The sequence below is a fragment of the Heptranchias perlo genome, chromosome 3 (genome assembly GCF_035084215.1).
Source record: "Heptranchias perlo isolate sHepPer1 chromosome 3, sHepPer1.hap1, whole genome shotgun sequence".
NCBI lineage: Eukaryota > Metazoa > Chordata > Chondrichthyes > Hexanchiformes > Hexanchidae > Heptranchias > Heptranchias perlo.
In genome coordinates this window covers 80980735-81269092 of record NC_090327.1, presented here as the reverse complement: position 1 = coordinate 81269092, position 288358 = coordinate 80980735, and the positions used below count along the sequence as shown (strand labels likewise).

The 288358-nt window shown below is 43.6% G+C and overlaps 1 protein-coding gene across 9 annotated transcripts; it reads right to left on the bottom strand.

The window, feature by feature from the left end:
* Positions 1 to 78437: 78437 nt before the first annotated feature.
* On the bottom strand, positions 78438 to 267259 carry LOC137316678 (hepatocyte nuclear factor 4-gamma-like). 9 transcript variants are annotated; one of them, XM_067980559.1, is made up of 12 exons: positions 211386 to 211639; positions 199072 to 199187; positions 113073 to 113244; positions 104260 to 104354; positions 103250 to 103324; positions 98135 to 98241; positions 96091 to 96249; positions 88848 to 88935; positions 88545 to 88697; positions 85299 to 85535; positions 82137 to 82259; positions 78438 to 79893 (listed from the first exon to the last, which is right to left on the bottom strand). In XM_067980559.1, the coding sequence occupies exons 3-12, from the start codon at positions 113216 to 113218 to the stop codon at positions 79769 to 79771; spliced, it is 1308 nt and encodes a 435-aa protein (XP_067836660.1). In that variant the 5' UTR covers positions 113219 to 113244; positions 199072 to 199187; positions 211386 to 211639; the 3' UTR covers positions 78438 to 79768. The 9 variants fall into 9 exon arrangements, with proteins under 9 accessions (XP_067836660.1, XP_067836668.1, XP_067836651.1 ...); XM_067980567.1 differs by lacking the exons at positions 199072 to 199187; positions 211386 to 211639 and adding an exon at positions 267145 to 267259; XM_067980550.1 differs by lacking the exon at positions 199072 to 199187 and having other exon boundaries at positions 211386 to 211638.
* Between the last annotated feature and the right edge of the window lie 21099 nt (positions 267260 to 288358).

Sequence of the window (288358 nt, the reverse complement as noted above, 5' to 3'; positions counted from 1 at the left end):
TTTTAATTTAATGTGCTGGGGGATGGGGAACCAAAGTAGGTCAGCTCGGATGGGAGTAGTGGGTGATTGGAGTTAGTGCATGACAGGATGCATACACAAGATATTTGCACAAGTTGAAGTTTATAAAGATGGAGGAAAGGAGAACAGCAAAGAAAGCACTGGAATCTAGAGCTGATGAAGGCACTTATGAGACTTTCAACATTGGAAGGGTTTAGGTATGGATGGAGTTGGGAAAAGTTGTGGGAGTGGAGGAGAGGGGCCTCTTTGGTGAAGAGAATGTGGAATCTGAAACTGAAAGGGTCAAACAATTTGTCACGGTTGGTTGAGCCTGAGATATTGACTGGGGAAGAGGATGCAATTGGTGGCGAGGTTACGGAATTTGTGGTGGGAAATGGTTTTGGTCTTCCTGATGTGAAGCTGAAGGAAGCTGTGATGATCCAAGACTGGATGTCGGACAAACAGTGTGACAGCACAGAGACAGTGGAGGAGTCGAGGGAGGTAGTAAAGCAGCAGAGCTGGGTTCCATCAGCATACAATTGAAAGCTGACCCCATGATGTTAGATGATGTTGCCAAGGAGCAGAAAGAGGTTGAGGAAGAGGGGGAAGTCAAGGATGGATCCTTGGGCATCTCTGGAGACTGCAGTGCAGAAGAGGGAAGAGAAGCCATTGCTCGAGATGCAATCGACACATTCAGATAGGTAAGAGTAGAAGTGAGGAAAGTCACACATAGCTGGATGATAGAGGAGAGTATTTGGAAAAGGATGTTGAAGAGTGGACAAGGAAAGATAAAGCACTACGGTTATTGTTTGTGACTTTAGTGAGGGCCATTTTTGTGCCTTGAGAGGAGCAGTAGCCAGACTGGAAGGATATAAACAGGTTAATAAGAGAAATAGCCATGGAATGGGAAGGAGTTGATGCATTCAAGAACCTTGGAGAAAAAAGGGAAGTTGGAGATGGGGCAGTAATTGGTGAGGACACAAGGATTAAGGGTAGGTTGTTTAAGAAGGAGATGATAATGGCAGCTTTGATGGCAAGGGCGACGGTACCAGAGGAGAGGAAGTCATTGACAATATCAACTAGCATAGGGGCCAGAAAGGGGGTTAGCTGGTCAGGAATTGAGTGGGAAGGGGGCCAAAGTATCAGGCAATGGGCTTCATAGACAATATGAACTCAGAGAAAGAGGAGAAGGAGATTGGGAGAAGCTGAAGAGAGAAGGGTTTCAGAGTTAGAGTGGATGGGAGGCTGGGGGTCTTTGGCAAAAGTGAAAGGAGGAGGCATGATACAGAGTCTAGGGTAGGTGCAGTACCTGACACACTGTTTCATGGCTAACAAAGTATGTGATGGATGCACAAAGAGTTGCCTTCTTTTGCGTTCCAGAGTATTCTCTCCATCTGTAAGTTGAACTCCCTCACACTATTCAGACCACGTTTCATGGAGGATACAAGGAGACAAGTGACCCCTCAATGGGGTCTTCATGCTATAGCAGTCTTCATTGGAAAACTGGCACAATTAAGTCTATCCTCATACAATCCAGGATGGACTCTTCACCTGCCGGGCCGTCATCATCCAACATCACGGTTACCCTTTGCTCATCAGTGCTTGGTGAATCATCCTGTAATTCCTGCTGAACATCACAGAGTAGAAATTCCACACACCCCTTCTCCCCGTGAGCTGCAATTCCAGTGTAGTTGTAATGAGGGGGAGGAGGGCGGGGATCGTAATTTACGGCAGAACCTGAATCCATTGGGTTTCTACCCTATTTAAGTTATTACGAGAATCCCGAACTGAGGGCATGCATTTCTTCTGACTGCACCATCACATCCCAGCAGCAGTTTTGGAAGTGTGTCTGGGCAGTATTCCTGGGCTTCCCGAAGAATTTCACCCAAATTGACAAGGTAAGGCTCAGCAGTTCCCATGCCTTATGTCTAGGCCTCCTGAAGATCCCAAATAAGGGTAGGTCCAGAGTTAATCAATTCCAAAGGGACTAATTACCTATAACGGGTACTCGCTCCTTTCCCTCAGGGTCTCCACTTTGCCCAATAAGAGCATAGAACTTCCTCCCTTGAACCTGTAGGGTGAAATTCCAAATTTCTGGCAGCAAAGTGGGACAGGAGCACTGTTGCTACTCTCCAGGATTTGGACAGGGAATGCGAGTTGGCCAAAATGGTGGATGAAAGTCCTGCCTTGTCCATGGAAGTTCCAGGCCCGTATCTACTTCTGTATTAAGGGTTTTTGGTGCAGGTCCCTGAAAAGTGATTGGTTCTCTTCAGGATCAACTGGGTTCACCTTGCTTTGTAAAGAAAGCAGATAATAGATTGTGAGTAAATAAGCACACAACGCATTGGATACTGCATTATCGTTACATGTGTCATGGAGGGAGAAGGCACTTCCAGTCTCCTCTACAAAACCAGGCATTTCCACATGCTATTCCATATTGTGTTTCCACAGCTGTTTTATTACCTTTCTTTCTTAGTGCACTGGCATGTTCCCCTTTTATTCACACACATAGGAACAGGAGTAGGCCATTCAGCCCATCGAGCCTGTTCCGTCATTCAATTAGATCATAGCTGATCTGTATCTTAACTCAATTTAGGCTATTTTTTATGTTCTCTTTCAGATGCACATTAATAAAAGAAATGCAGCAATGCTATTCTTTTAGAATAATTACAAAAAAGTTAAACAATAGCATAATTTCAAGATACAAAGCTTCACTTACCACACATATGCTATATGCACCATATGCTAGTGCAAAAATCACTGCATATCGATGCATTGATATATCATGCAAATCACGTAATATCTGAATAACATGGCACATACCACAAGTTGTCACGTTTTCTTTAATTGCCATAAGCCTCATATCATCTAATGTCTCCCTCCTGAACAAATTAACGTTAACTTGCTCATAATAATTGAACTGTTTTCATACATGGTGTTCTATCAACCTCTTCCATACTGCCGTACCCAATTATATGTAAGTTTTTCCATTAAACCTAAGAACAGTGGGATTTTGTCCCATGACTATTCTTTCCAAACAGTGCATTCTCTTTCCCATCGTGACGTGTACAATATCATTTGCAAAATCCTGCTATTTTCACTTCTATGGCCTTACATACTAAATCTTTGCTCACATTTCTTTGTGTCAGTATTGTGTTTTTTGCATAGACCTTTAATAACTATTATGTTCCATATATGTCCTTTGTTGCTACTTCATAATAACATTCATGCCTTCCCTTTCTGCTCTTCCTTAAATCATGCACCTTATACCAGACCGCCCACCAAGTCCTCCGAGTCACTGATACCATGCTAACCTTTTCCATGACCTTTGCCGTGCTTGTTGCTTCCTTTGTACTGTTTGTGCCTGCTGTCTCCCAGCAAAAAATTGCTCCTGTTTCTCATTTTCAACACTTATCAGTCAGCCCAATGCCTGTCACTGAAACATGCTTTTCGAACTTGGGTAAACTGTGCCCTCCATAGCTGCATTACTGAACTCTACATCTGTACTGGTTATGTGAATTGTTAGCTAGCTGAGAAGTGTTAAGAAATGATTGTTAGATGTATATTGTGATTGGCTACTTTTTTATGCTCCAGCTAATAAAATTACATTAGCAGAAATCATGTGATTGTGCTTTCTGGTCGTATATTATAATTAAACAGCAATTTCTCCCATTTTTTAAATAGAGGGAAATGTAATGCCATTTTACAGTTAGGGTAACTTATGATTAAGAACTTAATTTTACAGTTATGCCTTAATTAACCTTTTTGATGTTAGAATTTTTAACATTCAATTTTACCCAAAATACTGTTAGTGGAACATCTGAACAAATTGTTTTAACAAGCTGAGTGGCCCTCCAGTTACATGATCGGAGCGACTAGTGCTCATGAGGTAAGGGGATGTCACTGCTAGGGAATAAATGCTGGCCTTACCAACGACGCCCACAGCCCATGAATGAATAAAAACAAAAGCTCCCCTAATCTGCCCCAACAACTTGTTGTACCCAACCTCAATGGAACAGCAGTGTGACATTTTCATTTCCCACACCAGCCAGGCTTATGATGGACTCTGAATAAGAGAACCAATTTAGTGCCATTGAACTATGAGCAGTTTTGTGCAGTGCATTCATGCTCACTAGGAAGTGGGCTGAAATTGTCTAAACTCTTTATATGTAAAGTCTTTGGGCTCAATTTTACCATCCGCTATCGGGTGTGTTTCCCGCGGGGGGGCTCCGAAAATCGGAGAATCCCGGCGTGGTACCGGAGCCCGCCCCAAACCTGCGCACTTCCGGGTTCCCCGCTGACGCGCCGGCGTGCGCACGCAGCCCCCGCTGGTGGGAATCCAGCAGGCAATTAAAGCCAGCGGGATGCCACTTGACAATATTTATTTAGGTATTTCAGGTCATTAACTGACCTGATTAAGGGACTGTTTCCCACACTGGGGGAAACACTCCCAGCTAGAATGGACGTGTTGCAGCCGTCAGCCTGTGGCAGCTGCAAAGGTCCATTTGACAGGTGAGGGGGGGAGACCCTCACTCATTGCAGGAGGCCACTCCGTCACTTGGGACAAAGTTTGGCCTCCACCACCCTCCTCCTGACAATCAAAGTCACCAACCTGCACACGTACCCCGGGGTCCGGAAACATGTACCTACCTTGCGGACCCCCTCAGATGTACATCTTCCGGATGGGGGCCGCCGTAGCTGCAGTCATGATCTCCTCGGAGGGCGAACAGATCACCAGCCTCACCAGCCTCGCCATCCACGCCGTCCACCTCTGACACGTGGAGCTCCACAACACAGTGCTGTGACACATCCACCTGTACAGCAGGAGGGAGGGCTACCGCAGAGAGAGATGCGTCGCAGAGGGCACTACCCTCGCCACAGGGTCCACAGACCGAGGCTCAGCTTCCTGGACCTCTCTGAGCAGCAGTGCACACGGAGGCTCAGAGTCACTCGACATGTAGCCGTGGACATCTGCAGCCTCTTTCATGCCGAGCTGCTCCTGGCTGGCCCGAGCACCATCGTCTTACCTGTCGCTGTCAAAGTCACCACTGCCCTCCACAACTTCTCCTCCGTATCCTTCCAGGGTGCAACCGGGGACATCGCCGATGTCTCCCAGTCGTCTGCGCAGAAGAGCCCTGCAAATACACCTACACCCACTCTGCAGTGACACAATGGGTGGCATCAGTGGTGGGTCCCAGGAGCGGGCATTATTGCACAAACCTTACAGGATTCGCGAAGACATGGCAGTAGTGGTGCCAATATAATATGTAATGTGAGTTGTTCTGAAATGCAATATAAGTAACACCCATGACAAGCCCTCAAACACTCTTGTGCATCCCCTTCATGCTCACGACACGTTTGCCTTACGCTGCCTACTGCTCATATGTGATGCATGCCCTGTGGCTGCAGCACAGGTTGTGGCAGGTTGAGTGTGGCTGGCCGTGAGAGAGATGCACGAGAGGGTGAGTATGAGATAGAGCCATGAGATTGTATGAGGATTGGGTTGAGTGGTAGTGGCGGGGTGAGTATTGGCGAGGTGAGTAGGTGCAGGTAAGATGGGGATGAGGCTTGAGTGGGTATGAGGGGTGATGTGACAGAGTAGTGTTGGCAGTGCCGAAGGAGATGTGGGGTGGGGGCAGTGCTGTGGCAGACGGAGTGTAGGGGAAAGACCACGTGTACTCACTGTGGCTGACCTACTGAGGTCATTGGAGCGCCTCCTGCACTGTGTGCAGGTGGGCGATAGGTTGGTGGCGCAGGTGACCCCCTCTGCCACCTCGAGCCAGGTCTTCCTGGTGGCAGAGGCGGGCCGCTTCCTCCCGCCCGCCGGGTGGAAGATCTCTGTCCTCCCCCTCCTCCTCACCCCATGTATTGATACCTAGGGTGAGGCATCATTAAACTGGGAGCAGCCTTCCCCCTGGGCTGCTCCATGCAGTCATCTTTGCTATTGGTTGCAGCATCTGTCAGTGGAGGACTGCCCCTTTAAATAGAGCGCCTCCAGCTGACAGATCTTATTGCGCATGCGCAGCCCACCCGACGCGCAGATCAGCAGCGGGGAACCCGGAGAAGCAGGTAAGTGAATCCAATTAGTGGTTTGCCTGCTACGATCGCGCGGGAAACCCATTGATTTCACCGGGCGCGTTACCCACGCGCCCGATAGCCCACCCGCCGAGAACCCGCAGCCCTGCTAACATCGGGCCCTTTCAGTCAGCAAAGAGAGAAAACTTTCATCCATTGCATTCATTGGCTGGAAAACCCAAATCCCAAAGGTGTAAGGACAAATTTTGCCACTCAGCCCTTGATTCATGTTTTTCCTTAAAAATGTCAAAAATGTAACTTAATAGGCACAGTTGCGATTCTTCACATTGTAATGGAAACTACCTCTCAATTTGTAATTATCAAATGCCCACAATTGATGAAGAAGTATATGAAACAACTTAAGGATTTCCATGCCTGTAGACCACAATAAAATAAAATGCTGTATTTGCTGAGTAATGATCATTTTACAACATTGGCATCTCAATAAACAGAATGGTAACACCTCAACAGTAGTGCAAGTACTGTAGCTTTAAATATCATAACATAACTCCAGTTATGTGGAGAGACTAGAGAAGCTGGGATTGTTCTCCATAGAGCAGAAAAGGTTAAAGGGAGATTTAATAGAGGTATTCAAAATTATATGGCTGCAATGTGTACCATCTACAGGATGCACTGCAGCAATTCACCAAGGCTTCTTCGACAGCACCTCTCAAACCTGCGATCTCTACCACCTAGAAGGACAAGGGCAGCAGGCACATGGGAACAACACCACCTGCACGTTCCCCTCCAAGTCACACACCATTCCGACTTGGAAATATATCGCCGTTCCTTCATCGTCGCTGGGTCAAAATCCTGGCACTCCCTTCCTAACAGCACTGTGGGAGAACCTTCACCACACGGACTGCAGTGGTTCAAGAAGGCAGCTCACCACCACCTTCTTAAGGGCAATTAGGGATGGGCAATAAATGCTGGCCTCACCAGCGACGCCCACTTCCCATGAATGAATAAAAGAAATATGGGGTTTTGATAGAGTAAATAGGGAGGAACTGTTTCCACTGGCAGCAGGGTCAGTAACCAGAGGACACAGATTTAAGGTAATTGGCAAAAGTGGAGACAAGGAGATTTTTTTTTTTACCCAGCGAGTTGTTATTATCTGGAATGCACTGCCTAAAAGGGTGGTGGAGGCAGATTCAATGGTAACTTTCAAAAGGGAAGTGGATATATACTTGGAAAGGAAATATTTGCAGAGCTATGGGAAAAGAGCAAGGGAGTGGGACTAATTGGACTGCCCTTTCAAAGAGCCAGCACAGGCTCGATGGGCTGAATGGCCTCCTTTTGTGCAGTATTATTCTATGATTCTATCAGTCGCCATGGTCCCATGTTAACCAAAAGTCTGAGGGAAACACGTGCAACTTAGGAAAATTAAGCAAAAATATAACAGGAAGCTGAATAAATTTATAACCAGATGAAAATCTAGAGAAAATTAAATGAAAAACTGCTTAATGACAATTATCAATTTTTTAAAAATGTTGTAATCTGCAATTTATGACACAAGAATACACAAAGTGAACATTGGATAGTAAATTGTCATCCATTCTAATAAATTGCAGGCTATTGGTGTGGTGTATTTTTTGCTGGCAGGGAGTGTAATTCACCTGATTTAAGTAATGGTGTATGATAATATATATCACTGTAATGTTTGGTAAATAAAATGAGAGATTGATTTCAGGAATCTCTAATTGGCAGATGATATTCCATTGAAAACAATGGGGCCAATTTTAACCATTGGCAGAGAATGGCAGATTTCACCTGCCGCCCGCCCATTCTGCTGACATGAGGCCTGAACTATTTTGAGGCCCAGGCCTCAATTACATTCCACCAACTTGGACCACACTTGGAGTACTGTGAACAGTTCTGATCTCCATCTTATACAAGGATAAAGGAGCACTGTAAAAGGTGCAAAAAAGATTTACCAGGATGATACCAGAACTGAGAGGTTACACCTATCAGGAAAGATTGAGTAGGCTGGGGCTCTTTTCTCTGGATAAGAGAAAGCTGAGGGGTGACCTGAAGGAGAACTTTAAAATTATGGAAGGGTTTGATAGGGTAGGTGTGGAGAAGATGTTTCCACTTGCTGAGGAGACCAGAACTAGTGGCCATAAATATAAGATAGTCACTTATGTCTTGAATCAAGAATTCAGGAGAAACCTCTTTACTCAGAGAGTGGTTAGAATGTGGAACTCACTACCACAAGGGGTAGTTGAAGCGACTAGCATAGATGCATTTATGGGGAAGCTGGATAAACACAAGGGAGCAAGGAATAGAAGGATATGCTGATAGGGTTAGATGAAGTAGGGAGGGAGGAGGCTCGTGTGGAGCATAAACACCAGCGTGGACCAGTTGGGCCAAATGGCCTGTTTCTGTGCTGTACATTCTATGTAATTCTACGTAACAAGCTGCCGGAGCCAAATGAGTGCCCCACTGCAGCTCGCCGGTTCTGGAAGGGTGGGAAATTGGCCAGCTCCCGCCAGCCGATAGCTGGAGCCTGGGGACAGGGAGGCATCCAAGGAGGTGGAGCCTCGGGTGGGTCGACAGTGGCCCAGAGTTTTTTTGTTCGCCCAGAAGGGGCACTGATGCTCCTTCTGACTCCTTGTGAGTGGCCTCCAGTGGTCCTTTAAGGACTGAAGTGAAATTGCAAATCTTATGTACATTAAAGGACCCCAATTTTCAAGCCTCCCGTCTGAAAAAGATGGGAGCTCTGGCTGCCCGATTAGAACTCTACCCAAGGTGGTGATGGCTGCAGTGGCAGCGTAAATGGAGCATTAAGTGATCCGACACCATTTTCAGGCCTTGTATACGTTGGGTGTAGGGAATTATGATCATGTCTAGCGTGTTCTGGAAAATGACAAGAAGATTAAACTCTAGATGCGAGGCTTTGAAATAATTGATTTCTGTTTAGTTTAAAAGTTAAATATCAAAATAAAGAATATGAAGTGCACATCACTTAGATTATCACAAAAGAAGAGTTTAAAAGCAAAAATCAAGCAGGAGTCCAGGAGTATTTCTGAGAACAACTGCAGTGCAAGATTTGCAAAAGTGGACACTTTCACAGATGCCGTTACAGTGCTTCAAGGAAAATGATAATGGAATACAGCAGTTACATATAAATGAGAAAACTGTTAAAACCTCAACCAGTGTTTAATGAAATAATGCATTAACCTTTCTGGACAGCATGTAGAATACGCTGCAGTCGAACAGCTCATGGCCATGCTTGTCTATCATATTCATCAATGGTAAAATGAACTGTAAGGGCATACATGATAAAAAAGCCATTTCATTACTTACCACTAAGGCTAAAAATAGTGGCATTCATACTACTAGTTCATGGCCTGCTGCAGTGCTGTATTTACAAAGCCCACTAACAACATCTAAAGGTAGAAAATCAGTACTACAACTGCTGGTGTTTAACAATCAAGAGGCTGTTGTTGAAAAAAAAAGTCCACGGTCTTTGCCCAGATCTTTTTATAGCCTGTCAGTTGCCAAGTATGTCATCCTCAAAAAAGAACACATGCTTTTTAAAATTTTAGGGGTAGAAATCGGTCTTGGGCGGTGTGCAAAACGAGCAGTATCGTATTGGCCGCCTGTTATACGCTCCGTCAGATATTCAGCTCTATGGAATTCAATGGGACTTACGATACGTTACCACTTGTTTTGCGTACCGCCCAAGACCAATTTCTACCCTATAGTTTCAGTGCTGGGTTCCCACACAAAAAAAAAGCACCTACGGAGTTTCAGACAGCCTCTTGTTCTGAATTGAAGCTGAGGGGTTGGGTCAGAGCAAATAACCTGTCACTTTGGTATGTTCACATGGACAGACCTCTAATGGACTCACATACACGTTCACTCCACTAACTTTTATTCTGCCATAGAAAGCCTTGGATTACATAAAATTCTAAGATTGTAGCACAATATTATTAAAAGGACTTACTGGCTTTCTGTAAAGATCCAGAGAGCAGGGTTTTCAGTCCCGAATGTTAATAAAGGTAAACAAGCATTGCTGTTAATAAAAGTAGCCTCTGCAACTTGTACAAGTCCCTGCGGATTGTTCTGAGTTCTATTCTCATGAGGCAATCATGCCATTGTACATCACCATTTGCATGTTAATCAATCAAATACTTGTGCATCCTCATAGCACAAGGATGACGATATAAACACAATATGAGTATTTTTGACTGTGCGATAGTGTAAAAAGGGTGATAGTGAATCGGCAGCCCGTTTTACATTTCGAAGAATAAAAATCATAGATTCATACAGCACAAAAGGAGGCCGTTCGGCCCATCATGCCTGTTCCTACTCTTTGAAAGAGCTATTCAATTAGTCCCACTCCCCTGCTCTTTCCCCATAGCCCTACAAATTTTTCCTTTTATTTCCACTGTGAAAATAAAAATTGGGAGAGATGTAAATTGGGCTGCCTATTCACTATCATCCGTCTTACACTATCGCACAAAGTCAAAATTACCCCCAGTGTGTTGAAATAGCATAAGGAAGTCACACTGCAAGAGACAAATGTGCTGTGCATTGCCATGTTTTTCAGAAATCAAGCCCATACATTTGATCCTTGATGATTAATTCAGGTTCTACCCTAGCGGTCACGCAGAAAAGATTCTCAATATTAAACTGAAACAGTGCTATGAACACAAGAGCAGAATGTGTCATTTCTTTAAGATGGATTCACATATTTCAAACAGATTGTCTGATTTTTCTTTCTATCGAATTGTGGAAAATGTTGTGTCTATTGTAAAATGTGGCAGTTGTAACGAATATAAATGGATATCTCAAAGGCTGTTACTGAGGAATTTGTCATGTAATGTACAATAATGTGTCGCATTTATGTTATAACAATTTTTTCCTCTTTCAGTGTTTACTATTGATATAAATGTACAACAGTGGAAACAGGAATTTTGAATCAGATTCTTATTAAATCTTACTAAATCTACAAGAGCAGGTCAGAGGCTGGGTATTCTGTGGCGAGTGACTCACCTCCTGACTCCCCAAAGCCTTTCCACCATCTACAAGGCACAAGTCAGGAGTGTGATGGAATACTCTCCACTTGCCTGGATAAGTGCAGCTCCAACAACACTCAAGAATAAAAAACATTTCAGCGCCTGCAACTTTCCAGGAAATGACTTCTCCCTTTCAAATTTCAGTTTACAACTCTTTGCTTTAATCCATAGATACTATTTGTTCTGTTGATATTTTTCATGATTTTAATGTAAAATTTGGGCAAAGATATTAATTGAATAAAATATTTCTTATCATATTATAAACACCTCTTATATGTTTCTTTAAGCAGCTCACAAAAACTAAGGCGAAAGCTGAGACAATTAGGAAATTGTTATTGTTATAAAGTGTTGCTGAAACACAACATAGAAAGGTTGTGTCTTCTGTCAGACTGGTGTTAATATATACACAAAATTCCAAAATTTTTGAAGTTTCAGATAAAATGGTTACAGAACCTTTACCCACTATAGCGTAAGAACTGCTGGCAGATTCTAGTTTATACTACAGAGATTTTCATAAGTACAATAGATCTGATTGAATTAGATCAGTGCATTAAAGGGACAGTGTTGTCAAGCAAAAGTGCTCTTGTACAATACATGATCAGTGGAACGATGGCACTATCAGCTCTCTGAGCAAATCTAAAATTCTAATTAAGACTGGAAAGAGATTACCAGTGGAGTATCACAGAATTACAGAATCATAGAATCATGCAGCAATGAAGGAGGCCATTCGGCCCATCATGACTGTGTCAGCTCTTTGAAAGAGCTATCTAATTAATCCTACTCTCCTGCTCTTTCCCCATAGCCCTGCAATATTTCCTTTTGAAGTATGTATCAAATTCCGATTTGAAAGTTACTATTGAATCTGCTTCCACCACCGTTTCAGACAGTGCATTCCTGATCATAACAACTCCCCTCTGGTTCTTTTGCAAATTATCTTAAATCTGTGTCCTCTGGTTACCGATCCTCCTGCCAGTCCCAGTGGAGTACCCCAGGAGTTGGGCTTTTTAGTATAAATTAGTGACTTTGATGAGGTCTAGTAAGTAAAATTTCCAAGTTTGCAGACAATACAAACATAAGAAAAAAAAGGCAAGAGAAGATCATCAAGCCCATCGTGGTGGCACCATCCAGTCGATAATGTGACCTTCAAAACCATCCTCCCACACTGTAGTAATGCTGTCTCCTGGGAGAGATGAAAAAAACTGTGGCCAATTCAGGAAAAACCCTAGCAAATTCCTCTCCCACTCCCTAAGATAATCTAGCATGCTTCAAGAGATCACGGTTGGCCATGACACATCACAATCACAACTAATGAGCTAACCACTTACCCCCCCACCCCCCACCCCCCACCACCCCCCAAAATTGGCAATTTTCTCTTCTTGTAGGAACTTGTCAAATTCCCTCTTAAATGGCTGCAGCAAATCCATTCTCACAACATGTTGTGATACGAGCATCTCTGCTACCTGTATCCTAAATTGCACCAAGTCCCATTCACCCATCACCCCTGAACTTGCTGACCTACATTGGCTCCCAGTCCGGCAATGCCTCAATTTTAAAATTCTCATCCTTGTGTTTAAATCCCTCCATGGCCTCGCCCCTCCCTATCTCTGAAACCTCCTCCAGCCCTACAACCCTCCGAGATCTCTGCCCCTCTCCAATTCTGGCCTCTTGCGCATCCCCGATTTTAATCGTTGACCATTGGCAGCCATGCCTTCAGCTGCCTAGGCCCTAAGGTCTAGAATTCCTTCCCTAAACCTCTCCGCCTCTCTATCTTTCTCTCCTCCTTTACGACACTTCTTAAAATCTACCTCTTTGACCAATATTTTGGTCACTTGTTCTAATATCTCTTTATGTGGCTCAGTGTCACATTTTGTCTGATAACGCTCCTGTGAAGCACCGTGGGACTTTTTACTATATTAAAGGTGCTCTATAAATGCAAGTAGTAGTAGTAGTTGTTGTTGTTGTTGCTGTTGCTGTTTGATACCAAAATAAGAGGCAGAACAAATAATGACGGCCAACCAGATGGATAAACATTTAGATATTTTAGACCTGAACCAAGAGTTGGCAGATGCAATTCAATGTAGATAAGTGTAAAATAATTAGTGATGGAGCAAGGAGCATGTGTTGTGCTGCAGTTATAATACCATTTTGTGTCAATGTGAAATGATTTCTGGAACACAGTGATAGTGATGGTATAACTCAGGAGTTAGGTCAGCAATCAATGAATGCACTAAAACAAGAGTTAAGAGATCACTTTTAGTAGGTAGTCTCATACTGCTTAGGCTTTGTACTGAGTGACTTTCAACTCAAGCCCAATTCAGTGTTACATTTTAAAAGTTCACTGGCAGTCCATTGGATCACTTGTTAATTTTCTAAATTTATTTTTGACTCTTTCTATGTTATGAGAAAGATATTAGTTCTCCAATCAAGACAGTAAAAATTAGCTACTGCAGGGTGTAGGGTTGTGCACATGTACCCATCCCCTGTAGCTCTCCATTCCCTTCTCCCTCATGTATGCATCAAGCTTCCCCTTGAATGCATCAATTCTATCTGCCTTAACCACTCCATGCGAGTTCCACATTCTCACCACTCTCTGTGTCAAGAAATTCCTGCTAAATTCTTTATTTGATCTGTTAATGGCTATCTTATAATTATGCCCCCTTGTTCTGGACACTGTTTAAAAATGTAGGGCCTTAAACTTAGGATGTGTAATGATTAGCAGACAAATGCTTAATGCTTTCATATTAAATTCCTTTGCTATTTTAAGTGAGGCATTAACACTTTAAAATAGTGGACTCAGGAATTTAATACAAATATATTAACTATTCAAAAGCTAATTTTCGCATAGTGTAAGTACAATGTCATAAATGGACAGGGCAGAGACAGCAGAAATCACAAAGATATTCATTCATGTGAACTATTTGTGTTTCAAATGGATCTCTGTGTTGAGCATCCTTCTCTAAATTTATTATTTTGTTTTAAACCAAAATTATTCCCCTACTTGTTGCACAAAAGAGTAGAAATTAGTGAATTTCTTCAACAGCACCTTGCAAACTTCTTCAAAAGCACCTCCCAAACCCACGACCTCTACCACCTAGAAGGACAAGGGCAGCAGGTGCATGGGAACAATACCACCTGCACGTTCCCCTCCAAGTCACACACCATCCCGACTTGGAAATATATCACCGTTCCTTCATTGTCGCTGGGTCAAAATCCTGGAATTCCCTACCTAGCAGCACTGTGAGAGGGCCTTCCCCACACGGACTGCAGCGGTTCAAGAAGGCGGCTCACCACCACCTTCTCAAGGGCAACTAGGGATAGGAAGTAAATGCTGGCTTTGCCAGCGAAGCCCGCACCCCGAGAATGAACTAAAAGGAAAATTATGCATCACTCAACATATTTCATACACAGGGCCTTCATACCTGACTCCATGAGTTATGAAGCCTTTCTCAGAAATGGAATAGACTTTGTGTTCTATTGTTTCACAATGTGTGTTCTTCATTTGCAATGCACGTGATTTTTCAAAAGATCCGCTAATATTTTTACAGTATACACAAACCATGAATTTTTACAACCATAATGAATCAGTCTTCAACTAATTAAGTCAATTTTAAACTGTTTTTTGAATTGTCTGTAAATGCTGTGATATTACAACAATGGAATTGAAGCTGCATTGTGTGATTAGCAGTTAGTGAAATCATTCAATTAATGTGATAGTTTCTAAAGGAAACATTTTGTTTCTCATACAATTGTCTTAGTTAGTTCTTGTTAACCACTAGCCCTGAGGGTGTATATTTAATTAAGGAGTCAGCAGATATTGTGAGCTTGTGCATTAGCAGCAGAGCAGTCCAGTCAGTTAGTGAAAATGCTAGTTAGAAGGCTCATAGAAACCCTGAATGTGTCGATAAAAGGTTCAAGGTGCAGTTCTACTGCCACTTTCGCATATGATGCAGTTTTGGGTGCATGTCAGTAGTGGTGTAACTTAGGAGGCTAATGAGAGCACTAATGGCATGAGGCTGTCTCGCACTGATTTGTGTTTGCACTGCGTGCGTATAACCTCTGTGTAAGTTCACAGGCCACAGTCTATAACCTGATCAAGAAACACTGAAAGTTTTAAAGAATGTGAAGAGAACGCCCAACTGCAATGGAAGCTTTATATTACTAATGCGCGGTCAGTGAGATGTAGGGACATCGGGGGTTATAGTGGATAAACCTCGAAAACGGGCGCTGGTAATATTCGTGCTGCCTAATGATTTCAGTGATAGCTGCGTGCAGCTAGCGCTACCTGCACTGTTGATTGGCTGCACGCATCAGCCGGGGGGCCTGATATCGGGAGTGGCTAGCACTACTTAAAGGCAACCTGCACCTCTTAAAGGGGAGGTGCACTGTGGCTGGCAGGAAGTGGTGTGAGAAGTGATTCCTGGGCTGTGACAGTTGGAGGAATGGCTGCGCCTAGCGAGACAGCTTGAACCAAGGTTCTCTGATGATGCACTAGAGGTCTTGTTGCAAGAGGAGGGGCATCCTATATCCACGGGGGGGCAAGAGGCCCTCGAGACATATGCTCAAGGGGCAGTGAGAGGAAGTAGCGGACGAGGTCATTGCCAGGAGCATTGCGCCAAGAACATGGATTCAGTGCAGGATAAAGTTTAATGACTTGACACGAGTTGTCAAAGTGAATGAGTTAAACTTTCAAGTGGCATATCCTACCAACTGCACCACTAGCCTCATCCACTGCTCCACACACTACACCCCCCTCACCCGCCTACCAATAAACTCATTCAATCAGTAATCAACCTTTCAAATCAGATGCTGCTTCTCACCCTCACACATTACCACTGTTGCAAGCCACACACCTACACAGGTCACACACACTGGCAGCTATTCAACCATGACAGCCACATCAACCAAACATCTTGCGTGACACTCACTGACACATCTCCCTCTTTCTTGCAGGAGAAAGTGGCGCATAACAGTAGGCAGCAAGAAAGAACTGGAGGAGGACAGGCACGCCTACACATCCTAACTCCCATGGAGGAGACAGTGCTGGCCATCATTGGAAGGGCCAACGCTGAGGCCGTGGCCACTGGCGGCATTGGAGGGATCGATGTTGAGGGTCTCTGCATATCTAATCCTCCCCCTCGCTTCCCACCTCTCCCTCATCCCACAATCTTTTCTGACTCACGTGCTGCAGATGGTGTGAGCACACATGTCTTACTTTCTCCTCTCCCCGCATCACAACCTAACCCATGTCCTTTTGTCATTTCAGATACCCAAGAACTGGAACCTGCCCAGTCAGAGGAAGACGACAGTGATGATGAAGATACACCGTCACTCGATCTTAACTCGCAGCCACCAGCTCAGAGACTGACACTACGCATAGTTTAGAGGTTAGGATAGAGGAGGAATCTGTACGTGGGACAAGTGCGCAGGAGCCAGGGCGTGGGGAAAGGATACCGCAGGTGCCAGCTCACCGGTGGGCAAGGTCTCACACTAGATCTGCTGCTGAGGAGTCAGATGATGACTTCGATGGACCAGCTACAGTAGAAGGCTGATGGGCGCACACAACTAAATGCTTGGTGCACTGGAAAGCCTGCCAGTAAGCCTGCGCACAATATCAAGGGACATGGTGGAGTCCAGCTCCCACTTGGCACAGGGCTTTGCGCAGAGCTTAGAGCCCATTCTTTCCCAACTGGTATGGGTTGTCACCTCCATTGGCACATTGGTGGAACCCACCATTACGCAGCGTCTGATGATCGATGTCACAGCTTCCATTGCAGCACAAACATCTGCCATTAGAAGTCTGACTGTTGCATTTGGAGCTCAGACTGCTGCCTTGGAAGCTCAGACTGCTGCTATCTTGCTCTGGGTACCACTATTGAAGGGGGCTTCCAGGGCATCACAGCAGTCCAGTAAACTGTTCTCCAGCAAATCACCAGGATTGCTGAGGCGCTGCCACGGGAGAGTGGCAGTGGTGCCATGGAAGACAAACCTGATGTCCTTTCAGGATGACAGCATTCCTGCTCCCACCTCTCCACCCTGCCAGTGCCCTTGCTGATGCCTGTCAGCTAGCCAGGCCAGAATGCTACAGCCCAGGCCGAGATGGTGCAATCTGAAGCCGGGCCCTCTCGGCCCAGAACTGCTCGAGGTCATCCTCCAAGGCCATCTGCAGTCTCCTCAATTGAAGGTCAGCAGCCTTCCACTACCCATGCCCCAGTCACTGGGGATGCACCTCGTAGGAGCACTAGGAAAGGTAAAGGCACACGAACAACAGGCACTGAGGGAATGCACAAGGGTGAATAGTCTCATTTTGTTTGTATCATTTCATGTGTTAATTTATAAATGTGGATTTGAATTTGTATTTGGTGGTGGTTTTTATTTCTGCGATGAGCTGAGGGAGGAAATGTGTAATCATAAGGAGACGATTTGATGGTCATGTGAGAGAGGAAAGGTAAGGAGTGTGGGACTGTTGGTGAATGGGGAGGTGTCATTGAGGTTACTGGTATCGCTCATTAATCATCTGATCACACAGAGCCCTGGCAGACAGGGCCAGTCTACCTTGTTGCCTCCTTGCCTCTTCCTCCACTGCCTCCTCCATCTCTTCCTCCTCCTCATCCACTTCTTCCTCCCCCTCTTCCTCTTCTTCCTCTGTCTCTGCTTCTTGCTCAGGTTCTTGCCATGGTAAGGGTTTTTCCCTCATAAGGATGCAGCGTACAATGATAAATCTTGATACCCGCTCAGTTTGGTACAGCAGGGCTCCTCCAGAGCGGTCCATGCAGCGGAAGCATTGCTTGAGGACACCTATGGTGTGCCCTATGATGTTCCATGTGGTAGCATGGCTCTCACTGTAGGCCTGCTGTGCACGTGTGCATGTGCTCCTGACTGGAGTCATGAGCCATTTCATGAGGGGATAACCCTTGTCGTCCAATAGCCAGCCTTTGACTTGCTGTGCTGGTTGAAATATAGGTGGTACCTTGGACTGCCACAGAATGAAGGAATCGTGACTGCTGCCAGGATAGCGGGCATTGACCTGTATGATGCGCTGCCTGTGGTCGCACACCAGCTGCACATTGAGGGAATGGAATCCCTTTCTGTTCATGAATATGACCGAGTTCAGATATGGAGCACACATGGTAATATGCACGCAGTCAATGGCACCATGGGGAAGCCTGCAATGTGAGCGAACCCTCGTGTTCACTCCTGCTGCTTGTCTCTGGCAAGAGGGAATGAAATGAATCTGTTTTGGAGTGTGTACAGAGCCTCAGTGACCTCCCAGTGCACTGCAAACTGTGAGATGTTGCTTATATCGCCAGCGGCAGCCTGGAAGGGGCCAGAGCTGTAAAAATTAAGCACCACGTTTACCTTGACAGCCACAGGCAATGCTGTCCTTGCCCTGCTCTGAGGCTGCAGTTGTGGCTGCAGCAGTTGACACATTTCAGTCATCACGACCTCTTTAGTGAACCACAGCCGTCGGATGCACTGGTCATCACTGAAGTTGAGGTAGGAGAATTGATCCCTGAAGGCCCTCCGAGGATATGGCCTCCTGCTGAGTGCCCTGCTCCTCTTCTTCCTCCTCCCTCTTCTAGCAGCTTTTCCTGCTCTGCCTGGTCTCTCTTCATGCTCCCAGTCATGTTGAATTACCAGAGGAAGCCCTAGTAGGTCACCCATATCTGGAAGCAACTTTTCTCAGTGTAATATTTGAAATGCCACTAACAGACCACCCAGACCACTCTCTGTATAATATTGAAACTTCAGCCAAGTACAGGAAATGTCAAAAAATGCATACAATTGCACCAGCAGCCAGAAGAAATAATCCAGCAACTAACCTGTAAGTACTTCAGATCTCTTTTAATAATGCTGGTGGAGGGGTCCTTCATGCCCTTTATGTCCTGTTCAGCTGTGCGAGGTTATGACAGGGCGTTGGCTGGAGCGTGGAGTTCCAAAATGCCGCCGGCTGCTTCAAATCAGCGTTGCACACTGATTCGCGTCATAATTTCCCTACTCGTTAGGTGTGCACGTGGAAACCCCTTTACCAAGATGGTGTCCTACGCACTTCACGTCTGACGTATGCATCTCGGTGCTTAGGTGCCCGCTTAGCGCCTAAAAAACGGGCGCTACTTGGCCCAATTTCCACCCCACCGGCTTTAAAAGTGAGAACGTTGACATCAACTTAGCATGAGTTGCACAATGCAAAACAGAATATTTGCTTTGCATGCATCTAAAGATATTTTTAATGATGAAATTGCAACTTATTATGCAGCATTGCCCGAGGCAATGCAACTTTAAGAGGTGGAGATTGGGCCAGATCCAAAATTGTTAAATTCATCACTAAATCACTTGGTTGTTGCAACATGAATGGCACTGAAAACCAACCTATGGTTATCAGGAAAAGCAGAAAGCTTCAGTGTCTTAAGAACATAAGAAATAGGAGCAGGAGTAGGCCATACGGCCCCACGAGCCTGCTCTGCCATTCAATAAGATCATGGCTGATCTTCGACCTCAACTCCACTTTCGTGCCCGATCCCCATATCCCTTGATTACCTTAGTATCCGAAAATCTATTGATCTCAGTCTTGAATATACTCAATGTCTGAGCATCCACAACCCTCTGGGGTAGAGAATTCCAAAGATTCACAACTCTCTGAGTGAAGAAATTTTCCCTCAGCTTAATCTTGAGACTATAACACCCAGTTCCAGACTCTTCAGCCAGGGGAAACAGTCTCCCAGCATCTACCCTGTCAAGCCCTCTAAGAATTTTATACATTTCAATGAGATCACCTCTCATTCTGCTAAACTCCAGAGAATATAGGTCCATTCTACTCAATCTCTCCTCATAGAACAATCCTCTCATCCCAGGATTCAATCTAGTGAACCTTCATTGCATCCCCTCTAAAGCAATTATATCCTTCCTTAGGTAAGGAGACCAAAGCTGTACACAGTACTCCAGGTGTGGTCTCACCAGAGTGCTATATAATTTCAGCCTCCTTACTCTTACACTAACCCTAACCCTTGCAATAAAGGCTAGCATACCATTTGCCTTCCTAATTGCTTTCCATACCTGCATGTTAACTTTCTGTGATTCATGTACAAGGACACCCAAATCCCTCTGACTACCATCATTTCTTAGTCTCTCACCTTTTAAGAAATATTCTGCTTTTCTATTCTTCCTACCAAAGTGGATAATTTCACATTTCCCCACATTATACTCCATCTGCCACCTTCTCACCCATTCACTTAACCTGTCTATATTTCTTTGCAGTCTTTTTGCATCCTCCTCACAGCTTGCTTTCCAACCTAGCTTTGTATCATCAGCAAACTTGGATACATTACACAATCCTCAATCATGCTAATATATTACTCCTAATCCCATAAGCCCTAATCTTGAGAAAATAGAATATGAGAGTAAACTAGCAAGAAATATAAAAACAGATTGTAAGAGCTTCTACGAGAATGAAAAAAGGAAGAAATTAGCAAAAGTAAATGTGGGTCCTTTAGAGGCTGAGACAGGAGAAATTATAATGGGGAATAAGGAAATGGCAGAGACGTTAAACAAATATTTTGTATCTGTCTTCACAGCAGAAGACACAAAAATTATACCAGAAATAATGGGGAACCAAGGGTCTAATGAGAGTGAGGAACTTAAAGTAATTAATATTAGTAAAGAAAAAGTTCTGGAGAAATTAATGGGACTAAAAGCCGACATATCCCCTGGACCTGATGGCCTACATCCTAGGGTTCTAAAAGAGGTGGCTGCAGAGATAGTGGATGCATTGGTTTGGATCTTCCAAAATTCCCTAGATTCTAAAATGGTCCAAAGGTAGCTATTCAAGAAAGGAGGGAGAGAGAAAACAGGGAACTACAGGCCAGTTAGCCTGACATCAGTCATCCAGAAAATGCTGGAATCCATTATTACAGATGTGGTAACAGGGCACTTAGAACATCATAATATGATTAGGCAGAGTCAACATGGTTTTAGGAAAGGGAAATCGTGTTGATAAATCTATTTGAGTTTTTTGAGGATGTAACCAGCAGGGTAGATAAAGCGGAACCAGTGGATGTAGTATATTTGGATTTTCAAAAGGCATTCAATAAGGTGCCATACAAAAGGTTGTTACACAAGATAAGTGTTGATGGGGTTGGAGTAATATATTCGCATGGATAGAGGATTGGTTAACGGGCAGAAAACAAGAGTAGGAATAAACGGGTCATTTTCAGGTTGGCAGGCTGTGACTAGTGGGTTGCTGCAAGGATCAGTGCTTGGGCCTCAGCTATTTACAATCTATATTAATGACTTAGATGAAGGGGCTGAGTGTAATGTATCCAATGTATACAAAACTAGGTGGGAAAGTAAGCTGTGAGGAGGACACAAAGAGTCTGCAAAGGGATATGGACAGGTTAAGTGAGTGGGCAAGAAGGTGGCAGATGGAGTATAATATGGGGAAATATGAGGTTATTCACTTTGGTAGGAAGAATAGAAAAACAGAATATTTTTTAAATGTTGAGAAACTATTAAATGTTGGTGTTCATGAAGGTTTGGGTGTCCTTGTACATGAAACACAGAATGTTAACATGCAGGTACAGCAAGCAATTAGGAAGGCAAATGGTAAGTTGGCCTTTATTGCAAGACGGTTGGAGTACAAGAGTAAGGAAGTCTTGCTGCAATTGTACAGGGTTTTGGTGAGACCACACCTGGAGTACTGTGTACAGTTTTGGTCACCTTACCTAAGAAAGAATATACTTGCCTTAGAGGTGGAGCAACAAAGGTTCACTAGATTGATTCCTGGGATGAGAGAATCATCTTATGAGGAGAGATTGAGTAGAATGGGCCTATACTCTCTGGAGTTTAGAAGAATGAGAGGTGATCTCATTGAAACATTTAAGATTCTGAGGGGGCTTGACAGGATAGATTCTGAGAGGATGTTTCCCCTGGCTGGAGAGTCTAGAACTAGGGGGCATAGTCTCAGAATAAAGGATCGGCCATTTAGGACTGAGAAGAGAAGAAATTTCTTCACTCAGAGGGTTGTGAATCTTTGGAATTCTCTACCCAGAGGGTTGTAGATGCTCAGTCATTGAGTGTATTCAAAGCTGAGATCGATAGATTTTTGGACTCTAAGGGAATCAAGGGATATGGGGATCGGGTGGGAAAGTGGAGTTGAGGTCGAAGATCAGCCATGTTCTTATTGAATGGCGGAGCCGGTTCGATGGGCCGTATGGTCTACTCCTGCTCCTATTTCTTATGCTCTTAAATCCAAGATGCTCTTAGGCAAGACCAAGAAAAACATTAAGGGGGTCAGGTAAAAATTGACCTGGAGTGATTCCACTCAGGTTCAAAAGGAGGGAGATGTAGGAATATGGTTTCTGGGTCATGAGGAAGTCTGCAGCTAGATAAGAGATGTGATTACTAAGAATAATTGAAATTACTTGGATCATTGAAAGACTGCTGAAACAGTCTAGCACCATTGAACTAATATCAGCAGAACATAACAGCATGTGGGACCCCAATTTTAGAGCTCTCAGGGTGGTCAGAGGTCCACAGCCCTACAGAGGCCAAGCTTGATCACCTTGAAGTCTGTGGAAAAAAACAGGTTGTACAAATACTTGCTGTTTGATATAACTGTATTAGAACATTGTTCTTGGGTCTGTAATAAAGCTTGCTGTTACAAACACACTCTTGTCCGAACAGTGTGGAATATTATTGAAAAGGATTAAGAACTCTTGGTAGCAGTAATAATATTCTCCAACACCTATGGTTTGTAAACATAGGTCTTTGGGTATTGCGAGGAGCAAATCTACTGCCTGAGGTGTTGCTGGACCTGAAGATTTTGTCCCCACATAAATTGATCCTCCTCAACCAATTCATGCACAACGATTCCCATCCTTTTTACTTTAGTTGCTGCAACCTTTGTATTGCAGCAAAAATTGCAAAGAATGCAGGAAAGTGTTAGCTAGCAAACATGTATGGCCTACTCCTGCTCCTATTTCGTATGTTTTTTATGTTTCTAAGACAGATACAAACGGCATGATTTTAAAAGGGCCGCGGGATGACAGCGGGGGGAGGGGGGGTGTCAATGGGCGCGCGGCAAACGGGAATGATAACTACTTACCGATCCCCATGAGATCGCGACTTAATTGGTAGCCATTAATCTTGTTTCCAGGTTTGCTGTCCAAAAGCTGTGCATTCAGATTTAAAGGGCCATTGCTCCAATGGATTTTTCTGGAGCAAAGAGCCAGAAGATCCAATGGGAGCAACACAGGGGCAAGGCTGCTCCAAGATTCAGCGATGCCTCACTTTAGATGCTACTGGGTGAGGAGGAGGAGGGGGGAACGATTTTACCCAGCCAACAGGAGGAAGCGCCCTGCCTCTGCCACCAAGAAGGCTTGGCTCAAGGTGGTAGAGGAGGTCATCAGCAGGAGCAACATATCCCGCACTTGGGTCCAGTGCAGGAAGCGTTTCAATGACCTAACTAGGTCAGCAAAAGTGAGTACACTTACTGATTCTCCTGCATTCTGTGTTTCACATCACCAACCCACCCCAACCCCCCCAAACTCATTTTGCACTGCCAAGATGACTCCATCACATCACTCCTCACACCCACTAATGGCTCATCCTCAACTTACCTGCACTTCCTGAGCACTTCCTCACCTCCCCATTTGTCACCCCACCACTCCCATTCACCCCAATCCTGATCCAATGTGATGTCTCTGTCTCATACTCACCCTCTGATGCACCTCTTTCACTATCAGCCTCACCCAAAGCAATGCATTCATCGGCTGACCACTTCACCATCACTCAGTCACATGTCTGTACTTTCTCCCCTTCTAGAAGAAAGTGCAAAATGCAAACGAGAGGGCGAGGACTGGAGGGGGGCCACAACATATAGTGGTCCTTACAGAGATGGTGGAGGAGGCGCTGGAGATCAGCCGCACCCTGGAGTGCCTGTCCTTCGGGAACGCCGAGACTGGCACCCCGCAAACATCTGGTGACACAACTTTAACATTCATCACACACAATATGATTTGATGTTAACAATGCTTGGCTTGTTGAACACTTCAGTATGCTCATCGCAACATGACACATCTGTGATCATGCTTAATATTGCCTTCTGTTCTCTTACAGGCCCTTCAACGACCGCAGTGACGGAAGAGGGTGATTCCTCAGAGGACCTGCCGCCATCCACCAGTGCAGATACTCACACCTCGGTGGGTCCTAGTAGTCAGGTAGTTGGGTTGGCACCTGGTGAGTCATTACACACAAGTTCAGACTAACGGTGAACAACATTCTGCCGTCTTGAACAGGCAGACAGAAAGTTTACAACAGGGCTTCAAAGGCATCATACATGTCCTCCAAACTGTTCTTCAGCAGGATGGTAGGAGTGATGTGGGCCTGGTCCAGGTGAGGGATGATGGTGAATGGAGACATGGAAGTGGATACGCCACTCAAAATGCTCCCACGTCCCACCCGTTGCCCCCCTCTCAACCAGTACCTGCAATGCTGCTTCCTCTCGAGGTGGCCAAGTCTGCCCCTGCACAGGTTGAGATGGAGCAGTCTTTGGAGGGGCCTTCACGGGCTCCAAATCCCAGAGGGCGTAGGCCCAAAGCATCTAAGCAGTCCGGCTATGGACATGAGCAACCTGCCACTACCTCTGCTGCAGTCACAGGGGATGCACCATGTAAAAGCGGTAGGAAGAAAAAAGCTAAGGATTTGTGATCACGAAGGGTGTACACAAGGGTGTCTGACAGACTGTCATGTTTTTCATTTATATTTGGTTTTTGAGAAAGTCACATTAAATGTTATCATTCTCACCACTAATGCCACTTCTTGCCCATTCTTGACTGGCTTTTGAGATAGCGCTCGTTCGTGTGCTTCACCATGAACGGCGACACTTGATGCCACCCATTGGGTCATTTACAGTGGGTGCATGTGTAGTTGCAGGACTGTTTTGTGCCGGGTGGGTGGGGGAGGGGGCTGATGTTGGCGCAGCTCTTTCCAGGTGATGAGAGGACTGGACTCTTCTCACTTTCTGATCTTATGAGAAACATTCACATATGAGTGACTCCCTGGCCTCACGAGCAGCCAGGTGAGCCGCTGCTCTGCCCATGGGTTCGTCCTCCTCCTCCTCCTCCTCCTGCACCTGGTGCTGCTCCTCCTCAATGTTCATTGCAGATGTGGATGCTGGATGAGGGCATGGGGCCTCATCAACTGGTACCCCTCTCTGTTGCGCCATGTTGTGCAGGACACAACACATTCCTATAATGCGACCCTCTCTCGCTGGTGCGTATTGAAGTGCTCCCTCACAATGTTCGAGGCACCAAAATCGCATCTTCAGCAGTCCAATTGCATGTTTAATTATAGACCTGGCGGCGATGTGGCTGTCGATGCATCTATGCTGTTGCTCGGTGATGGGGTTCCTCAGAGGTGTCATCAGCCACGTGTGGAGGGGGTATCCCTTGTCCCCGGGGAGCCAGCCCTTAAGGGTGTTCAGTGCGTGGATGTTGGATTCCCTCAGAATGAAGGAAACGTGGCAGCTGCCAGGGAATCTGGTGCACATGTGAAGAAATCTTTCGCAGTGGTCACAAACGAGCTGAGTATTGATGGAGTGATACCCCTTTCTGTTGATGAATAGTCCTGTCTCGTGTGGAGGTGTTGGATTGCTATATGGGTGCAATCGATTGCACCCTGTACACGTGGGAATCCAGCCAGAGAGTGGAATCCCACTGCCCTCTCCATCTGATTGAGGTCGTCCATGGGGAAGTTGAGGTATTTCGAGGCCCTGTGAAACAAGCCATCGGTGGCCTGCATTATGCACTTGTGTGCAGACGACTGAGAGACCCTGGCGATGTCACCGGTCGCACCCTGGAATGATCCGGAGGTGAAGAAATTGAGGGCAATGGTCACTTTAACAGCGACGGTTAATGAGATGCCACCAGGCCCAGTCGGGAGCAGCTCGGCATGAAGGAGGCTGCAGATTTCTGTGGCCACCTGGCGACTCACTCTCACCCTCTGTATGCACTGAAGCTGACTTCGGTCTGTAGACCCTCTGATGAGGGTAGTGCCTCCTGCGACGTCAGTCCCTCTGTGCTCTTGTGCAGGTGCCTGTGGCAATTGTGTTGTGGAGCTGCAGGTGGCGGAAGTGCACACCGTGCCTGGCGAGGATGGTGATGTTCCTCGTCCTCAGATGTACTGGTGAATGTAGCCATCGCAACCTCCGCCCCCTCTCCATTCTGATGGTGTCAGTTTGAGGGGTTCTGTAAAGTTAGTAAATATGTGTAAACAGAACAATTCCGAGTGGAAATCAAGAATTTTCAGTCTAAACACAAAGATCTCCCAGCCAAAAGTTTGTTGAGAGAACTGAGTGCCCTGCTGCAATAACTCACCTTTTATCCCCATCTGTCAAACAGGGATTTAAATGTCCAAATGGCTGCCGGTTACAACCTGCCGACTTTCCCATGCCAAGTTTCACACAGCACGGGAAACATGCTGAGGCAGCGTTGAAATCACTTGCCTTCATTGTAAATTACATTTATTAATTTTTTAACAATTTTAACTAGGTGATTGCTGGTTTGAATATCGTCGCGCCAGCTTTAATTGCAGGCAGGACTTCTGTGTTCAGGAATAGCGTGCACACCCAGATGGCTCTGGGTCGTATGCGTTCTTCGGTGTCTTGGAGCCGAGATTTCTGCCCATTCCTCAAAAAGCTGATTTTCTTTGCCCCCGCCCCCAACGCATCTGGACTTTTGTTTTAAAATCAAGCCCAAAATATTTGTTTAACGTCTCTGTCATTTCCTTATTCCCCATTAGAATTTCTCCTTAAAGGGACCCAAGTTTTCTTTCAATAATCTCTTCCTTTTTACATACTTGTAGAAGCTCTTGTAATCTGTTTTTATACTTCTTGCTAGTTTACTCTTATATTCAGTTTTCTCCCTCTTCATTAATTTCTTGGACATCCTTTGCTGATTTCTAAAACGTTCCCAATCCCCAGGCTTACTGCTCTTTTTGGCAAAATTGTAAGCCTCTTCTTTTAATCTAATACTGTCCTTAACTTCTCTAGTTAGACATAGTTGGATCACTTTCACCGTGGTGTTTTTATTTCTCAAGGGAATATATATTCGTTGGGATTTATGAATTATTTCTTTAAATGTTTGTCATTGCTTATGTACTGTCATAGCTTTTAATCTAATTTCCCAATCTACCTTAGCCAACTTGCCCCTCATATCTACATAATTGGCTTTGTTTAAATTTAAGACCGTGGTTTCGGACTTAACTACATCACTCTCAAACTCAATAAGAAATTCTATCATATTATGATCACTCTATCCCAGAGGATCCTTAACTATAAGATTACTAATTAACCCTGTCTCATTACACAATACTAGATCTAAAATAGCCTGTTCTCTAGTTGGTTCTTCGACATATTGTTCTAGAAAACTGTCTCAAATGCATTCCATGAACTCGTCCTCCAAACTACTTTTGCCAATTTGTTTTGCCCAGTCTATATGAAGATTAAAGTTCCCCACGATTATTGCACCACCCTTGGTACATGCAAAAGGGAAGGTCTGTGATAGGGTAGAGGGCACGAGTGATTAAATGACAAAAGGGATGATGGTGCAAGGCAAGGAAGGTGGTAATGGGACAAATAAAGAAACAAGAGATTGGTCAGGAGTAGCTGTAAATGGCAGCAGCAGAGCCATTATCAGCACCTGCTGTCTGAAAAAATGGGACAGTGGTTATGATCTGAAATTATTGAAATCACTGTTGAGTCCGGAGGTTGTAAAGTGCCTAAACGAAAGATGAGGTGCTGTTCCTCGAGCTTACGTTGAGCTTCATCGGAACAGTATCAGAGGCCGAGGACAGAGAGGTCAGAGTGGGAGTGGGACGGGGAATTAAAATGGCAAGCGACCGGAAGGGTCACGCTTGTGGACGGAGCGGAGGTGTTCAGCAAAGTGATCACCCAATCTGCATTTGGTAGAGGAGACTGCATTGAGAGCAGCGAATACAGTATACAAAACTGAAAGAAGTACAAGTAAATCGCTGTTTCACCTGGAAGGAGTGTTTGGGGCCCTGGACGGTGGGAAGGGAGGAGGTGAAGGGGCAGCTGTTGCATCTCCTGCGCTCGCACGGGAAGATGCAGTGGGAAAGCGAGCAGGTATTGAGGTTGATGGAAGAGTGGGTCAGGGTGTGGTGGAGGGACACCTTGATCACCCCCAACACACGGTCTCCTCCCCATGGCAAACAGTAGTGGAAATCTAGAACTCTCACCTTCAAAAAGCTGTTGAGGCTCAGTCAATTGAAAATTTCAAAACTGAGATTGATAAATTTTTGTTAGGCAAGGGTATTAGTGGATATGGAACCAAGGCGGGTAGATGGAGTTAAGATACAGATGAGCCATGATCTAATTGAATGGTGAAACAGGCTCAAGGGGCTGAATGGCCTACTCCTGTTCCTATGTTCCTATGTGTTAGATTGTGAGGAAATGTTGGCTTCCAGTAAGCATGGAAAATCGCATTGTTGGATGCAATTTTATAGAATCATAGAATAGTTACCGCACAGAAGGAGGCCATTCGGCCCATTGAACCCGTACCGGCTCTCTGCAAGAGAAATGCAGTTAGTCCCACTCCCCCGCCCATTCCCCGTAGCCCCTGCAAATTTTTTCCATTCAAGTACTTATCCAATTCCCTTTTGAAAGCCATGATTGAATCTGCTTCCACCACCCCCTCAGGCAGCGCATTCCAGACCATAACCAGTCGCTGCGTAAAAAAGTTTTTCCTCTTGAGGCCCTTGGTTCTTTTGCCAACCATCTTAAATCTGTGTCCTCAGGTTCTCGACCCGTCCACCAATGGCAACATTCTCTCTTTATTTACTCTGTCTAGACCCCTCATGATTTTGAACACCTCCATCAAATCAATTTGGGCATAATTACAAATTTCAGCTGGTATTACTGTAAACTAAGAGACAGTGAGATTTAAAATTACAACCTTAAGCAAATTGAAAAAAATTCAGCTCCTGTTCTTTAGATGAAAATTGATTGGGGCCGATTATTATGTGGAGTGTACATTGGGTGGGCAGTGGGCAAGAAGTCCACTCCGCCCAACTGAGGCCTAATGAACATGTGATCGGCGAGCTGATAGTTCTAATCTCATTCCATATAGACAGCTTGCTCAGTGAGAGGGTGGGAAATCTGGTGGGTGGCCGTGACTTAAAGGCAGCCTGCAGCTCCTTACTTTTCAATGGTTGTTAGCACAAAGTGATTGTCTGAAGCAGCGGGTAGCATGACTTCTTCCAAGTCCCTCAGGTTTTCTGATGCAGCGATGGAGGTATCCGCCCGAGACGCGTAACAAATGGCCCCCACAAATTTAGCAGTGGGACCAATATCTGCGCAGATTGGGTGCAGGTTGTCCCACTGCTAAATTGATATGCTTTAAGCCCGCTTGAGCTCAACATGTACCAATTTCTATCTCATTTTCTCTTTTTTTTCTGGTGCTAGAAATGGCCCATTGAAGTTATATCAGAAGTAGGATTTAATGCTTCTAAATTACATTGATACTTGCAGATAAAGTTTATTTCTGTTTGTAAATTTATGAGTGTATTGAGAGTCTTAAAGTCATACAGCTTCATTACTCTTCACTCTGATGCCATTTTCAGGGTTTTTTTTAATATAGAAGTTCAAAGAATGGGTGCACATTGTCCTAAAGCATTCAGGGTTACATTAAACTCCATTAAAGGGGCATTAACAATATATACCTACCACTGTAGCTGTTTACATTATACAATGCACTTTAATAAATCAATTGGCAAATGGAAAGGCATACTATGTATTAAAGAAATCAAGACCATAAGAAAAATATGTTACTTATGCCAGTACATTCTGTTCATGAAGCCCACGGTGATCTATGCAGTAGAGAATACAGCTCCCATCAACTTTTATTATCAATTAACTGTTAATCAGGATGTCACAATTTATGAGTGCTCTGACATGCTAAGACAGTCTGAATAGAAAACCAATGATAATTGTATCTACCATTTTTTCGCCTATGATGATAATCTTCAAATATGACAGTTGAGGTATTCATGCCAGATCAACATAAGAGGTACTCACAAGCCCAAAGCACTTTTACCTGGAAAGAAGGTTCCACTTACAGGGAACTGACAGCACTGATAGCATGGTGCACTGTTGTGATTAATAAAATTGTGATTATCTTTTCTTACAAAATCATACACTGTCAACCTTAATTGTTAATGTTGTCATTGGTGTCTTCATGCTACATCTGCTCCTGTCTTAGACAGTTTAACAGCACGTCAATATTTGTGAATTGCAATCTAACAATATGTACCATAGGTACAGTAAGACAAAAAAAAAGTTCTCAGTTCTACCGTATAATTCACACTTTCTGGACCTTAATCTCCATATCATTGAAAGTTTTGCATCTGGATCCATATGGCATTAATTTCCACAAAGCTTCTCCTGATCATCCGCTGTAACTTCAGTGGAATCCACGAACAAATGGTGTAAATGTGTCCACCATATATGCAAAGCTTAAATAAGTAAAAAAATACTGATTGGCTCAAGTATCTTATTTCGCACCTGGAGTACTGTGTGCAGTTTTGGTCTCCTTACCTAAGGAAGGATATACTTGCCTTAGGGATGGTGCAACGAAGATTCACTAGATTATTTCCTGGGATGAGAAGGTTGTCCTTTGAGGAAAGATTGAGTAGAATGGGCCTACATGCTCTGGAGTTTAGAAGAATGAGAGGTGATCTCGTTGAAACATATAAGATTCTGTGAGGATGTTTCCCCTGGCTGGAGAGTCTAGAACTAGGGGGCGTAGTCTCAGGATAAGGGGTCGGACATTTAGGACTGAGATGAGGAGGAATTTCTTCACTCAGAGGGTCATGAATCTTTGGAATTCTCTACCCCAGAGGGCTGCAGATGCTCAGTCGTTGAATATATTCAAGGCTGAGATCGATAGATTTTTGGACTCTAATGGAATCAAGGGATATGGAGATCAGGCGGGAAAGTGGAGTTGAGGTAGAAGATCAGCCATGATCTGATTGAATGGTGGAGCAGACTCGAGGGGCCTATGGCCTACTCCTGCTCCTATTTCTTATGTTCCTATGTTCTTATTCCCTAAAAACTAATCTCTGTTAACCGAATGATGCTGTGCCTTAAACATGGTAAAGGAACTGCCAAGGAACAACCAACAAGCAGCAAAAAGCTACCAAGGAATGATCTTAAACCATCACATAACCAGCCAATTCACTTGCAAAAAATATGTTTGCAATGTTTACAGAGAGCATGTTACTTTTGAGCACAAATAAAAGAATAATTTTCAAAGAAATCACCAAACATTTTCATTTATATCTTCAAAATGCCCACAGCAACTTTAAAAAAATATATATTTAAGATTTTTTAAAGTTTTTAAAAAATGTTCTTTTTTTTAAAGTCTCTTTACTACTTTTTAATGCATTTTAAAACAATATTCAAGAATCTTTTGAAATACCTGTAAGGTTTTTTCTTAGAAAATGATAATTTATTTTAGGTTAGTAGTCTGCCTGGATCTCAGGAACGACTGGGGTCGTCCTTAGGCCCATGGCCTTGAGAAGGATCTGGAGGACCAATGTAAAGGTACCAGGTTGCATAGGCACAGCAGGCAGACTCTGGCCTCTGCCTTCTGGTACCCACAACTCCCTGAGGTACTTCACTGTGACCCCCTCGACAATGCTTCAGAAGGCTGTGCCTCCCTTGTGAAGCAGTAACTGAGTCGTGAAAGCTACAGGCATTGCTCATAAGGGAGAACTTCAGTGGACTGAGGTTAGTCCTGCCCATCACAATGTCCCTTTGGCAACAAATCCAACTCAGCTGCTTCCTGACATGTGGTCCCTCTCTACAGCTTCCAAGGCTTTCACATGGAAATGATTCTGCTACTCCTTCACATGGGCATTTCTCCAAATCATTCAGCAGATATCCCATCACTGACAAAAAGATCTCGCTGACAACAAATCTGACAATCAGCTTACTGTTGAAAAGCACCATGCCTCCCTTTGGTGTTTGCAATTGTGTGTCCTTTCAGTCTTAGCCTCCTACTTCTCCTACAATGGCAAGAAGTTCTGAGGTGGCTGATTGATGATTTGAAACGGAACCTTAGGTGATTAAGGTGATATTTTCTCATCTTTTGTCGTACGCCATTTTCACTTTAAGAAGAAAGTAGATTATGAAGGCACTTGGTATCCATCTATACGAAATGTAACCCAGGGTTCAGAAGGTATTCCTTAATGGGGGTGGGGTGACATTCACTGCCAAAGCCACCTCTTTCTCCCAGGGCCTAAAAGCTGGGTCGTTATTTGTCAGATTAGAGACAGTAACATTTCAAAAGTTTTTTAAATTGTGGCCTTGGTGCCTTGAAGAAGCATCGGTCCCAGGCATTGCAGTGAGACAACATTTCACAGACACAAAATGGCTGCCTTGGGCATTTCAGCTGCGTCATCAGGACTAGGTTTTCCTCCCCCAATGCCTGGAGATGGGCTGCCCATAATAGTGATAATAGTGCCGGGAATCCACTATGAACATGGAGGACTGGAGGATTGCAAATGTCTCACCCCTGTTCAAAAAAGGGGAGAGGGATAAACCTAACGTCAGTGGTGGGGAAACTTTTAGAGACAGTAATCCACAATCAAATTAATTGGCACTTGGAAAAGTATGGGCTAATAAATGAAAATCAGCACGAATTTGTTGAAGGAAAATCGTGTTTGACTAACTTGATTGAGTTCTTTGATGAAGTAACAGAGAGGGTTGATGAGGGTAGTGCGGTTGATGTGGTGTACATGAACTTACAAAAGGCATTTGATAAAGTGCCACATAATAGACTTATTAGCAAAATTAAAGCCCACAGGATTAAAGAGACAGTGGCAGCGTGGATAGAAAATTGCCATGGGATAGAAAGCAGAGCGTGGTGGTGAACGGTTGTTTTTCAGACTGGAGGGAAGTATACAGTGGTGTTCCCCAGGGATCAATATTAGGACCACTGCTCTTTTTGATATATATTAATGACCTGGACTTGGGTATAGAGGGTATAATTTCAAAATTTGCAGATGACACAAAACTCGGAAATGTAGTAAACAATGTGAAAGATAGTAACATGCATCAGGGAGGCATAGACAGACCGGTGAAACGGGCGGACACATGGCAGATGAAATTTAATGCAGAGAAGTGTGAAGTGATGAATTTTGTTAGGAAGAATGAGGAGAGGCAATATAAACTAAATGGCACAATTTTAAAGGGGGTGCAGCAACATAGAGACCTGGGGGTGCACACACACAAATCTTTGGAGCTGGCAAGACAAGTTGAGAAGGCTGTTAAAAAAACATATGGGATCCCGGGCTTAATGGAGACATAGAGCACCAAAGCAAGGAAGTTATGCTGAACCTTTATAAAACATCGGTTAGGCCTCAGCTGGAGTATTGCGTTCAATTCTGGGCACCACACTTTAGGAAGGTTGTTAAGGCCTTAGAGAGGGTGCAGAAGAGATTTACTAGAATGGTGCCAGGGATGAGGGACTTCAGTTATGTGGAGAGACTGGAGAAGCTGGGGTTGTTCTCCTTAGAGCAGAAAAGGTTTGGGGGAGATTTGATAGAGGTGTTCAAGATCATTAAGAGTTTTGATAGAGTAAATAAGGAGAAACTGTTTCCAGTGGCAGAAGGGCCGATAACCAGAGGACACAGATTTAAGGTGATCGGCAAAAGAGCCAGAGGCGGCATGAGGAAACATTTTTTTATGCAGCGAATTGTAATGATCTGGAATGCACTGCCTGAAAGGGTGGTGGAAGCAGATTCAATAGTAACTTTCAAAAGGGAATTGGATAAACACGTAAAATGAAAAAAATTGCAGGGCTATGGAGAAAGAGCAGAGGAATGGGACTAGTTGGATAGCTCTTTCAAAGAGCCAGCACAGACATGATGGGCCGAATGGCCTCCTCTTGTGCTGTACCTACTATGATACTATGATACATTGAATAACTAATGAAATGCACTCAAAAAATTTGGGCTGGTTATGGGTGGATTTACAGGGTCGGCATCTCTTCTGCTATCTTATGTTCTTATTAGGGGTTACGGGGAGCGGGCAGGAAAGTGGACATGAATTTAGATTTGAGGTTAGGATCAGATCAGCCATGATCTTATTAAATGGCGGAGCAGGCTCGAAGGGCCGATTGGCCTACTCCTGCTCCTATTTCTTATGTTCTTATGTTCTATCCTGTCCAAAATCTGTCTGGATAGTGTGCATCCCCTTTGGGCTCACAAAATCTTTGCCTTACGCTTCCTACTACTCCTATGTGATGCATCTCCTGTGACTGCAGCACAGGTAGTGGCAGGTTGGGTGAGGCTGACCGTGAAAGAGATGCATGAGAGGGTGAGTATGAGACAGAGCCATGAGATTGTATGAGGATTGGGTTGAGTGGTAGTGGTGGGATGAGTACTGGTGAGATGAGTAAGTGCAGGTAAGATGAGGATGAGGTTTGAGTGGGTATGAGGAGTGATGTGACAGAGTAGTGTTGGCAGTGCAGAAGGAGATGTGGAGTGGGGGTGGTGATGTGGCAGACGGAGTGTAGGGGAATGAGTAAGAGAACTCACTTCGGCTGACCTGGTTAGGTCATTGAAGCGCCTCCTGCACTGTATGCAGGTGCGTGATATGTTGGTGGTACTGGTGACCTCCTCTGCCACCTCGAGCCAGGCCTTCATGGTGGCAGAGGCAGGCCACTTCCACCCGTCCACTGGGTGGAAGATCTCCCTCCTCCTCCTCCTTCACCTCACCCCATCCAGTAAGACCTGGAATGAGGCATCATTAAACCTGGGAGCAGCCTTCCCCCTGGGCTGCTCCATACTATAATTTTGGCTCTTTTCTGCAGCATCAGTCAGTGGAGGACTGCCCCTTTAATTAGGGCTCCTCCAGCTGACAGCCTACGATGCGGGTGCGCAGTCTGCCCGCTGCGCAGCTTTCCAGCATGAAACCCGGAAGCAAAGGTAAGTGGCTTCAGTTTACTTACGATCGCGTGGGGAACCCACCGATTTTAATGGGCGGGTTACCCACACGCCCAGTCGACCCCCCACTGCCAACCCGCCTCCCTCCTAATATTGGTCCCAATATGCAGGACAGGAAACTCCTTCTTAATTAATATAGTTTCACCCCTTTAAATTCAACCTGTGCCTACAAGCAATGCAGCGCAGCTTGGCTAGAAAACACTAGGCACAAAGTCCCCTCAGTGGACTGCCCCCTCACCCCCCCTCCCCCACCATGTCAGGTGCGCATGTATGTCACTTTACTTACCTTGGGATTTTAGTTACTGAAACCAGGGAAGGAATTTCTTCCCTGCATTATTTTTATCCTTTGGGTGAAACCGTGATAGGTGTATGATTTTGCCGATGTAGTACATGTAACACAGGAAGGAATTTTTATTCATTGAAGAGCATTTGGAAAAGTACTATATTAATAAATACAAAAATTATGTCTGATGACTTTAGGAAAAACTTATATTGTGCCTTATTTTAACAAGACCAATGCCAGAGTGCGCTACACTATAATTTTATATCTTACTCCCAGGTTCCACTCTTTCACTTTGTTGCTCCCCCTAGTTCACCTTCTTCATTTTGACTGCTGATATTTTCCATTTATAAATTGTATTCAATCCCCTTAGCCCTCAGCATTCCTACAGTCAAACATAACTCTTCAAAGACTTTTTTTATGTACCAGTCAAAAGTGGTAGCAAAAGGGAATCTTAATGTTAAGAAAATTATAACTGCTAATAAAATAAGTCAATAAACGCTCCTGTTGTTTGGAATAACTGTCACTGAAAACAGACAAAAAGTAAAAAAAAACAAAATGGAAGATCAACATGGAGGAAGAACACGGAGTAACAAGGAATAAACGTCCAGAATGAGTAAAGATAAAAACAAGGATAAAAGAAACAGAGAAATTAGGGGGAAAAATAAAAATTAAATAGAGAGGGAAATTAATAAAGAAAAACATTGATCGAAAAAAAACAACAAAAATTTAAAAGAACAAAAGATTAAGGATGAGAAACATTAAATAAAGCGACAAGAATGAAAAAGAAAACCATAGGAACAGGCAGAGATTTGTCTAAGTTTTTGTGAGACTAATAAAAAATGTTGTTGGACTCCTTGGGCCATGATTTTCAAAATGATATCTTTATGAATCCTTTCTCCCTTCAGTATCAGTTCAGTAGCATTACATTCAGGGGAAGGAGTTTTGTAGCACTCTACAACACCCAAAATCAAAAGTGCCAAAAATTAACATAGCTCTACTGCTACAGATGAAATCACCATTACTGATCTTGGAAAGGGTAGAAGAGGCAAAAACCCACTTCTGCACAGCTTGCTGCCTGCTCCTTTAAAAAGCATAGCCTTGAAAATGCAGCCTCTCTCCCCTCATTAGCTTGGCAGGGGATGGGAATCTGAGCGTAGATTCAGAAGGGAGAGAAGCAGAGCTGGAAATGGAAGGCAGAAAATTAGTAAGTGAGTTTGGAAGGCAGAGGAAACAAAGGTTAGAAAATAGACAACAAAAGAGTTTGGCAATGCTTAATGGTATATACTTCAATGCAGGGAGTCTAGTGAATAGGCCGATAAGCTGAGGGCACAGATAGACACGTGGAAGTACGATATCATAGCTATTACTGAAACATGGCTTAAAGAGGGGCAGGAATGGCAGCTGGTTCCTGGCTACAGGGTTTTCAGACGAGATAGAGAAAGGGATAAAAAAAAGGAGGGTGGGTGGCATTATTGGTTAAAGAAACAATTACAGCTGTGAGGAGAGATGATATGTTAGAAGGATCATCAAATGAGGCCATATGGGTTGAGCTAAAGAACAAAAATGGGGCAGCCGCATTGCTAGGAGTGTACTATAGACCCCCAAACAGTCAGAGGGAGATAGAAGAGCAAATATGTAGGTAAATTTCTGAGAAATGCAAAAATAATAGGGCAGTGATAGTAGGGGATTTCAACTACCCTAATAGTAACTGGGGTAGAATCAGTGTAAAAGGTATAGAGGGCGCGAATTCTTAAAATGCATTCAGGAGAACTTTTTTTAGCCAGTACATAGCAAGCTCTCAATTGGGGAAAGGCAAATTTTGCTAAGCTAAGAAGTGATTTAGCTAAAGTGGACTGGAAACGGCTACTTGAAGGTGAATCAGTGTCAGAGCAGTGGGAGGCATTCAAGGGGGAAATAGTGAGGGTTCAGAGCAAATGTGCACCCACAAAGAAAAAGGGTGGGTCTGCCAAATCTAGAGCCCCCTGAATGTCAAGGAGCCTACAGGGTAAGATAAGGCAAAAAAGGAAAGTTTACGTCAGATACTGATAGCTCAATACTGCAGAAAGCCTAGAGGAGTATAGAAAGTGCAGGGGTGAAATTAAAAAGGAAATTAGGAAAGCAAAAAGAGAGGGCATAAAAGAATACTGGCAAGTAAAATCAAGGAAAACCCAAAGATGTTTTATAAATACATAAAGAGCAAGAGGATAACTAAGGAAAGAGTACGGCCTATTACAGACCAAAAAGGTAACCTATGTGTGGAGGTGGAAGATGTGGGTATGGTTCTTAATGAATACTTTGCGACTGTCTTCACAAAAGACGGGGAGGATGCAGACATTGTGGTTAAGGAGCAGGAATGTGACATATTAGATGGGATAAACATAGTGAAGGAGGAAATACGAAGGGGCTTAGCATCTTTGAAAGTAGATAAATTGTCAGGCCCGGATGAAACGTATCCCAGGCTGTTAAGAGAAGCAAGAGAGGAAATAGCAGAGGCTCTGACCATCATTTTCCAATCCGTTCTGGCTACAGGCGTGGTGCTGGAGCATTGGAGGATTGCCAACATTGTTCTGTTGTTTAAAAAGGGAGAAAAGGATAGACCGAGTAATTACAGGCCAGTCAGCCTAATCTCAGTGGTGGGCAAATTATTGGAAACAATTCTGAGGGACAGCATAAAGCATCATTTAGAAAGGCACGCGTTAATCAAGGACAGTCAGCATGGATTTGTTAAGGGAAGGTCATGTCTGACTAACTTGATTGAATTTTTTGAGGCGGTGACAAGAAGGGTCGATGAGGGTAACGCGTTTGATGTAGTCTACATGGATTTTAGAAAGCCTTTTGACAAGGTCCCACATGGCAGACTGGTCAGAAAAGTAAAAGCCCAAGGGATCCAAGGGAAAGTGGCAAGTTCAAGTTGGATCCAAAATTGGCTCAGTGGCAGGAAGCAAAGGATAATGGTCGACAGGTGTTTTTGTGACTGGAAGGATGTTTCCAGTGGGGTACTACAGTGCTCAGTACTAGGTCCCTTGCTTTTTGTGGTACATTTTAATGATTTAGACTTAGATGTAAGGGGAATGATTAAAAAGTTTGCAGATGATACAAAAATTGGTCGTGTGGTTGATAGTGAGGAGGAAAGCTGTAGGCTGCAGGAAGATATCAATGGACTGGTCAGATGGGCAGAAAAGTGGCAAATCAAATTCAATCTGGAGAAGTCTGAGTTAATGCATTTTGGGAGGACAAACATGACAAGGGAGTACACAATAAATGGGAGGATACTGAGAGATGTAGAGGAAGTGAGGGACCTTGGAGTGCATGTCCACAGATCCCTAAAGGTAACAGGACAGGTAGATAAGTTGGTTATGAAAGCATACGGGATACTTTCCTTTATTAGCCGAGGCATAGAATATAAGAGCAGGGATGTTATGTTGGAACTGTATAGAACACTAGTTAGGCCACAGCTTGAGTACTGCGTACAGTTCTGGTCACCACATCACAGGAAAAATGTGATTGCATTAGAGAGGGTACAAAGGAGATTTATGAGGATGTTGCCAGGACTGGAAAATTTTAGCTGTGAAGAAAGATGGGATAGGCTGGGGTTGCTCTCTTTGGAACAGAGGAGGCTGAGGGGTGATTTGATTGAAGTGTACAAAATTATGAGGGGCCTAGATAGAGTGGATAGGGAGGACCTATTTCCCTTAGCAGAGGGGTCAGTGACCAGGGGGCAGAGATTTAAAGTGATTGGTAAAAGGATTAGAGGGGAGCTGAGGAGAATTTTTTTCACCCAGAGGGTGGTAGGGGTCTGGAACTCACTGCCTGAAAGGGTGGTAGAGGCAGAAACCCTCATCGCATTTAAAAAGTACTTGAAGTGCCGTAACCAACAGGGCTACAGACCAAGTGGGATTAGGCTGCAAAGCTCTTTTTCAGCCGTCACAGTCACGATGGGCTGAATGGCCTCCTTTTATGCCCTGGATTTCTATGATTCTATGTTTCTCACTGCCTATTTTAAGAGGGGCAGCCTGCACCTGACCTTGCACCTGACCTGCACTTGACCTGCGACCAACGGAAGTGGAGTAAAGCTGGTCACAGGCTCCCATATCATCATATTTCTGCAATTTATACGGGATGTAAATATAGGAACTCCTTTTTCAAGCGCGCTCAGAGGCAGATCAGTGCAATGGTTGCAGGAAACAGTGCACTGCAGGCACTACTGAGAGGAATTTTAGGCCCAGCATTTTTCTCCTGATTAAAATTACACCTGGAATTCATAGAAATATGAGAGAAAAGATAGATCACAACATAAGTCCAATTAATATATTAATATTGTAAACTATACATTAGTAACTAAAAGGTGTGAATCCTTAGGAGATGCAGTCAGGGTGGATGGATGGACTACTTGTCAGTCCTAAGCCTATTTCAGTCATCTAAACCAGGGTTGTCTGAACTCCAGCCTGTGGGCCATTTTAAGCCCATGAGCACTGGCAATCCACCTGATGAAGCTTGGGAAACTCAGTTCCATTTCTACTTTTATTTCATGTGCATTGGTTTGGGGGAGGCTTCCGGCTTCACCCTCATTCATTCCCTTTATGTTCTCATAGTCGAGGGTGGCCTCTTCAAAAGTCAGTCAAGACTCCTTCAGTTTAGGCTGTTCCCATTTGTTATGTACCAGCTTGCCCTTCGAGCAGAGAAGTAGTCTTGAGCTTCTGCCAGTTGAAAGAGCACATAGTGTTAAACAAGGGACCATCAGGCAGCAAGATATCACACCATCAAACCCATTACATGGTTTCAACAAACCCATTCCTCTTTGATATCCAGTTTATTCTCAGTTTGATGAATAAAATAATTCAACACTAATACAGGTATTGCTTTCAGCTTTCCTATATTTCATAATAACTATACCTTTTGAAGTCTGGGATAAATGTAAGTTTGCACACTAAGCCTGAAATACAAGGATAAATGGAGTGAAAGACATCAAAGATAGACCAAAAAAAATTGGTTACACATTATTTCACTTAACAATCATGCTAAAGTTATAATGGGGTACATCTGTCACTATAATCATCTCTTCCTGTCTCTGAATGCTGAATGGATGTCTCACAGGGCATTTCTTTACTTTGCCATTTGTGTTTTGGGCTGAGTAAAGCATAATGAAGGTGGAAGTACTCTATTTCTGAAAAGACCGCATACACTGTGAAATCTACAAATATGTTACGAGTTAGTGCTCACAGGGCAGAGGGGCAGATTGAGCATTGGTGTCAGCGTACAGTTCTCCTGCAGTGAAAAACTCCAACACGCGTAAGTAGTGGCAAACGTCCCTGCTGAACCTCCTATTCCGTGCACTCCACCATATTTACTGTAAACAGCAGTAGGAACTAAGCCAAATTCAAGGAGAGAATGGGGCCCCAAATGTTATGTTAATTTTTTACAATAGAATTACACAATAAGGCCTGCCACACTGCTTAGTTCTCAGAAAGGTGCTCCTTTTTTGGCCTCTATTTTACAAACATAACCTTCCCCAACAAATATTTAGAATGAAACAACAAAGAAATCAAACGTGTTTAGAGTCATGGAGAGCGAGTGTCACAATGTAACCCATGGAAATCTTTCAGTTGGCACTAAGCAAAGTTCATGTGCGAAACTATTTCATCAACTGATCTGTGTACTTAAAAAATGAAATCATCTGAGTCTTGTCAAAAAATTATGATTCAAGAAATGATTTATAACAGACTAAGTTTGTGAAAATGGAGATAAATTCCTGACAATATTAATTTTACAGTAGAAGTAGTGCAGCACAGGACTCCGCCGATGGCCCATTGGGTAAATATACTGTTTGGTGTGGTACAGATCAAGACGGTCCCAGATTCAATCCTTTACCTGTGCTGAGTTAGCTGATTTCAGTCAGGTCCGCAGTGGGGACACTATGGTTGGCCTCAGCTTCCAAAGAATGGGGAGGAGAAAAATCAGTCAGGGTTCCTCCTCCTGATCACGACCCATTGACCTCTGGTGGAACACATACGTGTGTGGACATGGGCTGTGTGCAGGAGTAGATTCGCATGTGATGATTGGTCAGATTAGTCTCTCAACGCTCATGGTCTAGACTTAGACAGGAAGAATGGCCACTCGGTTAAGGGAACAGAGACTTCCCGACAATGGAAATGAAGACCGAACGGGTTCTACAATGGGCGGGCGATCTGCTCTGTCAGTTTACTGCCCAAGTAGTGAAGGCGACGTTATCTCCATTGATATACATTAGTAACTCATGGCAAAATTTTAAGCCCATGGTTTAAAATTAAGAAAAAGTGAAAACAACAATGTTATAACATTAAATGGAACTTATTGGAAGGGAAACATCCCATATATGAACAGTTTTTGTCCCATGTGAGGATAGATTCTCTCAACTTATTTCTCTGGGCTTCTTGGGCCATGAAACTACTGCAGCTAAGAATGCAGCTGTGTAGCCTTCCCAGGCCTTTCCTATGGCAATCTCGACTGCACAAAGGTGCACACAACAGCTCAGGATGGCTGTCTTCCAATTTTGCCTCCCTATGAGGAAATGTCTGCTCTACACTTGGCGACTTCCCAGTAAGCTACAGCCAAAATCAGGAGTGACAATGGAAAATCAAATTGTAGAAAGCAGTAAGTGGGATTGAAAGATCTTCCTTTAAAAAAAACCTGTAAATGCTGAGAATCTGAAATAAAAACAGAAAATGCTGAAGATACTTGTCAGATCTGTCAGCATCAGTAAACAAAAAGGACAAATTAATATTTTGGGTGTGATCATTCATCAGAACTGAAAGTTTAACCTGCCGTTTTTTAGATGTTAATGAAACTGCTGTGCATGTCCAACATTTTCTGGGGTTTTTAAGCCATGTAAGTAGTAGATGGTGTATAAGACCTGATAGCAACTTTAAGGGATGAGTTGAGAAGGGACATTATTATACATGCCAACATGCCCAACAGCTTCAAAAAATAAATGCTGGCAAAGCCCCAAAAAGTTGGCAACTCAAGAATAGCCCTGACCTGAAAAAAAAGGGGCAGGTTTTCCTCTTTTGTACTTGTGTGTAAATAATCACCTGATTGCATTGTGTAGAGGATTACTGTGCAGGGATAATTGCACGCCCATATTGAAGGTCACCTAATTTTTTTTGTCCATTTAAATTAATGGACAGAAAGGCAGTCAGGTTCTGTTTTGGGTATACAATCCTTTCTGCCTGGGTGGGTGGAAGTGTGATTTGGGGAACATCTTTGGTGCCCACCTACCCTATGCACCTGGAATGTAGGGTGGATGCCCACCTGTGGTGGGTGGGATTGACCAGAGACATACCCCATGCCCAACACTGGTCACAGCTCCAGTTGACTCCTAAGCGACGGGGTTTGGATCCCACCAGTAAGATTCACATTCACCCTTGGAGTGGCGGGTATGCCTCATCTCTCTCAGCGTACCAGCCGCCACTGAAACGCGACAGAGGATGTGTAGCAGGAACTCTTGGCCCAGGGAGGCCTCCTCTTGGAATTTTCCTCTGCAATCCTATCGAAACTCGAGTGAAACTGCAGGAAAGTGGCATGGGAGGCCTACCATCGACTCACTGTCCCAACTGGTATTTCCCTCTCACCAGGGCTGCTGTTTCCCAGTCGTTCCCCGCCCACCACATGCAAATGCTAGCAGGGGCACTGGTCCTGGGTCCCAGCGGATTGACTGTCTTTTTGCCCGCGTCACTGCTGCTTCCCAGGGCCGTAATGGGGAAGGTGGCAGTGACTCCCCTAAGTTGCCCACATGGAGAAAGCGGGCCTTTTTGTGGACTTCTCTCCTACTCCAATCTACCCCAATGTCTTAACTTGTTGTAGGCCCCAGTCTCCGCAGAGGACTTCAGGGGATCTTAATTTCAGATCTTTGGGACATTTCTTTCCCTTTAAGGTCCCTCGCTGGGTCTTCTAGTGCTGCAACAGCACAGGTGGGTTCCCTCTTGACAGTGGGAATTTCATCGGGACCTTGCTGTGCATACTCAATGAGCCCAACCCAGGAAAATGAAATCTCCGTCCACCAAAACTCAACCCGAAGAGTAGAATCACCCTAATAACTCAAATTCTCTTTTTTATTACATGGGATTCTTGGATTTTAGTGGGGTTTTGAGGATCACATTTTATGATTTTATCTATTCTAATTAGGGTTATTTATTAATAGTGATTGGATAAATCAAATTCTGTTTTTATTATATGGGATTCTGGGTCTTTACCAGTATTTAAGTAACCAAAATTCTACAATTCCTTTCGTTTTTCAATAAAAACCATAAATCAGATATTATTTCTTACAGTGTTTCTGTGATTATAGTAAGGTTAGGGATAAAGTGTGAACTGTGCGTGATCATCCTTATTAGCTTCTCAGTTCAGTAGCACTTTGAGGTGAAGGTAGCTTTTGGACAGCTTCCACTTTGTTTGAGTCTGTTGAAACACCAGGGCAGATTTTACTCTCTGGCATAAAGCATCACATGGATGGAGCTTGTACAGGAAAATCAGTCAGAGAGATTGCACACCCTCGAAGCAACCTGCCCAAATTTCCATCCATTAATAGACCAGTTAGGTTGGATGATGTCGAGATAGTGTCTGACTTGTCTAAGATACGCAGGATGCCCATTATTGCTTGTCTGATAATATTCTGTAATATAGTAGGAACATAGGAACAGGGGTAGGCCATGCAGCTCCTTGAGCCTGTTCCGCCATTCAATTAGATCATTGCTGATCTGTATCTTAACTCCAACTACCTGCCTTGGTTCCGTAGCCCTTAATACCCTTGCTTAACAAAAATCTATCAATAGTGTAAGGTTCTTATAATAAACGAGTTTGTGGATGGTGTTTTGCCCGTTATAATTCCGATTTATGCCTCACAATGACATTCACTATGAAGTGATGGCTCAGCAGCTCAGCAGATGAAAACTAGGAGAAACGGCACTACAAACTTAATCTTGAGCCCCAGGGTCAGGTGGGATATCAATCGTGGATCTGCCCTCCTGCAACACTCCAGCTATAGCCCACCCCACTGCTTTGATTTAAGTTTGGAATCCCACTGGCAAGTTTAGAGTTGTAATGCTGTTCCTCTAAATTGTGTGCCAGGAGGATTAGCTGTAGCTTACGTGTATTTTGACAGATAGCCGTGCTACAGCTAAATCTGATCTTTTTGGCGCAGAAGTTGAAAGTCTTGCACAAAATATATTAATCCTAAACCAAATCAGCTGCTTCCAATGGTCACTGAAGGGTTAATTTTGAGAGACTCCACATCCTGCATGGAGCCTTGCTAGATCAGAGTGTGAAGCAGCGATAGAGCTATAACAGTATCCATGAATCGTGCTTCCATCTTGTGAGGCTTCATGCCAGGAGCAGAACCTTGCAAAATTGCTTATTATTCATCTAATTAAATTAGCATTAGCATTGATGTAACCAGAAGATTAACTATTGAACTCTATAGCTTAGAAATGATTGCAATATTACCCTGTGCACATTAACAAGTTTGCATCACAGTCCTCTGCTATTTTAACAATGGTGAAAAATAATGGGGGTCACGGTAGCATCTCTGTTAAAATGGTGGACAGAGAGCTATCATACGAGCACGTCAAACATGGATATACTAAAATTATCAACACTATTTTCTAGGCTTATGGATTTGGTTTGAAGTTTGATATTTTGTTCATTGACAGTGGCAGTCCACTATATCCATGTCCATTATAAATGGAGCTGAATGTACTTCGACTGCAGATGAGAATGCAAAGTTCACTCTTCCGTGTTATTTGAGACCAATGGGAGTGGGGAACCTCATAATGTGATGGCTTTTTGGACTGATCACAGATCTAGCTTGAAGAATACATGCATTTAGTTCTAAGATGATTTCATCTATTGTTGGTTTGTTACGCTGCTCTCATTTGATTGTTTTGTTTGCAACGCATATATCCACTCATAATCAGACATCATTTCAAGCTTTTGGTGAGACTCAATGAGTAGGAACATCTGCATCTTCAATTATATCTCTTTTCTGTTCATTCATTTAACTTCTCAGATTTCTTTTAGTGGGAGCGGAGATCTTTTTATGTCCCTGCGTATTTGGTGACATGAATTCAGCTATGTGTAGTTTCACTTGAACACTATTTAGCTTGCTGATGCCTTTGGAGACATTTGGAAATCTATTGCATACTACATCAGCAGCGCTGCTTTCCTTCAATTTATTTACTTCATCACTCATCTTCAGAAACTGCAACTCTTGTGCTGCCTATGGGCTTAAAAGAGACCCAGCATTGCCTGCAAAATATATATGTACTTCACTAGTTGTGACTCTTTTGTTTCCTACCTTTATTGTTCCCATAAACTTAGTGAGCTCTGACAGATGTGTGTCGGAACCACGTGGAAACAGCTTCAATGAGCTTTCCTGCAGTTGAAGCTTTGAGCTAACATTGCACTCAATTTCCTTGAAGCTGCATTCATTAATAATGCTTATTGGGCATCCAGAATCAATCATTATATTTACTGGCACACCTTCAATCGGCAGCACAATTGTGGATAGGCGCATAGAAAGGCATTAAATAATGTTATCATTTGGAGAAGTCACTGTGTCCCAACTACAAGGCGCATCATGTTTAGTAGGGTCAGCAGGTAAAAAGAAGGTGGCAGAGTTGCCTGCCTCTTGATACATACACAAAGTAAGTCAGACCAATCACAGGTATGCTGACACAATTTTAAATGCTTATCATTCACACCAAATATTTCTGTTAACGTGATTCCTGCAAGCTAATTTATTGTTTCTAGTCAGGATGCAAGCATATTCATCTTTATTCACACACAAGCCAATTGTAGCAGTCATAACTGTCAGATAAGAGGAAGGAAGGCTCAAAATGTGTCTAGTAATGCTCTAACCTCATAGAGAGAGGTTAGTAACATTTTTGACAGTTCTCAGTAATGCAAAAACAAATAATACAGAAAAAATATATTATTTTTTTATGAAGACTTCAAAGTTGCAAAGGCAAAACTTGGTAAAGTTTAAACTTTGGAATCTACGCTGTGTTGAGCAACAGAAGGCCTGCAGGCAGAATTCAGACCTCAGTGCACTTTTTAAAAAATTATAGACAAGAGTCAGCCAAGTACTGATCCCTCGAGCATAAGCAGAATGTTTCATCTGTTCTGAGATGTATCATTATTCACCAGAGCAAGCTTGCAATATCTCCCCATAGGCCAGAGAGGAAATGAAAAGTTCAACCCATGTGTCACACAGTAAGTTTTGGTTGTTCATGCACTATGTGTTCACCATAACCTATGTGCTGTTCAGGGAAAAGAGGCATCCTATGCAATTTAAGGACTTTACTGACACTGAGCAGATCGATTTGACCTTCAGTACACTGAGAATGATAGGTCTGTATCCCCAACATTGAAGAAGTTGTGCATCACTACTGTACATTTTAATATTTCCTAAGGTTTCCTTTCTTGGGTCTCCCTGCATCCACATACCATCCATTTCTAAGAGAGTGCCCAGGAGGCCAGCTGTAAGGTCCCTGTCAATGCTCCCCTGAAGCTGACCACCATGAGATGTGCAAAAGTAGTTCACAGTAACACCCCCTCTAAGTTTTCTCCCTCAGTGAAGGCATGGTTAAGAGCGGAGCTCATTTTGGGCAGATCTGCAAGCAAAAGGTGTTTTGTGCATTGCTCTTTGTTCGTTATGAAATGTATCTTTACACTTATTCCTTGATTGTAATTATATTCTGTACCTATTTCAAATAATTATTTATAGTGAGATTGATGCTAATCTGAAGTAGAGGGGTACTTTTCATTCAAAAAACTTCTAATAATGACTGGAGCCCCAATTTTAACTTCCCGCACCCGACAAGAAATAGGGGCAGAGTACTCATGTTCCCGCGCACTTGCCAGCCTTAATTTTAACTCCTGGGTTTTGGGTGGTGTGTGAGCCCCTCGCTGCAGGCAGGTGAAGGCCTCATAAATATTCAAAAGATGGAGTCCAATGACATCAATCGGACCTTGGTGAAACTTTAACCCCAGGCCGTGTGAGGTGCACACAGCGCCAACCATGCCCAGGAAATCTGCCGTGAATCAGATCCAGGGCCAGAAGATGCCCAACTAAGTAATGATTCAAATTTTTTAAAGGTTTCCTTGTGGGCCAGGAAGAGTGCTCCTCCGGGCCCCACAAAGAATCCTTGGGCCTCCCCTGCTCCGGGCTTGTCTTCTCCTTCCCGCGCTCATGATCACCTCGCCCCTTGCCCCCGCCTATCCACTCACCTTGCTGGGGACCGTTTCTCTGGGTCCCCGGCAGTGGCCTGCTGCCGTGCGATTTCCTGCTCCTGCCCGCAGGCCATTGCATCGTTCCCACCGGCCCCAGGCAGGAGTCCGATTTCAAATATGGTGATGAGGCCTGGGGATTAAAATAGCCAGGTCTCTTCTCAAGCTTGTTGCACACCCTGCACTCCCTTCCCCCCGCACGCCATACCACACCCCGAGTTAAAATCGGGGTTCTAGATTTCATACATATAGTTACATTTACAAAATGAAAGGGTATTTGAGTTCCTTTATATTTGTGAGAAAGTTGAACCGGAACACTATAGGGTACATTTTACCAAGCTCCATCAGCAACACAGAGCCTTGGTGATGGTGGGCGCAGGCTAGAAAATTGGGTCTGAGGCCTCTGCGCTCAAATCAATGTGCATGGCATCTTGAGGCCAAAAGAAGGCTGTGTGTAGGCATGCTTGAACCTCCTTTGAAAGGAATATTAATGCAAATCAGAACCAATGCTGAATTTCTCGACTTTGGTTGAGACTGCACCTTCCAGAGTGCACCTCGCCTATACAAAATGGGTGCATGGTTGCTAAATAGGCCTGGCCTATTTTGAAATTGTTGTTAAAGCTGTTTCAGTGAACGTTCAAGTCCAATTTCCTTGTGGCTGTGAGCATTTACCTACTTTTGCATTGAACATCTTGTATATTGTGTTTAGCCTGTGTTTTTCTCCCTTTTAAAGCCTTCAGTTTGCTAGCTAACACTTTCCTGCATTCTTTGCAATTTTTGCTGCAATACAAAGGTTGCAGCAACTAAAGTAAAAAGGATGGGAATCGTTGTGCATGAATTGGTTGAGGAGGATCAATTTATGTGGGGACAAAATCTTCAGGTCCAGCAACACCTCAGGCAGTAGATTTGCTCCTAGCAATACCCAAAGACCTATCTTTACAAACCATAGGTGTTGGAGAATATTATTACTGCTACCAAGAGTTCTTAATCCTTTTCAATAATATTCCACACTGTTCGGACAAGAGTGTGTTTGTAACAGCAAGCTTTATTACAGACCCAAGAACAATGTTCTAATACAGTTATATCAAACAGCAAGTATTTGTACAACCTGGTTTTTTCCACAGACTTCAAGGTGATCAAGCTTGGCCTCTGTAGGGCTGTGGACCTCTGACCACTCTGAGAGCTCTAAAATTGGGGTCCCACATGCTGTTATGTTCTGCTGATATTAGTTCAATGGTGCTAGACTGTTTCAGCAGTCTTTCAATGATCCAAGTAATTTCAATTATTCTTAGTAATCACATCTCTTATCTAGCTGCAGACTTCCTCATGACCCAGAAACCATATTCCTACATCTCCCTCCTTTTGAACCTGAGTGGAATCACTCCAGGTCAATTTTTACCTGACCCCCTTAATGTTTTTCTTGGTCTTGCCTAAGAGCATCTTGGATTTAAGAGCATAAGAAATAGGAGCAGGAGTAGACCATACGGCCCATCGAATCGGCTCCACCATTCAATAAGAACATGGCTGATCTTCGACCTCAACTCCACTTTCCCACCCGATCCCCAGATCCCTTGATTCCCTTAGAGTCCAAAAATCTATCGATCTCAGCTTTGAATATACTCAATGACTGAGCATCCACAGCTCTCTGGGGTAGAGAATTCCAAAGATTCACAACCCTCTGAGTGAAGAAATTTCTCCTCATCTCAGTCCTAAATGGCCGACTCTTTATTCTGTGACTATGCCCCCTAGTTCTAGACTCTCCAGCCGGCAGAAACAGCCTCTCAGAATCTATCCTGTCAAGCCCCCTCAGAATCTTAAATGTTTCAATGAGATCACCTCTCATTCTTCTAAACTCCAGAGCGTATAGGCCCATTCTACTCAATTGCTCCTCATAGGATAACCCTCTCATCCCAGGAATCAATCTAATGAACCTTCGTTGCACCATCTCCAAGGCAAGTATATCCTTCCTAGGTAAGGAGAGCAAAACTGTACACAGTACTCCAGGTGAGATCTCACCAAAGCCCTGTACAATTGCAGCAAGACTTCCTTACTCTTGTACACCAACCCCCTTACAATAAAGGCCAACATACCATTTGCCTTCCTAATTGCTTGTTGTACCTGCATGCTAACTTTCTGTATTTTGAGTACAGCGACATCCAAATCCCTCTGGACAACAACATTTAATAGTTTCTCACCATTTTAAAAATATTCTGTTTTTCTATTCTTCCTACCAAAGTGAATAACCTCATATTTCCCCACATTATACTCCATCTGCCACCTTCTTGCCCACTCACTTAACCTGACTATATCCCTTTGCAGACTCTTTGTGTCCTCCTCACAGCTTACTTTCCCACCTAGCTTTGTATCGTCAGCAAACTTGGATACATTACACACGGTCCCTTCATCTAAGTTATTAATATAGATTGTAAATAGCTGAGGCCCAAGCACTGATCCCCACTAGTTCTCACCTGCCAACCTGAAAATGACCTGTTTATTCCTACTCTCTGTTTTCTGTCCATGCTAATATATTACCCTCAACCCCATGAGCCCTTATCTTGTGTAACAATCTTTTGAATGGCACCTTATTGAATGCTTTTTGAAAATCCAAATATACTACATCCACTGGTTCCCCTTTATGTACCCTACTGGTTACATCCTCAAAAAACTCTAATAGATTTGTCAAACACGATTTCCCTTCCATTAAACCATGTTGACTCTGCCTAATCATATTATGATTTTCTAAGTGCCCTGTTACCACATCCTTAATAATGGATTCCAGCATTTTCCAGATGACTGATGTTAGGCTAACTGGCTTGTAGTTCCCTGGTTTTTCACTCCCTCCTTTCTTGAATAGAGGTGTTACATTTGCTACCTTCCAATCCACTGGGACCATTCTAGAATCCAGGGAATTTTGGAAGATCAAAACCAATGCATCCACTATCTCTGCAGCCACCTCTTTTGGAACCCTAGGATGTAGGCCATCAAGTCCAGGGGATTTGTCGGCTTTTAGTCCCATTAATTTCTCTGGTACTTTATCTTTACTAATATTAATTGCTTTAAGTTCCTCTCTCTCATTCCTTGGTTCCCCACTATTTCTGGTATTTTTTTGTGTTTTTACCATGAAGACAGATACAAAATATTTGTTTAACGCATCTGTCATTTCCATATTCCCCATTATAATTTCTCCTGTCTCAGCCTTTAAGGGACCCATGTTTGCTTTCGTTACTCTCTTCCTTTTTACATACTTGTAGAAATTTATATTTTAAAACACACATAAACATATGCATATTGCTTCAACCAGCCCCGTTTGTCTCATTTCATCGTTTATAATCATCCTGTTCATCCTTCATACATCATATTTGATAGAGCTCTCCTCTAATCAGGCTCTTTGTTTCCTCCAACAACCTAATAAGAGTCCACCCAAGCAATACGTACAAGATAATCACCAGCAACAATACACAACATTGAAAAATAACTAACAGTTGCGCCACAGTTCTTCTCCACGGGTGGATAGAGATATTTGCACATTCACCTGTTAACACATTGAAAAAACTGCACAAAGTAAGAACAAACTGAGCCAGGATTAAAACTTGTGAGAGAATTCTAGCCCAAGGGTGCTGTCTGACATTATACACTGTTTCCCATCATTTATGTTCCCCTAGCTGTTCTATATCCCTTCCTATGGCCACATTTTGTTGTTGTAGATCAATTAGGTGGCACTCTGATGTGACCGTCTGGTCAAGTATAGTTTTAATACTCAATGACAGTGATGGAACTGGATGTCCAAACTGTATAACCGCCGTCTGGGCTTTCTCTTTTAAACCGATTTCCATAGCATTATGAACGTTCACTGGGATCAGAACTTGCAATTCTCGTAGGTAACTCATGGGTAAAGCAGAATGATGGAGTTAATACATAGCACTCCTGATTCCCAAGGCAGTAAGCCAAGTCAGATGTCGTCACACAGTAATGACCCCTTCCCATGTATCCATGCCCTGACTGTCCCGATTTCCATCTTTGAATAATAACAGTACAATTAGGAGATTGCTCATCTAGGGTGAAACCACAAGCCGGGACAATGTTCTGGGTGACATCACACTGACTATCAATAGCCAAGTTCCGCACCCATGAGGACGGCCTCAACCGGGATCTTGGGTTCATGTCACGCTACACGTTACCCCACCAGCGAACAAATGTTATCTGTTTTTAATATAACGGGTCAGTTGCTGTCTTTTCTATGTTTCTACCTCTCTATCTCTGTTTTTTTTTGTTTGTTGTTTTTTTTTTTTTTGGTGATTTGTATATTCTGTGAGACCTGGCAGGTAACACCTGTCTGTCTGCACACTGATTGCCTTGGCAACGGGCAGTTGAAAAAACTGTCTGTAATCACCAAGCATTGTTCTGTGAATTATAAATGCGATTTCATTTCGAGGATTTCATTTCACATCGTTCACCTGACGAAGGGGGAAGCCTCCGAAAGCTTGTGAATTTAAAATAAAATTGCTGGACTATAACTTGGTGTTGTAAAATTGTTTACAATGATTGTTCTCAATATCTTCCAATCCCTTTTGCACCTGAGAGAGCATAAATGCACCTTACACACTACATGTGATCCCTTTGAAGATCTGATCCTTAGATGTCTTTGTGTCATTTATTACTTCATTAATTTTCTCCTGCGTCTGCCGAAGGTTGTCAACCATCTCCTTCAAAGACACTAAAACCTGTTGCTGTTCATCCAATGACCCTGTCACTACCCTATTATCCCCTTTCATAATACCCTTTAATTGCTTTCACATAACATCATCATGTTCCCACATGCTTTCTATATCTATCCTGTTCCAAGCGGCTGTCCTTGCTGTAGCCCCTATACCCACCATTCAGCCACATCCCATCTTCCTCTCTGTTTACTGGGGGTTGTGGGGTTATTCCTTGGGACAGCATCTATATCTTGACCTGAGTTTCTCTCCATAAACTGTCTAAGTTTCTCAGTCAACATCTGTTAGTAAAGCCTCTCGTAATTTTCAGTACATAAACCTGGTAACAGAGCAATATTTGAAAAATTAATCAGACTAGGGAAGATTTCAAATCTCACATTGTTATATAGGGTCTGTTATATTTTTAAAACCAATAAACCATTGCTGGGACCTTTGTCCATAACTGGGCACCCGGTAAAGGCCAAATGGACAGTTGCATCTGACGACTTTGCATTCTTGATTACTTTAAAGCAGAAGGACCAGTATGACACCCTACTGGATCCTCTAATGCACCCATAGCAATCAGCATGTCACTTCCAGACCTGAGGGAAATTGAGAGAGTTGGTCATGGCCTGTGTTCCATTTGGGATCACAAAGGTGTTCTTAGTGTCACCCATATAGGATGTGCCAAAAGACCCAATGTCACGGTCTTTACTGGTGTTCGCACTCATCCAATACCACCTGATAACAGTTGGTTCTTTTCCCTCGCCGATACACGTACACGTCAATCGAAGCCCTTCCCCTGCTGGTATATGTGTCAAAAAGTCCCATGTTGACCATGGCCTGGTATCATTGGTGGTACAGCTTGTGACAGCACAGTCCCAGCTGTCCTGAAGGTCTTCAGCTTCATCGAGCCATAAGACGCCGCCCAACACGATATCTAGCAATAGGGTCATGGTTCAACCTTGACAATAACATTCCTGCAAGATGTAATATATGCTCTTGGTTAATATCTGACACAATTATTTATTCACTTATATGGTAAACGTAAAATATATGACTTGCAGTGACCAAATTAAGAAAACAGTGTTTTGTACAAATGTAAAGCACAAAAGTTTTCTTCAAATCTCACATATTTTGGGAGCACAATCTTAAATTGAAATGAACGTACTTGACAACCTTTCATGCATCATAAAAATATTGATTCCTGTAACGGGTCATGAACGCAGAGAGTGCCAAATTTTACTTGATAATCCCAGGTCTGGAGTCCAAGGACTATCCACATGGTTTAAATAATCAGCTGTCTGTAGTGGCCACCCACCGAAAACCAGTCATATAATTTGATAATTTAATCAAACACTCAATCTGTCAATTACTCCAAATCAGTTCAAAACCAAAAACAGAAAACAGCAACAGTTTCTGCTAAACAGGTTATCTGTTGATAACATCACTGTTAACTTTCAAGATCATGTAGCTAGCAGCAACTTTCACACATTCACACCCACTTTCAGAGAAAGGCCTGATATTAACTGTGCTGATATTAACTCCGCGTCCTCCTGCACAATCTCTTTTTTAAAATCCTCAGAGGCAGTAACAGCCATTGACTGTGTCTGACCCGCCTCGTTCCAACAGGATTTTACCTGGTTCCAGACTATCTAATTATGAGAATTTTCCCATTTGCGGTTCTATCCGCACAGATATGAGCAGCATAGCACAACGGCTTCAGCCCGTTCTCTACAGATAGCTCTATTCTCTACCACACCATCTACATGATCTCTCACTGTTTTAAACAGCTCCTCTCCCTCCAACAGAGGCAAGAGCTGCTCAATTCTCATAATCACAGGCAGATATTTCTGGATTCCCTCTTTTCCTGTTATCCCCGACAGCATCTTTTGTTCTGCTAGGTCTACGCTGGACTCTCCCACTTTCCGTGCCTTATTGCTACTATCTGAGTGCAGCCAGGATACTAACATCATGACAGTTGCACAGCACAATGTTTTGTAGGTTAATGCTTTCTGACTTTCTTCGGCTTCTATATCACGGTGTTTCATAATCTCCCCTTGTCTTTAATTTGGTTATCAGTAGAGTTTGCCACAGTAAAAGTACTGCTTTCAAGTCATCTTTATTAAGTTTTTTTTCCTTAGTGGGAGTCTTTAACAGGACCTCTAAGTCCTTTATATTATCAGTATCTTTTATCAATGTTCTATATAACCCTAATTTACCGTCAGCATATTTCTGAAGTGTCAACACCAAATCTTCTTGCATATATCTCTCTCTACCCTGAGAAATCAGCTACCACTTTCCGGTCCAACCGAACACTCCTCTCCAGACATCTAATTACTTTGGAGCCGCCCTAGAATAAGTCTCACATATTACAATCACTTAAAATAACTCGTGCCCACTGCAGGGACACCAATATGTTGGAAAATATTATTACTGCTACCAAGGGTTTTTAATCCTTTTCAATGATATTCCACACGCTTCAGAAAAGAGTATGTTTGTATAATAAGCTTTATTACAGACCCAAGAACAATGTTCTCATACAATTATATCAAACAACAAGCATTGTACAACCTGTTTTATCCAGCGGGCTTCAAGGTGATCAAGCTTGGCCTCCGTAGGGTTGTGGACCTCTGACCACCCTGAGAGCTCTAAAATTGAGGTCCCACATGCCCTGTTTTTATACTATTCGGCTACTATGTTCTGCTAATGCCAGTTCTATGGTACTAGACTGTTTCAGCAGTCTTTTAATGATCCAAGTAATTTCAATTGTTCTTGATAATCACATTCCTTATCTAGCTGCAGACTTCCTCATGACCCAGAAACCATATTCTTACACCACGCAACTTCTACCTGGGCAGGTCAGAGGGGACCCATCTTCTTTGCTTTTGTTTCACTACAAATGGAGTGACCAAGCTGTGCCAGCTGCTGCAGATTCCCGCTGTTCCTTTTAACTGATCACCCCATCTGTCAAGTCCAACAGCGACAGGCTCCTGTAAATGGCTCCCCAACGTCTCAATGGCAGCAGTTGCAAAGTTTGCGCTCGTGTTCTCTGTTCCTTGAGGTTCCCGTGCTGGTGATAGCGAAGCTGCCACTCACTCCATAGTACGCTTCATTTCAGTAAGCCCCTCACGCAACACTGCTTTGTGGTCAGAGATACATTGCTCCACAGTGTCTACCAGCTGCTGCAGGCTGCTCATGGCACATTCAAAGGCTGTGGAAAAGGCCTTCTGCTTCTGCATTGAATCCTGCCAATAGGCAGGGCTAGTAGGATACCAGTTCCTTGCCCATATAGTAGACATACATTCAGGAAAATCCAGCCCATATCCTTTACAACTATACTTTTTAAGAGTTTTTTTGAATTCCCTGTGACTATTTTTGAAATGTTCTTTTTTAAAAAGGCCCCTTAAGTTTTTAAAAGTACATAAAGAATTCTTGAAGTATTTTTAATATTTTTTTAATAATAATTCTTGTGGACTCGGTGTCAGGAGTTAATAAGGTCTCCCTTAGGCCTTTGCCTGCTACTCTGCTTTGAGAAGGAAGAAAGGGAGGATTAGGAGGACCACCGCAGAAATGCTAGGCCAAACAGGTATTGTGCGTGGCCTCCCACCCTGCCCGCTGGTACCCATACCTCCCTTTCTGCAGATTCACAGGGACTACTTCACTGTAATCCTCCCAATGCTTGATAGGGTTGTGATTCGCTCACAAAGCAGTAACTAAGTTGTACCAACTTCCAGACAGCTGTAGGCGCATAATGGAGGGCTTGTGCTGACTAAGATCTTCCCCATTGCCAAATGATTCCTGCCAGTATAATCCTCTATCAGCAACAAACCTCGCTCTATATTTACCTGCTCCACTCCTCGCTCTTTATTTATCTGCTCCGCTCCTCCCTCTTTATTTACCTGCTCGACACCTCGCTTGCTGACATGGAGTCTCCTTTAACACAACTTCCAAGACACTCATTTGGAGATCATTCTGTTACTTTTTTATGTAGGTATTTCCACATCTTGCATCAAATCATTCAGTACATATCCAGTCAGCGACAAAAACATCTCACTGACTGCAAATCTGACAACCTGTGTGCAATGCAACCAAAGTTTCAGAAGGCATTCCCTAATGGGAGTGAGGTGGCATTTACTGCCAAAGCTATTTCCAGCCACCAGTCTAGTTCAGGCCCTACATGAGCATTTTCCCTTCGGGGCCAAAAAGCTAGGTCCTCTTTTTCTGGATTACACACAGTAACACCTAACCTGAAGATTCTCAACATTTGTGATACTCGGCGCCCTAAAGAAGCACCAGCCTCAGACATCACACGAGCCATGTTGTTACAGGCACAAAATGGTTGTCATGATTATTTCAGCTGCCACAGCAGCAGGCTTTCCCTGTCCCATAGAGGTAAACTGCATGCATTAGGCACTAATAGGACCTAAAGCCCATCATGAAGATGCACTGAGGAAAATTGGGCTGGTTCTCGGCCGATAAATCCACTGATGAGGAAATTCCAGCCCTAAGAGTTGGTCAAAATACAGTTAAAAATAAGAAAAACAAGGGAAAATGAGAATATAAGAAAATGTGGAGAAGAGGGTATTTGTTTTACTATGCCTAATCTTTACAAAGACTGTGTATAATTTATCCTTTCACAGTCTGTGATTTCAATGATTAACAAACTAGAGAATAAATGTGATAATTCAACTTTAATGCAACAATGAACTGAGCACAAACAGGCTTCCATGAATGACAAGGCACAAAATAAGTGAACTTTCAACCTGACTGCAGAAATCCAAGATCCAGAGCATTCTCCATAGAACTGCATTAGTGACGCAGAACAGAATACGTGTGCACTCAAACTACATTCATTCATTGCAAGATACAAACATTCTCCATTGAATTGTATCAGTACACATTGAACCTTAATAAAGAAATGTCCAAAGACAGACAGGCCTGCATCAAAACACAGAACAGAATACGCACACTGTCAAACTGGATACATTAATAGCAAGGTCAAAAATATGTCCCATAAAACTGTAATAGTGGATATTGAACCTTATTACAGAAATGGCCAAAGACAAACGGTAATTGTTCAGTAACTCAAAACAGAAAAAGTGCACAGTCAACTATCATGCAGTTATGGCAATGTATAAAACAGCCTCCAAGAATAGGAACACGCAAAGTAAGTGCACTCTGTAATGGACATGATCAATGGCCAGCTGCAACCAGTCACACTACTCATTCGAGACACTGTGCACCCCCTGACAAATATTCTATTGCTGCAACTGATAGTACCCTCAGTACCAGCAAGGTGGGAAATGGTGGATTTGATACTAGACTGAAGGATCTTGGGGATGAGATGTCTCTCAGCCCATGGCAGCTCATTCCTGTTGTGTAGCTGCTGCTGGCTGTGCCTCTGGAGGGAGCTCCTGTGAAGCCAGGTCTTGCCTGGCATGTTCCACTGCTGTGATGGTCTGAGGGCGAAAGCCGGAGCCCTGCCAAGTGCTACTGAACTGAGAGTCGGCAGCACGAGCTCTTGGACTGCAACGGCCACCCTTCCACTTGGACCTGGACCTGTGGCCCCTGACACCGGCTAGATGGCTGGGGTGATGGCGGCCACCAAATCCTGGAAGTCCTGAGTCACTGCATTGGTCAGACACTGGAAGGTACGCTACAAGGTGCCCTCCAATCTGTTCCCCAATGCTGCTAGAGCTGCTGTCTGAGCTTCCATAGAGGTGGAGGCTTGACTGGTCCCTGTCTGTCTCCTACTGGAGGATCAGCTGCATGCCCCAATGCAGCTGCCACTTGCTGTATCAATTCACATAGAGCAGACACGTTCTCCATGATGTTGCTGCATATCAGAGCTTTGAGTTCCCGCAAATCATGGGAGATAACCCCCAGAACATTCACATATCTTTCCTCTTCCTGGAACATGAATCTCTTAAGTTGAGAACCCACAAGGTCTGGGTCCCATGACTCTTCAGTCCTTGGCTGCCTTCTACTGTGCCTCTGTGAAGAAGTGGCCACATACTCCCCCACTTCACACTCTTCCTGGTCCCCCAAACTATCAGACTCAGCTGGCAAGCTTACCTGGCTCCATCTAACTGGCTGCCCCTGGGGGCCTGTCTCTGCACAGGTGCCAGGAACAGGTGAGCCAGGTGACACTGCTGTTGAGATGGAAGGGCTTTAAGCTACTAAGTTGGTGTGTTCTTAGATGAGAACAGAAGAATAGGACCCTGATCTTATGCTTCCTCCTCATTATCCTCCTCATAGAGGCTTACGAGACGTAGAGTCCCTGGCTCTCTTCCTCCTGGAGCTCCTTCTCCTCAGTTAGCTGCTGTGGCTTTGCTGGCTTTGTAGGAAGAAAAGGTATGTTAGAATGTTTGAGCACGTGCTCCTTGGCATGCAGTCTCCATTTAGAGGGGATGGAGGCTAGGGTTCACATAATGTTGTGATCGGGTTTACAAGATTTTTGCGTACTCAGTGGGAATCTGAGCCCTTGACTGTACCATCACTACTTGCTTGATCTCAGCAAAGAACTTGGCTCATATTTGGGCCATAGTTACAGTTGGCTCAAGTATAAGGCAGTTCTCTCCCTACACTACCACCCCATATGACCTGGCCTCTTTTGTCCTTCTATCCCCCATCCCCCATTCCCTGTCTGAAGTAGTTAAATGGTGCTTACTTTGTCTATATTGTAAATGTGTAGGTTTTACTTGATATTTAATATGATGCACTATGTGTAACTGGGAGGATACTAAAATTCCATTTGTTTGTACAGACACGCTAGTCTATAAAATTATAATACTGCTACCATAGTATAATTTCAAATAATTGTCTTTTTTCTGCTTTGTCTTTTTTATTACAAAAAGGGAACAATATAATCTGTACAATCATACTAATCTACATTTTCTGCACCAGTTCTTTGTAATCACAGATCAAGAAAGCAAAGGTGTAAAAAATGTGGATCAGCATTATAAGAACGTAAACTGTAATAATCCCAACATTGATCCCTATAAGAAAATTCCACACTTCGCCACCCCTCCCCCACCCTCTTGAATGTGGTTTAACACAGGCGAATCTTCTTAAGAAAAAAATTTCAGTCTTGGAAAAATCAGTTCACTGCAGCTTCATGTGACATATAAATTGATAGATATGGAAAAGAATATACCTGCAAAGTCTGTTCCTGGTGAAAAAAGTATCAATAAGTTTAGATTCTAGGATTTAAATACTTTGAACACATCATCTAAATCAGCAGAACTGTTCAGAGATATGGATACTTACTGATCAGATATTTGAGGAATAAGCAAAAGTCGATGAACTAGAACAGTTACCATAAGATTGCATTACACTGTAAGAGAACAGAAGGCATGGCCAGTGCATAGTTATTCTTCTCAATCAATTAACTGCAAAAGCATTAAGGGAGTGGAATCCATTGAATGATCAAATTACCACAGTAAAATTCATCACCAGCCATTGGAAAACGTGCATTAGCAGAATGTTATGCTCCACCAAGTAATAGTTTTGAGCAAGAGAAACAAGATTTTTATGACAAGCTGACTGATGATTGATATATAGCAACATATCAAATCATGATAAACTTACGGTCACTGGAGATCGGAATTGAAAAACTGGGACAGAAAGCATGACATTTGAAGAAGGAACTGATGCATACAACATTGGTAAGATAAGTGAAAATAGTAAGAGGTTTTTTCTGCTGGAAATTAATAATTGGTGAAACTATTTTGCACGCAAAGATATCCAGATTATCATGCCTGGGTTTCCGGAAAGTATAACTAGAAATCAGATTGACTATTGGAGCTAAGTGGTGGAACTCTCTATAAGATGTCTGATCATATAAAGGATCAGACATTAGAAGTGACCACTATCTGGTAATAGCTAAGACCAATATAAAGAAAAGAAACTAATTCAAGTGCTCTCGACTGCCATATGATGTCAACAGATTGAAAGATCCACTTACATGTGAACAGTTCCAGCTAAATCGCTAGGAAAACTGAGATTGAGAAGTGGAACCAATTTAAAGCCTTGATGTATAAAACAGTTCTTAGCTACAGGGGGATTCTTAAAGGCTATTGATAAGCCAATAGGAATGGAACGTAATTGAAGAACAAACAAGGATGAAGAATTGAGGCTAGTAAAGTAACCCTTTATAGTTCTCTAAATGATGCCGAGGGGAGTAAGGGTAAAACTATATAAAAGTGTGAAAAAGATGAGGAGCAGAGAGAGCAGCTGCCACAAATTCTATCAAGACTATAAAAGTTAATGAAACAACTTATTACACAATCAGTGCCCAGAAATCAGTGTCTGTGAAAAGTAAACAAGATACAGTTCTCACTGCAGAAGACAAAACAATTCCAAGAAGTGCTTAACCACCCTAATCCAAGGTCACCGCCTCATTTAAGAGCAAAAGGCAAGACTAGAACTACTGGAAGGTGTGTTGCAAATCAGAGTAAAGGAGATGCTAGGGATTATTTAATACTTGTCGAAGTTAGGCAGAATGGCCCAAAAATTACTCACGTTGAGACGCCGTTCCATAATGGCGACCTCTCCGACCACTGGCGAATCGATGGAGTAAGTTCATGAATGCGCACGTGCACTATAACCCGAAATTCGCGAACTTGTTCCCATTGGTTTGCCAGCAGTTTGACAGTTCCGAATTAAAGGGACATGGCACGCTAAAATCATGGAAATCATTAAACGTTCGTAAACTTACCCATCTGCCCAGCTGGAACGAAGATACTTACGCCCAAAAGGTATGCTGGAAAATACCAGCTCTACACTACTTTTTAAAAGCGGGGTGACTGTTAATGACTACAAAACAACAAAAAATTAAATTTTAAAGATGTGGACTATCAAATTACTCATATTTTAATATTTTTTGAACATTAAAACATTTTTTTAAAATATTACAAATTTAAAACTTTTTTTTACTTTTAACTTCTGTAAGTTTCATTAAATTAAATTATTTGTTTGGCTTTTTATAATAAGATATGTTTTATTTACACTAACATAGAGAAGTTCACTTAAAATGAATGATTTCTACTTGCCTGCTTGTGGGCGGGGCTTCCATTCCCACAGACATTTCCCATGTGAATCAACCCACGCTGTTCAGAGGCTGGGCTGATGTCGCGATTTTTTTCAAATCTTCAAATTCACGCAAGTCTACGCCACAGATCCGCGGTAAGTAAATTGATACCTTTTATTCATAGGAGCTGATGCGGACGCTGCCACACTGATGTGAGCAATTTCTGGTCCATTGATCAATCATCAAGTGAAATGTTTAAAGCTGAACGTCCAACTATGCTGAAATGTATAACAGATATTATACATTCTATGCCAAAAAATACGATTTGGCAATCTTTTTACTTTATGAAAGCAAGTGTTAGACAGAAATAAAAGGAACTTTAGTGGGATTAGAACTGGGGTAAAGCAGGGATATATGGGATTCCTCGCTATTTAGAAATGATATAGATTAAATTGCAATTAGGAAAACTGAAATAAGATGCAATGTTATTCATAATTCTATAGCTCAACTGCGAAGTGAATGCAACAGAATACTGAGTGGAAACTAAAAAATAGTAGTGGCTTGATTACAGGAATATCAATATGAGCAAATAAGATAATAAGCTCAAAGCAAAATTAAAACTGTATAATAGTGGCAATGCAGGACGGCACAGAGACTTGGGATTATGACCAAAGCACATAGACGTGCTGACACCAGAGTACTGACATGCAGAAATCTCAATGCTACAGCAGTCCAAATGGCTCAGATGTTTCTTGCGGTGAGAAAAAGATTATGTACCAGTGAAGCTTTATAACACAGCCAAACATGTTGGGCGTAATTTTCACCTTCACCTCCTGGGTGGTAATTTGATGGAGCCCGCTCATTGTAGAATCCATCCGATTTGCATCCCATTGCAATCGATGCTCACTTTTGCATCAGTGCTTTTTTGAGGTATCCAATGGGATGAAATTTTTGCTCATCTCTGTAAAAAATAACAGTGCTGGGGAATAGAATACTTTTACACCCAATGCCAGGATCAAGCACTCTCCGGTTAGCTATAGAATAGGTTAGATGCAGAGTAAAGCACATTCTACACTGTTGCAATTAAACCTTAAACCAAACTTAGGGTGAGATGTCAGTTTTTCACACAGCCACTTTTGAGGCATATTTGATTGGGACTATATTTAGCGTCAACTTGTTGACAGTTTTGTGCTATAGGCTTATGACCACAAGGAACTACCAAAATTCTTCCCACTTTGGGCACTAAATCTGGTTGGTATCTTCAGTTATACAGGGTAGATTTTCTAAGTCTTGCACTCGACGAGATACCTTAACTTATGGAGGGTGGGAGATGGGAGGCCGGCCAGGAGAGCATTGGATACTTCTTCTATCCACAGGACCTTTGGATACAATGCTACTAGCTGGGTAATCAACACGCCCAGTCAATTTCATCGGTTCCACGATTCTATGGCTTCAGATCAGTTTTGAGGCTGGTCAGAAGTTGCAACTCTTAATGCTTTCAATAGAACTGCTGTAGGATGCATGGTAATGCTCTCTATTACTGATGACGTAGAGTTAAGAAAGCCCAACTTTGCATGCTTCCGAGCGGAAAAGAAAATCAACATTTTTTTTTAAAAGTCAAGCTGTATTTTGACAAGTCTGATTTCCAGTGTAAAATAAGCGATTGTTTAACTTCCCCGTTAAATTTGGCATAAATGTATTTTTAAATGGGCTTACCCCAGTAGCTCACTGGAAGAATGTACCTCAGTTGTGGTACCGATCTGTAGAGACCAGGAAGATTTTGAGTTTGATCCCTGGCATGTGCTGACTTAGCAGACCTCAGTGGGGCAGCAACGGATAGTTCCAGTTAGCCTCAGTGTCGACAGGCTAGGAATTGGGAAAAAAAATTCTAAACCCTGTCTGGGAACTTATGCTGGAAATGATGTGTGAGAGAATGTTGGATGAAGATGGGGCCTGCCTGTAGTGTGAAATAACTTGTTTGTACTCAAGCCTAGATTTTCTGCTTTTGGTGTCATTTCAACCTGAAAGGCTATTGGTGGATTTGCCATAACTTTGCCGGAAATGTGGCAGAAACCCCGTACAGTATATGCATGTAGACGAGTTTCCACTGCTCTTCCGATGAAGTTATGGCAGTGGAGTGGAAGCATCTCTGAGGAAATTCCTGGCCATAGCGATGTAATGGGTAACCTTATAATTATGGGCTCAAAATACTATTGATAAGCATTTCAATATATTGTGAACATAATGAATATTAAGATGAATATTAAGGTTTAATGGCAAAACATACTTACAGTAGTTTGACCTTTTTAATTTATTTTCAGGGTGTGGGTGCCACCATCCAGGTTGGCCATTCCAGATGTGCTGAGAAGGTATTGGTGGATCTCCTACTTGAACCGCTGCAGTCCGAGTGCTGAAGGTACTCCCACCATGCTGTTTATTCTTTGTAGCAATTTGATATGACTGAGTGGTTTGATATGCCTTTTCAGAGGGCAGTTAAGAGTCAACCATGTAAATATGGGACTGGAATCATATATAAGCCAGACTGGATAAGGACGGCAGGTTTCCTTTCCCTAAAGGACATTTGTTGAACCAGTCAGACAGCTTCATGGCCACTTTTTATTCCAGAATATTTTTAAAACTACATTCAAATTCTCAAACTGCCATGGTGGGATTTGAACTCAAGTTTTCTGGAATGTTAGTCTAGGCATCTGGCTTGACTACTCCAGTAATATAACCACTACATTACCATCCCTATTTTATTTGAGATTAGGTTGAGATTTTCAAGTCTAAAGAAAAGTTTATTTTCCCAATTGTAACTTGTAATTGTTTAGGTTTATTTAATATTAATTTTTGTTCCATCTAAACTTTCCACAATCCAGAATAATACTTTACATTACATATTTGACATTTCTACAGTAAAAGTAAATATTGTTTTTTGCATCGATACAATTGATTACATTAACTGTTGTGTTCTGTCACCACCTATGATAGAAAACAATACCTACTTTTAAATTAATTGGTGCCCTATAAGTAAAATGATATATTTAAATTTTGACAAATATTTCCGGTAGAGTCAGTTGAGGAAAGCAGCATTCTCAAAAACTCTGAGAAAACTAATCTCCGCGCCTTTGTGGCAGTAGGTTAATTTGTGTAATCTGATGATGTCTGTCTATAGCCAGTGATCACTGAATCTGTGCTGAGGTGACATTTTCTGCTCCATATAAATTGTGGCACAACTTGAGAGGCAGCGAATTCTTCAGCATGACAGATTCTGCCTCAAGAATTATGTGTGTGGCTCCCTACTGAGAGCATGGAATTAGTAAATTTACCCTTACAACTGCCCGCTATCATTTTACATAGAAATAAACTCAGAAAGTGTTGGAAGTACACAGCAGGTCAGTCAACATCTGGGTGGGGTGGAGTGATTGTACCACCTGCCCAATAGCAACAGTGAGAGGCCCAGACTGTTTTCCTGGTCGGGCCTCATTTGAATGTCATTGGTGGCCTGCTGGCGTCTAACAAGTGCTAACAGGCAGCTCGCCGATCAGGGGAGGTGGGGATGGGAAATCCAGCTGTTCCTCCATGGAGCTGAGCTGAAAGTATTCACTTAAAGAGGAGATGGCAATCCCAATAGGGGGAGGGGGCATGAAAGGACTGGCAGCGGGCCAGAAGATTTTTGTGGGGCCATTAATGCACCTTCCGAACCCACAAGAATCATTTTGAAAACTTATCAGCAATGTTTCCTGACAGTCCTCTAGCGGTCCTTTTGAGGAATCCTGTGGGCTGCTTTACATTCAGTACCAATGGGCAGAGCACCTGGCGCACGTCCTGCCTGTAGGTATCTGAAATTTGCAACAGGGTCCTACAAGTGGCGTAGGACTCTGATTTAAATACTTTAATAAGGCTCTGCCTGTTTCATTAGAAGTGAGGCCGTCTCGAAAATCAAGACAGGCAGTCAGTGGGCGATAGTTTTTTTGAAAACCTTTTGTCTGCCTGCCACCCTGTTTTTCAGCATGAACAGAGCAATCGGCAGACAAAAGTAGTCCCTTTCATCTCATCTTACGTATTACAGGCAGGAATCTTTGTCACAGTAGGCTTTATTGCATTTGAACCCAGGTCCCAGAGGTGAAAGGACAGTGTGTTAAACCACTGTACCACCCGCCCCTTTCACAGATTACTTATTTTTAATAATAAAGAAACATTGAATATTTTCCACAAAATAAAATACAAATATTGCTGCTTTGAACAGGGTTTTTTTTTTATTCGTTCATGGGATGTGGGCGTCGCTGGCGAGGCCAGCGTTTATTTCCCATCCCTAATTGCCCTTGAGAAGGTGGTGACGAGCCACCTTCTTGAACCGCTGCGGTCCATGTGGTGACGGTTCTCCCATTGTGCTGTTAGGAAGGGAGTTCCAGGATTTTGAGCCGCAATACAATATACGGAATAGAAATCGGTCATGTACCCATTTTCTGCCATATTGGTCTCAGACAATTTTCAGGCGTCCCGGGTGGCCGCCTTAAACAGGCGTTATGCCCCTTGCATATGCTAATTATATATATAAATCAGGATTGACATTCGTTTTAACTGTGGGGTTTGAGCCTTATTTAATCTTCTTGCTGCTGCTAAAAAATGTTGCCTGCTGCTGGAGACTGCTGCTCCATTACTCTCCCAATCCTTTCACCCCTTCCCTTTAAGTTGCTGTTGCCGGCCCTTCAAGATTGTCCATCCCAGCAGATTTCCCTCCTCGAGAATAGTGAGTTGCCTAAAAGGAGTGCATTTCTCACAAGGAGCTTGTGGAATCATTATTTCCAGTGAAAATGGATCGAGAGCCAGGGTTTCAGAGGCGGTCAAAGTCAGATAAGGGTGAAACCCATCAATGTTGCGGAAATGGATGTAAGCAGTCTTGTTAACAAATATCATATGGGGTTTGAAACCAGTTCTTTGTCAAACAAAACTGTGTACCATTTGGTTCAAGCTAAACACGCAGCTGAGGAGGGGGATGGAGTCGGTGGTAAGGGTACAGTTTCTTATGGGAGCCAAATATAATGGCTACAGTCTTCCAACGTTCAGTTGAAGGAAATTGTAGTTTCCTGTTGATTTAATGTCAGACAGGCAATCTGAAAACACAGAGGCTGCCGTGGAGTCAAGAAAGGTGGTGGAGAGGAATAGCTGAGTGTCATCAGCATTTGTATATAGAAACTGATCCTATGTCTGCAAATAATGACACTGAGGGGAAAATGTAAACCAGGAAAAGAAGTGAACCAAAGATGGAACATTATGATACTTCTATGATGATATTGCAGGGATAGGAGGAGAAGCCATTGCTAGAGATGTGCTGGCTACATTGGAACAAGTGTGTCATTTTTAAAATTTGTTCTCAGATGCTGACAAGGCCGCATTTATGACCCATCCTAGTTGCCCTGAGAAGCTGGTGGTGGGCCTAATTCTTCAACTGCTCTTGACCTTGTGGTGATGGTGCTTCCAAAATGGTGTTAGGTAGGGAATTCTTCATTGTGAAGAAAGGATAATCCTTACCCTCTAGCTTGACACTGATTATAAAAAGTGGACAAAAAGTTCCATTCCCAGCACAGTTGTCCTTCCCCTGCTAGATCTAAAACTAGCCCAAACGTATTTTCTAAAAGTAAGATATTCATTGTCACAGGCCTCCTTTGTAAATTGAGAGAATTTGAGAGAAAAAAATGCGTTCTGGTGAAAGTAAGGCAAACTCATTTACTGCCAAAGCTGCTGTTTTACATCATCCTGATCCCGGTAAGATGGTCGATGGGATGTCATTATTGTAGGAAATAGAGTGGAGTAAGGCTGTAAAAAAATTACATTTTCTTCCAATGTTGCACTAGAGCCGTTGAATAATAAAATTGGGTACAGAATCTCTTCTCCATATCTAGATATATGACTACGCATAGTAGGATTAATCTTTGTCGTCATATAGAAGTTATCATTTTTAAATAAAAGTATAGGGCTGAATTAGGCTAAATTAGCTAATAAAATGTAAAGAGTAATTCTTTACAAAGCTATAGGAATGATTTCCTCTCTTCAATTGTCATAAAATCATAAATGAAAGTACAAAGAACAAGTTTATGATTTTATGATAAATAGCAAAAGGTTATATCTATTATATTAATTGATACCACGTGTTGTTGAATATGGGGACATCAAGACATGTATGTGATGACAGTGAACAACAGAAGGTGCAGCTATAATAACATGAAAATTTAAAATAAATAGAATATATTGGATGACTTAAATCACAACAAAGTGTTATTGGTTTTGTTTACGGAAGAAGCCAATACAAGAGTTATGCTCACTTCATGTCTGAGTCTGTTGTGGACTAATTGGCAGAGATTGACTGTTATGATAAGTCAACAATTCCATTATTGTTGTATCATGTGACTACCAGTATGGTAGAAGGTAAACTAGATGACTTTGGTCTTTTTGTGTCTAGCAATTCCTATGTTCCTATGTTCCAAAGCACAGGGATGACATATCGCTCACAACAATGAAAAGTTCCTGATAAATACAGTAGCACAGCTAATCAGGCAACAGTGAATGAATGGCCACTATTGAATCAATAAATTCATAGAGCAACCGGAATCAGTGAATTAATAAATGAATAGAGAAGCAAGCACGAGTGAATTAATAAATTGATAGAACACTGCGCCCCAGCAAATTAATAAACAAATGGTGTGGCAGACACAGTAAATTAATAAATTGAGAGAACAGCGGGCCTGTCAATCAAAAAATTCACAAAGCAGCAGGAACCAATGAATCAAAAAATGTATAGAGGGGCAGACAGCAGCAATACAGCAATGGGCACAGGTACACCAGTAAATCTAGAGAAGCAGGAACGTACCTTTTATAAGTTGATCTGTGCTACAGTCATCTTGCTGGTGAGCCTGTGGTGAGAAGGGAATGGGAAGTGTAGGGGAAGAGGTGGGACTTGGCGCTGGGGGAGAAGATTTGCAAAGCGGTTTAGAGCTCCACCCCTCTACATTGCTGTCCAGTAACACCTTGGCCAGATCCCTCGCTCCCCCACCTTGATCTGAAACCTACTTGCAGCCCTGGCCAATCGCCCCAACCCCCCCACCCACCCACCACTTGCCCCAAACTTTCCTGTAACCCTGATCAGATCTCTTCCACCCAATAATCACCCAAAAGCTGGTAATCCTCATCTGAGTGAGTAAGTCAGCACCAAATGAGTGCATTTTTTCTGCAGAACTGTAATCCCATGAATAACAAAAGTGCAATTTCAGTGCAGTCTGCATTAATACACTAATTGCAAACAATCACCCTACTCTTGGACTTTATAAATAGATGATGTGGAGATGCCGGTGATGGACTGGGGTTGACAATTGTAAACAATGTTACAACACCAAGTTATAGTCCAACGATTTTTATTTGAAATCTACAAGCTTTCGGAGGCTTCCTCCTTCCTCAGGTAAATGTCAGGAGCTCCTTGAAGCCTACGCATTTATACATCATAGAACAATACATGGTGTTTACAGACTGCCCCTGCAACTGCCCGTTGCCAAGGCAATCACCGTGTTCAGACAGAGAGGTGTCACCTACAGAACCCCCGAATACACATTCAACAAAAAAACAAACAGGAAAAAAAAACAGAGAGAGAGAGAGGCAGAAACATCCGGAAGGCAGAGAAAGCCAGCAAATGACCCATTATATTAAAAACAGATAGCTTTTGTTCGCTGGTGGGGTAACGTGTAGCGTGACATGAACCCAAGATCCCGGTTGAGGACGTCCTCATGGGTGCGGAACTTGGCTAAATAGAGGCATAGAGTACAAAAGCAAGGAAGTCATTAGTAATTACAAATTAGTAATTAGTAATTATAAATAGAGGCATAGAGTACAAAAGCAAGGAAGTCAATAGTAATTACAAGAAATTAGTATTGATAAAGAAAATAGTATTAGAGAAATTAATGGAACTGAAAGTCTATAAATCCCAAGGACCTGATAATCTACATCCCAGGGTTTTGAAAGAGGTGGCTATAGAGATAGTGGATGCATTGGTTGTCATCTTCCAAAATTCTGTAGATTCTGGAATGGTTCCTGCAGATTGGAGGGTAGCAAATGTAACCCCACTATTTAAGGAAGGAGGGAGAGAGAAGACGGGGAACGACAGACCTGTTAGCCTGACATCAGTAGTAGGGAAAATGCTAGAATCTATTATAAAGGATGTGATATCAGGGCACTTAGAAAATAATAATAGGATTTAGCAGAGTCAGCATGGATTTATGAAAGGGAAATCATGTTTGACAAACCTATTGGAGTTCTTTGAGGGTAGAATAGATAAGGGGGAACGATTGGATGTGGTGTTTTCAGATTCTCAGAAAGCTTTCGATAAGGTCCCACACAGGAGGTTGGTGAACAAAGTTAGAGCACATGGAATTGGGGGTAATATACTTACATGGATTGAGAATTGGTTAACAGACAGAAAACAGAGAGTAGGAATAAATGGGTCTTTTTCAGGTTGGCAGAATGTGACTAGTGGGGTACCGCAGGGATCGGTGCTTGGGCCCCAGCTATTCACAATCTATATCAATGATTTGGATGAGGGGACCAAATGTAATATTTCCAAATTTGCTGATGACACAAAACCAGCTGGGAATGTCAGTTGTGAGGAGGATGCAAAGAGGCTTCAAGGGGATATAGACAGGCTAAGTGAATGGGCAAGAACATGGCAGATGGAATATAATATGGAAAAATGTGAAGTTATCCACTTTGGTAGCAAAAACAGAAATGCAGAATATTTTTCAAATGGTGAGAGATTTTTTTTTATTCATTCATGGGATGTGGGCGTCGCTGGCGAGGCCAGCATTTATTGCCCATCCCTAATTGCCCTTGAGAAGGTGGTGGTGAGCCGCCTTCTTGAACCGCTGTAGTCCATGTGGTGAAGGTTCTCCCACAGTGCTGTTAGGAAGGGAGTTCCAGGATTTTGACCCAGCGACGATGAAGGAACGGCGATATATTTCCAAGTCAGGATGGTGTGTGACTTGGAGGGGAACGTGCAGGTGGTGTTGTTCCCATGTGCCTGCTGCTCTTGTCCTTCTAGGTGGTAGAGGTCGCGGATCTGGGAAGTGCTGTCGAAGAAGCCTTGGCAAGTTGCTGCAGTGCATCCTGTGGATGGTACACACTGCAACCACTGTGAGCCGGTGGTGAAGGGAGTGAATGTTTAGGGAGGTGGATGGGGTGCCAATCAAGTGGACTACTTTGTCCTGGATGGTGTTGAGCTTCTTGAGTGTTGTTGGAGCTGCACTCATCCAGGCAAGTGGAGAATATTCCATCACACTCCTGTCTTGTGCCTTGTAGATGGTGGAACGGCTTTGGGTAGTCAGGAGGTGAGTCACTCACCGCAGAATACCCAGCCTCTGACCTGGTCTTGTAGTCATAGTATTTATATGGCTGGTCCAGTTAAGTTTCTGGTCAATGGTGACCCCCAGGATGTTGATGGTGGGGGATTCGGCAATGGTAATGCCGTTGAATGTCAAAGGGAGGTGGTTAGACTCTCTCTTGTTGGAGATGGTCATTGCCTGGCACTTGTCTGGCGTGTATGTTACTTGCCACTTATGAGTCCAAGCCTGGATGTTGTCCAGGTCTTGCTGCATGCAGGCTCGGACTGCTTCATTATCTGAGGGGTTGGAAATGAACACTGTGCAATCATCAGCGAACATCCCCATTTCTGACCTTATGATGGAGGGAAGATCATTGATGAAGCAGCTGAAGACGGTTGGGCCTCGGACACTGTCCTGAGGAACTCCTGCAGCAATGTCCTGGGGCTGAGATGATTGGCCTCCAACAACCACTACCATCTTCCTTTGTGCTGGGTATGACTCCAGCCACTGGAGAGTTTTCCCCCTGATTCCCATTGACTTCAATTTTACTACGGCTCCTTGGTGCCTCACTCGGTCAAATGCTGCCTTGATGTCCAGGGCAGTCACTCTCACCTCACCTCTGGAATTCAGCTCTTTTGTCCATGTTTGGACCAAGGCTGTAATGAGGTCTGGAGCCGAGTGGTCCCAAACTGAGCATCGGTGAGCAGGTTATTGGGAGTAAGTGCCACTTGTTAGCACTGTCGACGACACCTTCCATGGTGAGAGATTAGGAAATGTTGATGTTCAAAGGGACCTGGGTGCCCTTGTATATGAGTCATTGAAAGCTTACATGCAGGTGCAGCAAGCAATTAGGAAGGCAAATGGTATGTTGGCCTTTATTGCACGAGGATTTGAGTACAGGTGTAAAGATGTCTTACTGCAATTATATAGGGCCTTGGTGAGACCGCACCTGGGGTATTGTGTATAATTTTGGTCTCCTTACCTAAGAAAGGATATACTTGCCATAGAGTGAGTGCAACAAAGGTTCACCAGACTGATTCCTGGGATGGCGGGATTGTCGTATGAGGAGAGATTAAGTAGACTAATCCTGTATTCTCTGGAGTTTAGAAGAATGAGAGGTGATCTCATTGAAACTTACAAAATTCTTATAGGGCTCGACAGGGTAGATGCAGGGAGAATGTTTCCCCTGGCTGGGGAGTCTAGAACCAGGGGTCACAGTCTCAGAATAAGGGGTAGGCCATTTAGGACTGAGATGAGGAGAAATTTCTTCACTCAGAGAGTGGTGAATCTTTGGAATTCTCTACCCCAGAGGGCTGTGGAGGCTCAGTCATTGAGTACATTCAAAACAGAGATCGATAGATTTCTAGATATTAAAGGCAGCAAGGGATATGGGGATAGTGCAGCCATGATCTTGTTGAATGGCGGAGCAGACTCAAGGGGCCAGACGGCCTACTCCTGCTCCTATTTCTTATGTTCTTAGGAACCTTTATAAAACACTGGTTCGACCACAACTGGAGTATTGTGTCCAGTTCTGGGCACCGCACTTTAGGAAAGTTGTGACGGCCTTAGAGAGGATGCAGAAAAGAATTACTAGAATGATTCCAGGGATGAGGGACTTTAGTTACGTGGATAGACTGGAGAAGCTGGGGTTGTTCTCCTTGGAACAGAGAAGGTTGCGAGGAGATTTGAAAAAGGTATTTAAAATCATGAAGGGTCTCGGCAGAATAGATAGGCAGAAACTGTTCCCACTGGCAGAAGGGTCAAGAACCTGAGGACATAGATTTAAGGTGATTGGTAAAAGAACCAAAGGTGACATGAGGAAAAACTTTTTTACACAGCGAGTGGTTAGGATCTGGAATGCACTGCCCGATGGATGGGGGAGGCAGATTCAATCATGGCCTTCAAAAAGGAACTGGATAAGTATTTGAAAGGAAAAAATTTTCAGGGCTTCGGGGATAGGGCTAGGGAGTGGGACTAGCTGGATTGCTCTTGCATAGTGCTGCACGGACTCGATGGGCCGAATGGCCTTCTTCCGTGCTGTAATCTTTCTATGATTCTATGATTCTGATTCTTTCCCAACACTGTGCCTACATGTACCTTTCTATCACCTAATCTAGTGCTCCTTCAAAGTGCCACCTGGCGGCCTCAATTATGGGAGGTGGTTGGCTCCTCATCCTGTACAGAAGGGTCATGGGACTGAGATGGCCCTTATCTCATTATAGCTGGCTCCCAGTACGGAGCCGCTACTGACTGCATCTCTGGTGGATGGTCCTGGGCAGCCTGATCTCTCTTCCCATGTTTCACTGGCGTGGTTCTCTGAGGGGGAAGGCCAGAGGTCCAGCATGAGCTGCTGTCCTGAGAGAAGGCAGTATCAAGTAGGTAGACTCCAGCCATTGCCCTGGAGCTCTGGCCCCAATAATCAGCAGCATGGCCGTTTATTGGCAGCTGAAAGATCCTGAAAGCCTTGAGACGCAATGGTCACCATAGTCTGTAAGCTGGAATTCCTGCTGCACTCCAACCATTCCCCTATTTCCTCCAGAGCTGCAGTCTGTGCTTCCGGGAGTGGAGTCATCGACTGGTCCCTGGCTGCTGCCCAGTGGTGGATCTGCTGCAGATTCCACTGAAGCTGCCATTTGCTCCATTGATGCCTGTAAGGAACACTAGGCCCAGAAATTTCTCATAAAGTAACAGCGATGCTAACATGGCTCGCCGTTATTTCAGGGCAAGTGGAAAAGCAAGTTCCGGTGAGCACACATGTACATCTAACACAGAAATCCAGAAATTGCTCTACCAGATGCCCTGCTTGTTTGAAAGCTACGGGGGAGTGACAGTTCGCCAGCTGAATGAATGGACCAGCGTAAACTTGATCTCCTGCCCAGCTGGAAACAAATTAATCTCTCCAGAAAGCAAGGTACGCTGGGGTTTTTAGGGATAAACTAACTTTTAATGGCATGGTGGTGAACGGTTGTTTTTCAGACTGGAGGGAAATATACAGTCGTGTCCCCCAGGGATTGGCATTAGGATCACTGCTCTTTTCGATCTATATTAATGACCTGGACTTGGGTATACAGGGCACAATTTCACAGTTTGCAGTTGGCACGAAACTCAGAAATGTAGGAAACAATGTGGGGGATAGTAACAGACTTCAGGAGGACATAGTTAGACTGGTGAAAAGGGTAGACACATGGCAGATGAAATTTAATGTAAAGGAGTGTGAATGATGCATTTTGGTAGGAAGAATGAGGAGAGACAATATAAAATAAATGGTACAATTTTGAAGGGGTGCAGGAACAGAGAGACCTGGATGTGTATGTACACAAATCTGTGAAGGTGGCAGTTTGAGAAGGCTGTTAAAGAAGCATATGGGATCCTTGGCTATATAATGGGAGTTAAATTCGATAACCCCTGAATCCGGGCACGGGGTCACGATGTGCGATTAACCCATGCCCGGCCATTGCAATGCAGGCAGCACATGAAATTTATGCTGCCTGGTCGTTTACTTGATACCTGTGAGCAGCCAGGCCTAGCTGCCCTGTTGAGTAGCTGCTCACCAGCAGGAGGGCCCGGATAACGCGCAAATGGCTAGCAGCACTTAAAAGCAGCCCCATCTCAAAGGCAGCCTGCACCTTTTATTTGCAAAATATAAGATACAGATCCGCACGGAGTCTGAACGGAGATCGGACATCGCATATGTAAAACACAGATGCAGGTCCCGTCCCTATGTTTACAAACTGTTGAGTTATGTTAAATCATTGAATAAAGGTTGCGCACGACTAAATCCCACATCCTCCAATCTGCACACCATACCTCACCAATCTGCTGATCTGAGTCTGTACCAGGCCTGTGAGGGGGCGTGCACCAAGGTTCCCTTATGATGCACTAGAGGCCTTGGTGCAAGAGATGGACAGAAGGAGGGGCATCCTATATCTGCAGGGGGACAAGAGACCCTCCAGAAGTATGCTCCCGAGGCAGTGGGGGATGAAATCAATGCCAGGCGCAAAGCACCACGAACATGTATGCAGTGTATGAAGAAGTTCAATGCTTTGACACGAGTGGTCAAGGTGAGTAAGGTCAACTATCAAGTGGAATCTTCTACCAACTGCACCACTAGCTGCATCACTGCTCCATGCACTACACCCCCCATCACCCACAGACCAACAAACTCTTTCAATCAGTACGCAACTCTTCCAATCAGATCCTTCCTCTCACCCTCACACATTATCATTGTTGCAAGCCGCACACCCACAACTCACAGGTCACACATACCGGCAGCTATTCAACCATGACAGGCATATCACCCAAACAGCTTACAGGACACGCACCGATACACGTCCTGCTTTCTTGCAGGAGAAGGTCGCACATAACATGAGGCAGCAAGTGGCAGTGGCTCCATGGAACATGAACCTGCTGTCCTCTCTCAGGATGGCAGCATTCCTGTCCCACCCCTGCCACTCTGCATTGCCCTTACTGTTGCCTGTCAGCCAGCCAGCCCACTCCCTGTAGAGTGTTGAAACTTTATTATAGGAACATAGGAAGATAGGAACAGGAGTAGGACATTTAGGCCCTCGAGCCTGATCTGCCAAACTCGACAGCCTTAGCCCCATATCCCTTAACACCTTTGGTTAACAAAAATCTATCAATTTCAGATTTAAAATTAACAATTGAACTAGCATCAACTGCTGTTTGCGGAAGAGCGTTCCAAACTTCTACCACTCTGTTGCGTTTCCTCACTTCATTCCTGCAAGTCCTGGCTCTAATTTTTAGGCTATGTCCCCTAGTCCTAGTATTCAAGTATAGGAGGCCTCCAAAAACAGGTGTAAATGCATTAGCAGCCAGAAGCAATAACCCAGCAACTAACCTGTGACTCCTGGATGATCCCTTTAAATAACACTGGTTGGGGGTCGTCCATGCTGCTTACCACCTGTTCAGCTGTGCAAGGTTAAGACCGTGCGTTGGCTGAAGCGTTGAGTTCCAAAATCATATCTGTCCCTTTAAATCAGCGTTGCACCCACTGCAAATTGCGCATGCACAAACGCTTTTACCAAGATGGCATCTGGTGCATGTCACTCTAGAAGCGTGGGCGTACATTCTGGACGTCATTTTGGGTCCTACAAAATGGATGCTACGTGGCCCAATTTATAGCCCATAGAGTACAAAAGCAAGAAAGTTATTCCAAACCTTTATAAAACACTGGTTAGACCTCAGTTGGAGTATTGTGTTCAATCCTGGGCTCCACACTTTAGGATGTCAAGGCCTTAGAAAGGGGGCAAGAGATTTACTAGAATGATTCCAGGGATGAGGGACTTCAGTTACATGGATAGACTGGAGAAGCTGGGGTTGTTCTCCTTAGAGCAGAGAAGGTTAAGAGGAGATTTGATCGAGGTGTTCAAAATCATGAAGGGTTTTGATAGAATAAGGAGAAACTGTTTCCAGTGGCAGAAGGGTCAGTAGCCACAGGACACAGATTTAAGGTGATTGGCAAAAGAACCAAAGACGACATGGGGAAAATTCTTTTTATGCAGCGAGTTGTAATGATCTGGAATGCACTGCCTGAAAGGGTGGTGGAAGCAGATTCAATTGTAACTTTCAAAGGGAATTGGATAAATACTTAAAGGGAAAAAAATTGCAGGGCCATGGGGAAAGAGCAGGGGAGTGGGACTAATTCGATAGCGCTACCAAAGAGCCGACATAGGCACGATGGGTCGAATGGCCTCCTTCTGTGCTGTATCATTCTATGATTCTATGATCCTTCTTTTCAGGTGAGTACCCATGAGTTCTGGGTCCCACAACTCGAAAGCCATAAGCAACCTTTTCCTCAGCTTCTGCTGGGAAGGTGGCACATCCTTACCCACTTCCCACTCCTCTGGTTCCCTCAAGTTCTGTGAATCACCCGGTGCCACATCCTCACTACCACTATCTAATTCACCCCAGGTGAAAGAATCTGAGCTGGTGCCTGGAGTAAGAAAAGCAAGTGTCGCAGTTTTCCCACCAAGTGAAGGTCAACCTGAAGACTACCAGGAAGCTGAAGATGTCTTCCAGGTAAATCTTTAACTTTCCTTCTTACAGATTAAAACAAAAAGACATATTGTCTCTCCTGCTCATGGGGCAGATAGGAACATCGGCAGGCTTGGGATCAGGGTGGGGGGAGTGTGCGGGGATGGGGCTGGGCAATCTCCACCCCTCACGTGCAGGCAGGTGCCAGGGATGCGCTGAAATGGCATTTGCACCTGCCTGTCCCTTGCAAATGAGGTACCCTCCCACTGACCCAGTGCTTGGAGGGCTCTGTTGGGCACAAGCCTGGTGTTAAACCCAAGGAATTTCGAGGCTCATGAATAATTAGGAAACTGCAGAAATTTAAAAATATAAACAAATATGAAGACTAGCCACGGAACTGTCCTGCCCATTCGGGTGCTAGGGTGCAAACGTTATTGCACCCTAGCACCCGAAGTTTTTTTAACAGAGATCTAGGAGTGCAGCTACATTGCTCTTTAAAAGATTGTAAACAATTTTACAACACCAAGTTATAGTCCAGCAATTTTATTTTAAATTCACAAGCTTTCGGAGGCTACCTCCTTCGTCAGGTGAACGATGTGAAAGATGGGAGTGCAGGTAGAAAAGGCCATAAAAAGGCAAATGAGATTCTGTCTCTTTTACATTGGGATATTGAACATAAAAGCAAGGAAGTGATGTTAAATTTGTACAAGACATTGGTTAGGCCATAGTTTGAGTATTATATGCAGTTCTAGGCACCCCATTTCAGGATGAATGTTAGGGCCAAGGAAAGGATACAGCAAAGATTCATAGAATGATACCAGGAATGAGAGTTTACATTTATGAAGAGAGATTTGAAAAATAAAGGCCTTTTCATCGGAACAGAAAAGGTTAAGGTGTGATTTAAATCGAGGCTTTCAAAATGATTAAAGGTTTTGAGATGGTAAATAGTGAAAGATTGTTTTCACTAATTAGTATAGACTTCGGATTATCACCAGAAGAATGAAAGGGAAAGTTCGAAGAAATATTTTCACGCAGTATTATTAGAATGTGGAATGCTTTGCTACAATTGACTTTAAATTATGTATCAATAAGGACATTGATTAAGTATTTGAAAAGGAAGAATATAAAGGGATATAGTGGAGAGGGAAAGAAATGGGAAAAAAGTAGATTGCTCCAACAGGCACAGGCACGATGGGCTGAATGTTACAGGAACACATCACCTTCATGTTCCTCTCCAAGACACACACAACTCTGACTTTGACACATATCACTGATCTTTCATCATCACTGGGTCAAAATGCTGGAATTCCTGAGCATCATCAGCACATGGACAACAGTGGTTCAAGATGCAGCCCACCACTACCGTCTCAGGGCAACTAAGGACGGACAGTAAATGTGGCCTTACCAGCAACACTCACATCCCAAGAACAAATTAAAAAATGGCTTCCTTCTATGCTGTCATTTTTGTGATTCATTGGGAGGGACCATCTGAGGCATTCAAAGGTATAGTCAGGTGTCAAAAATCTTTGGTAAACCAACTTTCAAACTTATCTGAGGTAGCCTGTATAAATATATTAAATAAATAAAGTGTGATGACTGTGGCAAATAATGATTAATATGGTTGGTCTGTCTTAATGATGTATAAGAGCTAGTTGATGTCAATTATGCTTCACAATTGGAAAGGTATTAACATTTATTTGTATTTTTACACATGGAGAACTCCAATTTTCTGAAAATGTCATAAGTACATGCAATGTACTGAACACTCAACTCACATTTAATGCAATACAATATTTAAAAATTGTGTACACTTTACATTCCAGTATTGATTTTCTTGATTCATTCACAATAATTCATAGAAAAATAATTTCATGTTTACAAAATAGATCATTGCATCACAATAAATTACAATGATTATATAATTACTCACTTTGTATGTACAAATCAAGAAACAGTCATAAAATGGGTTCACATCATTTCCACAAGGTAGAATAAAAGATTCATTTAGACAATTTAAGGCAGTTTTTTCAGTCAAAAACTATTGGACAGATATCTATTTACCCAACAATATCTATAGATCAATTCTAAAGCATTAAATGTTAAACTTTGACATTACTCTGGAAGCAAATCTGATTTGATATTACCACACATTTCAAAAACAGACACAGAATAGTAAATATTCTGTAAAAATGAGGTGTATTATTTTTCAATAAAGCTCCCTCTTCTGGTCATGCAATGTAAAACCACATGGAAAGACTTGGCAGCCACATTGCTGCTAGTAAGAGATACACCAGATGTGGTACTGTAAAGTATGAATTTAAATGGCAAGACTCAGAACAAGAAAGGTTTTAAAAAGGACTATGTACAATTAAAAAAAAAGAGATATCTGGTAATGTGATATTGGCTATAATGATCTTGTAAATTTGAGTTTCACAGTTAGTGATATCATCAGTATCCCTTGGTTGGGTACAGCCTTGTAACACATTCAGTCATTTATTCCTTATACAGGCTTTCATTAGGCATCTTCAATTTTCACTTACCTTAAAACTGAAGTAAACCCATTCTCAGAAGGTAGAATTTGTGGTGTATAACATACACAAGTATGAAACAGATCTAAATTATGGCTATGTCAATACAGAAAATATTCTGTACCAACCAGATGTAAGTTGATAAATCTAATCTATAATTTATAAAAAATTACAACACGAACTTTTGATATGAACCAAGTTTGTTTTATCATTATACAAATAACTTTAACCAAATCCCTTTAAAATATTAACCTGAGATTGCAACTTGTGTTTAAGAGCAATACATTTTGCTCCTGAAATGGTATACCCCACAAAAACAATAGCGTTAGCAAAGTCAAGAAGTTAATACAGCCATTTATAGACAGTACAGAATGGCAGTGTTGCTTTCCACCCGTGGCTTGATCCTGGTTGCAGTCTGCTAACTTAATTTGGATTCCTGCTTTTCAAGTGTACAGAAAACACAATCTGTCATTCTTAAAATTAAGTTTGGCATCACAAGCCCTTCTGCTTTGGCAATGGCACTTGCTGAGAAATAACTGAGAGCTGGTTTGAAGCAAGTTTGTATTGTTCTTGTCCTGAACCTTGTGGAGGAGATGGTAGTGGGGTTTCTGGTGTAGCTGCAGAGAAGTGCGCACAAAATATAAAGTTATGATTACACCATGGACTTGTTAATGACAAATATATATCTAAAAGTAAGAAAGCATAGAACACATGTTGTTTCTAATATAGTCTGTAAAACTAAATTGATACTGAAGCCATTTGTTAGTTAAGTGTTGTCAGTAATACTGGTACAGTAAAAGATTGTCCTTCCAATTCTGGAATATCGAAACTCCAGGTGTACTGAAGGCCCCCACTGTCCTCTTTGTCTCCGTCATCTTTACTGTGCACAGCACCAACATGGTCCCTCACATCATGCTACAAAACTAATAAAGTGCTGATGGTGCTGCCTTAGTGAGCCATTTGCCTGTTTCTGCCCTTTTTTCACAGCATGGTGCGGAAATTCTAATTCAGGTGATCAAAATAAGTTGATTTGATGCTCACTGAGCAGCACAGTGTCCATGTCCACTTTATTTAGCTGTGCATTAGCCTAGGGACATCATCATTTTAAATTTTCAATAGAGTGGATAATATTTTATTATACATTAGTCACAAACAAGGGGACAAATAACAATGGGGCAGATTTTCAACCTACCACCCAGATGTAAAATGGAAATAAAAACCAGGCGGTTTCTATAACGAGTGGTCAATCCACAACTCTACCCCTCTTGAGTGTTTCCTAACTCTAAACAATGAGGTCTCTTTAGTATGAACATTGTTTCCAAGCTTTTAATAAAATATATATTTCAATAACTAAAATAATATTTTAATAACTTTATTTAAGGATGATTTGTCTGGAGACTTTTGGCTTTCTGTCCTATACTTCTTGCGCTCAGAACTGCTTAGACTTTCATTAAGATAATCTTGACAGTACAGAGTCATAATTATAAATTGATTTTGTAAAAATGGAAATTAAATGGTACATATTATAGGTACAAATCTGCCATTGCTGCACCACCACCAGGTAATACCATATACCTTTTGTGGCATTGTCACTTTTATTACTATTTCACTGTTATGCTGCCTCAACCATGCACAATGCTCGCTGTACAAAATGGTAAGAAAACCAAAACAATACTGTTGTTAATAAACTTTACAGTATCAGGAATAAAGCCTTGCAGTGTCTTGAATGCAGAAGTTTAATCAATCGATCATGATTCTGTCTGAATTTTGCTAGCTCTGTTTATGGCATCGTCTCATCTAATTAATTGAATTAGATTGCAATCCACTTATATCTGATGCACATATAGTGAACAACCACTTACAACAGACAAAACCTCTAATTCCAAATTCAAATAGGAAACCAAGTGCTATTAATTTCCTTTTTATACAGATAATTAATATTATTGTAAGCAATTAATTTGGTTTGGGATTACTGTTAGCTCTCTGCTGATGTTTCTAATCATGTGGCAGAGTGGGGCTGGGCTGGGATGTTCTTGTGCTGAATTGGTTTGAGGAGAAGCTGTAGCATGGCTGAGTGGGGCGAAACTGTAGTAACTGCGTCAGCTGAGCGGGAGCTAGATCAGGATTTCGGGATCAGCTGTAAAGGTACAGGTACAGCTAATTCTCCTGGTGTGCTAAAGGTGACCTTGCACTCAGGTTTATGTTCTGTTACTTGTGCCAATAGGAATGAAATGGAGCCCCACAATTTCTGCCCTATAACATATATGGTAGATAGAATTTCATTGTAATGTACCTCAAATTATAGGTGTCAGCCTTAGCTCAGTGGTAGCACTCACACCTCTGAGTCAGAAGTTGCAGGTTCACTGCAGGGACGTGTACACATAACCTAGGCTGGTATTTCAATGCCTACTGAGGAAACACTGTCTTTCAAATGAGACATTAAACCAAAATCCCGGCTGCCCTCTCAGGTGGATGTAAAAGGTTTCATAGCACCATTCAAAGATCGGGGAAAGTCTCCATGCCTTGGCCAACATTTATCACTCAACCTATACCACTAAAACAGATTATCTGACCATATCTCTCCTTGCTCTTTGTGGAATCTTTGAGCAAATTGGCTGCCGCATTTCTATACATTGCAACAGTAACTAAATTTTAAAAGTACCTTATTGGCTGTGAAGCACTTAAGGGCATCCTGAGGACATGAAAGGCACTATATAAATGTAAATTCTTTGTTTATTTCTTTCCTCATTATTATTGCTGTATTCCCATCACAAAGGATGTTAATACTTTCATAAAAGTCTCAGCCTATTCAAAATTCTATATTAAAAATGTGCACTCAGATATGTGGAAAAATACCTACACATCTGTTCACTGTGAACTGCTGCAGGCATTGAACTGATCAAAATAGTCTGGCCTGTTACTGGATCCTGGGCTACATGAGGGTGTACAGGATGATGGAGGTGGGATGGGTCACTAGTCGTACCTACAAAGGAGGAAAAGAAAATAACATTCTAAAACATGTACTGGACACAACAATGCTTTTTGAAATAAATGTACTTTGTACAAAATGTACAAAAGATAATGTAACATTAATAGATCCAAATTTTTGATGAACACATCAGTCCATTCTGACAAAATGCATTTGATTTTTTTAAATTTACAAATGAAGCATAGTAATTAAACAAATTTAGAGCAGTTAAATAATTTATATAATGCTAAATATTCAGCTATGGAAATATGCATGGTGTACTTTTTTTTAAACTGAACACTCATTAGAACTGGAGGGACTGGTAAATGTTACGGTCGAGGTACGTGCACCCATACAAAAATGTGAGCTGATGCTGGAGTAATTTGTCAATGCGATCAGAAGACAATACATCATTTTTGAACTATTCTTATTAACTAGTCAAGTGAAACTTCCACTTGAACATTCAAATATATCTTGCAAAAAGAATAAAACAATGGTGAGTTGATGCAATCACTACATGGAGTTAATAACTAGTTGGGTTTACTTTATTTGTGAGAGCATAGTTATACAAATACCCCCAGGATTACAGGATAGAATAATCCCACTTACATTTTTTAAAAAGGAATTATTCTGTGAGTACGACTATGTCAGGCTGTTGCTTGACTAGTCTGTGGGACAGTTCTCTCAACTTGGGCACCAATCCACAGGATGACCTCACAGGGTTGGGATTGTCCAAGTTATTTTAAACTTTGTATTAATTCTTCACAATTGAGGGGATTAAAAGTCAACTGCACAGTGTGGGGCTGGAGTCACATGTAGGCCAGACTGGGTAGGGATGACGGGCTTTCCTGAAGGACATTAGTGAACCAGTTGGGTTTTTAATAACAATTCAGAAGCTTTTGTGGCTAATTTAACAATTTACCATGGTGGGATTGTAAACTCAATTTCTGGGTCACAAGTCTAGTACCATACCCACTAGGCTGCTGTATCTGATACCACTTGGGCCTAAAAATTACACTGTGATTTAACATTTATTTTTAAAAGGTTAATGCCTCCACTAAAATATTGGACAAAAAATTTTTTATGCAAATATGTTACCATTCATATGCTATCAGTGCAATTTTCAGCTCAGGGTACTACTTAATCACTGGGACTTGAAGCCAAATCAACGGCACCTGGTAGTTTATAGCCAAAGATATATAGCCAAGATTTATAGCCTAAGATCCTGAGGTTGACTGTACAGCAGTGGCTCTGAATATAATTTTCCAAAATTCTGTGGAAAATAAAATTGTGCCAGAGGACTGGATGGTTGCAAATGTGATTCCCTCTTCAAAACGAAACTAGGATAAGCCAGGAAATTATAGGCTAGTTAGGCTTACTCCAGTTGTTCGTAAACTATTAGAGCCTATAATATGGGATGAAATGACTTAGCAACTGGAGAAACATGAGATAATCAGGCAGTTCATGCTTGACTATCCTTACAGAAATCAGATTGGGTAGATAAATGAAATGCAGTAGATGTTGTTTGTATGGATTTTCAAAAAGCATTTGATCAGGTACCATATCAGAGACATGGAAAAGATAATGGCACATAGAATTAAAGGGAATGTGGCCACAACGATCAAAAGATATTTGGTGGGCAGAAAGCAAGGGTAGATGTAAAAGGAAATTTCTCAGAATTGAAATGTGTGATGCTTCACAAGGGTCCGTGTTGGGGCCACTCTTATCTACCATATATGTATAAATGATCTGGACGTAGGAATTTAGGGAACGATATCAAACTTTGCTGATGGCACAAAATTGGAAGGGGTGGAAAATTGTGACGAGGGTTGTGAAAGACTTCAGGAGGACAGACAGGTTAGGAGAATTGGCAGGTAGGTGACAGATGTAGTGCAATGTAAGAAAAAAATGAAGTAATGCATTTTTTGAAGAATGATTAGAGGCAGGAAATACACCTTCAATCGTAAGATTTTAAATGGAGTAGCGGGATCTTGGTGTGCAGATACATAGATATGGCCATAAAAAAGGAAGCAAAATCCTCAGTTTTATATCTAAAGGAATAGAGTATAAAACTAAGGAAGTAATGCTAAACTTGTACAAGACCTTAATGAGTCCGCAGTCAGGGTATTATGCACAGTTTTGGGTATCCCATTATTGAAAGCATATAAAAGTAATGGATAAGGTGCAGCGTAAATTCACTAAGATGTTACCAGGGATGAGGGATTACAGTCAAGACAAACTTGAACATTTCAGGTTTTTCACTAGAGCTGGGAAGGTTTATGGGTGACTATCGAACAAATGGAAAAAACCTACCATGCCATTGATTTGCTCGAAAGTCAAAACCTCTGAATGCAGTTTGCTAGTGCCACAGAATGTGCCCCATTAACACACTGCATCACAGAATAGTAGAACACAGGGTTTTGCCTGTAATTTCTCACATGAAGAGTTTCCACTTTCAAGAGTCTCAAATTGGAGTTATCAAGTGAAGATAAGATGCTTCAAAGGAAAGGAAGATATCAACAGACTGAGCTGCAACTAGAGGCTGAATACAGAGTAGCATTGCAGGGGCATGGGAATGGGTCACCTTCCAAACTATTGTGCTCTGGGAAAAACTAGAAGGGGAAGTAATTTTTAATATGAAGGGTAGCCTAAGGCCAATGAAATACTTTTTGAGGTGTAGTCACTCATTTTTGTAAGCAAACATGACAGCCAATTTGTGCAGTTAATAATGTTCATATGGGTTAAAAAAAAACTTAAAAATTGATTGGAAAAGACAGTCTCAATGAGATATGCACCAGGATTTCCTTTGAGGGTTCTCCCGATTGGCCACCATGACTTTGGCGGAATCCCTGTTTACACGTCTATTTGGGTATCCGCCGATCTTCAACCAAAGTTATGGTGGCTGATCAGGAGAACCCATGAGGAAATTCCCAGCGATATTACTGAGGTAAAGATTAAAACAGGAAAATATCGGTGCCATTTTGAGTTTCACACTGGATTATTTAATAAATTATGTAGTACAATTATCTTGAACTAATATGAAATCACACATACCTCCTAGCAACATTTCTTGGAGCAAATTATCAATTTTAGCTAGTCCAAAAAGTTTGACAAATTGAATTTGTTCGATCATCTGCCAAGTTATACTTTGAAGAGTAGGTAACAGCAATAGCAGCTCTCCAAATCGTCCTCTGGAATCATACTGTCGATCATTAATGTAATCCTCCAAACTAACTTGAACTTGGTAACGCATATTCTTAATTTTTGATGGATCATTTAAAGCTTTAGCATCTGCGGGAAAATAAATGCAAGATGAAATAAAAATTGTATACATATGTGTCACTAGGGGATAAGGCGGCTAAAAGCAACAGCATAAGGCAAACTCAGATAGGGTGTTAAAGTACACGTTGCCCAATAGTGACTGACCTAGTGATTGAGGATTTGTTTAGTAAAATGGAGTAGGTGAGAAAACCTCTTTTTTTATTGTACAATTGATGTCTGTGGACAATGCAGGTGGTTTTCCATCCACTACAATTAATGGACAAAAAAATTATGGGCTGCATACCTGTCATTTCCCAAGATGTGCTACCTGCAAGTGCCGCTCCCCACAGTGCTGAATTACTGAATCACTGCTAATATTTCCAACCTAATGCTGATGAGAACATCTGGAGCATTGATTTTTCATGTTTGTGCGCACACAGAATTTTCCAAAGCAAAGTTTTCAACTGAATGCATCTCCATGATATGAAATCACTATGGGTTGCATGATGACACTTGATCATGTGCCTGACAATTTGCACTTTTTACCTCTGCTCTTCTGCAGGAGAAGGTTCCACATTACAGGAGGAAGCAAATCCTCATGGGAGGAAGCCCCACCTCCCACCAAAGTGAGGGTCTTGAGTGACTTTGGGTGAGAGGGTGTGGAGGGAGAATCTGATGATGAAGCTGGAGGCCTTCCCCCACTTCAGGCTTTTGCTTCTCACTTTGCTCACTCTCTCACTGGCACCAAAGCACACAGCAAAGGCCAGGACCGTGTGGCACATTGTGCTAGAAGGTATATTTCAAAATTCAACGAAGACAGCCTCCTCTTTTTTTCCAGCTGTTTCTCAGGAGGACCAGTGGCCCAGACCAGCCCAGTACCTACAGCATCTGCATCACTCACTTCTACCGTTGCAAATATCAGCTCAGGTATATCCATCCAGAGGGATTTAACTAAAAAGGTACAGGAGGGTTGATCCTGTGATCCACACAGCACAAGTGAGCAAGCATAATCTTAAAATTAGAGCTAGACCATTTAAGAGTGAAATCAGGTAGTACTTTTTCACACCATTTAAAGTACAGATTAGTCATGATCTGACAGAATCATGGAACAGGCATGAGAGGCTGAATGGCCTGCTCCTGTTCCTAACTGCCAACAGAGAAGGGGCAGAAACTTGCTGCCTGAAGGGCCAGCTCGCATCTATCCTCACCTGTTAAACCCAGAGATTTGGACCTCATGAGGCCTGCTTTTACAAGATGGATGCTTTTTGAACACAGAACCTTCCTACAGTCATTGGAGATTGTGCCAGTCAACCTGCAGGAGCTCACAGCTAATGCGGAGATGTCCACTGCAGCTATGCAGTGCTGACCAGATTCACAGAACTGTACTGCCACCATAGATATCTGCAGCGGAGCGCCCACTGGCAGAGGCCTTGAAGCCAGTTGTATCTCATGAATCTTCAGATGGCTCCTATAGAAGCCTTGGGCTGCAGTGTGGAACACGTGCGCTCTTGCAGTTTCCACATTGAGACAACTGTCAGTCAGAGTTTCACCGACATCACTGATGCCATCAGATCTGTTGTCATGGTAATAAGTAAGTATGGTGAAACAGCGTCCAGTAGAAGGGTGTGGCGGGAGTTGGTTCGGATGAAGGTACTGTCTCTCTGGATGACCACGCATTCACATGCTCACGTCATCCTTTGGATGTGGCAGAAAGCGGGCAGGTCCCGGCATTCCTGGCGTACATCATAGGAACTTGTACATGTGCTCATTTGATCACAATTAAATCTAATTATATTTAAAGGAAACTATTTCATGTTTTTGGTGAGAGTTTCCTGAAATGCCCCCCCCCACCCCTGCCCCCACTCTCCCTCTGATGAGGCTCTAAATTTGTTTTCCAGCTTGCTTAACTGTTGCAGTTATATACAATTCCCCATGTTTTTTTTTTAAATTTCCTTTAGCTGGCACACCTGATGGCATAATGGGCATAATTTTAACTGTGGGTGATAGTGTAAAACTGAGGCTATTGATTCAGCTGCCCATTATACACCTCTCCTGATTATTATTTGCATTAACTTCAATGGAAATTAAAATCGGGAGAGGTGTATAAGGGACGGCTGAATCGACAGTGCCTGTTTTACACTATCACCCAAAGTTAAAATCACCCCCAATAAGTTGAGTAATACTAAGTTTAGCAATAAAAGATATTTCCATGGTGATTATTCCTACAGCCAAATTCTCTGAAATTTGAACTTGATTTTTATTTATTTTTAAATCAGTTTTACCCATGCAGGTGAAATCTTACATTCATCCAGACAGAGAAATAATGGTGAGCTCCTTCAGACTTTCCTAGAAATAACTGTTACAAAGACTGATTTCATTTTTGCTAGATTGGAACAACTAACATTTTTATCCATGTTAATTTGTACCTATTCAGACATTTTCAAAATCATCCTATCGGAACTGCAGATTTCTCTGCAAAATGTACTGATAAAACTGTGGGATGTGGTGGCTTCATAATATATGCATGTAAAGGTCTTTCAATTTTGAATTTATTGATGATGGGGGAAAAAAAATCTCCAAACAGGTGGAGATCTCATTGTACCATTCGATTTAGGAGGAGTTGGGGACATGAATACCAATTTGTGTAAATGGCCAAATTTTAAACACATTATAGTAGGGATAATTTTACAAAATCACACTCCTGGTCCAGAGTCTTTCTAGGTGCGAGCGCATATTGGGAATTCAGGGATGGAGAGCACCTGTCTGAATTCCTATTATGCGCTTCCAGCAGGCAAGGCTCCCCACCAAGAACGGCAGTTTTGCAAAATTATTTATAGGACTAAAAACACTAACCGTGTTTCATTATCAAAAGGTAGTGAAGCAATTCAAACCTCAACTTCAAGCTTTTAAAACTTGTGGCTCTAATTTCGATTCATCAGATAGGTTCTGAACTACTTGTTGCTTCCAGTGAAAGGCAGAGTGTCGTGTCACAATGATGCAATGCTAAACAAATGTTCTGATGTGAAAATTTGTACAGACCTGGATCAAAGAAAACAATTGCTTTCAAGCAGGCATATTCATTGTCATCTATCTGAATTTCCTGGAAAGGCTGCACCAACTCATCCAAAATCCTATTTGCCACACGACTAATTTCCATTTCCGGACTATTGCGATGTATGGCATAATCATTCCCTGTTAAAAATGGCATAAATGGTCAGTATTGTATAGTTCTAAGAAAATGTCTCAAGATTTGTTCACTATAATTATAATGCATTAGTTCAATGGAAGAGATATTTTTTTAAATGCTACCTCAAAGAAAGGTGAATTTAAAGGAAATTTTACCGAGTAATAGAACATCTTTGTATAACATGGATCGTTTTGCCACTCCAAGCAGCAAGTGTTCCCCGGCATGCGCCCTCAACAAAGCAACCTAATTTCACAACAACATGTACAGAGAGGTTAAATCTATACATGTACAAATAATAAGTAACTTCCAAGACTATAAATAGACAATTGTAGATGAAAACAGTGTAATTACTCTTATTAAATCTAGGTTCTAAGCTTCAAAACAGTGGTATTCTGTGACCACAACCCCCCCCCCCCAACCTGGCCCTAAACTACAAGCCAAAATTGTAGAGGCTCTGTCAAATTTTGGGTAGCTTTTGATAGGAACCAAATTAATATTTATGATTTTAAGTAGTGTATGGCACAATAGAATTAGTTAAAACAATTACTTAAAAAAGTATAATGAATGGCTCTTTTTTAATCTGCCTATAAATTTCTACTTTCAGCCAAAGTCAGTAAGCTTGTTTGGCAATATTTGACTCCCACAAATAACACTTCCATTTTAAAATGGTGCCAAACTGAATAGTGTGTGACAGGATACTGCAAATCAAGGAACCAGCGGCAGTCAGATGCTGGCTTTCAAATTCCAGTTCAGATCAGGTCCAAAACAAATTCCAAAGTTGAAATGATTCCAAGTGGGTAATTTATGGCTCATCTAAAAACATTTCAATGTTGTCCAAATTGGATTATTTCAAATAAAAACAGAAAATGCTGGAGAAGCTCAGTAAGTCAGGCAGCATCTGTGGAGAAAGAAACAGAGTTAACGTTTCAGGTCGAAGACCTTTCGTCAGAACTGGAAGATGCTAAAAGAGTCAACGTGTTTAAGCAAGTACAAAGCCAGGGAAAGGGGGGGGGGGGGAAGGGAGGGGAGGGGAGGAAAGAACAAAAGGGAAGGTCTGTGATAGGGTAGAGGGCACGAGTGATTAAATGACAAAAAAGGGATGGTGCAAGGCAAGGAAGAGACAGGTTAAGAAACAAAAGATTGATCAGGAGTAACTGTAAATGACAGCAGATAGTCCAAAAATCTATCTATCTATCTCAGCCTTGAATATATTCAATGACTCAGCATCCACAGCCCTCTGGGGTAGAGAATTCCAAAGAGTCACAACCCTCTGACTGAAGAAATTCCTCCTCATCTCAGTCTTAAATGGCCAACCCCTTATCCTGCGACTATGTCCCCTAGTTCTAGACTCTCCAGTCAGGGGAAACAGACTCTCAGCATCTACCCTGTCAAGTCCCCTCATAATCTTCTAAGTTTCAATGAGATCACCTCATTCTTCTAAACTCCAGAGAATACAAGTTTATGCTTTCTGTTTAGAGAAATGAAGTAAAAGTATGCAGATATACAATGCCTAATTACATTGCTCAGAAGCACCTCAAAACACTTCAACAATGTATATTTATAGAGTGTCTTTAATATAAAGAAATATTCTGAGGGGCTTCATAAATAGCTGTGAGGAACATGGACACAGAGCCAGAAAATGAAAGACTAGGAATGGTGACTGAAAGCTTGGTCAAAAAGAAATCTAGGAGGTTTTGAGTGGTGGGAAACCTTTGGGGTTGAAGGATGAGAGATTCCAAACAGAGGTGGCTGAAAACTCTGCCAACAATGGCAGGGCAATGGAAGCGGGAATACACAGAAGGTTGGAGTCGGGAACAGAGCATTTTAGAAGAGATACTGGCTGCAGTGACAGGGCAGAGCATGGCCGTGGAAGGGTTTATAGACAAAGACAAGAATTTTAACTTTCATGTATTGGTCAATCAGCAATGATGGGGGTGATGGACAAGAAAATCCAGCAGTTTTTGATCATTTATCCTGATGTCAGCCCATAAATTACCAGATTTATTGAATTCATTTTCACAACTTGGTGCAATTTAAATACTTAACCTTTGGATTGCTAGTCCAGTACCATAACCATTACATTAATGTACCTCTTTACTACTTGGTACATAGGAAGATCCCACAGATTGTAATGAACTGAATGACCGATGAAGATGAAGAGCAATGGAATGATAATAAACGATGAGATGAAGGCAGTAATGACAAAGGATCTTAGCTCAGAAAATCAAGATATAGGGCCCGAATTTAGCAGGCCTGCGGGTTCCCAGCGGGTGGTCCTCCGGGAGCGTGGTCAACACGCTCGGCGAAATTAGTGGGTTGCCCGCGCGATCGTAGCAGGGCAACACACTAATAGGAATCAATTACCTGCTCCTCCGGGGTCCACGGTGCTGGCCTGCGCGTCGGTCGGGCTGCGCATGCGTGGTACGATCTGTCAGCTGGAGGCTCTCTAGTTAAAGGGGCAGTCCTCCACTGACAGATGCTGCAACCAATGGGACAAATTGCAGCATGGAGCAGCCCAGGGGGAAGGCTGCTCCCAGTTTAATGATGCCTCACCCCAGGTATCATCAGATGGGGTGAGGAGGAGGGGGAGGACACAGATCTTCCCCCCGGCGGGCGGGAGGAAGCGGCCTGCCTCTGCCACCAAGAAGGCCTGGCTCGAGGTGGCAGAGGGGGTCACCTGCGCCACCAACATATCGCCCACCTGCATACAGTGCAGGAGGCGCTGCAATGACCGCAGTAGGTCAGCCGCAGTGAGAACACAAAGTCTTTCCCCTACACTCTGTCTGCCACAACACTGCCCCCACCCCACATCTCCTTCGGCACCGCCAACACTATTCTGTCACATCACCCTTCATACCCACTCACACCCCATCCTCATCTTACCTCCACCTACTCACCTCGCCAGTACTCACCCTGCCACTAACACGCAACCCACTCCTCATACAATCTCATTGCTCCATCCCATACTCACCCTCTCGTGCATCTCCCTCACGGCCAGCCTCACTCAACCTGTCACCACCTGTGCTGCAGCCACAGGGCATGCATCACATATGCGCAGTCGGCAGCGTAAGGCAAACATCTCGTCAGCATGAAGGGGGTGCACAAGGGTGTGTGAGGGTTTGTCATGGGTGTTACCCATATTGAATTTCAGAGCAACAAACAGCACACATTATATTGACACCACCACTGCCATGTCTCCACGAATCCTGTCCGTTGTGTCCAATAATGCCCGCTCCTGGGTATCACTATGAGGACCCACCACTGATGCCACCCATCGTGTTACTGCAGAGTAGGTGCAGGTGTATTTGCAGGGCTCGTCCGCGCAGACGACTGAGAGACATTGGCGGTGTAGCCGGCTGCACCCTGGAAGGATGCGGAGGAGAAGGTGTGGAGGGCAGTGGTGACTTTGCCAGCGACAGGTAAGCAGTTGGTGCTCGGGACAGCCAGGAGCAGCTCGGCATGAAAGAGGCTGCAGATCTCCACGACTACATGTCGAGCGAATCTGCGCCTCCCTGTGCACTGCTGCTCGGAGAGGTCCGGGGAGCTGCGCCTCGGTCTGTGGACCCTGTGGCGAGGGTAGTGCCCTCTGCGACGCGTCTCTCTCTGCGGTAGCCCTCCCTCCTGCTGTGCAGGTGGGCGTGCAACAACACCGTGTTGGGGGGATCCACGTCTCTGCGGCGGACGGCGTGGACTGCGAGGCTGCTGGTGCTGGTCATGCTCTTCGTCCTCCGAGGGTCTCCACACACCACCCAACTGGCAGGTGTTGGTCTGAGGGGTTGTGCAGGGTAGGTGTGTGGTTCCTCGAACTGGGGCTGCGGTTTCGTGTCGGTCTGTCCTCTGGCTTGGCGGGGGGTGGTGGAGGGCAGGGGTTGCCCTATGTGACGCGGTGGCCTCCTGCGTGGGTAAGGGCTCTCCCCCGTGGAGCGCACCTTGGCACCTGCCACAGGCTGCTGGCTGCAACACGCCTGGTTGGAGGGAGACTGTTTCCCCCAGTGTGGGAAACTCACTGCCTTGAACCGAAAATCCCACACTTCCTCTTTTGACAGCTGCTTCAGCTCATTAACTGACCACAACGAGCAAGGTAAGTACTCTCAAATGCCCTGCGGGATTCCCACCAGCGGGGCTTGCGCGCGCAGCCCCGCACGTCAGCGCGGTACCCGGAAGTGGCCGGGATTTCGTCGCGATCCGGTCACGTGACCGGAGATCGGGATTTTCGGGGCCACCCCGCTGGGAACCCGCTGGAAACACTATCCTAAAATCGAGCCCATAGAATCAGTATGGGTGGAGCTAAGAAATATCAAGGGGCGGGAAACAGTAGTGGGAGTAGTTTACAGTAGTTAGACAGTGTAGAATTCAGGAAATTAGAGAAGCATGTACCAAGGGTAATGCAATAATTGTGGGGGACTTTAACCTTCACATAGACTGGGCAAACCAAATTGGCAAAGTTGTTTGGAGGATGAATTTATGGGATGCATTCGAGACAGTTTTCTAGAATAATATGTAAAGGAACCAACTAGGGAACAAGCTATTTTAGATCTAGTATTGTGTAATGAGACAGGCTTAATTAGTAATCTTATAGTTAAGGATCCTCTGGGGTAGTGTGACAATATGATAGAATTTCATATTGAGTTTGAGAGTGATGTAGTTAAGTCCAAAACTAGGGTCTTAAATTTAAACAAAGCCAATTATAGAAACATAGAAAATAGGAACAAGAGTAGGCCATTCGGCCCTGATACGCCATTCAAAATGATCATGGCTGATCGTCTAACTCAGTACCCCGTTCCCACTTTTTCCCCATATACCTTGATCCCTTTAGCATCAAGAAATATATCTATCTCCTTCTTGAATACATCTAATGACTTGGCCTTCACTGCCTTCTGTGGTAGAGAATTCCACAGGTTCACCACCCTCTGAGTGAAGAAATTTCTCCTCATCTCGGGTCTAAACCCCGTATCCTGAGACTGTGACCCCTGGTTCTGGACTCCCCAGCCATTGGGAACATCCTCCCTGCATCTAGTCTGTCTAGTCCTATTAGAATTTTATATGTTTCGATGAGATCACCTCTCATTCTTCTAAACTCTAGTGAACATAAGCCTAGTCGACCCAATCTCTCCTCATACGTCAATCCTGCCATCCCAGGAATCAGCCCGGTAAACCTTTGTTGCACTCCCTCCATGGTAAGGATATCCTTCCTCAGATAAGGAGACCAAAACTGCACATAATACTCCAGATGTGGTCTCACCAAGGCCCTGTACTCAAATCCTCTTGCAATGAAGGCCAACATACCATTCGCCTTCCTAACTGCTTGCTGCACCTGAATGCTCGCTTTCAGCGACTGGTGTACAAGGACACCCAGGTCTCATTGCACCTCCCCTTTTCCCAATCTATCACCATTTAGATAATAATCTGCCTTTCTGTTTTTACAACCAAAGCGGATAACCTCATATTTATCCACCTTATACTGCATCTGCCATGTTCTTGCCCACTCACCCAACTTGTCTAAATCACATTGGAGCCTCTTTGCATCCTTCTCACAGCTCACATTCCACCCCAGCTTTGTGTCGTCTGCAAACTTGGAAATGTTACATTTAGTTCCCTCATCCAAATCATTGATATATATTGTGAATAGCTGGGGCCCAAGCACTGATCCCTGCAGTACCCCACTAGTCACTGCCAGCTACCCTACTCTCTGTTTCCTGTCAACCAATTCTCAATCCATGCCATTATATTCCCCCCAATCCCATGTACTTTAATTTTGCACACTAACCTCTTGTGTGGGACCTTATCAAAAGCCTTCTGAAAATCCAAATGCACCACATCCACTGGTTCTCCCCTATTTATTCTACTGGTTACATCCTCAAAAATCTCCAGTAGATTTGTTAAGCATGATTTCCCTTTCATAAACCCATGCTGACTTTGTCCAATCCCGTTAATGCGTTCCAAGTGTTCTGTTATCACATCTTTTACAATAGACTCTAGCATTTCCACCACTACTGATGTTAGGCTAACTGGTCTGTAATTCCCTGTTTTTTCTCTCCCTCCTTTTTTAAAATAGTGGGGTTACATTTGCCACCCTCCAATCTGTAGGAACTGTTCCAGAGTCTATAGAATTTTGGAAGATGACCACCAATGCATCCACTATTTCCAGGGCCACTTCCTTTAGTACTCTGGGATGTAGATTATCAGGCCCTGGGGATTTGTCAGCCTTTAGCCCCATTAATTTCCCTAGCACTATTTTTTTTACTGATACTGATTTCCTTCAGTTCCTCCCTCTCACTAGACCCTTGGTTCCCTAACATTTCTGGCAGGTTATTTGTGTCCTCCTTTGTGAAGACAGAACCAAAGTATGTGTTTAATTGTTCTGCCATTTCTTTGCTCCCCATTATAATTTCCCCCATTTCTGACAGTAAGGGACCTACATTTGTGTTCACTAATCTTTTTCTCTTGACATATTTCTAGAAGCTTTCACAGTCAGTTTTTATGTTCCCTGCTAGTTTACTCTCATACTCTATTTTTCCCCTCTTAATCAATCTCTTTGCGTAGGTGTAAGAGGCGAGTGGTAAAATTGAAGAGATTAGCCAAGGTAAACATGAGTCCCTTAGAGGCAGAGACAGAAGAAATTATAATGGATAATGAAGAAATGGCAGAAACATTAAACAAATATTTTGTATCTGTCTTCACAATAGAAGACGCAAAAAACATGCTGAAAATAATGGGGAATCAAGGGTCTAATGAGAGTGAGGAACTTAAAGTAATTAATATTGGTAAAGAAAAAATACTGGAGAAATTAATGGGACTAATGTTTATTAAAACTTCGATTCTTAGTAGCAGAGCAGTGTAGCCAAAGGTTGAAGTTTCAGATGCCACAGCTATGTGACGCCATTATTTAAACAGCTTTAGCTATGCTAAATCTTGAGTTCACGTGCCAGAGCCTCTTGAAGGAATTTAGCTGAGTGGCCACTTTAAGTTGGCTGAACTTGGAACAGGACTAATTTCTTCAACTTAATTTTTCCTAAATTTTTCTGGAAATTTATACAATTTGTAACTAAAATTACAGTTGAGTCATTGAAAAGCAGCCAACAGTATTACCTACTCTCGATATATTTGTCACACCATAGGCACATCATATTGAATATCTGGGATACAAGTTTACTTACTGTTTTGATCAGTCAGAATTTGCTCAGATTTTAAACTACTATCGATCCAGGTCCTGCCTGAACGTCCTTCAATGTAGGCAAGATTACAACAATTCCACATACATGAATATATGCGTAGATGGATGAGTGAATGCATGTTACATACAAATACATACACGCATACACACACTCACTTTAGCAGGAGATATAAGATTCTCTAGTAAAAAGCTAAATGACCGTTTTGAAAGTGTTCATAGTTTACCTGATCATCTAGCGGCAGTTCACAGAAAGCTGGAATGTATTTTGCCCATTCCACCAAAACCAGCAACTGTTCCTTCATTGACTCGCAGACATCACTAATACTAGCAATTTTCTTTGTGGTAATGTCTGTGCTCACTGCAGAAGCGGAGAGGGTGATCTGCTGGGAAACAAAAAGCGGGACCAAATTAAATTACAGCTCAGGAAATGTTAATTGTTTTCACAAGCAGTTGCTGTTCCCAGAACACGATCCAAAGAAGCATTCATGCAGATAATTAAAAAACCAAATGAGATTATTTTTGCTCCACTAGTGACTAATGTGAATGGAAATGTGTAGCCTGTTGTTTGTCCACCGTCAATGAGATTTTAAAAGAACCTGCAAACAGGTTTCTGACTTTAAAAAAGATTCATGCTTTTGGTAGTATGATACCATTGAATAAAAACATGGAGCCAGAAAAATTAGTCAACCAAAAATAAGTGTTTTGTTTGTAAAGAATGTCATAAAAGCATACCACATGAAGTCGTTGAAAGTTAATTAACTTTTTGTGAAAAAGCATTGGAACAGGAATATTTAACACAGAGCACTAGTTCCCCATTTTTAAATGCAGTCGATTAAAAAGGATTCATTGTTTAGTTTGTCATATATGCATTTTTATTAGTATGTGTTGTTAAAAAAACAATTTTCATGTAGCATATTAATTGAAAACACCTATTTTTCCATGTCATGATAAAAGCCAAACATCTGATTTCATTCAAAATTATGCTGAGAAATGTAAAAAAATGTTGAAAAACGCTGAAAAACTCCAGAAAGTATAAAAAAACAGGATAAGGATCTTGGGGCTGATATATCATGGTCAAGCATTTTATGATAAATGAACAATGATCAGTTTACACAGTAGCTACTAAGTATGTTACACAAGTTTATTTCTCCAAAAGTTACTTATGCTGCCAGATTTAAGCTAGCAAATGACAATGATTTTAACTCCATGCTGGTATTCTGCCTTGGGAGTGCAATACAGTGTATAGGTCAAACTGTAATTTGATATATTCTTTGCTTTGTGAACAAGATGTTGTTTGCACATTAAGAAATGTGTATAAGATGGCTAACTGTGCTTTTCTTCCAGTGACAAAACAGCTTCATGCAGAGTTTCTTCTAGCACTTTCATTTTACTGCCCTCCGCTGACAACAACCCTGCTGTCAGGGACAGAGAGAAATGAGGTGGTGCTGTTGTCTATCGAAGTCATGTGCCCCACCAACAGAGAAAGAAGGTTTCTGTGGGCACTTTGGGAGGAAACTGTGGCTCCAATGATAATGTAAACAGAAATCGGTCTGTTTGTCAGATATATAGCTATACCTGTATAGGCCAGCAAAGCAGTAATATACTTCCGAGCCTTTACATTCTTTCTCCAGCCTTAAGGGAAGGCACAGTGGCCAGATACAAAGTCACAGCCACAAACTAAAAGAACTGTGCTTGTCCCTGTGTAGCTTGTTGCTGCTGCCGTGGAACTTGCCTCATAATATAAATGGCACCGTTTCCAACCAGCAGCAACACTGAACCACGAAATGGTCTACAATATAAATGCACCATCAGAAAACCCTTGATGATTTGGTCTGTTTTAATACAGTAAAATATTTCCAAGCAATTCAATTCTGCCAAAACAGTAGATCTTCACAGAACGCTGGATTACTCAAAGTTGAAATCACATTTCAAAGAAAATCAAAACATCTGAAAAAGTTTTGCTTCAAATCCTATTTAATAAGTGCCAGGAATTTCCTTGGGAGTTCTCCTGATCGGCCAGCGTAATTTCGATGGAAGGTTGATGGAAACTTTGATAACACATGTATCCAGGGTCTCTGTCGACCATCCGGCAAAGATACGACGGCCAATCGGAAGAACCCTCGGGGCAATTCCTGGCATTTGTACTGAGAACCGACATGATTTGTCTCTCCCTCCTGCCTGAAGGACGAAGCGTGGCAGCAGGAGACAACAATGGAAAATTAGAAATGAGAGAGAGAAATTCAAATTCTTGTACTGCATCTGCTCTACCTGACGAGAAAGAACTTCAGCCTGAGCCAACGTGTTGATAGAGGGTGAGCTGCTGCTCTCGTAGTTATTTCTTCTGTTACTTATTCGATCCCGCTCATTTTGTACAGCTAAGGAAGAAACATTTTTGTTATGTAGCAAATGAACCCTCTGAAATCAAGAGTATCTTTTATACATGGCTGAGTATCAAAAACCTGCTCCAGATGCAGATCTAATGAAACTTTGACTCCCAGGTGGTTTGACAGCCGTTAATGTGGAGCACTGTCTTCACACAGAGCTAATCACTAACATTATGTGCTCCACCAGCTCTGCGAGTGTTTTAATTATCCATTCCTTAAAACTGCTAATATTGTCCCTCTTTGCTGATCATAATATTCATTTTCTTACATAAAACCATTATTTAAACATAATTCTGCAATTCTTGGATTAGAGTTTAAAACATGGTTTAAGGTAAATTTTGTTGGCGCTCTTTGACTGTGTTCCACAAAGCTATGCTGTTCTTCACTACAACATTACTACAGTATTATCAGCAGCAACAGCAGCAATGGAAGAGATGAATTATCCCATTCAGAACTGGATGTTCTTAACTTGTGGGCATGGGCACAGGATGAATGTTAGATATAGCAAGCCTCATTCAATAAATAATCTTGTGCCAAGCCTACTTGTTGAGACTAGGGTTTGTTTAGTACAAGAAAAGGCATGTTGTTCTATACAACTCACCCTTCCCTTAACTATCTTATTTTAACTGAAACAAATTAGGCTAATTTCGTAGCCAAGATGAAGCACTTAAAGAACAATGTCCTTTTGTGGTATTTAAAAACAAAAGACGTTCTATATTAAACAAAGTTTTTTAGTAAAATGATGTGGATTATCAAACATGAAATAAAAACAGAAAACGGAAAAGCTCAGCAAGTCAGGCAGCATTTATGGAGAAAGAAAAAGTCAAAGACCTTTCATCAGAACTGGAAGATGTTAAAGAGTTAACAGTTTTTAAAGCATGTGCAGAGCCATAGAAAGAGGGGGAGGGGAGGGGAGGGAAGGAAAGAACAAAAGGGAAGGTGTGTGATAGGGTAGAGGGCAAGAGTGATTAAATGACAAAACGGATGATGGTGCAAGGCAAGGAGGGTGGTAATGGGACAAAGAACTTTTATAGTTATATTAGGAAAAAGAGGGTGGTCAGGAGCAGTGTTGGCCCCTTAAAAACTGAAAGTGGGGATATAGTCATTGACAATCGGGAAATGGCGGACATGTTGAACAATTACTTTGCATCAGTATTTACAGTCGAAAAAGAGGATAGCATGCCGGAAATCCCAAGAAAACTTATATTGACTTGGAGACAGGGACTCGATAAAATTAACATAAGTAAAGCAACAGTAATGAAGAAAATAATAGCACTAAAGAGTGACAAATCCCCAGGACCAGATGGTTTCCATCCCAGGGTTTTAAAGGAAGTAAGTGAGCACATTGCAGATGCCCTAACTATAATCTTTCAAAGTTCTCTAGATTCAGGAACTGTCCCTCTAGTTTGGAAAATTGCACATATCACTCTGCTTTTTAAGAAAGGACAGAGGGGGAAACCGGGGAATTATAGACCAGTTAGCCTAACATCTGTTGTGGGGCAAATGATGGAGTCTATAATTAAGGATAGGGTGACTGAACACCTCGAGAATTTTCAGTTAATCAGAGAGAGCCAGCATGGATTTGTGAAAGGTAGGTCGTGCCTGACAAACCGGATTGAATTTATTGAAGAGGTGACTAAAGTAGTGGACAGGCGAATGTCAATGGATGTTATTTATATGGACTTCCAGAAGGCATTTGATAAGGTCCCACATAAGAGACTGTTAGCTAAGATAGAAGCCCATGGAATCGAGGGAAAAGTACGGACTTGGTTAGGAAGCTGGCTGAGCGAAAGGCGACAGAGAGTAGGGATAAGGGGAAGGTACTCACATTGGCAGGATGTGACTAGTGGAGTCCCGCAGGGATCTGTCTTGGGGCCTCAATTATTCACAATATTTATTAACGACTTAGATGAAGGCATAGAAAGTCTCATATCTAAGTTTGCCGATGACACAAAGATTGGTGGCATTGTAAGCAGTGTAGATGAAAACATAAAATTACAAAGTGATATTGATAGATTAGGTGAATGGGCAAAACTGTGGCAGATGGAATTCAATGTAGACAAATGTGAGGTCATCCACTTTGGATCAAAAAAGGATAGAACAGGGTACTTTCTAAATGGTAAAAAGTTAAAAACAGTGGATGTCCAAAGGGACTTATGGGTTCAGGTACATAGATCAATGAAGTGTCATGAACAGGTGCAGAAAATAATCAAGGCGGCAAATGAAATGCTGGCCTTTATATCTAGAGGACTCGAGTACAAGGGGGCAGAAGTTATGCTGCAGCTGTACAAAACCCTGGTTAGACCGCACCTGGAGTACTGTGAGCAGTTCTGGGTGCCGCACCTTCGGAAGGACATATTGGCCTTGGAGGGAGTGCAGCGTAGGTTTACTAGAATGATACCTGGACTTCAAGGGTTAAGTTACGAGGAGAGATTACACAAATTGGGGTTGTATTCTCTGGAGTTTCGAAGGTTAGGGGTGATCTGATCGAAGTTTAAAAGATATTAAGGGGAACAGATAGGGTGGATAGAGAGAAACTATTTCCGCTGGTTGGGGATTCTAGGAGTAGGGGGCACAGTCTAAAAATTAGAGCCAGACCAGGAGCGAGATTAGAAAACATTTCTACACACAAAGGGTGGTAGAAGTTTGGAACTCTCTTCCGCAAACAGCAATTGATACTAGCTCAATTGCTAAATTTAAATCTGAGATGGGTAGCTTTTTGGCAACCAAAAGGTATTAAGGGATATGGGCCAAAGGCAGGTATATGGAGTTAGATCACAGATCAGCCATGATCTTATCAAATGGTGGAGCAGGCACGAGGGGCTGAATGGCCTACTCCTGTTCCTATGTTCCTGAGTTAAGAAACAAAAGATGGGTCTAGAGGAGCTGTAAATGGCAATAGCAGAACCATTACTAGCACCTGCTGTCCCACAGAAAAAATGGGACAGTGCTTATGGCCTGGAGTTACTGAAATCAATGTTGAGTCCGGAGGTTGTAAAGTGCCTAAACAAAAGATGAGGTGCTGTTCCTTGAGCTTCCGTTGAGCTTCATTGGAACAGTGTAAGAGGCCGAGGACAGAGAGGTCAGAGTGGGAGGTGGATGGAGAGTTAAAATGGCAAGCGGCCGGCAAGTCAGGGTCACGCTTGCTGACAGAGTGGAGGTATTCAGCAAAGTGATCACCCAATCTGTGTTTGATCTCCCCAATGTAGAGACCACATTGTGAGCAGTGAATACAGTATACTAAATTGAAAGAATTACGAGTAAACCGCTGTTTCACCTGGAAGGAATGTTTGGGGCCCTGGACGGTGGGAAGGGAGGAGGTAGCAGACCATAACCATTGCTCATAGAATCATAGAATAGAAAATTTATGGCACAGAAGGAGGCCATTCGCCCAGTCATGTCTGCGCCGAAAATATTCCCTTTTTTGTTTGGAAATTATTGGAATTCCAATCTATTTTCCAAATACCTACTGATCAACTGGTTTACTTCTCTGTAGTATTTAAAGTTGCATAAATAGTTTCGCAGGTTAAGGATTATGGCAACTGTTTATACCAGTTCAGGAGAATACTTAAACACTTGTATTTAACCAGTACAATACAACACGACATACATATACATCTGGCCTTCAAATACAATTTTATTACCAAGAGTGGAAGGCATTGACCTGTATTAAACAACTTCAAAAAATGTTACTGTATTATCTGTTTTGTATGATATGCCAGTACAATACAATATATTCTATAATAAAAGGGTATTTGGTAGACCGTAAATACGACAGGTAGTTTAAGAACATAAGAAATAGGAGCAGGAGTAGGCCAATCGGCCCCTCGAGCCTGCTCCGCCATTCAATAAGATCATGGCTGATCTGATCCTAATCTCAAATCTAAATTCATGTCCAATTTCCTGCCCGCTCCCCGTAACCCCTAATTCCCTTTACTTCTAGGAAACTGTCGATTTCTGTTTTAAATTTATTTAATGATGTTTAATGAGCTGTTCAGCCATTTTTGAAAACTCTCTGGTCACATTATTTTTTTTGAACACCATCAAAAAGGTCTTGGGAAACAGATGAAAGTTTGTACATAATTAGTGGGTCCAGGATTCTGAAACCTCAAAATTGCAAGATTCTATTCCAGGCAGGGAGTGTCGCTCGATGACAGTTCAGATCAGGAATCAGTGTGCCTGCTTCACTGCGCTCCTAGAATGAATGGCTAGAAGATCAGGAGTGTTAGGAAATGGCTACACCTGACCTCTAGGCCACAATCCGCCCATCAAGTCACCACTGAATATTTGAATATGTCAAACTGAGAGCCAGTGGTGAAGTACCATCAAGTTTTCTGCATTTGGACCGGTGCTACACTTGGGGTAACTTAGACACGGCTCAGTGAGATGTAGCAACTGTTAGGATCAGCTGTTTACGATGAAAGGGAGGAGTTCCTGAAACAGAAGAGGCTGGAAATGTTTCAATTCATTTTTTTTTGCCATTCTGCCTACAGCACTTGCTTCTCACAGGGTCAGATCACCGGCAGATTTACAGACCCCCCAACCCCACTCCCCACCTGTTAAGGCTTATCAGGGGCAAGTATAGCATTGCCCATGGGCAACTGTTCTCGTGCCTTTTCTAGGTGCCACCTAAGGACCACGACTATGCCCTACAAAGGGCTCATGGGACTGAGCTTGCTCCTTGGCAGCTTGGTCCACTGGTGCAGTGCTTTGAGGGGGACACTGGAGGCCTGGCACGTGCTGCTGTCCAAACAGACAGCAATATCATGCAGCTATGACCTGTGGGTGGCTTCGCGTCCTCATCATTCTTTTCTTTATAATAATCATCATCTTCCTCCTCCTGTGCCATCTATTGCTGTGATGCATCTGCAAAAAAGGAGGGAAGAAGCCAAAAATGACTGAGCACATCCCCTTGGGATTAAGGAAACAAAGAAGTGATTGGAAGGTTGTTTGTGCGGTGTTTCACAGGGATGCCGGGGTGACAATATCAGTCACTAACCTGGGGTGAGGAGTTTAAAGGTGGAGGTGCTCCTCTGGTAGCCTGCCTTGGGTGGGCATTGTGTACCAATTTGTCCTGCAAGAAGGCAGAGTAAATGAAGGTAAGGCTAGCAGTTGAGGAGTGTGTGCCAAGTGGCATATGAGAGGAGACGTAAGAGATGTGGGGTTATGATGCTATAAAAGTAGAGGAAGGGGTTTTAGGGTTGTGCATATAAGTAATTGCCGTGAGGGGAGCTGGGTAGCTATAGTGCAAGATGCTGAGTTGGAATCTCCCTTAACCAGAGACCACTGTGAAGGGTTAGTTATGCAGTTGTTGCATTGAGGGATTGACAAGTGTGATGATGAGCAAGGAAGGAAAGGGCGAGTGTTCAGTGTGTTACCTTGCCAGCCCTGTTGAGGATGTGGAACTTTTTGCAGCACTGTTCTGCAGTCCTGAGGGTGGCAGAATTAGCAGTCAGTGCTAGTGCCAACTCCCTCCAGGTGGCACAACTCATAATTCTGGGTTACTTGGTGGCACCCACCCAGGAGCTTGTTCATCCTGCCTTCTATGTCCTGCAGAAAGGTTTGAAGGTCTGAATGAGTGAAGTTGTGCATTCTTTTATTCTTTGGCTTGGTGCCATGCCCTGCTGCGCTCTGGGGACAGATGGTACAAGTGTAATAAAAATATTGATAAGTCATGCAGTAAACTAATTAGAGAGTGAAGTGAAAGAGCTAAGCACTGTTCCTCTCTTACCTGTTTGTCCCCCAGTCTGCTTCTGAAGAGTGCAGGCTGAACTGTGTTTTTAAAGGCTGCATAGAAGTTTCCAGGGAGGTCAGCTGCTTACACCAGTTTTATAGAAATACCTGCACCAATGGGAATGCAAGTAAGAGACCCAGGAAACTCATATGTATCTTCTTCGAGGCCACCGGTAGATACAACACTTTTTTTTCTTAAAAGGTGCAACAGTGGTGCAAGTCATTTCAAGGAAATTCTAGTCACTGATTCACCTGATCATCTTTTACCAGTCTTACCTTCTTTTTTCATGCCAGCTCGAAAACATTTCTTCAATCTGCAATATCTGCACTGGTTCCTCTTGTCTTTGTCAACAACACACTGCCGATTAAACCTGAGGGTTCACATAGCAAATCCGTAATTAGCTATGAACCAAAACATATAGTCAGGGTTGTCAATAGGACTTTAAAAGTTAAGTTCTGAAACTGAAAAAGATAAAATGTCAAGTTCCTGCTCCCTATTTCTAATCACACGTTTCTCCTAAACAAGAAAAATCCATATTGCTGTTTCATTCAATTCCCTCCCTATTATTTTCCTCTCTATATTACTCCTTTCTTGAAGGTGACGACTCATGTTGGGACACATTTATTTATGCAATGGCTGCCCTGTGGTACTCAGGAACATAAGAAAAAAATCAAGTGAGGAAAAGCCATTTGGCTTACTTGAAGCTCATCCTGCAGTAGGTTAACTCTCTAATCCTGGAGTAGGTTAACTCTCTAATCCTGGCATGTAGAGCTAGATTTTTCTTTGTTCAAGAAAAACACGAGAAATGCCCATTTTTGATGGAAATTTATGTCCCGCTAATGAAACTGTAGGAATGCTCAGATTAAAAATGTATGATTTCTGAGAATGTGGTTCAGTTTGTGGGAACTGAAAAAAAAAGCCAATTGTGACACAATTGTTATAATGATCTTGTAATACTTCTCAAACAGTTAATGAGTCATTTAACTGATACAAATGCCAAAAGGAATGTTAATGCTGCTGTGGAGTGTGCAACATTTGTGCGAAGTGCCTCAATGTCAAGTTTGAAAAGCTTGTTTTAAGCTTGGGTGTACTGGCAACAGCCGTAAAGGACAAACATGAGGATGGAGGTTGGCCGCCGACTATGCAAAAAAGGCAACAAGCATGTCACTAGGTGGGATCGTGAGTTGTGAGGAGGATGCAAAGAGGCTTCAAGGCGATTTAGGCAAGTTGAGTGAGTGGGCAAATACATGGCAGATGTAGTATAATGTGGATAAACATGAAGTTATCCACTTTGGAAGGAAAAACAGAAAGGCAGAGTATTATTTAAATAGTGATAGATTGGGAAATGTTAATGTACAAAGGGACCTGGGTGTCCCTGTACACCAGTCACTGAAAGCAAACTTGCAGGTGCAGCAAGCAGTTAGGAAGGCAAATGGTATGTTGGCCTTCATTGCAAGAGGATTTGAGTACAGGAGCAAGGATGTCTTACTGGAGTTATACACGGCCTTGGTGAGACCACATCTGGAGTATTATGTGCCGTTTTGGTCTCCTTACCCAAGAAAGGATATACTTGCCATAGAGGGAGTGCAGCAAAGGTTCACCAGACTGATTCCTGGGATGGCAGGACTGTTGTATGAGGAGAGATTGGGTCAACTCAGCCTGTATTCACTCGAGTTTAGAAGAATGAGAGGGGCTAGACAGACTGGATGCAGGGAGGATGTTTCCCCTGGCTGGGGGGTCCAGAACGAGGGGTCACAGTCTCAGGATATGGCGTAGGACATTTAGGACTGAGATGAGGAGAAATTTCTTCACTCAGAGGATGGTGAACCTGTGGAATTCTCTACCACAGAAGGCTGTGGAGGCCAAGTCACTGAATATATTTAAGAAGGAGCGAGATAGATTTCTGGACACAAAAGGCATCAAGGGGTATGAGGGAGATAGCGGGAATATGGTATTGAGATAGAGGATGAGCCATGATCACATTGAATGGCGGAGCAGGCTTGAAGGGCCGAATGGCCTGTTCCTGCTCCTATTTTCTATGTTTCTATGGAAGGAGTCTATTTGATTTGAATGACTTGGAGGAGCTAGTGGGAGCTCCAGATTGAAGTGCATAACTTAAAGAAGAACATAAAGATAAAGCATTAATATCACTGTAAACTAACAGTAGGGGATACACATAAAAATGTAGAAACTAGCAGAAAAAGATATACAGCCAAAAATTGTAGTACTGACAGAACGACGTGAGCAAGAATGCAGCAAGTTTAGTAAACTGGAAGTGAAAATAATGTAGGTATGCAAATTCTGTTATATATCCAACTACGGGAAAGAGAATATAACATAGGAAGGGGCTTCCATGGGCCAATCACCTGCCTAAATCTTCACTGCTGGCATGTTTAAAGGCAAAGAGACACTATGGAATAAATGGTGGGTACTGTAACCAGAAATAACATTCCATAGGAGACATTAATAGTTCATTTATCTGGGAGAGGGAGACAGAAGGGTGTTGAGACTCTGGATATTAGAGGGGTGCACACATCTATGGGTGTGTATGTTTGTTATCATGTTTTCTATTCTTTGGGCACTTTGGGGGTGAAATTCAACTTCAGCAGGGGTGCAATACGGGCAGAAGCAGATTGGCCGCCAATTATGCAGCCACCTGATTTTTGTTTACATTGAAGTGAATGGAAAGGAAAACTGAGCAGGTTATATAACGGGCCGCCGATCAGCTACCACCGGTTTTGCGTTCCCTCCGAAGTTGAATTTTACCCCCTTTGTTACATCAACATGTCCAAATGGTGATTATCCAAATAGTGAATGCATAATGATTAATGTAATGATAATGCAAATGAATAAAGTGTTCCATTTACTCCCTTCGCAGAGCAAGGAGAACCCAGTGGTCTACAAGGACACCACCATAGGGCAACTCCCCACTTGAATGGTCTGGTCACCACATTACAGGAAAGATGTGATTGCACTAGAGAGGGTACAGAGGAGATTATGAGGATGTTGCCAGGGGTAGAGAATTTTACGTTATGAGAAAAGATTGGATAGGCTGGGGTTGGTTTTCTTTGGAACAAAGAAGGCTGAGGGGAGATTTAATTGAGGTATATAAAATTATGACGGGACTAGATAGAGTGGAGCTATTTTCCTTAGCAGAGGAGTCAGTGACCAGGGGGCATAGATTTAAAGTAATTCGTGGAAGGATTAGAGGGGAGCAGAGGAGAAATATTGTCACCCAGAGGGTGATGGGGGTCTGGAACTCACTGCCTGAAAGGGTGGTAGAGGCAGAAACCCTCAGCTCATTTAAAAAGTAATTGGATGTGCACTTGACGTGCCGTAACCTACAGGGCTACGGACCAAGTGCTGGAAATTGGCATTAAGCTGGACAGCTCTTTTTCGTCTGGCACGGACACAATGGGCAGAATGACCTTCTTCTGTGCCATAACTTTCTATGATTCTATGAATGATGCAGCAACACAGATACACTGTGGAAGATCATAGTGAAGCAGAGATGGAAACATAGGATGCCTCATGGAATACTGGTGATGAAGGGGTAGCAGGGGTTTGGGACAAGGAAACCATTGGTACTAATGCAAATCCACCATGGCTAATCACAAATTCCATGCAGTTGACCATCTACCAGTGCTACTCAATCAGCTAAGCAAACACTCATTCATGGTGCATATTCACAAGCAGTGAAATACCAAATAAATTGTAATTAACTTTTACAATATCTTACAGTCAGTCATTCTTTCGTTGTCTATAAAGGAATGTCAGTGGCTCAAAAGGGAAACAAAGGCTCAGATATTTATGGGGAGAGTGCGGGTACGACTTGTAGCTGCCAGGAAACTGGAAATTATGGGGAACACTGAGGTCCTGCCGCATTTAAATGTTTTCTCTCTGTTTCCCAGCGAACAGCCAGCCAGATTGAGAGGCTCGCTGTCGGACGGGAAGGCCTGTGGTACAAGGCCACAGCCAAAGACCTGTGAGGAGGGTGGGAGGGGGGTGGAGGGTCAGAGAGATCTTCAGGGGATGGAGATCGTGCAGGGGTGGGGGGGGGGGGGGGGATGTGATCGCAGGGGGGAAGGGGAGATAGCGGAGGGTGGGGAGAGGGGAGACGGTGGGGGGATGGGAGTTCGCGGGGGAGATTTTTATTCGTTCATGCGATGTGGGCATCGCTGGCGAGGCCGGCATTTATTGCCCATCCCTAATTGCCCTTGAGAAGGTGGTGGTGAGCCGCCTTGAATCGCTGCAGTTCGTGTGGTGAAGGTTCTCCCACCGTGCTGTTAGGAAGGGAGTTCCAGGATTTTGACCCAGCGACGATGAAGGAACGGCAATATATTTCCAAGTCGGGATGGTGTGTGACTTGGAGGGGAACGTGCAGGTGGTGTTGTTCCTATGTGCCTGCTGCCCTTGTCCTTCTAGGTGGTAGAGGTCGGGGGTTTGGGAGGTGCTGTTGAAGAAACTTTGGTGAGTTGCTGCAGTGCATCCTGTGGATGGTACACACTGCAGCCACTTTGTGCCAGTGATGAAGGGAGTGAATGTTTAAGGTGGTGGAAGGGGTGCCAATCATGCGGACTGCTTTGTCCTGGATGGTGTTGAGCTTCTTGAGTGTTGTTGGAGCTGCACTCATCCAGACAAGTGGAGAGTATTCCATCACACTCCTGACTCATGCCTTGTAGATGGTGGAAAGGCTTTGGTGAGTCACTCGCCGCAGAATACCCAGCCTCTGACCCGCTCTTGTAGCTACAGTATTTATATGGCTGGTCCAGTTAAGTTTCTGGTCAATGGTGACCCCCAGGATGTTGATGGTGGGGGATTTGGTGATGGTAATGCTGTTGAATGTCAAGGGGAGGTGGTTAGACTCTCTCTTGTTGGAGATGGTCATTGTTTGGTGTGAATGTTACTTGCCATTTATCTGCCCAACCCTGGATGTTGTTCAGGTCTTGCTGCATGAAGGCACAGACTGCTTCATTATCTGAGTGTTTGCGAATGGAACTGAACACTGTGCAATCATCAGCGAACATCCCCATTTCTGACCTTATGATGGAGGGAAGGTCATTGATGAAGCAGCTGAAGATGGTTGGGCCAAGGACACTGCCTTGAGGAATTCCTGCAGCAATATCCTGGGGCTGAGATGATTGGCCTCCAACAACCACTGCCATCTTCCTTTGTGCTAGGTATGACTCCAGCCACTCGAGAGTTTTCCCCGATTCCCATTGACTTCAATTTTACTAAGGCTCCTTGGTGCCACACTCGGTCAAATGCTGCCTTAATGTCAAGGGCAGTCACTCTCACCTCACCTCTGGAATTCAGCTCTTTTGTCCATGTTTGGACCAAGGCTGTAATGAGGTCTGCAGCCGAGTGGTCCTGGCAGAACCCCCAAACTGAGCGTTGTTGAGCAGGTTATTGGTGAGTAAGTGCTGCAGGATAGCACTGTCGACAACACCTTCCATCAATTTGCTGATGATTGAGAGTAGACTGATGGGGCGGTAATTGGCCGGATTGGATTTGTCCTGCTTTTTGTGGACAGGACATACCGAAATGGGTCATCCACTCGGCACTTCTGGCTGAAGATGGTTTGAAATGCTTCAGCCTTGTCTTTTGCACTCATGTTCTAGACTCTGCCATCATTGAGGATGGGGATGTTTACAGAGCCTCCTCCTCCAGTTAGTTGTTTAACTGTCCACCACCATTCACGACTGGATGTGGCAGGACTGCAGAGCTTTGATCTGATCCATTGGTCGTGGAATCGCTTAGCGGAAGCAACATGCCCTAGACAGAGCTATTTATAGCATGTATGTAGTCCTGAGTTGTAGCTTCACCAGAATGGCACCTCATTTTTAGGTACACCTGGTGCTGCTCCTGGCATGCTCTTCTACACTCCTCATTGAACCAGGGTTGATCCCCTGGCTTGTTGGTAATGGCAAAATGAGGAATATGCCAGGCCATGAGGTTACAGATGGTGCTGGAATACAATTCTGCTGCTGCTGATAGCTCACAGTGCCTCGTGGATGCCCAGTTTTGAGCTGCTACATCTGTTCTGAATCTATCCCATTTAGCACAGTGGGAGTGCTACACAACGCAATGGACGGTGTCCTCTGTGCGAGACGGGACTTCGTCTCCACAAGGACTGTGTAGTGGTCACTCCTACCAATACCGTCATGGACAGATGCATCTGCGACAGGTAGATTGGTGAGGACGTGCTCAAGTAGGTTTTTCCCTCGTGTTTGTTCGCTCACCACCTGCCGCAGGCCCAGTCTGGCAGCTAGGTCCTTCAGGACTCGGCCAGTTCAGTCAGTAGTGGTGCTACCGAGCCACTCTTGGTGATGGACATTGAAGTCCCCCAACCAGAGTACATTCTGTGCCCTTGCTACCCTCAGTGCTTCCTCCACGTGGTGCTCAACATGGAGGAGGACTGATTAATCAGCTGAGGGAGGGCGGTAGGTGGTAATCAGCAGAAGGTTTCCTTGCCCATATTTGACCTCATGCCATGAGCTTTCATGGGGTCCGAAGTCAATGTTGAGGACTCCCAGGGCCACTCCCTCCTGACTGTATATCACTGTACCGCCACCTCTGGTGGGTCGATCCTGCAGGTGGTACAGGACATACCTAGGGATGGTGATGGAAGAGTCTGGGTCTTTGGCTGAAAGGTATGATTCTGTGAGTATGGCTATGTCAGGCTGTTGCTTGACTAGTCTGTGGGACAGCTCTCCCAATTTTGGCACAAGTCCACAGATGTTAGTGAGGAGGACTTTGCAGGGTCGACTGGGTTTGGTTTCCCTTTGTTGTGTCTGGTGCCTAGTGGTCCGATGCCGGGTGGTCCATCCGGTTTTATTCTTATTGGTGACTTTCTGTAGTGAGATTGTAAAACTGAGTGGCTTGCCAGGCCATTTCAGAGTGCGATTAAGAATCAACCAAATTGCTGTGGGTCTGGAGTCACATACAGGCCAAACCGGGTAAGGACGGCAGGTTTCCTTCCCTAAGGATGAACCAGATTGGGGGGCGGGGGGGGGGTTGGAGGAAAGAGGGATCGCGCTGGGGTGGAGGGGGTTGGAGTAAAGAGGGATCGCGCTGGGGTGGAGGGGGTTGGAGGAAAGAGGGATCGCCCTGGGGTGGAGGGGGTTGGAGGAAAGAGGGATCGCGCTGGGGTGGAGGGGGTTGGAGGAAAGAGGGATCGCGCTGGGGTGGAGGGGGTTGGAGGAAAGAGGGATCGCGCTGGGGTGGAGGGGGTTGGAGGAAAGAGGGATCGCGCTGGGGTGGAGGGGGTTGGAGGAAAGAGGGATCGCGCTGGGGTGGAGGGGGATAGAGAGGGATTGGGGGGGGGGGGGGGTGGCGGAGGAAAGAGAGAGGGATCTCCCACTTCCAGTTTAATCGGAACAGTTTGGATGTCGGGCAAGTAATCTGCCCTCGAGAGGCGAGATATTAATTTTAATATGTTAATGAGGCTCTGTGCCTCAAATTTTAGCAGCCATTTGGATTTAACGGTTGCGGAACGGCTGGCAGCTGAAAGGAGGTGAAAACTGCCGGATCCAGCAGGTAAGTGCTTTTCCAGCACTGCTTGTGGGCCAGGACGAGGAGAAGGAGTGCTTCCCCCTGGTCCCTCAAGCAAACCTACTGCGATCGGCCGACCAACTCCCAGCGATTGGTCCCCCCGCGATCTTCGCCCTCTCCCCGATCCAATGCCGACCTGCGATCTCACCCCCCCACCCCCATGATCTCCCTCCCTCGCTCCCTCCTCTCCCGTCCCTGGCTGCGGCCTTCCACCGCAGGCTTTCCCACCAGACAGACAGTCAGCCAGCTCCTCAATCTGGCTGGCTGTAGGCCAGGAATCGGAAAAAAAAAATTCAAATGAGGTCCTGCCATTAAATTCGGCAGGACCTCTGCGTTCCCCATATTTCTGGGTTTCCCGTCCGCTAAAAGTCATCCCCTGCTCCCACGCCTCCTCCTCACAAATATCGGGATCCTAAGCTCTGAGGAGAATCTCTGGAGTATGGAAATGTCTACAAATGGAAAAAAGGGATCTGAAGTGATATATTCATGATTCTAAATGGTATAGATAAACTAAATCGGAATATGTTTAACATAATCATAAACTCTACAAGGAGACAGAATCAAGCTCAAGAAAATAGAAGCGGAACGGCCATCTCAGATTTAAATATTTTATGCAGCGGGTGGTGGATGTGCAGAACAGACTGCCCAGGGAGGCACTAGAAGCAGATAGTGCTGGTAAATTCAAGAGAGATAGATATTTGGCAGAGGGAGGGATTGAACATACGAACGTACGAAAATGGCGGACAGGAAAAGACCCACGGGTCCATCGAGCCTGTCTCAGAAGTGTAGGAGCTAAAGCACTATATGGTATATGGTATTATTCAAACTGTGGGACTAGACAGATAGACCCAATGGCCTCTTGCAATCTTGTACATTTCTATGTACATCTCTCATAAAGTAGTTAGATATTTTTGTAACCAGTTTCTTATCCAGTCCAATGTTCTAACCTGAATTCCAATGGTAGCTCATTATAGCATTCTTCATGTGTGAGCCTAGACAGTGAGTATCAGCAGTCTATATATGCACCATGGGCCCAACTTGATTTGAGCCTGATCCTATCTCCACTCAACATCAACACGTACACACTTTCCAGTCAGAGACGCTAGGCACAATTAGAACCAGGAACTAGACAACCGCAGCTCCCCACTGCCATCCTGCACAGACTACAGAATGAAGCTACAACTTTCTTAGTCTGTATGGCTCAGCTACACACCCAAAATTTTCCACCTATCCAAAAGTTAAGCAATAACATTAAAGTAAACTTCTTATTTGTAAGTAATCAGTAATGTTTGAAACAAAGCTTCTTCATACCATGAAAACTAATCTGAACAAAATACTGTGAATAAATTTATAATCATCTTGAAGGTTGTTTACTGTCCTAAAACTTTAGAAATAGTTTATTACAATAATTCCTGAACTGTCAGCTCTCATCATTGAGGCTACTTCAGAACCAAAACACAAGCAGAAGGGATTCTTTAGTTTACTCTAAGTCACTTAGCAATGTCGGTATAAGCAGGAGATCAAAGTGGTGTACCTGCAAGAGTATACATGGCTCTTCCTTATGCTTCGCCTGAAGAAACCCTTGCATCCATCACAACTGGAGGCACCATAATGTTTTCCTGTTGCTCTATCCCCACAGATTGCACACAAAGTGCTAATCCCATTGTCTGATGTGTTCATGGTGTTTGTCTCTGTTGGAGAAGTGCCTAAGCGAGGGAAGAACATACAATCAGTACAGTTATGCTTAGCAGGCAGCACAGTTACAAAACCACGAAAAAGCTTCACTAACAGACACCTGTCATCCTCTCTTGCCATTTCAATTAGTATGCGCTGTTATGCTACACTACAAAGTGAGCCATATCAAATCCTTTTATTATTCTGATAAGTCTCTTTGTACTATCAGAAGCAAAAGGATTTAAATGTTCCCTTGAACATTAATTTTACTATCACAGTTATTCTTTGATCACATATTGCAACTAAATGCAATAAAACACCTATCAAAATCTGTTAGAACAGTCATCCATTAGAAATGCATGTGTTTAGTTAAAGTAGTAGTATCATTTTGTAGTGATGTACTTAGTCAACTTCAGGCTAGTTGCATAAATTCAAAATCAAATAATCTATGTATGGCTTCAGAAGGCTGATTCAGGGATGGAGAAATCAAAAATATATTAAAATTTAATTTGTAGTTTAACACAAATCCAAACAGGGAACAATGTACTTTCTCTTTCATTTCTAACGCTCAGAAGGAGCAGTGTAACTTTAGGCATGCTTTCAAATGGAAATGATTAAGACTGACATTGGCACAGTTACAAAACTATCTACTGTCTTCTAACAAGTAACCATAAATGATTTTTTAAATGACAAGTCCTGTACATCTGCCAACAAATAATGCCTCTGAAGCACTATGATATCAAGGACAAAACATAAACTAGTGTAGGAGGACTATATCATCTGAACCATAATCAGAAAGTTATTAGGAATATTTCCTATGTAACTGGTACTAGTCTGAAGACTATAATCATTCTTAACTTCAATTTGATCTTTTCTTAACTCTTACGCTGGGAAATTCTTCTTCTTTGGGGGTTTTAGAAAGTAATCCTCCTTAAAAATTAAGAGATGCACCCTGACAGAATTAAATTCTGAGAGTGTCAAGTGACAAATATCCAAACTAATGCCTAAATCATCATAGCCTACGAGTTACTGTTGGGATGTTTGATATATTCATTAAATAATGAATTGAGGAATGTCATACGAACATATTAAGCATTCACCTGCTAATATTGCCAACAATAATTTCTAGGCTCCCGTTACATAAACCAGTGTTCCACAGTAATCTGAAATAAATGTTGATGTACATACACGCACACAGTTAATCCTGTATTGAGTCCGTAAAAGAATAACCAACAGTTAAAACTCTACACTTGTTAAATAATCAGTGAAGGGACGAGGTAACCATTAGCTTGTTATCTAATTAACATGGTCACCAGCCTCTTATAAATTTCATTTCTCAACTAGTCCAAAAATAAGTTGTGTCATTTTTAAACTCTGGAAAAAAAGTGATTGGAATGCTTGTTCCAATGAGATTTAATGAATTGAATAAATAATATGTTTAGCTCTGAAGTGTACATTAACTCTTTTTTTCTGTTGAAGTTGTCAAAACACTAAAAATGACTGGATTGAAATAAATGGAGAAGGGGATACCCCTGATGGCTTTACTTTAGGCTGTTGACACACTGATTGACAGCCTGCAAGTGGATGACACATTCATTTTTTAAAAAAAACAGTACTTTGATTCACATCAATTTTTTATACAATTTGCTTTCAGTTCTTTATATCACTTCAACCTACCAATCTCTATGACTAAGCAGTTTATCAACCAACTTACTGTAACTTACCATGGGCACTGTACAGCAACGGAATATTTTCAAACTCCAAAGCAGTATAAGATGGGTCTAAAGATTCACTATAATTTGCCATGTCCATGTCCAAGAACGATTCAGACAGCCTCATTATGAATGAACACACAGCTACGTCTTATACACCCCACTATCCCACAGCACTGTCCACTAGGTTGTCTTTTACACATTCAGAATTTTGAAATGCTGCCCACAGTAAACTGACGTGATCAGCTTGTGTAACTTTATGTGGTGGAATGGGAGGAGTCCTTGAATACACGGACTCATTCTGCACAGTTATGTTAGCAGTGGCTTCTGGACTGAGAGTACCTGAATGAGGTTATGATGCTCGTGGAATTTTTAGTGCGTGCTTTATCATTTGACATTGAAAGTCAGCAATAGCTATTGGTTTTCTAATTACATTAGGCGCTCTGAAAGAGGACTTTGCTTCATAAAAAATACTGTTACATTGAAACATAAATGTGGAGTAAAGAGAAGATATCAATAAGGATCAAGTGCATTGGACTTTATTTTTCAGCTGTTACCAGTAAATGTTGTGGCTGTTTGTTCAACTTTGGGAATCAATGCTAATTATATTTATTTGTAAAGTCAACGGAAAACAGAATGAGACAAGATTTAATACAATAAAACTTCACCTAATAGACTGCACCTCCTCAGAAGATGTACCAACATTAATGTTTAAATTAGGAAATAAAATGAGGCAAATGTCTTCTGTAAACAATGACATGTTCTCATCACTTATTGTATCAAATGATGCTCTGCATTTGATCGTTTGAGAATCATTGCTTGAATGTCAGGTACTGACTTCAGCCCCACCACCACTGAACTTTGTACAGAAACAGGAAATAGTAAATTAAAAATAGAAAAAAGGTAAGAAGCTGCAATATTTTTCTCATGAGCTATTCTCTGCCAACTTCTTTATGATTTATTCTTAAACTACATTTGAAAAATAAAATGACAATGGTGCCAAAAACTATAAACCTACTTTGTTGTTGTACGCTCGATATCACTGCATGTTGCTTATGCAGCTGAACTTGGAAAGTAAACACAAGTCTAACTGAAGAACTATAAAATATTTTACACAGCTCATACTGAAGATAGTGAAAAATGCTTTCTTCAGAAAACACAGATAATAGACATAATCTACCAAGTCTTATCAGATTTTACATTACAGCATTAAATGGAACCAAGAAAGCTTCATATATCTTATCTCTACAACTATTAAATCTATACTCAGCATTCAATGTTCTGCCCCCTCCAATAATTTTAAAAGCAACTGATATTCTGACAAAAATCTAATCTTATCTACAAGGTTACATTCATAAAAAATAAATTCCAAGAGAGTTTCCCACTTTATCATGCTGGTATATAATCTTAACATTGACTTGAATCAGAGGCAAGCAGTACTAAAAGAAAATCTGATTTGGCATTATAGAATCATATTTTCCTCTCTTCACAGTAGAGATGTGCATAAAAGTGGTGCAACACTAATAGAGTGGAACATATGTCTTTCTTTAGCTCTGCTGTGAGAATTGTTCCTATTCAAAATTAATTCAAGAAAATTAGTGAAAAACAAAACCAGACTGTTGCCTGTTAAGGCCTTCTTCAAGGTCAATCATGAGAAACTTCTGCAGAGTTTTAAAGGAGAGCTCAGTTATAAAAGAAAAATAAGCATTGAACTCCAGGTTACACCTGAATTTAACCAGCTTAAAGGAGTTATCTGGAACAGGTACAAAGGCCATTGGTGGTATCTTGGTGTAGCAGCAACAGGAGGAGAGGACAGCTCAAGAGGGTAAAGGGCATAGCAGACATACAACTCACAGAACAAACTACCGTAGGCAGCGTATTTACTTCAATAGAGTCAGCCACGCGGCCATGACTAAGCAGCTGTGCATGGTGAGTCTCAGGCTCAGCAAGGAGACTGACTGAGATGTGCCACCTGATCCACAAAGACATGCAGGAAGAGGCTTCCATCTGGCTGTGTGGTCAATACCCTCAATTTTTATCCCAGACGGTCTATGCAAGTGATCACAGAGGGACATTTCCAGAGTCAGCCACTTTGGTTGGCTTTTGGACAATTAACACTTCATTTTCTGCACAATAAAAGAAAGACAGACTGTAAGGCATCTACCTATCTTCCTTTATCAATCGCTCTCTCTCTCATATATGTTAAAAAGCTTGTTATGGCGCACACTTCCTGTATGCATTAATCTTACTTCCTGTGCTGTGTTTTTATAATGGGAAACCCATATGTGAACATATTACAATGGAAAATCATTTCATAATGGGAAACTGTATGTCAATCATTTACCATCAAGTTATTGAAGCAATCAAATCACTCAAAATGCTTTTTGAAATATAGTTTTAAACAAAGCATTTTTTCTAAAATTACATATTTCAGAAGAACATTAGGAAATCCACCTATTGACTTGTTCTTTGTGCCATTTAACACCTTCATTAAAGTTGTTACTTTAAGACCTTAGCCTGTCTCAAAAGCCTGGGTGGGCTTGAACTGGATATTTTTACCTCAACAGCTGGAAAGGGCTTTCAACCAGATCAGTGCATTCTGAGCATGTGCAGTTTGCAGAAATTCCCAGCATGCAATCTGTACATCAATAAGAGTTGAAGGATGTCTTCGCTGCTCCTGTGAGGATTTGAGAGTTTCTCTGCCTTTTCGAGAAGACTTATATAGCAATTTTAACCCTACCTGCCAAGTGGAAATTGGGCGGGTGGGCAGTTAAAATCGACCAAGTGACTTACCTGCTGACATCTTGCACCAATTCCGCTGTCTTCTATTTTAACCTGCTCTTCTGAGCAGGTGGCAAGGATACACATCTGAAGCTGGTGGAGTTCTTCTTTAAAACTACAGATCAGGGTGACGGCATCGGGCCCCGACTGCAATTTTAACTGGTAGCCAGAGTGGGGAAGCTATTCTGCCTTTCATCCCAGGTCGAGACAGTGTGAAAATGATCCGGGGCCAGAAGAGGCCAAAACTTAAGTACTTTTTACTTTTTACTTTCCTAGTGGGGCCACGATGAGCAGGAGGAAAGTTCAGGCATCCCCTGCTGCGAGTTTCTCCCCTCTCACAAGATCCTCTTGAAACCCTCTCCCTGCAACTTATGTGGCCAGTTGGCAGCCTCATGTCGCCTGAAATTCTGCTCCCGCTCATCAGTCAACTGCTGCTTCCCTCCTGTTTCGGGTGGGCAGTTGACCAGCAGCATGCAGATGAGGCCCGGGAGTTAAAATTACCCAGGCTTCACGCTGCCGAGGTTATGGGGGGTTTAGCTCACTGACTTGGAGAAGATTAAGGGGTATATAGAATAGGGAGAAAGTAGCAAATTGGATTAAAAACCGGTTAGAAGGGACGAAACAGTAAGAGTTGGGGGCAGTTTCTCAGAGTGGTTGGAAGTGGTTAGTGGTCCCACAGGGCTCTGATCTGGGACAGTGGCTCTTCACTATGTACATCAATGTTTTAGATATAGGGCGAGGGAGAGTGGTGTCCACATTTGTAGGCAATACTAAAATAGAACGCTGCAAGAGGATATCAATAAGATGGTGGAATGGGAAAAAGTGGCCGATGGAATTCAATGTCAGTAAATGTAGTACCTTTTGATTTCAAAAAAACATAAAAGTAGCAATTACACTTTGAATGGGGGAAAGTTGGGTGATGTGGAAGAAAAAAAAGGTATTGGGGGTTCAGGTTAATAAGACATTAAAAGCAGCACCTCAAGTGGAGGACACCATAAAGAAAGCTAATGAAATGGACCCCCCTTTGAGTTACGAACTTCTGCATATGCTTTATGTATATGCCCTACTAACCGCTCCCTAGATAAGGGAGTAGCAGTGTTTGTGACTGCTTAGCTAACTGGTGAACTGCATAAGTTTGGGAAGGGATAACTGGCCAACGCTCCCAATCTTGATCACTACCTAGCTAAAAATGTGCATGTGTGAATGCCGGGTGAGCAAAGGACTATGCTTGGTTGTGACGCCTTCAACCTCCCCTTCTGTTCAAATAGCCTTTCGACACATACTGCCTAGGCTCACATGTAAAATGGCCATTTGAACGAGGTCCCCAGGGTAATCAGTGCCCATGGAACCATACTTCAACAAAGAGGCAATGCCTTTAGGAGAGGAAGGAGGTGTGAGAAAATAAAATACATTGATATGCAAAGTATATTGGTGTGCAACTGAAGGTGTCATTTACCTGTGGATATTTGGCTTAGTTGTACATTTCTGTGGTGTCAGTGGTGCTTTAGGCAAATAACCATGACTGCTAAGTTGAATGTACTAATGTCAATTATTAATACTTTATATAACAGAGTCCTAATTAAAATGTAACTAGTTTGAAAGATTATGCTTGAATCATGATTTTTTTTGGTTCAGAAATATTTAATGGTGAATTCTTTTGCTTATGAAGATAGTCAGTTCCAGCGTATAGGGCATTTCCTAAGCTTTTCAACTTGTTACATTTGAACACTTTTAGTTTAGATCAGGATGATGCTCCCTTCACTGAGCTAGCAAGTTGCTTTACAACAACAACTACTTGCATTTTATAGCACCTATAACATAGTAAAATGTTAAGCTTTAAGCCTAACTTGCAAAGGGAAAATATACTACACCAGTGTTACATTTCTAATTCCCACAGGAGCCCATGTGGCCTCTCTCATGGCCAACTAGGAACAGAGTTGAGCCTCCCCAAAACATTTCATTCTGGTCCCCTTTAGTCTCAAGAGGAGACTGTTATCCTACCAAACCGGGCTCATTTCAAGGCCAGGCTCCAGAGGCGAAAGAATAATGTTCTAAACGACTCTGCCAGCCGCTCCCCTTGCTTAAGACTTCTATAAATAGCAGGGACAACAGCCAGTTTGCAAATATTTGTACCACTGCCCAGCTAATCATTCATCCACCCAAAACACAGTGTGCCTGAACTCAATCACACTAACCACTGCCACAGACCTCAACTGTCAGGCTGACGTTAACACTGCACGACTCAGGACTATAGACAGCAGGTTTCTCAACATTGATGTAGTGTGATTCCTCCCCTTTCTTTATCAGTCAGAAGTATGAAATTGACAAAAAGGGAAATTAACAGAAAGCATCTTTTTTTTTTAAATATTGCACAGAAGCTTCCGGTGTGTGTTTTTTTATAAAATACTTCAAAAATTGGCTATTTCAATGTAACTCCAAAATCAAGGGTCAAAAAGCTACTAGATAAATATTGCTGATCTGACAACTTGTTTAAGTAGCAAAAATCAGTGGGAATTACTCATTTTAATACAGTTCCAATTACCTTAAATTCCCATAAATGGACCTTCTGATCTATGATCCAGAAGCTCTTTTCTCCATACTTCTCACTGATGTACGACCCATGTGATTAACAGTTATCCCACTTACAGTAATCTGCTCACTAGATTTAATGTATGCTAGCCACCAAACTCTCTTCAAAATGGCAGATATTATTATATAGGACGGACCATAATGTCATATGTAACTAGCATGGTAGATAAAGGGGAACCAGTGGATGTAGTATATTTGGATCTTCAAAAGGCACACAAAAGGTCGTAACACAAGATTAGGCCTCATGGGATTGGGGGTAATATATTAGCATGGATAAAGGATTGGTTAACGGTCAGAAAACAGTAGGAATAAAAGGGACATTTTCAGGTTGGCAGGCTGTTACTAGTGGGGTGCCGCAAGGATCAGTGCTGGGACCTCAGCTACTTACAATCTATATTAATGACTTAGATGAAGGGACCGAGTGTAATGTATCCAAGTTTGCTGACGATACAAAGCTAGGTGGGAAAGTAAGCTGTGAGGAGGACACAAAGGGGGTGATTTTAAACCCCAAGAATGGGTGAGTCGAGGGCAGATGGAAGTTGAAAGTAGTTGTTTTTTGGGTCGCGACAAACCGGCTTTATTTCCGGGTTTAACGTCGGTGTGTAAAAGTACAGGCTTCCCACTGGGAATGCAAAATCCGCAAATTTTGCGGTTGCAACCCAAAAAAATAACTATTTTCAACTCCCACCCGCCCCCAAACCACCCATTCTTGGGGTTTAAAATCACCCCCAAAGAGTCTACAAAGGGATATAGTCAGGTTAAGAAGGTGGCAGATGGAGTATAATGTGGAGAAATGAGGTTATTCACTTTGGTAGGAAGAATAGAAAAACAGAATATTTTTTAAATGGTGAGACGCTATTAAATTTTGGTATTCAGAGGGATTTGGGTGTCTATGTACACAAAACACAAAGTTAACATGCAGGCACAGCAAGCAATTAGGAAGGCAAATGGTATGTTGGCCTTTATTGCAAGGGGGTTGGAGAACAAGTGTAAGGAAGTCTTGCTGCAATTGTACAGGGCTTTGGTGAGACCACACCTAGAGTACTGTGTACAGTTTTGATCTCCTTTCCTAAGGAAGGATATACTTGCCTTAAAGGAGGTGCAACGAAGGTTCATTAGATTAATTCCTGGGATGAGAGGATTGTCCTATGAAGAAAGATTGAGTAGAATGGGCCTATACTCTCTGGAGTTTAGAAGAATGAAAGGTGATCTCATTGAAACATACAAGATTCTGAGAGGGCTTGACAGGTTAGAATCTGAGAGGCTGTTTTCCCTGGCTGGACAGTCTAGAACTAGGGGGCATAGTTGCAGAATATGGGGTCGGCCATTTAGGACTGAGATGAGGAGAAATTCCTTCACTCAGAGGGCTGTGAATCTTTGGAATTCTCTACCCCAGAGGGCCATGGATACTTAGTCATTGAGTATATTCAAGGCTGAAATCGATAGATTTTTGGACTCTAATGGAATCAAGGGATATGGAGATCGGGCGAGAAAGTGGAGTTGAGGTTGAAGATCAGTCATGATATTATTGAATGGCAGAGCAGGCTGGATGGCCTACTCCTGATCCTATTTCTTATGTTCTTATATTACCTCATGGGTGTATTGCACGTTGTTTATTTAGGCTTCAGCACCTAACAACATCTGCTCAGGTCAAGAGTCACCATATACTTAGCACCTTTGCGTTTCACAAAGATGTCCTCCATGTACTCATCAACTAATTTTCTGTAATCTGCATAGCATTATCTTTCTTAGGATTGAGCACCATGGGATTCCCAGGCAGGGGCATCGTTTGCATTGTAGGGACCCCGTGCAAAGGTTCAATTTTGGCACTGGATCCGCTTGGGGCTCCTGAGTTTGTGCAACTGCAAGTCCCTAACACTGCCCTGACTTTGCTGATGATGGGGGAAGATCCATCATCTTCATGCAGAAACTGAGTGGGCTAGGCTGAAATCTCAACCTACCTAGACTGACCAATGCTGCCAGCAGCGGCAGGTTAAAGCAACTGGATCCGCTCGGGACCCTGTGCAATTGCATGGGTTGCATGGTCCCTATGCCTCCCCCGTGCCCAGGACTCCTTTGAAGGACCCAAATGTAGCCTCTCCTCCATTTTTGTCCTACGTGTTATTTCCCAGTTCTCCGAGCCCATTTCTACATTGTGTAGAAGCTGCCATATGTAGCTAGACTTTCCTGAAAGCAGTTGCTATAAGTTGTGTAGTACCTCTATAACCTTCTGTTTCTATTCAGGCAACAACTGTTGGTCCAAATCAATTTTCCAAGAGCTTTTTTACTCTCAACTAATTATGTTGTACTCACGGGTAGTCAGGATACGTAAAGCCACCTCCTCATTGTCAATGTATGATAATATAGTAAACTTAATGCATATGACTCCAAGATGTTATCTTGGCAATATAATTCACATCATTACATATGCCCACCACATTATAAGATTCTTATCATTAGGCCTAAGGAAATCGAACATAAGGAAATCAAGGGATACAGGGATCAGGCAGGAAAGTGGAGTTGAGGTTGAAGATCAGCCATGATCTTATTGAAGATCATGGCCTACCCCTGCTCTTATTTCTTATGTAGGCCTGACCCATGAACAGATTACAAACAGAGTAATGGCAACTACTTCTGCCTCAGTTGACACAAATGCATTTAGATATCCAACATCAGGAAGTGCCATTTTTTGACAGTCAATGCACCCACTGCATCATGCCCATCCTTTCAAAAGCTTCATTAGTAATTGGTAGGGATTATATGGACATAGGAACAGGAGTTGGCCATTCAATCCCTCAAGCCTGCTCAGCCACTCAGTTAGATCATGGCTGATCTGTATCTTAACTCCATCTACCCGCCTTGGTTCCGTAACCCTTAATACCCTTACCTAACAAAAATCTATCAATCCCAGTTTTTAAATTTTCAATTGACCTAGTCTCATCAGCTTTTTGGGGGAAGAAAGTTCCAGATTTCCACGACCCTTTGTGTGAAGAAGTGCTTCCTGACATCACACCTGAACAACCTAGCTCCAATATTAAGGTTATGCCCCCTTGTTCTGGACTCTCCCCCCAGAGAAAATAGTTTCTCTCTATCCATCCTATCAAATCCTTTAATCATCGGAAACACCTCAATTAGATCACCCCTTAATCTTCTATACTCAAGGCAATTCAAGCCAAGTCCATGCAACCTGTCCTCATAATTTAACCCTTTTAGCTCCAACTTTGGTTCAATCCCCAGGTTTATCTTAAAATGTTTCAAAATATGATGCCACCTCCTTGTACATAATTGAACAATAAAAATTTAGTAGTAATTGGCACTTAGTATGCTCTACCCAGTGAATGGAATTTTGTGGACTGCTTTTAATGATTCACGGTAATATGTCCTTAGGTACCATTATCTAGTGTTGACCATGGTTCAGTGGCAGCATTCTGGTCTCTGAGTCTGAAGGTTGTGGGTTCAAACCCCAATCTGGGACTTGAGTACATTATCCAGACTGACACTTCAGTGCAGTATTGTGGAAGTGCTGCATTGTTGGAGGTTTCGGATGAAACATTAAACCATCTGGTCAGGTGGATGTAAATGATCCCATGGCACTATTCATAGTTCTGGTTTCCTGGCCAACATTCATTCATCTAGCAACACCATTAGAAACCATTTTTAGCTGGTCACTTATGTTATTTGCTATTTTTGAGCCCTTGCTGTGTGCAAATTGGCAACCATATTTGCTTACAAAATAATAATGATTACATTCCTGAGAACATGAAAGGTGCTGTAAAAAGTTCTTTCATCATTCTTTCTATCTGCAGGAATACTTTCAGTTCTTTATCAGTGGATAATTTCGAATTCCATTTTTCAACCAATATCCCTCTCTTGTTCCTGCCCACAGCTGTTGGCTTGACCTGCACCTGAGGCTTGGCAGACATGGCCTTGCTTTGCATCTTACTCCAGTGAATTCACAGTCTGTCTGCTGAACCATGACCAGATTTTCTCAGTTCAATGCTTGCAGGCTGCTTCTTTTCTTCTGCCCTTGTTAGTTTAACCAGTTCTAGATTGTTTTCTGACATTTTGCTCATAGTATTGCCGCACGTTTCAGCTGGTCCAATTTAACCTTCTAGTAGTGCTGTTCCATTGGGACGGACTACACCTGAACCATGCTGGGACCAGAGTTCTAGCGAATCGAATGACTAGGGAGGTAGATAGGGCTTTAAACTAAATAGTGGGGGGGGGGGGGGCATGGAAAAGAGAGGGTCCTGGGGGAGAGAAATCTAGGATGCTAAAAAGAAAAGACAAGGAAGCAGTGCAGGAAAGTGATTGGGGTAAGGATAACCAGATTGTGTCAGGAAGGGACAGACAAAAGACAATAAATAGGGTCCAGGTAAGAAAAAAAATGGTGAAAAGACATAGGGCCATAGTACAAAAAAATGTTAAGATGTCTAAAAATGTTAAAAAGACAAATCTAAAGGCACTGTATCTGAATGCACGAAGCATTCGTAATAAGGTAGATGAATTAACAGCGCAAATAGATATAAACGGATACAATATAATAGCAATTACAGAGACATGGCTGCAGGGTGACCAAGGCTGGGAGCTGAATATCCAAGGGTATTCGATATTTAGGAAGGACAGGCAAAAAGGAAAAGGAGGTGGGGTGGCATTGTTAGTAAAGGATGAAATCAGAGCAATAGTGAGAAAGGATATTGGCTCAGAAAATCAAGATGTAGAATCAGTCTGGGTGGAGTTAAGAAGCACCAAGGGGCAGAAAACACTGGTGGGAGTTGTCTATAGGCCTCCAAACAGTAGTGGTAATGTAGGGGATGGGATCAAACAGGAAATTAGAGATGCATGTAACAAGGGTACTACAGTAATCATGGGTGACTTTAATCTATATATAGACTGGCCAAACCAAATTAGCAATAATACTGTGGAGGATGAATTCCTGGAGTGTGTACGAGATGATTTTTTAGACCAGTATGTTGAGGAGCCAACTAGGGAACAGGTTATCCTAGATTAGGTATTGTGCAATGAGAAGGGGTTAATTAACAATCTTGTTGTGCAAGGTCCTTCAGGGAAGAGCGACCATTACATGGTAGAATTCTTCATTAAGATGGAAAGTGAAGTAGTCCAATCCAAAACTAGGGTCCTAAATCTAAACAAAGGAAACCACGAAGGTATGAGGCGTGAGTTGGCCATGATAGATTGGGAAGCTTCATTAAAAGGCATGACGGTAGATAGGCAATGGCTAACATTTAAGGGAAAAATGCATGAATTGCAACAGTTATACATTTCTTTCTGGCGCAAAAGCACAAAAGGAAAAGCAGCCCAACAATGGCTAACAAAATAAATTTAGGATAGTATTAGATCCAAAGAGGAATCATATAAAGTTGCCAGAAAAAGTAGCAAACCTGAGGATTGGGAGCAGTTTAGAATTCAGCAAAAAAGCACCAAGTGATTGATTAAGAGGGGAAAAATAGAGTGTGAGAGTAAATGTGCAAAGAACATAAAAGTGGACTGTAAAAGCTTCTACAAGTGTGTAAAAAGAAAAAGATTAGTGAAGACAAATGTAGGTCCCTTACAGACAGAAACGGGAGAATTTATAACGGGGAACAAGGAAATGGCGGAGCAATTAAACAAATACTTTGGTTCTGTCTTCATGGAAGAGAACACAAATAACTTCCCAGAAATGCTAGGGAACCAAGGGACTTTTGATAAGGAGGAATTAAAGGAAATTAGTATTAGTAAAAATATAGTGCTGGAGAAATTAATGGGACTGAAAGCCGATAAATCCCCAGGGCCTGATAATCTGCATCCCAGAGTACTAAAAAAAGAGGTAGCCATGGAAATCGCGGAAGCATTGGGGGTTGTCATCTTCCAGAATTCTATAGATTATGGGACAGTTCCTGCAGATTGGAGGGTGGCAAATGTAACCCCACTATTTAAAAAAAAGGAGAGAGAAAATAGGGAACAACAGACCGGTTAGCCTAACATCAGAAGTGCCGAGTAGATGAACCTTCTTGGCCTCCTCCCGATATCCCCACCATCACAGAAGCCAGTCTTCAGCCAGTTCGATTCACTCCACGTGATATCAAGAAACGGCTGAGTGCACTGCATACAACAAAGGCGAAGGGCCCCGAAAACATCCCAGCTGTAGTACTGAAGACTTGTGCTCCAGAACTAGCTGCGCCTCTAGTCAAACTGTTCCAGTACAGCTACAACACTGGCATCCACCAGACAATGTGGAAAATTGCCCAGGTGTGTCCTGTCCACAAAAAGCAGAACAAATCCAAACTGGCCAATTACCGCCCCATCAGTCTACTCTCAATCATCAGCAAAGTGATGGAAGGTGTCGTCGACCGTGTTATCAAGCGGCACTCACTCACCAATAACCTGCTCACCGATGCTCAGTTTGGGTTACACCAGGACCACTCAGCTCCAGGCCTCATTACAGCCTTGGTTCAAACATGGACAAAAGAACTGAATTTCAGAGGTGAGGTGAGAGTAACTGCCCTTGACATCAAGGCAGCATTTGACTGAGTGTGGCACCAAGGAGCCCTAGTAAAATTGAAGTCAATGGGAATCAGGGGGAAAATTCTCCAGTGGCTGGAGTCATACCCAGCACAAAGGAAGCTGGTAGTGGTTGTTGGAGGCCAATCATCTCAGCCCCAGGGCATTTCTGCAGGAGTTCCTCAGAGCAGTGTCCTAGGCCCAACCATTTTCAGCTGCTTCATCAGAGACCTTCCCTCCATCACAAGGTCAGAAATGGGGATGTTCGCTGATGACTGCACAGTGTTCAGTTCCATTCGCAACCCCTCAGATAATGAAGCAGTCCATGCCTGGATGAAGCAAGACCTGGACAACATCCAGGCTTGGGCTCATAAGTGGCCAGTTAAATTCGCGCCAGACAAGGACCACAAGAGAGAGTCTAACCATCTCCTCTTGACATTCAACGGCATTACCTTCGCCAAATCCCCCACCATCAACATTCTGGGGGTCACCATTAACCAGAAACTTTAACTGGACCAGCCACATAAATACTGTGGCTACAAGAGCAGGTCAGAGGCTGGGTATCCTGCAGCGAGTAACTCACCTCCTGACTCCCCAAAGCCTTTCCACCATCTACAAGGCACAAGTCAGGAGTGTGATGGAATACTCTCCACTTGCCTGGATGAGTGCAGCTCCAACAACACTCAAGAAGCTCGACACCATCCAGGACAAAGCAGCCCACTTGACTGGCACCCCATCCACCACCCTAAACATTCACTCCCTTCACCACCGGCGCACAGTGGCTGCATTGTGCATCATCCACAAGATGCACTGCAGCCACTCACCAAGGCTTCTTCGACAGCACCTCCCAAAACCGCAACCTCAACCAACTAGAAGGACAAGGGCAGCAGGCACATGGGAACAGCACCACCTGCACGTTCCCCTCCAGGTCACACATCATCCCGACTTGGAAACATATTGCCATTCCTTCATTGTCGCTGGGTCAAAATCCTGGAATTCCCTAACCAACAGCACTGTGGGAAAACCTTCACCATACGGACTGCAGCGGTTCAATGAGGCAGCTCAGCACCACCTTCTCAAGGGCAATTAGGGATGGGCAATAAATGCTGGCCTTGCTAGTGGCGCCCACATCCCATGAACGAATTAGAAAAAAATCAGTAGTAGGGAAAATGTTAGAGTCTATTATTATAAAGGACGTGATAACAGGACACTTAGAAAATATCAACGGGATTAGACAAAGTCAACATGGATTTATGAAAGGGAAATCGTGTTGACAAACCTGGAGTTTTTTTTGAGGATGTAACTGGTAGAATAGATAAGGGAGAACCAATGGATGTAGCTTATTTGAATTTTCGGAAGGCCTTTTATAAAGTCCCAGATAAGAGGTTAGTGTGCAAAATTAAAGCACACGGGATTGGCAGTAATATACTGGCATGGATTGAAAATTGGTTAATAGACAGGAAAGAGAGAGTAGGAATAAATGGGACTTTTTTGGGGTGGCAGGCAGTGACTAGTGGGGTACCGCAGGGATCAGTGCTTGGGCCCCAGCTATTCACAATATATATCAATGATTTGGATGAGGGGACCAAATGTAATATTTCCAAGTTTGCTGACGACACAAAACTAGGTGGAGTTGAGTTCTGAGGACGACACAAAGAGGCTTCAAGGCGATTTAGGCAAGTTGAGTGAGTGGGCAAATACATGGCAGATGTAGTATAATGTGGATAAACGTGAAGTTATACACTTCAGAAGGAAAAACAGAAAGGCAGTGTATTATTTAAAATGTAAACAATTTTACAACACCAAGTTATAGTCCAGCAATTTTATTTTAAATTCACAAGCTTTCGGAGGTTACCTCCTTCCTCAGGTGAACGATGTGGAAATGAAATCCTCGAAATGAAATCGCATTTATAATTCACAGAACAATGCTTGGTGATTACAGACAGTTTTTTCAACTGCCCGTTGCCAAGGCAATCAGTGTGCAGACAGACAGGTGTTACCTGCCAGGTCTCAGAATATACAAATCACCAAAAAAAAACAAATAAAAAAAAAAGAGATAGAGAGGTAGAAACATAGAAAAGACAGCAACTGACCCGTTATATTAAAAACAGATAACATTTGTTCACTGGTGGGGTAACGTGTAGCGTGACATGAACCCAAGATCCCGGTTGAGGCCGTCCTCATGGGTGCGGAACTTGGCTATCAATTTCTGCTCGACGATTTTGCGTTGTCGTGTGTCTCTAAGGCCGCCTTGGAGTACGCTTACCCGAAGGTCGGTGGATGAATGTCCATGACTGCTGAAGTGTTCCCCGACTGGGAGGGAACCCTCCTGTTTAGCAATTGTTGCGCGGTGTCCGTTCATCCGTTGTCGTAGCGTTTGCATGGTCTCGCCAATGTACCATGCTCTGGGGCATCCTTTCCTGCAACGTATGAGGTAGACAACGTTGGCCGAGTCACAGGAGTATGAACCATGCACCTGGTGGGTGGTGTCCTCTCGTGTGATGGTGGTATCTGTGTCGATGATCTGGCATGTCTTGCAGAGGTTACCCCGGCAGGGTTGTGTGGTGTCGTGGACGCTGTTCTCTTGAAAGCTAGGTAATTTGCTGCGAACGATGGTCTGTTTGAGGTTGGGTGGCTGTTTAAAGGCAAGTAGTGGAGGTGTGGGGATGGCCATAGCGAGGTGTTCGTCGTCATTGATGACATGTTGAAGGCTGCGGAGAACATGGCGTAGTTTCTCCGCTCCGGGGAAGTACTGGACGACAAAGGGTACTCTGTTGGTTGCGTCCCGTGTTAGTCTCCTGAGGAGGTCTATGCGATTTTTTGCTGTGGCCCGTCGGAACTGTCGATCGATGAGTCGAGCGTCATATCCCGTTCTTACTAGGGCGTCTTTCAGCGTCTGTAGGTGTCCATCGCGTTCCTCCTCGTCTGAGCAGACCCTGTGTATTCGCAGGGCCTGTCCATAGGGGATGGCCTCTTTGACGTGGTTAGGGTGGAAGCTGGAAAAGTGGAGCATCGTGAGGTTGTCCGTGGGCTTGCGGTAGAGTGAGGTGCTGAGGTGCCCGTCTTTGATGGAGATTCGTGTGTCCAAGAAAGAAACTGATTCTGAGGAGTAGTCCATGGTGAGCTTGATGGTGGGATGGAACTTGTTGATGTTATCGTGTAGCCTCTTTAGTGATTCCTTGCCGTGGGTCCATAGAAAGAAAATGTCGTCGATGTATCTGGTGTATAGTGTTGGTTGGAGGTCTTGTGCAGTGAAGAAGTCGTGCTCGAACTTGTGCATGAAAATGTTGGCGTATTGGGGTGCGAATTTGGTCCCCATGGCTGTTCCGTGTGTTTGGGTAAAGAACTGGTTATCGAAGGTGAAGACATTGTGATCCAGGATGAAGCGGATGAGTTGTAGGATGGCGTCTGGAGATTGGCTGTTGTTGGTGTTGAGTACTGAGGCTGTTGCAGCGATGCCGTCATCGTGGGGGATACTGGTGTAGAGTGCCGAGACTTCTACCCACGTACTCCCCGCGTGGGAGACTTCTACTGCCTCCCAAAGATACACAAAGCCAACACACCCGGACGTCCTATCGTATCAGGCAACGGAACCCTGTGTGAGAACCTCTCTGGATACATCGAGGGCATCCTGAAACCCATCGTACAGGGAACCCCCAGCTTCTGTCGCGACACTACAGACTTCCTACAAAAACTCAGTACCCACGGACGAGTTGAACCAGGAACACTTCTCACCACGATGGACGTCTCGGCACTCTACACCAGTATCCCCCACGATGACGGCATCGCTGCAACAGCCTCAGTACTCAACACCAACAACAGCCAATCTCCGGACGCCATCCTACAACTCATCCGCTTCATCCTGGATCACAATGTCTTGACCTTCGATAACCAGTTCTTTACCCAAACACACGGAACAGCCATGGGGACCAAATTCGCACCCCAATACACCAACATTTTCATGCACAAGTTCGAGCACGACTTCTTCACTGCACAAGACCTCCAACCAACACTATACACCAGATACATCGACGACATTTTCTTTCTATGGACCCACGGCAAGGAATCACTAAAGAGGCTACACGATAACATCAACAAGTTCCATCCCACCATCAAGCTCACCATGGACTACTCCTCAGAATCAGTTTCTTTCTTGGACACACGAATCTCCATCAAAGACGGGCACCTCAGCACCTCACTCTACCGCAAGCCCACGGACAACCTCACGATGCTCCACTTTTCCAGCTTCCACCCTAACCATGTCAAAGAGGCCATCCCCTATGGACAGGCCCTGCGAATACACAGGGTCTGCTCAGACGAGGAGGAACGCGATGGACACCTACAGACGCTGAAAGACGCCCTAGTAAGAACGGAATATGACGCTCGACTCATCGATCGACAGTTCCGACGGGCTACAGCAAAAAAAATCGCATAGACCTCCTCAGGAGACTAACACGGGACGCAACCAACAGAGTACCCTTTGTCGTCCAATACTTCCCCGGAGCGGAGAAACTACGCCATGTTCTCCGCAGCCTTCAACATGTCATCAATGACGACGAACACCTCGCTATGGCCATCCCCACACCTCCACTACTTGCCTTTAAACAGCCACCCAACCTCAAACAGACCATCGTTCGCAGCAAATTACCTAGCTTTCAAGAGAACAGCGTCCACGACACCACACAACCCTGCCGCGGTAACCTCTGCAAGACATGCCAGATCATCGACACAGATACCACCATCACACGAGAGGACACCACCCACCAGGTGCATGGTTCATACTCCTGTGACTCGGCCAACGTTGTCTACCTCATACGTTGCAGGAAAGGATGCCCCAGAGCATGGTACATTGGCGAGACCATGCAAACGCTGCGACAACGGATGAACGGACACTGCGCAACAATCGCTAAACAGGAGGGTTCCCTCCCAGTCGGGGAACACTTCAGCAGTCATGGACATTCATCCACCGACCTTCGGGTAAGCGTACTCCAAGGCGGCCTTAGAGACACACGACAACGCAAAATCGTCGAGCAGAAATTGATAGCCAAGTTCCGCACCCATGAGGACGGCCTCAACCGGGATCTTGGGTTCATGTCACGCTACACGTTACCCCACCAGCGAACAAATGTTATCTGTTTTTAATATAACGGGTCAGTTGCTGTCTTTTCTATGTTTCTACCTCTCTATCTCTGTTTTTTTTTTGTTTGTTGTTTTTTTTTGGTGATTTGTATATTCTGAGACCTTGCAGGTCACACCTGTCTGTCTGCACACTGATTGCCTTGGCAACGGGCAGTTGAAAAAACTGTCTGTCATCACCAAGCATTGTTCTGTGAATTATAAATGCGATTTCATTTCGAGGATTTCATTTCCACATCGTTCACCTGAGGAAGGAGGTAACCTCCGAAAGCTTGTGAATTTAAAATAAAATTGCTGAGATGAGGAGAAACTTCTTCACTCAGAGGGTGGTAGGTCTGTGGAATTTGCTGCCCCAGGATGCTGTGGAAGCTACATCATTAGATAAATTTAAAACAGAAATAGACAGTTTCCTAGAAGTAAAGGGAATTAGGGGTTATGGGGAGCGGGCAGGAAATTGGACATGAAGCTGAGTTCGGATCGGTCAATGCCCTGTGGGTGGCGGAGAGGGCCCAGGGGCTATGTGGCCGGGTCCTGCTCCAACTTCTTGTGTTCTTTAGATTTGTGGTTGGGATCAGATCAGCCATGATCTTATTGAATGGCGGAGCAGGCTCGAGGGGCCGATTGGCCTACTCCTGCTCCAATTTCTTATGTTCTTATGTTCTTATAACTTGGTGTTGTAAAATTGTTTACAATTGTCAACCCCAGTCCATCACCGGCATCTCCACATCATCATTTAAAATGGTGATAGATTGGGAAATGTTGATCCACAAAGGGACCTGGATGTCCTTGTACACCAGTCACTGAAAGCAAACATGCAGGTGCAGCAAGCAGTTAGGAAGACAAATGGTATGTTGGCCTTCATTACAACAGGATTTGAGTATAGGAGCAAGGATGTCTTACTGCAGTTATACATGGCCTTGGTGAGACCACACCTGGAGTATTGTGTGCAGTTTTGGTCTCCTTACCTAAGAAAGGATATACTTGCCATAGAGGGAGTGTAGCAAAGGTTCACCAGACTGACTCCTGGGATGGCTGGACTGTCATATGAGGAAAGATTGGTTTGACTAGACCTGTATTCATTAGAGTTTGGAAGACTAATGGGTCCAAATGCTGACAAGTCCCCTGGACCTGATGGCTTGCATCAGAGTGTCTTAAAGAAAGTGGCTACAGAGATAGTGGATGCATTGGTTGTAATCTTCCAGAAAGGTCCCAGCGGATTGGAAAACTGCAAACGTAACACCCCTATTCAAGAAGGGAGTGAGACAGAAAGCAGGTAACTATAGACCAGTTAGCCTAACATCTGTCGTTGGGAAAATGCTAGAATCCATTATTAAGGAATTAGTAGCAGGACATTTAGAGACTCATAATACAATCAAGGAGAGTCAACATGGTTTTATGAAGGGGAAATCATGTCTGACAAATTTATTAGAGTTCTTTGAGGAAATAACGGGGAGTAAAGGGGAACCAATGGATGCAGTATATTTGGATTTCCAAAAGGCATTCGGTAAGGTGCCACATAGAAGATTACTGCACAAGATAAGATCTCATGGTGTTGGGGGTAATATACTGGCAGGATGGAGGATTGGCTAACTAACAGAAAACAAAAGAGTCGGGATAAAAGGGACATTTTTAAAATGGCCATCTGTAACTAATGGGGTGCCGCAGGGATCAGTGCTGGGGCCTTAACTATTTACAATATATATCAATGACTTGGATGAAGGAACAGAGTGTCTTGTGGCCAAATTTGCAGATGATACAAAGATAGGTGGAAAAGCAAGTTGCGATGAGGATACAAGGGGCTCGATTTTCGCAGCCCTGAGCGGGTGCGTTCGTGGCGGGGGGGGGGCTCCGAAAATCGGGGATTCCCGGGCGGGGTCCAGAGCCCGGCTCCAACCCGCCCCATTTCTGGGTTCCCCAGTGACGTGCTGATATGCACACGCAGCCCCCGCTTGTGGGATGCCACTTAAAAAGGTAATTATTTAGGTACTTCAGGTTGTTTACAGACCTGATTAACATGATATTTTAGGAGGGGTGGGATTTTGCAATGAACTGAGACTGTTTCCCATACTGGGGGAAACACTCCCAGTTGAAATGGACGTGTTGCAGCCATCAGCCTGCAGCAGCTGCAAAGGTCCATTTGACAGGTGGTGGGGGAAGACCCTCACTCATTGCAGGAGGCCACTCTGTCACTTTGGACAAAGTTTGGCTTCCACCACCCTCCTCCTAACAGTAAAAGTCACAAACTTGCACACTTACCCCGGTGTGCAGATACATTTACCTACCTTGCGGACCCCCTCAAACGTACATCTTCCGGATGGGGGCTGCCGTAGCTGCAGTCATGACCTCTTCAGAGGACGAACAGCATCACCAGCCTCGCCGTCCACCTCTGACACGTGGAGCTCCACAACACAGTGCTGTGACACATCCACCTGCACAGCAGGTGGGAGGGCAACCGCAGAGAGAGATGGGTCGCAGAAGGTGCTACCCTCGCCACAGGGTCTACAGACAGAGGCTCAGTTTCCTGGACCTCTCTGAGCAGCAGTTCACAGAGGCTCAGAGTCACTCGACATGTAGTAGTGGACATCTGCAGCCTCCTTCATGACTAGCTGCTCCCGGCTGGCCCGAGCACCATCTTCTTACTTGTCGCTGTCAAAGTCACCACTGCCCTCAACAACTTCTCCTTCGCATCCTTCTAGGGTGCCACCGGGGACATCGCCGACGTCTCTCAGTCGTCTGCACAAAAGAACCCTGCAAATACACCTACACCCACTCTGCAGTGACACAATGGGTGGCATCAGTTGTGGGTCTTCATAGTGATCCTCAGGAAAGGGCATTATTGCACAAACCAGAAAAGATTCGCAAAGACGTGGCAGTAGTGGTGACAATATAATATGTAATGTGAGTTGATCAGAAATCAAATATAAGTAAAAACCATGACAAACCCTCAAACACCCTTGTGCATCCCCTTCATGCTCATGACACGTTTGCCTTACGCTTCCTACTGCACATATGTGGTGCATGCCCTGTGGCTGCAGCACAGGTAGAGGAAGGTTGAGTAAGGCTGACCGTGAAAGAGATGCATGAGAGGGTGAGTATGAGATAGAGCCATGAGATTGTATGAGGATTGGGTTGAGTGATAATGGTGGGATGAGTACTGGCGAGGTGAGTAAGTGCAGGTAAGATGAGGATGAGGTTTGAGTGGGTGTGAGGGGTGATGTGACAGTAGTGTTGGCAGTGCAGAAGGAGATGTGGGGTGGGGGTAGTGATGTGGCAGATGGAATGTAGGGGAATGAGTAAGTGTACTCACTTCGGCTGACCTACTTAGGTCATTGCAGCGCCTCCGGCACAGTATGCAGGTGGGCGATATGTTGGTGGTGCAGGTGACCTCCTCTGCCACCTTGAGCCAGGCCACTTCCTCCCGCCCGCCAGGGAGAAGATCTCTGTCCCCCCCTCCTCCTCACCCCATCTAGTAGGACCTGGAGTGAGGCATCATTATACCTGGGAGCAGCCTTCCCCCTGGGTTGCTCCATGCTGTAATTTTGCCTATTTTCTGCAGCATCTGTCAGTGGTGGACTGCCCCTTTAAATAGGGCTCCTCCAGCTGACAGCCTATGATGCGCCTGCGCAGTCCGCCCGCTGCGCAGCTTTCGAGCGCAAAACCCAGAAGCAAAGGCAAGTACCTTCAATCAAGCTGCGATTGTGTGCGAAGCACCCTGATTTCACTGGGCGCGTAACCTACGTGCCCAGTCGACCCCCCGCTGCCAACCTGCCGCCCTCCTAATATCGGGCCCAAAGTTTCTGCAGAGGGATATTGACAGGTTAAGCGAATGGGCAAAAATTTGGCAGATGGAATATAATGTGGGAAAATGTGAAGTCATCCACTTTGGGAGGGAAATATAAAAAAGCAAAATATTATTTGAATGGAGAAATACTACAAAATGCTGCAGTACAGAGGGATCTGAATGTCCTCGCACATGAAACACAAAAAGTCAACATACAGGTGCAGCAGGTAATCCAGAAGGCAAGCGGAATATTGACCTTTATTTCTAGGGGGATGGAGTATCAAAGCAGTGAAGTCATGCTACAACTGTACAGGGTGCTGGTGAGACCACACCTGGAGTACTGCGTACAGTTCTGGTGCCCTTATTTAAGGACGGACCTGCTTGCCTTGGAGGCAGTTCAGAGAAGGTTCACTAGGTTGATTCCGAGTTTGGAAGGGTTGTCTTATGAGGAAAGATTGAACAGGTTGGGTCTATACTCATTGGGAGGAGATCTTATTAAAACATACAAGATTCTGAGGGGACTCGATAGGGTAGATGCTGAGAGGATGTTACCTCTCATGGAGGAATCTAAAACTAAGGGGCATAATCTCAGAATAAGGGGTCGCCCATTTAAGATGGAAATGAGGAGGAATTTCTTCTCCCAGAGGGTCATGAATCTTTGGAATTCTTTACCCCAAAAAGCTGTGGAGGCTGATTCATTGAATACATTCAAGGCTGAGTTAGACAAATTTTTGATCAGCAAGGGAGTCAAAGGATATGGGGAAAGGGCGGGAAAGTGGAGTTGAGGTAAAAATCAGATCAGTCATGATCTCATTAAATGGCGGAGCAGGCTCGAGGGGTTGAATGGCCTGCTCCTGCTCCTATCTCTTATGGTCTTATGGTCTAAGACTGAGAGTGGATCTCATTGAAACATAAAATTCTGACAGGGCTAGACAGACTGGATGCAGGGAGGATGTTTCCCCTGGCTGAGGTGTCCAGAACGAGGGGTTACAGTCTGAGGATACGGGTAGGACATTTAGGACTGAGATGAGGAGAAATTTCTTTACTCAGAGGATGGTGAACCTGTGGAATTCTCTACCACAGAAGGTGGTGGAGGCCAAGTCACTGAATACATTTAAGAAGGAGCTAGATAGATTTCTAGATACAAAAGGCATCAAGGGGTATGAGGAGAGAGTGGGAATATGGTATTGAGATAGAGGATCATCTCAATAGCTATGATCATACTGAATGGCAGAGCAGGCTCGAAGGGCCGAATGGCCTACTCCTGCTCCTATTTTCTATGTTTCTGTTTCTAGATTGGTCTACGAGTAACATATCCCACCATGATGCCACCAATTGTTGTAATTTCAAACAGCTTCTCTCTCAATGTTTTAACAGCCATAAAGTTGCTGTGAGCAGATCTTGTCGCCTACGATTTGGAAACTGTACTTTTTCTATATTCTGTCTGTACAGAGGTATGTACCAGAAGGAATGACAATTACTCCAGTTGCAGTCATCTGTAATGTCACATTATGGTACCAAAACCTCTTCATAATTGCAGATATTAGCACACAAACCAGAAGTTTACAGCTTGAAGCAATTAATATATTTGTTTACAATTAAATCGTACTATGGGGCACAAAAATTCTTAACTATCAAAAGTAATATATGTGCATCACATTCAAAACCTATACAGTGGAATGAACTGTTTCTTTCACATCTAAGGCACTGTTCTGTTAATTAAATCAAAGGAATCAAACCTATTTAATTTTGATCAAAAGACAGAGTTCGCTCTTTAAATATATGGAATAAGCACCTCAGATTTTGTCTTATTATATTCCAGTTTCTGCAGCGATACTGAAAGATGAAAAACTTTGCTAAGATGGCTCACATTTCGGTGGTCGTGTTGGCAACAAGCAGGAGATTCCTTGGTATAAAACAGCAAACAATACAATGAATTACAGTGTGTGTCTTTAGGCTCCAACCACAGTAAATCTATGATTACCATCAATGAACTTGTGAAAGAAAAAACTAAAACAGTTTTAAAAGAAAGCATATTTGAACAGAGATCAAACTTATGTTGATTGCTTTTCAGGTAATGATTAATAGCAGCAACTTTCAAGCTGCAGAAGAACAAGAACTCTGCACTTCCCAGATGATGTTACTATATCTTTACATCGCTCTAATTTCTGAACTTTTGGTGTCATTTGAACAAATGGTGTATAACATTACAAATACGTTAGGATTAAATAGTTAACAATTTGCTGTTTGTTGCTTTTTTTTGGGGGTCACGCGAAGGATCCTATTTTCACAAAGTAAATGTGTAACTAACTACATATCTGCTGTAGATAAGTTTTGGCATTTTAACAACTAGTGATGCAATTGGATAAGATGTTTCATCTGTTATTTAAACCAGAAATATCAGAGAATTTGTTAATATATTTAAAAATTACTCCACATTCAGATTTGCCACCTAAAAATGGTTGCTTGTGCTTTACACAGTGTCAAGAGGTGATGGAAAATACTCGCTGAACAAAATCATCAGAAATATTTATGGCGATCAGCAATGTATTTTTTGTAGGAAAATATCACAACTATTTGCTACCTCTATGATTGTCACTATAAAATGAATGAATACATTGATGAAGACAGCATTAAGTTGATCCATACAGGTTCCAGGCTTAATTCCTCATCTGTGCTGATTATGGATGCCGGGTGAGGACATGATTGGGCTCAGCCCTTATACCCAGCATGGTCAAATAGCCTGCTGATGCACTCCATGCTCACAGCTGAAGAAAGGTGGCTTGAGCGAATACTGGAATGAGACCTGCGCTCCTGAAACCAAACCCTGTAACAGTGAACACTTTTAGGAGAGTAAGAGGGGAGAAAATTGCCAACGTGCATTCTTAAGATTCAACAAAACATGTATGTGAAAACATGTCTCTAACTTAACAACTAGATTCAAGATAGCCAAATAAGTCCACATTATCGACTTCACCGCGTGGTAAGTGACATTACTTTGAGTGCCTTCATGTCAATGATACTCAATTTTGAGGATTACTTGAATAAAGAGCAAACAAACATAACTTTCTTATACATTCCCAAAGGTTTCAATTTAAATACTAAATAGCAACAAGCCACTTTTTGTTTACTGGCAGCGACAGCTAAATGAGGAAAAGTGCTATTTGAGAATTCTCAACTTCTATAACATAACTGGGTATACTGGGTTTCCGAGTCTGAACAAATGTAATAAAAACACATAGAAAAAAAGAATATAGCACATTGTATCATCCTCAGGATGTCCCAAAGCGTTCTACAGCCAATGAAGTACTTTTGAGTTGTAATCACTATTGTAATGTAGGAAACGCAGCAGCCAATTTACGCATAGCAAGATCCCGCAAACATCAAGAGATAAATGATCAGATAATTAAAATGCCTCGATTTTAAAATTCTATCCTTGTTTTCGAATCCCTCCATGGCCTCGCCCTTCCCTATCTCTGTGGCCTCCTCCAGCCCTGAGATCTCTGTGCTCCTCAAATTCCGGCCTCTTGCGCATCCCCGATTTCAATCGCTCCACCATTGGCGGCCATGCCTTCAACTGCCTAGGCCCTAAGCTGTGGAATTCCCTCCCTAAACCTCTCTGCCTCTATCTCTCTCTCCTCCTTTAAGACGCTCCTTAAAATGTACTCCTTTGACCATGCTTTTAGTCACCTGTCCTAATATTTCCGAATGTGGCTCGGTGTCAAATTTTGTTTGATAACGCTCCTATGAAGCGCCTTGGGACGTTTTACTACGTTAAAGGTGCTATATAAATACAAATTGCTGTTGTTGTATAATCTGTTTTTAGTGATGTTGGTTAAGGGATAAATATTGGCCAGAACACCCCAGTCCAGGGCCATGGGATCTTTTACTTCCACCTGACAGGGTAGACTCGGTTTAACATCTGATCCGAAAAACTGATTCACAAGAGTGAAAATATATCAAGAAGAGTACAAAAGTAGTAAAATGATGATGCTTTGCTAAATGGTAAAATAATATAATTACATCTGGTTGCGACTAGTGTCCCTCACTTCCCCTTCTCCCATAAAGGACAATTATCAACTAACTGGATCCACAATGAAACACCCATATCCTACCTGCTATGTTTCACACACTTTGTAAACTCAGTTTTACAATCATTAGTCTGTGAATGAGTTTCTGTGCCTGGACTTTCCATGGGAATTTACTGGCAAGAGGTTGGAGGAACCACCAGTGAAACAGTGTAAACGCCTAAAAATGATTTTTTACATTATTCATCGATTGCACCAGAGAGGGTACAGAGAAGGTTAATGAGGATGCTGCCAGAACTGAAGAATTTTAGCTATGAGGAAAGATTGGATAGGCTGGAGTTGTTTTCTTTGGAACAGAGGAGGCTGAGGGGTGATTTAATTGAGGTGTATAAAATTATGAGAGGACTAGATGGAGTGGATAGGGAGGACCTATTTCCCTTAGCAGAGAGGTCAATAACCAGGGAGCATTGATTTAAAGTGATTGGTAGAAGGATTAGAGGGGAGTTGGGGAGAACTTTTTCATCGAGGAGGATGGTGGGGGTCTAGAACTCACTGTCTGAAAGGGTGGTAGAGGCAGAAACCCTCGTCATATTTAAAGGGTACTTGGGTGTGCACTTGAGGTGCCGTAACCTACAAGGCTACGGACCAAGAGCTGGAAAGTGGGATTATGCTGGATAGCTCTTTTTTGGCTGGCACAGATATGATGGACCGAATGGCCTCCTTCTGTGGCGTGAATTTCTTTGATTCTATGATCTGGGGGTTTCATTGATGTCCTGCCAAAGTTACAGCAGGATATTAGGAGATCCCCATGGAAATTCAGGGCCGAGGTCACACCATATCTTGCTCTCTCGCATAGGCACACACTTCCTTTTAACTTACTAGTTTTGATTATTTTCCTTGCCGTATCTGGATACCTGTCACTTTCTTGGATACCTCTAGATAGAGAACATTTAAACTCTCTCAGTTGGTGGGTGAAATTTGTCAGTAGACGTACTGTATTTAAGACGCTGAGCATTATAATAAAAATATAATTTGGTAACATTTTGCACATGCTTAGACTACTAGTTTTATGAAGTAATTTGATGTATCGAAATTCTTTGCTCAAATGTTTCCTGGAATTAACCATACCTCAGTTGATAGTTTTAAGTAGAATTTTAATTGAATAATGTTGTATAATGATAACTTATTTTTAAGAGCAGACAGTGGAAGTTTAAGTGATGTGGTCATTCTTTCTTGATCACCTGGGTAAAGCACCAAAGAGAATCTCTTACCAGCACTACAAAGTCAAGGTAAATAGTGAAGTACTTAGCAATTCAACCATTCTTATTCTGCCTGATAAATATTGTAAGAAGTTAATGAACTTATGTAAAACCTATCAAAAAATCTTGACATTTAGTTTAGCGTATCAGCCAATGAGTAACATGATTAGACCATAAAGATAAAATAGATTCGGGTTTCATAAACAATTAGTCACAAGGGCCTGATCGCTTTATTCTCATGTGTACATAGAAACATCTTTTGTAAATAAGCTGAGTAAAGTAAAAGTTATTTGGTTCATGTTTCCACTAACATACCTGATTAGTGCTTGCTTAAAAACAATTCTGGCATAGAATTTGGTCGACATTTCGCCAGTTTTTCAGGAGTACAATGGGCACAATGTATATCAATTCCTGGGTATGGGGTCCTGCACCCAATCTGTGCCAGCGGCATGGGAGCCGACTGATTTCCCGACAAAAGGGGCTATGTTTAAAATTTTGAAGAGCAAGTTTGAAAGTATTTCTTTACATAGAAGGTGATCAATAGCAGTTTAAGCCAAGGAGCTGCACTCACCCATATTCCAACAACAAATAAACAAACAGATGGTCAGAAATCGTGCTCAAGGCCAGGACACTGAACTTACTTAAGAAGCAGCTAGATATATAATAACACACACACACACAGGTTTTCCCACTAGCACGAGTCCCCATATATGTACTATAAGAAATACAAATATTTGGCAGCTCCATAATTAATAGTTTATAAATGGTTATATTTATTCATACAATGTGTATGTATATATGTATGTAAAATAGAGAGAGAGATGCTGAAAATTTCTTAAAGTGTATATCTGGGGATTGGTGCTGGCATTACTGCTCAGTTTTATAATTTTCCTTTGTAGCAGAAAGGAAATAAGAACTGTAAATACATACAAATTTCTGCCCAGTGGGATTTACAGATCGTTTTTGCCTTGGGATTGCGCAGACAATCTGAGTGCCCAAGAGGTATTCAGCACACATTAGGCAGACAGGTGGCAGATGAAATTCAATGTAGGGAAGTGCAAAGTGCTTCATATGGGGACAAAAAAAATCCAGCAAGGGGCTATTACTGAACTGGAAAGAAAAAAATGTACAATGAAAATGAAACAGATCTGCTGGTCCTGATTAACAATAAATTGAAGCTATCGCAACAATGCTCAGTGGCAGTGACTAAAGCCAATCAGATGTTGGGATATATTAAAAGGTCAATATTGAGCCGAAAGAGTGAGGATTTCCTGCCACTTTATAAATCAATGGTGCAACTGCACTTATAGTATCACAGTACCATAGTAGGTACAGCGCAAGAGGAGTCCCATTCCTCTGCTCTTTCCCCATGGCCCTGTAAATTTTTTCCCTTCAAATATTTATCCAATTCCCAGTTTTTCCTCATTTACCCTATCAAAACCGTTCATGATTTTGAACACCTCTATCAAATCTCCTCTTAAACTTCTCTGTTCTAAGGAGAACAACCCCAGCTTCTCCAGTCTCGCAACATAACTGAAGTTCCTCATCCCTGGCACCATTCTAGTAAATCTCTTTTGCACCTTCTCGAAGGCCTTGACATCCTTCCTAAAGTGTGGTGCACAGAATTGAACACACTATCCCAGCTGAGGCCTGACCAGTGTTTTATAAAGGTATAGCATAACTTCCTTGCTTTTGTACTCTATGCTTCTATTAATAAAGATGTGGAGATGCCGGTGATGGACTGGGGTTGACAATTGTAAACAATTTTACAACACCAAGTTATAGTCCAGCAATTTTATTTTAAATTCACAAGCTTTCGGAGGCTTCCTCCTTCCTCAGGTAAATGTTTACCTGAGGAAGGAGGAAGCCTCCGAAAGCTTGTGAATTTAAAATAAAATTGCTGGACTATAACTTGGTGTTGTAAAATTGTTTACATCTATTAATAAAGGCCAGGATCCCATATACTTTTTTAACAGCCTTCTCGACTTGACCTGCCATCTTCAAAGATTTGTGTATGTGCACCCCCAGGTCTCTCAGTTCCTGCATCCCCTTTAAAAGTGTACCATTTAGTTTATATTGCCTCTCCTCATTCTTCCTACCAAAATGTATCACTTAACACTCCTCTGCATTAATTTACATCTGCCATGTGTCTGCCCATTTCACCAGTCTGTCTGTGTCCTCCCAAAATCTGTTACTATCCTCCACATTGTTCACTATATTTCTGAGTTTCATGTCATCTGCAAACTTAGAAATTATACCCTCTATACCCAAGTCCAGGTCATTAATATTTTTCAAAGAGAGCAGTGATCCTAATACTGGCCTCTGGGGAACACCACTGTATACTTCCCTCCGGACTGAAAAACAACCGTTAAGACCATAAGAGATAGGAGCAGGAGTAGGCCATGTGGCCCTTCGAGCCTGTTCCGCCATTTAATGAGATCATGACTGATCTGATTTTTACCTCAACTCCACTTTCCCGCCTTTTCCCCGTACCCTTTGACTCCCTTGCTGATCAAAAATTTGTCTAACTCAGCCTTGAATGTATTCAATGAATCAGCCTCCACAGCTTTTTGGGGTAAAGAATTCCAAAGATTCATGACCCTCTGGGAGAAGAAATTCCTCCTCATTTCCATCTTAAATGGGCGACCCCTTATTCTGAGACTATGCCCCTTAGTTTTAGATTCCTCCATGAGAGGTAAGATCCTCTCAGCATCTACCCTATCGAGTGCCCTCAGAATCTTATGTTTCAGTAAGATCTCCTCTCATTCTTCTAAACTCCAATGAGTATAGACCCAACCTGTTCAATCTTTCCTCATAAGACAACCCTTCCATACCCGGAATCAACCTCATGAACCTTCTCTGAACTGCCTCCAATGCAAGTAGGTCCTTCCTTAAATAAGAACTGTACGCAGTACTCCAGGTGTGGTCTCACCAGCACCCTGTACAGTCGTAGCATGGCTTCCCTGCTTTTATACTCCATCCACCTTGAAATAAAGGCCAATATTCCGTTTGCATTCCAGATTACCTGCTGCACCTGTATGTTGACTTTTTGTGTTTCATGTACGAGGACACCCAGATCCCTCTGTACCGTAGCATTTTGAAGTATTTCTCCATTCAAATAATATTTTGCTTTTTTATTTTTCCTCCCAAAGTGGATGACTTCACATTTCCCCACATTATATTCCATCTGCCAAATTTTTGCCCATTCACTTAACCTGTCAATATCCCTTTGCAGACACTTTGTGTCCTCATCACAACTTGCTTTTCCACCTATCTTTGTATCATCAGCAAATTTGGCCACAAGACACTCTGTTCTTTCATCCAAGTCATTGACATATATTATAAATAGTTGAGTCCCTCGCACTGATATCTGCAGCACCCCATTAGTTACAGATTGCCATTTTGAAAATGACCCTTTTATCCTGATTCTGTTTTCTGTTAGTTAGCAAATCCTCTATCCATGCCAGTATATTACCCCCAACACAGTGAGTTCTTTACCTTGTGCAGTAACCTTTTATGTGGCACCATATTGAATGCCTTTTGGAAATCCAAATATACTACATTCATTAGTTCCCCTTTTTCCACCCTGCCCGTTACTTCCTCAAAGAACTCTAATAAATTTGTCAGATGTGATTTCCCCCTCATAAAACCATGTTGACTCTCCTTGATTGTATTATGAGTCTCCAAATGTCCTGCTACTGCTCCCTTAATAATGGATTCTAGCATTTTCCCACTACTAGTTCACCACTACTTTCTCCTTTCTGTCCCCTAGCCAATTTTGTGGTACTTTATCAAAAGCCTTTTGAAAGTCCATATCTACAACATCAACCGCAATATCCTCATCAACCCTCTGTTACTTCATCAAAGAACTCAATCAAGTTAGTCAAATACGATTTTCCTTCAACAAATCCGTGCTGACTTTCATTTATTAGTCCATACTTTTCCAAGTGCCAATTAATTTTGTCCCGGATTATTGTCTCTAAAAGTTTCCCCACCACCGATGTTAGGCTGACTGGCTTATAAATGTCGGGTTTATCCCTCTCTCCTTTTATGGACAGAGGTGTAACATTTGCAATCCTCCAGTCCTCCGGCACCGTCCCCATATCTAAGGAAGATTGGAAGATTGTGACCAGAGCCTCCACAATTTCCACCCTTATTTCCCTCAGTAACCTAGGATGCATCCCATCTGGACCGGGTGACTTTTCTACTTTGAGTACTGTCAATCTTTTAAGTACCTCCTCTTTATCTATTTTTATCCTAGAATACTGGTGTGGTCGCCGCAGTACACAAATGATATTGCAGCTATTGGGAGGATACAGAAAAGAGCAACTGAAATGCTTGAGGTGATCGCGGGATTGGATTATGAACAGCGATTATGTAAATTGAGCATGTTCTCACTGGAAAAGAGAAGGTTGAGAGGTGATATGATTGTTGTTTTTAGGACTCTAAAGGGACTCGATAATGTAGACCATGACAAGCTATTTCACAATAGCAGAACCAGAGGACACAGCCTGCACTTGAAGGGAGGTAAATTAAAATACCGAAACATTGGCCTCAATATTAATCCCCTCACCATAGGCAGGAGAGGGTAGTTAAAATTGAAAAAACAGGGAACACGTCTCTAACCTGCCACGTACATGCTCGTTGCCCTTTTTACGACAGCGGGTTTCGTGGCGTCCGAGTGGCCCGCCGTGGAGAGGCGGATTACTTCATTAACATATTTAAATCAGGTTCCCACAGTGCAATTGAGAGCCCAATTTAAATTATACAGTTGTTCCACGAGTTTCTCAGGGGTTTGAAAACCCGGCAGCGAAAGGGAGGCAGGAGCTGCCGGCTTCACAAGGTTATTGCCTTTTACAGCACTCCTCGTGGGCCAGGAAGACTTAGGCCTCCCTTCTGCCAGTCACTGCCTCTCTCTACCCCCCGCCGTGATGGCCGACCTCCCCCCCACTCCAACCCCAATGGCACCTCTCCCTCCAGCCAATCGTGGCCTGCACCTCCCCATCCCAAAAGCCCCGATCACCAAATTTCCCCCCTCCCAATTGCTGGGGACCGTCCCCAAGGGTTCCCGGCAGCCAGCCAGACATGTCAATTTGGCCGGCTGCCAGGCGAGAAACATAAGAAAAAAATGATAATGATGTCCTGCCATTAAATTTGGCAGGGCCCCTGCGTCCCCAGCCTTGCCAGGTTCTTTGGCTGTTTTCGGCCTCCCCTGCATTCTCCCTGTCTCCTCGTAAATATCGGAGCTATTGTTTCAGTGAGCGAGTGATCAATCTGTGGAACAGGTTCTTTAGGGCGATGGTGGAAGTAGATAGTATTAATCCATTCAAATGTAATTTAGATAGATTTCTTTCAGAAAATAATATTTTGGGATACAGTATATGAGCAACTTCAGACATGATACTTGGTAGGTGTAGCATGCTTGGGAGGAACAAGTGACTTTGGACCTATGGTTTCCAAAGCTCTCCATCACTGGGGTTTTACTCGCATCATCTCTGGGTCTGTTGTAGACCAATTGATAGAGATTGATTGCTATGGTTAGTCAATAACTCCATCATCATTGTTTGATGCAACTACCAGGCTGGTAGAAGGTAACTACATGGACCTTAGTCTTTTTTCATCTAGTAATCCCTATGTTCCGAAGATACATTGCCACTTAGAGCCTGGAGGTATACAATAAATTTATTCCCACAGAATAGAGATAGAACCAAATTCTCTTGCCCATGCCAATATTACCACCTAACATGCAAGGAGAAAATCAGGTGGCAAGTTGAAAATACCTCTAAATTGCCTTATTGAAGATTGGCTTGCCTCGTTCTTGAGTCCAGGCATATGATCTGGAATGCACTGCCTGAAAGGATGGTGGAAGCAGATTCAACAGTAACTTTCAAAAAGGGAATTGTATAAATACTTGAAGGGAAAAAATTACAGGGCTATGGGGAAACAGCAGGGGAATGGAACTAATTGGATAGCTCTGTGAAAGAGCAGGCATAGGCATGATGGGCCAAATGGCCTCCTCCTGTGCTGTACCCACTATGATACCATAATAAGATCTCTATTGCTGGCACCAAAGAGAGATAAGGAAACTATACCCCTGACAGTAGTACATTTTTATCATTTCTGTGTCACAATATTGCTGGCAGTTAACATACTTCTGGCAACTGCCACTAGAAAGATCTAGCTCATTGTGCTTACCTCACATTAATGGCAAATTAAATCAAACTGCAATCATATACCATTTATGACTGCAGTTATTCTGTTAAAGTACAACTTGGCCTTAATTACTAACACAAGTAATCCAAAAGGCCACTTACTGTTAATGGTTAGTTTGGCTTATATTTCTGTCTGATTGTATAACTGCATGCATTAGAAATGACATGCAAATTACCATTGTTTTTGAAGACTAAAACAAAGTGAACTGGATTTTTCATTCAGATATGGTGATATAACCAAAAATGTTCTGCTCCAAACTCTTTTGAGCTTAGTTGGCTAATCACAGTACTAGTTGCAGAAAACTCTTTTGCAAATTTAGATCAGCAAACTTGTAGTGATGTCCTATCCTTGAAAACATCAGCACATTTCCATTTAGTCTCCAAAACCAATACATTGCATTAAAAACATCATAATGGTTTGTGACCTGTTGGCTTGTCCAAGATGCTAATCAGAGCTATCTTTCCCTCAAAGATGCCGCTGTAGATATTCAACCAAAACCAATTTTTATGAGAAGTGAGAAATTCAAAGTTACCAAACTTAGGCTGCTGGATATTTTGTCAAATATAGTTCAAGTACTCGCACAGTTCCAACCCAGAGACTTAATACTGGCAATGCTGAATTAGCATGCTTCTTTTGCACATTTAGGTATTAATTACCGGCAGTGTTGTCATATATATGCTTAATGCACCTCTATCAAATTCCTCGCCATTATTTTAAATGGAAACATTGACTCATCTATTTTATCTTGGTTATTGCCTAAGGAGAAAGGAATTTCACAAAAGTACAATAACATCACAGTAATTTCCAGGCTTTTCCCACTGGATCAATTAAAGGGGCCATGTCACCATGTAAAAGTGTCTTGTAAGACACTTTCTTTACCATGCACTATATACAAGAGGGAACATTGTGAATGGACAAGTTATGAAATCATCAGAGTTTGTATCAGCTGATAACTTTAGTTTTTAAAAATAATCATACTGCACTGTAAAAGGATTTCACTTCAGCAGATACTGCACCTACCACAGAGGCTGACATGTCTGAAATTTTGGAGCAGACATTTTCTAATTATTCCAGGAATTGGGCTTTCAAAAACTCTCCAATATAGCAACATTGTTCCTCTAAGGGAGTGTTGATGTAGGACAGCCCCATTGTTAAAACTAGGAGTGAAATCTTGATCGATGCAACTGGCTGACATTATTATATAATGGGTAAGAAAACTGACAAAGTGTAAGGGGGTCTCACCTGAGGATCATGGATTTCTAGGTCTGCTAGCACTAACCATTTCCCAGTGGTTGTCCGTTGTAGCTGAATATGCAAAAATATGTGGGCAGGACATTTAGGATTGGGGTCAGCACCTGGGCACTTTGAGAAGGTGCATATAGCTGACTGGGCCCCACAAATGCAAATTAAAGCAGCAACCCAATAAATTGACAATTAGCCCCTCCAGATATCAGGAACACTAATACTCAACAACAGAAGCAAAAAGACTGAGGTCTATCTAGTTCACCTTCTACTATTCCTGGTAGTCATATGATACAATAATAATGGAGTTGTTCACTAATCATAGCAATCAATCTCTGTCAATTAGTCTACAAAAGACCCAGAGATTACGTGAGGAAAATCTCAATGGTGGAGAGCTTTAGGAACCATAGGTCCAAAGTCACCTGTTCCTCCCAAACATGCTACATTTACCAAATGTCATGTCTCAAATTAATCATATACTGTATCCCAAGACTACAACAGCAAACAGTCAAAGAAATAATTCATAATTCTCAACAAATATACACTCCATTGAGGAATAAAAACTCCACAGGAAAAGTGATCCAACCGTGGCTAACCAGAGAAGTTAAGGATAGTATTAGTTTAAAAGAAGAGGCTTACAATGTTGCCAAAAAGAGTAGTAAGCCTGAGGATGGGAGAGTTTTAGAAATTAGCAAAGGATGACCAAGAAATTGATAAAGAGGGAAAAAATATAACATGAGTAAACTAGCAAGAAATATAAAAACAGGTTGTAAAAGCTTCTACAAGTATGTAACAAGTAAGAGATTAGCAAAAGTAAACGTGGGTCCCTTAGAGGCAGAGAAAGGAGAAATTATAATGGGGAATAAGGAAATGGCAGAGACATTAAACAAATATTTTGTATCCGTCTTCACAGTGGATGACATAAAAAAATACCAGAAATAGTGGGGAACCAAGGGTCTAATGAAAATGAGGAACTCAAAGTAATTAAGATTAGTAAAGAAAAAGTACTGGATAAATTAGTGGATGCATTGGTTTTGATCTTCCAGAATTCCCAATATTACACAACGTTCCCTGTGGATTGGAAGGTAGCAAAGATAACCCCACTATTCAAGAAAGAAGGGAGAGAGAGAAAGCAGAGAATTATAGACCCGTTAGCCTGACATCAGTAGTGGGGAAAATGCTAGAATCTATTATTAAGGATGTAGTAACAGGGCACATAGAAAATCATAATATGATTAGGCAGAGTCAACATGGTTTTATGAAAGGGAAATTGCATTTGACAAATCTATTAAGAGTTTTTTGAGGATGTAACTAGCAGGGTAGATAAGAGGGAACCATTGGATGTAGTATATTTGGATTTTCAAAAGGCATTCGATAAAGGTGCCACACAAGAGGTTGTAACACAAGATTAGGCCTCATGGGATTGGGGGTGATATATTAGCATGGATTGTGGATTGGTTAACGGACAAAAAAAAAGAGTAGGAATAAACGGGTCATTTTTGGGTTGGCTAGTGGGGTGCCGCAAGGATCGATGCTTGGGCCTCAGCTGTTTACAATCTATATTAATGACTTAGATGAAGGGACCGAGTGTAATGTATCCAAGTTTGCTGATGATACAAAGCTAGGTGGGAAAGTAAGCTGTGTAAAGGACACAAAGAGCCTGCAAAGGGGTATAGACAAGTTAAGTGAGTAGGCGAGAAGGTGGCAGATGGAGTATAATGTGCGGAAATGTGAAATTACCCCCTTTGGTAGAAAGAATAGAAAAACAGAATATTTTTTAAAAGGTGAGAGATTAAAAAATGTTGGTATCCAGAGGGATGTGTGTGTCCTTGTACAAATCACAGAAAGTTAATATGCAGGTACAGAAAGCAATTAAGAAGGAAAATGGTATGTTAGCCTTTAATGCAAGGGGGTTGGAGAACAAGAGTAAGGAAGTCTTGCTGCAATTGGACACGGCTCTGGTGAGACCTCACCTGAAGTACTGTGTACAGTTTTGGTCTCCTTACCTAAGGAAGGATATACATGTCTTAGAGGGGGTGCAATGAAGGTTCACTAGATTGATTCCTGGGATGAGAGGTTGTTCTATGAGGAGAGATTGAGTAGAATGGCCTATATTCTCTGGAGTTTAAAAGAATGAGAGGTGATCTCATTGAAACATATAAAATTCTTAGAGGGCTTAACAGAGTAGATGCTGAGAGGCTGTTTCCCCTGGCTGGAGAGTCTAGAACTAGGGGTCATAGTCTCAAGATAAGAGGTTGGCATTTAGGACCAATATAAAAGGAAATATTTCTTCACTCAGAGGGTTGTGAATCTTTGGAATTCTTTACCCCAGAGGGCTGTGGATGCTCAGTCATTGAGTATATTCAAAGCTTGAGATCGATATATTTTTGGACTCTAAGGGAATCAAGGGATATGGGGATCGGGCAGGAAAGTGGAGTTGAGGTCGAAGATCAGCCATGATCTTATTGAATGGTGGAGCAGGCTCGAGGGGCCGTACGGCTTACTCCTGCTCCTTTTTCTTATGTTCTTATATTCCAAAATATTATTTGCTGAAAGAAATTTATCTAATTTACATCTGAATAAATCAATACTAATTGCTTCTACCATTTCCCTTGGGATTCTGTTCTATAGATTGACCATTCGCTCACTGAAATAATGTTTCCGCAGATTAGTTTTGAATTTACCCCCTCTTCAAATGTGGCCATGTCCTCTGGTTCTACTATTCTGGACAAGTGATGAAAGGAAGGATTCAACCTCAACAACCACTAATCAGATCAATCAAAAGGGGAGGAAAATGGATGGGTTTCCTACAAGTGCATGTACAACGTGATCTTTTCACTTTTTCGAATGTACAGATGACACATGCAGCAAACGCTACATTGGAGAAAAGGAAGAGATGTCCCAAGGAATCAATTAAAGCATAGAACTGGATAAGTCAGTGTACCCCAGAGGAGTTACAAGAAGTTTTTGAATTTAACACTGCCCCACTGACTCTCTGCTGCTTCAGACCCACTCCTCAATCACTGGACCTCTCTAAGGTCTTCCCTCATCTGTTCCTGATGTTTCCTGGCCTACCCACTCAGTTTATCATGGTTTACCACCACTCCACTTAGGAGTGATTTCATCACAGGGATTAGGAACAGAAGACAGGGTGGGAGAGCAAGGTGGATTAAGAAAAGTGAGGATGTTTTATGGCAAAAAGGTAAGGTGGGGGGGGTGAATTAGGTCGGCAAAAATCTGCTCATTTGGTTGCAATGGAAAATGCGCAATGGCGCCCAAGTATTGGAAAAAAACACATCAATAAGGCAGTAGAGTTGAGCATAGCTATCTTTTCTTCTTCCCCTAATTATTACAGTATTTGTAACTGCACACCTATATGTGTTCTTGGAAACTTAAATCACCAGCTTAGTTTTGCCACCAATCAGTACATGTACTGACTAATCCCAATTACATTCGACTATCTTGTTCAGCTGCTACTAAAATGGTCATCATTCCTGGGAAACAATGAAAACATTTACGACAGTTTTAACTTGGCACATATTAGTTGAATCATTTTGCTGATGGTAAACTCAAGGGTGGTTAAGTCAACAGAGTAATCGGGATCAAATAGGTCAGCAGAATTACTGTTCCATGTTAATTTGACATTTAAGAAATCAGTAGTGAAAAGGAACTTAGAAGTAGCTCTTAGCACTGTATCACCATTTTATAAAATAGTCCTCTTTCAGGTTATAGCTGGAGTTGTGCCCTTAACATGACACACCTTTAGCTCTGTACTTATGTGGTAAATATAATGTTGCCAACCATATATTATCTCATTTGTTACTATGCACCTCATATTCATTTAGTAAATTCATGCAACACTAATTGCTGAGTCTGTCAACTTACATGCAGTTTTAGCCCAATGCAGGTTAAACTAGTGCTATATAAGACATGTGTTCAAGCAGTTTTCCTTGGAGCTCCTGGGTATGCAACAGCAATATTGCTTAGAAGGGAGAGTTCTGTCTTAAACCTATCGATCACTTGGCACCCTGCAAAGGAAGTCCACCTCGCAGCAGGACATTTGTCAAAGTCCCTTAAATAAGGACTTGGATTAAGCAGGTGGTGACGAGTAAGCCTGATACATGCTGCTGGACATGGGCATCTAAAATATCAAGGTGGCAGGCATGTCGTAAAATATCAAGGTTGCATGAATCCAACCACAATGCTTAGGGAAGATGTCTGTCATCTTGCTGATTAAGAGATGCTGAGGCTTGGGACAACAGACGTTGAAAGGAATTACCTGCAGGCTAGGTATGTGAACACACACTCAAATGTCCAGGGTTTAGTATCTACTCTTGATCGGATTGCAGAGAGGCAAACAGTTGCTGCTGAAACTCCACAATTGCAACTGGTGCTAATCACCACATCATTTGGGAAGAGTTCCTGGTAGCTGTTCTTTTTGTAGCAAGGGTTCAACCTGTGTTTATCAAATGCCTAATAATTATGCTCCCATGGAGGTTGGGTTGTGGGTGGGTGGGGGAGTTGGGTAGGGCATGGGGAGATATGTGAGGTCTCTTTGGGTCGAATTGGCTCAAGAAGATATGCACGGGATGGCAGATTGGAACCAAGTTAATCCTCTGTGGCAGACTGAGTAAACCGTTACATGAGCCAGTCATGTCCACTGCACATCAGGCTGCTAGTGACAGTTGAGCAGCCTGGCTCATTGATGTGGCCTAGATGGATAGACCAAACACTGAGAACTAGGATTATTCTCCATACTCCTGATCACCTTAGAAGCCAATACCCTAATGGGTACAATGGTCCTAGCTGGACAGGCACCAGGACGCTCCAGCGCTCTGTGATGGTAAGTTATATGCTTTTAGCTGGTCCAACTTCAACAGTATTCCTGTACACAGATTCAGGTGAGTATTTTTTAAAAACTTACATTTTTAGTGGAGGCCTGCAGTGGTCACTTTAAGGACCGCTGGTCAGACCGTAGGTAGACCTGGTTTTCCTGAACACAGCTGGCCTGGCGCAAACCAATTTGGTAAAGGGGGCATCAAACAGGTGCTAGGCTTCTTATTTTCATCTGCAAAGGTGCTAACGCCTGTTTCAGGTGCGGGCCCTGGAAGTCTCTTTCGATGACTATAACAATATGGCGAGCGCTGCATTTCCGGCTCAGAATGTGCGCTCGCATACATGCCACCAGTCTTATTGGACGCTTTGGTGGCCATTTTACATTTGTAAAATGGGTGCAGTGTCATTTAATTTCTAGACCCTACAGTTTAGCCCTTTTGTGTTGCCTGTAAAAGACGGAGGTGTTGAAGACTGGTCAGGATTATGGGACAGGAAGGGACAGTGTCAGCAAGGAAAAAAGATAAAACTAACTAAAGGAATGGGCTCAATTTTAAAATGAAAGTTTGGGTGTGTTGGAGGTGGGGGGGCAAAGAAAATCATGATTTTTTGGAGCGGGCAGGATTCCCGGCTCCAACCCGCCGAAGAACGCGCACGACCCAGATTCAACTGGGTGCGCGCGCCGTTCCAAAACCTAGAAGTCCTGCCAGCAATTAAAGCCGGCGGGACGATAATTAAAGGAGCAAATGTACCTCATTGAGGTACTTAAGGTAGTTTATTTTTTGTGTAGTGGGTAGTTAAAAAGATTTTAACTTTACCTGGGCGTCTTTCCCATGGCTTTCGATTCATGCCTGATGAAACCCGGCAGGAAGGGCCGGATCAGTGAAAAATAAACGAAATAAATTAAATAAAATTACATTTCCCATTGTAAAAAAAAAATGAATAAAACGTACCTCACAAACTATGTCACAAGCACACCCCAATGTCCAATGTCATCTGCACCCCCCCCCATCCAATGTCACCTGCACCCCCCACTCCGATGTCCGGTGTCACCTGCACCCCCCACTCCGATGTCCGATGTCACCTGCACCCAATGTCCGATGTCACCTTCATCCCCACTCCAATATCCGGTGTCACCTTCAACCCCCCCCAAGATGTCTGCTGTCACCTGCAACCCCCCCCCCACCCCCACGATGTCCGATGTCACCTGCATCCCCCCGCCCCCCAATGTCCGATGTCACCTGCATCCCCCACTCCGATGTCCGGTGTCACCTGCACCCCCCCGATGTCCCCCAAACTGTGTCTCCCTGCCCCCCCCCCGAATCTCTCTCCCAATGGCCGATGAGGTGTCTCTCTCTCTTCCTCCCCCCCCGCAGGCTGGCTGCCGGGCGCGAAACCTGGAAGAGGCTTTAATTGGCCTCATTAGGGTTGCGATCTCAATTTCCCTTCCGGGTTTGACGCCCGCAAATCATCGCTCCCGGACTCTTCCCGCCAGCATATTAAAATTGTGCCCAATGTGTCTGGGAACCGTGCAAACTGCAGCTTTAGATGAACATAATAATGCTGTGAAGAAAAAAAAGAGGGAAAGGCAGTTGCAGTGAGTTAGGGGATGTAAAGCTTCAAATGACACTACGCGTGGGAATGTTGTGGTTATGTTCCTGGATTAGCAATCCAAAGAATGTGAGTTCAAATCCCGCCATGGTATTTTGAGAATTTGATTTCAATTTTAAAAAATCTGGAAGTAAAAAGCTGGAATCAGTCGTTAAAAGCCAAGTGCTTCAGGAAGCAAACCTGCCGCCCTATATTTGACTCCAGTCCCACACCAAGGTGGTTGACACTTAGCTGCCTTCTGAAGTGGCCTAGCAAGCCACTCAGTTTCAAGAAGGTGGCCCACCACCACTTTCTCAGGGCAACTAGGGATGGGCAATAAATGCCGGCCTTGCAGCGACGCCCACATATGGAGAATGCATTATTGTTAAAAACAAAGCTCATCACCTCATTCTCTGTATGGACAGTAAGAAGCAGAGTGACTGGAGACCTGAGTGAGGACATCGCCACACAGCCTGATCCCCACCCAGTAAACATTATTCTCTCAAGCACTAATTTAACAATAGACGTCCGTTCGGTTTTGTCTCTGTTGTCCTGGAGACGTTGGCAAACAAACAAAAAAAGTTCTGCATCTAAACCACAAGAGCTGAAAACTCTGCAAATGAATGCAGTATTATCAGCAATGTGATTTGTTTGACAGGGTCATTCTCTGACTTCATCCTCCCAGCACGAAGCCTCGCCCACCAAGGGCGCATTTCGGAAACTGCAGCAGGTGAGGCTCCCAGCCCGGAGTACAAGTTTGGAAAATTAACCCCTTGTATGTATTGAATGATCACAGGATGCAAAATATATTCTATAAGAAGATAATTTTTTTTGCATTACCTTAAAATGGAATGGAGAGGAGATTGAAGACAGAGTTGGAATCCTCTGGCTTTTAAAATAGGAGGATTTTTATCATTTTAAAATTCCATTCATTCCCATAAATCTTACTTACAGGAATTAAATTTTAAAATAATAAAATTAGGAACACAGAAATTTAAATGATTTGTTACAAAAACATGTTCCAAAAGCAGAGAATAAACCTAAGGGCATTCACAATCAAAGGACTGAAATTGTACATTTGCCATTAAAAGCTTTTTTTTAATATAATAAATCCTTTAGAATTTTTTCTAATTTCATAGAATCATAGAAAGGTTACAGCAAGGAAGGAGGCCATTCGGCCCATTGAGTCCGTGCTGGCTCTATGCAAGAACAATCCAGCCAGACCCACTTACCCGCCCTATCCCCATAGCCCTGCAATTTTTTTCCTTTCAAGTACTTATCCAATTCCCTTTTGAAGGCAGTGATTGAATCTGCCTCCAACACCCCCTTGGGCAGCGCGTTCCAGATCCTAACCACTCACTGTGTAAAAAAGTTTTTCCTCATGTTCCCTTAGGATCTTTTGCCAATCACCTTCAATCTACGTCCTTTGGTTCTTGACCCTTCCACCAATGAGAACAGTTTCTCTCTATCTACTCTGTCTAGACCCTTCATGATTTTGAATACCTCTATCAAATCTCCTCTCAACCTTCTCTGTTCCAAGGAGAACAGCCCTAGCTTATCCAGTCTATCCACATAACTAAAGTCCCTCATCCCTGGAATTATTCTAGTAAATGTTTTCTGCACCCTCTCTAAGACCTTCATATCTTTCCTGAAGTGCGGTGCCCAGAACTGGACACAATACTCCAATTGTGGTTGAACCAGTGTTTTATAAAGGTTCACCATGACTTCCTTGCTTTTATACTCTATGCCTCTATTTATAAAGCCCAGGTCCCGTATCCTTTTTTAACCGCTTTCTCAACCTGCCCTGCCGCTTTCAACGATTTGTGCACGTATACCCTCGGATTTCTCTGTTCCTGTACTCCTTTTAGAATTGTGCTCTCTAATTTATATTGCTTCTCCTCATTCTTCCTACCGAAATGTATCACTTCGCATTTTTCTGCGTTAAATTTTATCTGCCACGTGTCCGCCCATTCCACCAGCCTGTCTATATCCTCTTGAAGTGTATCACTATCCTCCTCACTGTTCACTATACTTCCAAGTTTTGTATCATCTGCAAATTTTGAAATTGTGCCCTGTACACCCAAGTCCAAGTCATTAACATATATCAAGAAAAGCAGCGGTCCGAGTACCGACCCCTGGGGAACACCACTGAACACCTCCCTCCAGTCCGAAAAGCAACCATTCACCACTACACTCTTGTTACTTAGCCAATTTTGTACCCATGCTGCTACTGCTCCCTTTATTCCATGGGCTTCAATCTTGATGACAAGACTATTAGGCGGCACTTTATCAAATGCCTTTTGAAAGTCCATATACACCACATCAATTGCATTGCCTTCATCTACCCTCTCTGTTACCTCATCAAAAACCTCTATCGAGTTATTTCAACATGATTTGCCTTTAACAAATCCATGCTTTCCCTGATCAATCCACACTTCTCCATGTGACTGTTAATTTTGTCCCGGATTATCGTTTCTAAAAGCTACCCCACCATCGAGGTTAAATTGACTGGCCTGTAGTTGCTGGGTTTATCCTTACACCCTTTTTTGAACAAGGGTCTAGCATTTGTCTGGCACCACCCCGCATCTAGGGATGTTTGGAAGATTATGGCCAGTACCTCCGCAATTTCCACCCTTACTTCCCTTAGCAACCTAGGATGCATTCCATCCGGACCAGGTGATTTATCTACTTTAAGTACCGTCAGCCTTTCTAGTACCTCCTCTTTATCAATTTTTAGCCTATCCAGTATCTCAACTATATCTTCCTTTACTGAGATTCTGGCAGCATCTCTTCCTTGGTAAAGACAGATGCAAAGTACTCATTTAGTACCTCAGCCATGCCCTCTGCCTCCACGAGTAGATCTCCTTTATGGTTCCTAATCGGCCCCATCCCTCCTCTTACTACCCGTTTACATGCCTATAGAAGACTTTTGGATTCCCTTTTATATTTGCCGCCAGTCTATTCTCATACTCCCTCTTATTTCCTTTTTCACTTCCCCTCTGAACTCTCTATATTCTGCCTGGTTCTCACTTGTGTTATCAACCTGACATCTGTCATACACCCCTTTTTTCTGCTTTCCTTTCCCAGTAATCATGTTTTACGGATATTACGTTTCTTTTCTTAATTTATTCCATTTCTCTTCTGAAGATGCCAGCTCATGCTTGGGTACGGTTACTTTATACCAGCAGCTCTCTGCTACCTAACCCAAATGACCAGTTTTGCGTCAGCAGGTTATTCAACTGTGGGGGGCCTTTCTGTAAAGCCCGATTCTATCATCATGGCACTTTTCAGCAGAGGATCACTGGTTAGTCAGCTTCAGCATAGTCAGCCATTCCAGTTGAAACTTCTAGGGCATACCCAACTAGCTATCCTGTGCGAGGTCCCACTTGCACTGTGGCATGGTTTTCTGCACTAGTTATATTTGGTTCAGCTGTTAAGATTTGATCAAAATGGTTGCCTTCTATGATGACATAGGTCAGGAATTTCCTCGGAGCTGCTTCTGCTTGGTTGCAGTAACTTTATTGGAAATGTGGCAGAAACCCCATTTACGTGTATTGATGGAATTTCCGCCGCACTTTCGGCGAAGTTCGGGTGGTGGAGCAGAAGTATCATCGAGGAAATTCCCAGCCGTAACATACAAAAATTCCTTTGAAGTAAAATCTAAAATCCATACAACATATGGCACAGGTTAGAGCCTAAGTATCTCATTCAGACCAGACAGCATTTAACCGAGAAATATAGTACAGGTCGGAAAAGACTCTGCAGTCCACCTGGCCAGTCCCACAAACGAATTCCTCAGAATTGGTCATTGTCTCAAATATATACCCAATTCATCCATAAAATGTTTTCACACCCTCTGCCTCTATTGTCTCCCTGCATTGCCACCAAGCAGGCCGGGTTAAAATCGCCCCTAGGGATTTTCTTCTGAGGTTGGTGCTAAGTCAACATTTACCATATTACACATACATGGTCATTTTTGCCATTAACTCCAGTCCTGTGTGAAGCATGCACAGAACTCTCTCCTGGGTGGCACAGCACAGATTTCAGTCAGATCCAGACCGCATTGTAACCTGGTCTTGTCAGCTGTGCTTCATACTCTATAGTTACCTATCGGTCTCAGATCAGTGGTGTACTCTAACAGCAGCCTGAATCTTTTTTAGACCATCACAATGTAGATGGAAGCAAGCATCAACTCATAATTCCTATACTTCCCGTTCAAGCGATAAAGTGCATTTATTTAGAGGTGCATTTTAGTCATTACAATCCACTGATGTATTTGCATTCTCACTTCTAATTATTTCAAATCAAAGTTTAAACTGGTTTCTAATTATTTGTAAGTTTTGTTTAACATGAGACTTTGAAGTCTGTGATCGTCTTGATCACTACATCTATAACATACAAACCAACCTAAAAAATTGGCAAAAACCGACCAACAGCTTTAAAAAAAAACTGATGGAGCCGCAAGAACTCCGACCAACCAAAAACAGCGATTAATAAAAGCTTTTTCAGTCACGAAGGCAAGCAGTTAGACTGAAAGTGCAGTGGAACTTAAACTGCAGATATACCCAACATTCCATCACTTATTATAGGAGAAAAGCCTAAAGTACAAAATAGTGCAGTTTGCAGCATGGTGGATTTAGAACTTACTGGAAGGAAATGGGGGTGTTGAAGGCACGAGATTTTGGCTGGTGGTTTCTGCTTCAGCACTCGCTGGCCCATGGGTTCAAGTCCATTCTAGGGACTTGAGCACAAAGTCTAGGCTGACACTCCAGTGCAGTACTGAGGGAGTTCTGCATTGTCGGAGGTGCCATCGTTCAGATGAGACTTTAAAGGATGAGACGTTAAACCGAGGCCCCATCTGTCCTCTCAGGTGGGCGTAGAAGATCCGTGGCACTTTTTTGAAGAAGAACAGGGGAGTTCTCCCCGGTGTCCTGGCCAATACGTATCCCTCAACCAGCAGCTAAAAAACAGATTATCTGTTCATTACCACATTGCTGTTTGTGGAACCTTGCTATGTGCAAAATGGTTGCCGTGTTTCCTACATAACAACAGTGACTACACTTCAAAAGTACTTCATTGGATGTAAAGCGCTTTGGGACATCCTGAGGTCATGGCGCTGTATAAATGCAAGTCTTTTTTTTTAATATGACACATTTAAAATAATACATGTATAATTCTAATAAAACTCAAATTACTATACTGTTACTAAAACCAGCACAGATAAGATCTTTACCACAGTACATTTGTATCTAGTTGTCTTAAACTAGTACAAGTGCCTATTACATTAAAAAGTCTACTCAGATCAAGCTCCAACATATATACACATATTGAAAAAGCTCCAAGTTTATTTTTTAAGCATAAAGTGAAACAATAGATGATACATACCTAACTACTTGCCTCATGGCTTTTCATTCATGCAACCAAGGAAAAGATTGATACGGTTCTAGTGTTTCTAAACTGTTTAAATTATCATAGCTCTGAGGCTCTGATCCTTTACTTTTCCCCTCACTAACTCCTAACACTTAAAATCAATTATCAATTATTTTAACAGGAGGCAAAATGTTAAATACCTTCACTGCCAGTATGGGAATTCCACTGATGTGGAAAGTGGGATTACTGAATGGAACAACAAAAGCAAACAGAATGCAGACTGTCACATGTTCCCAAGATATCTCATAACCTTTTCCTCACCTTTATCCAAAAACAAGAGAAGAGGCTGGATCCTTTCCAGTGCACAGCAAATGAATTTAGTGAACAATAACCAATATTGCTACAAACATTTTCTAGTAAGAGAAAGGACAGTATTAAATGTTTCTGCAGTGGCATTTTAAAATATTTATTCTATTTATTAAAGCCCAGTCTTGATAAGGCATTATGTAAACTACCTAGTTTAATGACTTTACTGCAATATAAAAATTTACTGCTGCAAATTCATACATTTCAATATTTCTGACAATATTTAGTTATTTCAAAATAAGAATACTAGAAAAATATTATTTAGCCTTTTTAATGGCTTGAAGTGCTTCAGGCAATCCCATCAATTGCTATCTTTGAATTTCCTCCTCCAACATATACATATACACTCACACTTTCAGCATCATTTTATCACTGATTTAAGTTGATGTCCTGCAATGAAAATCTATCCAGTTCCACTTTTGGTTTTATAGACCCACTATTCCTAGCTAAAGGAAAAGATTATTCCACACAATTTGAAGGGGCATCATTTTTGTCAGAAAGAATGCGACAAATCTTTGTTTGTAAGCACCTATGGTAATTACATAAATTGTGCTGAAATAAATCACACCTTCACCTGGAAGTGAGAGATCCCCTTGCACTGAGCTGAAAATACAGGTATAGAGCACTTGAGAAGTAAAGGGGGATCTTGCAGAAATTTCTCCAGATCACTTTGTGAAGAGTCCAAAAGGTTGATAATGCCATTAGAAAACGGAACCCAGAGTTGGAAAATAGTCTAGTAAAAATAGGGAATGAGATACCATTCAGAGAGGACAAATTTCAAACCGTCAGATTAAAATTTATGTTTGCAAAATAATTTCCTCCAGTTATGTTTTCTCCCCAAAGTACTTAAGGTTGCGTGCATGATGGTACACAACCTGCTCAACTGAGCCGAGCTTCAAACCCCCCATGCAGCCCATCCAAAGTGGGCCATTTCTACCTCAGAAATATTAGTCGTCTCCACCCCTTCCTCATCTCCACTGCCTCTGAAGCACTTATCCACGCCTTTCTCACTTCTGGATTCACCTTTTAATCATTGTTCCCAAGTTCCATTGTCTATAAACTCAAACTCAACCAGAATTTTGCTACCTGCATTCTCTCCCATACAAAATCCTGTTCACCTATTACTCCAATCATTGCAGATCTCCATTGTCTCTCCACATCCTTATCATCAAATCCCTCACCCCTTCCTACTTTTGCAAACTCCTTCAGTCCTATGTTCCTGCCCACACTGTCATTCTTACAACTCTAGTCCACCACACTCTCTGCTCTTGCCTCAACACTTTCTCACTAAACCTACATCTGTCCCCACCTTCAAAAGCCTCCTTAAAATCAATCCCTTCAACTGCGCTTTGTCACCTCTTCTAATTTTCCCTTTGAACCACCTTGCGATGTTTTGCAATGTTAGGGATATTAGGGACTACTAACGGATACAAAGGGAAATCTAATGGTGGAGGATGAAAATATGATGGAAATACATTATTTAAATATTTTGCATCAGTCTTTACAAATGATGGTGGAAGAATGTAGGTGTAATAGAGAAGAATGTGAAACAGCTAACTATAGAAAAGGATTTGGTTCTGAAAAAAATAGCAGAACTCAGGATGGAATAGTCATTGGCTCCTGATAGCATGCACCTTAGGCTATTGAAGGTAGTCAGAGAGGAGATGGCAGAGGCTCTGGCCAAAATGTTTTACTTCTCCTGAAAATATACCAACTGTGCCAGGGATAAAGGGTAGATACTTTGTTTAAGAAGGGAGAGAAATATAAACCAGGAAATTACGGTTAGTTTAGTGCTAGTTCAGGACAAACAGTTAAGGTCCAATCTTAACCCTACCCGGCAGTGGGGACATGGTGGGCGCATGGTTAAAATGGCGGCAGGGTGCTTCCCACTGCCTTCCCAACGCGTTCGCTCCCTCCGCCATCTTAACTGCCGGACTTCCGGCAGCATCGTAGCCGCCCGTTGCAGGCAGGTGACAGTAACTAATTACTGTTAATAATTGATAATGAAGCAAAATGCCAAGCCTGACTGCATCAATCACAGCTTTACCAGCACAGATAGGAAGAAAATCAGATTATTAGTGACTGCCTCGGATTCTATTACATGAACAAATATAAGTAACTTCTTTCTTAAATTATAAAATACTTGGTAAGTTCCTAAATAGAATCATTTGAATGTGTTTTATATTTTGGAAACTAATCCCTATGCAATCAGTCTGTTCTGTTATTACTGGGACAAAGGCAATGCTGAAATCGCAGTAAGTGTTTGGCAATAAAATTCTCATATTCAAACTTGTTTATTTAGTTATGTTTTTTAATTGCTGAGACCTTCGTACCTGGTGATACCTGGAGCACACACCATCTCTGCCAATAATCTTTTGCATTTTGAAATTCCAACATTGTTGCTAACAGGCAGTGAACACTCTGTTTAAACATAAACTCAGAAAGGTGTGGTAAGATGTAAAAGTTTATTGGGCTCCACTATCCACCTTCACAAACCGGTTCCAAGGAACTGACTATATGTATTTTCAGTGTGCAAACCTGATGAAAAGTTTGCTAGTTCTCATCACTCTTGAGATTTGATGAGAGATGGGAATGACTTGTGTAAGATTGAGATTAAACCTGTGTAATTCTTTTATGTTTGATTTTGTTCTACCAAAAGGTATTCATTCTAGTACAAGTGTAAACCGTATGTGTCTTTGCAACTGATATAGTTACGTGATGTTCCAATTTTCAGTGCATTCCCTAAGAAAACAATTAATGTTTATATCAATATTTAGAGGAAAAGTATCATCTATTGCATATGATAAAAATAGTCTTGAACAGTATTGGTGCTTATAAATCGGTACTTGTGAATCTCCCGTGGCCCTGCTCATAAATTCCACTTTAACCATTGCATACACTATCGAATTGTGAAGGTCTGCAACTTTCATCCAAAAGCCGGTTCATGTAATGTGCTGTGTAAGAAATACATTTTAGAAATGCTACTTCAATCCCTATCGGACTGATCCTATCTTTATTATTTTCTAGCTAATTTTATTATAAGTAACTAGTTATGTCTTACGGCTTCTGTGTAATTACTTTGTAAATAAATCTGACTATATGGGTAGTCTTCTGAAATCACGCATCCTATGGGCAAGCCTCCACACTGGGAGTGAGATTCCATAAAAATATGGTTTTAGCCTGAATAGAAAGATCTGACAGTGTGGTATGTAGTCTGGAGTAGGCAGGAGAATGGAGTGGGCATCTTATGTAATCTCTGGTACAATATATCATATTTGAACAGTAATAGTTAGTCCCATGGCATGCCGTCCCATTCACAGCACACAGAAAGGTGCAGGTTTTGGTTCATAGGATACTTAGTCTGCTTCTGGAAACTACTTTCCTACTGTGAACAGTGAAAAGTGATGAGAGAAAGCCCGAAATATAACAGCTATCTTTTCAGCCAAGAGGCTGTAACCTTGAGTGGCTGTGCATGTATGCTGATTCTGGGATATATAAGTTATCGTTATTGCCCTGAAAGCAATAGGTTTTTTAAGCAAACACTGATAACTTATCTATTTTGTGCTGGGAAGTCTCCACCTCAAGTTTTGCTGTTTTGTTCACACAATGCTATAAAAGTTCTGTCATTTATTTCACACAAGCAGTAATTTCCGTTGTAACCTTTAAAGGATTAAAACATTGCTTTATGTCCAAACTGAATGAGTATCCACCTGCATAGCGTAATCACTATCACTATCACTATAACCACTGAATTATTCCCAAAATTAAGTTCAGCCACATAATGCTTTGAAAGTATCATATGGAACACCGCAACTTCTCATCCCTTCAGTTCTCAAAATGTTGAAACACCAACATTTTATACATTTAGTTTTTGATAAAACTCGTTGCATTAGTGATATTTTACAAAATATTGAGTTTTCAAACAAAACCACTCACATTATTGCAGTGAGCAACATTGGTCCAGCAGGATAATCATGCTGATCATATCCATAATAATCTTAGGCACTTACATCAACTACTTTTAATCGTGAAATATTTCACACAGTTCAAAACAAAATTCTCTATTTTACAGCTAATTATTTAAATTTACAGACATCTTCACGTATTTTTAAACTTATTTTTGCTAAATTGCCAAATTTCTTCCCTCCCTTCCTCATTACGTTGATTTGTCGGGGTGCAATTCCACAAGTGTCATGTGATATCTCACCAAAATAACTATTACTAGTATGGGTGAATGCTGACTGGCTATTCAGCTGTGGACAACATCACAACTCCACCCAAATTCTGTCCTCACCTGATATTCACATATGCAAACTCCTAATATGGGTCACTGGATTACAATCAGGATTGGGAATCCTAGCTTATTTTCCCACTCAGTAATCTGGGGGACGGATGCCAATTGTAGCACTCCTATTTGGGACGTTGTTGGTTCCTGTAGCTCAGCTCCTAAACTCAATGCTGCATAGATAAATGCACTGAGGACCATGGAGGAACTCTCTTCACACATTTTACGAATGTACTTCCAAATTAGTTATGTGTCTTCCACAAATACTACAGTGAATTAATTTGGAAGAAATAGAGAATATCGTAATGGTGACGCTGCAACATTCCCATTGCACTAACAGCAGCTGAAGATGGGTCACAGGTCTGATTTGCTTACATCACAGAGTTTCTAAGCACAACTGCACTGCTATGGGGAGACAGTGAGCAGAATCCAGTCACTTCCATACAGGAAGAGGTGGAAAATTAGAGAGTTAATTCTAACAGCCCATAACTCCACACCACCTGCAACTAAATCAGACATAGGCAGAGGCTTGGAAGGATAATGCCTTCCTGCCTTCTTGTCTAAGAGTGGTCAATGGGAGAAAGAGTGAGGCTTGTCTATGTCTACATACTACATAGTTTCTTTTAACTATGCCTGACATCGTCCCGAGTTTCTCTTCAAAAACATGTAAGTGGGGGATGGGTGCTGGATAGAGGAAAAACACATCATAATTCTGAGAGGGATCCACTGGAGTGAGAATGAACATAGAATCTAAAATCGTAGAAATTGCAGCACAAAAAGGAGACTATTTGGCGCCATATAAATTGTGCCAGTGCTAGTTCTTCAACTAGAGCTATCTACTCTAATCTTATTTCCCTGTCCTTTTTCCATATCCATTCTCTTCAAATATTTATCTAATTTCCTTTTAAATTATGACATCTGCATGGATTTGCAAAAAGCAAGTCACGTTTTGACAAATTTAATAGAAGTTTTGAAATGATCAATTGGATAGATAAAGGGAATGTAGCGTATATGGACATTCAGAAGGTATTCATTAAAGTGTCTCACAAGAGGCTGGTTAGAAAATTCTGGTGTATGATGTAAGAGGAAATGTAGCAGTAGATATTGAAAGTTGGTTGACAGATAGGAAACAAAGGGGTCGATTTTAACTTGTATCGCCTGGTGTTAACGGGGTGGTAATGGCATCAAAATAGGGTCAGGGTAGCCTTACCACCCCATTATCCTTGATGATGCAATCGATGCCATTTTGAAAGTGGCTACCGCTGGGAACCCAAAGTGCTTGCCTGATTTAGGCGGTAAACCCTTTTCAATATGCAAATAGGACCCTAATTGCCGCTGTAGGTTGGAAATGGTGCACTGTGTATTGTGCACGCGCCAATCATTTTCATCAGCGACAGAAGAGAACAGGCCTACAAAAATAATCTAGGCTGCTGCACCTGCGCCCCCCCCCCCCCCACCCCACATTTACTTTTCTGCCAGCCAGGGTAGCCCAATATTGGTAGCCTCAATCTGACGAGCTGCATCAGGACACCAATTTGGCACTCGAAGCTCACCGGCCCCATGTTAAAGAGGCCATGGCTCAAAATCACCCCCACTTCTTTACTTCAAGTGAAGGGGAAAGGCCAGCGTGCTCCACCAGTCGGTCACCCAAAACTCAAAATTGACCCCAAAGAAGTAGGCTAAATGGCTGTTGCTCCGATTGGAAGGGTTGAAAATGGTGTACTGCAGGGATCAGTACTGGATCCACCCTTGTCCTCGGCGCGCGCACACACACACACACACACACACGAGGTTTGGCAAACAGCAAGGAGGACGGTAAAAGATATCAGGAGACAGGTTAGTGGAATGACAGGTAGTAGATGCACTTTAATGTGAAGAAGTGTGAGTTAACATATTTTGGGAGGAATAACAAGTAATGGGAGTATGCACTTAATGGAAAGACACTGAAGCGTGTGGATAAACAGAGAGATCTATATAATTCCCTGAAAATGTGAGTATAAGTAGATAAAGAGACAAAAAAAGCCAGTCGAATTTTGCGTTTTATAAACAGAAGCATAGAATTAAAGAGTAAAAAATAATGATGAATTTATACAAAACATTGTATGCAACAGAGGAGGCCATTCTTTAAACATGATTTCTTATACCATGATAAAAAAAACTTGCAGTCTGTATAGGGATAATGTTAGAGAATCATGTGCAGAATGTGCTCAAACTTCCAATATATATTCCCAGTTGGCAAGGTTCCTCATTGCCAGCACAAGGTCAGAAAATTATCACTTATACATTATGCAAGCCCTTGTTTCTAATACTCTCTGGTCTTTGTAGTCACACCTGTACACCTTAACACAGGAAGTGTCATTTAGAAAGCATACCCCATTTTTCACAGGTGGAACAGATAATATGCCAAGTATCTCTGGCCGAACTGTTGCATTTGCTTATGGCTGTTGTCCACATTAGTCCACGATCAAATTTGCAGAAGGCGAGAGTCAAATGGGATGATCTGCACAATGTCCATTTTACCACTCCCCAAGGTGTATTATCATGCTTCCCTGTGGCACTCAAATAGCAACCAGGTCAAAAACTGATTAAACCCAGCAGACAGCCAAAACCTAAAAAGTTTTCAGTTCCACTTTCTACTCTATGTTTGGCTATTAGTTAATTTTTATCAAAGGAAATTCAGCTATTAGCTCCCCAATAGCTCAGTTGGTAAAGGCAGTGTGTAAACAAACTATACAAGACAAAAGGTTTCATTCCCAGCCTATTCTCATCTCAGCCAGGATGGCTGTGGAGGTGCTACAACTGGTATTGGTTCCTCTGGGCCAGGGAGGAGAATCTTGGCCTTCCCGGATCTTCCTCCTGATTGCTACTTTGTAACCTAAGCTATAAAGTATATGGGGACAGGACTGAAATCAGTTGTGATTCCCCCTCAGTCAGATAGCCTGCCAATCATTGCCTAGGCTCACACAAAGCTACTTAAATTGCTATAGTTATCCTGACATACACAGACATATATATGAAAAGAACAGGAAAAGACCATTTGGTCTGTCGTGCCTCTCACATCCAGATATAGTGCAACCATATTACACCTTAGACCCACCTTAGTCATGCAATCTCCTGGGAGAGACCAAAAAACACAGGGAAAAAAAATATGCTCTATTCAGAAAAACACTGGGAAATTCATCTCCAACTCCCTAAGACACTTAAACAAAGTTCCAGGAGACTGTGATATCCCATAATGCCTCAATCTCAGCTAACTACGAATTCCATAACTACAAAAGTCCTCTTCAATCAGTTTCCTTGTAAAGGGTTGTAATGAATCTACGCTTATCATGCTTTGGTACTCTGTTGCATAGGATGATGACTCACTAAGAAAAGGAATATTGCCCAGCATCTGACTTCCATTTTGTGTAACAATTTTATATGCATGTCAGCTAGTCCTGCCATCCCAATGCATATCAAATCACCTATCCAACCAAGTTCTATCCCTTGATCATTTTAGAAACCTCAATCATATCCTCTATCTTTTTATAGCATTTACTGTAGACAGTGAGCAGGCAGGAGAAAGGGAAATGGCTGGAGGGGAAGGGGAGAAGGTAAAAGCACGATCAAAGAGAAAGTTGCTCAAGAGGCTTTTGAAAGCAGCGAGGGAAGTGACAGGGCAGAGATGCTGAGGGATCGAGTTCCAGAGGGTGGGGGACTAATGGCGGAAGGTGGCAGCCACTGATGGTGATAAATGAGGGGGGCGGGAAGACGCACAGCAAGAGGAGATCACACAAAGAATGGCCACTTAGCAAAGTATCACATAGTGACTGGAATCATATCCCAGCAGGAGTCATCACTTTCAGGAGAGCGAATGGGGAGAACGTTTGCGACAAAAATTGTTTAACTATCATCCTATATTTTCCCAGTTTTAGTATTTATGCCACAGTCTGGAATCTTCCTGTGTTACAATGTTGATATCACACACATCATGCCATGATATTGCACCATAAAAATAGAGAAGTGGTATAAAAGCAACATTATTAATAGAAGGGACTACAAGAAATAATATGGATGCTTCATTGTTGAATCCATTCTGGTTTGAGCTGGTAGATTACTAATTGTTAATTAGTCATCCAATTATTACCTTGTCTGGCACAATTGAATTGCTGGATGTTGTAACTTTAGGAGACTTCTGGAGCTTACTGGAAATAAGAACCAGTTGCAACTTTGGAGGAGCGATTACAAATCTCACACACCTCAAGATAGTGCTCTGTATGTGACCCACAAAGGTGATGGGGAATAGTACTGGACGTGCCAAAGAAATCTGAATCTGTTCTTCAGAACTTCTTTGAAGCAGAAGTTTAAATTAGGCTTTCTCCACCGACTTTTACTTCCGATTCTGGCCTTTCTCCCTCACTATGCCTGTGTTTTTATCAATTTTCTCTCCTCCTTTCTTTAAAGCAGACTCATGCAGAGTAATATAATTTCATGGCCATTGGCAGCCATCTGATACCTCACCCAAGTACTTATTATTCATGTTTAAGGCTACTCAGCAGGTGGCAGTAGGTTATTTCACCAGAATGTAGGAGGGGGCATCAGAACCAAGCCCAAGCCCAAGGCCATCTCACCCGCTGACTACACAAATGTACTATTCCAGTAGTGGACAAGAATTGGAGGTGGGAATGGCAGCTGTTTTCTTTCTATTCCCAGGGACACTGAGGCTAACTGTAGCATCACATAAGGTCAACCCATTCAACAGAGACCAAGGATCAAACCTGCAAACTTCCTGATCTTTATGGTTTACTGCCACACCATTTGGTGCATTTACCTAGTGGGCCATGGATAAATGCACCAAATGATGTGGTATAAGCAATTAAAATTCTGCTGTTCTGAGTAGTTTCCTGAAAATACAGTAATAATCTGCCTCTAGTATTGATTTTGCTGTACTTTGCATTCAAACTAGAAAATAAAATCAAACATTCCTGATTAATCTTTACTGGTGTAAATCAGGATTACAGAGTACATAGGGCACTATTCCAATATTTCACATTATGAATGTTACGTGCAGTGCCCAAATTACATCAGTAATTTGCGATTACACAGCCCATTTAAGAGGATGTCCTATATGGCTCACAAAACTGCTGAAACAGAAAAATAAGTACTTCACCCTGTAATCAATAGCTAAAGATCTCAAAAGCTAGCACATCAGTTGCAGTATTGATCAAAATACTAGTCTTAAAACTAAAAGTCAAAACAAATAAGTTTATTAAAAAAAAAAGATATGTACAGCTAAAAATAGGCCATGAGCTACAGAAAGATAATGGTGGTAAACAAGGCAATAAAACTCCTATAAAGCAATAAACATAACCATTTACTATTATAGGTTTTAACAATACACCCACCCAACAGTATGTGACACATTTACAAGAGATTGGGCCCAATTTTCCAAACTGGCAAAAAGCACTGAACTAAATGCTCAATCAACGACTGTATCTGTATTGTGTGTAAGCGGTGCTTGTACTAGACCAGACCGCACTTACTCCCTCGCATACTGTGAAAACTGAAAGCTGAGGTCTCTAGCATTCATGATCGAAGAAATATTTTCTTCATTTATGTTTTTTTTACACTATATACAATCCCCCATAGTATATTTACTGGTGTATGATTATCATGATCCATCTATTAATACATTAAAATTATGCATCTATGCACACTTCCAGTCCACAAAACCTTACTTTCTGTCAAGTTTTATCACAATTTTGGGTCAAATTTTTCCATTATAAATGCCTACGTCTAAATTTATAATGCAAACTGCTTACATAAACTTGTCACATTGTAATTCCACCCTCCCGCCAGTGGTTGGTGGTGCTGTAACACTTTGGTTTTGCATCTCCCAGCTCCTCAGCCTGTACCGCATAGAAGCTCCTATGCTTCAATCAACTCTGCTCCTCTAGGAACATAGGAACAGGAGTAGGCCATTCAGCCCCTCTAGCCTGTTCTGCCATTCAAATAGATCCTGGCTGATCTGTATCTCAACTCCATCTACCTGCCTTGGTTCCCTAACCCTTAATACCCTTGCCTAACAAAAATCTATCAATCTCAGTTTTGAAATTTTCACTTGACCTAGCCTCAACAACTTTGTGGGGATGAGAGTTCCAGATTTCCACTACCCTTTGTGTGAAGAAGTGCCTTCTGACATACGAACATACGAATTAAGAGCAGGAGTAGGCCATTCGGCCCCTTGAGCCCACTCTGCCATTTGATAAGATCATGGCTGACCTGATTGTGACCTCAACCCTACTTTCCCGTCTACCTACTATAACCTTTGACTTCCTTGTTAATCAGGAATCTATTTAACTCAGTCTTAAAAATATTCAATGACCCTGCCTCCACTGCTCTCTGGGGAAAGGAGTTCCACAGACTCACAACCCTCAGAAAAAAATTCTCCTCATCTCCGTCTTAAATGGGAGACCCCTTATTTTTAATCTGTGGCCCCTAGTTCTAGTCTCTCTCACAAGGGGAAACATCCTCTCAGCGTCTACCCCTTCAAGTCCCCTCAGGATCTTATATGTTTCAATAAGATCACCTCTCATTCTTCCAAATGCCAATGTATACAGGCCCAACTTGTCCAACCTTTCCTCATAAGATAACCCCCTCATCCTAGGTATCAGTCGAGTGAACCTTCTCTGAACCGCCTCTAAAGCATTTATGTCCTTTCTTAAATAAGGAGACCAAAACTGCACACAATGTTCCAGATGTGGTCTCACCAATGCCCGGTACAACTGTAGCAAAACATCTTTACTTTTATATTCCATTCCCCTTGCAATAAATGTGACAACATTCCCTTTGCCTTCCTATTCACTTGTTGTACCTGCATACTAACTTTTTGTGATTCATGTACTAGGACATCCAGATCCCTCTGTACCTCAGAATTCTGCAATCTCTTTCCATTTAAATAATATATTGCTTTTCTATTCGTCCTGCCAAAGTGGACAAGTTCACATTTTCCCACATTATACTTCATCGGCCAAAGTTTTGCCCACTCACTTAACCTATCTATATCCTTTTGCAGACTCCTTATGTCCTCTTCACAACTTACTTTCCTACCTACCTTTGTGTCATCAGCAAATTTAGCAACCATACATTCAGTCCCATCATTGTAAACAGTTGAGGCCCAAGCACTGATCCCTGTGGCACTCCACTTGTTACATCTTGCCAACCTGAAAATGACCCATTTATGATACTCTCTGTTTCCTGTTAGCTAACCAATCATTTATCCATGCTAATATGTTACCCACTATACCATGAGCTCTTATTTTGTGTAGTGGCCTTTGATGTGGCACCTTGTCAAAGGCCTTCTGGAAATCTAAGTACACCACATCCACAGGATCCCTTTATTCACTTTGCTTGTTACCTGTCCTCATAATTTAACACTTTTAGCCCTGGTATAATTCTGGTAAACCTGCGCTGCACCCCTTCCAAGGCCAATATATCCTTCCTGAGGTGCGATGCCCAGAACTGAACATAGAACTCTAAATGGGGTCTAACCAGAGCTTTATAGAACTGTAGCATAACTTCCACCCCTTTGTATTCCAGTCCTCTTGAGATAAAGGCCAACATTCCATTAGCCTTTTTAATTTTTTTGTACCTGTCCACTAGCTTTTAGTGATTTCTGTATATGGATCCCTAAATCTCTCTGCTCCTCCACAGTTCCTAGCTTCTTGCCATTTAGAGGATACTCTGATCTATCTTTCTTAGCTCCAAAGTGGATGACCTCATATTGAACTCCATCTGCACAGTTTTGCCCACTCACTTAATCTATCAATGTCCCTTTGCAACTTTCTGCTCCCATCTACACTGCTGTGCTACCTAACTTGGTGTCCTCAGCAAACTTGGATATACGGCTCTCTATTCCTTCAACTAAGTCATTTATAAATATAGTGAAAAGCTGAGACCCCAATACAGATCCCTGGGGGACACCACTAGTCACATCCTGCCAATTGGAGTACATACCCAGTATCCCTACTCTCGTTCTCCTACCTCCTAACCAATTCCCTATCCATATGAATAGGTTGCCTCCAATTCCATGTGCTCTCATTTTTGTTAACAGTCTCTTATGTGGAACTGTATCGAATGCCTTCTGGAAGTCCATATAAATAACATCCATGGACACTGCTTTATCTTAACTGTTAGTTATCGCCTCAAAAAACTCAACTAGGTTCGTTAGACATGACTTACCTGTTACAAATCCATGCTGGCTCTAGATCAGTTCATGTTCATCCAAGTGCTCACTCACCCTGTCCCTAATAATGTTTTCCAGATTTCTGTAGAGTTTTCTATTTAACTATAAATATAATATAAAATCAAAGTATTATTTAAAATTAGAGCCGAATGTATGACTTTAAAATGAGGACTAAATTATGCCTGCACACCCTGATCCAATTACCCCTACTCTCTAACTCCACTTCACCTTAAGATTACACTTAGTTTTGTCTTCTTGTATGCAGCTTCTATCAACTTCCTGTGCTCATGAGTTTTGGTAATGCTCTGTGGTAATGCTGCTTTTATATCAATATTTGTAGTTGAAACTGCCAATGAAAACATTTAAAATGGGAATCCCAATGTAAACACTTGTCACAACATGTGGGCTCTATCACTGGTGATGCTTTGGCATTCCCCATTACCATCTTCCAGCTCCCTTGTTCTTTGGTCTAGTCAACCTTCAGTCCCATTCCTTGGCCCATTGTCTTTCAGCCAGACCCCAACTCTTTCTGATGCCCCCCCCCCACCCCTTGCATTGACAGCCCTTGTTACCCCCATCTTAAATCTTCCCACCTGTTTCATAGCCACTTCTGGAACCCCACCCATCAATTTCTATCACGCTGCTCCTAGCCATTTCTTGTCACCCTTCAGCCGGCCACCCTTCTTTCCTCTCCTTGGCCACATTAGTCGCATTCCCACTGCCACAATTTTTTCTCCACCTTAGTCCCTGTACTGCCAACAAATCTTTTGCGCCTGCCTCCTGTCTTCTTCAGTTCTATTTTTTCAGTCAGCAAACACTTCTTTTATCATAGTATCATAGTAGGTACAGCACAGGAGGAGGCCATTCAACCCATCGAGCCTGTGGTGGCTCTTCGAAAGAGCTATCCAATCAAACCCATTCCCCTGCTCTTTCCCCAAAGCCTTGTAATTTTTTTTCCCTTCAAGTACTTATCCAATTCCCTTTTGAAAGTTATTATTGAATCTGCTTCCACCATCCTTTCAGGCAGTGCATTCCAGAACATTAGAACTCACTGCATAAAAAAAATGTTTCTTCAGGTCACCTCTGGCACTTTTGACGATCACCTTAAATCTGATTCCTCTGGTTACCAACCCTTCTGCCACTGGAAACAGTTTCTCCTTATTTACTCTATCAAAACTGTTCATGATTTTGAAAACCTCTATCAAATCTTCCTTTGACCTTCTCTGTTCTAAGGAGAACAACCTCAGCTTCTCTAGTCTCTCCATATAACTGAAGTCTCTCATCCCTGGTACCATTCTCGTAAATCTCTTCTGTACCCTCTTTAAGGCTTTGACATCCTTCCTAAAGTGTAATGCCCAGAATGGAACACAATACTCTAACTGAGGCCTAACCAGTGTTGTACAAAGGTTTAGCATAACTTCCTTGCTTTTGTATTCTATACCTCTATTAATAAAGCCCAAGACCCCATATGTTTTTTTAACAGCCTTCTCAACTTGTCCTGCCAAAGCTTTGTGTATGTGCACTCCCAGGTCTCTCTGTTCCTGCACCCCCTTTAAAATTGTACCATTTAGTTTATATTGCCTCTCCTCATTCTTCCTACCAAAATGTATCACTTCACACTTCTCTGCGTTAAATTTCATCTGCCATGTGTCTGCCCATTTCACCAGTCTGTCTGTGTCCTCCTGAAGTCTGTTACTATCCTCCACATTGTTTACTATATTTCCAATTTAATGTCATCTGCAAACTTTGAAGTTATACCCTCTGTACCCAAGTCCAGGTCATTATTTTAGATCAGAGAGCGGTGGTCCTAATACTGGCCCCTAGGGAACACCATTGTATACTTCCCTCCAGTCTGAAAAACAACTGTTCATCACTACTCTCGCTCTGCAATTTACAGCCTTCCCCTAAAGTGAATGGGCTACCTGTGCATGGACAATATACAGGCAGACAAGTCTGGAAGCTGACTGGCTGCCAGGTGTAAAATTGGGCCAACCAGCTGCTCAGGCTGTTCACCCTTTAAGGGGAGAAGAGCAATGCTGCATCTGGGTGAAGATGGACTGCAAGGGACATTTGGGAGATTTGTGCAATGATCATGACCACCAAAACCCCAGCTATCAGCAATGATGTTTTGCAAGAATTCTTGCAGAAGGTCACAGCCCAAGACAGTAGAGCCTCCCAAGTCCAGTAGAACTAGGATGGAACAGTTGTTCAGTGGCATCAGAAGTAATGCCAAGGTAATGTAGCCATCAATTATTAACATTTCCACTGCTTCTTCATATAAGACATTGCCTCAATATAACTGTCAATTAGCTGCACCCTCAAAACAGCACACCATATTGTGCCGTTTTTGCAGAACACTTTCATTCCATGGTAGCTGCATGCTACATTGCCAGTGGGAGTCAGTAGTTTCATGCGCAAATCTCCTGACAGGTCGACCTCAAAAGAGTTGTGTCTAGAAAAACATTATGGGGGTGAAACTGGTCCACACCAGTTGAGCAAAATGGGCTGATAGTGAATCAGCAGTCTGTTTTACACCACCGATTGAAGTCAATGGAAAAGAAAATTGGACGTGGTGTAATACAGGCTGCCGATTCACTATCAGCCCGTTTTGTGCTTCTGGCGTGGGCCAATTTCACCCCCTATATGATCCAATGAGAGTAGTCAGGACAAGTGAAAGAAGTACTCAGGGCCCAGGGTGTAGTTTTGACTGCTTTACCAATTGCTAACAGCTTCATTCTGTCTACAGGCCAGGGTTGCCCACAATCATCACAAGAGAACCAGGACTGGAGAAGACCAGCATTAATTAAGGTGCGTACCACTTTTAAGGAGATGGTCAGAAAGAAGTAGAGAGCATTCGTGAGAATTAGCTTTGAGTCATTGTGTGGCCACCCGACAATTATCCTCCATATATTATGATCCTTCACTTTGACCGTCCATTTATCAATACTGGTGGTGCAGCCTACAGTTGTTACTCTGCTGCATGAAGCTGTAAAGTTCTCCGACCTTACCTGTCATGGAAACCATTGTCTGGGAGATAAATTGCAAAACGTATTCCTTTTCTTTTCCCGTAGGTTCTGAGATGAGGAGGCCAGAGGAAGTGGCAGCTTAGCCACAAGCACTTCACTGCATAATGCACGCATCAAGCACACTACCTGCCCTAGGTCCAGCCCAGATAGTAGCACTCCAAAGTCATCATTCAGTGAGTCTGACAATGGGACACCAGGTGAAGCACAAAACACAAGTGACAAGTGACAAGGGTCAAGAGGTGGTAGGAGAGGAAGCTGAAAGATCTGGTGAGGTTACAAGCCCAAGTTGTTTTCCAACAGCACAGGCAAACAATTGATATCAACTTACCTTCAATGAGAGTTTGTGCCGGAGCAAAAAAGTATTTGCAAACTCCTTAGGCTTCGCCTTGAGCTGTCTGCAACAGCTGCCAGACATGCAGTAAAGAGCCTCTGACATCACTGAAGTGCTGCAGGAGTGATTTGTTGAGATGCAGAGGACCATGAAGAGACAGCCATCTTCACAGTCTTCTGCAGGAGAGCCCAAATATGGAACAGAGTACTCTCATGAAGGCTGTAACTGACACTATTATGATGATGGGTACACAGTTGCAAGAGGCTGTACCTGCTGGATTTTATACACTGGCTGATCGGTTGGGAACAGGTGTGACAACAGGCTTCACCGACATCAGAGACATCCTAAGGGCTGCACTCATGCAGATTGAGGGTAGCCATTAGGAAGCCCAGCACCAAGGGCACGGCAGAAAAAGGGTCTGAGGAGGTGGCCCCCTGCCAAGTAGGCGTCATAACTTCCTACTCCAGCCAAGCCTCTCAAGGGAAGGAGGAAATGTCAGACAGCAGGCAGGCAGTGGCAGCCATTACATCACCAGATGAGGCTGCAGCTGTTGCAGGGACATCACATGACTGCACCAAACGCTTCCACACCATGACCACTCTCACAATGCCACAGCACCCAACGGTAACTCATCACCACAGTTGCTCAGGGGGCACTTTGGCACAATGCAAGTTTGAGGAGTTGGACCAGTGCACCGCATAAGGTGACTTAAAGGGAAGCATGCCAAAGGGATTAGAGCACTTAGCAGATGCAAGTATCACTAAATAAATAGGGATCTGGTTTGTTGGTTTCAGAAGTCATCCATTCAATCCACTGCGACTCCCAAATGATGAATTGTTCTAAAATGAAAGGGTCATGGCTGCTTCTGTGAAAATGGTGATCGACATGCAAAATGATATTTATTTGTTCAGTAACAACCTGCAGTACGGAGTGGAACCCCTTCCTGTTCATATAAAAATAATGGGGTTCATATTTGAAGCCCTGTTAGTTAAATGGGTTCCATCTAAGATACCCATGATTCTTGGAATCACTACCACTCAAAGTTATGCTCCCTTTCCAATTGCTGGGTCTTTTCCACTGGAAATGTGATTCATCTATTTCGCCTGGAAAACATGGTGTCTATGGCTTGCTTAGTTATGGTCAGGAGAGCAAGAGAATCCCACAGAAATTCTCCCCCCTAGTCTGCACATCATCCTGCAGCAGATGGCATTTGTGCACAGCAAAGTGGCTGATTTGACTAATGTCCCCTGGAAGGATCCTGTAACATAAAAAGTTAATGGGCTAGGAATCACTGGAAAAATAACGACGCATTAATGGCGTTCTCCATTATTAGTTCGTAAAACATCCAGCAATTTGTGACAAAGAGATAAACCATAAGTTCCGATTCTCCACAAATTGCTGGACGATTTGCATCGCTCTGCAGTCAGCCTCGACAAATCAGAAAAGATTATCATCTCGCTGTGATGCTCTCCATTGAAGTTCATTGCGTGTCATGAAATTGCCGGATTCATGACATTAATAAAAATTAATCTTGCTGCAGCCATTTAGGGCTGGTAGAGTAAGTCACGTCGTAAGGACCCTGTCAATGGTGTGATCTATGGTCCTGATATGACATTCAACCTTGGTGGCCCATTAAGGGACCAGTGAAGCTGTGGAATCTCACTCCAGCAGGTACTGAATTGTTCCGAGAGGTTTTTTTATCCTTTTTATCGATCTTGGCAGTCTTTTGTGTCAGTCTTGCCATCCACACTCCTGTTAGTGTTGGAAGGCAATAATTTTCAGGATGCAAAGCTGTTTTGACACTCAGAAATGCAAATAGGATAAATTTCTTTCATAAAATAACATTTTGGGATATATTATATGATTAATTTCAGACATGGCGTCAAACGTAGCTTGCTCGAGGGGACAGAGGTAACTTTGGACCTATGGTTCCGAAAGCTCTCCATTACTGGAGCTTTCCTTGTGTTATTTCTAAGTCTATTGTAAACTAATTGATAGAGATTGATTGTTATAGAAACATAGAAAGTTACGGCACAGAAGGAGGCCATTCGGCCCATCGTATCTGTGCCGGCCAAAAAAGAGCTGTCCAGTTTAATCCCACTTTCCAGCACTTGGTCCGGAGCTCTGTAGGTTACTTCAAATGCAAATCCAAGGACTTTATAAAATGAGTTGAGGGTTTCTGCCTCTACCACCCTCTCAGGCAGTGAGTTCCAGACCCCCACCACCCTCAGTGAAAAAAATTCTCCTCAGCTCCCCTCTAATCTTTCTACCAATTACTTTAAATCTCTGCCCCCTGGTCACTGACCCCTCTGCTAAGGGAAATAGATCCTCCCTATCCACTCTATGTAGTCCCATCATAATTTTATACACCTCAATTAAATCACGCCTCAGCCTACTTTGTTCCTAAGAAAACAACCCCAGCCTATCCAATCTTTTCTCATAGCTAAAATTCTCCAGTCCTGGCAACATCCTCGTAAATCTCCTCTCTACCCTCTCTAGTGCAATCACATCTTTCCTGTAATGTGGCGACCAGAACTGTACACAGTACTCAAGCTGTGGCCTAATCAATGTTTTATACAGTTCTAGCATAACCTCCCGGCTCTTATATTCTGTGCCTCGGCTAAAAAAGGAAAGTATCCCGTATGTCTTTTTAACCACCTTATCTACCTGTCCTGCTACCTTCAGGGATCTGTGGACATGCACTCCAAGGTCCCTCTGTTCCTCTATACTTCTCAGTATCCTCCCATTTATTGTGTACTCCCCTTGCCTTGTTGGCCCTTCTCAAATGCATTACCTCACACTTTTCTGGATTAAATTCCATTTGCCACTTTTCTGCCCACCTGACCAGTCCATTGATACCTTCCCACAGTCTACAGCTTTCCTCCTCACTATCAACCACACGGCCAATTTTTGTATCATCTGCAAACTTCTTGATCAAGCCCCCCACACTCAAGTCCAAATCATTAATATATACCACAAAAAGCAAGGGACCTAATACTGAGCCCTGCAGAACCCCAATGGAAACAGACTTCCAGTTGCAAAACCACCCGTCGACCATTACCCTTTGCTTCCTGCCGCTGAGTCAATTTTGGATCCAACTAGCCACTTTCCCTTGGATCCCATGGGCTTTTACTTTTTTGACCAATCTGCCATGTGGGACCTTGTCAAAAGCCTTGCTAAAATCCATGTACACTACATCAAACACGTTACCCTCATCGACCCTCCTTGTTACCTCCTCAAAAATTTCAATCACATTAGTCAGACATGACCTTCCCTTAACAAATCCATGCTGACTGTCCTTGATTAACCCGTGCTTTTCTAAATGATGCTTTATGCTGTCCCTCAGAATTGATTCCAATAATTTTCCCACCACCGAGGTTAGACTGACTGGCCTATAATTATTCAGTCTCTCTCTTTTTAAACAACGGTACAACGTCAGCAGTCCTCCAATCCTCCGGCACCATGCCTGTAGCCAGGGAGGATCAGAAAATGATGAGCAGAGCCTCCGTTATTTCCTCCCTTGCTTCTCTCAGCAGCCTGGGATACATTTCATCCGGGACTGGTGATTTATCTACTTTCAAAATGCAAAACCCCTTAATACTTCCTCTCACTATATTTATCCCATCCAATATTTCACACTCCTTCTCCTCCTTAACTACAATCTCTTCACAAAAGAGGGGGACGATGCAGACATACGCAAAGTATTCATTAAGAACCATACCCACATCTTCCGCCTCCACACATAGGTTACCTTTTTGGTCTGTAATAGGCCCTACTCTTTCCTGAGTTATCCTCTTGCTCTTTATGTATTTATAAAACATCTTTGGGTTTTCCTTGATTTTACTTGCCAGTATTCTTTTATGCCCTCTCTTTTTGCTTTCCTAATTTCCTTTTTAATTTCACCCCTGCACTTTCGATACTCCTCCAGGTTTTCTGCAATATTGAGCTCTCGGTGCCTGACTTAAGCTTCCCTTTTTTGCCTTATCTCATCCTGTTTGCTCCTGGTCATCCAGGGGGCTCTAGATTTAGCAGTCCCACTCTTTCTCTTTGTGGCATCATGTTTACTCTGAACCCCTTGAATCTCCCCCTTGAATGCCTCCCACTGCTTTGTAGTTGTTCCTAGTCCACTTTTGCTGAATCACTTCTCAGCTTAGTAAAATTGGTCTTTCCCCAATTTAGAACTTTTACTCCTGTTCTATCTTTGTCCTTTTCCATAACTATGCTAAATCTAACTGAATTATGATCACTACCACCAAAATGTTCTCTCACTGATACTCCTTCTATCTGCCCAGCTTCATTCCCTAAAACTAAATCCAAAACTGCCCCCAGCTCTTGTTGGGCTTGCTACGTATTGGCTAAAAAAGTTCTCCTGAATGCAATTTAAGGATTCTGCACCCTCTAAACCTTTTTCACTAATTCTATCCCAGTTAATATTAGGGTAGTTGAAATCCCCTACTATTACTGCCCTATTATTTTTGCATTTCTCAGAAATTTGCCTACATATTTGCTCTTCTATCTCCCTCTGACTGTTTGGGGGTCTATTGTACACTCCCAGCAGTGTGACTGCCCCTTTTTTGTTCTTTAGCTCAATCCATATGGCCTCATTTAATGATCCTTCTAACATATCATCTCTCCTCACCGCCGTAATTTGTTCTTTAACCAATATTGCCACCCCTCCCTCCTTTTTTATCCCCCTCGCTATCTCATCTGAAAACCCTATAACCAGGAATGTTCAGCTGCCATTCCTGCCCCTGCTTAAGCCATGTTTCAGTAATAGCTCAGATATCAAACTTCCACGGATATATCTGTGCCCTAAGCTCATCTGCCTTATTCACTAGACTCCTTGCATTGAGGTAGATACCATAAGCACTGCCAAACTCCTTTGTTGTCTAGTTTCTAACCTTTGCTTCCTCTGCCTTCCAAGCTCACTTACTAATTTTCTGCCTTCCATTTCCAGCTTTGTTTCTCTCCCTTCTGAATCTACGCTCAGGTTCCCATCCCCCTGCCAAGCTAATTTAAACCCTCCCCAACAGCACTGGCAAATCTCCCGCAAGATATTGGTCCTGGCCCTGTTGAGGTGCAACCTGTCCATCTTGTACAGGTCCCAGCTCCCCCAGGACCAGTCCCAATGCCCCAGAAATCTAAAGCCCTCCCTCCTGCATGACCTCTCCAGCCACGCATTCATCTGTTCGATCATCCACTTTGGACCAAAAAAGGACAGAACAGGGTATTTTCTAAATGGTAAAAAGTTAAAAACAGTGGATGTCCAAAGGGACTTAGGGGTTCAGGTACATAGATCATTGAAGTGTCATGAACAGGTGAAGAAAATAATCAATAAGGCTAATAGAATGCTGGCCTTTTTATCTAGAGGACTAGAGTACGAGGGGGCAGAGGTTATGCTGCAGCTATACAAAACCCTGGTTAGATTGCACCTGGAGTACTGTGAGCAGTTCTGGGCACCGCACCTTCGGAAGGACACATTGGCCTTGGAGGGAGTGCAGCGTAGGTTTACGAGAATGATACCCGGACTTCAAGGGTTAAGTCACGAGGAGAGATTACACAAATTGGAGTTGGGGTATTCTCTAGAGTTTAGAAGGTTAAGGGGTGATCTGATCGAAGTTTATAAGATATTAAGGGGAACAGATAGAATCATAGAATCATAGAAGTTACAACATTGAAACAGGCCCTTCGGCCCAACATGTCCATGTCACCCTGTTTATACCACTAAGCTAGTCCCAATTTCCTGCACTTGGCCCATATCCCTCTATACCCATCTTACCCATGTAACTGTCCAAATGCTTTTTAAAAGACAAAATTGTACCCGCCTCTGGCAGCTCGTTCCAGACACTCACCACCCTTTGAGTGAAAAAATTGCCCCTCTGGACCCTTTTGTATCTCTCCCCTCTCACCTTAAATCTATGCCCCCTCGTTATAGACTCCCCTACCTTTGGGAAAAGATTTTGACTATCTACCTTATCTATGCCCCTCATTATTTTATAGACTTCTATAAGATCACCCCTTAACCTCCTACTCTCCAGGGAAAAAAGTCCCAGTCTGTCTAACCTCTCCCTATAAGTCAAACCATCAAGTCCCGGTAGCATCCTAGTAAATCTTTTCTGCACTCTTTCTAGTTTAATAATATCCTTTCTATAATAGGGTGACCAAAACTGTACACAGTATTCCAAGTGTGGCCTCACCAATGCCCTGTACAACTTCAACAAGACATCCCAACTCCTGCATTCAATGTTCTGACCAATGAAACCAAGCATGCCGAATGCCTTCTTCACCACCCTATCCACCTGTGACTCCACTTTCAAGGAGCTATGAACCTGTACTCCTAGATCTCTTTGTTCTATAACTCTCCCCAACGCCCTACCATTAACGGAGTAGGTCCTGGCCCGATTCGATCTACCAAAATGCATCACCTCACATTGATCTAAATTAAACTCCATCTGCCATTCATCGGCCCACTGGCCCAATTTATCAAGATCCCGTTGCAATCCTAGATAACCTTCTTCACTGTCCACAATGCCACCAATCTTGGTGTCATCTGCAAACTTAGTAACCATGCCTCCTAAATTCTCATCCAAATCATTAATATAAATAACAAATAACAGCGGACCCAGCACCGATCCCTGAGGCACACCGCTGGTCACAGGCATCCAGTTTGAAAAACAACCCTCTACAACCACCCTCTGTCTTCTGTCGTCAAGCCAATTTTGTATCCAATTGGCTACCTCACCTTGGATCCAGTGAGATTTAACCTTATGTAACAACCTACCATGCGGTACCTTGTCAAAGGCTTTGCTGAAGTCCATGTAGAGCACAGCCCTAATCTATCTTCTTGGTTACCCCTTCAAAAAACTCAATCAAATTCGTGAGACATGATTTTCCTCTCACAAAACCATGCTGACTGTTCCTAATCAGTCCCTGCCTCTCCAAATGCCTGTAGATCCTGTCCCTCAGAATACCCTCTAACAACTTACCCACTACAGATGTCAGGCTCACCGGTCTGTAGTTCCCAGGCTTTTCCCTGCCGCCCTTCTTTAACAAAGGCACAACATTTGCTACCTTCCAATCTTCAGGCACCTCACCTGTAGCGGTGGATGATTCAAATATCTCTGCTAGGGGACCCGCAATTTCCTCCCTAACCTCCCATAACGTCCTGGGATACATTTCATCAGGTCCCGGAGATTTATCTACCTTGATGCGTGTTAAGACTTCCAGCACCTCCCTCTCTGTAATATGTACACTCCTCAAGACATCACTATTTATTTCCCCAAGTTCCCTAACATCCATGCCTTTCTCAACCGTAAATACAGATGTGAAATATTCATTCAGGATCTCACCCATCTCTTGTGGTTCCGCACATAGATGACCTTGTTGATCCTTAAGAGGCCCTACTCTCTCCCTAGTTACTCTTTTGCCCTTTATGTATTTGTAGAAGCTCTTTGGATTCTCCTTTGCCTTATCTGCCAAAGCAATCTCATGTCCCCTTTTTGCCCTCCTGATTTCTCTCTTAACTCTACTCCGGCAATCTCTATACTCTTCAAGGGATCCACTTGATCCCAGCTGCCGATGCATGTCATATGCCTCCTTCTTCTTTTTGACTAGGGCCTCAATCTCCCGAGTCATCCAAGGTTCCCTACTTCTACCAGCCTTGCCCTTCACTTTATAAGGAATGTGCTTACACTGAACCCTGGTTAACACACTATTGAAAGCCTCCCACTTACCAGACGTCCCTTTGCCTGCCAACAGACTCTCCCAATCAACTTCTGAAAGTTCCTGTCTAATACCATCAAAATTGGCCTTTCCCCAATTTAGAATTTTAACTTTTGGGCCAGACCTATCCTTCTCCATAGCTATCTTAAAACTAATGGAATTATGATCACTGGTCCCAAAGTGATCCCTCACTAACACTTCTGTCACCTGCCCTTCCTTATTTCCCAAGAGGAGGTCAAGTTTTGCCCCCTCTCTAGTCGGGCCATCTACATACTGAATGAGAAATTCCTCCTGAATACACTCAACAAATTTCTCTCCATCCAAGCCCCTAATGCTATGGCTGTCCCAGTCAATGTTGGGAAAGTTAAAGTCCCCTACTATTACCACCCTATTTTTCTTGCAGCTGTCTGTAATCTCCTTACATATTTGCTCCTCAATTTCCCGTTGACTATTTGGGGGTCTGTAGTACAATCCTATCAAAGTGATCTCTCCCTTCTTATTTTTCAGTTCTACCCATATAGACTCAGTGGGTGAACCCTCGGATATATCCCCTCTCACTACTGCCGTGATGTTCTCCCTAATCAAGAACGCAACTCCCCCTCCTCTCTTACCTCCTGCTCTATCTTTCCTATAGCATCTGTACCCTGGAACATTGAGCTGCCAGTCCTGCCCCTCCCTTAGCCATGTTTCAGTAATAGCTATAACATCCCAGTCCCATGTACCCATCCATGCCCTGAGTTCATCTGCCTTGCCCATCAGACTTCTTGCATTGAAATAAATGCAGTTAATCTAGACTTCCCTTGGTCTTTGCCCTGCTTTCTCCTTTTTATGGGCCACTCGCTCTCCTCTGCTCTGCCACCTCACTGCTTATCATTAGTCAACAACTCCATCTTAATTTTATCATGCAACTACCAGGATGGTAGAAGGCGAACTAGATGGACCTTGGTCTTTTATCATCTAGCAATTCCTGCGTTCCTATGAAAGCAGCGCAATCCTTGCCCACTGGGTGTGCCACTGTTTCTGATCATGATGGATGGGGCCGCTCATTCTATACTTCATGCACAAGAATGTTTGTGCATTTTGCACACCCTCCCTGCCATTCACTCAACTTCTCAAGGACCAGTACAACAATTTTCCAAATACAACTGTTACTTACTTTTCTTTTCTGTCTCTACTTTTTCTCTCTCTTAATCTACTCACTTTTTCCCCTCTCTTTATAGAGAATTCGGTCTCTAATTTACTCTATTTCATTCTTGGTCATCACTCTGTTTCTTTCTCTATCCTTTTCTTTCATTGGTTAAGGAGATAGACCATTGGACACAATGTTCAAGAGGTCCCGGATGCAACATTGACATCACTGTACCATTATCGTTTCAATGTACCAGTAATTTGTAGTGCAAAAATAGTGCGACATGAACAGTGAGGTAAAAAGTTCAATGAATGTTGTTCGTCGCAAGATGCGCCAGTGCAGCAATTTCTGGCCATTGTTATTATCACCTTCACCGCTACATGAGTTGGCATAGTAGCCATAGACATATGACTGGAATTTCTGCAGGGGTGCATTGCTGAGAGATTGGCGGAACCAGCCATTTACCCAGTTCTCCAGGGTTTCCACTTAAGTTACAATGGGATATTGAGGGAACCATGTGGAAGCTCCCCCATTAGTCTGTAGACCAGCCTACTGCAGGTGGCATAGCTCATATGAAATGGATGCAGCAGAGACAGGTCTCTGACAGCAACAGGTACGGCTGATGTGGTGCACTCCAGGATCATGCAAAGATAACCTTCAGCTTATCATGAGACTCACCTCCTGCTTCCTCGACCCTATTCCCACCAAATTGCTCACCACCCAACTTCCTTTCCTGGTACCCATGTTACTGATATTGTTAATGATTGCCTCTCTTCAGGCACTGTCCCCCTCCCCTTCAAATCTGTCGTCATCATCACCCTCCTCAAAAAAAACCACCCTTGACCCCTCTGTCCTTCCAAACGACCACCCCATCTCCAACCTCCCTTTCCCAACCAAAGTCCTTGAACATGCTGTCATCTCCCAAATCTGCCCATCAATCCCGCAACTCCATGTCTGAATCCCTCCAATCAGGTTTCCGCCCCTGCCACAGTACTGAAAGGGCCCTTATCAAAGTCACAAATGACATCCTATGTGACTGTGACAGTGGTAAACTATCCCTCCTCATCCTTCTCGACCTGTCTGCAGCCTTTGACACAGTTGACCACACCATCCTCCTCCAATGCCTCTCTTCCATCGTCCAGCAGGATGGGACTGCGCTCACCTGGTTCCATTCTTACCTATCCAGTCATAGCCAGAGATCACCTGCAATGGCTTCTGTTCATGCTCCTGCACCGTTAACTCTGAAGTCCCCCAAGAATCTACCCTTGGCCCCCCTCCTATTTCTCATCTACATACTGCCCCTCGGTGACATCATCCGAAAACACGACGTCAGATTCCACATGTACGCTGACAACACCTAGCTCTACCTCACCAACACCTACCTCGACCCATCCACTGTCTCTGATTTGTCACAGCGCTTGTCTGATGAGCAATATAATTTCCTCCAACTAAATATTGGGAAGACCTAAGCCGCTGCCTTTGGTCCCCACCACAAACTTCGTTCCCTAGCCACCAACTCAATCTCTCTTCCTGGCCACTGCTTGAGGCTGAACCAGACCATTCATGTCCTATTTGAACCTGAAATGAGCTTCCGACCATGTATCCGCTCCATCACCAAGACAGCCCACTTCCACCTCTAACATCGGCTGCCTCCGCCCCTGCCTCAGCTCATCTGTTGCTGAAACAGTCATCCATTCCTTTGTTACCTCTAGACTTGACTATTCCAATGCTCTCCTGGCTGGCCTCCCGATCTTCCACCCTCCATAAACTTGAGCTCATCCAAATCTCTGCTGCCCATACCCTAACTCGCACCAAGTCCTGTTCACCAATCACCCCTGTGCTCACTGACCTACATTGGCTCCTGGTCCGGCAACACCTCGATTTTAAAATTCTCATCCTGGTTTTCAAATCCTTCCCTGGCCTTGTCCCTCCTCATCTCTGTAACCTCCTCCGGCCTTACAACCCTCCGAGATCTCTGCCCTCCTCTAATTCTGGCCTCGTGCGCATCTTCGATTTTAATCGCTCCACCACTGGGGGCCGTGCCTTCAGCTGCCCAGGCCCCCTGGAATTCCCTCCCTCAACTTCTCCGCCTCTCTACCTCTCCTCTAAGACGCTGCTTAAAATCTACCCTTTTGACCAAACCTTTGGTCACCTGTCCTAATATCTCCTTATGTGCCTTGGTGTCAAATTTTGTTTAATAACGCTCCTGTGAAGCACCTTGGGAGATTTTACTATGTTAAAAGGTGCTATATAAATGCAAGTTGTTGTTGGTGATAATTCAGGCCTGACTTAGCATACAACAGCCCATGAAGCTTCCGAGGTGCATCTGAAGATGGCATCCCCTCATGAATTAATCAGCATTATTCAGGTCAGGTAGAGCTACTGGAATTCTCATCCTCCCATCTTGGTTCCCCAGCACATTGTACAGTAGCAATGAGCAAGGCCGCAGGCAACTGACTTGTTAAGCTGAAGACTGCAGCAAAAGGAGCAAAAATGGGAGCTTCCAGCAAAAAAAATATCGAATTATGAATTTAAATCATTTACTTCAGCAGGCCAAACCCACTTTTTATAGGCCTGTGCGCAGAGCCTTGCCTGACATAACGAAAGTCAGCATGGAATGCAAATTGAATAAATTTGCAATGGGATGTGAGGTTTTGCCTGTTTGGAGGTGGCAAACATTAAGCCTAAATATAATGGTCAGGCAGCTGAGACCCATTGACTGCAATTCATGTGCCATGTGGGAACTTCAGGATGCTTCATGTGTCCTGGAGGGCCATATGTACAGGAAATGCCTCAAGTTGCTCAAGTTCAAGCTGAGGGTTTCTGAGCTTGAGGGGCAGCTGAAGTCACTGCAGAGCATAAGGGAGGCTGAAGGTTTCCTGGATTGTACGTTCCAGGAGGTGATCACCCCGCAGCCACAGAGAGCTCAGGATAGCAAATGAGTGACCATTCGAAAGAGTAGGAAGAGGCAGACAGTGCAGGAATCTTCTGGGTGTGTGGCACTCTCAAACTGGCATTACCAGTGAGCTGACGACACCATGAAGAAGTGCAGTCCTCAGCATGGCACCATGAGAAAAGGACTACATAGGGGGGCACAGCGAAGTGTAGAAATACAATAGTCACAGGGGACTCAATAGTCAGGGGGACAGACAGGTGTTTCTGTGACCGCCGATGTGAGTCCCACGTGGTGTGTTGCCTCCCTGGTGCCAGGGTAAAGGACATCACAGAGAGGGTACAGAACATTCTGCGGGGGGAAGGGGAACAGCCAGAAGTCTTGGTCCATGTGGATACCAAAGACACAGGAAAGAAAAGGCATGATGTCCTGCAGTCGGAGTTTCAGGAGCAAGGGAGGAAGTTACAAAGCAGGACCTCAAAGGGTAGTAATCTCTGGATTACTCCCAGTGCCGTGCGCTAGTGAGTACAGAAATAGGAAGATAAGGCAGGTTAATGCATAGCTAGAGACATGGTGCAGGAGGGAGGGCTTCAGATTCTTGGGGCATTGGGACCAGCTCTGGGGCAGGAGGGACCTGTTCAAGACGGACGGGTTGCACCTCAACAGAGCTGGGACACATGCCCTCATGGGGAGGTTCACTAGTGCTGTGGGGAGGGTTTAAACTAATTCGGCAGAGGGATGGACATCAGGATGTAGCACTAGAAAGGAGAAACAAGGTGCACAATGGATTGGGAGAGACAGATAGCAATAGAGTAAGAAATAGTACAGTATTAGGTAGGATCAGACTAAGAGAGAATACAAGAAGGTCGAAGATAGGTTTAGAGTCCATGTGTGCAAATGCACAAAGCGTGGTAAATAAGGTGGTAAGCTATAGGTGCAAATAGCCACATGGGAATATGATGTAGTGGCAATAACGGAGACCTGGCTCAAAATAGGGCAGGATTGGGTGCTCAATATTCCTGGATACAAGGTGTTCAGGAAAGATAGGCAAGGAAAAAAAGGAGGGAGGGTGGGATGGCAGTATTGATTAAGGAGAATATTGCAGTGCTGAAGAGAGAGGATGCCCCTTAAGGGTCAAGGACAGAATCTATTTGGTTAGAGTTAAGAAACAATAGAGGCACCATTACACCACTGGGTGTATTCTATAGGCCACCAATTAATAGGAAGGATATAGAGGAGCAAATTTGCAGGGAAATTATAGAGAGGTACAAGAACTATAGAGTAGTGATAATGGGGAACTTCAACTATCCAAATATAGACTGGGATAGTAATAGTTTAAAGAGCAAGGAGGGGGAGGAATTTCTGAAGGAGAACTTTCTTGATCGGTATGTTTCCGGCCCAACAAAGGAAGGAGGCATTGCTGAATCTCGTTCTGGAGAATGAAGTGGGTCAAGTGGAGCAAGTGTCAGTGGGGGAACATTTAGGGAACAGTGATCATAGTATCATAAGGATAAGGTTAATTATGAAAAAGAACGAGGAACAATCTAGAGTAAAAATACTTAATTGGAGGAGGGCCAATTTCAGTGGGTTGAGATCGGATCTGGCCCGGATAAGTTGGAATCAAAGATTGGCAGGCAAAACTGTAATCGAACAATGGGTGACCTTTAAAGAGGCGATGGTTCGGGTACAGTCTAGGTACATTCCCAAGGAGGAGGAAAAGGTAGGGCAACCAAAGCCAGAGTTCCCTGGAGGACGAAAGAGATGGAGAGTAAGATAAAGCAGAAGAAGGGGGCATATGACAGATGTCAGGTTGATTATACAAGTGAGAACCAGGCTGAATATAGAAAGTACAAAGGGGCAAAGAGAGCGCGGCTAACTTAGAAGGGAATACAAAAGTCTTCTATAGGCATATAAATAATAAACAGGTAGTAAGAGAAGGGGTGGGGCCAATTAGGGACCAAAAAGGAGATCGATGCATGGAGGCAGAGAGCGTGGCTGAGGTACTAAATGAATACTTTGCATCTGTCTTTACCAAGGAAGAAGATGCTGCCAAAGTCACAATAAGAGGAGGTAGTTGAGATACCAGATGGGCTAAAAATTGATAGAGGATGTACTAGAAAGGCTGGCTGTACTTAAAACAGATAAGTCACCCGATCGGGAGGGGATGCATCCTAGGTTGCTGAGGGAAGTAAGAGTGGAAATTGCAGAGGTGCTGGCCGTAATCTTCTAATCCTCCTTAGATACAGAGGTGGTGCCAAAGGACTGGCGAATTGCAAATGTTACACCCTTGTTCAAAAAAGGATGTAAGGATAAACCCAGCAACTACAGGCTAGTCAGTTTAACCTTAGCGGTGAGGAAGCTTTTAGAAACGATAATCTGGGACAAAATTAATAGTCACTTGGACAAGTGTGGATTGATAAAGGAAAGCCAGCACGGATTTGTTAAAGGCAAATCGTGTTTAACTAACTTGATTTGAGTATTCTGATGAGGTAACAAAGAGAGTTGATGAGGACAACGCAGTTGACGTGGTGTATATGGACTTTCAAATGCCGTTTGATAAAGTGCCGCATAATAGACTTATCAGCAAAATTGAAGCCCATGGAATAAAGGGGCAGTGACAGCATGGATACGAAATTGGCTAAGTGACAGGAAACAGTAGTGGTGAACGGTTGTTTTTCAGACTGGAGGAAGGTATACAGTGGTGTTCCCCAGGGGTTGGTACTAGGACCACTGCTTGTTTTGATCTATGTTAATGACTTGGACGTACAGGGCACAATTTCAAAATTTGCAGATAACACAAAACTTGGAAATGTAGTAAACAGTGAGGAGGATAGTGATAGACTTCAAGAGGACATAGACAGGCTGGTAAATGGGCAGACACACGGCAGATGAAATTTAATGCAGAGAAGTGCAAAGTGAGACATTTTGGCAGGAAGAACGAGGAGAGGCAATTTAAACTAAATGGCACAATTCTAAGGGGAGTGCAGGAACAGAGAGACCTGGAGGTATATGTGCACAAATCTTTGAAGGTGGCAGGACAGGTTGAGAAAGCAGTTAAAAAAGCTTATGGAATCCTGGGCTGTATAAATAGAGGCATAAAGTACAAAAGCAAGGAAGTTATATTGAATCTTTATTAAACCCCGGGATCAGCCACAACTGGAGTATTGGGTCAAATTCTGGGCACCGCACTTTAGGAGGGATGTGAAGGCCTTAGAGAGTGTGCAGAAAAGATTTACTAGAATGCTTCCAGGGATGAGGGACTTCAGCTACGTGAATAGACTGGAGAAGTTGGGGTTATTCTCCTCAGAGCACAGAAGGTTGAGAGGAGATTTGATAGAAGTGTTCAAAATCATAAAGGGTTTAGATAAAGTAAATAGATAAAGGGTCGAGAACCAGAAGACACAGATTTATGGTGATCGGCAAAAGAACCAAAGTCAACACGAGGAAAAACTTTTTTGCACAGCGAGTAATTATGATCTGGAATGCGCTACCTGAAAGGATGATGGAAGCAGATTCAATCGTGGTTTTCAAAAAGGAATTTGATAAATACTTGACAGGAAAAAATTTGCAAGGCTACGGGGAATGAGACTAACTGGATTGCTCTTACAAAAGAGCCGGCGTGAGCTCAATGGGTCAAATGGCCTCCATGCTCTTCCATGATTCTGTGAGCTATCAAATTTACCCATTAGAAAATTTCTAGATCGATATCTGCAGGAGTGAAGCCAGGTCCTGTTTTCCGTCTTTCAAATGAGACGTTAAACCGAGGCACTGTCTGCCCTCTCGGGTAGGCAAGAGAGATCACACTGCACTATTTCGAAGAAGAGCAGGGGAGTTCGCCTAGTGTCCTGGCCAATATTTATCCCTCACTCACCAACTAAAAAAAAATTATCTGGTCATTTATCTCATTGCTGTTTGTGGGACCTTGCTGTGCACAAATTGGCTGCCACATTTCCTATATTACAACAGTGACTACATTTTGAACTTACTTCATTGGTTGTAAAGCATATTGGGAGGGTGGTCGTGAAAGATGCTATATAAATGCAAGGTCTTTCTTTGTGTTAGTCGTTACAGTGTGCCAACCAGGCCACCCTCTACGATGATTGTTTTAAATGTGACACTAGAAAATTCTAACCTAGAAATGACTCTTAACAATATTAGCATTCATGGGAGTGTGACAGCAGAAGTAACACCAAGTGAAAGTGAAGCATTTTGGAGAAGTGAACCCACATGGTAAAAATATTTAAATTCCAATTATTCTCAGATCTGAAGCCAGATTCCGGGTCTGAACATTCTACTATCTTGTACCTGAAACCATACCGTTGATACTGTATGGTGGCTTCACACACTATGCAGAAATAAAAACCCTGGCCTTGGGTGTGCAAAACATATTCACCACTGCCTCACGTGACTGCTTGGCCTTCCTTGCAGTGGCTTTCCCTACATTTATTTGAGTTCTGTTTCTGCTCCTGTATTGAATATTAAAATTGAAAATAATGTGGGAAACAAATAAAATATTCCATATGTATAACAGCATGTTGATGCACAGGCAGAAAAATTGGAAGGGGTGGGGGGAGAGGAAGAATTTTCACAGGGATCTCTCACCGTAATTTTGACGGAAGATTAATATAACGCCTTTCATGACCTCAGGACTTCCCAAAGTGCATTACAGCTAATGAAATACTTGTTTTGGAGTATAGTCACTGTTGTGATGTAGGGGAATGTGGCAGCCAATTTGCTCACAGCAAAGTCTCACAAACAGCAATAGATAAATGACCAGATAATCTCTTTTCCTTAGTGATGTTGGTTGAGGAATAAATGCTGGGCAGGACACCAGGTGAACTCTGGGGAAATGGCCTAGTTGGCCACTTATGCTATTTCTCCAGCGTTTCCACTGATCTTCAGCTGAAGTTAGAGCAGGCAATTGGGAGAAGCCCTATGGAAATTCCAGGCGAAGAAATTTTGTTCTAAATAAGTATCATGTTGTAGGCTATAAATTGGGCCACGTAGCGCCCGTTTTTTAAGACGCTACACGGCCTCCTAAGGTCCCAAAATGGTGTCCGGAATGCATGCGCGCGCTTCTAGTGTGATATGTGCCAGGCGCCATCTCGGTAAAGGCATTTGTGCACGCGCAGATAATTAATGCTGGTACCATGTAAAGTAAGGAGGATATGCGTTAGATCAGTGTGCAACGCTGATTTAAAGGGATGGATACCATTTTGGCACTCAATGCTCCAGCCAATGCACTGTCTTAACTACAAAGAGCTGAACATGTCAGACAGCCTGGAGCACCCCTTAGCAGTGCTACTTAAAGGGATCATGCAGGATTTAAGGTTAGTTGCTGGATTATTGCTTCTGGCTGCTGATACATTTGTAACTGTTTTTGGAGGTCTCCTATACTTGAATACTAGGACTAGGGGACATAGCCTAAAAATTAGAGCCAGGACTTGCAGGAGTGAAGTTAGAAAACACTTCTACACGCAAAAGGGTGGTAGAAGTTTGGAACGCTCTTCTACAAATGGCAATTGATGCTGGCTCAATTGTTAATTTTAAATCTGAGATGGATAGATTTTTGTTAACCAAAGGTATTAAGGGATATGGGGCTAAGACGGGTAAAAGGAGTTAGGTCACAGACCAACTAAGATCTCACTGAATGATGGAATAGGCTCGAGGGGCTAAATGCCACTGCCACTTGCTGCCTCCTGTTCTGTACCACCTTCTCTTGCAAGAAAGCAAACATGCGTCGGTGAGCGACCTGCAGGTTGTTTGGGTGATGTGCCTGTCATGGTTGAATAGCTGTGGGTGTGTGGCTTGCAACAGTGGAAATGTGTGAGGGTGAGAGGAAGCATCTGATTGGAAGAGCATTGATTGAAAGAGTTTGTTGGTAGATGGGTGATGGGGGTGTAGTGCATGGAGCAGTGGATGCGGCTAGTGGTGCAGTTGGTAGGAGATGCCACTTGGCAGTTGACCTCACTCAAATGACCACTCGTGTCAAAGCACTGAACTTCTTCCTGCACTGCATCCATGTTCATGATGCTATGCGCCAGGCATTGATTTCATCCCCTACTGCCTCTTAATATATGTCTGGAGGACCTCTTGCCCCTCTGCGGATATAGGATGCCCCTCCTTCTGTCCACCTCTTGCACCAAGGCCTCTAGTGAATCAGCAGAGAACCTGGGTGCACGCTGTCTCGCAGGCCTGGTACAAACTCAGATCGGTAGATTGGTGAGGTGTGGCATTCAGATTGGAGGATGTGGGATTTAGTAGTGCGCAACCTTTATTCAATGTTTTAACATAACTCATCACTTTGTAAACATAGGGACGGGACCTGCATCTGTATTTTACATATGCGATGTCTGATCTCCGTTCAGACTCCATGCGAACCCATATCTTATATTTTGCACACAAGAGGTGCAGGCTGCCTTTAAGAAGTACAGGCTGCCTTTAAGAGGCAGGAGGCACTCACTCGATATCGGGCCCCCTTGCTGGTGAGAAGTCATTCAACAGCACAGCTAGGCCTGGCTGCTCACGTTGGAATCAGGTAAATGATCAGGCAGCACAAACCTCACGTGCTGCCTGCATCAGAACGATTGGACGCGGGTTAACCGTGACCCCCGTGCCCAGATTCAGGGGTTATTGAATTTAACCCCCAATATTTTTACATCAATATGAATATATAATATATATAGTAAACTTTAAGATTAAACTTCTTTATCATTTATGATACAGAATAAGTCTGTAACTTTTTAAAAAAATAAAACTGTTGAAATTGTTGATAAATGTTAGTCATCTAACCTTTCCAGTAATACAGTGAAAGGTGTTATGTTTGAGTCACACGCTGGATAGATTGATGGATTTTTGTGCAATAGTTTCACTAATTTGCATCAGTTTCATTTACATTGTATTCTATCAGATCCAGATAAGTGTTCAGCATTTTAAACACGAATGTGATTAAAAAAACTGCATACAATGAAAACTCAATTTAATTAATTTTGAATTCGGGTTGGGCCTGAAGCAATTTGGACTAATGTGACTCCCTCTTAATCTGACACAGTCATTACCAGCCCCCAACTCTACAAATGTATTCTCAAACTCCGTTTGTGTTAAATATTTTATCATTTTGTTGCAAGAGAATTCAATCCTGAATTCATACACTGCACTGCGTATTTACACACGTCTTGCTTTTTAAATTGTATACTGTTTAATTATCACGTAGATTACAGCCCTGAATTTGTGAGCTATTATTCTGGTGGAGAAGTTCCAGGAAATTATGGAGTGAGTGACTTATACCATTTCTTACACCACGCCACAATTTCCTGGCACTTTTGCATTGCTCCGCCATTACCCCTTGCCGAAAACAATTAGAAGGCAATTATTATAGCTCCTCCCCCTTTAAAATCAATGTCGATTGCAAATTTGCTGCATTCAAGCTGTTTTTCACTTAGACTGAAAAATAATGGTACTGGAGACCTGGCAGCAGCGTGATTTATGGACTGGTATGAGGAAGCAGGTTGTTTTATTTCCCAGGCTTTGGGAGTCGCTGCGGCGCTCAGCACAGGCCACACACAAACTCTTACCTATTGACCCAAATTAGCATGCAATTAACATTATTGGGAAATGATCTAAGCAATCCAGATCTTTCTCTTAATCAATACAAAACTGTTAACCTGGGAAGTAGCCTGATGCTTGGCGAGTTCTATTCATATCTCCTGACTCCAAGAATCCGAGATAAATCCTGATCACAGACGTTACTTTTATACCAACGGCCATTTAAAACCCTGCCTTTAGAGACCGTAGCCATTTGTTACACAACCCAACGGGCAGACAGAGATACCTGAAATTAAAAGTCTGCATAAATAATTGTTTTCATTATAGGTTTTTAAAAAAAAAATCAGACAAATAATTTTCATCTCGGTGGTGTGCATCCAATTTCAAGAAAGCAACACGTAAACATATGTACTATCTAAATGAATACAGATATAAAATTGAATTACTTATCTCATTAAAATGTTACCCTAGAACTAAATTTAAGTGGTACATTTCTAATTGCTGAAGACATGAGGCTGGAACAAAATATGCAGAAATTCCTTGTCTTTTAACTATGTTGTCTTTTTGATCAGTGGTAAATTAGTTTTCCCTCTAACAAAGCCTGTATAGCAAGCAGCCATAAACAAGACATAGCAACCTCCCTGAACACCTTTTCCATTGTCAATCACAGCTTTGCAATTCATTCTTAAATAGCCTTCACCTGCAAAATTCCCCAAAATCACTTTGTGGCGATTTTCTTACTGAACCGATCTGTTGAATTTCAGTCTAAATAAACTAAAGTGGCAAAACCCAGCCCAATTTCTCAGCCAATTTCAGGTGAGTTGATAACGGAACAAGTAATAATGTGCGCAACATTTTTAAATGAGTTTTTCCCCTTTTCAGCCACATTGGTTTGCTATTACTGTATTGTTCAATTTGTAATTGTATAAGAGATTACACATTTCTGAACAGGTTAACTCCTTTGCCCCCTAAATAAATTAAAACATAATAAGTATATCAAAATTTAAATGTGCTGTTTTATTCCTCCCCACAAGGCACTGTGCATTATGCCAAAAGGTACAGGAAAGACCCTCACCATCACTGACAAGCTTCTTAAAAAGATGTCTCCACATTACATCTCTCATTTTCTGATATTTTATGCTCCTGAATCTGCTAATCAAACACAGGACTTAATTGACAGTTAACTAGGTAAAAGGTGAGTTTGTGGATAAACAGCTGCTGGTGCAATAGAGGTGGAAGAATTCAGCAGCTTTTGACAGCTCAGTGAGCCACCAACCAAGTGATAGCTTCCACCTAAAGTCATGGACCACCAAGTGTTTGATCTTAGGTGGTCTACTCTATCCACAGAATAAACCAGCTCGATTAACAAATTGCCTCACTTTATGTAATTTAGTCACATCTTGTATCGTGTTTTGGAAAAAAAAAAGACATTTTTTGGAGCATTGCTGTCGACTTCAAAAATAAATTGCACCATTAGCAGCGATCATGACATTGGCCATCGGCTGTGCTGCTTCTGATTCGCTGCTATGCTCGCTGTGGCGTATCCTAATCAGTTCTCCAACGCATTTTGGCATAAATTCACCACTTGAGGATTGGGGAGCACCACGGTCTAACTTATAGCGTTTGTTGCCAGTATCAACATTGCAGCGAATTCCGGGCCTATATCTTTATTTGATCACATACTTCTCCAGACCGTCCCTAAAAATTTACCTTCAATTTAAGAGTTTCACACAAAAAAATTCAACGATTAACCAATTCAAAATTGTCCATGTTTTGTAGCAATCTAATATTTTTATAATGTGCACAGGCTAAATTATTTCCCAGCAATCAACTGGCAATTATCTCATGAAAATTTTGCAGGATTTTTATCACAATCATCACTGATTCAGAATGGATTAAATTACACATCAGCACAGTGAATACAAGAAAAGGACTCCGTTGAATAAACCAATTGCAATGAAGTTCAAAATTTGATCTCATTTCAAGTAACAGCCACGGACCATTTATGTTGTCATTCAAACATCTTGATTTGATTATTACATTACTTTCTACATACGACTTTGTAGTAACAGAATTTAAAGTCTTCAAGTTTAGTAATTGTAGAAAAAACATTTAGCTATTTAAACCTGTTACTGCTCTGGGTAAATGTTACACATGACAAGACGCTTATGCATGCAGATCAGGGCAACCTTTGGTCTGTGTGGAGTAGATGTTACAATAGGTCTGACTTTCCCTGTGCTAATGAGAGGGGAAGGAACAAAATATCCAGCATTCCTACTCCTACCTGCTATCCAATAACTGGAAATGCATGTGTATAGAAACAGAGTGAGGAAAAGATTGGTTTCACTATGGTACCCCACCTGCAAATGAGCAGTCTACCAATATTAGCCCCCCCAGGGCTTACACGTGAAGGATGAGATAGCAAAGGGCTACCACTCGCCATGGAACCATATCCTCATACAAGTGCAATTTTTAGAACAGCAAGGAGAAGGGGAGAAAATCTGAGGGGAAACTGGAAAGAGAAAAAAAGCCCTCACTGCAAGTGTTTTATTCTTGTTCATGCTTACTATTCAAACATCACAATTATTTCATAACATGCATATAGTTTCATGAATAGATAATTGCCCAGAATTATAAGGTTAGGGTTACAATTTAACAGCCACTGCAACTGTGCTAGATGCAGAATTCCTGTTGGAAATGTGTTACACTGTAAAAAGGACTTGCATTTATATAGCGCCTTTCATGACCTCAGGTTGTCCCAAAGTGCTTTAAAGCCAATTAAGCACATTTTTTTGAAGTGTAGTCATTATTATAATGTAGGAAACGTGGCAGACAATTTGTACACAGCAAGATCCCACAAACAGCAATGAGATATATGACCAGATAATCTGTTTTTGTTAAGTCATGTTGGTTGAGGGATAAATATTGGATAGGACACTCCCCTGTTCTTCTTCAAATAGTATAGTATTCTGGGATCTTTTAGATTCACCTCAGAGGGCAGACGGAGCCTCAGTTTAACATCTCATTTGAAAGACTGCACCTCCAACAGTGCAGCACTCCTTCAGTACTGCACTAAAGTGTCAGCCTGTATTATGTGCTCAAGTCTCTGGAGTGGGGCTTGAACCCACAACCTTCTGACTTAAGAGGTGAGAACGCTACCAACTGAGCCAAGGTTGATACCTAAAGTTGTATAAAATTCAAATGCCAGCTAGTTGATAGAATTCATATTTATACTTGAATTTCTTGCATTAATACGTTTGGATTCCTGCACCTAGCTAGTTCGATAGAACATGAATATCTCACCCAGCTAGTAGATCGTGTTTGATGGAACGAACGCACACGCACAGAGCAGGATGGTGTCCACAGCAGAGAATGATGTCTCCAGATTACATCTCATTTTCAGAAAGAACACAAAAATGCTGGATATGGAACAGAAATATTACTAGTAAACTCCAAAGTGCACTCCTTGAGCTAGGGTGAAAGAACATTATAATGCAGGAACTTGGATTTTGCCTGGGTTACCATAGCTTGATTTTTTTAAACTTATAATATTTTTGTAACATTAGATTCAGCATTTTCTCAACAAGAAGTTAGTGACTTGAACGTTCATTTTAGGCTTGAAATGGGGATTTGAAATATTAGTTAGTCAAAGGGAGGATTATTGTGTATAATCTAAAATGTTTTAGGCTATTGTGAGACACCCGAGATCCAGGTGACATTCCATTCCATTTGCACAGGAAAGGACCTAGCTGCATAGACATGAGGGAACCACCTGCTCACATATCAATGGGTAGTAAAGATGAATGGAAGCTCAGGAGGTCAAAACCACATCTCATTGATTTAAGGGGGAAACAGCAACTCCCTCTCTCGCCCCACTTTCTCTCCCTCCAAGGCACAAAATGATCTGTGTTTTTGAAGCAGCAATAAGTTGTGTTTTAAAATCCTGAACTGGCTGAGCTTCAAAAGTTCAGCTAGAGAAGGTGAATCTCTGTTTAAGAGAGATAGTATCTCTTTATTGTTTTCCATAACTGAGGAGTGTAGGGAAATTAATTGTGCCCACAGTGAAAACTATATACCTTTCAGTCACGTATTTTATGTAAATAAACCAGATAATGATCTGAAGCTGTGCTTCATCTCAGTAAAGTAAAGAAAGGAGAATTCACATGGCTGTGTGTGATATCTCAGTAGAGTAAGGATTCTCTATTACAATCTCTGGGTCACGTTATTGTTTGGGCAGAAAACGGTGCACTCCAGATCATGTGATATGAGCTTTTGAGAATGACTGGTGCTAATGAATCAGAGAGACTATCTAAAATAAAAATGCAAAAACTGTACTAGGAACAAGTAGACAGCAGATTAGCCTGCTTCATGTTTATGCTATGCGTTACTGAAATAATGCTCTTATTTTTAACTTCTATTAGGGTTCTTTGTAATCCAAGATTGAATAAGAAAGGAAATAAACCAAATTTATTAAAACATTTAAAATGGCATCCTGTTCAACGGTGCTTAACCTGGTTCGGCTACCAAGAAGGCGTAGCTGGAGGTGGCAAAAGAGGTGAGCAGCAGGAGCATGGTGCCCCGGTCTTAAATGCAGTGCAGGAAGCGCTTTATTGACCTAACCGGGTCAGGAAAAGTGAGTACAGATGCTGATTCATCTACATCCTGTGGTGTAAAACAACCCCCCCTCCTTACTCTGTCTTGGCAAGCCTACTCCATCTCAATACTCCTCACACCCACTTAAATTTCAGCAGCAACCATCCTTCATTTCCAATGTACTTCCTCACCTCCCCATTTATCCACCCACCACTGCCACTCACCCCAATCCTTATGCAATGTGATCCATATGTCTCATAGTCAACCTCACCCAATGCACTACATCCATCGGGTGAATATATCCCCTTCAGTCACTCACAGGTCTGTTCTTTCACCCCTTGTAGAAGAGAGCACAAAACACAAGGGAGAGGGCGAGGACTGGAGGTGGCCCTCCACAAATAGTTCAGCTGACAGATGCAGAGGAGGAGGCCAAGGAGGTAAGTGGGACATCTCTATCCCTATCCATTGGAGATGGAGAGACTGGGAACCCGCAGATGCCTGGTGACATCTTAAACATTGACATCTTTCACACACATGACGACGTTATTTCATCAATGACTGAACTATGAGAAAACAGAGTATGGTGATTAGCAATATTGTTACTTTGCCATGACTAACCCATATCGCTTTCTGTTGTCTTCCAGGACCTTCGCACAGCGAAGAATGTGCGGAGAGGACCTCATTCCTTCTGAGGGTGCACCATCACAGGACAAACAGCCATGCACCAGCACAGATACTCGCACTTCAGCGAGTCTTGTTTGCCAGTTAGTTGGGTTTTTACCTGGTGATTCACAACTCATAAGTGAGCACGAGCAGAGACTGGTGGCAGGGGCAGCTGTGGAGAGTCCGCGTCGGGGGGCGCACTTCTCTCTAAGTTCTGCAGTTGGACACAGATGCTAAATCCTGGGAGCCGATGTTGAGAATGAAAATGATTGAGGTATAGCTGCAACTTTACGAGATATTGGAAAATGTGCCACATACACTCCATCCTCTCTGCTATTGTGGAGAGGAGGCCAACTCGAACATTAGTGGATTGATGTCACAGGTAATTGCGAGAATGTCTGCCACAGAGAGAGTAGCCGCCTCCATGGAGCTTCAAGCACAGCTCTCAAATGAGTCTATGCAGGCCATGACCATGGCCGTGCAGGAGATATCTGCCGCCTTCAACAGGATGACAGATACCCTATCCATGGCCTTTCAACCAGTCACTGATCTGCACCAAGCTGTTCACCAGCAGAGTGGTGGGAGTGATATGGCGATGGCCCAGGAGTGGGTTGATGTCAAAAGGGAACATGGATACGATGACTCCACTCAAAGATCCCCACCCAACGCGAAATGCTGCCTCCTCTGCCAATGTCCGAGTCTGCCCCTGCACAGGTGCAGGTGAATCAGTCTTTGGTGGGGCCCTCACTGGTTCTAAAACCAAGAGGTCGTAGGCCGAAAGCATCTCAGCAGTCAAGGCAGGGATCTGAACAGCCTGCCTCTACCTCTGCTGAAGCCACAGGAGATGCACCACATGCAACAGTGGTAATGTATGAGGGTGAGATGAAGCATCTGATTGGAAGAGATTGTTGGTAAGTGGGTGATGGGGGTGTAGTGCATTGAGCAGTGGATGCGGCTACTGGTGCAGTTGGTAGGAGAGGTCACTTGACAGTTGACCTCAGTCAACTTCAACATTCATGTCAAAGCATTGAACTTTTTTTGCACTGCATCCATGTTTGTGGTGCTATGCGCCTGGCATTGACTTCATCCCCTACTGCCTCTTGAGCATATGTCTGGAGGGCCTCTTGCCCCCCTGCAGATATAGGATGCCCTTCCTTCTGACCACCTCTTGAACCAAGGCCTTTAGTGCATCAGCAGAGATCTTTAGTGCTCGCTCTCACAAGCCTGGTACAAACACAGATTGGTGAGGTCTGGCGTGCAGATTGGGGGATATGAGATTTTGTAGTGCGCAATCTTTATTCAATGTTTTAATATAACTCAACAGTTTGTAAACATAAGGGCGGGACCTGCATCTGTGTTTTACGTGTGCAATGTCTGATCTCCATTCAGACTCCATGCGGTCTCATATCGTATATTTTGAAAATAAGAGGTGCAGCACTTTTAAGCCACTCACGATATTGGGGCCCCTTGCTGGTGAGCAGCCACTCAATAGCCGCTCACCAGCGCAGTTAGGCCTGGCTGCTCACCATGATCAGGTAAATGACCAGGCAGCATGAATCTCACATGCTGCCTGCATCTCAACAACTGGGCATGGGTTAATCGCGCACCGCAACCCCCGCGCCCAGTTTCAGGCCTTATAGAATTTAACCCCCGTTATCTTGTGAAGTTTCCTTTTTTTTAAAAAAATATTGGCACATAAAATTTATTGATTAGCACCACTTGCATGTCTTGGCCATTATTGAATTCAGAGTGTTAAGTCACCCTTTCGTTTGCTTCACGATTAATGCCAATACGTGACAGTGCCCATTGGGAGGATGTGCAATGGATGTACGTGTGGTTGATGGACTGTTTTATGCGGTGGGGGTGGAAGCAGGTTTGTTGATGGTGGTGGTTGTGCCATCCGGCCTGGGTATCTCAATGTCTCTCTTTTGCCACTGTCATTAAGAGAACTTGTGAGATGAGGGCATCCCTAGCATCAATGTGTGCAGCTGGTCTGATGATGGGTGCCCCATCTGCATATTCTTCCTTCTCCTCCTCTTCTTCATTGTTGTCGCCATCAGAGGATGATTGACGTGTGCCTTCGTCCAACCTCTCTGCTGCGAAGGTTGTGCAGGACACAGCTCACCAGGATTATTCTGGAGCCCCTCGCTGGCAAGTACCGAAGGGCACGTCTAGACCTATCCAATGACACAGCTGGTGGTCAGGTGACTCTGGTTTTATCGTTTTTGTGCCTCGTTGGCGGAATTCCTCACAGGTGTCATGAGCCATGTTTGCACAGGGTATCCCTTGCCTCCAAGGAGACAGCCCTTAAGTCCGTCTCCCATTTGGAAGAAGTTCAAGGATGTTGGATTGGCGCTAAATGAACACATCCTGACAGCTGCCAGGGAATCTGGCACACACCTGCAGAAATCTCTTGTGGTCACACACCAGCTGCAGATTGATGGAGTGACAGCCCTTTCGATTAATGAAGACTCCTGGTTCATGTAGTGGTCCTCGGATTGCCACACACGTGCAATCGATTGCATCCTGCACCTGTAGGAAGCCAGCCAGAGAGGCAAAACCCACTGCCCAGTCATTCGTCACGGGAGAAATTCATGTAAGTGAACGTCCTAGCAAACAACCCATCCTTCACCTGCCTTATACAGTTATCTGCAGATGACTGACACACCTTGGAGATGTCACCGGTGGCGCCCTGGAAGGATCCAGAGGCAAAGAAATTGAGGGCAGTGGTGACTTTTACTGCGACGGGCAATACGTGGCCACTAGGTCCAGGAAGCAGCTCGTACCCCAAGGAGGCTGCAGATGTCTACAACCACCTCAATCTCAGCCTGCGTAGTCACTGCTCCTCCGAGAGGTCCAGGAAACTCAGCCTCTGCCTGTGTAGCCTCTCACGCGGGTAGTGTCTCCTGTGACCTCGGCCCCTCTGTTGCTCCCCACTCAGCTTTTCTCTCTGCTGTCCTCCAGATCTGTGTCGTACACCTCTCTCGTGTACCTGCAGATCCTAACAAAGAACGACGTGGCTGCCGCAGATGGTCATTTCCCTCCTCCTCTGATGTCCTCTCGAATACATCCATTGCGCCCCCAACTTGAATTTGTCAGTTTGAAAGGCTCCAGTTTTGCTAAAGCTGTCTCAACACACGAACTCCCAGTCAAATGTTTGCCAAAGAGAACTGCTGCAATGAGTGACCTTTTATTCAGATGGGGCAATCACAAGTTTAAAACCCAAACTAACTGCGGCTGAATTTCACCTCCGTTTCACTGGTGAGATTCAGAAGCCCCGGGAAACCCATGTTGGAGACGTTGCATTGGAATCCATTTCAGAATCAATTAAAAAAAACCTACAACTATCTCAGTGATGGTAATTGCCCCGCTAACGACACGCCCACCGGCAGTAATTGGGGACGCGACCTCGGCGATTCGGCTCCGCACATGCATCCAAATGCGCCCATGTTAAACCTGAAAGTGGGCGTGTTGGAGCCGGGTTGCAGTCGCAATCCCAAAACTAGTATTTTCACCTCCCACCCGACTCCAACCCATCCATTCTTGGGGGTTAAAAATGCCCACTAGGGATCAGCCTCGTGGCTCTTCTCTACACTGCCTTCAGCATTTGAATGTCTGCCCTGCTTTTCAGGTGATCAGAACAAATTGGTCAAGGGGTGGCCTGACCAGGGCACTGTACAGTTTGATCATGACTACTGTTTTGGTTATGTCGTTTAACATTCTATTGGTTTTGTTGATGGTTGCTCTCCATTGGTTGGACAAATTAAGCATCGAGTCTACTAAGATTCCTAGGTCTCTTTCAACTTCATCCTTTAGCTATTTCAACACCATTCATGGAGAATGTGCAATACCCATTTTTCCTTTCTATGTGCAGTCATTTGAATTTGTCTGCATTGAAATTTCATCTGCCATTGTTTGGCCAACTCACGGGTTCCTCCTTTGATTCCACTGTTCTTCTTTGTCATTGTCCATAAACTTGGCCAATTTGCATCCAGTTTCTGAATCCAAGTTGTTGATGTAAATTAGAAACAGTAGTGATTGGAATCCCCCCCCCCCCCGAGCTCAGTGTTACATTCAGTACATCTCCCCACCCCCACTACATTATTCCTCAAACCAGTACCCACTGTTTGTAAAAGTGATGTCTCTAAATTTCATACTCAAACTTATATGAATCATTGATATTTACTGCAGTAAGAGAACTGTTAAATGATTTCATTATTGTAACTGAGAGTACCTTATTCTTATAGTCATCGTCAAAAGTGGAAACAAAAAATGTTTAATTCAAGCAAGAAAGTTTTGCAATTCACACAATGCATTTCTCAGCAGCAGGTTAAAAGCCTAAGTTTTAATATTCACAGTGTAAGTGCTAATCGGTTCAATGTTCAGATGAAGATGCCAGCTTAATACCCTGTAGTTATAGTAAATTAACTGTAGAACCTAGTGCATGAAAAAGTTATACTTTGTGCTGATTCAGTCGCAGTTAAAATTCACCAAGTGAAACGCTTCTAATTTCTGGTAACATTTTGACTGAAGGAAAAGAGCTAATGAATAATCAGCTCTTTTCCATTTGAAATTTAAAGGCAGAACAGCAGGCTGCCTGAATTATTTTAAGACTCTTGTCAGTTTGGCTCAGTTGGTAGCATTTTCACTGCTAGTTAGAAAGTTGTAGGTTTAAGCACCACTACTGATTTGAGCACATAATTTATCTAGGCTGACACTGAGTAGAGTACTGAGATACCATTTTCCAGTTAAGACATTAAACCGAGACCCCATCTGTCTGATTAGATGGATTTGGAAGATCTACTGGTGAAGGAAGTTCGAGTCAGCATTCCTCCCTCAGCCAACACCACAAGAAACAATGTCTGGTCATTCATAAATTTGCTGTTTGTGAGACCTTGCTGTGCACAAATTGACTACCGCATTTGATCACAAAACAGTGATTGCACTTCAAAGTAATTCATTGGTTGTAAAGTTCACTGGGACATAAGGTGCTATATAAATGCCAGTTCTTTCTTTAAAGCAATAGCTACCATTATTGTGAAGCCTAATCCAGCACTTGAATTGTGAAAGCACTTTTTTTAGGCAAAGGCAATCAGTGAAATTTTCAGCATTACATTAGGTGTCTCGCATTGGTGTGGTAATAACAGATCATGCTGTGCTAATGGCAGACATGCTGTATAATTAAGAGTAAAAATTTCAGAAACTGCCTAACACCACCTCTTTGTAAATCTAAACAAAAATAATTTCCACATTAGTGTTTTGTACTTATTCCTAAGTTTTATTTTGTGCTTTTTTTTAAAATCTGTTTTTGGAGCCTTGAATACCTGTTTATATTATGCATTCAACATTTTTGTTATTCAGTTTATTCCTTATTTCCATGTTTTGTTATTTACCTAAATTATTATTTGTTTTCTTCCTGTACATTCCACCATCGCTCCTTCTGCGACATTGCATGTTAATCAACATAAAAGAATCAGGAAGTACTTTCAATTTACAATGGACTAAATGAACTTGTGAAAAAGTTACAGATTTGGTAATGCTGAGAGCATACAATTTTATCATGTGTATCTTAGGACTAAGTTAACACTACCCTAGCATTTTGGGTAGATGAGATTTTTACTCCATAAATCTGGACTGAGGTCAAATCCAGATCACATCTACTCCATTTAACTACATCATGCAAACTCATAGGTGGAATATCCCCATGACTCACTCCCTGATGTTTATTATTAGTATCGCACTTCCATTGAAATTAACTGCAATGAATTGGTAGTAATAGTAACTGGGTACACAGCACAAAAGTGATGTGCTTTTATGCTGCCATTTTAACCTAAGAGCAAAACTATTGAGAACTTCCATTATCTGCACTCCAAATATTCACTTTTCTGCTCATCCAGTAGAACTCCAACTGGAAAAAGCCCTACAAGATATAGGCCTGGATATTCCCCGATTATGCCACCTGAAATCGGGCAGTATAACAGCAGAAAGAGAGAAAAATGGGGCAGGGGTGCCTACCGCAGGATACCAACCCCTGAAACCACCACTGGCAATTTTCCTTATCTCTCTCCCCTCATCTCTTTCCTTGCCTCCTGGCTGAAGTACCACCAGTCCCAGCTGCTGTCAGAAGAGAGTATATGATAGGGCAGCAGCAGGAAGCCTGCTGATGGACCTGCTAGAGAAAAGAGCCTAGTAGAGGCCATCACTCCCTCATCTGTCCCTATACCTGATCCTGGTGCAGCTCATTCAAAGCTTTATCTTGAATTTTTTCAAAAAATTTTCAGGACGCTTCCAACACTTTTAATGCTGCCTCCTCTTCATTCTTGTGCTGCAGCAAGTGAACTGAAGCAACAATACCTCATTTTGCTCCCTGATAACAGCGGGCTCCATATCAGTGGCTGTAACACCACCAGAAGCCTGCCCTGCATTTTTAATAAGTCACGACCCACGAATTGGGTTAGGGTTGCAGCAAGATAGGATCAGCAGGCAGGAATGGCAGACAGAAGTCTAATCCCCACCCACCCCCCAGTGTGGAAGTAAGTAAGAAGGAAGAGAGGCGGAGGAGAAAGCAGAAGAGGGGGCAAGTTAAGTAGATGGGGGGAGGGGGGGGAAAAGGAGGAAGAGGAAGGGGAGAGTGGGCAACAGGGAGGGGAGAGGAGAGGAGAGAAGGAAAGGAAGGAAAGAGAGAAATTGGTCAGGGTGGAAGCAGAAGAGGGGAGCGGCTGTGGGGAGGGGAGGGGTGGTGGGGAAAACTACCTCAGTGAAGGGGGGAAATAGGAAAAGTACTACAGGCTACACCCTGGCTGGGTTGGAAAAATAGCTCAATGGAGGAAGGGAAAGTACCCCAGTTGGGGGGGGGGGGGGGGGGGAAGGAGTTGGAAAGCTCCATCTATTTTAGGGCTATCAATGCAAGATCGAGAGGAAGTGTTCCACTTTGGGGTCAGAGACCCCTACGGGCAGTACGTTGAACTTTTGAAGATCTTTTGCATTAAATTATTCTGTACATTTGGAGATTTGGTCTTGTCATTTTAGTGTTACTTTTAGGCAACTCATTACTATCTGTCCCCTCAGAAGATCTAGTTCTCATTCGCCTCTACATAGCTGAAGACATTCTAAAGCTGGCCCTTGGGTCTCTACTAGCTATGAAGCCCTGTCATAACCACGATCATGGCTCTTATTGATTGTGTCAAGTTTTTACCAGTCCTATTCAGGGTGTCAAATTGATCATGTAGTGTGCTCCTGGTTCCCTGCCATATAGCCCAGATATGGGTGTCAGATTCCCCTTGGTTTCATGAATCTTCCTCCCCAAAGGCAGTGTGTGGATATCTTGGAGGGATCGGCACCCAAAGAAAATGTTGCAGATTGGTAGCATGCCTGTACAAGTAGCCATTTGTTATCAATCTCACAGAGCAGATCTAAGTCTACAAAGCAAGGCTCCTCTGGAAATGCTGCCTTGGGTTATGATTTGAGAGGCCTTAAAAATTCCCTTAGGGGACTATTCCAGAGGAAGATCAATCTGGAAGGCACTGTACACCAGCACTAGTGTTGCTTCAGCTAGACTTGAACCAGGGCCTCTATGCTAAGGGTTCTTGTTTGACAGGAGTCCCATGTTACTTGACTGACAGTTGCCACCTTGGAGGGATCAGGTGTAATCTGTCCTTGATTTACGTAGTATTTAGTACCAGTCATCACTGACAATATCTCGATGTAAATCAGTGCCAAAATTCTTTCACTATTCACCAGTGCCAATGAATTTCTGTCACTAAGGCATGTAAATAGACTCTCAGTTTCATTCAACACTGGTGAATCCCCACTTTTGACTGAAGTCCCTTGCACCATGCGATGTTGAGTGTTTCCTTGGCACCATTATGTTCAGTAGTGTTCATGCCTAGATTTCCTAGACTCGCTGTGGTTACCTACCCTATTGTGAATAATGTGGAAATCATGATAGTCATTCCTTATGGTTGCATTCTGTGAATCTGAAGCAAATCTGGCAAGTTGCGATATCTCGTTCACGCAAGAAGCATTTCACGCAATGACTGTTAGCGTCACCAGGCATGAATGGACTACTTTATTTCTCACAATATTTAAAGTCTTTGCCCGATGTTGGTGCTAACATGCTGACCCAAAAATGGAAATTTTTAGTTTCTTTTTGCTATGAGTGATATATTGCTGAGTCGGTGCCAAAAGTTGTACCGTACAACCACAAGCAGTTTCTGCTGAGTGTAAAATTCCAAATTTGTGCCTTAATCCTTTCTATGCTAACAGTCCTGTTTGTTTTTGCCTGCTTTATGTGCTTTCTATTTGGCTGTCTAGGGAGCATATGATCACTCATGTTACCGTACAGGGTATAACCATTGTATGATTGTCTTGTAAAAGACAGTTCAGAATATATTCTAGAGCTTCATCATCTGCTGCTAACAGTCTCCTAGGAAATCTGTAGTAACACAAAATCCTGGATGGGACAATGACAGAATATTCGACATGTCTGTCTAATCTGACTTACTCCCACTGAGAGGCTGCAGACTTCGTCCAAACATTTGGCTCTACGAGCTAATACAAGAAGCAAAAACATTTAGCTGGGAGGAAAAAAAACGAACGAGCACAATGGCGTAGATCATGGAACTTTATACAATGTGAGGAAGGGGGCCATATGTGGCACCACCTGTCTGTAATGTCATGACAGCTCTTTTATGTGATTGGGGTGTGCATTTCCAGAACCTACCAAACTACTATTATCGCTATGGAGTGTGAAAAATATGAAATGACAAAGAATGTACTAATTGGACTAGAGTTTTTTTTTAAATTATTTAACATTCACCAGAATTTTGTTTCTCAAATAAAAATTATTTCTGCAAAGGTTGTATAATGGCAAACAACAATCACCACTGATTTGATGTAATCTACAGCAAGTACTTGAAGAACACCTCTTTACAACTTCTACAATAACCCAGCAAGCAGTTATTACAGTTTTATCTGTCATTGTTTAAAGTTTTGTACATATTTTGAAATTTTCTTTTGCATATGTACAATAAATCTGTGACATACATATTGAATAGATCTTCCACATCTACCCAAAAAAGAAATCAATACTATAGTACTTGTGACATGTTTACATATGCATTCAGATGAATCGTAAGTTCTACTACTTTTCATCTGCCATGCTGTTCACCATGTAACTGCACTCAGTCCAGTTCTGAATAATAAAGCATGTAGAAAAAATGTATTTAGCTTTCAGTGCAAAAGTCTTCTTTCATTTACTCATTTTCATCCGGTAGAACATATTCCATTTGAACATACCCACAATTAAAATTTTCTTTTATATCATCACATATTTCAGAACCCTAGTTTAAATTACATCATCTTTGCTCACAAACATAAGGCGTTCTGCGTCTTAAATGGTTGTAGGGCTTCATCAGAATTAAAATATTGACACCACATTGAGTAAATATGTGCTTTGGGTTACTTCAGAGCCAGGTGGGAGTCAATGACCGAGGTCTCCTGGCACATATAACTATTAACAGCCAGAAACTGAGACAACGGAAATTTGGCTCTATTATTTACATAAATGTTTGAACTGGGCGAGTAAATATGGGCTTGCCCTGTTATAAATGACTGCATGATACTCAGTTACTTCTTAAAACTTTTTTTCTGTATTACCTACAGTGTGTACAGATTCAATTTAATTTTTAAGAAATCTCACCACAGTGCAGGCATTGTCAACCAGGGATAGATAAGGCCGAGAACAGTTTAATTTTTTTTACAAAGTAACATTAAATCTGGGGAAAAAAAACGCCTAATTCAAAAAACAGTGCGCAAAATAATTCTTAAATACATTTCTGAAGTCAAACACAAATGACTGTATCCTAGTAACGAAATCACAGTTCACTGCCTGGTATTAATGGCATTTCATTTCAGCTGACAGCCTCAGGTCATGTTTGCTAACAAGCCGTGCAATGAATCTAGTCCATTCGACCAACACGATGGACTTCCCCCTCCTCCCCTCCCCTCCCCTCCCAAACGAAACTCCCCACCAACATCGCTAGCTGAAAATGATTTAAAGAAAAAAGTTATCAACAGGTCACCAAAGGGTGACGTGGACATGCGAAGGAAAGAATAAATATTCTTTTATTTTTTTAACAAAAAAAGCTCCTCCTCCCCCCCCATCACTTTCTCAAACATTACAAAAATAATAACGGAGGTGGTGGGGGGGGGGGGTGGAAAGAAGTGGAGGTCTAAGTACAAGAGGTTGCTGCGGGCGAGAGGGGCGCTGCCATCACGTGTACTGACTGCTGTTTATATACTTCAGATCACACGGCTCCGAGCAGAGAAGGGAAGACAAACAAAAAGCTGCCGATTCTTACCTTAACCCACTCTTTTTAAGCCACGTTTCTTGTGCTTTTAGTCATTCCCCTGGGCCGCGGGCGGAGGGGTCAGACCGGGCTCTGAGAGGGCGAGTTGGAAGGAGACAGTGGAAAGCACCCGAGTGTCAGCTCCGAGCCAGCCAGCAAGGTGCGCCCTTCCCATCTGGTGCTGAGCGCGGCTCGGTCCTAGGCGCCGGGGCCCGGCCAACCTGTCACTGCATCGATCTTTGAATAAACTCCAAGTGGGTGGAGATGTTAAACAGTAACTAACGTCAAAGGCACTTGCCCGGCTCCACGCCACTTTAACTTGGACCGAACTGGCCCTTCTCCCCTCACTCTCAGTCGGTCTCTACGTTACCTTCCTGATTGATTGATTGATGATTGATTTTTTTAATTAACTTTTGTGGGGTGGGGGGGATTCTCCTTATTCTTTGTATAGGAAAAGACAATTCCAGGAACGGTCTCTTCCCGAGTAACCACTGTGCCACTCTCCACCTGTACACGGGGCTTCGGGGTTTTGTTGTCTCCAAGGAAACGTTTTATATTTCAATCAACACTTTTCGTAACATGTAGAAACAGAGTAATATTGATTTGCGTGAGGAAAACCGAAACCGTTCCTACCTTTACTCAAGCTCCACCCATTCCCATGTCACCTGAAGTGTCAGCCTCAGGCACACTTTATCAGAATGGTGCACGTAAACCTTACAGGAAACTCTTACTCCTGTTACTTGATCCCAACGGCAACTACATTCTCATTTCAGTCTGGAATACTGCTTTATATCACTGCAATTCAGAGATGGTGACCCCAAACCAACTTTTTAGCCATATTTTCCTCTTTAGGAAAATAGATTGTTAGGTTTTTGGGAATTTATCCCCCATCATTTTTGCACTTGATATTTTTGGCTTCTGTATTTCACACTACTCATTTGGTGAACCTCTCTTCACCCTTGAGAGAACCCTAAATCCTCAAAGAAAATGCTTTTTGGCACAAGGGCAAAACTTGGTATTATTCATAGATTTCCACAACCTGCCAGCAACCTTGACATCAAAGCAGCATTTGATCGATTGTGGCACCAAGGAGCCCTAATAAAATTGAAGTCAATGGGGATCAGGGGAAAAACTCTCCAGTGGCTGGAGTTATACCTAGCACAAAGGAAGATGGTAGTGGTTTTTGGAGGCCAATCATCTCAGCCCCAGGTCATTGCTGCAGGAGTTCCTCAGGGCAGTGTCCTAGGCCGAACCATCTTCAGCTGCTTCATCAATGACCTTCCCTCCATCATAAGGTCAGAAATGGGGATGTTCGCTGATGATTGCACAGTGTTCAGTTCCATTCGCAACTCCTCAGATAATGAAGCAGTCCGTGCCCGTGTGCAGCAAGACCTGGACAACATCTAGGCTTGGGCTGATAAGTGGCAAGTAACATTCACGCCAGACAAGTGCCAGGCAATGACCATTTCCAATAAGAGAGAGTCTAACCACCTCCCCTTGACATTCAACGGCATTACCATCAACATCCTGGGGGTCACCATTGACCAGAAACTTAACTGGACCAGCCATATAAATACTGTGGCTACAAGAGCAGGTCAGAGGCTGGGTATTCTGTGGCGAGTGACTCACCTCCTGACTCCCCAAAGCCTTTCCACCATCTACAAGGCACAAGTCAGGAGTGTGATGGAATACTCTCCACTTGCCTGGATAAATGCAGCTCCAACAACACACAAGAAGCTCGACACCATCCAGGACAAAGCAGCCCGCTTGATTGGTATCCCATCCACCACCCTAAACATTCACTCCCTTCACCACTAGCGCACCATGGCTGCAGTGTGTACCATCCACAGGATGCACTGCAGCAACTCGCCAAGTCTTCTTCGACAGCACCTCCCAAACCTGCGACCTCTACCACCTAGAAGGACAAGGGCAGCAGGCACATGGGAACAACACCACTTGAACGTTCCCCTCCAAGTCACACACCATCCCGACTTGGAAATATATCGCCGTTCCTTCATCGCTGGGTCAAAATCCTGGAACTCCCTACCTAACAGCACTGTGGGAGAACCTTCACCACATGGACTGCAGCGGTTCAAGAAGGCGGCTCACCACCACCTTCTCAAGGGCAATTAGGGATGGGAAATAAATGCTGGCCTTGCCAGCAACACCCACATCCCATGAACGAATATAAAAAAATACTGGAATACACAAGAAAGCCAGAAATTCTTCGGACCTCGCTCTGTCAGTGTAAGTGTGGCAAGGTGGGACCTAATGCCCACAGTTATCGGAGGAGATTGACTCCATCAGAAATTCTGGGAGTCATTTAAATGATGTTGGTGGGACAAGGGTGGGAGTACTGTTAGCAGGATGTCAAAATGCCACTGATGGTCAGTTTCTTGTTGAAGAAGGTGATTACCTGACTCTTATGTGATACAAATGTTACCTGCCATTTGTCAGCCCAAGCCTGGATATTATCCAGGTCCTGCTGTAGGCTAGCATAGGCTGCTTCAGTATCAAAAGTGCTGTGAATGAATAACTGTAGAATTGTTCGAGAATATTGTCATTCCTGACCACATGATGGAGGAAACATCATTGATGAAGCAGCTAAAGTTTGTTGGGCTGAGGACATTGTGCTGACCAACTCCTGAAGTGATGTCCTTGGGCTATGATGACTGGTCTTCAGCAACCATGATCATCTTCCTTTATGTCAAGTAAGATACCAGCCACTGGATGGTTTTTCCATTGACCTAAGTTTTACAAGGTTGAATGCTGTTTAGATGACATGGCCAGCTACTCTCACCTCTCCTCTAGCATTTAGCTCTTGCATCCATTTCTGGTTTAAGGTTGTGATGAAGTCTGGATCTGAGTGGTGCTGGCAGAACCCAAACTGAGTATCAGCAAACAGATCATTGGTAAGTAGGAGTCGCTTGATGGCATTGTTATTTACTCCTTCAATCACTTTGCTGATGATTGAGAGGAGACTGATATGGTGCTAATTAGCTCGGTTGGATTTGTCCTGCTTTTTGTGGATAGGACATACCTATACACTTGTCCGCATTGTCGAGTAGATGCCATTGTCATGGCTGGGTACTGGAATGACTTGCCTAGGAACGACAGTTAGTTCTGGTGTACAGGTCTTCTGGACTACAGCGGGATGTTGTCAGGGTCTGTGGCCTTCACTCTGTTCAACCGCTTCTCAATGTAATGTGTAGGGAACTGAATTGGCTGGACATTAGGATCAATGATGGTAGGAACCCTTGGAAGTGGGCCAAGTTGGGGCTTGTCGACTTGGCAATGTTGGCTAAAGATGTTTGCAAACACTTCAGCCTCGTCTCTTGCACTCACGGGCTGGGCTCCATCTTGGTTGCTAATGGGGATGTTCATGGAGCTTCCTCCTCCATTGGTTGCTTTATTGTCCACCTCCATTCTTGACTGATGTGGTATAGCTGCAGAGATTTCCTCTGAACCATTAGTTATGGGACTGCCTAATTCGATTTATAGCCTGCGACTTTTGGTGTTCAACATGAAGATATCCCTGTGTTGCTGCTTCACTAGGTTGGAGTCTCATTCTAAGGTATGCCAGGTGCTGCTCCTGACACACCTTTCTCAGTCAGCATTGCACAATGGTGGTGATAGAGGAATGTGGGCTTTGTCGAGCCATGAGGGTACAGATTGTAGCATACAATGCCCTTAGTCTGTCCCACTCAGTGCCACACTACACAATGGAGAGTGTCCTCACTGTGAAGGAGAGACTTCACCTTCACAAGAATTGTGCAATGGTCACTCCTACCAATGCTATCATTGTCAGGCGTGACTGTGAGAAGTAGGTTGGTGAGGTCAAGTCAATTACTCCCTCATGTCAGTTCCTTCACCGCTTGATGCAGGCTCAGTCTGGCAGCTATGGTCTTTTGAGTCTTGGTCATTGGTAGGACTCCTGGCCAGTCACTTGTGGTGGACGCTCTCTGCCCATACTTCCTTCAACATGGAGGAATACCGATTTGTCAGTTAGGTGGATAATCAACTGGAGGATTCTTGAAGCTGATTGGCTCAAATTTCATAAAACTGCAACAAATCACAACTGAGCAGATATGGACATACCAATCAACATGTATCAACCAACAATGAAAACTAACAATCAGTAATTTAAAAACAAACTTCCTATCAAAAATTGTTGTTCAGCAACAGTTACTAATAGCAACAAACAGAAGAACCAGTCAAGTCACTCAAAATATTTTTGCAAATATTTTCTGCCACCTCCTTTGACTGGCTACTAGCTGAGAAACTTACAACTATAATTAAGATTTGTAATATAATAACATTATAAAAATTTATGCAAATATGATTAAACTTATTTATACAATGCCATTCACTGTGCATAAATGTGTATAACAATGTTTCTCAACAGAGGCCTTGACTTCACTGGATTTTCCAAAGGCAGGTGAAAAAACTTAACGACTGCAGCTGCCCATAACAATCACCTTAACCAGAATATATTGTGTTTCATTTTATAATGCTGTTGTAAATATAAAATATGTCCATTAATTTACTGTGAGTAAAACCATAGAGACCCACAAGTGTTATATATTTTTCAAATGATTGGCTGGATTTTGTTAATTGTGAGAATGTCTGCAAAGAGTTGCCCAGGAGCATTACAGAGTGCGAATGATCAGAGGGAGGCATGTACTATATATTAAATTTTGACAATTGGTTTAGTTCATTTAACTGTTGCTTGTTTTTCCTGAATATTGTTTCTCTGTTTGACGGTGTTGAGGCTGGCACCTACAAAAACATTATTTATCTGCTTATTATTAAATGTTTTGACTTATTTTTAAGAATTACCTTTGCGGGGTTTCAGGGTAGAGACACAACAGACACATTACTAATACAAGAAGTGCAGATATGCAAAAAATCTTCCCTAGTTTCTCTCATATTTGGGAGTATAATGTATTTAAATACAAACAGAACTATTTGGTTTTGTGAAGCATTTCAACAAGGCATCAGTAATGAGAAAGGGTTTTATTGTTTTCTGTCTCACACTTTACTATGTAATCTCTCACTTATCTTTCCAGTATCTCTTAGCTGTGGTGATACTTTGAAATCGCCCCATCAGTTACTCTAGGCCTGAACTAAAGTAGAATACTCACTTTTTAATTAGCCTTTAACAAAGTCTTAGCAAGCAAAAAGAATTTCTATTTTTCATTTACCGCTGACCCCTGAACCCATTTTGTATGGGACCAATACTCAGAGCTAAATAAGAGTACAAACTCCACGGCACATTATGCTACTAGAAATTTGGCAGGGTGGAACTTCCACCCACCGGTTTCTTGGCAATTTTTTTTCTTACCTCACAGGTCAGAGATCAATTACCATTGGACATTTCATTGTTGGGGCTTACAGTAGGCCCAGAATAAAATCATAGCTATTGCTATACCTTTCTTTTCAGCCCCATCCAGGCCTTTCTCCTTCTCAGAGGGTACTGCTCTATAATTCCAGTGGGTCAGCAGGGTGGATGCCTGTGTTTTGTCGCTACTTGCATGGGTGCCCACCACTTTTTAAATGATGCTACCCCTTGGATTTGGGATGGGGTCACACCCAGGTGAAATCATTGGGTGGAAGTTGCCAGCAGGTGTAGGTCTCATTGGATCTATCAGAAGCACATCTGCCATGTTTCCCAGAGTAGCCTGAGAATACCCTCAGATATGCCTCCAAACTGCTGCTGGGAAATCAATTACTGTTGCAGGTTGGCCTGGATCAGGATTTTCTGCTCTCTTTAACTGGGGCAGAAACCCAGTGGATCTGGTTTACTAACTTGATTGAATTTTTCGAGGCGGTGATAAGGAAGATCGATGAGGGTAGTGCAATTGATGTAGTCTACATGGATTTTGGCAAGGCTTTTGACAAGGTCCCACGTGGCAGATTGGTCAAAAAAGTAAAGGCCCATTGGGTCCAAGTGAATGTGGCAAATTGGATCCAAAATTGGCTCAGTGACAGGAAGCAAAGGGTAATGGTCGACGGGTGTTTTTGCGACTGGAAGGCTGTTTCCAGTGGGGTGCCACAGGGCTCGGTACTAGGTCCTTTGCTTTTTGTGGTGTACATTAACAATTTGGACTTAAATGTAGGGGGTATGATTGAGAAATTTGCGGATGACACAAAGATAGGCTGAGTGGTTGATAGTGAGGAGGAAAACTGTAGACTGCAGGAAGATATCAATGGACTGGTCAGATGGGCAGAAAAGTAGCAAATGGAATTCAAGCCGGAGAAGCATTTGGGGAGAGCAAACAAGGCAAGGGAATACACAATAAATGGGAGGATACTGAAAGGTGTAGAGGAAGTGAGGGACCTTGGAGTGCATGTCTACAGATCCCTGAAGGTAGCAGGACAGGTTGATAAGGTGGTTAAGAAGGCATATGGAATGCTTTCCTTTATTAGCCGAGGCATAGAATATAAAAACAGGGATGTTATGCTGGAACTGTATAAAACACTAGTTAGGCCACAGCTTGAGTACTGATTACAGTCCTGGTCACCCAATTGCAGGAAGGATGTAATTGCACTAGAGAGGTGCAGAGGAGATTTCCAAGGATATTGCCAGGACTAAAGAATTTTAGCTATGATGACAGATTGGATAGGCTGGGGTTGTTTTCCTTGGAACAGAGGAGGCTGAGGGGTGATTTGATTGAGGTGTACAAAATTATTAGGGGCCTAGATAGAGTGGATAGGAAGGACCTAATTCCCTTAGCGGAGGGATCAATAACCGAGGGGGGCATAGATTTAAAGTGATTGGTAGAAGGATTAGAGCTGAAATGAGGAAAAAAATTTTCACCCAGAGGGTGGTGGGGTCTAGAACTCACTGCCTGAGAGGGTGGTAGAGGCAGAAACCCTCATTTTAAAAATATCTGGATGTGTACCTGAAGAGCGGTGACCTGCAGGGCTACGTACCAAATGCAGGAAAGTGGGATTAGGCTGGGTGGCTTGTTTCTCAGCCGGCGCGGACACGATGGGCCGAATGGTCTCCTTCTGCGCCGTAAATTTTCTATGATTCGATGGTTTCCATCCCAAATTTCAATCCCCCACCAGAACTAACTTGGAATTGTGCTCCCAGGATTGTTTAGCATTTTTATGGGCATTTCACTACAGTTTACATATATCTATATGACAAAAATAAGCAAATAGAGGAAAAAATGGCCCTATATTATTAATACAAATGCATTTTATTACAGTGATTTGCCCAGAATGTGGAAAGTAAACGAACTTGATCCAGTAAGAATTAGAAAGCTACACAATGAATTATTCTGGTTAGATAATCCTAATTCAAAAATATCCAAGCTAACAGTAGAGGATATGCTGCAGACCAAGAAACAATATAGTTTGCTCTATGAAGAGATCAGAAGGGTATGTGAGAACAGCTAAGTGATATTAATGACTCAGTGGTCAACATGTCCAACTGCGGTTCAGCCATGACTCAGTGATAGCACTCTCGCCTCTGAGTCAGAAGGTTGTGAGCACATAATCTAGGCTGACACCTCAGTACAGGACTGTGGGAGGGCTGCAATGCTGGAGGTGACATCTTTCAGATAAGACGTAAACTGAGGCACCTTCTGCCCTCTCAGGGTGGATGTAAAAGATCCCATGGCACCGTTCGAAGAAGAGCAAGGGAGTTCTCCCAGTGTATGGCAAACATTTATCCCTCGACCAACAACTAAAACAGATGATCTGGACATTTATTCAAAGCTGTGAGAGCTTGCTATGTGCAAATTGGCTGCCGGATTTCCTACATTACAACAGTACTTCATTGGCTGAAAACGCTCTGGGACGTCCTAAAGTCATGAAAGGCGCTATACAAATGCAAGTGTTTCTTTCTTCAATACAGAACAGCAATTAACAATAGCATGTTGAACTATATAGTCAAAACGGTAGCGTACAAGTCAGATGACATCATGTTCAAACTGTACCTTACTCTGATCAGACACCTTGGGCTCGAATTTAGCAGGCCTGTGGGTTCCCAGCGGGTGGTCCTCCGGGAGCGTGGAAAACGCGGACGGCTAATCGTGTGCGTCCCCCACGCGATCGCGGGATAATTGACCTGATTAAGCCCTGCTTCCGGGTTCTCCGCTCCCCAGCTGCGTGCCGGCCGGCTGCGCATGCGCAGTACCGTCGACGCGATGTAGGAGCTCCACTTAAAGGGGCGTCTCCCAAAGCCCCTCCTGCTGCAAGCAAGCGGTTTGAGACGATGGCTGAGCAAAGGGGAAAGGCTGCGCCCCGTTTTTCAGACCTGGCACTGCAGCTGATGCTGGAGGGCGTGAGGAGGAGGAGGGAAACGCTCTTCCCAGAAGATGGACGCAAGTTCCCTGCCGCCGCCACCAGGAAGGCATGGGCAGAGGTGGCGGCGGAGGTGAGCAGCAGGGTCAACACCCCAAGGACTTGGGAGCAGTGCCGCAAGCGCTTCAATGACCTGACTAGGTCTGGCAAGGTGAGTACACCAACGCACCCTCCCACATCCCGTCCCCACCATCATGCCAAACAGATCACAAACCCTCCTGCACAGCCACCACTGCGCTCCATCAGCAATCCTCACAGCCACTCATTCACCATCCTCGCCGTGCACGCAAGTACCCACCGTCCCTGACCCCACCCAAACACTACCACACACCCCAATCCCCATGCAATGGGATGGGCACGTGGCCCACGCATCCTCCCATCCATCCGCGCCACGCTCAACCCAACCACACCGATGCTCGATGCGTCTCACGATGCAATACGCACCCACTCACACATCTGTGTTTTGCCTTCACAGGAGAAGAGAAGCAAGAACAATAGGGAAAGGGCACGCACCGGAGGTGGGCCGCCGCAAGTGGTGGAGCTCACCGACGCCGAGGTGGAGGTGCTCGACCTCGCCCGCACGCGACATTGCCTGTCGGTGGCCGATGGCGAGTGTGTCGCTGCCGAAACGGCCGGTAAGGGAAAGCTGACACTCAACACCCATGATCGCGAGTTACCGTATCATCACCTGCCATCAGGCGCACTGTCAAGTTGGTCCACATGCCTCAAAGTGCCCTCTGTTCTCTTGCAGGTCCGTCTTTGTGTGAAGCGATCGTGGAGGGCGATTCCTCAGAGGACATGGCGGTCTCTGAGGGTGCATCGTCACATCAGAGCCAACCATCCACCAGCGCAGAGACACGCACCTCGGTGGGTCCCCCTCGCCAACTAGTTGGGGTAGCACTTGGTGAGTCACCGCGCACGAGTGAGCATGAGCAGACCCTGGTGGCAGGGGCAGCCGCGGAGGGTCCGCGACGGAGGGAGCACTCATCTCCAGGCTCTGCTCAGCCGGACCCAGATGCTGAACCCAGGGGGCCACCAGTGAAAAGGAGAGTCGTCGAGGGGCACCAGCTAATTGCTGAGGTACTGGGAGAGGTGCCGCGCGCATTGTCCACAATAGCGCAGGCGATGGAGGAGTCCAACTCCTGCATGTGGGCATTGGTGGCGCAGGCACAGGAGGGTACCGGCGACACAGTGTCGCGGGTAGGTGCGGGACTGTCTGCGGTGGAGGACAGGCTGGCCTCCCTCGAGCGTCACGCACAGCTCCAGATCTAGTCCATGCAGGCCCTCACAACGTCTGTACGGATTCAGGGTGAGCAACATTCCGACGCCATCAACAGGCTGACGGATACACTAGGGGTGGCCTTGCAAGGCCTCACACATGCCATCCAAACTGCCGTCCAGCAGGGTGGAAGGGGTGATGTGGGCCGAGGCCAAGAGAGGGATGATGGTGACCGGGGACATGGAAGCGGGGACGCTTCTCAAGGTGCCCCCACGTCCCACCCGTCGCCCACCTCTCAACCAGTACCCGCAATGGTGCCTCCTCTCCAGGTGGCCGAGTCTGCCCCTGCCCCGATGCAGGAGGAGCAGTCTGTGGAGGTGCCGTCACGGGCACCGAAACCCAGGGGCCGTCCGCCAAAAGCATCTACCCGGTCAAGGCAAGAACACGAGCAACCTGCCACTACCTCTGCTGGGGTTCCCGGAAAAGAATTGCAAAGGCGTTATAATCACAAAGGGAATACACCAGGGTGTTTATTAATTTGTACATTTTTTTTATATAATGTCACATTCGAGATATTAAATACTCTATTCTCACCACTCCTGCCACCTCTCGTCCATTCTTCCGCGACTTGTGCAATAGTTGCGTTCCGTGGAGGCCATCATGACGGCAAACACCTGCTGCCACCCATTGGGCACACTGCTGTGGGTGCAGGATTACTGGCAGCACTTTTCAGTGGAGGGGGCTGGTATGGCCGCTCGCATGTGCAGGTGAGGAGATGCGAGCGCCTCGCAGTGTCTGACTCTAGGAGAACCGTTGACGTATGAGTGCCTCCCTGGCCCGGCGACCATCCCGGTGAGTCGCGGCTCGGCGCATGGGTCGTCCAACATCCTCTGGCACGTCCTCCTCCTCCGCCTCCTCCTCCTCCGCCTCCTCCTCCTCCTCCTCCTCCTCGCCCTCGCCTTCCTCAATGTGGGTGGCGGGTGTGGATGGGGCCTCCTCCAGCGGCATCCCCCTCTGTTGGGCCATGTTGTGCAGGGCACAGCAGACAACTATGATTCGTCCCACTCTGAATGGTGTGTATTGGAGCGCTCCCCCAGAACGATCAAGGCACCTGAAGCGCATCTTGAGAAGCCCTATGGTCTGCTCAATTGTAGACCTGGTAGCAGTGTGGCTGTCATTGTACCGACACTCCGGCTCGGTGATGGGGTTCCTCAGAGGTGTCATGAGCCACGTGTGTAGGGGATACCCCTTGTCGCCGAGGAGCCAGCCGTTGCCGGCGTTGGGTGCCTGCAGGATGGGCGGGATGGCGGACTCCCTGAGGACGAAGGCATCGTGGCAGCTGCCGGGGTATCTGGCACACACGTGTAGGAATCTCTGGCGGTGGTCACAGATGAGCTGGGCGTTCATGGAGTGATACCCCTTCCTGTTGATGAACAGCCCTGGCTCATGCGGAGGTGCCCGTATTGCGATGTGGGTGCAGTCGATTACACCCTGCACCCGTGGGAAGCCGGCCATGGCATGGAATCCAACCGCCCTCTCCATCTGGCTGCGCTCGTCCATGGCGAAGTTGATGTCGTGCGAGGCCCTGCGGAACAACCCATCGGTGACCTGCCTTATGCACTTGTGTGCAGAGGACTGACAGACCCCGGTGATGTCCCCGGTGGCACCCTGGAAGGAACCGGATGCGAAGAAGTTGAGGGCAGTGGTGACTTTGACGGCGACAGGTAGGAAGATGCTGCTTGGTCCATCAGGGAGCAGCTCGTCATTAAGGAGGCTGCAGATGTCGGCGACTACCTGGCGATTGACTCTGAGCCGACGTATGCACTGCTCCTCGGAGAGGTCCATGAAGCTGAGCCTCGCTCTGTACACCCTGTGCGGAGGGTAGTGCCTCCTGCGACGCATCTCTCTCTGCGGTTGCCCTCCCTCCTGCTGTGCAGGCGGGTGTGCCGCAGCACCGTGTTGGGGGGCCCCACGTCTCCGAGGCGGACGGCGTGGACTGCGAGGCTGCTGGGGCTGGTCATCCTGTTCGTCCTCCGACGATGTCAACGCACCACCCATCTGGCAGGTGTTGGTCTGAGGGGTTGTGCAGGGTAGGTGGGTGGGTCCTCGGACTGGGGCTGCGGTTTCGTGTCAGTCTGTCCTCTGGCTTGGCGGGGGGTGGTGGAGGGCAGGGGTTGCCCTATGTGACGCGGTGGCCTCCTGCGTGGGTGAGGGCTCTCCCCCGTGGAGCGCACCTTGGCACCTGCCACAGGCTGCTGGCTGCAACACGCCTGGTTGGAAAGGGACTGTTTCCCCCAGTGTGTGAAACTCACTGCCTTGAACCTAAAATCCCACACTTCCTCTTTTGACAGCTGCTTCAGCTCATTAACTGACCACAACGAGCAAGTTAAGTGCTCTCAAGTGGAACCCCGCTGGCTTTAATTGCCTGCGGGATTCCCACCAGCGGGGCTTGCACGCGCAGCCCCGCACGTCAGCGCGGTACCTGGAAGTGGCCGGGATTTCGTCGCGATCCGGTCACGTGACCGGAGATCGGGATTTTCGGGGCCACCCCGCTGGGAACCCGCCGGAAACACGATCCCAAAATCGAGCCCCTTATGTACTGTGTCCTGTTCTGGTCACTGAGACACTCAGGCACCGGAAACAGTGCAGAAAAAAGCCATGAGGTTGATTCCTAGGTTAAAGGTCTGATATATAAGAAAGACTGGAAAAATATATTTTCAATGTTAAAAGGAAGCACCTGAGAGGTATAGAAGTAGAGAAGATAGTGAACAGAATGTAAGGATAAATCTGGAATATTGTTTTAATTAAATTGTGAGTGTAAAAAAAAAGGGACGCAGGCTCAAACTAGTAAAAGGCAAATTTAGGAGTGATATGAGGAAATCCTTCCTCACAAAAAGAGCCATCAGCACGTGAAATTGAGTCCTGATAGAATAGTGAAGGTGAAAACCCTGAAATCATTTAAAAACAATCAGAATGGGGGGATTTTAGGATCTTTCTGAATAGATGAATAAATAGATTGTCTGGAGGCTTCACATCTGAAAGTGTCAAACTTCAGGGCGTCACAACTTGGAGTGTCACACACTGTAAAGTAAATATAAGTGACTTGGTTTATGTATTAAATCACAAAATATCAAATTGACTGAATGTGAATGAATCAGAAACAACTTGATTCAGTCAGTAAGTACTACTGAACAATGACTAAGCAACAGGAAATTGAGCAATCAACTTGCCCAATTTTGTTTTAAAAGCTAGCAATCCTGAACTGGAAAGTAGCAGGAAGTAATCAAGAAAATCACTTCAAAATAATTTTACTAAAAAAAAAGGATATCGGGGAGGGGATAAATTCTGAAGTGTTGAGAGTGAGATGAGTGATACTATCATGGATAAAGGGTAATTTCTAGATAAGTTAGTTAAGCTAAAGGAAGAAAAATTGCCAAGGCCCAACAAGACACTTCCTGGGATCATGAGGGACGAAATTGAAGAGGCAGAAATTATAGCCCCAATTTTAACCTAACCCGCCGGGTAGGGTTGCCAACTCTGATTGGACGTATTCCTGGAGGTTTCATCATTTGACATCCCACCTACAACCACCCAGTCAAACAACATTTTTTTGCAACTCCAATATTTTTATAACTAATAAATGAAAATGTTCAAGAGCCTATGGCTCTTATTGTGGATTGCCCGCAGCAGTGTCCAGGGGATTAATCTTTAATTTCTGGAGACTCCATTTCTGGAGGGTTGGCAACCCTACTGCTGGGTGGGAACAGGCCGGATTTGGGTTGCAAACCGGTATTGGAAAGTAAAATTAGGTGAGGTTAGGATTGCCAACCCTCCAGGATTGTCCTGGAGTCTCCAGGCATTAAAGATTCATCTCTTGGACATTGATGTGGACAATCCAGGAGAAATAATCATAGGAGGATTAAAAAGAAAAGTTTGACTGGGCAGGTTGGATGGAGGTGGGAGGTCATGTGATGAAACCACCAGGAATATGTCCAACCAGAGGGTGGTAGAGGCAGAAACCTTCAACTCATTTAAAAAGTACCTGGATGTGCACCTGAAGAGCCGTGACCTGCAGGGCTACGGACCAAATGCGGGAAAGTGGGATTAGGCTAAGTGGTTCATTTCTCAGTCGGTGTGGACACGATGGGCCGAATGGCCTCCTTCTGTGCCATGAATTTTCTATGATGTGGAGATGCCGGTGATGGACTGGGGTGGACAAATGTAAGGAATCTTACAACACCAGGTTATAGTCCAACAGTTTTATTTGAAAATCACAAGCTTTCGGAGATTATCTCCTTCATCAGGTGAGTGAGTGAATGAAAGGTTCTCAAATCGCATATCTTATATTAGGCTGGGACACGATCACACCATTCAAAGGTGTCGTTGGTGTTCAGACAGGTTAGCCACGGAAAACAGTACATCCCAGTATACTGAATATGCAATGGGTCAGATTACACAGACAAAGAGAGAAAGAGACCCGAAAGGCAGAGAGAGAGAGAATGTCCAGTTGTATTAAAAACTGGGCATTCTCTCTCTCTCTGCCTTTCGGGTCTCTTTCTCTCTTTGTCTGTGTAATCTGACCCATTGCATATTCAGTATACTGGGATGTACTGTTTTCCGTGGCTAACCTGTCTGAACACCAACGACACCTTTGATTGGTGTGATTGTGTCCCAGCCTAATATAAGATATGCGATTTGAGACCCTTTCATTCACTCACTCGCATGAATTTTCTATGATTATATGATTCAGAATTGGGAACTCCAGGTAGAGTGTCAAACGGGTGTCCAACCTGATCCCACCCAATTGCATGGGTTAAATCAGCGCTTGTACTTCAGACCTCTAATGAGCATTGATGTGGGTCGATTGGCCATATTTCTATATATAAGGATTTTGTGAAGTTGGTTTATACATCATTCTTCCCAACTGAAAATTTACCGGCGAAAGTAACATTCATAACATAAGAAGCTGAAAAAAATTGCCTGAACAGTGTAGTGAATGCCTAGAAAACATTTCCTGGAGAGGCTTTGTCTCATGTTGGGAGCCTAAGGCTCAATTTGGAGTACTTGACTAAAGCTTGAATTATTGGGTTGGGTTCCTCCGGATTGGCACAGACTGTAGCCAATCATAATAAGCTCCTCTTTCGTCATTTTGACTCCAGAATGGATTCTAAGGATTGCTTTTTTCTGAATCTAACACATAACAACAGGACTTTCTGCTTATAAGCCCTACCACCTGCCTCCAGGGTTGGCAACTCTGGTTGGACATAGGTTGTTTATTTATACAGCTCATGACCCTAAAATGCCACAGGGATTCTCCTGGATTCCCACTGTAACTTCAGCAGGAGACCAGCAGAACCCCAGGAGAAATGATGGGCCAGAAATTGCTTTGAGCGGCAAACGTACGTTGCCGTAAGTAACTAACTCACCCACAAATTTTTTGCGGGCTTCTGGGTGTCAATTTGCTTTAATTGAGAGCTGCAAAAATGCAGCGGTCATTTCTGGGCTTCTCTGAGCTGTGAGAGGAGAAAAGGATCACTGTGCCCCCTCCACCATACAGCTTGAAGCAAGCCATGCTGTGAGAACCAGGAAGTGAAGCTCATTCACAAACCACGCAGACTAAGAACCCGGAAGTATCAGATAAGATTAGTAAATGTACTATAAAATAAGATAGAGAAAGCAAAATAAAGAGACGGTAAGATTAAAAGACCGAGATAAAAGAAACAGAAAGGAAAAGTAAAAAAATTAAAATGTTAAATTCTAAAATTAAAAAAAAAATTTAAAATCTCTTAAAAAGTATTAAAATCTGGATTTTTCAGAGCCCGAGAGGTTTTTTGGCAGTCATTAATACTTACCATGCCATTAAAATTTAATTTAGATCTGAAATAACTCAGCATACCTTTTTTTCTGGCGAGATTAGTTAGTTTCCACCTGGGCAGGAGAGCAAGTTTGCGATTGTCCATTGATTCCAGCCTGCGATATCTCTTTAATGCAAAGCTGTCAGATCAGCAGGGAATCAGGAAGAGCAAGTTCCGGATTTCCACGTTTGATTGCACATATGCGCTCGCTGGAACTTGCTCTTCCATTTGCCCTGAAATAATGGTGAGCCCTGTTAGCGTCGCCGTTGTTTCTTGAGCAATTTCCGGGCTGATATAAATGGTTGAAAACGCCCATGGAATTTCAGGGCCCATGTTTATTAAAATAGTCACATGGCCATTTACTGGTCTGGTTCAGACTCCTCTCACTCCGCAGTCACTCTTCTGATCTGGAGCTGGAAACTTACATGCATTTTCCACTCTGCAAAATTCCCTCACCAAACAACAATTAACCACTGAGTAACCTCAGGCTGTGTTTACATAGCAATTAGACTGTGACCTCAAAGAGACTGCTCACCTTCAACACATCTGCACCATAGCATAAGAATAATATATTGTGCATCTCATTAGAAAACAGCAAATCATTAGTACTAATAAAAACAGTTTTTTGTAATGATATCACTCTTCCTTCAAATAGCTTACAATTTTATAGATGGATTGATAGATTTTTGTTAGGCAAGGGTATTAAGAGTTACCTAAACCAAAGTGCGTAGATGGAGGTAAGATACAGATCAGGCATGATCTAATTGAATGGTGGAACAGGCTTGAGGGCCTGAATGGCCTACTCTTGTTCCTATGATCCACTGTCTTTCAGAAGTTAGGATAGTAGGATATGACATTTTTTTTATTCGTTCATGGGATGTGGGTGTCGCTGACGAGGCCAGCATTTATTGCCCATCCCTAATTGCCCTTGAGAAGGTGGTGGTGAGCTGCTTTCTTGAACCGCTGCAGTCCGTGTGGTGAAGGTTCTCCCACAGTGCTGTTAGGTAGGGAGTTCCAGGATTTTGACCCAGCAACGATGAAGGAATGACGATATATTTCCAAGGTGGGATGGTGTGTGACTTGGAGGGGCACGTGCAGGTGGTGTTGTTCCCATGTACCTGCTGCTCTTGTCCTTCTAGGTGGTAGAGGTCGCAGGTTTGGGAGGTGCTGTCTAAGAAGCCTATGGATGGTACACACTGCAGCCACAGTGCGCCAGTGGTGAAGGGAGTGAATGTTTAGGGTGGTGGATGGGGTGCCAATCAAGCGGGATGCTTTGTCCTGGATGGTGTTGAGCTTCTTGAGTGTTGTTGGAGCTGCACTCATCCAGGCAAGTGGAGAGTATTTCATCACACTCATGACTTGTACCTTATAAATGGTGGAAAGGCTCTGGGGAGTCAGGAAGTGAGTCACTCGCCGCAGAATACCCAGCCTCTGACCTGCTCTTGTAGCCACAGTATTTATGTGGCTGGTCCAGTTAAGTCTCTGGTCAATGGTAACCCCCAGGATGTTGATGGTGAGGGATTCGGCGATGGTAATGCGGTTGAATGTCAAGGGGAGGTGGTTAGGCTTTCTCTTGTTGGAGATAGTCGCTGTCTGGCATTTGTCTGGCGCGAATGTTACTTGCCACTTATCAGCCCAAACCTGGATGTTGTCCAGGTCTTGCTGTATGCAGGCACGTACTGCTTCATTATCAGAGGGGTTGCGAATGGAACTGAACACTGTGCAATCATCAGCGATCATCCCCATTTCTGACCTTATGATGGAGGGAAGGTCATTGATAAAGCAGCTGAAGATGGTTGGGCCTAGGACACTGCCCTGAGGAACTCCTGCAACAATGTCCTGGGGCTGAGATGATTGGCCTCCAAAAACCACTACCATCTTCCTTTGTGCTAGGTATGACTCCAGCCACTGGAGAGTTTTCCCCCTGATTCCCATTGACTTCAATTTTACTGGGGCTCCTTGGTGCCACACTCGGTCAAATGCTGCCTTGATGTCCAGGGCAGTCACTCTCACCTCACCTCTGGAATTCAGCTCTTTTGTCCGTCTTTGGACCAAGGTTGTAATGAGGCCTGGAGCCAAGTGGTCCTGGCGGAACCCAAACTGAGCATCGGTGAGCAGGTAATTGGTGAGTAAGTGCTGCTTGATAGCACTGTCGATGACACCTTCCATCACTTTGCTGATGATTGAGAGTAGACTGATGGGACGGTAATTGTCCGGATTGGATTTGTCCTGCTTTTTGTGGACAGGACATGCCTGGACAATTTTCCACATTGTCGGGTAGATGCCAGTGTTGTAGCTGTACTGAAACAGTTTGGCTAGAAGCGCAGCTCATTCTTGAGCACAAGTCTTCAGCACTACAGCCGGGATGTTGTCGGGGCCCATAGCCTTTACTGTATCCAGTGCACTCAGCCATTTCTTGATATCACGTGGAGTGAATTGAATTGGCTGAAGACTGGCTTCTGTGATGGTGGGGATATCGGGAGGAGGCCGAGATGGATCATCCACTCGGCACTTTTAGCTGAAGATGGTTGCAAACGCTTCAGCCTTGTCTTTTGCATTCACGTGCTGGACTCCGCCATCATTGAGGATGGGGATCTTCGCGGAGCCTCCTCCTCCCGTTAGTTGTTTAATTGTCCACCACTATTCACGATTGGATGTGGCAGGACTGCAGAGCTTTGATTAATCCGTTGGTTTTGGAATCGTTTAGCTCTGTCTATAGCATGTTGCTTCTGCTGTTTAGCATGCATGTAGTCCTGTGTTGTAGCTTCACCAGGTTGGCACCTCATTTTTAGATATGCCTGGTGCTGTTCCTGGCATGCTCTTCTACACTCCTCATTGAACCAGGGTTGATCCCCTGGCTTGTTGGTAATGGTAGAGTGAGGAATATGCCGGGCCATGAGGTTACAGATTGTGCTGGAATACAATTCTGCTGCTGCTGATGGCCTACAGTGCCCCATGGATGCCCAGTTTTGAGCTGATAGATCTGTTCTGAATCTATCCCATTTAGCATGGTGATAGTGCCACACAACATGTTGGATGGTGTCCTCAGTGCGAAGACAGACTTTGTCTCCACGAGGACTGTGCGGTGGTCACTCCTACCAATACTGTCATGGACAGATGCATTTGTGACAGGTAGATTGTTGAGGACGAGGTCAAGTAAGTTTTTCCCTCGTGTTGGTTCGCTCACCACCTGCCGCAGGCCCAGTCTTGCAGTTATGTCCTTCAGGACTCAGCCAGCTCAGTCAGTAGTGGTGCTACCGAGCCACTCCTGGACATTGAAGTTCCCCACCCAGAGTACATTCTGTGCCCTTGCTACCCTCAGTTCTTCCTCCAAGTGGTGCTCAACATGGAGGAGGACTGATTCATCAGCTGAGGGAGGACGGTAGATGGTAATCAGCAGGAGGTTTCCTTGCCCATATTTGACCTGATGCCATAAGATTTCATGGGGTTCGGAGTCAATGTTGAGGACTCCCATGGCTACTCCCTCCTGACTGTATATCACAGTACCGCCACATCTGGTGGGTCTGTCCTGCCGGTGGGACAGGACATACCCAGGGATGGTGATGGAAGACTCTGGGACGTTGGCTGAAATGTATGATTCTGTGAGTATGGCTATGTCAGGCTGTTGCTTGACTAGTCTGTGGGACAGCTGTCCCAATTTTGGCACAAGTCCCCAGATGTTGGTGAAGAGGACTTTGCAGGGTTGACTGGGCTTGGTTTGCCTTTGTCGTGTCCGGTGCCCGGTGCCTCGTGGTCCGTCCGGTTTTATTCTTATTATGACTTTTTTTTAAGCAAGATTGTACAACTGAGTGGCTTGCTAGTCCATTAAGAATCAACCACATTGCTGTGGGTGTGGAGTCACATATAGGCCAGACCGGGTAAGGACAGCAGGTTTACTTCCCTAAAGGGCATTAGTGAACCTGATGGGTTTTTCCCACAATCCGGTAGTTTCATGGCCACCATTACTGATACTAGTCTTTTAATTCCAGATTTTATTTAATTATTTGAATTTAAATTCCCCAGCTACCGTGGTGGGATTTGAACTCATGACTCTGGATTATTAGTCCAGGCCTCTGGATTACTAGTCCAATAACATAACCACTATGCTACCGTACCCTTGCACTATCCAGTCAGAAATATTTGAAATCCACAGTTTAAATATTCTTATTTAATCTTATTAAATGGAACATTTGCAATGTATTTATTTCAAAAATGTTTTGAGCGACATTTCAAAACACATTGGGAGTGAAATTGATCTTCGGCGGTAGTGCAAAAACAGGTGATAGCGAATTGGCGGCCTGTTTTACACCCCACCTGATTATCTTCTCCCTTTTAGGATATTAAATGCTGTCTCCAATTTTGCTCCTATCCAATGTTTGGCAGATTTCCAACTCTGCCCATTGATATGTTAATTAACTGACAGCAGAAAACACATGGGGTCAGCGATGGATGCGTACGTCGTGCGAAAGTTCCCAGCTGCTGAAGTTCCGCCAGGGCAACAGCCTAGCTGAAATCCTAGGCTGATAGGTCTGATTTTACAATTGCAGTTTAATTATTTTAATATTCTGCCAATGAACTTTAACATGTATCTGATGCTTAAATCTAGAATTAAATCAAAAGTCAACAGTAAACCCAAATGTAGGAGATATGTTTATTTTTTATGAAGTTCAGAACTAGTTCAAATGAAACAAATTGTTCAGTTTGGATCTCTTCCAACGGAGATTATCATCCAAACAAACAAGTCACTGTGTTCTACAAAGCATATCTGTATTTGAACAGTTCTGCAAGGACAGAAGTTTCAGACTTAAGTTAGAACTTTATTCCCAGTCTACCGATCTGTACTAAATTTATGGGGAGTGAATTTCTTGTTATGCTGCTGATGCACATTTTGGACCCACAGATAGCCTCTAGATGGAGTTATACACAGGTTTCCTGGATCAGCTCATTTTCATACTCATTTGTATACTGTATTTGCTGCTCACAGTGTGGTCTCCTCTACACTGGGGAGACTAAACGCAGATTGGGTGACCGCTTTGCTGAACACCTCTGCTCAGTCCGCAAGTGTGACCTTCAGCTTCCGGTCGCTTGCCATTTTAATTTTCCGTCCCACTCCCACTCTGATCTCCCTGTTGGCGGCCTCTTACACAACTCCAATGAAGCTCAATGGAAACTCGAGGAACAGCACCTCATCTTTCAAATAGGCACTTTACAACCTTCATGATTTCAATAACTTCAGATCATAACCACTGCTCCCATTTTTTCGGCCAGCAAATGGTTCTGCCGTTGCCATTTACAGCTCCTCTATACCCATCTTTTGTTTCTTTACTTGTCCCATTACCACCCTCCTTGCCTTGCACCATCAGGCCTTTCAATCATTTAATCACTCCTGCCCTCCACCCTATCAGAGACCTTCCCCTTTGTTCTTTCCTCCCCCCCCACCTTTCCCTGCCTCTGAACTTGCTTATGAACTGTTAAATCTCTAACTTCTTCCAGTTCTGATGAAAAGTCATCAACCTGAAACATTAACTCTGTTTCTCTCTCCACAGATGCTGCCTGACCTGCTGAGTATTTCCAGCATTTTCTGTTTTTATTTCAGATTTCCAGCATCCACAGTATTTTGCTTTTGTTCATACTCATTGGTGTAGTCATTGTTGTAAAACCTGTGTAAAACGGGTGTAATCTGCTGAACCACCTGGAAACTTCAATGCAGCCTTTGAAAACACAGTTCAGCCTGCAATCTTCAGCAGCAGACTGGGGACAAACAGGTAAGAGAAGAACAGTGCTTAGCTCTTTTACTTCACTCTAATAACTTCATTGCATGTCTAAACAATATTTTTATTATACTTGTGCAGAATTATGACATGAATCAACCAGTTGGGTTTTAACAACAATCCAATAGCTTCATTGTCACTTTTACTGGTACCAGCATTTTAAAACTGAATTCAAAACTTCCATGGTGGTATTTGAACTCACGTTCTCTGGATTAGTAGGCCAGGCCTCTGGATTACTAATCTAATAACATAACGCCTACGCTACCATACTCTTGGGTACTGCTTCTCCAACTAAGAAGCAGTCGGGGACCAATTGGTACCTCGGCCTCCACTGAAGCACAGACTGCAGCTCTGGAGGCAATAGAATGGAACGCAGCAGGAATAGAGTGGAGGGACAGAATGGAACGCAGCGGGAATAGAGTGGAGGGACAGAATGGAACGCAGCGGGAATAGAGTGGAGGGACAGAATGGAACTCAGCGGGAATAGAATGGAGGGACAGAATGGAACGCAGCGGGAATAGAATGGAGGGACAGAATGGAACGCAGCAGGAATAGAATGGAGGGACAGAATGGAACGCAGCGGGAATAGAGTGGAGGGACAGAATGGAACTCAGCGGGAATAGAATGGAGGGACAGAATGGAACGCAGCGGGAATAGAATGGAGGGACAGAATGGAACGCAGCGGGAATAGAGTGGAGGGACAGAATGGAACTCAGCGGGAATAGAATGGAGGGACAGAATGGAACGCAGCGGGAATAGAATGGAGGGACAGAATGGAACGCAGCAGGAATAGAATGGAGGGACAGAATGGAACGCAGCGGGAATAGAATGGAGGGACAGAATGGAACTCAGCGGGAATAGAATGGAGGGACAGAATGGAACGCAGCGGGAATAGAATGGAGGGACAGAATGGAACGCAGCGGGAATAGAGTGGAGGGACAGAATGGAACGCAGCGGGAATAGAATGGTGGGACAGAATGGAACGCAGCGGGAATAGAGTGGAGGGACAGAATGGAACGCAGCGGGAATAGAATGGAGGGACAGAATGGAACGCAGCGGGAATAGAGTGGAGGGACAGAATGGAACTCAGCGGGAATAGAATGGAGGGACAGAATGGAACGCAGCGGGAATAGAATGGAGGGACAGAATGGAACGCAGCAGGAATAGAATGGAGGGACAGAATGGAACGCAGCGGGAATAGAGTGGAGGGACAGAATGGAACTCAGCGGGAATAGAGTGGAGGGACAGAATGGAACGCAGCGGGAATAGAATGGAGGGACAGAATGGAACGCAGCAGGAATAGAATGGAGGGACAGAATGGAACGCAGAAGGAATAGAGTGGAGGGACAGAATGGAACGCAGCGGGAATAGAATAGAGGGACAGAATGGAACGCAGCGGGAATAGAATGGAGGGACAGAATGGAACGCAGCGGGAATAGAATAGAGGGACAGAATGGAACGCAGCGGGAATAGAATGGAGGGACAGAATGGAACGCAGCGGGAATAGAATGGAGGGACAGAATGGAACGCAGCGGGAATAGAATGGAGGGACAGAATGGAACGCAGCGGGAATAGAATGGAGGGACAGAATGGAACGCAGCGGGAATAGAGTGGAGGGACAGAATGGAACGCAGCGGGAATAGAGTGGAGGGACAGAATGGAACTCAGCGGGAATAGAATGGAGGGACAGAATGGAACGCAGCGGGAATAGAATGGAGGGACAGAATGGAACGCAGCGGGAATAGAGTGGAGGGACAGAATGGAACTCAGCGGGAATAGAGTGGAGGGACAGAATGGAACGCAGCGGGAATAGAATGGAGGGACAGAATGGAACGCAGCAGGAATAGAATGGAGGGACAGAATGGAACGCAGCAGGAATAGAATGGAGGGACAGAATGGAACGCAGCAGGAATAGAATGGAGGGACAGAATGGAACGCAGCAGGAATAGAGTGGAGGGACAGAATGGAACGCAGCGGGAATAGAATGGAGGGACAGAATGGAACGCAGCGGGAATAGAATGGAGGGACAGAATGGAACGCAGCGGGAATAGAATGGAGGGACAGAATGGAACGCAGCGGGAATAGAATGGAGGGACAGAATGGAACGCAGCGGGAATAGAGTGGAGGGACAGAATGGAACGCAGCGGGAATAGAATGGAGGGACAGAATGGAACGCAGCGGGAATAGAGTGGAGGGACAGAATGGAACGCAGCGGGAATAGAATGGAGGGACAGAATGGAACGCAGCGGGAATAGAATAGAGGGACAGAATGGAACGCAGCGGGAATAGAGTGGAGGGACAGAATGGAACGCAGCGGGAATAGAATGGAGGGACAGAATGGAACGCAGCGGGAATAGAATGGAGGGACAGAATGGAACGCAGCGGGAATAGAATGGAGGGACAGAATGGAACGCAGCGGGAATAGAGTGGAGGGACAGAATGGAACGCAGCGGGAATAGAGTGGAGGGATAGAATGGAACTCAGCGGGAATAGAATGGAGGGACAGAATGGAACGCAGCGGGAATAGAGTGGAGGGACAGAATGGAACTCAGCGGGAATAGAATGGAGGGACAGAATGGAACGCAGCGGGAATAGAATGGAGGGACAGAATGGAACGCAGCGGGAATAGAATGGAGGGACAGAATGGAACGCAGCGGGAATAGAATAGAGGGACAGAATGGAACGCAGCGGGAATAGAATGGAGGGACAGAATGGAACGCAGCGGGAATAGAATGGAGGGACAGAATGGAACGCAGCGGGAATAGAATGGAGGGACAGAATGGAACGCAGCGGGAATAGAATGGAGGGACAGAATGGAACGCAGCGGGAATAGAGTGGAGGGACAGAATGGAACGCAGCGGGAATAGAGTGGAGGGATAGAATGGAACTCAGCGGGAATAGAATGGAGGGACAGAATGGAACGCAGCGGGAATAGAGTGGAGGGACAGAATGGAACTCAGCGGGAATAGAATGGAGGGACAGAATGGAACGCAGCGGGAATAGAATGGAGGGACAGAATGGAACGCAGCGGGAATAGAATGGAGGGACAGAATGGAACGCAGCGGGAATAGAGTGGAGGGACAGAATGGAACGCAGCGGGAATAGAGTGGAGGGACAGAATGGAACGCAGCGGGAATAGAGTGGAGGGACAGAATGGAACGCAGCGGGAATAGAATGGAGGGACAGAATGGAACGCAGCAGGAATAGAGTGGAGGGACAGAATGGAATGCAGCGGGAATAGAGTGGAGGGACAGAATGGAACGCAGCGGGAATAGAGTGGAGGGACAGAATGGAACGCAGTGGGAATAGAGTGGAGGGACAGAATGGAACGCAGCGGGAATAGAATGGAGGGACAGAATGGAACGCAGTGGGAATAGAGTGGAGGGACAGAATGGAACGCAGCGGGAATAGAATGGAGGGACAGAATGGAACGCAGCGGGAATAGAGTGGAGGGACAGAATGGAACGCAGCGGGAATAGAGTGGAGGGACAGAATGGAACGCAGCGGGAATAGAGTGGAGGGACAGAATGGAACGCAGCGGGAATAGAATGGAGGGACAGAATGGAACGCAGCGGGAATAGAGTGGAGGGACAGAATGGAACGCAGCGGGAATAGAATGGAGGGACAGAATGGAACGCAGCAGGAATAGAGTGGAGGGACAGAATGGAACGCAGCAGGAATAGAGTGGAGGGACAGAATGGAATGCAGCGGGAATAGAGTGGAGGGACAGAATGGAACGCAGCGGGAATAGAGTGGAGGGACAGAATGGAACGCAGCGGGAATTGCAGTTTTCCGGATCATGCAGAGTGTTGTGTCTCAAGACTTTTAGGATCTGATAGCGGCCAAATTCACAGCCCACTGATCATTGAGACCACAGATCCAGAGCCCAGTGGAATACTAATGGCCTGAGTCCACCTGCCTGATGCTGCCACCTCTCAGCAGCACATGCCAGGTATCCAGCCTTTCCCCTCAGAGCACCACACCATTGGAACATGAGAAGCAACACCAAACTGTCCAGGAGCAAGCTGACATGAGATGAAGGCCTACTCAGTCCCATGACCCTTCTGTACAGCATGAGGAGCCAACTACCTCCCACGATCCTGGTCCTCTGGTGGCACTTCGAAGGAGCATTAGAATAGGAGACAGAAAGGTGCCAGGGGGAAGCACAGTGTTAGAAAAAAGTAGGGTGATTGTGTACATTTTGCAATTGTATTAAAATGGACTGTGTACTGACATGACACTGTTACTCATGAGGTTACTGTCATACAGCAAAGAGTGCACTCATTTGATGCTGATTTATTCAGTTGATTAATTCTGGTACTGTTGTAAGATAGGTAGTGATTGAGGGAATGTCTCTATTTGCAAGATAACTTCAAAGATGATCTGAAAAGATAACTTCAAAGATGATCTGTCCTCTAACGTCCCTGGCAGCAGGCAATGAGGACTTCCTCCTCTGAGTGCGGCCTGCTCCATGTAGTTCTAGATCCATTGGAGTTAGGGCCTCTTTGGTGAAGCACATTCTTCTTTTGCAGAGTTCCTCAGAGAGGTCCTCATAAGATCTACGCTGCCTGAATGTTCTATGGTGGGGTAATATCTGGTGGGCTGCATCCTCCTTAAATGGTGCTTGACTTTCCTTAACTCCATCCTATGCTGCTCCTCCTCCTCCATGACAATGGTATATACCCATGGGGAATGCAATACCCGCTCCTGAGATGCCTAGACTGTGGGTTGACGGGTCCAAAAATCTTCTGGTGAGCTGACCCTATGAGAAGTAATCAGAAACAAGTGCAGGTTTCTGAGGTGATACACCCAAATAAAAAACCTTTGAAAAGCATTTCCAAGCTGTAGAAATCGGCAGTTAAACTCTCCAGTCTCTTCACGCTCCGAGAATCCTCATTCTGCTTTGATCAGGTTATCTTGGCAGCTGCTACGCCTTATAAATCTTAGTCTAACTTACTCAGAGTGTATTAGCAATGTAAACCCAGGAACCTCACAGCTGCACCCCACTGGTTCTTACTCTGGCATATGCAAATGAGATAGGTGGTAGGGTCAAAAAGCACGCGGGAACTCAGGGAAAGTATTTTAAAGGTGGACGACAAGTCACACAATTTTCCCGTTCAAAAAGTTTCCTGCGTCATTTATGCACCGCTAATGTGTTGAAAACAGCAAGGAAATTCACCTCTATATATTTGAAAGCTGAATAAGAAGCTATCTAATAATCTAATCCTTAAAGTGAATTTATCCTAATTCGGTATTTTTGTTATCAAATGAAGCAGAAAATACATTGCATTAATTTTAATCATTCATCTTGACTTACCGCAATCAAGTGTTTCAGACCTGACATTGGAAATTTGCAAATCAGTGCTGTAATCCTCTTATTTCAGTATCTATTTGTCAGAATTTTCATTTGTTTCAATTATCGTTGCAGCAGAAAGCCTTTTCTCAAATTGAAACAGAAGTAAAACCCACTACTGTAGTGTCTGTGCTTATTACCAGTTCCATTAACCTTTACATCTAATCAATGAAGACTGCAAATAATTTACTTAAAATGTTAACTTACAGAAAAGTAATTTACATTAGGCCAAATTGTGGTCCAACTGAAGCAAACAGTTCAATCACACGTGAGGTTTTAACATTCCTCCCATCGTTCTTTTTTCTCTTTTGTCCCTTTTATTTCTGTAAATTTTTCTTTGCAAAACCATAATATTTCTTAACTTTACCGTACACCAAATCTTGTTACTTTCATCTCTTAATCTCTTCAGATTAAATTTTCAGACTTCCTTTTACACTATTATTTTTGTGCTTTATATTGTTATGAAATTATTCTTATCAGCTATTTTTCCATCCAGAGCTTCAACTAACTGTTACAACAAAATATCTAATTTATTTGAAAGCTTCACCAATCATATATTTTAAGTATATAGATGCATATATCTTCAAAACAAGATAACAAACTTCTACCAATTCTTGCATAATTATTAAAGAGGATTGAAGAGTTAGCAATATGATTGTAAAGTTGCAAGGATTTTAAAACAGTTTTCATAATCGTATCATAATAATATATGTTTATATGGACTTACATCAAATGTTCCAGTGATTTGTTACAACATTTAAAAAACATTACCAGGAAGACATAATCAGGAATACTGGAGCATAAATCCTCAAAACTACAAAGCTTTTAGTAACATGAAGAATTTTGAGATGAGAGACATCTTCATTTGCATCCAAATTATTAGGCTAGTTAATCGCAGGGTCCTATTCTATCCTTTTCTGAAAATTAAATGCAAGCTATCACTAAATAAATTGATACTATCACAACCTGAAGTTGTTATCGTGGGCGCTAAATTAGGCCTAGTAGTGCCCATTGTTTTGGCGCTACACGGCGTCTCTGACATCCAAGATGGCGTCTTCGATGCGCATGCACGTTTCCAGCGTGACGTGCGCCAAACTCCATCTTGGTATAGGAGTTAGCGCAGGCACAAATACTGAATGCTGGAAGCATGTAAAGTAGGGAGAAAATGCAGGCAATCACTGTGCAATGCTGATTTAAAGTGATGGACACCATTTTGGACCTTAACACTCAACTCAAAGCATAGTCTTAACCCCGACCATCTGAATGTGTCTTACAGTGCCTGAAGGACCCCCCTACCAGCGCTATTTAAAGGGGCCATGCAGGTGTTGCAGGTTAGTTGCTGGATTATTGTTTCTGGCTGCTGGAGGAGTAGGAAGTGTTTTTTGAAGCTCCCAATCTTACTGAGAGTTCCTACACTACTTTTGAAAGAGCTTTGGCAGGTACTGCCTTACAGGTCAGAGAGTTACAACCGTGGTTGAACAACATTCCTGCCAACCATGGACGGCCTGCTAGGGCTCTCGCTGGACATTGAGCACGACTGGGAGCGTGCAGAGAGGCCACGCATAGCAGGTCAAGCTGCGAGGAGATGGAGGACGAGGAGGCACAGAGCACTGAGCAGGAGGCCCTACCCAATGAGGACCTTTCGGGACCAATTCTCTTACCTCAACATGACCGAGGAGGATTGCATCCGATGCCTGAGGTTCACCAAGGAGGCCGTGACCGAGATCTGTCAATTGGTGTGGCCACAACTGCAGCCTCAGAGCAGGGTGAGGTGAAGGTCACCGTAGCGCTGAATTTCTACGGCTCAGGAGCATTTCAGGCCTCTGCTGGTGACATGTGCAACATCTCGCAGTATGCAGTGCACTGCTGCATAAGAGAGGTCACAGACTCACTGTACCAGATGAGGAACAGGTTCATCACCTTCCCTCTCCACAGAGACAAGCAGAACGAGCGAGCACGGGGGTTCGCCCGCATTGCTGGCTTCCCCATGGTGCAGGGTGCCATTGACTGCATGCATATTAACTCAGCCATCTTCGTCAACTGAAAGGGCTTCCACTCCCTCAACCTGCAGCTGGCGTGCGACCACACGCATCGAATCATGGAGTCACGATGCCTTCGTCGTGTGGCAGTCCAACGTGCCAGCTATCTTTCACCCGACTCGGCAATTCAAAGTTTGGCTACTGGGTGACAAGGGCTATCCCCTCACGCCGTGGCTCATGACACCGGTCAGGAACCCACGCACAAGTGCACAGCAGGCCTATAATGAGAGCCATGCTGCCACACACATCGTGGAGCACACCATAGGCCTCCTCAAACAACGCTTCCGCTACCTGGACCGGTCTGGAGGAGCCCTGCAGTACTCTCCTGAGCAGGTGGGCAGATTTGTGGTGGTCTGCTGCATGCTGCACAACTTCGCCATCATGAGGGACTAGCCTTTACCACCAATGATTGGAGAAGACCCTGAGCCAGAGGTGGAGGAGGAGAAGCAAGAGGAGGTGGAGGAGAGGGTGGAGCTGGAAGAGGAAGTGGAGGAAGACACAAGGGTGTAACAGGAGCCACACGCCTTGTCTCCAAGGGCTCTGCGTGCTCACCTGATCCATGCCCGCGATCAATAATTTGAACTACATCCCCCAACTCACCATCAGTCCTACACTCCCCACCTTTCCGCTCCCACAAGACAATCAAATCGCCCTCCATCTGATTACACATTGGTGTCCCCCTCAGCTCATTGCATAAATAAAAACCACCACCAAATGTAAAATCAAAGTCTCATTTATCAATGAATAAATGAAATTATGCAAACATAACAGAACTATTCACCCTTGTGCATTCTCTTAGTGCCTTTTGTTCGTCTGCCTTTACCTATCCTCATGCTCCTATGAGGTGCTTCCCCAGAGGCTTGAGCATGATTGGTGGGAGGCTGCTGGCCTTCAATGGAGGAGCGTGTAGATGGCCTTGGAGGACGACCTCGAGCAGCTGTGGGCCGGGAGGGCCCGGCTTCAGAGAGCACAATCACAGCATAGGCTGCAGCAGTCTGGCCTGGCTGGCCCATAGGTAACAGCAAGGGCACTGGCAGAGTGGCAGGGGTGGGATCAGGAAGGCTGTCATCCTGAGAGAGGACAGCAGGTCCGACTGCCGTGGCACCACTGCCACTTTCCCGGGGCGGTACCTCAGCAATCCCGGTGATCAGCTGGAGAACGGATTGCTGGAGTGCTGTGACGCCCTGGAAGCCTCGCTCCACAGTGGTCCCCAGACCCTCGATAGCAGCAGTCTGAGCTTCCAAGGCAGCAGTCTGAGCTGCAGATGCAGCAGTGAGACCTTGGATGACAGATGTTTGTGCTGCAATGGATGCTGTGACATCAGTCATCAGACGCTGCATCATGGTGGGTTCCACAGGTGTGCTGATGGAGGTGACCACCCGTTCCATGTTGGAAAGGATGGGCTCCAAGCTCTGTGCAAAGCCCTGTGCCAAGTTGGAGCTGGACTCCTCCATGCCCCTTCTCATTGTGCGCAGGCTTTCTGGCAGGCTTTCCAGTGCCTCAAGCATTTGGTGGTATACGCCCATCAGCCATCTTCTGTAGCCTGGCCCATCGAAGTCCTCATCTGACTCCTCTGCAGCAGAACTAGTGAGCGACCTCACCCTCCGACGAGCTGGCACCTGTGGTATCCATTCCCCCCGCCCCGGCTCCTGTGCACTTGTGCTCGGTGTCTCACTACGTGCAGATCCCTCCTCTAACCTAACCTCTAAAGGACACGCAGTGTCAGTCTCTGAGCTGCTGGAAGCAAGTGTCAGATTGAGTGACGGTGTGGCTTCAGTGTCCCCCTCCTCCTCCTCCTCCTCCTCCTCGGACGGTGCCGCCACATGTTCTTGGGTATCTGCAATGACAAAGGGAAACAGGTTGAGTTGTGGAGTGGGGAGAGGAGCAAGAAAGACGTGTGCACTGACAGCATCTGCAGCAAGTGAGTCAGAAAAGATTATGGGAGGAGGGAGATGTGGAAAAGGAGAAGGAGCATTCGATATGCAGAGACCCCCTTCATCGGGACCTCCAGCACGACATGTTGTGACGTCTGCAGCGACGGCCTGCCCAATGATCCTAAGCACTGTCTCCTCTAGGGGGGTGAGGACGTGCAAACGTGCCCGTCCACCCTCAGGTCCCTCCTGCTGCCGGTTGTTATGCGCCACTTTCTCCTGCAAGACAGAGGACAGTGTGTCAGTGAGTCTCCTGCAACGTGTGTGAGTGATGTGCCTGTCATGGTCGAATAGCTGCCATTTTGTGTGACTTGTGAGTGGTGGTTGTGTGGCCTGCAAGTGTGGTACTATGTGCGGGTGAGATGCAGCATACCGAGTGCAGCATTGTGTATGCATGGGCAGGGTTTGTTGGTGAGTGGGTGACAGGGGGTGTCGTGCGTGGAGCAGTGGTGCAGTTGGTAGGATGTCCCTCATGACACTTGCGTTCACTCACCTTGACCACTCGTGTCAAATCATTCTTTCGGCACTGCATCCACGTGCGTGATGCAATGCTCCTGGCATTTACTTCCTGCATCACAGCCTGCCAATGCCTGCGGAGCTGCAGTCTGGAGGGTCTCCGGCCACCCTGTGGGTACATGCTGGCCCTCCTTTCATCCACGCCTTCTACCAGGGCATCCAGAGCATCATCAGAGAAGCATGGAACCCTCTCTTGTGCCGGTCCAGCTATTCTCGTGGCCATCTTTCCCTCCTGCAAGTAAGCTGTGTACCTGCCATTTGAAATGTGCACCTGCACTTTTAAGAGGTGCAGGCTCCTGATGGCGTGCGCTGTGCACGCCCCATTTCCAACTTCCTGCTGAGATGCTGCACGGAGATATCATGATAATTAGCAGGCAGCACGAAGTTCACGTGCTGCCTGCGTGGGGTCCATCAGGCACTGGTTACTAGCGCATCACGTTACCCACCCCCCCCCGCCCAAAACGGACCAGTATCCAATTTTTCCCCCCATGCCTTTACTGCATGGGGCAACCTGACCATCAAACTTTGCCAACACCTGTAACTAACAAAAAAAAGCAAAAATTAAGTGAAACTACCTGCACTCCAAAGGTAATATTATTTTAAAAAGTAGGAACATAGGAACAGGAGTAGGCCACTCAGCCCCTTGAGCCATTCAGCTCCTTGTTTCAGATTCAGAATCCACAAAAAATTACCTATCTCAAGTATTTAAATTGCCCCTTTAACAATCCGCCCATCGGCATTAATAGGGGGCGCGAATTCTGGGTTTCGGATGTGCGCACGTGTCCAAACACCCGGGTTAAATTCGAAGTGGACGCTGGGTTGCGGTCGCGCTGATGAAATCAACGATTTTTACGACCTAACCGCCCCCAGCCCACCTGATCTTGGGGTTAAAATTACCCCCATGATGTTGAGCACTGGAGCACCCTCAAGACAGTAGATACATGACCAGACTCTCTCAAACATTGGTTTCCTAACTGTCCATTACTTCTCATGGCTGACTGGAAAATATCAGAACTGGTACTTCAGATGTGATGCACATCCATTCGGCAGCAGTGCTCTTTGCTTCCTTTCTAGATTTACCAATTACATGGCAGCAGAAGTGGGGGGGGGTTCAGGGAGACGCAGCAAGTGATCTTGTAGTTGTGAGTAGAGTGGCACATAGGGATAAGAGTAGGCCATTCAGCCCCTCGAGCCTGTTCTGCCACTCAGTAAGATCATGGCTGATCTGTATCTTAACTCCATCTGCCCATCTTGGTTCCGTAACCCTTAATACCCTTGCCCAACAAAAATCTATCAATTTCAGTTTTGAAATTGCTTTTTGGGGGAGAGAGTTACAAATTTCCACTATCCTTTGTGTGAAGAAGTGCTTCTTGACATCACCCTTAACAGCCTTGCTCTAGTTTTAAGGTTATTCCCCATTGTTCTGGACTCCCCCACCAGAGGAAATAGTTTCTCTCTATCTACCTTATCAACTCCTTTAATAAAAACAGAAAATGCTGGAACTATTCAGCAAGTCAGGCAGCATCTGTGCAGAAAGAAACAGAGTTAACGTTTCAGGTCGATGACTGTTCATCAGAACTGGAAGAAGTTGAAGATTTAACAGTTTTTAAGCAAGTACAGAGCCTTCTCAAAAAAAGGGAGCCTTCTGGACTCAACATTGATTTTAATAACTTCAGATCATAACCACTGCTCCCATTTTTTCGGACAGCAGGTACTGGTAATGGTTCTGCTATTGCTATTTATAGCTCCTCTAGCCTCATCTTTTGTTTCTTTACTTGACCCATTACCACCCTCCTTGCCTTGCACCATCATCCCTTTTGCCATTTAATCACTCCTGCCCTCTAGGTTCGTTAGACATGACTTACCCTTTACAAATCCATGCTGGCTCTATCTGATCAGCTCATATTTGTCTAAATCCTCAGTCACCCTGTCCCTAATAACAGATTCTAGTAACTTCCCCACCACTGACATTAGACCAAAAGGCCTATTATTTCCTCATTTTTCTCTCCTACCCTTCTTAAATAATGGAGTGATATTGGCAATTTTCCAATCCAAGGGGACAATTCCTGAATCGAGAGAGTTTTGGAAGACCATGACTAACGGATCAATAATTTCCTCATCTATTTCTTTTAATATCCTGAGGTGGAAATCATTGGGTCCTGGAGATTTGTCTATCCTTAGTTTATCTCATTAGTTTCTATCTTTAGTTTATCTCATTAATCTATCTCATTAGTTTCTCCATCACCATTTTTTAATTTATATTGAATCTAGTTAGTTTCTCTCCTCGATTTATTTTTAGGTTTCCTTGTATCGCTGATACTTTATCCTCAGCCTCTATTGTGAAGGCCCATACAAAGCACTATTTAGTAAGTCTGCCATTTTCTGATTTCCAAATAGAAGGTACCCGAAAACAATTTTCAAGCAGTGAACTCATTTTGGGCTTTAGATGCATTTCCCTGCCTCCCAGCAGCAGTAACCCAATGAGGAGCAGTATTACCACTCCTAGCCCACCCTCCATTGATAATAAGGGCCCCGGGAGGAAAGCCCAACAGGTTAGTGGCAGAGTCATGTAGAAGTCCCACTGCAGCATTAACCTGCCAACAGAAAGAGAATCCAGCCCTGTCAGTTAGAGGTGCAAATATCTAACTTTTCATAAATTGTTCCTCAGAGATAAAAAAAAAACATTTTTTGCTAACACAGACAATTTTCACTGTAAGTTACTGAGAATCTACTGCAGGGATACAGAACAAACATTACGATCAATTCCTTGCCTTCTTCTCTACATACCATTTCATTCTCAGAACACATTGGATTAAAATCAGCACGTCAAAAAACACTTTGATGTGGGGTTTTTTCTTTCCAGATGCTGACAGATCTGCTGTGCATTTCCAATATTTTCTACATATACAGTTTTTCTCTTTTCCTCCAGTGCTACCTATCAGTGTTACGGGTCAAACATATGTTATTGATAAGGCACATGGTTAAACTCCGAGTATTTCATCATGGCATTTCATTCAAAGAATGCTTTTCATGGTTTATGAGGCCATGTTCATGGTGTAAAAACAATAACTTCCTTTTTCTGCTCCACAAGAGAATCATATCTAATATTTTTCATTTAAAATTATGGCGCACCATTTATAGCACAACTCATTTAGGAGGTGACTTTTGCCATTAGTGTGTTAAATTACTTCCTAATCTAAATGTGGATCAACAAATCCATGGTAAACTTATCTTTGGTCTCTTTGCCTGAGCCTCATTAATAATCACTTACATGAAAACTCAATCAGTATGTTGTGCCATATAAGTCAATTAACAAATCCCCATTCATTAACTATTGGAATTGCCCAAAAGGAATATGATTTAAAACCCATCAAGTTGCACAGTTTCAGATGAGATCTGCTTATTAGTGTTTTAATTATGTTGATGTTAGTCTAAAGCAGCTCTGTTTATAATATACCTTATATAAGGTATATATAACCTATATATTTTCTTCTGTTATGTCGCAACATGCCTCTCATACATATTGTATTACTGGGAAATTAGTAACACAATGCTAAATACATTTAGGTCCAGTATAATTCTTATCTTTATTACCTTTTCTACCATGTATACTATTTGCGGCATAAATGTCCCATGATGTCAGAATGCTGTATATCATTTGAACAGCTTTTGTCTTCCCTACAATAGCTAATCAAGCAAGCAAATTGAATCCAAGTTAACAGCTATGCTCAATTCCACTCTTATAAAAGGCAATAGTATATGTAATATTATAACAAGTAAAATGACTGTGGCAGAAGTTGAACCTTGGGATTGTGTTGACAACAGAAACTACTTAAGATTTGCCATTGTGGTTCATAACCTCATCAGAATCCCTTGATTCAATTTCTATCTTGCATTTCACTGTCAAATGTTATCTCATTAGTATAAATTACCAGTAGAAAATAGTAATTCTACGTAAAATCCATTTGGCAGAATTTTGATGTTGGACACTCCTCTCAGGCCTGCAGCATTGGTTGGATTTCAGCTCAGTTTCCAAGGAAAAGGCCCTGCCAAGGGGTAGCCTGTATCTGGGGTACATTAGGCCTAGGGGAATGACCTGAACCTGCAAATTTGGTTCCTCAGATGAAGGGGGGAGGAAAATCATCCTCCAAGACATTAGACAAACAGCAGATTTAGTGTAATAGAGGAGAGAAGCAGACAAAAGTAAGTAGAGCAAACTGTGCAGAAATTAAGATGTAAAACAGTGTAGTGGTGAATGGGAAAAAAAAGCTACCCAAGTTGGATATAGAAGTGATGGGAAAGGGTACTAACAGAACTCAAGTAAATGGGAGGATAGCTCAATTTATAGATCATATAAACCAGATTATATGGCGATTTCATTTATTCTGCACTAGAGCTGAAAAAACACGAGAATTGTGCATTAAGGGATAGTAATTTAAGAGTTCTGGTAATTGAGTGGGTGTTCATTTTTCCTCAGGTTCCTAAACTTGCTCCTAGGAGTAAATACAAAGTTAGAGCCATGTTAACTCTGAACCAGGCCTGCAGTTACTTGACAACATCTAGACTGTCCTCTCAGTGGAAGTGAAAATAACGATTACACTATATTTCTATATCACTACATTTGTGCCACAGAAGATATCATTTGAATTAACCAGTATGAAGTTCATCGCTACAACACTGAGATGATAGATACACAACATATCTACATACATTAAATTCAACAATAGCACGCAGCAGCAACTGTAGACCAATTTTACCAGTTGTACAGTGTTCCCCAAGTAAAAGGCACCATTGATTGCACTTGCATTGTAATTCATGCACTTACAGGCAGTGTTCTTTTATCAGCAGAAGAGGTCGTTGATCTCTGAATGTTCAGGTAATGTGCGATCACTGGCAACAAATTATTTTCTGGACAGTGCTCCCAATGCACACATTTTGAGAGAAATAAGGGAGTAGAGGACAAACAGAAAGATACAAAGTGACAGCAAGAATTAGAGAGGTGATACACATTTACAAGAAGAAAGGAAGACACAGATCAATTGAATGATATAATAATATAGACGTTTACAGCATAGAAGAAGGGCATTCAGCCCATTGTGGCTGTGCCAGCTGATTTCTACAGTAATAATATACAATACAATATAATACATAATACAAGTGTATTTTACAAGGTATAGCACCCTTGTTATAAAATAGCAGAAGGCAGAAGGCAGACTTTCCTGCAATTCCCCCTCTGACCTGTTTTCCAATTCCCCCTCTGACCCCATTTCATTTCGTTCACCTGAGGAAGGAGGAAGCCTCCGAAAGCTTGTGAATTTAAAATAAAATTGCTGGACTATAACTTGGTGTTGTAAAATTGTTTACAATTGTCAACCCCAGTCCATCACCGGCATCTCCACATCATGGCCCTCCGACCTGAACTGCGCTGCTCCTGTTCAAGCCCAGGAGCGCTGGAATTCACTCTCCAGGCTCATTTACATTGGTAATTTTATGCTGTTCACTTATATTTATTGTCAAGTATGAAATAAATGCCCCACCCAGGAGAGAATCTCCCTTTGTACCGTATAGTCTGGAAATTATCATTGGTATTACAATGAACATGTGTGCTCTACATTGATTAGGCATCAGAAATTTCAACAATGTAGAGCAGTGTACATTTTACCTTGTGTTTCATGTGCCACTAAATTGCTAGTGAGGAGGTAGTTTGTTGGCGCAATAGTGATGAAACTATGCTTTAGCCTTGTTAAACTGATTAACAGTGATATAAATAGTGTTTAAACAGAACTCGTCATTTTCCAAGGATCACATTTCAAATGTGCATTGGATTCCTAACCTCATATAAGACCTCAAATGCGTAGGCTTCAAGGAGCTCCTGAACATTTACCTGACGAAGGAGGAAGCCTCCGAAAGCTTGTGAATTTAAAATAAAATTGCTGGACTATAACTTGGTGTTGTAAAATTGTTTACAATTGTCAACCCCAGTCCATCACCGGCATCTCCACATCATATAAGACCAGCATTGCAGCAGAGGCTGCTGTCTGTTTGATTGTAATGACAGGTGATCCGTTACAACATAGAGGGATAAAAATTGGTTGTTGCCCATTTTGGGGCACATAATCAGCAGCACGCAGTCAGCCTGAAATTGGGCCTCGGACCTGATTTGCATTATTCGGGCGAGCTGCCGGCACCTGTCACGCCTTCACAGGCAGCTTGCCCATTTGAAATGGATAAATGTTAGGCCACTTGTCTTGCTGCCAACAGTCCTGAGGTAAATCTCAGGTGGGGTAGAGCATCAACAGGGGGATGGGCTGATCGTGAGTACTATGGAATCGGAGGAACACTCCTGCTCCTCCTGGCTCCACAGCAATGTTTTTTGAAAATTTTTGTAAAAAAAAATTATGCTTTGTTGGCTGTCGTTGAAGAATCCTGAATGGGTAGGCCCGGCACCTGCTCCACTCGTCGCAATCCTATTTCTGCGAAGGGACCTAAAACAGGCGTTAGGCCCCTTGTTTATATATGTAAGGGGCCTAATGACTGTTTTAGGTGGTCGCTAGCGACGCCTGAAATATTGCCCTACCCAATATTGGGTTGGGCGTCTTTCACGCATCCTAGAGATGCATGATGTTGGTCCCTAAAATTGGTCCTCGTTGCACCTGTTTTACAGGGCATGATGACTTGGGTAGATGGTGGCTCTCCTCTGGTTCAAGATATTTACCTTCTGTTATGCGCCAGCTTGACCTGCAAGAAAAGTGGGAGTGTCTTAGTGTCTAGCATGTTGCAGAGTTGTGAATATGTGTGTGACAGTTTGGCATAGTGTGTATAGTGAGAGAAAGAAGCAGCAAGTGTGGGGATGAGGACCCAGTAATTGCGAGGGCAGGAGCAGGGGCTGAGTATGCAGGTGCTAAATGGAAGCTGAAGAAGGTACTTTGATTTCATAGAAATAGCCATGCTGGTGCTTGGGCTGAGTGTCGTACTAAAATGTGTGGAAGGACCGGGACTGATGATGGGAAGGGTTGTTGGTGCCGGGGACTAGGGGTGTAGGGATGACTACTGAAGGGTTCCTTGATGACCTGCTGCCAAAGAGATCTTGCAGCTGGATTGATGGGCCTTGCTCTTCCTTAACATCCTCTGTGTCCTTGAGTTCTTCATGCTTCTCGGCCCCTTTTCAGGGTAAAGTTGTGGAGCATGTAGCACACAACTCTGATTCTGGAGACTCTCTGGGTGCTGTGCCGCAGGATGCCTCCAGACCTATCCAGGTAGCGGAACTGTTGCTTCAGGATGCCGATGTTTTATCAGTGCTCTGGTGAATGCCGTGCTTTGATTGTATTTCATCTCAACATCTGTGACCCAATTCCTGACAGGTGTCGTGACTCTGACCCAATGGTCTGGGTGCACTAGAGAGAGATTGAGGACTGCCACAGAATAAAGGCATCAAGACAACTGCCAGGAAACCGAGCACAGACCTGCATGATGCACTGCCTGTCATCACAAACCAGCTGCACATTCAGTGAGTGGAAGCCTTTCCTGCTCATATATACTCCGGAGTCTTGATATGAAGCTTGCAAGGATATATGGGTGCATCCAATTCTGCCCTGCACCTGGGGGAAGCCTATGGTCCTGGCAAACCCCAGAGACCTGTCTTTCTGCTTTACTGCCTCCATCGGGAAGGAGATTAACTCATTTACTTTGACAAAGACCACATCCTGCTTAATGCAGACATGGAGTGAAAATTGACTAATGTTGTTTATGTCACCTGCTGCGGCCTGGAGTGACCCTGGAGCATAAAAATTTAGAGTGGTAGGCAATGAAGTGTGTGACCTGATGAAAAAGCTGTGTAACAGCCTCCATGGTGAAGTGAGCCACTAGACACTCTACTCCTCAATTTACTGGAGGTAAGGTGTCCTTGTCCTGTAAACTGGTATAGGGTAAGACCTCCTGGGTCCTCCCCTCCTTCACTCTTCTTCCTGCAGCAGCAGATCTCTCCATTCTTGCTTGTTGCTCTTCCTCCTCCTCACCCTCTAGCCACAGTGGCGGACTGAGCAGTACAACCATGTTGCCAGAGGAAGTTTATACCAAAACCCTGGGCAGAAATTCTCTCCCAGCTCCAAAGAATAACTTGCCACAAATTTTGCAGTTAATACAGCCAGACATCAGCACAAAAGCCCACTAGCAATTTAAAATGACTAACCAGGTATTTACCTAACTGCAGCTGAGGATTCTTTAAATACCGTCAGTACAGCATCCCTCCTGCTTGTTTCTACCCAGGATTTGTGGGTGTGTTTTAGAGTAGCCGAATCTAGTGATGAAGAAGTTGAAAATGGCAGTAGGGTCCTGAAACAGGCACAGGACCTTCTTTATTAGGCTTATGCCAGTTTCGGGTGGGTGACATAGATGACTAAAATGTGCCCAACTCAAAATGCTGACATCAGGTGAGCGAGATCCGCACCCATCTTTCTAGTGGAAAACAGGTGGTCGTAAGTTAAAAATCACCCTCTATAACTGTTGTTCCCCACTGTCTGTGGAAGCCTAAATAGAGTCAAAAGTCATGACCGCGCTGCAGGGCATAGCCCGGATCACTAATCAACTATCTTGAAACATGGCTTTGAGTCATGAGGGCTGCTATCGTAGACTGTCGTAATATGAAAGCATCATAACGGTTTCCTGGGTGGTGCAGGATAACTGTACGCTCTTTCTACGTGCTCCTCCAGTGGGAACAGGCAGTGAGATGGATGGCTGTTGGGTGTCTGCATCTGCCTCTAAGGATAATGGAATGCTCCCCTACCTCCTTGTGCTGGATTAGTACTAGGTCCAGCATCAGCAGGTGCTATGGGTGTTGCTGTGATGGTTGCCTGGGTCCATGTGCTATCAGGCACATGTAGAGTCATTTGAGCAGGGCAGCTATATGATATGAATATGATTGCACCAGGAACAACATTTCCATCAACTGTGCAGATGTATAATTTCCCCGCTGCTAAACAATCCCTCAGTATGGCCAGAGATCTGTGTGGAAGCAGACCTGACCATGGCAAGAGATTGCAGTGAAGTTATGTTTCTGCAATGTTGCAATCTCTGCCTGTGTGAGAGAGAATTAATAAATGAATGAATAAGGAGATAAATGAAAAACAAAAGATGCTAGTCAGGAGCTGGAAGGAGGCCTCCACCCTCATCTCTCTCACTGCCTCTGTTCTTTCTATACCAAGAATCTCCAGGGCTCTCTCCTTATATAAAGTCAAGAATCACTGCTTCGGTGATTCCCCCTCCTGTCTGCACATGCTGCCTCTTGTTATGTGAAACCTTCTCCTGCAAGCAAATAGAGAAGGGAAATATGATAGAAAGAGGAATGTGAGAAATGATGTGTGCCATTCAAGAGACCAAGTCAACAGCAGTGTCAGATTCTTTGTGCTGGAAGTGTACTTGGTCCTTGTTGCTTACCACATTTAATATGCCACAATTAATTTATTAAAAGATAGAGGACTAAGAGGTAGCAGTGACAAAAATGAAACTTTTTTTATTGATACATCATGGTACGAATTTCTTTCTTTCTGTCACAATACATATGGTTAAAAATTAGGTTCAGTCACAGAAAGGGCCAACTTATTCTGGTACATAACCAGATGTTATTGCCTGGTAAGGTGTCCAAGCCATTCAATTCAAATACAAACATCTTGTGCATTTATTTGTATATATGTTTACTTAACTACTCTTTTGAAGTTTAAAGGACACATATTGAGAAATCCTTTACTGCAGTCACTTTTTGAAAATTTCTCAGCTTGTCTTATTAAATTTGCGTAATCCCTATGAAACATCAGAGAGAGGTACATACACCATGGACATTCAGCAACAACGCTCACTTGAAGGTTAATAATCACGAATCCTGTGACCGATCCAGTTTACATTGCAATTTAACGTTGCTAATGTGACTGTTATTTTTTATCTTACGAACTAGGCCTGTATCTACTGCAAATCTAGTGTGTGATTGCTACTGTTCACTTATCCATTCACTGTTTAGTAAATCTGTTGGCAGTTTTTAGACAATGCCATGGTCTAGTGAAGTGTATATTCTACTGTCTTCCATAATTGATGTGGAGATCTTGAAACATTTACCTGAGGAAGGAGAAAATCTCCGAAAGCTTGTGAATTTAAAATAAAATTGCTGGACTATAACTTGGTGTTGTAAAATTGTTTACAATTCCATAATTGAGGAAGACCCTGTGAGGGGACATGATATAACCAGTAAACAGAAATACAGGCAGAGGGTTCTCTGTTTGACACCTGGGCTCACTACAAGTTACCTTGATATTGGGCAAGTAAAGGTAAGGCACACTCTGAGTCATCAGGAAAGGGAGTGGTCTGAAACTAAACATTGGTAGCAGGATAAGAGGACACAATTTAAACCAGTAAAAAGCAAATTTAGGGCAGATGTCAGGAAGTTCTTCTCCACAGGAAGCGTAATCAACACATAGAATGGATTTCTGGATACAATAGTAGAGCAAAAACCCCAAAATCATTTTAGAGATGGTTGAATGCCATGATGGAGGGACTGTTGGGTCTCTCTGGATGGATGAACTAAGAATGACCTCCCTCATTTGAATCTATCTTGTGATCTTATGAGTGAACATCAGACGAAAGGAGGATCAGGCTTGGCTGAGATGCCCTGTGGTGGAATAGCTTGCCGACAGTCACTATTTATGCGCATACTTTTAAAAAATTCTTCTTAGGATTTTGCTGAAGCAGTCGAGACTGCATTTATCGGCCATCCCTAGATACCTTGAGAAGGTCTTCATGGGCCTTCTCCTGGGACTGCTACAGTTTTTGTGTTGATGATGTTCCCACAATGGTGTCAGATAGGGAATTCTAGGATATTTAGCCAGCGACGATGAATGAATGGTGATATATCTTCAAGTCAGCATACTATGTGACTTGTAGGGGAACTTGGTGGTGATGGAGTTCTCATGACATTGCTGGTCTTGTCCTTTTTGGTGATAGAGGTCACAGAGGAGGGAAGTGCTGTTGAAGTAAGCTTGGTGAGTTGCTGCAGTGCATCCATAGGTCCCACTTACTGCAGCCACAGTTCGCTGGTGATATAGGGAATAGATATTGAGTCCAATGGTAGGGGCACCAATGAGTAAATTGTTCTGTCCTTCATGGAGTCGAGTTTCTTGAGTATTGTTGTGACTGCACCCATTCAAGCAAGTGGTGAGTCACACTCCTGAGCATAGTCTTGTAGATGGTGGAGAGGCTTTCAGTGGTCAGAAGGTGAGCCACTCATCACAAAGTATCCAGTCTCTGTCCTGATCATGTAACCACAATGTTGATATGGCTGGTCCAGTTAAGTTTCTGGTCAATGGTGATCCCAACTCCCAAGATATTGATAGTGGGGTACTCAGCGACAGTTGTGCCATTGACGGTGAGGGGGATAGCTGGGCTTTGTCTTGTTCAAGATGGTCATTACCTGGAAATTATGTGGCGTGAGTGTTACCTGCCACTTGTCAGCCCAAGTCTAGATATCTCCCAGGCCCTGCTGTAAACTGGCCAATTCATTACCAGAGGAGTTGGGATAATGAAAGAACGACCACGTTGGTGAGTTACTGGAGGGTGCTCAGTGCCCATACTATTGTACTCTAGTATGAATCAGGGCAGAGGAAAATTGGGAAGGGGAAATTGAGTGGGACTAATTTTAACTTTGGGGGATAGTGTAAAACGGGTGATATCGAATCAGCCGTCCGTGATACATCTCTCCTGATTTTCATTGACTTCAATAGAAATGAAAATCAGGAGATGTATAACGTGCGGCTGATTTCACTATCACCCAAAATCAAAATTACTCCGAGTTTATTAGAGAAATTTGTAATTGAATAAATTGAATTGTAATTGTAATTAAGTATTCCTGTAATGATGGTGATGTGTTCAGGAGGGGGGAAGAGAGCTCCTGTCCATCCTTAATTATTAGCTTACTTGTTGGCAATAACTTTACTCCTTAGAAGCTTTCAACTGGTGATAACCGTACCACAACTATTTATTTACTCCCCTCCCCCAAAAAATATTACAGCTGATGTTACATTCTACTGAATATTGATGCCTAAAAGGGACATTCTCTTACCTTCACTTAATTGGATTGTTCACTGACATAGATTTCCATGTGTGAACACAAACAAAATACAGAATCAGTGTCACAAACCATTCTGTTCGGCCAGCAGAAAGTTCATAGTAGCTATTTTTTAGTGTGATTCAATAATCTGTAAAATTCTGCTGTACCAGTGGCAAAAGTGCAGTGTAATTGTGGCATTAAGCCCACGTCAAGCAGAAGCTGACCAGCCAGTCACCTTGACAACACTGTTAAGTATGAAGAATTTGTCAATTCTTAGCCAGGCCACCAGATGGGGCATCGTACCACAGGGAGAAAGGGTAATCCTTCAGACTCTTCACATACATCTGTTCCTTCTTAAAATTACATAAAGGTGATTGGATAACTACGAATATGGATTGAGTAATTTTTTTTCTAAAAACTGGAGCTTTTTTTTCCAGATATTCCTTCTAATCACAGGGAATGTACATTTGCCTACATAACAGTCACAGTGCTTCACTGTAGTTCACTGTGTGTAAAGCACTTTGAGACATTTCTGATAAGGCATTCTATGGATGCAAGTCACTTTAAGTCATTCGGAGACTCATATGAAAGAAATGGAGAAAATAATATATTTATCTTTTAAGATTTGTTTGGTAAACGATAAACACTGATAAAATCTGCAAGGAGGGGATGGGGGTGGGGGGGTGCGGTGTGTGGGGAATCCCAGCTAGAAACTGCCAAAATTCACAGGGTCAGGAAAGGTCTCTTAATTTCCAGGTCAGTGATGGACACCCACACCAACAGGGACACATAGAGGGCACCCGCCTTGCCCCATAGGCTGCATTCTGGGGAGGAATAGTGGCTGGCCAGAGCAGTGCCAAGAGTCTTTCTCTTACTCTTCGAGCCACTCTTGGTGATGGACATTGAAGTCCCCCACCCAGAGTACATTCTGTGCCTGTGCTACCCTCAGTGCTTCCTCCATGTAGTGTTCAAATGGAGAAGTACTAATTCATCAGCTATGGGGAGGTAGTTGGTGATAATCAGCGTGAGGTTTCCTTGCCCATGTTTGACCTGAAGCCATGAGACTTCATGGGGTCCAGAGTCAATATTGAGGACTCCCAGGGCCACTCCCACCCACTGTGCCTCAACCTTTGGTAGGTCTCTCCTGCCAGACAAGACATACCCAGGGATGGTGATGGAGAAGCCTGGGACATCGGTTGATAGGTATGATTCTCTGAGTATGACTATATCAGGCTATTGCTTGACTAGTCTGTTGGATAGCTCTCCCAAATTTGGCATCAGTTCCCAGATGTTAGTAAGGAGGACTTTACAGGGTCTTCTGTGTATCTTAATTCGATGCCTAGGTCTCAGCCGAGTGGTCCATCCGGTTTCATTCTTATTCTTTGTAGCAGTTTTGATACAACTGAGGCCACTTCAGAGGGCAGTTAAGAATTTTTGGCCCAGAAATTCGGTAGTGGCCTTTTTGGGCTCACGAGGGCTATAGGGTTCTTCCCTGTGCCTGAATGGTGAGGCCTGAGGCTCCACAGATATTGGGAATTCGGGGGGGCAGGGAATGCGGGGCCCGGGATCGGAGTGGTGGAGAATGCAGGGCCCAGGATCGGAGGGGCAGGGAATGCGGGGCCTGGGATCGGAGAGGCAGGGAGTGGGGAAGATCGGGGATCGGTAGGGCAGGGAGCGGGGAAGATCAGGGATCGGGCTGAGAGATCAGGGGTCAAAACCGGGAGGTGTTTAAAATGATAAAGGGATTCATTTGAGCATTACACTATCTTCTTCCCCTCAGGCACTAGGAGCTGACTCATAGTGATGGTGAGAAGGATATTCTCTGCTGCTAAACTTGGAGAAGTGTTGTCAGCCAGGCCTGCAGAAGGTACCCCTGGTCTCTAATCCACAGTGTTATGGCTCAACAATGCATAGTGCTGATTGCCAAAGTACAAATGAACCAGGGCAGCTTTCTGCATCAGGTGCATTCACATGCAAAATCATATGAATGGTATCACAGACTAGCTGCATGTTAGTAGAATGAAACACCTTCCTGTTGATAAAACTGAGGGGTTCTCATACAGTGTCTTTAATGCCACATAAGTATCCTCTACGGCACCCTGTACCTGTGGGATTATTGCTAGTCTACTAAAGTTGACTGCTCGCTCTCCTTGATTGTCAGGATCAATAGTGAAGGTGATAAATTGATACCCCTACATCTGTGACCTTCTTAATACAGCGCTGCAGAGGATTGATTGATGTGGATAAGGTCACCAGAGACTGCCTAGAGGGACCGAGAGGCATAGGCATTCAGTTCTGTGGCTACTTTTAACAGTCACTGACAAAAGGCTGTGCTCCTTGGTGATGTGAGCTGCAAGTCAGCAGCCAGCAGCTGTCATAACTGCCCGGTAGCCTCCAGGGGGAATCACAGGTTTCTAATACATTACCACTTTGAAAAGTCAAGGTATGACTTCTGAGGTCAGTGGGTCAAATGTTGACACCTTCTAAGATGCCTCACTCCCCTTGCTAATATCCTGTCCTCCTCCATGTCCTCCTCATCCTCTTCCTCATAACACAGGAATAAGTGTATTCCTATAGAGAAAACCATTATTTCCCTAAATAAATGTAACTTTTTTTAGCACTCACTCTAAACTTCTGTAATACTAAGTACCAAAATGGAGAACAAGGAAATGGCGGATGAATTGAACAGATATTTTGCATCCATCTTCACTGTAGAGGATACAAATAACATGTCAGAAATAATTGTGAATCAAGAGGTGAAAGGGAGGGAGGAACTTAAAACATTTACAATCACCACAGAATGGGTTCTGAAAATCTCAGTGCAATCAGGCAGAGTCAACATGGCTTTGCGAAAGGGAAATCGTGTTTGACTAATTTATTAGAGTTCTTTGAGGAAGTAACAAGCAACGCGGATAAAGGGGGTCCTGTGGATGTGGTGTACTTGGATTTCCAGAAGGCATTTGACAATGTGCCACATCAAAGGCTACTACACAAAATAAGAGCTTATGGTGTAGGGGGTAACATGTTAGCATGGATAAAGGATTGGTTAGCTAACAGGAAACAGAGAGTATCATAAATGAGTCATTTTCAAGTTGGCAAGATGTAATAAGTGGAGTGCCACAGGGATCAGTGCTTGGGCCTCAACTATTTACAATCTATATCAATGACTTGGATGAAGGGACCGAATGTAAGGTTGCTAAATTTGCTGTATTAGAACTAAAAGCTGACAAGTCCCCAGGTCCTGACAGACTTCATCCTGCAGAGATACTAGATGCATTGGTAATAATTTTCCAAAATTCCCTAGATTCTGGAAGGGTCCCATCAGATTGGAAAATAGTGAATGTAACTCCTCTATTCAAGAAAGGAGGGAGACAGAAAGCAGGAAACTACAGGCCAGTTAACATCTGTCATAGGGAAAATGCTAGTATCTATTATTAAGGAGGCTATAGCAGGGCACTTAGAAAATCTCAGTGCAATCAGGCAGAGTCAACACGGCTTTGCGAAAGGGAAATCGTGTTTGACTAATTTATTAGAGTTCTTTGAGGAAGTAACAAGCAACGCACTGGGGTTCATTTCTGGAGAAATAGAATTCAAAAGCAGAGAAGTTATGTTAAACTTGTATAGAACCTTAGTTAGACCACACTTGGAGTGCTGTGCACAGTTCTGGTCTCCATATTACAAAACGGATTTAGACGCACTGGAGAAAATGGAAAAAGATTTAAAAGGATGATACCAGAACTGAGAGGGTACAACTATCAGGAAAGACTGAACAAGCTGGGGATCTTTTCTTTAGAAAAGAGAAGACTGAGAAGTGACCTGCCAGAGGTCTTTAAAATTATGAAGGGGTTCGATTGGGTAGACACGGAGAGGATGTTTCTTTACTCAGAGAGGAGTGAGAATGTGGAACTCGCTACCACATGGAGTGATTGAGGCGAATAGCATAGAAGCATTTAAGGGGAAGCTAAATAAGTATGAGGGAGAAATGAATTGAAGGATATGTTGATAGGGTGAGATGAAGTAAGGTGAGATGAGGCTTGTGTGGAGCATAAACACCAGCATAGACCAGTTGGTCTGAGTGGCCTGTTTCTGTGCTGTAAAATTTTATGTAGTTCTATGTGCAACCCATCCAGTTTTCCGCCCATTCATATTCAAGGATAGAAAACTGAATGGACTCCATTATGGACGTGTGCCTGATTTTCCTTTAATGTGCTCCAGCCAGATGATTATTTATGTTCATAACAGAGGAATATCTGCTCCTGTATATTTCTCAACTACACAAGGTGGGCAGGTTGTTAATTACATATGATGATTTAGTTTAATGGAATAGTTTGACTCATTGATTTTTATGAAATAATTTGAATGACCCATCCAAATAGAATGGCAGCAATCAAATCAGACAGACGATGGCCTTCCTGAGCTATGCATGTCTCTGCCTTCTCCTAAGGTCTGAAAACTAGCTAGACTGTTCATTATTTCTGTACAACTTGCAGAAAGCACTACCAGTCTCTTAATCTTGTGTGTGCTGTGACCAGCAAGAAAGGCCCAAAGAATTAATCTAACACAGACAAATACGCTAAATTTTTGTCACAGTGGAATGGGCTGCCAAAATACATTGCCCAGACTCACACATGAACCGTGGCCATTTAGGTGAGTTGTCAGAGAAACTGTGTGACTCGTCAGCCTGGATTTCCCCAGTAAAACTGCCCATTTTTGAGCAGTTGAGTGGTGGTAAACGAAGGAACATGAGGCTGGGAGGCATTCCGCTGAAACAATACCCCAAAAACAGTTCTGTCAAAATTTTCCACCAGTGAGTTCACCGGTCAGTGCGACCACCTGCCCTGAGCCCATCCCACTAAATGTCAGGTCATGTCAAGTGATTTACCTGGCCCCCCGATTTTCCTTGCTTTCTGCCTCTATACTGCCCCCATGTAATGCCACTACAAAGATGACATTGTGAAGCCCAACATAGTGTCCCAGAGACAGGAGAGCAGAGCAGTCACCTTAGCTTCACACAATACTTTAACCTGCAGGGTTTTTACAGATTGAAAGACTATGAATTTTACGAACATACCTATGAATATACGAATTAAGAGCAAGAGTAGGCCATTCAGCCACTTGAACCTGCTCTGCCATTTGATAAGATCATGGCTGACCTGATTGTGACCTCAACCCCACTTTCTCATCTAACTACTATAACCTTTGACTCCCTTGTTAATCAAGAATCTATCTAACTCAGCCTTAAAAATATTCAATGACCCTGCCTCCACCGCTCTCTGGGGAAGGGAGTTCCACAGACTCACGACCCTTTGAGAGAAAAAATTTCTCCTCATCTCCATCTTAAATGGGAGATCCCTTATTTTTAAACTATGTCCCATAGTTATAGACTCTCCCACAAAGGGAAACATCCTCTCAGCATCTGCCCCTTCAAGTCCCCTCAGGATCTTATACCTTTCAATAAGATCAGCTCTCATTTTTCTAAACACCAATATATACAGGCCCAACTTGTCCAACCTTTCCTCATAGGATAACCTCTTCATCCCAGGAATCAGTCGAGTGAACCTTTTCTGAACCGCCTCTAAAGCAATTATGTCCTTTCTTAAATAAGGAGACCAAAACTGCACACAGTATTCTAGATGTGGTCTCATCAATGCCCTGTACAACTATAGTAAAACATCTCTACTTTTATATTCCATTCCCCTTGTAATAAATGACAACATTCCATTTGCCTTCCTTATCACTTGCTGTACCGGCATACTAACTTTTTGTGATTATAGGAACATAGGAACAGGAGTAGGCCATTCAGCCCCTCGTGCCTGCTCCGCCATTTGATAAGAACATGGCTGATCTTTGATCTAACTCCACATACCCGCCTTTGGCCCATATCCCTTAATACCTTTGATTGCCAAAAAGCTATCTATCTCAGATTTAAATTTGGCAGTTGAGCTAGTATAGGTTAGGTGAATGAGCAAAACTGTGGCAAATGGAATTCAATGCAGACAAATGTGAGGTCATCCACTTTGGATCAAAAAAGGATAGAACAGGGTACTTTCTAAATGGTAAAAAGTTAAAAACAGTGGATGTCCAAAGGGACTTAGGGGTTCAGGTACATAGATCATTGAAGTGTCATGAACAGGTGCAGAAAATAATCAAGAAGGCAAATGGAATGCTGGCCTTTATATCTCGAGGACTAGAGTACAAGGGGGCAGAAGTTATGCTGCAGCTATACAAAACCCTGGTTAGACCGCACCTGGAGTACTGTGAGCAGTTCTGGGCACCGCACCTTCGGAAGGACATATTGGCCTTGGAGGGAGTGCAGCGTAGGTTTACTAGAATGATACCCGGACTTCAAGGGTTAAGTTACGAGGAGAGATTACAAAAATTGGGGTTGTATTCTCTAGAGTTTCGAAGGTTAAGGGGTGATCTGATCGAAGTTTATATGATAGAGAGAAAATATTTCTGCTGGTTGGGGATTTTAGGAGTAGGGGGCACAGTCTAAAAATTAGAGCCAGACCTTTCAGGAGCGAGATCAGAAAACATTTCTACACACAAAGGGTGGTAGAAGTTTGGAACTCTCTTCCGCAAACAGCAATTGATCCTAGCTCAATTGCTAAATTTAAATCTGAGATAGATAGCTTTTTGGTAACCAAAGGTATTAAGGGATATGGGCCAAAGCAGGTATATGGAGTTAGATCACAGCTCAGCCAAGATCTTATCAAATGGCGGAGCAGGCACGAGGGGCTGAATGGCCTACTCCTGTTCCTATGTTCCTAGTATCAGTTGCCGTTTGTGGAAGAGAGTTGCAAACTTCTACCACCCTTTGTGTGTAGAAATGTTTTCTAATCTCGCTCCTGAAAGGTCTGGCTCTAATTTTTAGACTGTGCCCCCTAGTTCTAGAATCCCCAAACAGCAGAAATAGTTTCTCTCTGTCCACCCTATCTGTTCCCCTTAATATCTTATAAACTTCGATCAGATCACCCCTTAACCTTCGAAACTCTAGAGAATATAACCCCAATTTGTGTAATCTCTCCTCATAACTTAACCCTTGAAGTCCAGGTATCATTCTAAAATCTGCGTTGCTACTTTTAATGATTTGTGAATCTGTACCCCTAGATCCCTTTCCGTCTCTTATTTTCCAAGGGGTAGGTGCCCTTCTTATTTCTCCTACCAAAATGCAACACCTCACACTTGTCTATATTGAAATTCATGATCTATTTACATGCCTATTCTGCACGTTTGTTAACGTCTTCTTGTAATTTGTTGCAGTCTTCCTCAGTATTAACTATACACCTCAATTTGGTGTCATCCACAAATTTTGACATCGTAGATCCAATTCCCAAGTCCAAATCATTTATGTAAATGGTGAACAACAGTGGTCCCAACACTGATCCCTGTGGAACACCATTTCTCACCTTCTGCCAGTGTGAGTAACTACTTTTAACCCCTACTCTCTGCTTTCTGTTTTGTAGTCAGTTTGCTATCCATTCTGCTCCTTGTCCCTTGACTCCACATGTGGTACCTTATCAAAGGCCTTTTAAAAGCCCATGTATATTACATCCATTGCATTACCCTTAGTCTACACTTTCTGTTACTTCTTCAAATAATTCAATAAGATTGGTCAAGCATGATCTTCCCTTTTGAAATCCATGCTGACTATTTTTTATTATATTATATTTTCGGCTTTTAGTTCTGGTCTCCATATTACAAAAAGGATTTAGATGCACTGGAGAAAATGCAAAAAGATTTGTGCCCAAGCAGAACAGAGGGAAATATATCTCACAGTTTTTAATTTCCTTTCTTTCAGTATACATTTTTTTATACCTGTAGCTACTTTTCTCCCAGTTGGAAGTCAATCTGAAGCCAGCAGAAATCCTGAGGTAGTCAAAGATTCTTTGATAGTGTTTCACCACATAAGAAGCAAGTGACCATATTTCAAGGATCAATTTTATGTGGAACGTGTAGAAGTGTATTTGTTGTTTTGGTATTTTGAAAAGAATAATAAAGTTCGTAATTATTGTAAATATACTGTTTATACAGAATACTGTTTGTTTACCTGCTTAATGTCAGATGTTGGTTAATAGTCTGAACCAGACTCTAGTAGAATGTATATTCTTCTGCCTTCCAACATTGAGGAGATCACATGCCTCTATTTCATTGAGAGCAAGGAGAATTCCCAAAAGAATCCCCATACTACCCAAAGGGTGCTGCTGCCTGTTTCAGGTAAACTATTTTCAATGAAAAGGGAAAAAAAAACTTAAATTCAAAAAAGACAACTATTCAAAAATCCAATACAAGGAAACAATGAGCCGACAAAAGTGGAATGAAAAGAAAGCAAAAACAGGCCCAAAAAACAGGGTCTCATAAATCACAACAAAAAGTCAACTTTAGAAATACATCTAGTCCCCGATCTTTACAGGAAGGTGGGGAGGGAGCGGGAGTGCCTGTCAACGGCTTGGAAACCCGGAAAGATCGGGAAGGTGGAGGTCCCAAATCCCAAATCCAAGCCCTAATGAGGCTTGTGCGAGGGTGCAGCACAAGCCCATCGGAAAAACCGAGGCAAGTGCAAAGCAACGAGAACTGAATGCAAGTACTGTGCCCCCTCCCTGCCTGGCATGTGCTTGTGCCCATAGATTTGAGAATATTCCAAGGCTCCTCTTCAAAATCAGAGTCAGTAATTGCAAGTTTAGTTCTTAATGGGTAATTTTCTGACTTCACTCAAGCCTCACCCATAGGGAGTGCATGTTGGATGTTTGGGCTCACACTGCACAAGATGTTCAGAAAATCAAGACTTGAACTAAATATTCAGAAAATTGTGTGTGAATTTCTGATAGGTGCTACTCTTCACCAGGAGTACAAAGTCCCTCAGCAACTCTTCCCAATTTCAATTCTAAAGGGGGTGCACGTAGACAAATCTTTGAAGGTGGCAGGACAAGTTGAGAAGGCTGTAAAAAGGGATCCTTGACTTTATTAATAGAGGCATGGAGTACAAAAGCAAGGAAGTTATGTTGAACCTTTATAAAACACTGGTTAGGCCTCAGCTGGAGTATTGTGTTCAATTCTGGGCACCACGCTTTAGGAAGGATGTCAAAGACTTAGAGAGGGTGCAGAAGAGATTTACTAAAATGGTGCCAGGAATGAGGGACTTCGGTTATGTGGAGAGACTGGAGAATCTGGGGTTGTTCTCCTTAGAACAGAGAAGGTTACAGGGAGATTTGATAGAGGTGTTCAAAATCATGAATGGTTTTGACAGAGTAAATAAGGAGAAACTGCTTCCAGTGGCATAAGGGTCGATAACCAGAGGTCACAGATTTGAGGTGATTGTCAAAAGTGCCAGAGGCGACATGAGGAAACATTTTTTACGCAGCAAGTTGTAACGATCTGGAATACACTCACTGAAAGGGTGGTGAGAGCAGATTCAATATGTGAAGGGCAAAAAATTACGGGGCTATGGGGAAAAAGCAGGGGAATGGGACTAATTGAATAGCTCTTTCAAAAAGCCAGCGCAGACACGATGGGCCAAAAGGCCTCCTCCTGTGCTGTAACTACTACGATACCAGAATACTATGAATTGTTTACATACCATCTCACAAACCCAGGATGTGAAATTTTCAGTCACAAACTACTTCATCCAAAAATATAAGAAAGAAAGAAATCACATTTGCATAGAGCCTTTCAAGTCCTTAGGATGTCCCAAAGTGCTTTACGGCCAGTAAATACATTTTGAAGTGTAGTCACTGTAGTAATGTAGGAAACGCGGCAGCCAATTTGCACACAGCAAGGTCCCAGAAACAGTAATGAAATAATGACCAGATAATCTGTTTTTTTTGTGTGATGTTGGTTGAGGGATAAACATTGGCCAGGACACCGGGGAAGACTCCCGGGCTCTTCTTTGCATAGTGCCATGGGATCTTTTACATCCACCTGAGAGGGCAGATTTGGTTTAACGTCTCATCGAAACTCAGCATCTCCAACAGTGCAGTACTCCCTCAGAACTGCACTGGTGTGTTAGCCTAGATTGTGTGCTCAAGTCTCTGGAATGGGTCTTGAACCCACACCCTTTTGACTCAGCGGTGAGAGTACTGCCACTGAGCCAAGGCTGACACCTTAAAAACTTGTTAAAAACAGCGGGGCCTAAATTTGATAGTGCCTGATAATGGGCATGAAATGATCGGCAAGCTGAACTCACACTCCTTAAGAGAAAGGCCCAAAGACAGTCCTAAATTCGTCCTGGATTGGTTGCGCTGATGCAGCTCTTCAAATTTCATACAGCTTGAAAGTAGCCCACAGTATTAATGTGGAGGCAGGAACATAAGAATATAAGAGATAGGAGCAGGAGTAGGCCATACGCCCCCTTGCGCCTGCTCCGCCATTCAATAAGATCATGGCTGATCTTTGACCTCAACTCCACTTTCCCGCCCTATCTCCATATCCCTTGATTCCCCTAGAGTCCAAAAATCTATCGATCTCAGTTTTGAATATACTCAATGGCTGAGCATCTACAGCCCGCCGGGGTAGAGAATTCCAAAGGTTCACAACCCTCTGAATGAAGACATTTCTCCTCATCTCAATCCTAAATGGCCAACCCTTTATCCTGACACTATGCCCCCTAGTTCAAGACTCTCCAGCCAGGGGAAACAGCCTCTCAGCATCTAATCTGTTTCAATGAGATCACCTCTCATTCTTCTAAACTCCAGAGAATATAGGCCCATTCTACTCAATCTCTCCTCATAGGACAACCCTCACATCCCAGGAATCTTTCTAGTGAGACTCCGTTGCACCCCCTCTAAGGCAAGTATATCCTTCCTCAGGTAAGGGGAGCAAAACTGTACACAGTCCAGGTGTGGTCTCACCAAAGCTCTATATAATTGCAGCAAGACTCCCTTACTCTTATTCTCCAACCCCCTTGCAATAAAGGCCAACATACCATTTGCTTTCCTAATTGCTTGCTGTACTTGCATGTTAACTTCCTGTGTTTTGTGTATAAGGACACCTAAAACCCTCTGAATATCAACATTTACTAGACTTTCACCTTTTAAAAAAATTCTGCTTTTCCATTCTTCCCACCAAAGTGGATAATATCACATTTCCCCACATTATACTCCATCTGCCACCTTCTTGCCCACTCATTTAACCTGTCTATATCCCTTTGCAGCCTCTTTGTGTCTTCCTCACAGCTTACTTTTCCACCTAGCTGCTTATCATCAGCAAACTTGGATACATTACACTCGGTGCCCTCATCTAAGTCATTGATATATATTGTGAATAGCTGCTCCTCCTGGGTCCACATTAAGATAAATTTAAAAAAACTTACCTGCTGGTTTCTTCCGGGGCCTCCAGCGGTCTCTTTAAAAACTGCTGGATGGGCCGTGTACAGCCTGAAAAACTAGTCAGAGTTTGTGCAGCACCAATTTCCTAAAAATGGGTGCAGAACCACAGGCGGGCACCAGAGCTGCCTAAAAAAAGGCCCTCAAGAGTTTAGTGGCTGCCCGGACTCGTGTAAAACTGGCTCAGGCCGTTGGTCGGCTCAATTTGTCATCATTGTGTCCGTTATATGTTTGTAAAACAGGCACAACGATATTGAAATAGGGACTCAGAAATTCCCCTCTTTTCCCCATCTTTCTCTCTTTTGCTATAATTTCTTTTTCTCTCGCTGTCTCCATTCTTCTGTATCCTTTTTCTCTTTTCTCAGCACCTGATTATAGCTTTGCTGCAGAAGGAGGGAAAATAAGGGAGCACACTCCAGTGGCGGGTCACTCCCAACAGTCTAAAAGCTCTCTGAAGAGACCATAGTAAATTAACATTCCCATGTCTTTCTTATAGCTAGATGATGTCTGAGGGACCCATTGTGAATATAAGTCATTGCTTGTACAGTATTGTCCAGGCCAGGTATTGCACCTTTGGTGTCCCTAATAAACTAGTTTTCAGCATTTTTTCTACTTGTTGAATCAGCTGATAGAAACAAGCTGATTCTCAGAAAATGATGTCCGATTCAATTGACACCACAGTTTAAATTGATCAACCTGCTTGGAATTAGAAGAAAAACAAACACAAGTTTTGAATCCAATGTTTTTAAGCAAGATTTATTACCATTCCACTTTGTCCAGATCAGTTAAGAAAAACAGCTCAGTCTAAAACATTTCATGCCAAGATTTTAGTAACTCCGAGAGAAGTTGAAAACACACATAAGCCCACTTCTGTTTATTTTTGGAAGTATTTTGAAATCTAAAATGATCCCCTGGGCATGCAACCTATATTTTGCTGAAATTACCTTTTCTTTATACATTATGAAATTCATCTGGAAATACATTATGACCCTGAAAAGTGGTAAAACATTGGCTTCGGTGTCTAATGGTTCTGATTTTACCTTGCGCCCTAAACAAAGGGCTCCTTTTCGATGATAAGTTTTGACTGCAGAGAAATCGAGTGGTAACTGTGCCTGATCTAGCTGTTTGCAAAGATCTGGTTGAGTAAGTGCCAGGGCCAGTGGGAGAAGGGGCTTTTCAGCTCCCAGCCATTAAAAACAACCAGCTTAAAGAGTCAATATCCCCCCACAGCACATTGATTTCATTGAATTACTATCAAAGCACATCGACACAGCATCTTTTCAGTCTATGTTTTCTGACTTGGAAGGCTGCAGCTCCCTATAGATAATTAAGAAGAAAAAAAGTGTTTTTTAAAGTAGTTACCCAGTAAATGTTTTCCATGAAGAAATCTAAGCTTTCCATTGAGCTGCCCTTGTCGCCACCACGAGTAGTAAAATCACACAAGTTCTTGATGCCTGCTGAAACCAAAATGTGAACAGAGGAACTTTGTTGATCTCTACGGACTGTACACAATGCACAATGGAATGCCTTTGTAAGTTATTTGAGTATTAAACATTTATAAAATGACTCAAAGGGTAGAGACACACAAGAACGGGCACTCATGCTTGATAATCAGTATTTTTTTTTGGTTATCCAGGGGCCTGATACAAACAAAAATCTATTACCGTGCTTAAGAGACTCCAACCCAAGCTACTCAGAAATCCACACAAGTAGGTGGTAATTTTGATTTTGGGCGATAGTGTAATATGGACAATATCGATCAGCTGCCCGTTATGCATCTCTCCTGATATTCATTTCAGTCGGGAGAGATGTATAACGAGCAGCTGATCCAATATCGCCCATTTCACACTATTGTCTAAAGTCAAAATTAGCACCATATAGTTCGCCCAGAATGGAATAAAAATCTCAAAATGTCAAAAAGTCCAAACTCTCTCCCTGTAGGGAAAGACCCCACTGACCAAAGTCCAGAGACCTTAGGCGCAGATTGCCAGAGTCAAAGCTTAGAGACCCTCAAGTATGCACAAGTACTGCTGGAGCTTAACCAGTTAAAACTGCATACCCCATCACCACAGATCACTGATAAGCTTCTGGCTGCTTGCTCAGGGGCATTGATTTGTAGGATTATCTGGAGCTGAATGGGTAGAAAACTAGCCTACTGTGATAAGTCTACCCTTTCAGGTTCAGTGAGTCTGCCTGGCTGGTCAATCATCAACAGTACCTTGGCGTACTGTGAAGCTGCCTGTCTCAGGTATTATGTTACTAAGTCTGCTAAAAATGCCTAACTTGATTCTGAACTTCCATCAACAGGCATGTCATCTTGAAGCTACCTCGACCCCAAAAAGACTTTGCTTACATAATTATTATAAACAGGTTTTATATATTCAAATACAAGGGTCAATTCACTGAGGCTGCACCCCCACCTCTGAACCTCAAGAGGTAGGAATGCACATTGGAGAATTGGTGCTACAATCTTGTAACCCTGTTTCCAACCTGTGCTCCCATCTAGCAAGACTCAGTGCTGAGAACACACCCTCGGTGAACTCACCCCTATGGTGATCAAGAATAACAATAACAAATATACTTATTGATACATTTACCTTTTAATTCTTTTGATAACTAAGTTACAGAAATATTAACGGTCGTGAGAGTTTATGAGTCCTGTCCCACTCTATCAACTATATCAACAAAACAGAAATAGACTGATCTTAAGGTAAAGTGGCCTACGTGCAGAGTGTGATCAAAAATCTGTGCGAGGAAGACACATCCTGGCACTTAGGCTGGGTGACCTCCACCACTGACCCCACCAAAGTTGCCGGCATCAGGGAGAGGTCCCTCATTTTTCACGTGCATGGTGGACATCCCCACCACTATGGGTGCTTCAAGGGCCTGTCCCAACATGCCGGAGAGGCTGGACAACAGTGGTTCTGGGAGGAGATGCTGGCTTCCCTCCATAGAAAGAACTTACATCTGCCCCCAGCAGCTCTCTTTGCCTTTGGAGGTCCAGTCCACAATCCTGGTCTAGACGGCAAAATGTCGCCCACATCCGCTGTTTGGTAGCATGATATACTAAAGCTTGAATTTCCTCTGCTGTCACACACAAAATTGGCCAGGATAGTGGCAGAAACAGCAGTAAAATCAGGTGACGAGGCCTAAAGCCACCTGCCCGTCCTAACTTTAATTTCCGTCCTCGTGCCTCTGCCAGAACCACAACTGGCCATCAATTCCCTGCCCACAGAATTGAAAATTTCAGCAGGGCGGCAGGACCAGGTTCCCTGGCCCATTTTTCTTCCATCTGCCCCTCTTACCATCAATCCCCAGCATTACCAATTGAAGCCTGTAGTTCAGTAGTCTTTGGGGTAACCAAGCCCCTGAAGTCCTTGGATGGAGGGAGAGGGCCTACTAAAAGTACTAAAAGAAAACCACTTATCTTTTTGGGCCTTTTCTGGCCCTGGCTTCTCTTCCCGCTGGGTGGACAGGGTTAAAATTGAGCCTTTAATGTGGGTCTGACCTCAGTTCATGGTGATTATTTTTGCTGGCTTGGAAATTCTTCTGTGTCTTTTACAATCTGCCCAATAACTTGCCTTGGAGTCTTGAATTTAATTGAAAATATTGCTTCCTAAATCGCCTTCCTCTCCTTATCTATATGCATATCCTCATATTCTCAGACTGGCCAAACTTATTCCCCAGCTTTAAATCTTGTGGAGGATTTAACTGATACTGAATAATGATGGAGAGAGTGAGAGATAGTTCGGGGTGGGGGGTGAATGAAAAGCAACAAAAAACTGAATTGCAAAACATGATCTCAAAATACTAATAAAAATCCTGAAATCCAATGTAATAAAAAGGGATTTAACTTATTTGGTCACCTTGAAGTAATGGCGTTGGTCATAGGCTGCAGCCTTTTAAACACTTCAGCTGCACTGCATTTCCCCTCTCTCAGTAGCAGTAAGCAATCAGGAGTAGGAAGACTGCTGAAAATCCGTCCTGCGTATAAAATGGGACAACTATCAGGAAAGTGAGACGGGTTTCCAGTGGTTTCACTGCAACAGTTGGAAGTCCTACCCTGTCACATTTCTAGTGGGTGGAGGAAACTGCAGCATCTTCAAGATCCCATTTACACAGGGATTCCCATACCTTACAGGGATTCCCATACCTTACAGGGATTCCCTTATACCCACCAATATCTTTAACATGACAGTGCTGATGAAAAAAATCCTCTATGCTGTTGAAATTCATACTGATACTAAAAAGCATGTTAACGAGATAGTAAAAATACTCTTTGAAGACAGTGTTGCTCATTCTTGATCTATGTTTAATGTTTGTTGCTATTTTGATTGCAACAATTGATAAAAATTTGCTACTGGGCTCGTATCTGTAATTTGATCTATGAACATAGCTAGCCACTGAATTGACGGAAATGTAGTTAGCACGCTTGTCTCTCCATGCGTTATATCATCAGATTGCGTTATATCCTCAGATTACAACCTCAATGCCATTATCCTCCCTCCCTCAGACAGCATGGAAAGAATAATTGGACTCCTGACATCACTGGATCCTATTGATTTTGCTTTGTCTTAGTTGACAGAAGGTGTTTTGGGACAGGCCTCTTTATTGTTATGTCCACTCAGAATGTGAGGCTCTCTGTACTGTGTTCTCTGTCTGAGAAACCTCAAATGAAGCCAATTTCCTCCAAATGGAACCCAAATGTTTAATTTGTTTAATAATTTTTATTTTTTTGTAAGTATTTTTAAAATTTTGTTCCTTTATTCTTTGTGGCCTACTCAAGCATCATCTACATGGAGTCAAGAGGCTGGAGACCATCTCCCAATCAAGTACATCGTTGTATAAGGAAGGGAAGACCAGGATGATGAGTCCTCTGATTTCTTTTCCTTCGTGGAACTGCTTGGACTCTGCTTGGCATCTTTGTTTAGCTCAGCTGACAATGCTTAATAGTTATGAACGCAATTTGACATTTTTCTACTATTTCTATTTTTGATACTGGCATAAAGTATTTTAGAAATGATTTAGTGGGATTTGATAATTTAATATTATTTTGAGTTTGATATTGCCTTTGATTGTAACAAGATTTAATCGCACCCAATCATGTGAAAGCGCATTTTTTTTAACTTTAACACATTATTATAGAGTGGGGATAAATGGCATCATTTTGTGTGATTTACTGCCTCAAGTTTGAAGGTGATTGTATGTAAAATCCATGAGTAGTTGAATGGACATTAGCCTGGAAATTCCACGAAGGTTCTTCCAATCTTCGGCATTAACTTCAGCGGGAGATCGGCTGAACCCCCAGAGAAATGACATAAATGGCCGTTTTCATTGTGTCATTTATCAAAGGGTTCCATCAATCTCCCAGTGAAGTTATGATGGGAAATCGGGAAAACCCCCATGGAGCTTCAGGGTCATTAACCTGATTGGAAAAAATCAGAATGCAGGAAAAAAGTCTCAGATTTTATTGTGACATTAAAACAGAAAATGCCAGAAATAGACAGCAGATTGATCAGCATTTGTAAGAAAGGGGAGGTTAACATTTCAAGCATAGACCCTTTGTTGGAGCTGGCTGCATTTCGTAATTCCTGCATTTGCAGTTTTTGTGTGTGTATTTTTACCGTGAAATGTTCCAATCTTATTTAGCTATTTTCATGATTTTTTTAATAGCTCTTCATTGCTTTACTAAGATGATTTTATATATTAGATGAACACTGAGATTAATACCCTGATAAGAATATTCATCAAGGACACCAGATGAATTCTTAAACCTTTGTCTTAACTCCTCATCAAGGAACTGCCTCTCGTGGCGATGCCACATCCAACCCCTGCATAAGTGACAGCAGATGTGCTAGGGCCAGCCAGACACAGTAGCAGTGCGTGTGGCTGAAACAGTTGCAAGGTCACCTCAAGAACCAACACAACGGGGTACGGGGTCAATAGAACCCCAAGTGGTTTTCACTGAAACCCACCAGCCAGCTAGCGCACTTACTCCTTCCATTAGGGAATCACCTAGAAGAAGTCACAGGTTCGGAGTTAGAAGTCGAACACAATACACCAGCACTAAGAGAAAGGACCCAAGGGGAAAAAAATAGTGTCACTGACATATGATACAAAGCAGATGAATAGATTGGTTGCACAGTATTTGAACTTTATCCAGAGTTTCTTTCTGACTGTGCAGAACAGCAAAGGAGGGATATTGATGTTAGTTGAGGAATTGCAGAGGGACGTGTTGCAGAAGGTAATTGGATACAGTTTCTGTTGGCATGTGCACAGCAGCATTCGTTAAAGGGGCAACTCAGACACTTGGCTGAATGTTTCTTGGATGAGCACCTGGTGTGGATGTCTTCCTGACTGTATTGGTGCTTCTGTAGTGAAATCTTCTTGGTCAGAATCTGCATCTTGCTGTGACCCTGTTTTCAGATTGGCCTCCTCCATATTGCAAAGTTGTGGAGCATGCAGAAAACGAGATGATCTTGGTGTTTCTGGTGTGGTAATACAGGAAGTCACCTTGATCTGTCAAGACATCTGAAGCACAGCTTTAAGCTGCCAGTGGTATATTCTATAATGATCCTTGGCTCGCTTGTATCAGAACTGTGCTTCTTTCTGTGGCTATTAACCAGTGCGGAAGAGGGTAGTCTTGGCCTCCTAAGGCCATCTTTCCAGTCTGCCGTCACCTTCAAATAAGCCTGGCATTGATGGTTATGCTAATATGAAAGCATTATGACTGCTTCTTGGCAAGCAGGCATTACCTGCATGATATGTTGGTGGACAATGACCGGCTGCACATTTATTGAATAATAAACAATTTTCTGTTCCTGCAGGTCTTAATATTGTGCTCAGGGGCCCTGCAGGCCACATAAATGCTGTCAATGATTATTATCAAGTGCACTTTGGGAAATCCTGCAATGTGGTGATAATGGGCAGCCTTGCCATGTTGCTGTTGCTCCTCAGTGGGAAAGCTGAACTATGCATCAGTCACCTGCTTGATACATCTGTGAACAGCAAATTGGCTAATAATGCAGTTGACCCCTCTGATAGCCTCAAAAGAGTTAGAAGCAAAAATCTTTGCGGGTCCTGATGGAGTTTGGCTATGGGTCTCCTTGAAGCAGATGGCACAGCTCTGTAACCGCAACATACCAGTTGCCAAAATTAGATCTTCAGGTTCAAAGACACCTAAATTGATTGGCTCAGAAACTGAAACCGAGGCACAAATAATAATGATTACTCTCCCCTGTGCCATAATTAAAGGGCCCCACCCTAAAATGGAATGCGATCGCCAATATGCTGTGTTGTGGAATAGGATATGGGTTTACCCCCATGATTCCCATGAGCCTTTCATCTCAGATAGGTTGTCTTCAGGTGAAGAGAATTCATGAATTCAATCTCACGGTTCTGTCAACCAAGCTTCAAGGGATTTTCAATATTATCAGAACCACTCAACTAAGCTATTGCCTTATTGTAATCACAAAATAAATACAAATGAGGGAAGCCAGGGGACGCATCTTAGGTCAGCTAGTCAGAAAGTCATCAAATTGTACCTTGAATGAATTTAAGATTTTTGCCACCATTCCAAGTGTTAATCACTCTTTGCAATCCCTGAACAAACATCCTCACTACCTAACTGTAAACCTAACTACCACAATGAAACATTTTACATCAGCATTGTTACACGTACTGTCTTAACTACTAAAGCTAATATAAGTGCTCCTTGCACCATAGCTAACTCCAATATTAACACCATCTTTATTCCTGCTATTTCTCCACCATGACCATTGAAGATCAATTGTTATTTGTGAAAGAAAAGGATGACCAGAGATCATTGTAGAGTTTTGGTGCAATAATGCAATTGAAGAAAAAATTGCAGAACCTACTTTCTGCCACTACATGTCACTGTTACACTTTGTAATTATGTTGTAGAGAATTTTCAAAGTGTTGTAGACATCTGGGCCTTGAATTTCCTGCGTATTTGCGCCTGGAGATACGCATAACCGGGCTGCAAATCAATTTCGTGGCTTAAAAGATCGCGGAATTTTGGGAATAAGTGACTTACGTGCGTAGATACAATAGACCCAAATCTCCTCTATCTTTTACATCCCTCTGCCTACAAAATTGGCCACGACCCCAACGTTCAAATGCGGGTGTCCTGCAATTGTGCATGTTTGACAGCTCTCTACAAATGGTGATCAGATTTTCAGGTACGCAGGCACCCGTCGTCACCTGAAGTAGGCCAAAACCAGTTGACCCAGGAGGCATTGAAGGTATCATAAACCTTCGTCACTCCAGACAGCCATTTGCCACTCAATTTTGGAAATAAAATTTTAAAAATGGCATTTTTGTTGAGTCGATCCCTGCTTTATATTATTATTGAGAAGGAGGAGTAGGAGGAAGAGGACCAGAGACAGGAGGCCCAAAGATTGAAGCTTCTCAAGCGGAGACAGCAGCCCATTCGCAGGTACCCGGCCCAGACAGTACACAGACCTCAACTGACGTTCCAGGAGATGTCTGAATGTGCGATGGCTGTGATTAACAAAGGATGCCATCGGCCAACAGTGTGATTTGCTCCAAGGTTATTTAAAGCCACGGTCCACGTGTAGCAGAGTCTTAACTATGAAAATGAAGGTGACCACGGTCTTCAACTTCTACGAGTCTGAATCCTTCCAGGAATTCATGGGGGACCTGTTTCGGATTTGTCAAGGGGCAGTGAAGGCCTGAATTCAGCAGGTGACTGGCGGCCTATTGCGTAGGGCTGGGAAGTTCATTAAATTTGTAATGTCTGCAATGGAGCGAAGGCTGAGGGCACTAAGCTTCTACAGAATTGCTGGCTTCCCAAGAGTGCTGGGTGCGATTGACAGAAGGTATGTAGCACTAAAGGCTCCCCTTCAGAACCCGCAAAGCTACATGCACAAAAAGAGCTTCCACTCCTTCAACACCCAGGAGGTGTGCAATGGCCAGCTGCACATAGAATCTTACAGCACGGAAGAAGGCCATTCGGCCCATTGTGCCAGTACTGGCTCTTTGAAAGAGCTAACCAATTGGATGGATGGAAATCCTCCATCTATTGAGGTGCATCAATTCCAGGTTGTTTCACTCCCGTTGACACCTAGGGCTTCAGTCATCTGTAGGATAAGGGGCCCCACCAGCAAGTTAAGGGGAGTGTTGTGAAGCACTTAGTCCATCACCCATCCATTGCCTCACGGATCTTCAGCATTCACTCTTTACTCTGTGCCAGGAATTGCGTAGTCCTGCTCCCCTGCTCTTTCCCCATAGCCCAACAAATTCTTCCTTTGCTTCTGAACAGGTAGCACGTGGGTGCCTGTCACGATGCGTTTATTGTTCACAACTCAGTCACCGCACGCATGCTTGCGGAACGATCAGTAATCAGCGACAAGGCTGGCTCCTTGCTGCCGTGGCTGATGATGCATTTCGGGTCCCACAGAATGAAGCAGAGGAGAGGTACAATCAGGTGCATGTGTCCACCAGGACCATCAGGGTGCTAAAGAGCGTCTTCAGGTGTTTGGACAGGTCTGGGGGCTGTTCTTCAATACTCCCCAGAGAGAGTAGCAAGGATTGTCATTGTGTGCTGCACCCTGTCCAACTAGGCAATGTCTGAAGGTCTTGACCCCGACGTACCAGGAGAGGAGCAATTAGAGGTAGAAGAGCCTGCGCTGCGGGAACCAGAGACAAGGGACGTGGAGCGTCTGCAGGAGGCGTCTCTTCGAGAGGGCACGGCTGTCAGAGCAAGCCTTGTGGCACAGGCTTGTACCCAATGAGCGCTCGCCCCAGCAGAGGTCGCAACCAGATGAAGAGCCAGACACAGACAGCTCTCTTAAACTTGTTTTATCACAAAAATGTTTCATAACTTTAAATGCAAATTGTTACAAATAAATACAAATTTTGACTGAATAAGTTAAGAATTTTGCATAAATAGACACAGAGAAACATATTTAAATTATAAGTGTTTTATTGTAATGTTAAACTCTGTTTAGAAATGTGAAGAACAATTTACAATTATAAGCAACTATAAATGTTACAAACCGTTGGAAACATGAGTTCAAATAATGCAGACTTTAGAAATTTTGTGGCACTTTTGCAAACTTTGAAAAACATAAATAAACATTTTCCTTTTTGAAACAAGAACCGTGCAATTAGCAGCAAGAACACATAAAAAACAACATGACAGTGAGGGGCACAATGTTCCAGCCAGGCAGTTTCCCTCCTTCACGACAAAGGAGGAGAAAGAGGAGACAGCAGACACAGGATTGAAAACCTTCCATCCACCTCGAGGCATGCCGCTTGGCCCCAACGCCTAGCCGAGCCCTTCGGCCATATAATCCCCTGCACCATCCCCCAGTAAACCCAGGACCGGAGAAGTGTTCCAAGGTGGTGAGATACTGGGTCAATGAGTCGTGGGCCTGCGCTCGGTCCATGCTAATGCCAGTATGCTCCTGGGCCAAGGCTGCTGCAGCCTGGCACGTACAGGTTGCACCATGCCTGCTGATGGTAGACCGGAGCCCAGGCTGGTGTTGCTGCCCAGAGCAGTGGCAGTAGCCAGCACTTGGACCACATCAGCCGTCCTGCCACTGCGGTCTTGATCTGCAGCCCCAGTAATCAGCCTGGTGGGTGGAACGATGGCAGCTGTCAAATCCCGCGAGGCCTCAGAAAGGCCTCGCGGGATTTGACAGATCAGGCCCGATAATAACACAGCAGCGGGTTCTGAGCGGAGGGAGCAATAGTGGGCGCCAAACCCGGAAGGAGTTTTGGCGTGTCGGAACGTTCAATTTCAACATGGCTGCCTAATTATAATTTTACTTCCGGGTTTGGCATCTCCAATGCGCGACAGCAGGCGCCATGTGAACCCGCGTGACGCAATCTCAACTCGACTGTTTAAAGGGCCAATTCAAAGATGGAATTTGGAGGAGTTAGGAATTTGTGCAAAGAGACGGCAAAGTTTAAACATGAATTCTGAACGGTCAAGGGCTGCACCCCGATTTAACGATGCCTCACTTGATGCGCTCCTGGGTGCAGTAAGGAGCAGGAAAGAGATAATCTTCCCCAACAACGAGAGGAAGAAACCTACTGCTGTCACCAAGAAGACGTGGTTGGAGGTGGCTGAGGGGGTCAGCAGCAGGAGCATTGTGGCTTGTTCCTGGATCCAGTGCAGGAAAGGCTTTAATAACCTAATCAGTTCAGGAAAGGTGAGTACATTTGCAGATTCACCTACATCCTGTGGTATACAACACCCCCCCTCTCATTCTGTTTTGTCTAGCCTACTCCATCATATCACTCCTCACACCCACTTAAGTTTCAAAACCACCGATCGTTCACTTTCTATGTGCTTCCTCACCTCCCCATTTATCCATCCACCACTGCCACTCACCCCAATCCTTATGCAATGTGATGCACCTGCCTGATAGTCACCCTCACCGAATGCACTGCACCCGTCGGGTGAATATATGCATTACAGTCACTCATAGGTCTGTTCTTTCCCCCGTTGCAGGAGAAGATAGCACAAAACAGGGGGGAGGGAATTGGAAGTGACCCACCACAGATCGTGCAGCTGACAGAAGCAGAGCAAAAGGCCATGGAGATCAGTGGCACCTCTGCATCTCTAACCATCGGAGATGGAGAGACTGGGATTTTGCAGATGGCTGATGACAGAATTAAATATTTCCTACCACCACATCTCATACAAGACTTAGTCATGTTGACTTGATTTCAGCAACAAGTGAAATATGATAATCGTAATTATGCTGAGTAGCAATATTTTTACATTGCCAGTACTAATTCATATCCGTTTCGTCTCTCCTCCAGCGCCTTCACGCGTAGACAGTCGCAGCAGTCTGTCGACTTTCCTAAGGGCGATTCCTCAGAGGACCTGATTCTTCTGAGGGTGCACCATTACAGGATGTACTACCGGGCACCAGTGCAAATACTCGCACTTCGGTGGGTCCAGGTAGACAGCTAGTTTTCACCTGGTGATTCACAATTCACAAGTGTGCACAAGCAGATACTGGTGGCAATTGTGGAGTGTCCGTGTCGGGGGTTGGGGGGGGGGGGGGGGCGACTCCTCTCCAAGCTCTCCTCAGCTGGACGCAGATGCTGAACTCTGGTGACCATCGATGAAAAGGAGAGTTATAGAGGGACAGCAGCAAATTTGCGAGGTACTGGCGGATGTGCCATGCACACTCTCCACAATAGCAGAGAGAATGGAGGATTCCAGCTCAAACATTAGATTGGATTGATGTCACAGGCCTTTGCGAGAATGTCTGCCATGGAGAGAGTGGCCTCCTCCTTGGAACTTCAAGCGCGGCAATCAAACCAGTCTATGCAGGCCATGACCATGGCCGTGCAGACTTTGGAAGCCAGCGTGTCTGCCACCTTAAACTGGATGACAGATACCTTATCCGTGGCCTTACAAGGCGTCCCTGATCTGCACTAAGCTGCTCCCCAGCAGAGTGGTGGGAGTGATGTGCCGCTGGCTCAGGAGAGGGGTGATGGTGAAAGGGGACATGGAAGTGGGAACTCCAATCAAAGTGCTCCCACTTCTTATCCATTGCTCCCCCCCACAGCCAGTACCCAACAAGCTGCCTCCTCTCTCGATGGCCAAGTCTGCTCCTGCACAGGTGCATGTGGAGCAGTCATTGGCAGAGCCCTCACGGACTACAACACACAGAGGGGTGGGGGTCCAGGGGATGTGATAATTACTTTGGTCCAATGTGAGTGACTATCTGAACCTTCGAGCTATTAAGGCATCCCTGGCATCCCGAGCAACAATATGAGCGCTGCTCTGGTATTGGGTGCCCCATCTTCATCTTCATCTTCCTCCTCCTCCTCCTTTTCTTATTGGAATCATCATCAGATCCAGCATGGAGCATGTCTTCTTCTAGGAGGCTGTAGATATCTACGAGCACCTGATGAAACATTCTGAACCTCGGAAAGCTCTGCTCTTCAGAGAGGTCAAGGAAGCTGAGCCTCTGTTTGTACACCCTGTTAGGTAGGCAGTGCCTCCTGCGAACTCGACCGTTCTGTTGCTCTCCTCTCTGTTGTTTCCCCCTCTGTTGCTCTCCTTTCTGTTGCTCTCCTCTCTGTTGTTCCCCCTCTGTTGCTCTCCTTTCTGTTGCTCTCCTCTCTGTTGTTCCCCCTCTGTTGCTCTCCTCTCTGTAGCTCCCCCCTCTGTTGCTCTCCTCTCTGTTGCTCCCCCCTCTGTTGCTCCCCCCTCTGTTGCTCTCCTCTCTGTTGTTCCCCCCTCTGTCGCTCTCCTCTCTGTTGCTCTCCTCGCTGTTGTCCACCTGCAGCTCGACCTTGCTCCGTGGATGCTAATTGTCTTCCTTGTCCGAAGTCCAATCTAAAGCAGCCATGATGTCACGCATCCTGATGTTCTCTATTTGAAAACCTCTGAAGTTCTCCAATACGTCTGTCACCACAAGAACTCTCAGCAAACCGTTTACCAGAGGGAACAGAGAAAGCAGCTGTGAGCACTGAGCCTTTATTCATATCGGGACACCTAACCTTTAACCAGCCCCATGACGTGCTGCTAAATCTTTTTAATTTTACTGTCGAGTTTTCTGAGTCTTGGGAAACCCATGCTGGAGGCATTAATTTCAAATTGCAGCCAAATTCTCATGAAAGCACCCTTATTAACATATTATAATGACGGACCCGCCTCTCGAGAGCGGGTTACTCGGCCGCACCCAGACCCGCCTCCGTTAAAACCGGGAATTGAAGGTGGGTTGGGGTCGGGTTTCTGATTTTTAAATTTTAACCTCCCCCATCTCCAACCCCGCTTATCCTGGGGGTTAAAATTACCCCCAATCGTGTCCTCCAGTCCTAAAGCCTGAAGAACAGCAGCTTCAGCTTTCATGAAGGTGGAACCCCCACTGCTCTCTCACCGTCACCTGCTGGGAGACTTGTTGCATGTCCCAATGCTCTAACATTGCCTGTGTGACATTGGTGCTGTGCATTTACCAGACACGGAGGCCATACCCACGAGAAGCTCCATGTTGCTGCTGATGGAGCCCAGAGTCCTCATGCCCATCTGATGCTCCACAAGCAGGCACTTCCTCAGGCCTGCAGCCATCAACATTCCACTGACTCACCAGACCATGGCCACCTTCTAGCCGGTCTCTCCAAAGAGGTTGCAGCAGCCTCCGCCTCCTCAGAATTTCCCTGTTCCCCCGAAACTGGCTTCTAATACTAGAGTGCTCACCTGACATGGAAGTGTTCGCTCGCCCCCGTGGAATGTGTCCACGCTGGTACCCGATTGAGGAAACCCGCTTGACTGACTCTGCTTGAGGGTGGCCTGAATATGTGGGGGAGGGGGAGTCGAGGCTGCACTCCCAGGAGAGAGCGGAGGTACGAGGCTCTGGCTTTCCATCGACCCCTCATCTGGCAGCACAATAGATACAAGCTGCACTACAAAGCCAGAATCCTCTTGCTCCATCTGCTCCAGAAGCTGCTCCCCCATCCTCTCCCTCACCCTCGGCCCCTCCTCCACCTCCCCTTCCTTCTCCTCCTCGTCTTCCCCCTCCTTCACAGACGACTGCCTTCCGACATCTTGGCTGGCCTGCAGGAAGAAATAACTGAGGATTAGAATGGCTGCCTTTGCAAAATCTCACGTCTATCTTTTTGCTTGGCATAACCAGATCGTTTATGGAGGAGGTCCCTAGCACTACAAACTCTTGACTCTGTTTGAGGAGGTCATCCTGGACTAAGGCATGAGAACCTTGAAGGAGTACGGGAGGGTAAAGCAAGAGGCTTTCTACAATTTTAGGGCTAGTACCATTATGTTCTTGTTATGTCTTGTCCTCTACTCAGTCACTGGCACACAGGCATGCTTTCACCTTCTAAAGTATCACATTTATCACACATTGCAATGCTAGGACTACTTGAAGGTATTTGTTTGAGGTTGTATTTTGACATTTGTTTGTCTTTGATTTTCATAGACCTGGAGGAGCCGAGTGATACAACTCTCAGTGTCCCTGAACAAGCACGCACCTCATAGCATCTTGCTTCAATCTCACTCCTCTGTCAAAAGTAAACACAGTTACAACCCCCACAGAATATTTAGATAATGAGCTTGACAAAGTAGCAATGTGTGAGTCACAGTATCTGTGGGGAGCAGACAGCGATGGTTGAAGCTGAAGAGCAGGCATCTGTTGCGTGGGTTGGGAGGGGGGGTGGGGGGTGGGTGTGGGAAGGATGTTTCCTGCTTCTTCAGCAGCATCTAAGGATTCTAACTTCATAGGGTCTGCTTATAAAAGGAGACTGCTGGCTGAGCTGAATCATCAATGCTGGCCAATTGTATCCGTGCTAAGTACTCTGCAGGGTCTGGTAAGGAGTTTGAAGTCCACTAGCTCGACCCGTGCAATCATAGAAAACTACTGTTGGCACTGCAATATATCATGGAGCATCTGCAAAATTCCTAAACACAATGGAAGTATCTCTCAGGAATACTCAGACTTCTGCTTGGGCACAAATCTCAATGAATCATTCTTGCCTGGCTTCATTATGAGAGAATCCTGAGACACAAATTCATAGACCTTATTGCTGCACACAGTTCTACTCCCACACAGGTCAGTGGGCATGATAAAGAGATGCCCAGCAGCCAAGGCATACCTGGAATAAGCATGATGAGGCCGGTTTCTCTCATGATAATGCCAAATCTGAAACATACAGAATCCCTGTTTCAAGATGTCAATACCATGCTCGATGATAATCCTGGTGGTTGCATAGGCCTTGTTGAATGAATGCTCAGGTTCTGTCTGTGGATGCCACAAGGGTTTCATTAGCCAATGCTGAAGAGGTTGGCCTTGGTCTGTCAGGACAATCCTCCTAATCTGCCTTTAAGAATGAAGAAAGAAACTTGCACTCATATAGAACCTTATCACATTCTCAGGACATCGCAAAGCTCTTTGCAATCATTGGATTATGCTAAGGTGCAGTCACTGCTATGTAGGTAAATAGGGCAGCCAATTTGTGGACAGCAAGGTTCTACAAAGAGCAAATGAATGACCAGTATCTGCTTTTTGTGGTGTTGGTTGAGAGAGAAATATTAGCCAGGACCCAAGAGAGCCCCCTGCTCTTCTTCAAATAGTGGCATTGTTTCTTTTATGCCCAACTAAGTAGGCAGATGGGGCCTCAGTTTAATCTCTCATCCAAAAGTCAAACCCTCCAACAGTGACAGAGTTGTGCTATCTGTTTCAGGAAAACCTGTAAACAACCTCAGTACTGCATTGAAGTGTCAGCCTAGATTATGCCTCAAGTCCATAGACATTATCCCACAACCTTCTGAGTGAGAAGTGAGAGTACTACCAACCGAGCCAAGCTGACACTACCTTCAGGTAGACCTGACACACATGATTTCTTAAGATTAATGCCCAGGAAGCAAGCTTTGACTTGCAGAATACAGTGTTGGTGGTCACAGACCAGCTGTACAATGATGGCATAGAACCTCTTTTTGTTCATGTAGGCTACTGCACCTTGGATAGGGAAAGGGATGACCATATGGGTGTCATCAATCACCCCTGTATTTAAGGACAATCGGCACTCCAATGAAATCGGACAGTGTTGTTATGGTACTGTAACTAGACAGTAAGAAAGAAGAAAGCAGCAGTCACTTGTTTGATGCATCCATGGACAGCATGGCCGATACTGCAGCTGGTACTGCCCCTTCACTAGCTTGGAAGGAGCCAGAGACAAAAAGATTGAAGGCCTTAGTAACCTGGATGGACACCGGAAGTTTGAGGTTGTCTGTAGGTCTTTGTTTTGGAGATGGACAGCTCTGTCACTGCCTTCCTACTAAGTCTTGGTCTCCGGAGGTAGTGCTCTTCAGTTACTGTCAGGTATCTATACCTGTATATGTAATGGCTGGTTGATTGGCAGGCCCGGATAGTCCACAGACATATCTAACAGATCTTTGCTGCTGCTCCTCCTCCTCTAAGTTAAGTGACAGGAGAGCACTGAAAGCATTCCCCATTGTAGTAAACTTTCTGTCCAGAGAAACTCAATGAAAGCATTTCCCTTCAGAATCCTGACAGACAAAAACCTGGCTCAGCGATAACACTTTTTATATGGGCGATGGCCCCTTATATATGGGTAATTACGCCAGCAACAGCCACAACAAGGCTAGTTCACTGGTTAACCACAGCAGGACATGAAACCCTCAGCATCACCACAGAAATTTCTGACCAGCTGGAAAGTGGGCAATTTACTGCACTCCCCACATTGCAGACCACTACTGCACATTTGTTGGTATCATAAAGGTTTAGGCCTACAGCAATTTCTAGGTTACTCTTTCCTACACTCCTTTTCTTCCCCCTTTATCTGATTCTCAGTATTTCATAATTTCCAGATGGCCTCACCCTTTTGTATATGGAAAACTTTAAAAAAAAATACAGCTAAATCCATGCCTGCTTTCAAACACTTATAATTATAAATAACATTGAACACTATTAGTTACTGCCTTTACCATATGGTTGAAATACATACATTTAAATAACTAAATCAGATATACTGAAGAGAAATAATACCATATTGTGAACAGTCTAATTAAGTGTAATGAAGCTGTAGTCTGCACTCCAGATCACCTTGAGAAAACTGCTGGCAAAAGGCTGGTTATCGTGTCTGCAGACAAAAAACTTTCAGTCCTGCTGGTAAGGTTCACTGCACTGAGGAATATTTTCTTAGAATTCGAAAAAAAAACACAACCCCTGCCAAGATTTGGAATATTTCTCATGACATCAGTCGTCTTCAGAATGCAAAGTGTTTAAAATGCAATTTGTAATTGTCACCAGTAAAGAGAAAGGTACCATGTGTTATTTGGTGGTAATTGTAAATGGAAATATAAAGTCCTCCAAAAAAAGGTTTATGTTTTTCTCTGTGATGCATTTGATGCCATTTAAAAAAAGAGGGGGGAAGGAACTACTGTATATGCAAAGACAGCTATCTCTCTTTTATTTTTTGCAGAGATAAAGATACCTAAACACTATTAGTATAAATATTATGTTATGTCTGGATTTAATATATAGATTACTTCATAAACTCATGGGTGGTTGTGGCACATCGCCATGTACCATAGGGCGCAGAACAGTCCTTCTTTTCTACACGTTTTCCATGAGCACAATGGACTTTTCAGCTTTAAACAGATTTCAGATATCAACATGAGGCGAAGTGAAAAAAGTCTCCAGAGGCCTGGTCCTGGCACTTGTTCCACAGGTGGTGGGGCTCACCCCTCATCAGTTCTTGGGATTTTTTTTTGATATTTTAAGGAAAAGACCTTCTGTGATCTACAACAAAAATGGAAAATGCTGGAAATACTCAGCAGATCAGACAGCATCTGTGGACAGAACAGAGAAGTTAACATTTCAGGTGGGTTTCCTTCATCAACACCCTGTGATCTACAATGTCTGTGACGGTCGCTATGGATCTTTTTTGTTTAGTCTGCCATTTTTCTGTGATTGAAAATAATAATGCAAGGATATATTTTATTATTTTAACTGTTGTTCTGCAGAGCAACACATTAGATAACAGTGGAGATGTTCAAATATTAACTGTGTTGCTATGCCAACGCACACGGCTTCTCACCTATTAATCCCCTTAAATTCTGTTCTAATTCTGCAAGTATCAATGGCTTTTTACATTTCTTTAGAACTGTTTGAACTTATAACCACAAAACTAAATGCTTTCAAGTGGAGTTAATATAGAGCCACCCAACAACATCATAATAAAATCTCGGCCTGGGAACTGGTCCGCGTAGATCCCATTTTTCAGGCACTATCCGATTTCTAGGCCTGAAAGTTAACTTTTGTGTGAGAATTTATACAAGGGTTTTTACCCCACTGTGATAACAAACCATAGCTCTGCTCTTGCATTCACAGCTATCTAAGATTGTGAATACCTGAGCTAAATACTGGATAATAAATTTCTCTTGTCACATGATGGCATTCCACTGTGAGTGCTTCTGTTACAATAGATCTTTGTGGACTTCTATTGACACCAAGTTATTCCAGTGCAGCTATCTGACAATTTGGAAAGTTTCCCACGTATGTCCTATCTACCAAAAGCAGGGCAAATCTAAGCTAGCCAATTACCGTCCAATCAGCCTCCTCCCAATCATCAGCAAAATGATGGAAGGAGTCATCAATAGTGCCAACAAGCAACATCTACTTACAACCTTGTGGTTTAGAGTTTAACACAGAAAAGCACATTTCACTGAATTCTTTGAATGTTTGTTAGGTACTTTAGAAAAATATTAGGAGCTACAAATGAAGCTGGTTATTGGGCTGTAATAGTCCTGACAGCCATCCATGCATTAGGAGTCTTGGCACTAGAGGTACGCGTGTGTCCATGCTACTTGGTGCTTGACTTGGAACAAATATGCTACAAGTGGCTTTCCTTCGCATTCCTTCCATTAAAATGTGGGTCTCCACAATATATTTAAGTTCCCTTTCTCATTTCAATAAACAAGGTGGCTACACATTTGGCTGTGTTCTTAAAGGTTCCTTTCTAAGTGCTCTAATTTTGCCTTACAGTGATTCTTTGTTGCTAATGTCGCCCAGGCAGCCACAGAAGCTGAAGTTTCTTTTAGATCACACTTTTTTTCAATATTTTAAATATCTAGGTACTGTCAATTCCAGATAAGCACCAAGGGTAATCTGATCTGCGCATACAATTCCAATGTATCCAACTGACACCTATACTGTAGAATTTAATTTGATTTTTGTGTAACATTTGAATACAAAATCTTGATGTAGGCATAAAATGTTCACCAATTATCAGTTGCCTAACACTGAGTATGCTAAAATGTTACCAGACCATTGAGAGATTTTGCACCAGTATATTAGTAAGTCTAATTTTTTTTCAGTGTTTTTTGCTGTTGTTTTTTTTCTGGACGATTAAATTGTTGCAATGCAAAGATTTACAAACTGCCTAACTTCCAGTTTTTAGCACAAAAAATCCTGGGAAATTGTTGCTACATTTATCAGCATTTCAATGCTGGAGGAGGAGGCTCTGCAAACATCCCATCCTCAATGATGGCGGAGTCCAGCACGTGAGTGCAAAAGACAAAGCTGAAGCATTTGCAACCATCATAAGCCAGAAGTGCCGAGTACATGATCCATCTCAGCCTCCTCCCGATATCCCCACCATCACAGAAGCCAGTCTTCAGCCAATTCGATTCACTCCACGTGATATCAAGAAACGGCTGAGTGCACTGGATACAGCAAAGGCTATGGGCCCCGACAACATCCCGGCTGTAGTGCTGAAGACTTGTGCTCCAGAACTAGCTGCGCCTCTAGCCAAGCTGTTCCAGTACAGCTACAACACTGGCATCTACCTGACAATGTGGAAAATTGCCCAGGTATGTCCTGTCCACAAAAAGCAGGACAAATCCAATCCGGCCAATTACCGCCCCATCAGTCTACTCTCAATCATCAGCAAATTGATGGAAGGTATTGTCGACAGTGCTATCAAGCGGCACTTACTCACCAATCACCTGCTCACCGATGCTCAGTTTGGGTTCCGCCAGGACCACTCGGCTCCAGACCTCATTACAGCCTTGGTCCAAACATGGACAAAAGAGCTGAATTCCAGAGGTGAGGTGAGAGTGACTGCCCTTGACATCAAGGCAGCATTTGACCGAGTGTGGCACCAAGGAGTCCTGGTAAAGTCGAAGTCAATGGGAATCAGGGGGAAAACTCTCCAGTGGCTGGAGTCATACCCAGCACAAAGGAAGATGGCAGTGGTTGTTGGAGGCCAATCATCTCAGCCCCAGGGCATTGCTGCAGGAGTTCCTCAGGGCAGTGTCCTAGGCCCAACCATCTTCAGCTGCTTCATCAATGACCTTCCCTCCATCATAAGGTCAGAAATGGGGATGTTCGCTGATGATTGCACAGTGTTCAGTTCCATTCGCAACCCCTCAGCTAATGAAGCAGTCCATGCCCGCATGCAGCAAGACCTGGACAACATCCAGGATTGGGCTCATAAGTGGCAAGTAACATTCACGCCAGACAAGTACCAGGCAATGACCATCTCCAACAAGAGAAGGTCTAACCACCTCCCCTTGATATTCAATGGCATTACCATTGCCGAATCCCCCACCATCCTGGGGGTCACCATTGACCAGAAACTTAACTGGACCAGCCACATAAATACTGTGGCTACAAGAGCAGATCAGGGGTTGAGTATTCTGCAGCGAGTGACTCACCTCCTGACTTCCCAAAGGTTTTCCACCATCTACAAAGCACAAGTCAGGAGTGTGATGGAATACTCTCCACTTGCCTGGATGAATGCAGCTCCAACAACACTCAAGAAGCTCGACACCATCCAGGACAAAGCAGCCCGCTTGATTGGCACCCCATCCACCACCCTAAACATTCACTCCCTTCACCACCGACACACTGTGGCTGCAGTGTGCACCATCCACAGGATGCACTGCAGCAACTTGCCAAGGCTTCTTCGACAGCACCTCACAAACCCGCGACCTCTACCACCTAGAAGGACAAGAACAGCAAGTACATGGGAACAACACCACCTGCACGTTCCTCTCCAAGTCACACACCATCCCGACTTGGAAATATATCGCCGTTCCTTCATTGTTGCTGGGTCAAAATACTGGAACTCCTTTCCTAACAGCACTGTGGGAGAACCTTCACCACACGGACTGCAGCGGTTCAAGAAGGCAGCTCACCACCACCTTCTCAAGGTCAATTAGGGATGGGCAATAAATGCCGGCCTCGCCAGCGACGCCCACATCCCATGAACGAATAAAAAAAAAAGTTTCTTATTTTTATAAATTAAAATAGATAAAAATATCAACCCTGATTTTCAGCTGAGGCCTCCGTTTGGGAATAAGTTGGGTGGTATATCATTGGCAGCACCCAATCATTAATATGCTGACCCTGCTTCGATTTCTGGGGTCAACCTAATTGACCTAATTGGTGAATTCCCAGCATTAATAACGCCTCTCATAGAAGCTCGCTCATCAATGGGTGTATAATCACGTGTTGCAGTAGTTTAAAGGGGCACAGCATCTCCTACTGGATGGAGAATCATTGAAGTATAGGAAATTATAGGGATGGCTTTATTTCGTCATTCTAGCAACAGTCGACCCGATTTTCCAGTGCGGCAATAGTGGAGTGGTTCAGGATCCCTGGTAAGAGTTTGCGATAAATGTGAATGCCAGCACACTATTCAGTGTACCTGGCTTAAGAAGTTTAATGGTCTCATTAGGTTGATCAAAATAGGAAACACCACCATAACCTTATATTAATGCTGTTTGCAAAGCATATATGATGCCTAGATTTACCTCCCCATCACACAGTCCTCCAATACAGAGTTATCCTAAAGACACCATTGTAATACTCTCATCTCTTTCTCTAGATGCACCACATGAAGCTGAGTCTTTTACATCTTGGGCCTGGCAGCAGCACAAGCTGAGGCGGAGAACCCTCCTGAAGTTGCACCATCACTCGCTGTTACCCTTCCAGGCACGAGAACAGGAATCAGCACCCTGCGTGGTACAGATAGTGACTTAGAGGAGTCTGCACAGGGTGAATCACTGAGCACAAGTAAG

Excerpts from the sequence above, each read along its gene's own strand:
- LOC137316678 (XM_067980527.1), bottom strand. The coding sequence starts at position 115,051 with ATGAGGCTGTCTGAATCGTTCTTGGACATGGACATGGCAAATTATAGT. Across the intron at positions 85,536-88,544 it reads AATTGTTTTCTTTGATCCAG|ATGCTAAAGCTTTAAATGAT; the intron begins GTCTGTACAAAT and ends ATTTTCCCGCAG. Across the intron at positions 82,260-85,298 it reads CCAAGAAATGTTGCTAGGAG|GTACGACTAGTGACCCATCC; the intron begins GTATGTGTGATT and ends CCTCCTTTGTAG.